This window comes from Ovis canadensis, chromosome 1 (assembly GCF_042477335.2).
Source record: "Ovis canadensis isolate MfBH-ARS-UI-01 breed Bighorn chromosome 1, ARS-UI_OviCan_v2, whole genome shotgun sequence".
Lineage (NCBI taxonomy): Eukaryota > Metazoa > Chordata > Mammalia > Artiodactyla > Bovidae > Ovis > Ovis canadensis.
The window spans coordinates 181,875,307-182,091,678 of record NC_091245.1 but is presented as its reverse complement, the minus strand read 5'-3'; the positions used below and the strand labels follow the sequence as shown (position 1 = coordinate 182,091,678).

Sequence of the window (216,372 nt, the reverse complement as noted above, 5' to 3'; positions counted from 1 at the left end):
GGAACAAGTAGAACTAGGGACTGAGACAATTAAATATCAGAAGAAGTCAAAGTATGTAAGTCCTAAGTTTTTCTATGCAAAACAAACAGCAACATAGGTGGGACAATGGGGTGAAAGATCATAGAATTTCATATCAAAATCAGAGTCCTAAAAGGGGAAATATAAATAGCATCAGTACTCAAAATATATGTGAAGAACAGTGATAGCAAATATTTTGTACCATTTATTTATATCAGGTCATCCAACCATTATGATAACTTCAGAAAGATAAATATTTTGTACATAAGGAAACTGGGGCAGAGGGAGGTTAACAGGTTTGCCTCAGGTCACACAGTCAGTAACTGGCAGAGCCAGGATAAAAAGTTCGTCTGCCTGATTCCTAAACTCATGCAATTAACCAATGAGAGTGGTAAAGGGGTGGGGAGAAAAAGATGGGACAAAGATCCCCAGAAGAGTCTTAGCCTGCCCCACTCACCTCCACTTGGACTCTCTTGAAAGTCCAAGGCATTACTCTCACCCTCCTTTCATGTTCAACCTCTGAACCAGTCACATGGGACATTCATAATCTGTTTTTGCAGAATCATGGAACAGACCTGAGGGAGTATTGGTTCTATCCTCTCCTTCATTCACAGAAAAGGAAACTGAGGCCCAGAATTGTTGTCCCACCACTGGTTGACAGACAAGTACTCGAATCTGCTAAATCCTAGTTCAGTACTCTTTCTACTTTACCACACTGCCTGCAAGCCCCATAAAGATCATAAACTCCATACAGATACAAGGACAAAGTCCTACTGTCATCTCCATCACTAAACTGAGGCACTTTTCCCCTCCATAGTATCTGTTGGGAAACAACATCTCCTTTCCAGAATTTCCTTCTGAGCCAGGAAGAGCCCCTTAGGGGAATCCCAAACACACCTTCCAAGCACTCATTTCAGCCTCTTCATCCTGAGGTTCTGCATTCTGCCTCCTCCACCTCTCCATTCCCAGCACGAATCAGCACACTCAACCTCAGAGCTCACTACTTCCAGAACCAGCATGATCAAGTATCCCAGGAGAGATACTGGCCTGAATAAAGTAGGGCAGAGTTCTTGGGGAAAACCAGGTCTGGAATCCAAAGACACCTAAGAGCAGTCCATACTGTTTGGGTGAAATGTAAACAGTGTGGATATCCAAACAGATGACAACCAACATTCAACTTTAGGTCTGAAGTAAATATTTTCTTCTTCTACAACACCATCCTAAAATAAATTCCATTCATTACTCATTTACTAAATTAACCCCTTATTCAATAAATATTGATTGGTTACTTTCTATGTGCTAAGCATGGCGCTTGATGCTGGGAAATAGGAACAAGGAAGCTAGAGTCCTTGTTTTCAGCAGCTTGTGGTCCAGTGGGGAGGTAAAATGCCTGTGCACAGTGATGACCTGCTTGTCACCTATTTTAAAGGGAATTCATGGTGTCTGGAAATCCCATATTCAACCTTGAGAGGGCTTTGCAGACATGCCATAGTTGAGACATAATTAAAAAGTAGAAAGAGTGTTCCAGACAGAGAAAACCTCTGAAAGAATAAGAGAACAAACAAGGAACATGCAAGGTACCTCAAATAATTCCATCTGGCTATAGAGAAGAGACCCTAGAGATAAGACAGGAAAGGGCTTCATTGCTGGCAACACCCTCCAGCTCTGCAAAAATGGCTGCTGAGCTGGTGGTGACATCTCTCACAGAAACTCTCAAGATTTTGCCTCTGCTTTCCTCCACGTGGGCAACACACATCACAGCACATTTACTGCCGACTAATCTAACTACTTCTCTCTGAATTATGATGAATTTCAGTAGAAGCAGAATTCAATTTGAATTTCTGCTCTTTTCTCTACGAGAAGAGGTATGACTTGTTTGGTGGCTGTGCAGTCAAAGATGGCTAAAATTAAGAGAGTTTAGTTCAGAAATCAAGGGAGTTTAGATCAGAAATCAAGGGAGGTCAGACAAAGAGATTTGTTTTCCTGAATGCTCAGGTCAGAATTAAAGAGGGAGAAAGGTTAAGGCATTTGCTAAGAACGGGCTCTCTCTTGGAGATCCTGACTCCCAGGCCTGTGCTCTGATTGTCTGGTATCTGCTGACATCAGAAAACTGAAAAAGCTTAATTTGAATCAACACACAGAGAGCAGCAAGGGGATGACAGGCAATTAATTTGATTCCTCCTTTCTACCTAATTCTCTCCTCATCAGCTCAGAAAGGGAGTGAGTTTCCATGACTACCTTCTGACACACGGAGGCTCAGTTGAGGGTGATGCCAGTGTCAGCTCTGCTTTGTAACACACACTGGTGAGGACAAACCCGAAGTCTGTGCCAAGCACAAGACCTGGAACCTCTTGCTCCACCTGCCCTCACTTCAATTAATCACCCAGCCTCTACCATTGTGCATCAAGTCCCTGCTTTGTGCAGTCTGCTGGATACCAGGAGGAGAGGATACGTGGCCGTGGGCCACCAAGGATGGATATGTGCCAGAGAGGGAGCTGGGCTGAACCCAAGGTGCCTCTGACCAGCTTCTGGGAAAAACAATGGACAGAAATGAGAGAAAGACTGGAGGACTAGCAGGGACAAGTGACCTTGGGCAGCTGTTTCGCCTCTATGAGCACCAACTTCTTCATAGTAAAATGGTGACCTGAAGACCGAGCCTTCCTCACAGGCCATTTAAAGATCAAATAGCTAATATTAGAAGTGCTTGGTCAACTACAAAGCTCGAACGAATGTAAGAGATTATTATTATTATTGATATTGTTGTTACTATTATTATCACTTCCCCCCCGCCCCCGCCCCGAGGCAGCTATTTCTACCCTATCTGGTTCACAGTGCACCTTCCTCTCTCCTTGCTGGTTCTCTAATTGTCTCAAGTTATTAAGCACAGTCTGTTCAGCCTCCCACATGAAACTGATATTTTTCTTGTCTTTTATTCCCCAAATGTGCCCAGGATCCTTGGCTGAATCTGTAGTCAGATTGTTAGGCAATTGGATAGTTCCCTTTCACTGTTCACACAGCCAAGTGCTCAAGTGTAGCATGATCTAACACCAGACTGACAGCAGATGCTTGCTTGCTAAAGTGACCTTGGGGCCTCTGTCCCTCTCCCGGCCAAGAAAAGAGAGCCGCACACATCTATTTCTCAGGACTTTCCAGCTTTGTTCTTCATGATGTCTGAGGCTAACACACTTTCCTCTTCCTCTGTCTATTTCTTCCTGACCGAGACGAGTGCTTTGGTTTCCTGGAGCTACTAATTACCACAAACTGAATGGCTTGAAACAACAGAAGTTTCTTCTTTCATGATTCTGGGAGCTGGAGTCCAAAGTCAAAGTGTTGGCAGGACCATGCTCTCTCTGAAGGCTGTAAGGGAAGAGCCTTCTTTGCCTCTTCTAGTTTCTGGTGGCTGCCAGCAATCCTTGGTATTCGTGGCAGCACAACTCCAGGCTCTGCGTCCATCTCCTTATGGCATTCTCTTCCGTGTGTCCGTGTCCAAGCCTCACTCTTTTTAGAAGTCATTGAATTAGGTCCCACCCTAATCTGATATAACCCCATTTTAACTCGATTACATCTACAAAGACCCTATTTCCAAATCAGATCACATTTACAGATTCTGGGGAATTAGGACATATCTTTTTGTGGGAACACAACTAAATCCATAAAATATGGTGAGGGTGATCTGAAAGGAGGGAGGACTTAGAACCCGGAAGACTTGGGGAAGTGTATAAATGCTCTGTTATTCAGTATTACCTGCTGCTGCTCAGTCATGTTTGACTCTTTTGTGACACTTCGGACTAGCCCTCCAGGCTCCTCTGTCCATAGGATTTTCCCAGCAAGAATATTGGAATGGGTTGCCATTTGCTCCTCCAGGGGATCCTCCCAACCTAGGGATCGAACCCACATCTTCTGTGTCTCCTGAATTGCAGGTGTATTCTTTACCCATCATTCAGTATAAGAGGTCTGATTTCAGCCTTGGCATATGGTCCTTTTAGTGACCCAAGTTGAGTCTGCAGACTTCCTGGAGCTCAACTTTATTATCAGTGAAAGTGATAAGTCTGAATTCTTAACCTATGATGAGACAACTTAAATAATTCTAGAGGGATATAAATTATCTTCTGAGTCCTAAAAGCCTATGCATATGCTTATTAATAAAAGTCAAAACTGTTCAAAAACAATTCTAAGCTGCTTCTCTGTGTCTTAAGGGGGAAAAAAGGAGTTCAACAGCAAACTCACTGGGGCTGAGGAGGAAAGCTGATGGAATATCACATAAATTTCCTATTCCATGTAGCACCACTTCAGATTGACTAAGGTGGAAGAGGGTACTTTTCCCTTTAAGAAAAACTGACATAATTGAGTCTTGTATTATGGTTTGAGCAGACTCCATAAAACTCCATAGTAAAGACTCTTAGAAAGCATGCAATTCATCACAGTGTATAATTATGGGATTTGAGAGTTGGAGGGGACTTTAGTCCAATCTCCTAGTTATTGTAGAAATTCTCTCCAACATCGCGGATCCATTATCACCCAATTGTATTAAGAAACTGGCTCACTTCTTTCCAAGACATATAACAAGATATCCTTTAGAAAATCCTTCCCTCTTTTAAGACAAAATTTGCCTTCTTATAAAATCCACCTTTTGGTCCCTATTCTCTCCCTATTACATCTTCCCGATGGTCTTTGCACATTTTGACAGTTCTCCAAAGTTTCAATGCCTATCTCTCTACTTTGTGTTACATTTTCTTACACTCTCCACCTTGGCTGCTTTCCTCTGGGTGTAGCCATGTTGTTAGTGTTTCTCTTAAAATGCTGCTGCTGCTTAGTCGCTTCAGCCGTGTCCAACTCTGTGCGACCCTACGAACTGCAGCCTGCCAGGCTCCTCGGTCCATGGGGATTCTCCAGGCAAGAATACTGGAGTGGCTTACCATACCCTCCTCCAAGGCATCTTCCCGACCCAGGGATCGAACCCGGGTCTTCTCCTGCATTGCAGGCAGATTCTTTACTACTGAGCTGATTCTTTACTACTTCCCTTTACCAGGGAAGATCTTCTCTTAAATTATGAGGCCCCAAATAGAATACAATCTTCTAAATGTTGTTTAACCAGTTCAGAGTACCATGGACTCATTATTCCACATGATTGGAATATTCAATTCTTAATGAACCAACGCAAATTACATAGACTATTAGGGCTCATATTGAAACTCTTTAAGAAGGAAATTTGCATCCTGAATGGATCGTTTTAATGGGATGTGCCTTAGGGAACAACACCTATACTTCAAGGAGGAGTGGAACTGTGCTATAGTCACACATAAAAACTTAGATGATCCTACAGGGACTTCTGGAGGGGCAGGGTCTTTATGGCCCTTGCCATTAATTGGATCCCTCCCTTGCCCCTACCTTTGGGGAGGGAGGCATGATTTAGGCAAGGATGCTCTCTTCAGTTGAAGGGTTTCAGCTGTCAACACTCCTAACAACTAGGGGAACAGTTCCTCAGTCCTGAAGAGGGATCTGGGTAGCAAACCATGGGATTCACTACAGTTTACCCTTTATGCCATTTGGCTTCACTTTTCTTCATATAATAAATTCTAGAAGCAGCTTCCACAGGAATCTAGTTGGTTTCTTCCTATGGAACGTTAATGGGATAGACTATAATCTCTGCCACAGCAACTGGTTTCAAAAACAAAGTAATTCTCATCATTTCCCTTTCTCCTATCTATTCTAGATTCCCCTCACTTTCGATTATCGCTGTACTGGTCTAGGTAACTTACTTGGTAGAATGTCCTGAGGGACATGCCAACTTTCTCAGGCCATGGCTGCTACACGTATCCATTACCATCAAAATGAATGAGAGGATACAAAGAAATACCTCAGTGGATCATCCAGGTAGCAGATGTATCCTCCCCTGTCCCCATTGTGTAACAATACCCCTAACCTTTTCTAATGATCAGGATTCAGTTGTCCTTGCCAGAATGCTCCATTCCTTGCCTGTTGGTCTCCTGGCACAAAGAATTCCGAACGACTAGGTGGAAACTATAACTTAAAAACTAAACGGGATCCTCATCCCTAGTGAAAGTGTTCCTCCTTTAAAAACAAGGACCTTTACCTTAAAAAGTTAAACAGCATTGCTACATGATCCAGCAATTCCACTCCTACGTATATACCCCCCAAAGTGAAAAGTTCAGACAAATATGTACATAGAAACGCTCATGGTAACATTATTCATAACAGCTGAAAGTACAGAAAGAACACAGATGTACAGCAACAGATGAATGGATAAACAAATTGTGGTATATATAATACAATTACATAATAGTATATAATATAATTCCATTACAGATATAGATAGAATGGAATATTATTCAGCCATAGAGACAAAGTACTGATACTTGTTATAATGCAGGTGAACCTGGAAAAAGTTATGCTAAATGGAAGAAGTCAGACAGAAAAAGATCACAAATTGTATAATATCATTTATGTGAAATGTCCAGAATAGGTAAGTCCATAGTGACAAGGGCAGAAGGAGAAGGGATGCTGCTTCTCTGCTTAATGGGTGCATGGTTTTCTGTGGGGTTTTCTTTCATGGTTTTCTTTGATGAAAATGTTTTGGAACTAAATAGAGGTAGTGTTGGCACAGTAGATAGAGGTACTAAATGCCACTGAATTCTTGCTTCAAAATGGTTAATTTCATGTGATGTGAGTTTCACCTCAATTTTTTTTTTTTAATTTTAAAAGGAAATAAAAATGATCAAGGACCTAGAGGTCCCATATTCCTGGATTGGAAGACTCAGTATTGTTGCATTGGCAATTCTCTCCAAATTGATCTATATAACTCATGCAATCCAGTTCAAAGTCCAGCAGACCTTCTTTCTTTTCCAGAAACTCACAAGCAGATTGCAAAATTTACATGGAAATGCAAAAGACTCAGAATAGGCAAAATAATTTTTGAAAAGAAGAATAAAATAGGAGAATGTTTCCTTCCCAATTTCAAAACTCACTACGAAGCTACAGTTATCGAGATAATATGCTATTGACATAATAGATATGTAGATCAATTGAACAAAAATGTCTAGAAAGAAATCCTTACATTTATGGTTAATTGATTTTCAACAAAGGCAATCTGTTGGGGAAAGGAGAATCTTTTAAACAAACGGTGTTAGGACAGGTGGATATTCATATGCATAAACATGAATTTAGGCCCATACCTCATGCCATCCCCCCAAATTCAATATGGATCATAAAATTAAATGTAAGAGCTAAACAAAAAAACTTTTAAAACTTTGAAAGAAAATGTAGGTAGAAATCTTTGAACCTTAGGATAGGTGAAGATTTCTTAGCTGAAACACTATAAGCACCATAAAAAAGAAAAATGTGATAAACTGACCTCATGACAATTTAAAATTTTGCACTTCTGAAGATACCATTTAGAAACAACAGACTAGCTTGCAAAATATTTGCAAAACAAATATCTAATAAAGGATTTGTATCCAGAATATATAAAGAACTATTACAACTCAGTAATAAGAAGAAAAATAACTCAGTCCAAAAATGGCAAAAATATTTTAATGGATATTTTACTGAAAAAGAAAAATTGCTTATAGACACATGAAAAAGATGCTCATCATTATCATTAGACAATGATTAAAATTTTTTAAAAGACAGACAATAACAAAATTTAGAGAGGAGGTAGAGAAATAGGGAACCTCCTACATTGCCCGTTGGAATGTAAAATGTGGTATGTCTGTACAACACTTTGGAAAACAGCTTGAAAGTGAAAGTTGCTCAGCTGTGTCTGACTCTTTGTGACCCCATGGTCTGTCCTTGGAATTCTCCAGGCAAGAGTATTGGAGTGGGTTGCCATCTCCTCCTCCAGGGGATCTTCCCGACCCAGGGATCAAACCCACGTCTTCAGCATCTCCTGCATTGGCAGGAGGATTCTCTACCACTGAGCCACCTGGGAAGCTTCCTAGGTGCACCCCAAAAGTACTAATAACTTTTTTATTTAAAAAGTTAAATATAAATTTACCATATTATCATTCAGTGATTCTGCTCCTGGGCATCTACTCAAGAGAAATCAAAACAAATATCTGCACCAAGACTTGCACATAATATTCTTTTCAGCACTATTCATAATAGTCAAAAGTTAAAAATAACCCAAATGTCCATCAATCACTGAATGTATAGACAAAATGTGGTATATCTGTACAACAAAATATTATTCAACATTGGAAAGTAATCAACTAGTGGTACATGCTATGACATGAAAAATGTCAGGATTTACTAAGGGAAAGAAGCAATCCACAAGAGACTATATGTTTTACGATTCCATTTATATGAAATGTCCAAAGAGGCAAGTTTACAGAGAAAGAGAGAAAATTAGTAGTTGCCTGGGGCAGGGGAATGAAATGCACATGAAAATCTTAATGGAAGCATACAAATGTTTTAAAACTGATTTATGGTGGTAGTTGTACAACTTGGTAAACTTACTAACAATCATTGAATTATACACTTGAAGTATGTGAATTATACACTATGTAAGGTATACCTCAATAAAATAATTTTTTTGAAAAAGACCTGTAAATGTTCATTGTCCCGAATAGCAGGGACAAGAAGTGCAAAATTCCTCAAGTGGTTCAGAAACAGTAATGTTAAGCAGGGGTGCTTGTACTTCTATTTCTTGTTTCCCAGTATTATACTGATCTTTGATTTAGAGTATATACTCTATCTGAAATCTGGTGCCCCATCATCAGAAGGTATCATCTCCAAGCTGATGCCTCTACTGTGGATCCAAAAAGCTGTTGCACATGCATTAAACTAGCTTTTGGAAAGTGTAATATGTGACAGAAAGAGCGGATCACACGTTCATGTGCATACAGGCATCGCTTCATCCAGATAAGCAATTTCTTGGTCTGATACAATATTATCAGGAGTCTCTTCCAGTGGATCAAATGCTTCATAACCACTGTTCAGCTGAGATTCTATGAGTAGGAAAGGTAAATCCACACTGGGATGTGTGTTAGTTCAGTCAATTTCTATCAGGAGGAATCACAGTTTGGAAGGACCTATGGTAATAAACTTCCCATTAAGGAGCTGATGGGTCTCTTCAAGCGTTGGATCCATATTGCGAGTTCAGTGCTAGAATTTTTTGCTGGTAGGCTGGATCTTTAAAAGTAGCAATAATTAGGTCAGACTTGGATGGCTGGAGCCCATGTTTTGGGCCATGTTTTAACCTCCATCCTTGCTAGCATTTCATAGAATGATTGTTGTGCTTGTTCACACAACTGGGCAATTGAGTATTTTTTTTGGTCTCCGTAATGTTGTTGTTGAGTTGCAAAGTCATATATGACTCTTTGTGACCCCTTGGCCTGCAGCATGCCAGGCTTCCCTGTCCTTCAGCATCTCCTGGAGTTTGCTCAAACTTGTGTCCGCTGAGTCAGTGATGCCATCCAACCATCTTATCCTCTGTCACCTCCTTCTCCTCCCCTCAATTTTTGCCAGCATCAGGGTCTTTTTCAGGTGGCCAAAATATTGGAGCTTCAGCTTCAGCATCTGTCTCCATCACATAAAGCACAGAACTATCTTCTCTTGGTGATAAAGGTCAGTTAGCCTTGAAGGATGGTGACTCCATTTCTTACCTACTAGTCCATTAATGTGCTTTTTGTGCCAGCATTGATAGGAGGTGACTGACATCAACTAACTAAGACATTCTGTTTTGTAGGTTGTAAAACATCACCTGGACAAGTCATTCACTAGTGCCCATGAGACACATATATATATTCTTACCTCAAAGCACTTCACTTCACAGGCATACTACCTGAGGCTTTATTCTTAAAAAGAATTCCCCTCTTCCCTGGATTAAGTCTGTAGCATTCTAAAATCCATCCTGGCAAGGGGAGTGGAATATCATGATGGGTTTAGTCTTAAGCCAATCATTTGCAGTGGAATGGATTTCAGGGCTCCCTGATCTGTAGTTGGTAGAACCTAATCTGTTCCTTTGTGTGCAGAACCTTCAGCCTTCAGGCACCTCTCTACCCCCAGTGGATTGTTGATAGAGGCTCTGGGAACCCCTCCGCACTGTACCTTATTTCAGTTTCCTGGCATTTAATTCCTCCAGCTCTAGAAACTTAAATCCACTTAGAGAGGGCCCAGGTTTTCTTAATTTCTCACTTATGTGGGACTTCAATCCTCCCTGTATCTTCCTTTCAAAATTGAATATGGTATATCCTGGTGTGGCCTTTCTCTGGCTCCTGCATTTGAAAGTCGACTTTTATTTTCCCCAGCACCCCTTGGGAACCAAGCTGAGTTCCATCCTCTATTTCCATAAGAAATCCACTCGCCCTAAGCAATTAACAAACTCAGAGGTTAAAGCGTCTGCCTGCAATGAGGGAAACCCTGGTTCGATCCCTGGGTTGGGAAGATCCCCTGGAGAAGGAAATGGCAACCCACTCCAGTACTCTTGCCTTGCAAATCCCATGGAGGGAAGAGCCTGGTAGGCTACAGTCCACGGGGTCGCAAAGAGTCGGACATGACTGAGCTACTTCACTTTCACTTTCACCCAAGATCTGAGCTGAGTGGGGGAGAGAGAAGAGGCAGATCACCATTTCCTTACTTGGTCTTTCCCCTGTATCTTCTCACAACCTTTCTCCCAAATTTGGCCTCGGGGCTCTCGAGTCTTCTCCTGTCCTTGATGCCCAAACTCGGAATCTTCATTCCTTTTCAAAGTGGGATAATATCAATATCTTCCTTCCACATTAAGAGAATTATAATTTTCCCCATCTTTTTGCACATTGGTGAAAACAGAAGCAAAGCAAACAGTAGAAAAAAGTAAAAACTACGTAACTTGGGTTAACGTTACACCACCTTACTTACTGAAAGAGCAAGCTGCTCCACGTTTGGGCTTCCCCTCACTCTGACAAAGCTTTTAGGGTTCTTAGAGCAGCTGTTAGTACTTTTTGTAAGGGGAGGTTTATTTCCAACTTCAGCTTCCTTTATTCTGTTTCTGAAGGTTCATGACAATCTTTTGTATTCAAGCTCATCTATAATCCCCTTTCCCTGTCTTTTGTTCATGTCCTTTTAAAAGCCTGAGCTCTGCAGAGAGCTCCCTGCACAACCACCTCCTTCTTCAGATGTCTCCCCTTTATCCCTGGATTATTTCCTATTATATTATAATCAGGATTTTATTATTTAAATCTCCCACCTCCCCCAAGTCATATTCCTTTTGTAAAAGCTCACATCACAGAATCACACCTGTGGTAAATACTCTTTTGAAGTGAAGAATTAATTTGTAATGCAAATAATTACCTCTTTATTTATCTCATTTTCAAGTAGGAATTTTCATATATCAAATTTTCATAAAGACAAATTCAGGGCAAATGATTTCACACCTTTTTTCTTCTCCGTTGCTTCCTCTCCTTCCCCCTCCCACTTCCCTCCTGTCCTATTCCCCTCTGGGTTGTTTTCCTTCCTCCTTCCAGGATCTGTGCAAGGCCCTCCGGCTTCTCTCCCTGACGCTGCTTTTGTCAAACTGAAATACTTTCCGTTCAAGTATTGGAGTGAGCCTTTGTTGTACCAGGCCGACTCAGCTAACACCTGCCTCTAAAAGAGCTTGCAAGCAGAGCCAAGTGAAGAAAGCACTTGTATGGAGAATTGGTTGTCGGTTTGTAACCCCTGACAGCTGGGGATTTCCATTTCCTGACTGTTCTGTATCTATCAACTTCAATTAAAGTCCACCTTCTTCAACTGACAAACTCTGAGGAGTCAGTCTCTGCCTCAGCCTCCTCAGGGGTAAAATGAGGGCAATGATCTCTGTCCTGTCTACTTTACAGTTTTGTTGGGAAAAAAATCATGTGTAAGAAAATATAAACTGGAAAGCATGATCTAGCTATATAAGAATATCTACTGCTTGTGCTTAATATGGATTTGTTGCCTGAAAATATCAGGGATGGGAGTGTTGAGTCTGGGACTGGGTAGAAATAAATGATCTTTAGGGAGGGTTTTGAGCAAGGTACTCTGAGAACTGAGATTTTTTAAAAATTTATTTTATTAAAGTATACTTGATTTACAATGTTGTGTTAATTTCTGCTCTACTGCAAAATGATTCAGTTATACATATAATGCATTCTTTTTCATATTCTTTTCTGTTATTGTTTATTATAGGCTATTGAATATAGTTCCCTGCATTATGGGCTTCCTTCAGAGCTCAGTTGGTAAAGAATCCACCTGCAATGCAGGAGACCCCGGTTCAATTCTTGGGTCAGGAAGACCTGCTGGAGAAGGGATAGGCTACCCACTCCAGTATTCTTGGGCTTCCCTTGTGACTCAGCTGGTAAAGAATCCACCTGCAATGCAGGAGACCTGGGTTCAATCCCTGGGTTGGGAAGATCCCCTGGAGAAGGCAAAGGCTACCCACACCAGTATGCTGGCCTTGAGAATTCCATGGACTATACAGTCCGTGGGGTTGCAGAGTCAGACGCGACTGAGCGACTTTCACTTTCACTTCCCTGCATTATATAGTAGGGCCTTGTTTATCCATCTGCTAAGCCCAAACTCCCAATCCATCCCTCCCCGACCCCCAGTCCCACCTGGCAACCACAAGTCTAAGAACTGAGTTTTTTAAATCAAGAATTGCCTTGTCCCTGCTCCTTCCCACAGGGGTGGCTCTGGATTTGTGAAAACCAGAGGTGGCCCATCCGTATCATTTTTGTGGGATCCAGTTCCAGGGCCCCTCTACATAACTGACCCCAGGTATATCATGTAAGAGGGACAGACCAAAGACTGCAAGGATTGTCCAGGGTATGGAGAGGTGGAGTGTATGGTCAGGCCCCTCAAGATGGCTGTTCTCTTGCGCTGTGTACATCCCCTGCCCAACCAATGCCTGCCTCACCTGTATCTTACACACATGACTGACCTTCCATCCCACATACCTGCCCCAGGCCCCAGCTAGTGATCATTCTTACCAAAGGGACATGCCCCTCTACTGATCTCCTGCTAATTAATGAGCCCACCTGATGTCAACTGGTAATTCCTGCTTCCCTCCTGCTGCCATGTCCTGCCCATTGTCCACTACAGACAGTGGACTCCAGGACCTTGCTTCAGATATGTAAGTTCTGATCCATTAAACTACTGATGTCTCAAAGAAAAAAAAAAGAATCATCCCGTCCCTACACATGTGAAGATTAAAGGTTGAAGGCTTCATGAGATAACAATGTTACTGCCTTTGAGATGATTTATTTCACTCCTAGAAATATTATAAGGACAAAACTGTCCAGAAGACTGAGATAGAGGGAGGGGAGTGGAGATAAGGGCAAGGCTTTCTCAGGATTTGCAAAGGGAGGTAAAGTGAAGGAGCAAAGATTCTGGAAGTTATGGGAAGTTGTGCTATGTGGAGTAGAAATTGAAAGGAAGTAGGAAAATAGCTTTATCAAGTGAAAATAAATTTTAGAAAAGAGAGAAGCTATGAGATATGTTAGTAAGAAATGGGGAATTCAGTGAAAAGTTAGAAAAAAGCTAAGAAAGCCAAGAGGAATAATTCCTTTCAATGAAGAAAAACAAAGTTTGCCTGCTAATGCCAATCCACCTGCATTCCTGCTTGCCCATCACCACCACCTTCAAACTTTTATCAGGTTTCACTCTGAAGAACTATAGAAGAAACCTCAAAGTTTTGTCCATTTAATTACATCAATCCTGAGCAGCATCACGGGGGTAGAAATAGAACATGGGTTTTAATTCCTGTCAGGGGGGAAAAACATAGAGAACAAATTGCTGGTTCTTGTTGTGTTGCCCTGGTGGTTATGCAAACATGACCTCATACTAACTTTCTAAAGAAGAGACAAGGGAGCTCAGACAGGGGATTTGGAACATCATTTGGGAGAAACATTAAACTCAGCAACCCTGGGAGTGGTCCATGAGATTTAAAATGTTGTCTTCTAGGACTTACCGGGTGGTCAGTGGTTAAGAATCTATGCTTCCAATGCAGGCAGTATGGGTTCCATCTTTGATCAGGGAATTAAGAATCCTACAATGTTGTGTGGAGGCTGCCAAAAAATAAATATGTAAAATAAAAATTTTTTAATGCTGTCTTCTTGGATGATGTATTTCATTTTTGAAAATATTATAAGATGTATCAAACACTCAAAAAACTTTAGAGAATAATATTGCACCAAAGAAGGGCAATGCCAAAGAATGTTCACACTACCACCCAATTGCACTCATTTCACACAGTAGCAAAGTAATACTCAAAATTCTCCAAACTAGACTTCAATAGTACATGAACTGAGAACTTCCAGATATTCAAGCTAGATTTAGAAAAGGCAGAGGAACCACAGATCAAATTGCCAACATCTGTTGGATCATTGAAAAAGCAAGAGAATTCCAGAACAATATCTACTTCTGATTCATTCACTATGCTAAAGCCTTTGACTATGTGGATCACAATAAACTGTGGAGAATTCTTCAAGAGATGGGAATACCAGCCCACTTTATCTGCCTCCTGAGAAATCTGTATGCAGGTCAAGAACTAACAGTTAGAACCAGAACATGGAACAATGAACTGGTTCCAAATTGGGAAAGGAGTACGTCAAGGCTGTATATTGTCACCCTGCTTGTTTAACTTATATGCAGAATATGTCATCTGAAATGCCAGGCTGGATGAAGCACAAGCTGGAGTCAAGATTGCCAGGAGAAATATCAATAACCTCAGATATGCAGATGACACCACCCTTATGGCAGAAAGTGAAGAGGAACTAAAGAAAGAGCCTCTTGATGAAAGTGAAAGAGAAGAGTGAAAAAGTTGGCTTAAAACTCAACATGCAGAAAACTAAGGTCATGGCATCCGGTCCCACCACTTCATGGCAAATAGATGAAGAAACAATGGAAACAGGGACAGACTATTTTCTTTGGCTCCAAAATTACTGCAGATGATGGTTGCAGCCATGAAAGTAAAAGATGCTTGCTCCTCAGAAGACGCTTGTCCTCAAATTTAGACAGCATATTGAAAGGTAGAGACATTACTTTGCCAACAAAGGTCCATCTAGTCAAAGCTATGGTTTTTCCAGTAGTCATGTATGGATGTGAGAGTTGAACCATAAAGAAGGCTGAGCACCAAAGAACTGATGCTTTTGAACTGTGGTGTTGGAGAAGACTCTTGAGAGTCCCTTGGACTGCAAGGAGATCAAACCAGTCCATCCTAAAGGAAATCAGTCCTGAATATTCATTGCAAGGACTGATGCTGACACTGAAGCCAATACTTTGGCCACCTGATGGGAAGAGCTAACTCATTAGAAAAGACCCTGAGTTGGGAAAGATTGAAGGCAGGAGAAGGGGACGACAGAGAACAAGATTGTTGAATGGCATCACTGACTCAATGGACATGAGTTTGAGGACACTCCAGGAGATGGTAAAGGACAGGGAAGCTTGGCGTGCTGCAGTCCATGGGGTCACAAAGAGTCAGACACGACTAAGCTACTGAATAACAATTGCACATAATAGCTATATGAGATGTTAACATTTTGCCATATTCATTTCAGATTTTTTAAAAGAAAGAATACATTATAAATACACTTAAAGTAATCATCCTTGTTGCATTTTCCTCCTTACATACCCAGAAGGAATCAATATTGGCATTAAATATTTATCATTTTCACCATGTTTTATGCCTTGCTATGTACACATATATCCATATTTCATTTTATTTTATGTTTTCAAAGTGTAAGTACAATTATAGTACTAATAGTATAAGTACTATTCTCTGAAAATCTTTCTTCATATAAGTTGATACATGTAGGTTTAGTTCATCATTCATTTTAACTCTGTATAAACATACCATTCTCCTATTGATAGTCATTTAATCTGTTCTCAAACCTTTATTGTTTTTAAAAGCTATAATGAATATTTTTATACATATATCCTTGAGCATATGTGCTAAATTTTTTCTAGGATATAAACCTAAAAGAGAAATTATTAGTAGAAAGATTTGCACATCTTCTACTTTAGTAGATATTATCAAATTATATTATATATTATATCCTAATGAGTATCTAATTTTTTCAAAGCTTTTATTGGAGTATAATTGATTTACAATGTTGTGTTAGTTTCAGGTGTACAGGAAAGTGAATCAATTATACATATACATATATCCACTGTTTTTTAGATTTTTTTTCCCATATAGGCCATTATAGAATGTTGAGTAGAGTTCCCTATGCTAGTCAGTAGGTCTTTATTAGTAATCTATTTTATATATAGTAGTGTGTATGTGTTGATATTATAAATAGTGCTGCAATGAATATTGCGGTACATGTATCTTTTGAATTTGTGTTTTTATTTTGGGAGAATATATACCAAGTTTCTGTATACCAACAACATGAATTGGGGTGAGAGGCACAAAATTCAGTCCACAGCAGCCCCCAATGAAATAGTGGATCTGGGAAGTGATCATTAGTGACTGTCATGACCATTAGAAGAAAAGCTGATGGATAAGTCTGCAGTATCAGGACTGCCATTCAATCTTAATGGCACAAGAAGTGAATGAACCATTATGTGCCTCCTCATGGAAGAACACACCACCATCCTCAAAATAGTCTTGCCAGAAAAATCAAATCTGAACCTGATTTCACCTCTAGATCAGCACTATTCAACAGAAGTATAATGTAAATCACATATGTAATTAAAAATGTTCTACTAGCCATATTAAAAATTAAAAGTAAATAAGTAAATCCAATTTTAATAATATATTTTATTTATCCCAATGAATTAAAGTATTACTTACCATTAAGAGGTTAACAATGTAAAAATAATTATTTGCATCTTTTTTATGTGCTAAACTTTTGAAATCTCTTCCATATTTTACACTTTAAGCATATCACAATTCAGACGCCACATTTCAAACACTTAATTGCTACACAGATGCTGATTCAAATAAACCAACTCAAAAAAAATTATGAGATGATTGAGTAAATTTGAATACTGTCTAGGTATTTGGTTATAGTCAGGTGTTATTCATTTTAAGCGAAATAAAAGTACTGTGTTTACTTATTTATTTATTTATTGACTACAGTAAAAATTTTGTTGAGCCACTTTCAAAGATTTTTCAGTAAAAATCACTAGCTTAATCTTTAATCAATAATAGGATAAAATGGCATAATGTCTAATAAAGGAAAATCTGAAGTGGTTGGCTATTTCACATGTGTATTTTAGAGTTTCTTGGTGGGTTTTTGGAATTATTTACTTATTATTAATGTTTAAAGAGCCCTTATTTTTTTTAAGATATATGTTGAAATGTTTACAAATAATATTAATGTCATAAATTGTCTGTAATTTGCTTCAAAATAATCCAGACAGCACTGAGAGGAGTAGATAAGAATGTAGAAAAAGCAAGATTGGCCCTGAGCTGATGGTTGACACTAAGAACATGGTACCAGCTTGTTGTTCAGAGTTTCTGTCGAAGAAAAGCAGTGTCTTGTTTATTGAACACCGTAAGTTAGGATTAATTTATTATGTCATTCACTTTTGACTCCAGGAGAGGTTATAACAGTGACCAGAATGTCTCCCCTGGCTTTGAAGCAGATATCCAATCTTGGGCAATGTTTCCCCATGTTCCCTCTGCTTCCCTACATTACCCCAAATGCTAAAATTGAAAAAAAAAAAATATATATATATATATATACAGTGGATCTGAAGATTTAGATCAACTATGTGAAAAAAATGAAATTTCAACTGCTATCAGGGAAGAAAAGTAATGTTTCAAATCCAGCTTGAGCCAGTATTCCTCCAGGAGACGTTCAGTTGATGGAGACAGGGCTAACTCGAATATGAAACATTCAAAGAGAAGTCAAATCTCAGAGGGAGAACATGGAGCTGCTGGAGTCAGTTAACCACCTCCTCGTGGAATACCATCCTCCTTCCAGCACTAAACCTTGAGGATTCTGGGTTACATATTATCAGAGGAGAGAGCAGCCCTTTCTTTTGTATCCCCTGCATAGCCTGCCTAGTCAGTCAGCAAACTGTTGTTGAGTGAGTGAGGGATGGATAATGGAGGGTAATCAGAGGCAACATGGTATCATGGAAGGATCGCAGGCAAGTCTGGGAGGAATTCCTGGACCACTTTGTTAGTGGCCTGGAATTGTCTTCCCTTGGTAAAACTCTATACATCCTTTTTTAAATTTCCAAGTTAACTATTTTCCCTGTTGTTCCCATAAGTAGATTCACATTCATCCAACTGCATGTTCTTTTTTATGTTCAAAAAATATGATGAGAAAAACTTCTCTACCATGTCACTTTGTATATCCCACAGCAGTGTGGTTGCTGTGCTATTTTGCACAGTTATAAATGTGTTTATTCTCTCCACTAAGCTATGATTTCAAAAGCAAAACCTCTGACCTTTTCATGTTTTAATCCCCACCATGCGGCAAATGTGGGACATATAAGCAGGCAGTACATGTTGAATGAATAGATCATCCATCGACAAACATTACTGGGCATCCAAACAGGTTAACAGCATGAAGTGGCAATTTCCTTAACTTTTTATTTTCTAGATGAACACTCCAAACATGGCTTTCTAGCTAAGATCTTGTTACTGACTTCAAAAGTCACACAAGAAAACCAGTAGATTACTTTGCAGTTACTGACTCATATACCCATACCCTTTAAAAAACAATCATAACCAGAATTACTCAGCTTGACCTTCTCATGAGACATAGATTAGAATGACCTTTGGTATTTTCTAAAATGTAAAGCACACATATATTGCTGTTATTAAGGACACTCAACTGAGTGTGCTTTCTAGTCTGTGCTCCTTTCCCAAACTCTATATCCAAATGTTGCTCCATAAAGGTTTTGAATAATTGCTGGATCATTAAAAAAAAGTCTCTACTCCTATGATTATCTTCAAGATTAGATCACTTCTTTCAAAATTCTGTTCAAAAAAATCAGCGACACATCTCTACACAAACTTGTTAAGAGAAGATAGACTTTATACCTATTTCAGAGCCCTACCCTGGACCTCAGGTGTCTGTGAATGAGAAGAGGGTAAGGTTGGAATTATAGCATAGGCTATGGCACCAGATGTTCCTGGAATCAAAGTACATATTGTAAGCAGTTATTTCATTGTTCCAGCCCTGTTTTCTCAAATATAAATGGAAACAATTATACTTGTTTAGAGGGACTGTACATTTGTTGCTGCTACTGCTAAGTCACTTCAGTCATGTCCGACTCCGTGCAACCCCATAGATGGCAGCCCACCAGGCTCCGCTGTCCCTGGGATTCTCCAGGCAAGAACACTGAAGTGGGTTACCATTTCCTTCTCCAAGGCAGGAAAGTGAAAAGTGGAAGTGAAGTTGCTCAGTCGACTCCTAGCGACCCCATGGACTGCAGCCCACCAGGCTCTTCCGTCCATGGGAGTTTCCAGGCAAGAGTACTGGAGTGAGGTAACTCTTTAATGTTTGCATTTTCTTTATCATAGGAATTGTCATCTAGTGATTTGTTACATTCTCTCATTTCTTAGGGGAGTTCCATAGTCTTCTTTTGTGGTTAGGATACGACTTAGGTTATTGAGCAAAGTGAAGTTTTCTAATTATATAGAATGTATGTAATTCTGAGTTTACTCCTGGTCTGCAAATTCCAAGAAGGTAGGTGCTTTCTGTGGGGTGTTTGTCACTGAATTCCAAGTGTAGAGAATGACCGACACTTAGTTGGAAATCAATAAGCTTTTCTTGACTAACTGACTATGCTAGATATTGGAATGAATCACGTTGGTGAGGATATATTTATGATTGAACAATATCCCCAGTGACAAATTATGGGGAAGTCCCTCAGTGAGATTTGTTTTTATGTACTGATTAGCTGGATCAAATTCCATAGATAATCAAGAAACTGTGAGAAAAAAGATATGATCACTTGATGAGGCCCTGGATGATGAACACTACTGCTCACTCCTTCCCTTTCTCCTGACACAAACCGGCAGCTCAAAAAAACCCTGGAGCCCTTTACAGTTATGGGAGGGGCATAGAGCAGAGAAAGGATTATAAATGGCAGATTACACTGGAATGACTTGGTCTATATGATCTTTCTAAACTAGGCTGGAGACATCTTTGCCAACTCGTATGATGCCCAGTTATAGTAAGGTCAATGCAGACTTTGAAAAGTGTATCTATAAACTGAATGATCTCTGCATTCAAGAATCACTATTATTCCAGAGGCTGGGGAGGCTCACAGCCACGGCCAGAACGGTAAAATCATGCCTGTCAGAGTCCTCCAGAGAAACAGAACCAATAGGAGATGATAGATAGATAGATACAAATAGGAGAGATTTATTATAGGAACTGGCTCACATGATTATGTAGACCAAGAAGTCCCACAATCTGATCTGCCGTCTGCAAGCTGGGTGGCCCAGAGAAGCTGTGAGTGTAATTCCAGTCCAAACCCCTGAGAACCATGGAAGCAAGTGGGGTAAGTTCCAATCTGAGTCCAAAGGGCCAAGAATCAGGAGCATCGATATCCAGAACAGGAGAAGACAGATGTTTCAGCTCAAGTAAGAGACTTATATGTCCTTCTCACACTTTTTTGTTCTACTCAGACTTTTGAGAAATTGGATGGTGCCCACCACATTGATGAGCGAGATCTTCTTTACTCAGTCTACAAATTCAAATGTTAATCTTTCCTGAAACAGCCTTACAGACATACTCAGCAATAATGTTTTACCAGCTATTTGGGCATCCCTTCCACAGTCAAACTGACATATAAAATTAACCATCACAAGTCCCCAGTAGCTGATTAAGAGTACCGAGGCTGTATGGAGGCCGAACAAGAACTAGGGACCAGGAGAAAGGCTGGGAAAGGAAACCTAGACTCTTGCGCCAGCCCTTCCTCTCACTTCCTGTTAGACCTTGGGTAAGTCACATTCTATCTGGGCCTTGGTTCCACCTCTGTTTATAAAGCGAAGGGGCTGATAAATGATTATATTTTCTGTGTCACCAAAGAATCCTGTTTTTGACAAGGAGAAAAATTAAGCTAATTTCCCCTCCCCATCCCTTTCTACAATTTAAATGTCCTTTTGTTTTTCATTTATATGTAAATGTGTGAGACTTTGACCAAAACAAAATTACCATCTCTGGGTGACTCCTTAGCCTTCTCCTCATGAAAATTGCAGCTGCAGATTTCTAGAACCAAAAAGGGAAAAGAGAGCTCTTGTTCTGCCTCCATACAGCCTTAGTACTCTTAAGCAACTCCTACATCATGTACTGGGGACTTGTGACGGTTAATTTTATATGTCAATTTGACTGTGGAAGGGACTGCCCAAATAGCTGGTAAAACATTATTTCTGACTGTGTCTGTAAGGCTGTTTCAGAAAAGATTAACATTTATGAGGATAAAATATCTTATCCCCATTCCTTTTATGAATTATATCATTCATCCGAGGAGTAAGTTTCCCAGCTGGATTGACTAGAAGACTAGTGCCATTGACAGAGGCAAGGAAGTTGGAGTTTGACTTTGACTTTAGTTTGACTGAAGGAAGAAAGATAATAAATCTGGTTTCTGATGTGTCAGATTTCTGGTAATAGCTGAATATCCAAGTAGAAAAGCGAAGTTGAACTGATGGCTGGAAGTGACTTTTCTACTCAAACATGGAATTGGGGTCTAACCAAAATCAGATACATGGTAAAAAAAGAAAAAAATGAATGTACTCTGTCATTCTCTTCTCTTTTGATGTGTAATTACTATGTGGGGGACTGAATATATTTTCATAGCTTGTGTTTTCTTCAGCTGGCATCATGGGAAATGATAAATGCAATTGTGATGAAAACGTTAAATAAGTTTGTTAAACAAAAATAAAAGTAAGAGTTGGGAACGGAAAATTGGAGGTGTGATCTGAAAAACTCTTATTATCTATTATGTCACTGAATTCTATGAAAGGACTTGTGACCAACATAAATCATTCTGGGATGGTTTTAAATACTATTTTAACTGTTTGGAAGGAAATCAGATCCTCCGAGGGGAGACCATCTTCTCATTCAATCCATAAAAATTAGAGTAAAGCTTCACCAGGCCACTGGGTTTGTAATGTTCAGTCTTGAGGGCTAATCTTGCCTAATTTCTTCATGAAAGAAGCGTCCTGAAGATGCTTGCCCTGTTTCTCAGTTACTGGAGGTTCCCTCAGGCCCCCCTCACCTTTTGGTTTCTTATTTCTTACCTCCTGTCTCACATCCCTTACTAATAGCAACTGTAAAGCAGTAGTTATTAAATGGTTATGAAACTTTGATTTGAAACCAAGATGATTATGTTGTTTGGGAGGGAAGGGAAAATGGACTAAATAAAAGGGAGTGACTCTGAGCTGTTAAGAAGGAGAAGACCATTAATAGCCACATCTTGATTTTGTTCCGAAGCCATCCGAAAGAGTCAGGGAACAAGGTGATAATAAGAGCAAATGCGTTCCTCAAACAAAGGAGCAGACAGCAGGGGACAGCAGTTCAGGGAAAGAGGCAAGCGTTAGGGAGAGCGTGCAAAAGAAGATGCGCTAATCCCTCTGAATCATACTGGCAGGAGCACGGGCCGTTTGAACTCCTTGGCAACTTCAGCGTGGACTCAAAGTGGATTGTGAGGAATGAGAACAAAAGAAAAGTTCACTCTGAGTTCCTCTTGTCAGAGCAGGGGAAATTGCTTTGAGGCCAGCACTAGAAGATGCTAATGGCAGAAGGCAGAACTGAGTCAAAGAAGAAAATAAAAATGTGTCAGGTCACTGGGAGCTTGCCTAATGTAAAGTGAGATAAAATCACTACTGACAAGACATTCAGCCTAGGTCCCACCGTGTACTGCTGTGTCGGCTCAGCTAGCAAAAATCTGAAGATAATGCCTCAACTGCTCGGAGAATACTCCTTCCCTAGACAAACAGTAATTGAGCTCTCACTGTGTCGGCCGAGACTAGTGCTGTTAAGTGCTGGAAGGTGCGATAGGAACCCTTATGTCCTTGGACCATCTGGTTTTGTGAGCCAGAAAGGATCCTTGGAAAGGGGTACTGGGAAACCACTGCTGACCCTGGAAGGGCACAGCCCAGCAGAAAATAGGGTAGGATGCAGGAGAGTCAAAGTGTAACTGGAAAGAGAGGCTTCTCTTTAAACGCCTTAAGAAGAAAGAAAGACACAGTGACTGAAAGTCTTTCTTCTCCAGGCCTCACAGTTCTCAACAATAAATCAAAAAGTTGAACAGGCAATCATACCTTCCCTTTGGGCAGGTTTGGAATGGTTTTAGGAGTTATCTGGGGATCATGCCAGGGAGCTGAGACAACATGGGGGATCTCTTCTGTTGAAAAAATAATATTACCTTATTGAATTCTCACAATCAAATACTGCCAACTAGCATTGCTTCCATTCATGCATCACTAAAAACAAACAGATATTTCCTTGGTATTTCCAAATACCAAATACCCATTACTCTTGCCTGGAAAATCCCATGGACGGAGGAGCCTGGTAGACTGTAGTCCATGGGGTTGCTAAGAGTTGGACATGACCGAGCGACTTAACTTTGACTTTTCACTTTCATGCATTGGAGAAGGAAACGGCAACCTACTCCAGTGTTCTTGCCTAGAGAATCCCAGGGATGGGGGAGCCTGATGGGCTGCCATCTATGGGGTTGCACAGAGTCGGACATGACTGAGGCGACTTAGCAGCAGCAGCAGCAGCAGCAGCAAAATTTGAACTTAAAATGCACCTTGATTAATATGTGAACCAGTAATTTTTTTAAGTAATTTTTTTTTAACCAGGAATTTTTTTTAACAATTCCGTTCCTAACATGAAACTGAAAGTGTAGTCACTCAGTTGTGTCCGCCCCTGAGGACTGTAGCCTGCCAGGCTTCTCTGTCCGTGGAATTCTCTAGTCAAGAATACTGGAGTGGGTTGCCATTCTCTTCTCCAGGGGATCTTCCTGACCCAGGGATTGAGCCCCAGTCTTCTGCATTGCAGGCAGATTGTTTACTTTCCGAGCCACCAGGGAATGGGGCTCTCTTAATGTGGAAATCTGTAATCAGCTGCAGGAGCTAGAAACTCTAGGTGTTTTTTCTGTATATGTTGATGCATCGCTGAAAAACTTTAAATGTTAAAGATGCCAGTCTTCCCTCCAGATTCTAAACCAAGGGTTGCAAACTAGGCACACTTAGGTTTTGCCTGACTAGCAGAATATTTTTTAAAAAATTGATCCAGCATTTACAAGTTGTGAGTTTCAGTGTTCTGTGATGACCTAGAGGGGTGGGCTTGAGGGGGAGGCTCAGGGAGGAGGTATATGTATACTTACAGCTGATTCATTTTGTTTTACAGCAGAAACTAGCACAATGTTGTAAAGCAATTATACTCCAGTAATAAAATAAATAATAATAAATTATGATGAAAATGCAAAAAAAAAGAGAAGCATTTATCTGAAAATGCAGATTTGTTGGCTACTCTGAAAGATTGGAAGACGTGGCAACACTGGATCCACAGCAATTAGCGAGAGGTGGGTAGCAGCCATCCTGTTTGGATGGGGCATCTGCTCCCGTTTGACCATCCCCACCAGTCACATTAGGGTGACCACATAACTTGGCCAAACCTGGGCACTTCTGAGAGTAAAAGGGGTGCTATTAGTAATGATGCCTGGACCACAGACCTAAATCAGGACTGCTGTGGGTAATGAGGATGTATATAGTTAACCTCACTTCACACTATTACACTGGACTTTCTTTTCTGATTTGCCCATCTATGAATTTGGTTATATGGTCATAAGTTAGGGATTCCCATGAGGAAGAAGGGAGACAAAAGGTGTAAAACGAGCAAGAGACCTAAAGGGCGAAAAAAAATAAAAGAAATGAGACAAAGCCTATTACAGTGAATGCCAATTACACCAAACCTTCAGGTAAAGGCAGAGCCTTGCTGGTGGCTGGCTCAGCATGGAAGTTTGACCTTCCTGGCTCCCTGCCCTACACAGCACTGTCAGTTTTAATAAGCTGTAATCCTGTCGCTATGAGCAAGACTAATCAAACTGCAGAGAGCAGCCTGTTCCTAATCAGGAAGGCACAGGATAATCATTTAACTCTGTGGTTTCTCAGTGAGCTCCAAGCTGCTTCAACAGAAAAAAAAACATCCTGGAGAAGATGGTTGCTTACACACTCTAATCTTGACCTTTTGATGGCCTTTGTTTGAAATTTTATTAAAATTCTTTAATTACACAAATATTTAGTTTGAAAAATGTGTTAAAAAATCTCTTCCCTTTATTCCCAGAGAATAATAAAATATCCACCACCCCCCCCACACCCCAAAAGCATATAGGAAACCTCAGACTCTACTGATTTCTCAAGAGTCTACTTTAACTGATCACAGACCCAAACTCTCTCCCTGGTGGCTCAGATGGTAAAGAATCTGCTTGAAATGTGGGGGACCCACGTTCGATCCCTGGGTTAGGAAGATCCCCTGGAGAAGGGGATAGCTATCCTGCCCACTCCACTATCGTTGCCTTGAGAATTCCATGGACAGAGGAGCCTGGTGGGCTACAGTTCATGGGATTGCAAAGAGTTGAACACAACTGAATGACTGACCCTTTCTGAAAGAGTCAATTCCTAGGCAGGTTGATAAGAAATCCAAGGGTCCTTGAGGAGAGAGGGGTCTGAGGTTCTCAAGGAGATAGGGGTCTGGAATTCTCAAGGAGGAGGAAAGGACAAACTTTTTTTTTTCTCCTCTCTACATTCCTTAGTCACATAAAACAGTTTTTTCTTTAAGCCCGAAAGTGATGATTATACAAGTTCAGTTCAGTCGCTCAGTCGTGTCCAACTCTTTGCGACCCCATGGACTGCAGCAAGCCAGGCCTCCCTGTCCATCACCAACTCCCAGAGTTTACTCAAACATATCCATTGAGTTGGTGATGCCATCCAACCGTTTCATCCTCTGTCGTCCCCTTCTCTTTCTGCCTTCAATCTTTCCCAACATCGGGGTCTTTTCAAATGAGTGAGCTCTTTGCATCAGGTGGCCAAAGTATTGGAGTTTCAGCTTCAATATCAGTCTTTCCAATGAATATTCAGGACTGATTTCCTTTAGGATGGACTGGTTGGATCTCCTTGCAGTCCAAGGGACTCTCAAGAGTCTTCTCCAGCACCACAGTTCAGAAGTATCAATTCTTCGGCACTCAGCTTTCCTCACAGTCCAACTCTCACATCCATACATGACCACTAGAAAAACCATAGCCTTGACTAGATGGACCTTTGTTGACAAAGTAATGTCTCTGCTTTTTAATATGCTATCTAGGTTGGTCAGAGCTTTTCTTCCAAGGAGCAAGCGTCTTTTAATTTCATGGCTGCAGTCACCATCTACAGTGATTTTGGAGCCCCCCAAAATAAAGTCAGCCACTGTTTCTCCATCTATTTGCCATGAAGTGATGGGATCAGATACCATGATCTGTTTTCTGAATGTTGAGCTTTAAGCCAACTTTTTCACTCTCCTCTTTCACTTTCATCAAGAGGCTCTTTAGTTCTTTACTTTCTGCCATCACGGTGGTATCATCTGCATATCTGAGGTTATTGACATTTCTCCCAGCAATCTTGATTCCAGCTTGTGCTTCATCCAGTCCAGCATTTCTCATGATGTACTCTGCATAGAAGTTAAATAAGCAGGGTGACAATATACAGCCTTGATGTACTCCTTTTCCTATTTGGAACCAGTCTGTTGTTCCATGTCCAGTTCTAACTGTTGCTTCCTGACCTGCATATAGGTTTCTCAAGAGGCAGGTCAGGTGGTCTGGTATACAACAAACAACTCAGTTTAAACTCTGTACTAGGGATTATATAACAACAATGTATCCTGCTTTAGGACAGTTTCTCCTTCCTGAAAACCTTCTGACTAATCCTGATATCTTAGAATGTATATTATGGGAATGGGTCTGGCAGGATCTTTCTATTATTAAATTCTAATCCTGTTATCCTAGAATGTAAATTGTGGAGTGGATCTGTAAAATTTTTACAACCTTGAGACATTCTTTTGATTTATTGTAGTAACTAATTTTAAAAGTATATAATTCCCTTGCTTCGACTAGCTAGTGGGGCACCCTCCGCCCCCTTCTGATGTCTATGTCAGAAGCTTCTATGTCCCTTTCCACTTCTGCCACACAAGAGCCCTGAGTGGTCAAGCCTGGTCTCTGGTCCCAAGCCAAAATTTCGGAGATCACAAATCTGACATCATTCACTGTAAGCTATCATTTCCAAATCCGCTCTATACCATTCAAGTTGTGATTATGGTCCCCAAACTGGGCTTGGGCGAATTAGGGGACATAGAATGGCAACTCACATCAAGTACCTACAGACCGATAGGTGTCAACATGGTAGTGTGGGCCACACAGGCCAGTGCCAGCTATTTCCCAGCAGAGCAGTGGGAGCCAGGACTGAGCTCCAGTAAAGCTCCAGAAGCCCCCTGCACCTCAGGGCCAGAAGGCTTCTCTCTTCATTCTGTGCTTCAGGAAGAGGCTAGTGCAATGGTTAACTTGAGTTTTAGGCAGATGGAGCCAAGTCTAACCTGGGAGCTGACTAGTGGCAGGCTTTTGGGAAACCACTCAACCTTCCAGAAATTCCTGGTATGGCTCAAGGAGACAACTCAATCTTCTTGAAACTCAAGCTAGGAATAATATCAGTCAATGAGATATGTGTGGAAAGCATTTACTAAGGTGCCTGGCACAGTAAAATATTTCATGCTGCTGCTGCTGCTGCTAAGTTGCTTCAGTCGTGTCTGACTCTGTGCGACCCCACGGACAGCAGCCCACCAGGCTCCCCCATCCCTGGGATTCTCCAGGCAAGAATACTGGAGTGGGCTGCCACCTCCTTCTCCAATGCGTGAAAGTGAAAAGTGAAAGTGAAGTCACCCAATCATGTCCGACCCCCAGCGACCCCATGGACTGCAGCCCACCAGGCTCCTCCGTCCATGGAATTCTCCAGGCATAGATTGTGGCTATTACTATTATTTTTATTATGTGCTAGCATAGCCTTAAGGCCTCTGATTATGTAAAGAGACAGGTGCATCCCTAAATCTCTTTCCTGGACTCTGCATTTAGTGTGAGTACACTTGAAAACAATGACTACACATGGAATCAATGTAGAAAAATTCTTTTCTAATGGAGAACATTTCTGCTACCATGGAAATTAATGTTTTGTTTAATAGATGCATTACTATTTATAAGAAACCAGATTAGTATTTTTTTAATTAAAAATGTTTATTGGTTATTGACTTTAATCAGTTTAAAGGAAAGAAATATTCTTTCAAAGGTGCTAATAAGAAAAAGATCCAAAGAAATGGACAAAGTTGGGCAGAATTTTCAGCGTTTTTAACACAAATAAAGCTCATAAATTTTATATGGATTCTAGGATATTTATTAATACTCCTCCAACAATGGCCTTGACATTGAACAGGAATATAAACATATGAACAAGTCCAGTCCAATATATTTCAAAACAAGAAGATTCTTGAGAATAGAAATTCTGTCTTTTGTAAGTATCCTTGCCATTCATTGGAGGAGAGGTTACCGGAGTATCTGTGAATTCTGAAATTCAGGAACTTTGGAATTCATGTACATTCTTAAACCACTAATAAAAGAAGACCATATAGATAGGCACCCAACATATAAATATACAGTAACCACATAATTAAAAACAATGTTAAGTAACGCCCACTAAAATGAACAAAGAGAGAAATACAGCATAAGAATATAAAATAAATATTTTATACCCCTACAAACAAAACAAAGGCATCTTTTTGGTTCTGTTGTTTTATAAAAACTATGTGTGAAACACACACGTATGTGTATTTTTTACAGAAAACTTGACAAATATAGAAAAGCACTTCTAAATAAAAATCACCTGTCATACCATCAACATGAACGTCATTCCTTGACAAGAGCAGAAAAAATTCATAGAATGAGATATGATCAGGGAAGGCCTTCCTAGCCTCAGGACGTGCTGATGCCAATTTATCAACCACTTTAAAATCCATGGGCCAAACCTCTTTTTAGGCTCTCAAATATCTCTACTGTTGCCTGACTCCTGATACCACTGTATTTTAAATCAGGGCAATAGTGATACATGTGAAGCGATGGTTCTAATCTAAAACTTCTTGTTCCCCAAATGTTAAGAGCTGGATGGAATCTTAGATATTCATCTAGCACTCTTCACCATGCCTGTCCCCATTATTCAGAAGGAAACAGGAATGGGGAGGTTAAGTGATATGTACCCAAATGTTACAGCTAAGTAACTGAAACCCAATTCCCGAAGAGCCAGGCCAGGGCTCCGTCCAAGTGAACACACAGTGACTGAATTTCCCCAAGTGATGGAACTTCAGTCATTATGTGGCTCGACTATGAATGAGCCTGAAAGGCAGACCACCGTGGATCTGTATGACCAGATGAAAGCTGCAATGCAAACTTTCAGCTCCACACAGGCAACTGCGGTGACTTTAGGGAGGCAAGTCACAGACAGACCATATGGTCAAACGAAGAGTGTGCCCTGCGCCAACTGGTCATTGGAGCAACGTGAGAGCTCCACATTCCATGGAGATGTGAGTCTGGTGAAGTCACAAGAGTCATTTCTGGTTGACTGCACTGCCAGGACAGCTTGGGAGGCAGAAGAATCCAAAAGAGGCCCCTGAGAATATTAGGATTAAAATGAAGAAAACTCTTGAATCAGCTAGATTTCTCTTGGTCAGCAGGCACATGTCCACAGAGGTCATGCGACTTATGACCAATCATCTCAAGTTCCAATCCAACTCAGTGAACCCTCAGATTCTCATCATCCCCACATCAAGGCTGTCCTCTTATATCTAAAGCTTTTTATCTTTGACTAAACAAATCTCTATTTGTAGAAATATGAAAGGTCATGTTTTAATTTCTTCTGATCAATCTAGGTCATTTCAGTCATAAGAAGTCTCTTTAGCCTCATGTGGGCAGAGCTCAGTACAGATGTTCCTACTTTAAGCAGACTTCAATCTCAAAACTAAGTGATTAAAGTTTAAAGTTATGATCACTTCTGGCTGTCTTCTTCCCACATCACAACCGTGGTGCAGGCTCGACGTGAAGAGTCAGACTGCCACGTCTCAGGAGGCTTGCCGGCGGATGAGCTCTTTCAGCTGAGCCAGTCTGTCACTTTTCAGCGCTTCCCGGATGGAGTGGAAAAATCCAAAGTAGTGTTCAAAGTTGTGCATCATAAGCAGGACGCCAGCCAACAGCTCGTTGGTCACCAACAGATGGTGGACGTATGCACGAGTGTGGTTCTTACAGCAGTAACAGGAACACCCTCTCACGAGAGGACTGAAGTCCTCCTGGTACCTGAGGAAGGAAGTTACAGTGATATTCCACAAGAAACTGATAACCCAGATCACCTATTCTGCGGCACATAACCAACAGTTAGTAACACGACTAGCAAATGTAGTGCCAGGCACCTGCTGAAGAGGGCAATGTAGTCAAAAGGTAATGGGGAGCACAGCGGGCCAGGAGATTCAGAAGTCCAGCTCTGATGGATACAGCCTCCTAGACCAAGGCTTCCCAAGGAGCAGCAGCAGAGTCACATGCTCACTGCCTCCTGCTGAGCACGGTTAGTCACACTGAAAGGCACACAGAAATGTGAGGAGACGCGGTTCTGACAAATGACACTCTTCTCCCACTTGCCATCAGAACTATAATATTAGAAGAGATGGTATGACCTTTTACTTGCAGAGCTTTTTGCAGTTTACAAAAAACTTCTATATGTTCTGTCTCATTTAATCTCTGCAACCACCCATGGAGAAAGACACTTTTCCTGTCACTTTACCAATGAAGACTGGCCAAGGGGGCTAAAAGGGAAGGCTCTGGGGCTACAATGACTGGGCTTGTTTCCTGGTTCACAACTCAACTCTGGAGAGTCACTTAATCTCCCCCTGGGTCTGTTTTCTCATCCGAAATGTAATCAGGTAATAACAATGCCTTACTAGCGCTTACCTTATAGAGCTGTTACAAGAATTAGATGAGTTAATATGGTAAAGGACACAGACAGGCACACGCTAAGCACTATATGTACTATCTTTTATCAGCTATTAAAAAGAAGGTAAGTGACTTGACCAAAGTCACACAGTCATGAGCAGAACCACAATCTGAATGCCAAATCTCCAAAGCTTCAAGTCTATTGCTGATAAATATAGCAGTTTCCAATGACTTCTACAATGTAAAGGGAATTTTAGTAGTAACCATTTGTATCACCCTAGCTTTTTAAAAACAGAAATGAATCTCCTTGGCTATTTTTCAGTAAATCAAATATGGTAAGCATCAGCACTTCAGACCTACAATCAAGAAGTCGCTACAGAAAGAAGAACTAGGAATTTCATATTCTTTCATAAATTTTCAAGTTTGTACTGTTACTAGATAGTAATAAATAAGTCTGAGTCCCTAAAATGTCCCTTTACATAAGACCAAAAATACCCCAGCATTAAAACAAGCATACCAAGTTCCAGAAAAACCACTCACTTGTTCACTGATTATTTCCACTTTTGGCCAAATACAAAGTTACAAGATAGTTTAGTCTTTATAGAGGCAAATACTTTATTTCAGATTTATAATTTGTATATAACCAAGATGGCTTAAATTCTTTAAAATTTAAAAATCTTGTTGTATTTTATCTTGAAATTCTTATTTTATACTGTCATTATTTAAAGTAATTATAAGAAACACCAAACAGTGGATTTGGTCTAATCCTCCTGACAGCTCTTCTAAAACATTAGTTATCAAGCCTCAGTTTTCTGACAAGACAAAGTACACAAATTCATCCACGGGGGGGGGGGGGGGGGGGGGGGGGGGGAAGAGTTCTGCTAGCACTGAATTTGAGAAGGCCCAAATAATGTCCAACTATAAATATTTTATGAACTCATAAACTGAGAAGGGAACAGTTACATAAAACTTTTAAAACAGACTGAAATTAAAAAGACAGAAATCAAATTTAAAAAAACAATCCTTACTTTTTTTCCTTTAGGTTAATTTCATATGATGTCATTTCTTGGTTGCAACTGGTTGTTTTACTTTTCTTTGTTTGATCCACATATTTTATTTCTTCCTGTGTTCCATTTTGTTGTAATACTGAGGGCAAACCAATAAGAAGTCTTGAATGAAGGTCAGATAAAGAGGGGTCACTGGGAGAATTTTTGTTTTAGTTACTATTTCAGGTCTTTTGACCCTGTAATTCCACTCCTTAGAACTTATCTTAAGGAAATGCACCCACATTAAAAAAAGGAACCTGTAACAAGGTGATCACTGACCTGTAATCTATAGTATCAAAACCTGGAGATTCAACTATGTCTAGCAAAACATGGCTACAAGTATATATCTTATAATCTTACTCTTAAGGAATGATTTTTAAAAAACCAGCTGGGTGTGTGTATGTTTGCGTGTGTGTAAGACAGAGGGGGAGGGAAAGAATAAATGTGTGTGCCTGTGTGTTGGAGTCATGTCTTATCATAATGTACGTGCAAATTCATTGGGCTTTGTAACTGCCTCTATTACCGATTAAAAGTAGAATATGGTTTTAATTTATGTATTCTGTATGGAGACTCTGGCCCTCCAGGGAACTCAGTTAATCCAGAATTAAATGGGAATTTGAGTTGTTCCCTTGAACTCTTTGCTTTAAGTAAGAACATTGCTGGAATTGCGAGAGAAACACTAGTTACTATGCAAAGAGCCAGCCAGAGTGCAAGTAGAGAAGCATTTCTGGGAAGGAGTAATAACAATGTTAGGCCCAAGGAAAATGGGCAGATGGTCCCAGGAAGGTAAATTCACCCAGGTGAAAGGAAAAAGCGATGTAACCTGAGCATTAAGCCCATGGCTATTCTAATTTTGCTGCCATTATTGGCATGCTGACGTGGAAAACCATAATAAAACCCTGGCTTTTGAAAAGTCCTTGTCACTGGGGAAATTACTGCCTACATCAGGCAACTAATTCTTGTGGAATTTTCACTCTGTAATTGGCAAAAAGCTCCAATTTACTATGCACATACACAAATATGATTCATAATAATACTTTAATAAAAATGTTTAAACTCAGTTTTTCCAATCATGAAGAAATCTGGCTTTCTCTGGCCCAAAAGGAACTTGTTTGTTCCAGAGAATTCAACACCAGGTTCTCTGTAGAGCTTTGCATATTCACAGTACAGAATGACTAACAATCACCTATGTGCTGGCAGAAATAATTTCACTTGTAAATGAAGCCATGAACATTTATAAGGTGTTTATGGTACACCTATCTAGCACATGTACACCTATATAGTACACCTATGGTACACGTTCTAGTCTGTCTAAAACATAGTAAACCGGGCCTCCTTTGCTTAAGAATTTGATCAACTTGATTGATTTTGTTTCCAGAAGTAATTCCATTTAGATTAATGTTTAAGTTGTGTTACAGAAGTGTAACAAATCCTGAATGACATTTTCATCACTTGCAGGGAATAAAAGGAGCCTTTAAAAAAGTCTCTGACCCTACTCAAATTTAAGGGGAGCAGCAGGCGGGAAAGGGAAGCACACTCTGAAGGACAGAGGGCAAATGGGCCCACAACACTCTCCTGAAACACTGCAGAGACACTTCAAGGGACCCCAACCCAAAGTCTGTCTCCCAGTTCCTTTTCCATTGCCAGCTAAACATTAGGATCTGAAACTGATTTTCTTGACTTCTGAATAACTAAACAATAGAAGCAAATGGCAGTGCTTCAAAGCAACATTAGCAGAGGAAAACAGCTTTCACATCTCAGTATGAAAAAAAAAGCAAAGTAACACTATGATCAGAGGGGGTGAGACTCCCTGTATTTTAGCATGAGGTTTGCAAAAAACAGACAAGAACTCCTTTGTGAAAAAACGAATTAACTTTTACCAAGCAGTTCAAAGGTTTTCTTTTCTTAGATTTTCATCACTATTCATTCACTCTGAATGTTCTTTTTTTCTGGCTGTTAATAGAAGAGGTTTTGTTTTTCTTGGTTCTGCTCCCTACAAAAATCACTTCCGAATATTGATGAGCTATGTATGTAGTATTAAGTGCCTGGTTCTGTGTGCCAACATGCCGGGGTGTGCAGATAAGAAACAAAGATATAGTTTTATAAAAGGCTGGCTTTACAGTATGCACATATTTCTGGTTTGTGACTCAAGCCGAAAGCTGATAGGAAATAGAAAGAATTTAAGGGTGACACAGAGATTAACTTCAAAAGACCTACATGTCTCTTCAGGATTCGGCTGGTAATCAAAGCTGAAAGTCAGGGCGCATCCCCGCTCTGTCACTTGATAAGGGAAAAAACTCTCAAATAAGTCCACTCCTCTTTCAATACACTCGAGCACCTCATCTGGCCGGCTAACACCACAGATGAGCCTGTGAAAGTAATACATACAGTGACATGAGGACAACGCCAGGAATGAAATCAGAGTCTTTCCAGAGGGCATTAACAGTAATAATGATGAAAGTCCTGGTTAGCATGGCAGGCAGCAGATAAAGAGGTGTGGCAGAAAGACTACAGAGCTCTGGCAGCAGAAACCTGGATTGGAATCCCAGCTCTGCCATTTATTTACTTGCTGTGTTACTTTGGGAAGGTTTCTTAACCTCGCTGAGTTTTAGTTTTCCCATTTTAAAGACAAAAGCAAGAACACACGTCTCATAGACTGGCTGTGAGGATGAATGATGTACTTGAAAAAGCAGAGTGTAGTTTCTGACTCCAAAGAGAAGCTAATAAGGGTTAGTTTTCTTTTCCCCTCATCCCTTCTGAAACAATCTCCAGAGTCTTGGACTGAACTCTGTAGCCTTTCTATCCACTACATATGATTTTTTTTTCAGTGCAAAGCTGTGTGCTTTATTTCCCCTTCAAATACTCTTCCATGTTTTAACTATACTTTGCTTATAATTCTTTTTCATTGTTGGCTCAAGAAAGACATTTTTACCTACTGTATTCTTCATAGCTCCATTTACAAAGCAATTCTTACTCTCGGAATTTCAACTCTGCCCACAGGATCCAAGAATCTAGTTAGCTTTCTTTATGCTTCTTTATATTTTCTCCATTAACAAAATGTCTGCATGGTGGAATGAGATGGTATTTCTAGAGGCAATAGGTAATGCATTCTGAGAGTGTTAATAATATTCAACTAGGTTTTGCCACTAAAACAAGATGGGGAGATGCAATAGATCAGGGCTGGCTGGCTGCTATTTTTTATGTTTGTTTTTCTACTCATAGTCCCTTTTATAAACTGGCAGAGAAAAGCTTATAGACTCCCTGATTTCTAAAAGAAGTCCAAAAAAAGGCTTATGTAATACTAAACAACCAGAACCTTTAAATATATGCTGGTTTTTCTGACTACAGTTTCCTTCAAGTAATGTCATGTTTTTAGAACTCCTCTCCAACTGAAGCTGGCATTTCTACACACTTAGAGAAAGAAAAACAATCCCAGCTTTCAAATCCAGTAACAGACATCTGTGAGCATTTAATTCAGAAGAAGTCCAGAAAATGACTAGAAATACTAGTGCTGAATTGTCATCTGCACCCGAATGAAATAAGCACAGGAGGGAAAGCAATGAACACAGAGGGCTAGGATAAAACTGGGGCGAGGGTGGGGAGAATGCTGGCTGGGGTGCTGGAAATATCTTGTTCTGGCTGGTGTTTACAAGCATATACAGGAATAAAAATTCATCAAGGCATGCCTAAAATCCATATACTTAACTACAAGCTATACCTGGACTTTTTTTAAAAAGTAGTAAAATTACATACATATGTATATCACTCAAGGTGTCCCAGGTGGCTCAGACCATTACAGGTAAAGAATCTGCCTGCAATGTGGGAGACCTGGGTTCAATCCCTGGGTTGGGAAGATCCCCTGGAGGAGGGCATGGCAACCCACTCCAGTATTCTTGCCTGAAGAATCCCATGGACAGAGGAGCGTGGCGGGCTCCAGTCTATAGCACTGCAAAGAATCGACACAACTGAGTGACTAAGCACAGCACACATAATATTACTCATTAGCCCGAGGGGTATAAGCATTACCCCATAATCAAACTTCTTAATGTATCTGCAGGAAAAAAAGCATGAATATTCATACCAACTGGGATAAAAGACTACAGTCTTAAAAAAAAGAAAAAAAAATGTGGATAGTCTGGTAAGACATCAGCTGTACGCAGAAACTTACAGATTTTTTTTTTTTTTTGCCTTAAAATCTTGCAGATCACTCTTCTCTCCAGCACAGAGTGAATCCTGTGGTGGATGGAAACAGCCAGCCCCACTTAGGCTGCCAGTTCCCTTGATTTCAAAACATACTCCTCCTCACTACCTGCCTCAAATCTAAGAACCTCTTAAAGGTCCTTAATGCTAGAACCCGTCTTCATTCCACTGAGGATCCCAGATCTGTCCTCAGCTTTCTGTGATTAAGGCCAGAGTTCCACGTGACTTTCTACCTGTCTCCAGGTTATAATTGATGGAGAAGGCAATGGCACCCCACTCCAGCACTCTTGCCTGGAAAATCCCACAGACGGAGGAGTCTGGTGGGCTGCAGTCCATGGGGTTGCTAAGAGTTGGACACGACTGAGTGACTTCCCTTTCACTTTTCACTTTCATGCATTGGAGAAGGAAATGGCAACCCACTCCAGTGTTCTTGCCTGGAGAATCCCAGGGACAGCGGAGCCTGGTGGGCTGCCGTCTATGGGGTCCCACAGAGTCGGACACGACTGAAGTGACTTAGCAATAGCAGCAGCCAGGTTATAATGAATAAAGAATATTATTTATATTTGGCACAAGAATGAGGGAGAATAATATAATACTTGCCCTCACTTATAAGAATCAAATAAACTAACTCACATGGCACTGTCCTCTGTCCTACATTCTAAAATCAAAGGCCAGACGGCCTTGATGGAAACTTCCCCAAGCAGACTCAGCCTGGAAAGAACATAATCAAAACATCAAAAGACACGCCCATGTAGAGACTGCATACTACACTGCACATTCTACAGCCCACCAGGCTTGGCCTGCATCCTCCTGAACACTAGCCTCGGTTTGTCCTCAGGCAGCTCCGCAGTGACTGATGACAGCAAGTGCAGTCTAGTCTCCAGGGTCGCTGGACTCCCCTGAAAGCCATCCAGAAGGAAGCCGCCAACCGGCCGCTTGGCTGTTTCTCGAGCCGACCTCAGCCTCTCCTCTGTCACGTCTCCACCTTCGATCACTCCAATGATCGAACTTTTCTGGAGGACCTAAGGTGAGAAAGGATTGAACATTTTTAACTGTTTCCAGTAGTGGAGACCTCTGTTTAAATGAGCATTAGTTACCAGAAGCCCCCTGGAGAGACGAGATCTCAGTTGAAGCATGCAGGGGGATGGCACACTCTCCTTGCTGAGAACGTTAAGGGCTCCAAAGAACACAATATGAAAGCCACTCAACGAGGTAAGAGAAGACTGAAGAGAAACTGAGACAATCAACATAGGCAGTCATGCTTTAGCTTAAACACACACCCGGCAGACACGAGGGGAAAAGAACAAAAGCAACAGCTTTCATTTGTAGAAATAGTTCTCCTGGTCTACTCTGCTGCTGCTGCTGCTGAGTCGCTTCAGTCGTGTCCGACTCTGTGCGACCCCATAGACGGCAGCCTACCTCTAAATCTCTTAGGACTCACAGACTTAGAAGCCAAACTTACAGTTGCCAGGGCAAGGGACAGTTAGGGACTTTGGGAAGGTCGTGTATACACTGCTATATTTAAACTGGATAACCAACGAGGTCCTACCGTATAGCCCATAGAACTGCTCAATGTTATATGCCAGCTTCGGTGGGAGTAGGGTTTGGGAGAGAACGGACACATATATATGTATGGCTGAGTCCCTTTGCTGTTCATCTGAAACTATCACAACATTGTTAATTAACTATACCCCAATACAAAACAAAAAGTTTAAAGTTTGGGGTATAAAAAAATCTCTTAGTTATAAATAACATTAGGAACTGAGACACTGGGTTTGGCTGGGACAACTGATTGCCCATTTGGAAAAAGATAAAACAAAAATCAGTACTGTACACCATTCTCAAACATAAATTCCAGATGGCCCTAAAGATCTAAGCATAAAAGATATGGTTATACAAGTATTAGAAAAACAGATTTAGTATTTTTATACTCTTAGGATAAGGTAGGCCTTCCAAAGCAAGATAAAGCTTCGGAAGGAAAAGGAAAAGGAAAAGGCAGACATAATTGAGCACAGAAACGTTAAAAAAAAATCCCTAGTGAAATACACTATCAACAAAGGTAAAGGGGAACGTACTCTTTGGAGGGATAGATAAATGCCTACACCATGGACAAAGCTCCAATAAATCCTCTAAGCAAAGGACAACCCTACAGACATCTAGGCAAATATGTGAATATGAACTTCAGAAAAACACATCTGGAGAGCTTACTAAACCTCACAAGGAAATTAAACCTGGAAATAATTACATATCATTTTTGCCCATCACACTGATAGAAAGGTCAAGAGATAAAAAGCAACATAGTGGAGGTAAAAGGGTTAGAGAGATGGTACTTACACACCCTGACAACTACAGAGAATAAAAACTGGTTCAGCCTCTTGCTAGGGCAAGCATACAACATTTACCAAAATGTCAATACTTTTATCTTTATACCTTCTAAAATTCCACTTCTAAGAATATCACCTACAAATATATTTATTCATATGCACCAAAGTTTATTTTTGGTGCATATGAAGCAAAGATGTTTAGAATAATGAAAAACTGGAATCAGGCTAAACATCCATCATAGAGTAGAGGCTTAAGTAAAGTATAATATGTTCATAGTATGGCTTTCTACACAGCTGTTTTAAAAAGAAAGCAGAATGCATAGTAATATATACACTAACAGGATAATAATTGCAAGACAAAAAACAAGCAAATTCCTGAAAAGATAATCATATTCATGTAATAAAAACCAGAGGCATGCAGATATGTAACAATTATGTGTATGTAACTATAAAAAATAAGGTTTACAAGGAAAAATACCAATCAACAGTGGCTCTTCGATAGAAGTGGGTGGGAAGGGAGCCTGGAAGGCTATAAAGAGGCTAAAAGGCTATGTTCCTCCTGCTTCTTGGTTTAAGCAGGAGGAACATAATCAGACTATTCCTCCAGAAAGAAGACTTCAGCTGCTGTGCGGAGCGTGAACTGAGGGTGAGTGTGGTTAAAGGATGGAGTAGAGATGACTTGAATAATTGGGGAAGATGAAGGGGATCTGGACTGAGGCAGTAGCGATGGAGTGAAGAGGAGAGAGAGGATCTGCAACCTCGCCAGGAAGAATAATCAACAACTCAACACAACCTGATTGATTAGTTTCCTGGGGAGAGGACAAAGATAAAAACAGGACAACTCCTGGGTCCTATTTCATATGTCCAGGGAGATGATGAGAAGAGCCAAGACAGGGAATCCTAGGACACCAGTGGAGGGCGAGGGAAGATGATTATCCTGTTTTGTGCATTCTGAGTTTGAGGTATCAGCCACTGAAGATACGGAATAAAAGTTAGGGCAATGTATATACTGGTGTGACTGCCCAGGCTAGACAGCAGCAGGTGCTTGGCACAGGCCTGCCACTCCCCTCGCCTGCTGCCATGCTAGACACAGCCAAGAGACTCTCCTCACCCTGCCGCGCTGTGCACAGCTCTGAGCACCTTGGGATGAAACCTATTTACCATGCCCGGCCTCGGGAACACACGCAGAAGGAAGGAAAGATGACAACAGAATCTTAAGGAGCTTCGATACTTAAGGGCATTCAGAATAAGAGGATTCAATGGATAAGTGGAAGAAATCACAGGGAGAGGAAAAGATGCTTGCAGACATACAAAGCAGACAGTTACACAGGCCTGTTTCTTTACGTGACTGGCACAGCCCCATCTAGGAACTCGTTTTCACGGGTATAAGAAGTGTAACCACCAGGGACTTGCCTGGTAGTCCAAAGGTTAAGAATCTGCCCTGCAATGCAGGAGACACAGGTTCAATCCCTGGCCAGGGAAGTAAGACCCCATTTGCTGCCAGGCAACTAAGCTTGCACACCACAATTAGAAAGCCCGCACACCACAACCAAAGATCCCGTGTGCCACCACAAAGATCCCGCGTGCCACATCTAAGACCCGATGCAGCCAAATAAATAAGTGAATTAAAAAAAAGTATAACTGTATTGTCTAAAATGGAGCACACTTAAAAGGGGGCACTATCAATAATTATGTCAAGACAACAGCAGAAGGGGGACAGAGAGGGACCCGAGCATTTGCCCAACCCACAAGAACAAGGTGAAACAGTGTGGCCGACAACACACAAGAGGGATTTGAGGCTCATCTGGCCTTCCTAATAATCACACTCTGTCACACTCCCTGTCCTCCTTTCTACTCATCCAAACATTACTCATCCTATAAGGATAATTACCGGCCGAAAACAATTGCTAGCAAATAACTGTTAGCAGAGCTAACAATTCAGAGCTGCAGCAATGTCCCCACGCTGAACCCTTACTCAGATACTGAGAGTTCTATCAGAATGACAAGTAAGCTTCCTCTAATTATTTCATGTATATTAAGTTGATTAGCCGACGTACATTTTTTATTAGTAAACTCAAAATAATGTTCTTTCTCAAATTCCATGTGCTTTGCCACAGTGGGGCCTGCTAGTGGCTCAGGATTACTCTACACAAATGACCAGACACTAAAAGTCTCTCCTCTGATCGCTGCCTCCCATTCTCCCACCTCCTCTGCTCTCTCCTAATGAATGCCTTCCTTTCCAGCTTCATTAACTCTGCTATCAAGACCCCTTATTCACTACTACAGCTTCAGCTTCCCCAGCTCACGAGATGATGAGGTTACTATGCCTTCAGGATACAGAGCCAGAAGGGGCACGCTGCAGACATATGGAGGGAACTGGAGTCAGGGTGGACTGAACAACTGAATATTAACTGGACACTAAAAAGTGTCTTAAAAGACTCAAATCTCTGGGCAGAGGAGCTAGGGACTGTCACACAGGGAGAAGAGTGCTGAAGGAGAGCCAGAGGAAGAGCAGGTGTGAGGAGAGGAGATACTGAGTTTGTTGCCTCTGAGTCTGAGGTGCATGAGAGGAATAGTCTAGTGACAGAACGTAGCAAAGGCCTGTGGCTGTGTAACTCTGAAGCTACGAGAGTGATCTTGATCATACACACAATTTTAGAATTTTTAGCAATTAAAACTAAGGGGAGTTTTCCAGAGAGAACATATAGTGGGGCATTAAAAGAGAGTCTAAGACATCCTAAAGAGCAATAAAGCATTCAGAGAAGAAAAAAACCCAGGAGAGTAAAAGAGACCAAGAAGTAAGGAGCAAGAAACAGGAGGAGGGGCAGAAAGGGTGGTAACACGGAATGTAAATTAGCTAGAGTTCCCAGGAGAAAGGTACAGCTTTACCTCTGACTCTTCCTGTAGCCTCAGACAATTATCCAGGAAGAGAAGCGTTCGGTCAACAGACTTTCTGGCTCTTTTTATGGAAGTTGCTTCATTGCAAGTTGCCTCTCCATCTGAAATGCACTGGAACCAGTCTGGCTGAAGGGCCTGCTGAATGGCCATGAACTTGGAGGCAGTCATTTCTACTCGTCCTCCAACACCCCACACAGACACTGACTGCCATGGAACAAGGTGAGAGGAATTAGCAAGAGTAATGTGCAAATAAAAAGAAAATAATAAAATGATTAAAGCAATTCTAAATTCAATTCTTCTTTACAGCTGGAGAGATGGTGGCAATTCAATCTTCTAGACATGGTGGGTAAAGAGGTTTCCCATACCATATTCCACATTTTCTAAGGACCTGAGAGCTCATAGTGTCCTTCAATGTCCATTCAAGCCAACTCCTCAGTTAAAGCCCAAGAATTCTGTGACTACTTTTCCAGAATCCCAGTCTTTCTCTCTCTTCCACCCCATGTTGTTTCTGACTATACCACAGACTGATTTTTTTGTCTTTCAACACATTGTTCCTTTTGATTGAGATGGCCTTCCCCTACTTCTTTGCCTGGTAAATACTATTCAAGACATGAGTTTAGATGCCATTTTCTCTACTGTGTTGCCCAAACTTTACTAGGCATAATCAATTGCTCACTCTTAAAAACTTTATCAGCAGTTTGTATTTATTTCTTTCATAGAGAAGACAGCCTTTATCATACCATTCTGTATTTGTCTGAACCAAGTATCTATTATTATGGTTGTGCCCCAAACACAGTCTGGGCCTCACACATTATAAATGTTTCAATTCAGTTCAGTTCAGTAGCTCAGTCGTGTCCGACTCTTTGCGACTCCATGGACTGTAGCACGCCAGGCCTCTCTGTCCATCACCAACTCCTAGTGTTTACTCAAACTCATGCCCCCTGAGTCGGTGATGCCATCCAACCATCTCATCCTCTGTCATTCCTTTCTCCTCCTGCCTTAATCTTTCCCAGCACCAGGGTCTTTTCAAGTGAGTCGGTTCTTCACATTGGGTGGCCAAAATATTGGAGTTTCAGCTTCAACATCAATGAATATTTAGAACTGATATCCTTTAGGATGGACTGGTTGGATCTCCTTGCAGTCCAAGGGACTCTCAAAAGAGTCTTCAACACCACAGTTCAAAAGCATAAATTCTTCGGCACTCAGCTTTCTTTATAGTCAAACTCTCACATCCATACAAGATTACTGGAAAAACCATAGCCTTGACTAGATGGACCTCTGTTGGCAAAGTAATGTCTCTGCTTTTTAATATGCTGTCTAGGTTGGTCATAACTTTTCTTCCAAGGAGTAAGCGTCTTTTAATTTCATGGCTGCAGTCACCATCTGCAGTGATTTTGGAGCCCCCCAAAATAAAGTCAGCCACTGTTTCCCTATCTATTTGCCATGAAGTGATGGGACTGGATGCCATGATCTTAGTTTTCTGAATGTTGAGCTTTAAGCCAACTTTTTCACTCTCCTTCACTTTCATCAAGAGGCTCTTTAGTTCTTCTTCACTTTCTGCCATAAGGGTGGTGTCATCTACATATCTGAGGTTATTGATACTTCTCCCAGCAATCTTGATTCCAGCCTGTGCTTCAACCAGCCCAGCGTTTTTCATGATGTACTCTGCATAGAAGTTAAATAAGCAGGGTGACAATATACAGCCTTGATGCACTCCTTTTCCTATTTGGAACCAGTCTGTTGTTCCATGTCCAGTTCTAACTGTTGCTTCCTGACCTGCATACAGGTTTCTCAGGAGGCAGGTCAGGTGGTCTGGTATTCCCATCTCTTTCAGAATTTTCCACAGTTTATTGCGATCCACATAGTCAAAAGCTTTGGCATAGTCAATAAAGCAGAAATAGATGTTTTTCTGAAACTCTCGTTCTTTTTCAATGATCCAACTAATGTTGGCAATTTGATCTCTGGTTCCTCTGCCTTTTCTAAAACCAACATGAACATCTGGAAGTTCACAGTTCACATATTGTTGAAGCCTGGCTTGGAGAATTTTGAGCATTACGTTACTAGTGTGTGAGATGAGTGCAATAGTGCAGTAGTTTGAGCATTCTTTGGCATTGCCTTTCTTTGGATTGGAATGAAAACTGACCTTTACCAGTCCCATGGCCACTGCTGAGTTTTCCAAATTTGCTCGCATATTGAGTGCAGCACTTTCACAGCACCATCTTTAGGATTTGAAATAGCTCAACTGGAATTCCATTACCTCCACTAGTTTTGTTTGTAGTGATGCTTCCTAAGGCCCACTTGACTTCATGTTTCAGGATGTCTGGCTCTAGGTAAGTGATCACACCATCATGATTATCTGGGTTGTGAAGATCTTGCCACCTCTTCTTAATATCTTCTGCTTTTGTTAGGTCTATACACAGTCTGGGCCTCACACATGATGAATGTTTAATACATGTTTACTCATTAGACATAGTTAGATACATTATATGCAAAGACATAAATCTCATAGTATACAAGAATCTCTGTATGTTCCTTTGGTTACTGGTTCCCCTACAGCATCTCTCTTCTTAGAAAAGATGTACATAATTGGAGGACCACATACAATCTTTTTCATCCTGCATAACACTGTTTGAATGAATCCGTTCTCCCTTATAAATGGAATAAGCAAGGTCAAAATTTTCTTTTGAATTTAAATTGCAAAATAGAAAGAAGTGTAAAACAGAAGACAAATTTTAAAAAAGGTATCTTAGGTAAGAGTAATAGACCTTGTTGATATCAATAAAGTGGGTGAAGAAAAAGTAACTGTTTGTGAAGTAGCAGTATATACTGAAGTCTTTCCAGAACATTGTCCTCTGGGACAAAGCAATGGGGCCATATCTCCAATTAAAACTTTTAATGAAGTCCTTTGGATACGGTTTTGATTAGCTAAAATCTCTGGCTATGGATCTAGAGTTTTCAAATTCTGTTCTAAACAACAGTATTATACTGAAGTCCTACTATATACAGTTATACACGTGATAACACTCATTAGCAACTTTCCCTACTTTTCCTGAGGTTGTTAAAACTGCATATAAAGCATGGTACCAAAAGAGTATTTTTTTCTACCATTATAGCAATTTCTTTTTTGGGCATGTACTTGACCTTTCTCTCCTCCCAAAATTTTGGCAACAGTGAGAAAGCTGAGGACACATTCCTTACCTTAACTCATCGGTGGGCTGCCCTACAAACCACACCATCCCACTACAGTCATACAAACAAAGAGAAGGCATAAAGGGATCTGGAATGGATCAGCATCCCAGGCAGTGGAATCCTTGCATCTGAGAGAGCCAATGGGCTGACTTCCTAAGACAAAGCTTCAACCTTGAAGGACCTTCTGAGAACATACCTTATTTGTTACATAACCAGCTGGGCAAGGGCTGACTGGATCATGCAGGGAACAGTATAGGAGCGATTCTGGCATGCCTGTATAAACAAAAAAAAGGACCCTTAAAAGCACTTCCATCAGCAATTACACAGTGCTGTAACTGACAGCAGCTTCACAATGTGGCTTCATATCTAGCAGAACAGATAAAGTAACTAAAGCAGAGTAAACTGCCCACACCCGACCTTAGAATTATAGGAGGCCTGTCAACATGAATGAAGATTATTTTTGAAACCTACAAATCCAGAAGAAGAATTAAACGTTCATGTCTAATGAAACTGAGTTGCTACAAAGGAAATGTATAACCAGAAGCATGATACAATGAAAAGTGATTAACGAAATGTTGACCCTACTTGATTTGCTTTGAAGAAAGTAACATTAAGTTCATTCTCAATAAGGTACCATCCAAGGGGAACTTGCTACTGGAAAGATGAAATTATACAATCAACAGGTAACCTTATTAATAATAAATGGAGCCCATATCATGGGTCCCTAAGGACAGAATTATAGAAAAACTATAGGACACTGCAAATGGATCTCCTTTTCAGTAAGTTTCACTGACTCAAGATAACAGTTTCTTGGTTTTTTTTAATCAAAAAGACATTCATTAAAAAGAAATATTAATTAACTCATATGACTGCAGATGGTGACTGCAGCCATGAAATTAAAAGACGCTTACTCCTTGGAAGAAAAGTTATGACCAGCCTAGATAGCATATTCAAAAGCAGAGACATTACTTTGCCAACTAAGGTCTGTCTAGTCAAGGATATGGTTTTTCCTGTGGTCGTGTATGGATGTGAGAGTTGGACTGTGAAGAAGGCTGAGCGCCGAAGAATTGATGCTTTTGAATTGTGGTGTTGGAGAAGACTCTTGAGAGTCCCTTGGACTGCAAAGAGATCCAACCAGTCCATTCTGAAGATCAGTCCTGGGATTTCTTTGGAAGGAATGACGCTAAAGCTGAAACTCCAGTACTTTGGCCACCTCATGTGAAGAGTTGACTCATTGGAAAAGACTCTGATGCTGGGAGGGACTGGGGGCAGGAGGAGAAGGGGACGACAGAGGATGAGATGGCTGGATGGCATCACGGACTCGATGGACGTGAGTCTGGGTGAACTCCGGGAGTTGGTGATGGAAAGGATGGCCTGGCGGGCTGCGATTCACGGGGTCGCAAAGAGTCGGACACGACTGAGCGACTGAACTGAACTGAACTGAACTGTTGTACTTAAATTTCATATGCCACATTTTCATAGGAAAAAAACAGGCTTTTGCTGAAGACCAAAAATATAAAGCCAACAACAAAAATCTCTGCAGTTCTCCACCTTATTTTCTACAATTGCAATTATTACAATTATCTCTAGAAAGCTTACATTAGCTATTTTCACTTAATTATATGCTTGGATACTTTAAAGCCAATTATTAAAATTGGTCTCAGATCAAGGGAAATGGTATTATATAAATTCCTCTACAGAGATACAGGCCCTTGTGACAACCAAGTCATTGTGCGGTTTCCCTCAGAAGCAGCAAGTGAATAACCAATGGGAACGGATTTTCAGTCACTTAAGTGAGTCCCGGACACTGAGGAAAAGCTTCAGAAGCAAACTGTCTGGAGATGAGTTGGCTCTCTGGCTGTCACTGCTACGCTTTTCCTATAAATAAATGGACACATATGCTGGCATTTAAAATCCTATTTCTGGAACAGAGACAATATTAACATATCAGAAACTCTTCACCCTCTGCCGAGTTTTAGGCTCAAACATGACAAGCCTGCTTTGGGTCTTAGGTGTGTTCCATGCAGTCCCTCACCTCTAGGTCTCCGCTCTCCTCCTGGAGCGTCAGCCCACACCTGTCGACCACCACCACTACACCCACCTCCTAACCTTGCTTACTCCTACTCCTCCTTGACCCACGAGGTCTCTATTCTGACCTCCGTTCACATGGACTCTACAGCAGGTTATATGTTCCTCCCTCTAGGCTTTCATCATACATGTACCTACTCCCGATCCTGCAAATGCAGTCACCACACTCTATTAGAACCACCAGTTTATCTTTATGCCAACTAGGCTCTGAGTTTCATTCAGTTCAGTTCAGTTCAGTTCAGTCGCTCAGTCATGTCCGACTCTTTGCAACCCCATGAATTGCAGCAGACCAGGCCTCCCTGTCCATCACCAACTCCCGGAGTTCACTCAAACTCACGTCCATCGAGTCCGTGATGCCATCCAGCCATCTAATCCTCTGTCGTCCCCTTCTCCTCCTGCCCCCAATCCCTCCCAGCATCAGAGTCTTTTCCAATCAGTCAACTCTTCACATGAGGTGGCCAAAGTACTGGAGTTTCAGCTTTAGCATCATTCCTTCCAAAGAACACCCAGGGCTGACCTCCTTTAGAATGGACTGGTTGGATCTCCTTGCAGTCCAAGGGACTCTCAAGAGTCTTCTCCAACACCACATTAGGGCAGTTAATTGTTTCCTACTCATCTTTGAGGAGAAGGCAATGGCAACCCACTCCAGTACTCTTGCCTGGAAAATCCCATGGACAGGGGAGCCTGGTAGGCTGCAGTCCATGGGGTCGCTAAGAGCTGGACACAACTGAGTGACTTCACTTTCACTTTTCACTTTCATGCATTGGAGAAGGAAATGGCAACCCACTCCAGTGTTCTTGCCTGGAGAATCCCAGGGATGGGGGAGCCTGGTGGGTTGCCGTCTATAGGGTCGCACAAAGTCAGACACAACTGAAGCGACTTAGCAGCAGCAGCATCTTTGAATCCCCAATGCCTATTCTTAGATGCTCAATAAATGCTTATTATATTCATGAATGAGTAACTGTATATATAGAGTCAAAAAACAAAGAGCATCTTCAACCTCCAAATTAATATACCAGAAGGCACACGCAAATAACTTAACTTTTACCTATAAACTTTCCAACTCCTTCCTTATATTCTGCCAAGACTTCATGATGTTCTGCCCTATAAGAAAATAGAAAAATATGTACCATAATAATGAATCATTCTACAGATACTCTATGCAACAACTGAAGCCCTCTTCTCAGCCAAATGAGCCACGTGACAGTAAGCGTAGTCTCAAAACACCAAGTACACATATTCAGGAGTCCCCACTCATTAGGTTGGGTTCATTAGTCAGGGCGAAGGTCTTTAATTTGCAAGTGGCTCTGAGAGAAAGAGAAACTGGCAAAGATCAAGGACTTCAGAATATCTAGATTTTCTTCTTCCCCTTGTTCCTTTAAAATGACTGTTACTAATACAATCTTGCAAAGTAATTTGATCAAATAGCAGGTTTTTCAATTAGGGATAAGGTCAGTATGTACATGACACAAAATGACCTCACTCTATTAGTTCTGTTACACTAGAGTAAAACTGGCAAGTAGAGGACATGCAGAGACAAAGGAAACTCTGAGGCTGGAGCGTGAAGACATCCCTGCGGTCCCAAGTTTAGCCCTTACAGGGCATTATGGGCACCCCTGGGAGCAGCGGCAATGAGGGCGGTATGGAAAAGTGAAGCAGCTCTAACATGTAGGTCTGGCCTGTGCCTTCCATGTTATGGTCAGATGATGTATAATATTTGATATCTCTCTTCTGATTTCACTATAAAAAGCCTACATATTTTGTATACAGAAGCAAAAAAAAGTCTTTCTCTTTACTGCAACTTAGTAAGGTAACAAAGCTGCTGCTAAAGTTGACATGTGAATGATCAGGTCACGTACTTACAGTGAAGATAGTGTAAGCTGAGCCATGGCAGGAACCCCGTGGATTTTATGCAGTGTGTGATGGGTCAGGTGGGGGGCGGAGCCAGCCTTGGTGTACAGAAGGCAGCCTGGGATGTCCATGCTGTGGTCCCCTGTTTTGCCAAGGTTTTTTATTTTTCCAAGGCGACAGCCATTAACCACCTTGGTAAGATTTAGCTTCATCTTAAAGGGATTCCTCTAAGTCCTGATAAGAAAAGAACAATTACATTCAGAAGTTCCATGACGGCTAAAGGCTAAACATTTTTGAAAGAAAGCAACTTACAGAAAAATAAATAACATGTTTCATATACTTCCCAGTCTAGAATTTTTCTAGATATCAGGAATAGGGGGATGGGAAATGACAGAGAGAATAAGGTACCTTTGCCAGAGTCACAGAGCAATATGATGACATCAACCATGTGTAAATTCAATCAGGGAAGTTTTGTCTCAGCTGATGAAAACCAAACAAATAAAAGGACAGAAGTAAAGACTAATCATGGGAAGAGCACTCTGAAGCCAAGGCTTACTCTCAGCTTTGAAAATGTGTATACAGAAAGGTCATACTGCTTAAGAAATACTATTTTGATCTATTTTTCCTTTCTCTGATTTGAGAGGATACTAGGCAACATAGTAAATCTTCCTAACATGTAATTAAATGACGAAAACAGGTTCCAAAGCAGCATTCCACTATCTATTAAAATATGTGGAAGAATGTATAGGCTTCACAGGTGGCTCAGTGGTAAAGAATCTGCCTGCCGATGCAGGAGGTTCAGGAGACTCGAGTTTGATCCCTGGGTCAGGAAGATCCCGTGGAGAAGGAAATGGCAACCCACTCAAGTATTCTTGCCTGAAAAATCCCACGGACAGAGGAGCCTGGCAGGCTATAGTCCACGGGATCACAGAGAGTCAGGCACAACTGAGCATGCACTCACGGAAGAATATATATGAACAAATAAACAGAGATTCTCTCTGAGAAGTGGGATTATTTTCCAACCTTGTTCTTATAAAAACAGAGGTGAGAAACTGTGGTGCATCGATGCAATTCACAAGCAAAGTTACTTTCACAATTGGAAAGGAAAAATATTTGATTAAAAAAAAAAGATACACTTTCTAATTTTCACAGATACACAGGGGGAAAAAAATCAGAAAACACTGTCAATTACTTTGTTGGATTGTCTTAATTATTATTCAGTAAAGCAAATCCCAGGCTCCAATTCTTTAAATGCCCTGTAAAACTTGGTAACCAGGCATGGCAGATGATTTGCAAAATGTCACTGGATATCCAGCATTCTGAAATACCAGTGTCTGTACAGCAAGCACTATATCCTCTCAAATTTTTGCAAGTTAGGCAAGGCCCAGTTTTATTAATAGATAACATGGCTCTCTGAGCGGCTCCAATCTTAGATCCTATCCTCTTAAGCACTATATTAAACCACACTGAAAGTCAACCATTGTTTAAAAGATGTTTTACCAAATAAATAAGCATTATCTATCATGAATTAAAAGATATTCAGAAATGCAAATATTCCTTTTTGCGGAATCATAAATTCTTATGTTGAAATAAAATAATCTTTGTGAAATTTAGAAACAAGAATAACTACTTTCTATATGGTTCAATAAGTGATTTCATGTTAAACATGAATTATGTTTGGCAGAAACTAAGCAGAGACATTACTTTGCCAACAAAGGTCCGTCTAGTCAAGGCTATGGTTTTTCCTGTGGTCATGTATGGATGTGAGAGTTGGACTGTGAAGAAAGCTGAGTGCCGGAGAACTGATGCTTTTGAACTGTGGTGTTGGAGAAGACTCTTGAGAGTCCCTTGGACTGCAAGGAGATCCAACCAGTCCATTCTAAAGGAGATCAGCCCTGGGTATTCTTTGGAAGGAATGATGCTAAAGCTGAAACTCCAGTACTTTCTCACCTCATGCAAAGAGCTGACTCATTGGAAAAAACTGATGCTGGGAGGGATTGGGGGCAGGAGGAAAAGGGGACGACAGAGAATGAGATGGCTGGATGGCATCACGGACTCGATGGACATGAGTCTGAGTGAACTCCGGGAGTTGGTGATGGACAGAGAGGCCTGGTGTGCTGCAATTCACGGGGTCGCAAAGAGTCAGACACGACTGAGCGACTGAACTGAACACAATACTGTAAAATAATTACCCTCCAATAAAAAAAATTTTTTTAATAGTATGAGTATTTCAGGAAAGGCTGGTCAATTTTCTATGACTCAACCTTCATTATTTCAAGTTATCACAAATACAGACATAAAAATAACTCTGGGGATTTCCCTGGTAGTCCAGTGGTTAAGATTTTGCCTTCCAAAGCAGATGATTTGTGTTCAATCCCTGGTTAGGAAGCTACGATCCCACATGCCTTGAGGCCAAAAAACCCAAAACCAAAACACAAGAATACTGTATCAAATTCAATGAAGACTTTAGAAATGGTCCACATTAAAAAAAAAAAAATCTAAAAAATAAGTCTCATTGGAACCCACACAAATACAGAGTTAAGGTTAAGGGGCTTCCCTTGTGGCTCAGATGGTAGGAGATGCAGATTCAATCTCTAAGTTGGGAAGATCCCTTGGAGGAGAAAATGGCAGCCCACTCCAGTATTCTTGCCTGGAGAATTCCATGGACAGAGGAGCGTGGTGGGCTACAGTCCATGGGGTCGCAAAATGTTGTACATGACTAAATCACTTTCAAGGGAAAAAAGTTATGCTTTAACATAGGGTGGGCTTCCCTGGTGGCTCAGAGGTTAAAGCATCTGCCTGCAATGCTGGAGACCTGGGTTCGAGCCCTGGGTTGGGAAGATTCCCTGGAGAAGGAAATGGCAACCCACTCCAGTATTCTTGCCTGGAGAATCCCATGGACGGAGGAGCCTGGTGGACTACAGTCCACGGGGTTGCAAAGAGTCGGACATGACTGAGCAACTTCACTTCACTTCACTTAATATAAAAGCTACTTTTTATAAAACTGTTATTACATATTAAAACTGTTAAAATAAAAGGAAGTTTATACCAAAAAAGTAAATATATTTACAGGCTAATAAGAATGTAACACAGAAAATACAAGAAAAGAGTCATTAGTTTACAAAATCATATTTCTTATTGATTTATCAAATAATACACATAATCTTCTGATTTCAAGTGATAAAAATAGTTTTTAAACTAACAGCTCTGAAGCCATTTACAGCAAAGTTAAAGAATGTACTTTGCAATCTAAGTTCTAGAGAATTGAAGCAGGGGGAAACATGAAGGTGAGAAATTCACCGTAAGATTAATTAATCAACCCTATTATTCTATTAGAATCAACTAACATGGAACAATAGGTTTTTGAGACAAAAATAAGAACTAATGAAAATTTATTGGACCAAGGTTACTAATACTGCAAGAACTTAGCACTTACTACTCACACACATCTGAGAATGTAAGAAACTGCATTGTCCCACGTATTTTCCGAAAGGCATATAGAGAAGAATTTGCTGGTTTCTCCACTTACTTACTTACTGGGCTTCCCTGGTGGCGCAGAGGTTAAAGCGTCTGCCTGCAATGTGGGAGACCTGGGTTCGGTCCCTGGGTCAGGAAGATCCCCCGGAGAAGGAAATGGCACCCCACTCCAGGATTCTTGCCTGGAGAATCCCATGGACGGAGGAGCTTGGTGGGCTACAGTCCACGGGTCGCAAAGAGTCGGACACGACTGAGCAACTTCACTTTCACTTTCCACTTACTCCAAAAATTCTGTCTCATCTGTGTTTAAGCTTTGTCAAGAGTTTCAACGTATACACATGAGTTGACCATATAAAAGTAGAAATAGCCTTTACTGGATAAAACTAGCATGTTTGAAAAAATGAAGTTTAAGACTCTAGAAGGCTACCAATTTTTATTATTACTCTTCCTCATCAAACCCTCTCATTTTTCCAGTTTATTAATAAACAAGACTGACAAACAAAGCTGCTGGCCAGCATAAGACAATGTGCTTTTCCATGTTAACTCAATTTCAGAAAAAAACAATCCACAACTCTTTAATAAACCTCTATTTAACACCCCAGGTAATGAATAATTGCCGTTAGACTTTAGAAATGCTGAGAATAGTTAAGTCTGATCATTACTACCAGAGATGCTGAACTTGAACTTGAACTCTGCTGTTCCACAACCACGACTCTGAGGCTAATGAGAGAGTGAGATTAATCAGAGTATAGAACCCAGTTCTCTGCCAGGAGGCCTGTGCTTTTGATGACATCTTTGAAGTGAGAGTAACACAATGTTTGTATATACATAACTCCTTTTGCCACTCTTTCATCAGTCAGAGAAACAGCTTCCTTCATTCTGAACCCAAGGTCAGTTATTCCAGGTCTGTGTTAGTTCTCGTGGACATCAGCCAGCGTGCTCTTAGATGCAGAGATGGGTTCTCCTGTGACATGATGTAAAGTTTAATCTCCAAACCTTTAATGATGAAATTCAAAGTCCTCAGCTTAGTGTCCTGAACCCACTATGTCAGCTAGAGAGAAATACCCACTTGGTTTTCTCCACAGTATGGGACTCTGATGGAATGTACTCACATTCTGCTCTTTGGGGTTTCTTAAGAGTCCTACCCTAAACACTGAATGGACACGGCATCAAAGAAAAAAGTAAGCGAGGCAAAGTAGACAATTGGGTTTATGGAAAAGTATTCCAATAGATAAACTGCTAGTGGTGATTCTCTGTATTGTGAGAATGAATGCAAATATTAAGAAATCTGAGGAAAGCATCAGAGAATGTATTTTACCCAGAAACCAATATTTAGAAAATAACACGCAACTTTGTCCAGCTTTGAACCCAGCTTTCCTTTCCTAATTACTGATCAATTTGTGGTTAGTATTTTTATAATTGCACCTCTTTTCTAACAGCTCAAACACAAAAGGCTTTTATTATGGAGTAATGTAAATATAATATATACACACATACACATAGTTTTAAAATATGTTTTTGCGGTGATATAATCTACTACTGCAAGCAAAGTTCTCAAGAAAGAAACCAACAGTCTCCAAAATATTAAATGGTTTTTATTTGGCCCTTTTTCTTTTCACTTGCTATAAGTCTCTTCTAAGATTTCTGGGGTTATGCTTTTCTTGGTACACAAACATCCACACTTTCACTTCCTGGTTAAGTCTTAACCGTTAGAAGAGCCATTTGGAAATAATGGTTAGTGGGAAAACTCTTAATCACTTTAAGGACAAGTAGTCGTGCCTTTACATGGGTAACCAAGATTCCCTGCACCTGTGGCAGCACTGTACCTGTCTTAACACCTCCACTGTCACATATTTCTCTACTCCTTTATGAAAGAAGGGATTTTTAAAAAATGTTTCTTAATGGATTCTCTACAGACTGTCATGGGAAGATGACTTCAATATGTTGAGGGAAAAGAGCAAGCGGTGAACATATTTTTTGCAAAAGAAAAATTATATATATATTTATAAATACACACACACACAAAAATAAATAAATACACACACAAATACACACTCTACACTGTCTGTATGTGCATATTAAAAAGTGTGAAGGACTTCTCAGCAATATGGTGCACTGAGCTAACTAAGAAAGACATACAGAAATGATGGACTTGAAAACTCTGGGAACTAGTAACAGAAGATGAGACTATTCAGAGGTAGTATTCGAAAATTCACTATTTGGGAGGAGGAGAGAGATCACGAAAAATGTTAAACTTTAAGTATGTGTGTTTAAAATTTTTAAGTAACCATTAAAACTTACTGACAATGGATAATTGCCAAACCCACTGGGGAGAGACAGAGAAGGATTAAAAAAAAAAAAAAAAAACGGGTTAATATTTAAAGGCAAGAAAGAGGAAAAGAGACCAAAAAGTATATCAAAAATAGAAAATACAGAATAAGATGGCAGAAATAAGTCCAAATATGTCAGTAATCATAATAAAAGTTAAAATTAGCATAACCTACTGAAAGATATAACAACAGTAGCAATATTTATTAGGTTTTTACTATGTGTCAAGTACTGTTCCTCACATGCTAACTCCACTAACATGTACTGTCACGTCAATCTAAGACAGATGCTATTATCAGGAGCATTTTACAGATGAAATGAGGCTAAAAAAGTCACCATTTAGGAAATGGCAGAGCCACTTAAACCATAGAGTTCTGCCTTTTGAGCCTGTACTTTAATAGGTTGGTAGTCTGTTTGAAGTCTCATCTTGTCCATAAACATATGCAATGCTTACATACTAACTGTAATGTTAAGATACAATTTTCAGTCATATTTTCCATTTTGCTATAGTGTTATTGGTGACATTCACTGAGCTTAATTTACCCATTGAAACTAACTACTTTATGATATTGCATAGCTTGGATGTAACACAATTTAATCAACCATCACCCTTCCAATGAAAACTCAAGTTACAGAGCAGGTCCCATGATTGGTGCAGTAGTCTGAGGGCAAAGCTTCCCTGATCTTTCACAAATCTCAAGTCTAGTTTACGTTTCCAAGTAGAGGTCTCTGCATACACTGATTTTTACTGGGTACCACACTCTAATGATTTAGGTACTTTTGCTCCTATTTGAGTAAACCGAGGGTCCGAGAGTTATTAAACATGTTTCCTAAGGTCATACGACTACAAAATGACTAGGTCCAAAGCTGCCGATCTAACTCTCTACTCTGCCTTGTGAACCTACATATCCCAGCATGGACAGTTCCCGGGAACACCTAGGCTCAGTCAATAACGACGGCTTTAGCTTCACTCCATGAGCCATCTCCAGGGACCCCAGACTTCGCGGAGTGCTTAGCTCAGGTGTTCAAGATCGGTCCAACCCTCCCAGGCACCCTGGATGATCTAGAAAAACCTCCGCATGGGAACTTGACCCTTAAACAGACTCCTGTTGAAAGGAGACACTTTTCTCTCTGAGATGAGATGAGGCCACACGATTTGGAAGGATCTGGATTTACAGAAGCCAGGACCCACCAGGAGAACCCGAAAATGAAAGAGACATGGCGGGAGGACAATGACAGTTACTGCAACACAACCGGGAAGGATCTAGACGCGACGCGACGCGACTCTCTCACAGCAGCCCCCACCCACTAGAAGTAGGGAACGGAGGTACTTACCTGCAAACCTCCCAACTTTAGGAAACTTGAAACTCCCTAGGTTCTTGCCTTTCGCTACCACGTGTACAGCTTGCAAAATTCTCTGCCCCCTGAACCCCGCCTCCAATGCTAGAGCCAATCAGGGAATATTGCGTCATCACGGGGCGCCAGGAAAAGGCAAAAGTAATTGCAAAGCGAACACTGGTGATTGGGAGGCGGAGGAACCGCTACTGTTGCCATGGGTAACTGAACAGGATCGTTCCGCCTGGGCAAAGCCTCCTGGGAGTGGTGGTTCGGATGCGCCCCACACCTACCTGCCTTGTGGGCAGAGGAACTACAACTCCCACGGAGACTCGGAAGCAGCCTAGGCAGAGGAGCGGTTGTTTCAGCCTTGGCCTTAGTCCGTGCCTGAACCTGGAAAATGTTGCTGGCGCCCCAAAACAGGTCCTCCTCCAGGAAGAGGACGGGGCTGAATCGCTGGAAACAGTTTACAAGGAAGCCGAGTCCCACCAAGGTGATCCATTGCTATCGGGAGCTCGTGGAGAGAGGCGGGGAGGCGGGGACCAGTCCTGAGGACAGCTGCATCGCCTCCTGCGCTTCCTTCCTCTTCCCTCAGGGGCATCCTTACCTGGCCGGTCCTAGTCAGGACCGACCCCGCGTCTGCATTGCCCTAATGAAGGGGGCCTAGGGATTTGGGGAGTTGGTTGCCTTACGGCTTTGATGGGCAGCGTCGTGAAAGAACCGTTTCCATCTAACGCTTTTCTTAAAAACCGGAGAATCTTAATAGTACCCATACCTGTGAAGAGAATCCCAGAGCTATTCCTTCACCCCTCTACGCCTGTTTTAGGGAAGTCCCCGCAAGGTTTCATTTCTTTTTTTTTTTTTTTAATGTTTTGCAAGTCATAGGAACCTGTTCTTCACTGGAGGGGTAAGATTTTCATCTTAAATCCTCTACCTCATATCCCTCTCCTTCTAGTTTTACATAAAGTCTGTAAAATGAACTCAGGAATGCAAGTGGATATTGAATATATCAATACTTAATTCACTTGAAAATCTCTAAATTCAAGCAGCAATCAAAAAAATAGATGTTCTTTATATTAGTCACCTTTTTTGATGCCTTAGCATCCAAAGAGATGGAAAACCGAGAACTCCACTGTAAACTTGAAACGTGTAAATGACAAGTGCAAAGTCCCAATGACACGGCGTGTGCTTTTCACAGACTGATTTTAACGTCACAGAAATAAATGTTTTACATGTAAATAAATGGGAGTACCAAATGGAAATCTTAGCTTTCAGCTCCAGAGCAGCTTCACAGCTGTTTTCACCCTTAATTTACACCTCCTTAAAAACTATTGTGTAGACATGTGGCCTTTCTGAGGCCAATAGGCAATTGTGCTTGCAGGTTATTCTAAATATACCAGCTAAATAATGCACTGGATATACTCTAGTTAGTGAATATCTTGCCCCAGATGGTGGAGGGTGCGGACTGGAGCATTAGAGAGATTTGGAAACAGCGCCTGCTTCTATTGTGTGGGTTCTTTAAAAGATTGGATTCAAAATAGGTGATTACTATAAACTTGATGATGAAAGGTAAGAACTGGGGACAATTTTGGGACCCCAAAAGGAAAGATTTTTGCTGCTATTACTCATTGCTACTGCCTACAGGATAGAAAGGTAAAAACACAGTTAAGCTACTTGGGGCTCAGTTGTATTTGAATAGGATCAGCTGTTTCTTTGTTGCAGCAACAAAATTATTCAGCAGTACAGCTGCATTAATTAGTTATTTGTAAACTGCTTTGAAGGGGAAGTGTTATGTAAGTGAAGATAGTATTATACCTTTCCCTCCTCCGTGTGTCAGTATGCTAGTTTGGATATTCCCTTATTTATTTAAAAACCCACCTGAATTATTAGCAAAGCAAATACCTCTCTTTGTTAAGTGACTATTGGAGGGAATTCTGCAAAATTCTAAGAGTTACAAAGAGTGAAGAAAGAAGTTGTTCTGCAGATCTGCTTTCTAATTTCAGATTAATATCTGACTGACCTGGGCAGAAATTTATGTGATTTCTGCTTGATTTTCTGCTCTGTAAAACAGTAGATAATTGGTTATCCCTCACTCTGCCCCCCGGTTCTTATTGGACCAAACAGTATCCCTGCTTTAGGTAAATACAGGTTACTCCTGAAAAGAGAGACCTAAGGAAAGGCACACACCTTTCTCCAAGCAGATTTACTTTCACGGCACTTGAATAATCTGACTAATCAGTGCTTATTTGGGTTTTTATAAGGAATATTATATGCAACATTCCTCTATCTTGGCTCTTAACCCTGGGGAGCTTTAAAAAAGTATACGTGGGCCCTACCCGAGACCAATTAAATCAGAATCTGGAGCTGGACCTCATTAAGAGGTGGAAATAGTCAGAAGGTGTTCCAGAAAAGGCTTCATGTTTTTTCTCCTGCTGGCATTCTGTGTTTTTTTGTTGCTGAACTTCCTAATGAAATGCTTTAGGGACAGACTAAAGAACATTTTCCCACATGCTTTAATTAGAAAGACAGACTAAAATGGCAAAATGATAGATATATTGCTGTGCACTAATATTCTGTATATATTATCTACAGCCTGTGTTTGACCCTGACAATGTGGAACACTGGATTAAGGTAAGGATATTTCATAATTAAGAGTCACACATAATCATGTGGAATAGGAATACTAATAGGTCTCCATTTTGCATACGTTTTGCTGTTTTCATTCCCATGGGACTATATAGTCTTAGTTTTATACGCTACATTTTCATGATATTGTTGCTTCTCATAAAAGCACGAATGACAAGATAACATCCCTTTCAAATGCCATGAGGATCATATGAAGAGGTTTAAAGGACAGGGGAAGAGAAGCTTTAGGAGAGGACACTGTGGACTTCCCCAGATGATTGGAAAGAACGTACCGCTGTAGCTACATTGACCTGTGAGACCAATTCGTTAGGTAAAACTGTGCACGCATCACAAGTGGGAATCTTCTAATGATCGGAGCAATCCAAAAATGGAGCGGGCATTCTTGTAAAGAGGTGGATTTTCTCTCACTGGAGGTATTCAAGTGGATTCTAAATGCTCACTCAGTGTTAGGACTATTGAGGAATATATTTGTGCATTTAGTTGGGGGTGGGGGAGCCAATTGGGGGTTAGATAACCTCTGAGGTCTCTTCTAGGCCTGAGATGTATGTTTCGGTACCAGGAACCATTTAAGTTGAAAGTACTGTAAAACCGCTTCAGGTGCCTCCAAGTGTCATTTTGGCAACTTGCCATACTCATTTGTTCGCCACATGTTTCAAAATCATGCAGTATTTTCCTGGGAAAATATCCTTCTGCCTGTTAGTATTTTGAAGAGCTGTTACTTATCTAAATTGACAGCCATTATGAGCTTCAGGCTAGATGGAACCTAGGCCTGATACAATCATTGCTAACCATTTTTTCATGGTTAACTATATTTATTAAGTTTTTAATAATTATAAATATTTAGCCAGTATTTATTAAGTTCCTACTAAGTACTAGCCCACTGTGTTGGGCGCTGGAGGTATAACAGTGCACGGGGCAGGTACAGTTTCTGCCTTTTCAGAGTTTATAGTCTGTGCTGTGTGCATGCTCAGTCACTTCAGTCATGGCCAGCTCTTTGCAACCCCATGGACTGTAGGCTGCCAGGCTCCTGTTTCCATGGAATTTTCCAGGCAAGAATACTGAAATGGCTTGCCATTTCCTACTCCAGGGGATCTTCCTGACCCAGCGATCAAACCCGAGTCTCCTGTATCTCCTGCACTGCAGGCAGATTCTTTACCACTGCATCACCTGGGAAGCCCAGTTTGTAGTTCAGTGGGGGCAAAACAACTTACGTGAAATTGTTGGGAGAATTAAGGATGTGGTTGAAGTCCCTGGGGTGGGGTGCTCGTACAGATGGGGCCAGGGAAGCTTCCTGGCTCCTGCAGAAGGCCTGACTTAGGAGACAATAAGATGGGTCCACCATGGTGGAGGCTAACCTCGGGGAAGCCCACTCCCCAGACTACGTCAAGCTCAGCTTGTGTGTCATTGTTGAAAGTTGCAATACCAAACCCTTCTTGGGCTTGATTGTGTGTTTAGTTACTGTCTCCTCCAGAGGGGAAGATTTAAGTAAAATAGATAAAGTTCTGCTCTGTTTGTACTGTTTTCCTTTTTCATGCAATTATCAGCTAGCTTCACTTGGTTAGATTTTATCATTCCTCTAAAACTTCTGCAGTAGCTCTTTCTCCATTATACCCTAAAATCATCCCTGTCTTGAAAAAAATCAGTCTTCATTTCATCCCGCAGTCATTTCTTTTCCAGTGTCTTTGGACTGGACTAGTATAGTCTAATTGGAGAAGGCAGTGGCACCCCACTCCAGTACTCTTGCCTGGAAAATCCCATGGATGGAGGAGCCTGATAGGCTGCAGTCCATGGGGTCGCTAAGAGTCGGACACGACTGAACGACTTCCCTTTCACTTTTCACTTTAATGCATTGGAGACGGAAATGGCAACCCACTCCAGTGTTCTTGCCTGGAGAATCCCAGGGACGGGGGAGCCTGGTGGGCTGCCGTCCATGGGGTCGCACAGAGTCGGACACGACTGAAGTGACTTAGTAGTAGCGGTATAGTCTAATACAGCCTAGACTCCTTGCTTTTGTGTTCTTATTGTCCTCTTTTGTCCGCAGTTATTTTCCTTCAGTTTCTAGTTCTTAACCACTCACAGAAAGTTGTCATAAATGACTTCCTGACTAAATACAGTGGTCTCTTCTTTGTCCTTTTAACTTTTTAAGGTTGTCTGATAACTTTTTATGCTAGAAATTCTCTCCTCCATTATCTTTTTGTGAGTTTCCTCTGTTTTCTCTTAATACATTTCTGTTCACTTCTCTGTCTTCTTGTCTGTTCCCTAATATTATCCAAACTCTGAGTATACCTTAAACAGTTACAACTCTAGACAAGGACTTCGAAATCCACTTGAGTAGGCCACTCGTTCAAAATGGAAGAAGGGGACATATATGGGAAGGACGTGGAATGTGGTGAAGACGGTGAAAGGACTTCCCTTGGGACAGAAAACGAAGATCACTCAGTAGAACTGGAACTTGGCCAAAGCAGGGAACCATTATTTTTTGTGATACTAAGAATTGGTAAATCAGATTGATTCAGGCTTGAAAGTTTTCACTGGAGAGGCAAGGAACAAGACATTTGAGGCTTATGTAAGATAATAGTTGAATATCTACACAGAGTAGGAAAGAGAGGGGACCCTGTAAAGGATTCATAGGTTGGGAGAAGGAGGGGATATATGGTGACTAGAGGGCTTGGTTAGGTGCAACACCGCTGGATTAGGAGGAGTCAAAAAAGGAGATAAATAAGAGGTTGATGGGGGGAGAGGGGGTTATCAGCATTTGATTTGAACAATGGAAAATTTTGTGACATGGTTGAGGATGACCATGTCATTGAGTTGCTAAAATGCAATTGAGGAGAAAGCTGTTGGCATATAAGAGATCAAGCAAACTTTGAGGCTGAAATGTTGGTAAGTCATTCTCAGGGACATTAAAGTCACTTAGAATCAGGCAGATGCTTGGTAGAAATACGAATCTTGGTGCTGGTCACTCAAATGCAACAGTCCATCTCAACTTACAATTCATCTTCATCCTGATTTGATAGAATGACTCATCTTCTTACTCCAGTGTATTTGGCTACTTTGAGCTTTCTAAACATTTCCACTGTGTCAGTTCTCTACTCTTGGAACCTTCAGTAATTCTGCATGCTGTCATATAAGTAAGTGTTAGTTGCTCAGTCATGTCTGACTTTTTGCGACCCTATGGACTATAGCCTACCAGGCTCCCCTGTCTATGGAATTTATCAGGCAAGAATACTGGAGTGGATTGCCATTTGCTTCTCCAGGGGATCTTCCCAATCCTGGGATAGAAACCAGGTCTCCTGCATTGCAGGCATATTCTTTACCATCTGAATCAGCAGGGAAGAGGCAGTAAATTCTAGAGGGGCCTCTATCAATCTCCGGAATATCAATCTCCCTGTAACAGCCCTTTTACTCTTATACTGCATAACTCCTATCATGCCAGTCTCCTTTCCCTCTATCAGGTAAATCTTCTTTTTGCTTTTTTTAATGATGATCCCCAGCTTGGAATACCCTCTCTCTAGGAGGCCAGTCCACATCTTTCCATTAAATCTCATCTTGAGACACCTCTCTCAGTGAACAACTAACCCTCACTCCCCTTACCCTCATAATCCTATCTTCTATACTCCTTTCTTTGGAGTTATGTTGGCATTCATACACACAGATACCATGTCAAGCATTTACTTGTATGCAGAGTAATTAAGTGGACATGAGTTTGAGCAAGCTCCAGGAGATGGTGAAGGACAGGGAAGCCTGGCATGCTGCAGTCCCTGGAGTTGCAAAGAGTTGGACATGACTTAGCAACTGAACTACAACAACAACAGCAACAGTGATTAAGAAAGAATTGGGCGCTTTCAAAAACTACATTACTCAGAAAGCTATTATGTATGGACATGCAGTTTGCACATGGGAATTTGTCAAGAAACTCGTGTATGTACCTGCCAGCCTTGAGGAAATGAAGGAGTGCATTATAGAGCTGCCATTTCTGCATCAATGGCAACAGGCTACACAGGGTCTGTAGTGGGTAATGTAATCAGTGTGTGCCGTGGGACATAAGGAACACATGTTAAACATTTATATGATCACAGGACTCACTGAGACAGTTCCTTTACAAATTATATCCTCATAATATAGTCAATGAGTAAGAAACTTTTGAAGATGTTCAGTTGTTTTAATCACCTTGTATTGCTTTAAGACTGTTCTTAAGTTGTTTATTGCACACATGGCACTTGTAACCAAAACTAAAGTGAACTCTTTGGGAACAGAAGCTTTTAGTTTTGTTTCCCCCTTAATGTCCACAGTCCTGGGAACAGAGTTAGCCTTTAATCAACTTGTTTAAAGAATAAGTTGCTAAATAGATACATGAGACCTCTCCAGTCTCTTATGTATTTAAATTGGAAAAAAAAAAAAGGTAAGGATATAATGTTTTAAAACAAGGAATTACAGAGATTATTTCTAATCCTTACTATCATCTAGCATTTTTTCCCCCAAATCTTCATTTTAAGTGATAGCCCAAACATTTTCTTTGTTAGAGCCAAGCACACATTTCTCTTTACTCCCTGACTTGTCAATACCAGACTCTGCCCTTCTTTAGTACCAAGATCAGTCTTCCTTCTCCTGTCTGCAAGCTCTCTCTCTTCTAAGAATCTGCACAGATTCCAACTCAGGTGAGATGATGTGTCATGGAAAGTTATTTCTTTCACCCACAGCCTGAAGAACTACATCTACAGCTCTGTTTTTGTTCTTTATATTTAGTTTGTGGATATTGGTTTGTAAAAATTAGAGTTGATCTATTTATTTGTACATTATTTACAAATATATATGTCTATGTATACACATGCAAACACATACAGTATATGTGAAATTCATCTCTCTGCCTTAGAATTTAAGGACCTTAAAAGAAAGGACTAGGTACCAAGCATATCGTGACCCTTAAGTAAAGGATATATAACAACAGCATTGACTTGGGCATGTTGGAGGCTCTGAAAGAGAACACATCTCTCCAGAGTGACCTCATGAAGGTCAAGGATACTTTCTTGACTCTCTCTCTGGTTAGACCATTTTTATTCTGATTTCATCTTTTATCCCATATGTTCTATTTTGACCTCTTTTTCGAGTTACCTTGATGTTTCAACTTTATTCCTCTGCTTCTAATTCAGACTTAGCATATGAAATCCTTAAAAATTTAAAAGATCAAGCCCATGACAAGTTTTGAGCATGCAGGTAACCCAAAATGTCAAGAGTTTGTCCACCTCTGCCAACCCCTTCCCCATTTCTGTGAATTTGGGCCATGTTTTTACTAGATTTTCACTGTTGAGTTAACATTCTGAATTACTACAGTTCAGTGACCCTTTATCCCAATTTTATTAGTTTGCCTGATATGTAATGGGAAGTTTCCTTCGGGGATAGGAATCTGAAGTATAGCTACCTGCTTCTGGTTCACATTAATATGCAAGTACTAGTGGCATGGAAACTATGAATAATAAGCTATTGTATGTTTTTTAAATATCCAGGTGTCAGGATCCCATGACTAATGCTCTAAACAAAAGTCTTCTAAAGCTTAAACACCCTTTTGTTCAAATAGAAACATTATGAGCACCTGTTAAAACTTGGTAAAATGCTGCAATTAATTTCATGCTTAATGAGTGAAATTATTTGGGATGGATACTTAAACTTCAAAGTATCTTTTAAAATGGAAAAAAGAAAGTGTCTTGGTAGTTGGTAGAAAATCAGAATCTTGAATAGGAGAGAAATCTTCTAACCCTGAAGAAAGTTGTCATCTTGGTGGATTTTTTTTCTTCTTTTAAAGAGAGTGGAGAAAGCTTCAGAATTTGCAGTTTCTCAAGTATTTTCTGCTGGAAATTCAAATTTATCCAGAAGGCTTTGGGGCCAACTTGTAGATTTGGAAACACCTGAGCAAATAGAAGATCATGAAGAAGTGTACGCAGAAGGTAAGAGAATACACTGGAATACAACTTACTAAAGCATAACTCATAATGAATTTCAGAGTACAGAACGAAAGTGTTTCTCTCTTGTTCTTAATTTTTGTTTTCTTCTGCTTTCCTAAAGCTAATTTACTCTGGAATTACTTCCAGTATTTCAAGTAAGATTATATTTAAGGCCTGTTCTGTCTCTTGAAATAGAACCACGTCCAGAGGCAGTTTTGACATAACAGTTATCTAGTAAGTGTAAGATAACTGCTCCTGTGGTACCAAGGACAGCTTGTTAACTTGATCTGGTATCATCCAGATAATTTGATCACTAGTTTATGAATCAGCTTTGTTCCTTAGGAAAGGAGAAAGCATTTACTCTTCTGGAATCAGTATTGTAGTTACTGATGCCCTAGGGAATTCCACTGTTTGGGATGAAGAGATCAAGAGGGATCAGCAAAGAAGCCTGGAAAGGAGAGGCCCTTGAGGTAGGAGGAAAGTCAGAGAGCCATATCCTGGAAGCCAGTTTTCATTTGAATTATTTATGTCTCCAGTTTTTCAGATTATTTCTTCATTTATTCAACATATATATTAAATTGTTACTCTGTGCCAGGTACTGTTTTAGGCTTTGGAAGAGCAAGTTATGAACAAGGGATGAAGTTCTTGCTTTCATGGAATATGCATTCTAGAGTGAGAATAAAGAAAATGAAAAACAAAAGGTCAGATAGTGATAAGTCATCCGAGTTTGGGCCTAAATAACAAGAAAGAGCCATGCGAGCTGTGATGGCGGAAGAGCATCCCAGGCATTGGGAAAAGTCACATTAAGAGTTAACGTACAGGCTTGGTGTGCTTGAGGGACTGAAGGAAGACCAGTGTTGCTGGAGCTTCCCAGTGGAGAAAGCTTGCAGAAGGGCCTTCTAGGCCTGGGGAAAGAATTTAGAGTTTATTCTGAGTATGAGCAGATATCATTGAAGAGTTTTATTTTTTATTAATTATTATTTTAACATCTTTGAAGGGGTTTAAGCAGAGGTGCAGTAGGACCTTTTCCTAATATATGAAGACTGAATTACAGGGTGGGAAAAAGGAGACTAGTGAGAGACCGTTACTGTGGTCTGCGTGTGCTCTAATGGCACTTGGTGCTGGGTAGTTGGTGGTACTGGAGATGGCCAAAGGAGATCTATTCAGAAATTGGCAAAGCTATGTCTTACCCTACCCATTCTCCCACCCCACCAACAGAAATACACAATATACTTTAGTCACTCAAGACTTCCAAGAAGTCCTGCCTTTAAAAGAAAGAAAGTTTACTTACCCCATTTCCCAGCTTCTTAGACCTGGACTTTTTTATCTTGAAATACATATTAATATTCTGAGAAACTTGAGAGACTATTAGTGGATGAATAAAACATTGTTTTCAAAGGTTTATATCCTTTTTTTGCCCCTCTCATCAACCGTCTGTTAATATTCAGTAAGAACTAGTGATCTGGGGAACACACTTTGAGAAACTCATCTTTAGGGTGGGCTTCAAGCCTCTGATCCAACGTGAAGTGTTCCTGCAGTTGAACCCTCCAAGGGCCTCCTTCTCTTTCATTGTCTTTTTGGAGCACTTCGTTGTAAATCTCTCCTTACTGATGAATGGAATTTAGTAGATGCAAATAATTTTACACATAAATTATTATATATATAAATATTCTGAACTATTATAAATGGGGTTACTCAAATATCTGCTCCATTTCTCTATTTCCTCTGAAAGCCAGTAGTGTCTGTTGCTAGTATACTTTATACACTTAGTTTCTACCACTTTGATTCATTTTTTTCTACTTTAGATTTCATGCCTTCCTATCTATGTTAAATGTCTTTTAGCATCATTTAATATTTGGAAGCACTCCATTCCCTTAGAGGTGTGCAATAATAATAATAACCATGATGAAGAATGCTAAAATAGACATTTTTCTTCTTTGAAAATCCCCATACCGTCTCTGCAAGAGCTGTATGGTAATGATGATAATGAAGTCAATGCTAAATTTTCTCTCATGCCCCTACATTTAAGAAGATTTTCTGGATGTCACTAAGAAAGAAATGCAAATGGAAGTTGGCTTCCAGAATATCACACTCCCAGTTTTTCTGCTCCCTCAATGTGGGTCTCTCCTTCCCAGATGGCTTGCCTGGTTCTGCCTTAGCTCTTCAACCTCTAGAAGCCAGAGTTCCTCGGGGCTTAGTCCTTGCACCAGTTCTCTATCCACCTTCCTCCTTCGGCGATCTCATCCTCTTCTGTCTCTACATAGTATCTGTATGCTGACAACACCTACGTTTATTTCTTCAGCTTGGTTCTGTCCCTTGCAACCCAGATAATATAACCAACACCTCCTTGAATCCTTATTTGAATATCTCGTAAGCATCTCAAACCTAACTCATCTAAAGCTGAATTCCTCATCTTCCATCCAGATCTACTGCTCCCTTTTTGTTCCCTGTCTCGGTAAATGAAATTTCCATCCTGTAGTTGCTTAGGCCAAAAAATGTATAGGTTTCTTTCTCTCACATCCCATATCCAGTCCATCAGCAAATCATGTCAGCTTCACCTCAAAACATTATTTTCTAGAATCTGAGCATGTTTAATACTACCACTTCAGGTCTAGGCACCATCACCTCTCTCCTGGATATTTGTATCCCAACTGGTGTCTCCTGCTTCTGTGCTTGTCCCCCTACAGTCTGTTGTAACCTAGTAGTCAGAGTGATGCTCTTAAAATATGTTACCTCTTTGTTTCAAAACCTTCTGTGGCTTCCCATGACATACACAGTGAAAGCCCAAGTACATCGGATGATGTCAAGACATAGAAAACAAGGGTTTTCAGCCTCAGCGCTGTTGATATTTTGGGCCAGATAATTTTTGTGTTGGGGGCTATACTGTGCACTGTAGGGTGTTCATTGGCATTCCTGGCCTCTCCCGGTTGTCAGTTCAGTTCAGTTCAGTCGCTCAGTTGTGTCCGACTCTTCGTGACCCCATGGACTGCAGCTTACCAGGCCTCCCTGTCCATCACCAGCTCCTGGAGTTTACTCAAATTCATGCTCATTGAGTTGGTGATGCCATCCAACCATCTCATCCTCTGTTGTCCCCTTCTGCTCCTGCCTTCAATCTTTCTCATTATCAGGGTCTTTTCAAATGAGTCAGTTCTTCCCATCAGGTGGCCAAAGTATTGGAGTTTCAGCTTCAGCATCAGCCCGTCCAGCGGATATTCAGGACTGATTTCCTTTAGGATGGACTGGTTGGATCTCCTTGCGGTCCAAGGGACTCTCAAGAGTCTTCTCCAACACCACAGTTCAAAGGCATCCATTCTTCAGCACTCAGCTTTCTTTATAGTCCAACTCTCACGTCATACATGACTACTGGAAAAACCATAGCCTTGACTAGATAGACCTTTGTTGGCAAGGTAATGTCTCTCCTCTTTAATATGCTGTCTAGATTGGTCATAACTTTTCTTCCAAGGAGCAAGCATCTTTTTATTTCATGGCTGCTGTCACCATCTGCAGTGATTTTGGAGCCCAAGAAAATAAAGTCTGTCACTGTTTCCACTGTTTCCCGTCTATTTGCCATGAAGTGATGGGACCAGATGCCGTGATCTGAGTTTTCTGACTTTTGAGTTTTAAGCCAACTTTTTCACTCTCTTCCTTCACTTTCATCAAGAGGCTCTTTAGTTCTTCTTCACTTTCTGCCACAAGGGTGGTGTCATCTGCATATCTGAGGTTATTGATATTTCTCCCAGCCATCTTGATTCCAGCTTGTGCTTCATCCAGTCTAGCATTTCTCTTGATGTACTCTGCATATAAGTTGTTAAAGCAAAAATGGCTCCAGTCACTGCCAGATATCCACAGGGAGGCAAGTTCACCCCGCATCTAGAACCACTGCTCCAACCCTGATCCCTGCAATACTTCTTCCACCTCATCTCCAACAACCCTCACTTCACTTATTCCTCCAGCCATCCCACCTTCATGCTGTTTCTCCAGTACGCTAAACACTCTCTAGCCTTAGGGACTTTGCACTGTTTTTTTTCTCTGCATGGAATCATGTTCCCTTATATAGCCATATGGCTCTCACCTCCTTCCCTTCTTTGCTCAAATGTCTTCCCAGTGAGGCCTCCTTTGACCGCCCAATTAATTTAAAACTATCAACACCCGCCTTCCATTTCTTGTACACCATTTCTCCTTCTCCTGCTCTGTCTTTCTGACTTACTTGTCCTTTGTCTCTCTTCCCCAGTTAGAATATAAGGTTCAAGGTGATAGGTTTCATTTTTCCTGTTTTGTTCACGGCTATACTCCCAGTATCTAGAGCAGTACTTGACACATGATAGTGCTCAAGAAACATTTATTGAATGAATGAAGCTAGCAAATGAAGAAAGTCTCTGAAGTAACTGAAATATTAAAAAGATGTTTTTGTCTTATTGATAGCTCAGGAATTGGTCAATGACTGGTTAGACACCAAACTTAAGCAAGAACTAGCAAGTGATGGGAACAGTGATGCTGAAGACACTGTGTCCAGTATCCCTCCTGTGTCAGAAGCCAGTGGACATTTGAAATATGACAAGTTTGATGGTAAGAACTTATCTGATTGTTCTAAGCTTTAACATCAATGATGGTTCCAAGAAATCTTTTTAATTGTTCTGAATAATAAATAATATGTTATTTGACTTTTCTGTGTTTTGCTTAGTTTTGTAATTGACTTTAAGTTTTCTTGATTCACTTTACATTACTTATCTATAGATCAGTAAATTCATGGTGTTTTTTAAAAATTAAAATATTATATTATTTGTAATTCTTCTTATGATTGGGCTTCCCTTGTAGCTCAGTTGGTAAAGAATCTGCCTGCAATGCAGGAGACCCCGGGTTCAGTTCCTGGGTTGGGAAGATCATCTGGAGAAGGAAATGGCAGCCCACTCCAGTATTCTCACCTGGAGAATCTCATGGACAGAGGAGCCTGGTGGGCTACAGTCCATGGCATTGCAAGAGTCAGACACAACTTAGTGACTAAACCACAGTGATTATAACAGCAATTAATGCTGATTAAGAATGCCTGTTTCCATTGGATGACTGTTTACTCTGATGGCTGTTTCAGTGTTTTACCATATTTAAACATTGACATACCATTTTGTATTTACAAAATGTTTCAAGTATCTTTAGGGCTTCCCTGAGCCAACGTGTGAGAATTCCTCTGTTGTGCTCCAAGAGTCTGAGGTCTTTTCTCTACGCATAAGGGTAGGCATAGTGATGGTGGTGGCAGCTCCCCTTCTGTGACTCAGGCAGCCCTGGTGAACTCATCTTGCAGCATTTCCCTTGCTTAGGACTCTGCAGTCACCAAGTCATGAGCTCTTAAAGTTAAGGGACTCCTCAAGATCACCTAATCTGATTTACTCTCTTCACCCCCTCAGACAGGTTCTTCCAAAGTGTCCCTTATATGGGATAATATAATCTTTGCCTAAACACTTCCAGGATAGAGGGCCTGCACTCTGGGAAGAGCCCATTCAGCTGTTGTGAGGCTCTAATCTTCATAAATTCTTTCTTTTTTAGGAAAAATTAGGATTTTGTCCTTATCTTTTACCCTTTAGTGCAATAGAAAATAGTGATATCATTTTCTCTCTCTCTCAAGACTAGTCTTCTCTTTTTTTGTGGGAGTTGTAATCATATCTGAACCTTCATATAGGTCAATGTTCCTAGACTGAATAGCACCAGTACTTTCAGAAATTCTTTATATCACATTGTTTCAGATATACCGATTGTCACCTTTAGATATTTTTCTAGTTTAGTGATGTTGTTATTAGAGTGAAGCATTTCAGTACTTAGTATTTATTCTGAAGTGTGTCTGAAACATAATGAAATTGCTACTTTCTTTCATGTGGTGCTAATAGATCTAATTATATCTCTACTCAGATTTGTTATTACCTTCTAGTATTGTACCAGGCCTCATTCATTTTATACTTGTAGTATTACTCTTTTGGGGGATCAAAGCACTGAACAAAAATATTACCTAGCCATTAAAAAAGAATGTTTATCAAAATTATTAACTAACATATGATTATTTCAATAGGTAAAGAAAAAATACTTGACAAAATCAATTCCTGATTAAAACTCAGCGATCTAGTAATAAAAGGTAAATTCTTCAACCTGACAAAAGGCATTTATACACATGACACATACAGAAAACAAATACCAAAATGACTAACATAAATCCTGCCTTATCAAAAATTGCATTACATATAAATGGATTAAACATTCCAATCAAAAGATGTAGACTGACAGAAGGAACTTATAATTATGACCTTACTATATGCTGTTTCAAGAGACGCAATCTAGAGTCAAAGACACAAACAGGGTGAAAGGAAACGGATGGAAGAAGATGTACTATGCAAACAGTAACCATAAAGGGGTGACAGTAGCTTACTAATCTCAGAAAAGATAAGCTCAGGATAAAAAATCGTTACTCAGGACAAGGAAGGGCATTCTATGGTGATAAAAGGGTCAATCCATCAAGAAAACATAACAAGGATGAACATATATATACCTAAAAAGAGAGCCCCAAAGTAAGTGAAGCACAAACTGACAAAATTAAAGGGGGAAATAGACCATTCAGAAAAAACTTGGCAACTTTAGTACCCCATTTTCGATAATGCATAGAATTGAATAGAACATCAGCAAGAAAAATATTCAGAATCACTACGCATTAGGAAAAAGCAAATTAAAATTACAGTCAGTAACCACTATGATACTATTAAAATGGCTTAATTAAAAACTGATCATACCGAGTCTTGGTAGGGATGTGGAGAAACTGGAGCACTCCTATACTGCTGGTGAGAATGAGAAATTGTATAACCACTTTGGAAAATGGTTTGACAATTTCTTAAAAAGTTACGCATGTACTTACCGTATGATCCAACCATTCCACTCCTAGACATTTTCCCAAGAGAAAAGAAACCATATATTCATACAAAGACTTGTACACAAATGTTAATGACAACTTTATTTGTAATAGCCAAAATCTGAAAACAATCCAAATGTCTATTCCAAATGAGAAAAATGAATTAATTGTGGTATGTCCATACAGTGGAATACTACTAAGCAGTAAAAAGGGATACACTATTGATACAACAACATGAATGAACCTCAGAATAATTATACTGAGTTTAAAAAAGCATGACCAAAAAGAATACATAGTGTATAATTTAATTGATACCAAATTCTGGAAAACATAAACTAACCTTTTGGCAGAAAGCAGGGCTGAGATTATCTCTGGGATACGGCAAAGAGCATGGGAAGAACTTAGAGGAAGAGATTGCAGATCAGCATGAGGACCCTTTTGCAGCTGACAGACAAACTCATTATCTTGATTGTAATGAATTTACTGGTATCTATATATGTCAAAACTTACTGTAGACTTTAAATATTTATAAGTTTATTGTATGTTGGTTATACCACAGTAAAGCCTTTTTTACAAAGAGCACTAGAGTCGTCAAGGATGTTTAAATCCTTGCAATACAAATGTAAAAGTAGTATCTTTTAAATTTGGCAGCGAGGAAGTTAGTGACTTGGGTGAAGGCAGTTCCTCATGAGTAGAGGCTTTTTCCTCTTAGTTGAAGGTAGTTGCTGAGGGTTGTACTCATCCAGTTGGCATTATCAGTTACTATTTATTGAACTCACAGCTTTGTATTTTTATTGTACCAGGATTATTTATATAAATATGGAAATTATACTAAAATGAAATTTTAAAAAATTCTTTTGATTTTCCCTTTTTTGTTGTTGTTCTGTTTCCCCCAGATTTATGTGGTTATTTGGAGGAAGAAGATGAAAGTACCACTGTTCAAAAATTCATAGACCATCTGCTCCATAAAGACGTGGTGGATTCTGGGATATTGGAAGATCTTGGAATGAATGAAAACCAAGACAAGAAGCGGCAGAAGGATCCTCGTCTTACCATGGAGATGAGACATAAGCAGGTGGGAGGGAAAAGCAAAATTAAAATGGATAACAGGAAGCAATCTTGGTGTAACACATTTAATAAGCTTAAATAAAGACTTAGGCTTTATTGTGAAAAAGGGTGCCATCTGTGGTTTGGTTAGAAAGAATAAAAATAAAATATAAGAACTTCAGAAGAAAAATAATGCTCATAAACTGAGGATAGGAAACAATTTAAGAAAACCAAAAAGAGGAATAATTGATTTTGACCAAGAGAGTGGTGAGCTAGGCTTTATTAGTTTGGATGTGGTACTTCCTATTATAAATACGTAGATTGGGTTTTGCTCGAATTTGGTTTTTGAATTGCAGTGTCAAGATATTAATATCACGAATATTCTGGTGAATGTTATAATTCTTTTCTAGACAGTGGAAAAATTTACTCATTTTGTGATTATAATTTGAAAGGGAGGACAGAGCTGAATTAAATCTAGTTCATCTGTTTTGAATTAGAAAGGCATATGGGAACTTTCTTTTCTCCAAAGGGAATAGTAGGTTATAGGAAAAAGATTCATCTCAACACTTTGTAGAGGAGCTTCAGGAAGTCAGAATGACCAAGTCTTTTCCACAGGTCCAGAACAAAGACCAGACTAGAATTAATGTCTGTATGTGTGTATGCTGTCTTTTTGTAATACTGAATTTCTGATTACTTTAAACCATAAGTTATGCTAAAGCAGCACTAAGGATGTTAGAGAAACTGGGGTAGAAGTATGAGCCTGGTTTGGATTTATGATGAAAGATGGGGAAATGGCTCACTAAGAGCCATTAGCTAGAAGTCTTATTACAATTGGAGAATAAGATAAGGGTAAAGTGAAACAGGAAGGAAAGGATCCCTCTTTAATTCATTAATTCACAGCTAGTTAAGCCTCTAAAGAATTAATGAATTTGAAAAAAAATGATTGTGCTTATTCAGAAATGTCTGTGAAGTTCATGATTTTGATTTCCAAATATGATCCAGAATCACTGACAAATTTAAATAAAGGTAGAATTGAATAAAAGGTCATGATGTTTCTGAAGTCAGTAAATCACTGTTCTAGCCTTTACAAAGTAACCTGTCAAAAGTACCCTTATCCTTTATTAAATTATAATTAGCGTACAGACAGAGCCTAAGTAAATACCAGTAATGTACACCTTGGAAGATCTTACAGATAGGAAATCGTTACTAAACAAGAATCCAGAACTTGGCATGCAACCCATTTGATTTCAACTTTTTCATGGTGCAGATAATTCCCAATTGTCTGGGGTTGTCTTTCCTGACTTCATTTAAAACTTTGTATTGGCCATGACCCAGTAAACAAATGAACTTTCCCTCTTTTTCTTATAAACAGCGGGGTTCTGGGCCAGCATGTTTCAAAGTAGTTGTATTCTGAACTTCAAAATGTGTTCTTAGGTTTTGCATATCCCTTTCTACTTGAGAGGCTGCATCTCAACCTTGATGTATTCTCTTGAAGGTAAAAGAAAATCGCTTAAGACGTGAGAAAGAACTGGAGCTCCAGAGAATTGAAAAGACCCTGAAAAAATCGGCCTTCTTAGAGGCTCAGTATCTGGTGCAAGAAGAGAAGAAAAGGAAGGCTCTAGAGGCCAAGAGAGAGGAGGAGGAGATTCAAAGGGAGATGGTAAAGCTGCGGAGGGAGATAATTGAGAGGCGACGCACAGTGGAAGAAGCATGGAAAATGTAAGCCAGCCATGATAAGCAGCGTGAAGTTTTTTTGTTTAAGCAGTCATTTTGGAAGTACTCTAAAGTTCTTTAAAATGTACCAACAATGCAATAACAAGACACAAAAGAGAAATCATCCACTATTCCATCATCTTAACAAGTTAGCTATTTTCATTTTTCCATGTTTCCTCCTGGTCTTGGTTCCTTTAGGTACTTAATTGCAACCATAAAATACATTTGTCTTTCTGCTTGTAATTACCACATTGCCTGGACTCCTAAGGTCTGTATTTTACTCCATTGAGTTCCTATACCATAATTTATGTAATGACCTCCATTCTTCGTGCTGGTAAGCATTTCAGCTAATTTCAGATTTTTCACCAGTACGTAGTTCAGTGAGCATCCTTAAGCACAGAGTGTTTTCATTCTTTTGAATTATGTTCTTAGGTGTGTAATTACTGAGTTAAATGGAGTAGACTTTTATGATTCTTGAAACATTGCCTAATTCATTTCCCAATGGGTTGTACTTATTTACATGATTGCTGGCAGTGGGCTGCACTCAGCATTGGGGAAGGTCATCACTTTCAATATTTTTACACTTCTAATAGGTATCTTGTTGGTTAGTTTGCATCTGTTTGTGTACCTGAATGTTTTTAAGGTTGAAAATGTTTCCTTATGCACAGTTACTAATTTTGCCTCATTCTGTTGTGAATTGCCTCAGTGTCCCATCTTCAGATAAGCATACAGAGAGTCACCATGGCCTTACTGCCACTGATAAAAAAAAATCTGACAAAAGAGGGAAATCAAAATAGTCCTCACAGGATGTAGTACTGTTGTGGGTCTTCAGGCAGAGAATGAGCTTCGTAAGTGAAATTACTAACGTATTTATTCTGAGAAACAGCACTGATGCATAAGCTGCAGAAGCCTAAGGACAACGTGCCCGAAGTGCCTGAATACTCAAACTGAGAGGCCAGGAAGACCTATTAGATAATCCCTTCCACCCCCATCCGCCTGTGCAGCTTTCCCCTCTGTGTTCCTGATTGCTCTCATCCCACCCAATTTAAAACAGCTCAGCTGTGGACGTGCATTTCATTCTTTCAAGTGCCAGGCTCAGGCCTCCTCCAGGTGCCCTTCCTTTTAGAAAGCAATCACCAGTGTTTTAGTGAGTTCTTGCTAAGGTCAGCCTTGCTCTTCAGATTGCTCTCAAGCCCTGACAAATCTAGGCTGACCTAAAATAAATTGTGAAAACAGCATTTGATGGTAGCCAGAAGCTCTGCTCACAGTGGGCACTCCACAGACGTTCACTCACCAGGCATTTCTCTTAAAAATTAAAAGCTTATCCACGGATACAGTGAGACAGAGAACATGCAGTCCTTCTAGGTGGACAAACTGATTTAAACGTTCCAGAAAGCAATTTGGCAATAAACTGTAAGAGCCATGAAAAATGTTATTATCACTTGACCTGGAAATTCCAGTCCTAGGAAAACTACCCTAAATAAATAATCAGAAATCCAAATATTTATACACAAAGTAGTGAAAATAGCATTATTTATAGTAATAAATATTGGAGAAATTAAATACTAGTTGTACAATGAAACAGCACTGACATGTTATCAGTGTGTTTTTCTGGGTAGAAATATGTAAGGCAAATGTGCTGACCACTATACTCCGGAAATGTTGCCTGGGTAGAAATATGGGTGTCCTTTATACTTCTCCAATTTTTCACAGTGAGCAGATACTGCTTTCATAACAGATACATATTTTGATGTTATTTTAAAAAATTAGATCCATGGTATTAATATGAGAACTGTATTTCTTTTAATGCCCACTGTGATCTGCCTGTAACTATCTAATATAACACTGTTATGCCGTTAGTAAGTTGGGAAAGTCAGTAAAATGTTATTGTTGGTAGGGCTTTTTAATTTATTTGTAAAGTAGCCTAAATCTGCTCCATTGAATAGTTTCAAAAGTGTCTTCTCTAACAGGTTTATTAATTACGAAGGGAAAAATAGCAACTTTACCCTGGAAAAGCTACCTTAACCAAGTGATGGGTCATATTCTCAGTAATAAGATATAACTTTGTGTGCTCCCATAGGATATATGATAATTAATGAATAAATATCTTTAGATTATTCAGGCATCCCTCTCTCAATTTGAGTTCCCACAACTGTAAAGTGAAATTCAGAGAGACTAGGTGACTCTCCAAAGTTTTCACAGCTGGTTGTGGCAGAGCCCATGAATCCTGATTCCTGGCAGATGCTATCTCTACTACATCACTGATAAAATGTATACCTTATACACTTACACATACCTGTACAGTTTTAATACACTCCAGTAAGAAGGCAATGGTTAAGAGCTGGCTTGGATTGGTGAGGGTAAAGGGATTACCTGAATGAGAAAGAAAGGATAGGTGGGTGAGCAAGAGAGAACCAGAAATTTGAGCAACAAAGTTACTAAGAGATTCTTGTTAACTTCCCTGAAGTCCTTTTCCTCTTTGTTATTATGTACTATTTTTTCTCTTTTCAATTGTTTTTAAATTAATATAATTCCATTCTCTCCTTATTCAGTAACACCTGATTCTTTTGTTATTTTTCTTCCTAGAAACCTTGTGAAAGTCTTATGATAAAAATCTCACTTCTTTCTTACCTGAGGGTCCTGTTTTATCTCCTCTTGTGAGAAGAGAGAGAACTCATGTCTATATCAGAGGATATCTAATGGTTGTTATCTCTCAAATTTTGATCAGTATTATTCAATGTTAAACTCAATGAATACACTTTACTAAAATTTCTAAAAGGTTTTCTACTTTGCAGAATACATTATAACAATGTTATTTCATTTAACTGTATTTTATAAAAGAATAAACTAACTCAGAAAACTCACTCGGTAATTTTAGGCCCAGATCTAAAATTCTCTACCTTCTGATGGAAAATTCAGTGTTCATTCCACTCTGATAGATTCTAATAAAGTCTGTTGTTCATACATGTAGTTTTTAATTGTTATTAATAGAGAGAAGAAGAAGCAAGAAAATTCTCCAAAAATTCCAGAGAAAGGCACATTTCAAAGTGTTCTTATTCTTCCGGATGAAGAAAAAATGGCAAAAGAAAGAAAGAAGAAGCTGAAAGAGTTATTAATTCAAACTTTCAAGGAAAATCACCAGGTAGGAATTGTAACATCTCTTTATTCAGCATTCTGCAGTGTAAATGACAAAGGGCTCCATCAGAGATGTGACAGTGTAACACTGAGCCCAACGGAGCCTTGTTACAAATACCAGACATTCCCACACCATTTGCTCTGTGCTACCCAACTGACTCAGTACATAAGGGAGCATTTCGATCTCTTATTCAGGAGCTATTCTTACATACTCTGTGTGATCCTGAGAAATTGGGGGTATGTATGCATTTGTGATGTCTTTCTAAATTACCCTTTTTGGTGCAGTGTGTAAGTACTAATGTAGATCCCTGGCAGTTTGCAAGCATAGCTTCCACTTTGACAGTCTTAACTTTTATTCAGAAGAATTATTCAGAAAGCTACTTGCCTTTTGGTAGCTCAAATCCTGAACAGTAATATATGGGTGCTTCTACTTTTAATGGCATGCGTTTTATTTTGCTCTTCTATCACTTTCTTTAGTTCCACTATTTGTAAAATTAACTGGCCAATTTTTTATTGACTACTGCACATCCTCCCCCAGGCTATTTAGACAGAAATATTTTTCAGTGAAGTAAGATCAAAGGCAATATAAATTTGGGGCTTACAGTGTTTCAGGTAAAAAGAATTCCATGGAACATTTTTAAATGAGGTCTGATGAGAAAAGACAAATACCCATGTTTTATGTCTCCAACAACAGCCACCCCATGGCCTTGGGCATTGCTGAAATTCAGTGAAAGTTAATGGAATGAATGTACAAATGAATGGATTTAATAAGTGAAAAGAATATCAGGAAGAGATTGCGGGAGCTTGATAAATGTTGTTTAGTCGCTAAGTCATGTCCGACTCTTAGCAACCTTGTTGGCTGTAGCCCACCAGGCTCCTCTGTCCATGGATTGCCCAGGCAAGAATACTGGATTGGGTTGCCATTTCCTTCTCCAGGGGATATTCTCTATCCAGGGATTGAACCTGTGTCTCCTGCTTAACAGGCAGATTCTTTACTACTAAGCCACCTGGAAGTCCTAGGATAGACTAAAATGGCCCCAGAAATCAATAACAGGCATTTGGATATGACATGGATAACTAAGATATGAGGGGGAAAATAAAGTAGTCAAAGCAATTCTTTAAAAAATAAAGAGCTAGACATGTTTGATGGCAGCATTTTAGACTGTCAGGCAAGAAGTCATAACTATTCAAACGTAGAACAACAAGAGTTTGGCCAGAGTTTTGGCTTTAGGAATAGGCAGAGAAAAGCGCAGTAGGGGGAGATATTAAGGGTTGGGATTAACATTTTGGGAAAGATTGGCAAAGCCTGTTCGATGCTGTGTCCTCCATGAGATGAATGGAGTTAATGTGTCCTCCTGCAGTAACAGTTCAAATTTCTGAAAGCAAATTGGGAAGGAACTAAGTGTAGAGGGGGCTCTTTTAAGAGGACATCAGGGCAAAGGGCCATGCTTTGTTCCAGCCAGTGAGAGATGGATAACATGTGTGTTTTCCATAAGATTATTTTTTAATTTCATCCAAGTCCAACTATGCAAGAAGTGATACAGTCATCCATTGGTATTCACAGGGCAGTTGGTCCAGGATCCCAAGTATATACCAAAATCTGCAGATGCTCTAATCCCTTATACAAAATAGTGTGGTATTAGCATATAGCCTATTCACATACTTCTGTGTGCTTTAGATCATCTCTGGATTACTTAGAACACCTATGTAAAAAATAAACAGAAACCTGACTTAGGTAGAGTCCAGGAGACCAGCAGAGGGAGCTTTCATGCCCTGTGAGAATAGCAGAGCCCAAAGAAGATAAAACTATTTCCTGGCAAGAACTGAGCAAATGAAAAGCCATGAACTCTGCTTACTACTGGGGTTTGATCTCTGAGTCATAAAGATCCCCTGGAGAAGAGAACAGCCACCCATTCCAGTATTCTTGCTTGAGAAATCCCATGAACAGAGGAGCCTGGTGGGCTACAGTCCATGGGGTCGTACCGAGTCAGACATGGCTGAACGACTAACACTTTCACCTTGACTGCTTACTGCAGCCCTCCCAACATAATCTTCCCCTCTGTAAGAGTTCTTCTCCCCTTGCTATGAAAGAACTTGAACGTGGCTCACCATGGGTACAGATCCCGACTTACAGATGTCTACTGATTCCAGATAAACCCAGAGTTTGCTGGAATAATGCTCGGCAGTCTATTTGTTCCACGTCAACACCTAATACAGTATAAATGCTATGTAAATAGTTGTAAATACAATGTAACTGCTATGTAAATAGTTTCCAGCATGGCAAATCAAGTTTTGCTTTTTGAAACTTTCTGGAATTTTTTTTTTCCCCAATATTTTCTATCCACAGTTGGTTGAATCCACAGCTGTATTGCTTGGAGATACAGAGGGTTGACTGTATATGTTTCCTAAAGTGCTAGGTATGAATTCTAGATACATATAAAGAGTTTTACAAAATTAGTGGCCTACTGAAACAAATCACTCAACTTTTAAAGGGTCAGATGGTATATTTAAAAATGAGACAATAAATGATCTATACTTTGCCACAGACTCTGCTTGATTTGAACATATATTTTTGAGTCTTCATTTTGAAATAATTTTAGACATGCAGAAAAATTGCAAAAAAAATAGTACATGGAGTTCCTGAATACCCTTCACCCAGCTTTCCTCAATGTTAACATCTTATGTAACCATAGTACAATTACCAAAACTAGGAAATTAACATTGGTAAAATGCCAGTAAGTACAATCAGCAAGACTTATTAGAATGTCACCTATTTTCCCACCAATGTCCTTTTTCCGCTTTAGGACTTCATTTGTAATTTCATGTTGAAGTTGCTTGCTGTATCTCCTTAGTCTCCTCCTGTTTGTGGTCATTCTCCAGACTTCCCTTCTCTTTTATGACTGACATTTTTGAAGAGTACTGGTCAGGTATTTTGTAGAATGCCTCTCAATTTGAGGTTTTCCGAAGCTCTTCTTAGATTGAGATTATGCATTATTGGTGATAATGCAATAAGAAATGATCCTGATCCGCTCTCAGTATAATATCAGTTCAGTTCAGTTCAGTCGCTCAGTTGTGTCTGACTCTTTGCAACCCCATGAACCGCAGCACGCCAGGCCTCCCTGTCCATCACCAACTCCTGGAATTCACTCAAACTTATGTTCATTGAGTCGGTGATGCCACCCAACTATCTAATCCTCCATCATCCCCTTCTTCTCCTGCCCTCAATCTTTCCCAGCATCAGGGTCTTTTCAAATAAGTCAGCTCTTCACATCAGGTGGCCAAAGTATTGCAGTTTCAGCTTCAGCATCAGTCTTTCCTGTGAACACCCAGGACTGATCTCCTTTAGGATGGACTGGTTGGATCTCCTTGCAGTCCAAGGGACTCTCAAGAGTCTTCTCCAACACCACAGTTCAAAAGCATCAATTCTTCAGAGTTCAGCTTTCTTTATAGTCAAACTCTCACATCCATACATGACCACAGGAAAAACCATAGCCTTGACTAGATGGACATTTGTTGGCAAAGTAATGTCTCTGCTTTTTAATATGCTGTCTAGGTTGGTCATAACTTTTCTTCCAAGGAGTAAGTGTCTCTTAATTTCATGGTTGCAGTCACCATCTGCAGTGATTTTGGAGCCCCCCAAAATAAAGTCAGCCAGTTTCCACTGTTTCCCTATCTATTTGCCATGAAATGATAGGACCGGATGCCATGATCTTCAAGCCAACTTTTTCTCCTCTTTCACTTTCATCAAGAGGCTCTTTAGTTCTTCTTCACTTTCTGCCATAAGGGTGGTGTCGTCTGCATATATGAGGTTATTGATATTTCTCCTGGCAATCTTGTGCCTCTTCCAGCCTAGCGTTTCTCATGATGTACTCTGCATATAAGTTAAATAAGCAGTGTGACAATATACAGCTTGACATACTCCTTTTCCTATTTGGAACCAGTCTGTTGTTCCATGTCCAGTTCTAACTGTTGCTTCCTGACCTGCATATCGGTTTCTCAAGAGGCAGGTCAGGTGGTCTGGTATTCCCATCTCTTTCAGAATTTTCCACAGTTTATTGTGATCCACGCAGTCAAAGGCTTTGGCATAGTCAATAAAGCAGAAATAGATGTTTTTCTGGAACTCTCTTGGGGTACGTAATCTTTGTTTTTGTTTTTGGCTGTGCCATGTGGCTTGTGGGATCTTAGTTCTTCAATGTGGGATTCAACCCAGGCCCTCAGCAGTGAGAGCATCTAGTCCTAACTCCTGGACTGCCAGGGAACTCCACATAATGTTAATATGTCTTATTACTGTTGATGTTAACCTCAGTCACTTAAGATTGTGTTTGCTGGGTTTCTCCACTGTAAAGTTACCATGTTTTCCTTTGTAATTCATATCTTAGAGGAAATATTGTGAAACTATGCAAGTATTGTTTATCCTTAAACTTTCACTTACTGATTTTAGCATTCATTGTAACTTACCTGTAACAATAATTTATGTGGTAGTTGTCTAAGGATGATTTTGTATTTCCCTCATCTTTTCTCCATTTATTCATTTAGATTCTTCTAGAAGGGAAAACTGTCCCTTCTTCCCCATTTATTTGTTTACTCATTTTTTCAGTTACCTATCTGTATCAGTATGGACTTGAGGATATTTGCTTGATCCTTTGGATTATATTCTAATATTATTATTTACTTTGTTTTCCAAATTATTCTAATCTTGGCCATGGGAACTCATTCTGGTTGATTCCTTTGCCCTTTCAAAATCCTTTCTTTCTGGCACCATAGGATATTCCAAGCTCATGTTATACTTTCCCTGCCCTAACTCTGGAACCAACCACTTCTACTTGGAACCCTACTTCCATTTGTTGGAGAATATTTAGAAACCGAGATCTGGTTACTAGCTGTGCTTACTGCATGTTTTCTGGACCCTCTTGGCAGACAGATTTGGGAAATTGATGTACATATACTAACCTACATATACACACACATTATATTTTTTTCTGTGTCTGTCTATGTGTATGCACACTAAAATCCACTAGTTCATACTGAAACATCCAGTTCTGGTACAACAGCACAGAGGACATGTTCTTCTTCCCTTCCTTTTTTGTAACTTTTTCCGTATCTATCTGTCTGTATATTAAAATAATTGTAATAACTTCAACCCTAATCCAGCATCGTAGGTTTCAGTGTAGCCTTCCCCCTTGCTTATTTATGCCTGGAAATTATTATCTAAAATATATTATTTAGCCCTTGTTGTTGTCGTTCAGTCACTGAGTCGTGTCTGCCTCTTTAAAACCCATGGACTGCAGCATGTCAGATTTTCGTGTCCTTCACTAACTCTCGGAGTTTATTCAAACTCATGTCCATTGAGTCAGGGATGCCATCCAACCATCTCATCGTCTGTCGCCCTCTTCCCCTCCTGCCCTCAATTTTTCTCAGCATCAGGCTCTTTTCCAGTGAGTTGGCTCTTCACGTCAGGTGGCCAAAATATTGGAGCTTAGCTTTAGCAGCAGTCCTTCCAATGAATATTTGGGGTTGCTTTCCTTTAGGATCGACTGGTTTGATTTCTGTGCAATCCAAGGGACTCTGAGGAGTCTTCTCCAGCACAGTTCGAAAGCATCAATTATTTTAAACTGTTTTATTTGTAAATTGTTTTATTTTAAATTATTTAAACTATTTTAGTCCTAGTATACTATAAAAGTAGTTTTAGAATTGGTAACCTATACTTCTGTGGAAACAAATTTACTGGCTACTGTGTATATGTATACAGCTATTTTTGTTTTCAGCCTTATTCAGCCAAAATTGTTTTCCAAAGTTACCTAGGTTGGTTCTTTTCTTCCCCTTCCCCTTTCATATGATTATGTTATTCATGTGCTTTATTGTCAGTGAACCTCTTAATTTCGATTGTTCAGTGGATGTAGGTAAAACTGAGACATGGGGGAAAACCCACTGACCAGACTCTTCAGGCTTTTACATAGACATGACGGGAAACAGAACGGCCCCTGGTAAGCGCCGGCAGAGTTAGCAGGTCCTCTGGGCTCATTATGTTGGTCCCAATCCATGTTCATAGCGTGGCTCTGAAGGAGCCTAAAGCTGCCCTTGGGTAATGAAACTTGGATACTCAGCAGCCTAAATATGACCACAATATAAAAAGGGGGAAAATGCCTACCTGGCTTGCAGCGAGCAGAGAGATAGCAGGAAGCTCTTGTCAGTACCCTCCGAACGGTTCACTGGCACAAACTCAACAGCAAGCTAAGTAATTTGCAGGAAGACTTCAAAGAATCTGTTTCTCAGGGTTGCTCTAGTTCAGGCTCTTTTAACTCCTATATTCTTTGTGCTTTGACTCTGGCTTCTGTTTGTCAGACAATTTCTTAACATCACATTTGGGCCATATTATTTAATAGGAGACTCTGAGAGAAACAGAGCAGGCTGTCTTACCAATACACAAGCTCAGGGGTAGCACTGTTCATACCTCTTTCCCACCCATTTTAGTACCAGGTCTTTTTATGTTGTCAAAACACTTACTTTTATATAGAAACTTTGTACTTCTACCCTACCCTACTTTCTCTTTGATCTTACAGTGAAATCTCTTGGGGAGATTCAGCAATCCATGTGTCATTGCTAATTAGCAGAAACAACAAGGGATTAACTATGAAATTCTTACACTGTTTAGCAAGTGCCCTTCTTAATTCTCACCCTGTTCTGAAATGCATTTTATGTTTTCTTCAGATAAGCAAATCTGTGATCCTTCCTGCATGTAAAAGTTGAAGAAAACAAAGGATGGGGTGACACTCACTAAATCTTAAATCTAGGGGCGAGGGTTTTGGTTTGTTTATTTAAGTAACTCTGTTAGAGGATAAGATAATAAAGACCTAAAGGAGGCATCATCAACGTTATGGTTGTGACATGAGTTCAGTTCAGTTCAGCCGCTCAGTCGTGTCCGACTCTTTGTGACCCCATGGGCTGCAGCACACCAGGCCTCCCTGTCCATCACCAACTCCTGGAGCTTACTCAAACTCATGTCCATCGAGTCAGTGATGCCATCCAGCCATCTCATCCTCTGTCGTCCCTTCTCCTCCTGCCTTCAGTCTTTCCCATTGTCAGGGTCTTTTCTAATTAGTCAGCTCTTCACATCAGGTGGCCAGAGTATTGCAGTTTCAGCTTCAACATCATTCCTTCCAATGAACACCCAGGACTGATCTCCTTTAGGATGGACTGGTTGGATCTCCTTGCAGTCCAAGGGACTCTCAAGAGTCTTCTCCAACACCACAGTTCAAAAGCATCAATTCTTCAAAGTTCAGCTTTCTTTATAGTCCAACTCTCACATCCATACATGACCACTGGAAAAACCATGGTCTTGACTAGATGGACCTTTGTTGGCAAAGTAATGTCTCTGCTTTTGAATATGCTATCTAGGTTGGTCATAACTTTCCTTCCAAGGAGCAAGCGTCTTTTAATTTCATGGCTGCAGTCACCATCTGCAGTGATTTTGGAGCCCAAAAAGATAAAAGTCTCTCACTGTTTCCCCATCTATTTGCCATGAAGTGATGGGGCGAGATGCGATGTTCTTAGTTTTCTGAATGTTGAGTTTTAAGCCAACATTTTTACTTTCCTCTTTCACTTTCATCAAGAGGCTCTTTAATTATTCTTCACTTTCTGCCATAAGGGTGGTGTCATCTGCATATCTGAGGTTATTGATATTTCTCCCGGCAAATTCTCATGATGTACTCTGCACATAAGTTAAATAAGCAGGGAGACAAGATACAGCCTGATGTACTCCTTTCCTGATTTAGAACCAGTCTGTTGTTCCATGTCCAGTTCTAACTGTTGCTTCTTACCTGCATACAGATTTCTCAGGAGGCAGGTCAGGTGGTCTGATATTCCCATCTCTTTCAGAATTTTCCACAGTCTGTAGTGATCGACACAGTCAAAGGCGTAGTCAATACAACAGAAGTAGATGTTTTTCTGGAACTCTCTTGCTTTTTCTGTGATCCAGTGGATGTTGGCAATTTGATCTCTGGTTCCTATGCCCTTTCTAAATCCAGCTTGAACATCTGAAAGTTCACGGTCCATGTACTGTTGAAGCCTGGCTTGGAGAATTTTGAGCATACTAGCGTGATATGAGTGCAATTGTGTGATAGTTTGACCTTTCTTTGGGACTAGAATGAAAACTGACCTTTTCCAGTCCTGTGGCCACTGCTGAGTTTTCCAAATTTGCTGGCATATTGAGTGCAGCACTTTCACAGCATCATCTTTTAGGATTTGAAATAGCTCAACTGGAATTCCATCACCTCCACTACCTTTGTTCCTAGTGATGCTTCCTAAGGCCCTCTTGACTTCGCATTCCAGGATGCCTGGCTCTAGGTGGGTGATCTGGCTCTAGGTGGCGTGATAATCATGCCATCGTGATTATCTGGGTCATGAAGATCTTTTTTGTACAGTTCTTCTGTGTATTCTTGCCACCTCTTCTTAATATCTTCTGCTTCTGTCAGGTCCATACCATTTCTGTCCGTTATTGTTCCCGTCTTTGCATGAAATGTCCCCTTGGTATCACTTAATTTTCTTGAAGAGATCTCTAGTCTTTCCCATTGTAATGTTTTCCTCTGTTTCTTTGCATTGATCACTGAGAAAGGCTTTCTTATCTCTCCTTGCTATTCTTTGGAATTCTCCGTTAAAATGGGCATAACTTTTCTTTTCTTTTTTGTCTTTCGCTTCTCTTTTCACAGCTATTTGTAAGTCCTCCTCAGACAACCATTTTTGCCTTTTTGCACTTCTTTTTCTTGGGTATGGTCTTGATCACTGCCTCCTGTACAATGTAGGTAAGAACCTCATTTATACATCATGATTCCTTCCCAGAGATCTTATTTTTGCAGGACTGCCTACATAACACTGAAACACCACCATTTCTGAACTGAAACATAGCAATTGCTTTTCTCCTCTCAATAATGTTGTCTTATGTTTGGAGAAGGAAATGAAAGAAAAGCCTTTTTACATATAAAACTGCAAAGTAAGAGAAATGTTGGGCACACACATGAAGAATATTGGAATTCATGTAACTTTTCTCTGTTATTACCAAGGATAGCATGTGGTGTGCATTTTAGGACATCTTTGAAGCATTATTATGTATTACTTTATATAGGCACTCAGTGGAAAATTTCTAAATAAAATTTTGTTGGTATTAGTAAAGAGGCTATGTGTTTAGTTGTTACTGTACTCTTTACTCTCACCTCTCACAGAAGGGACAGGGCGAGAGCCAGTTTACCAAAACATTGCAATGGTGTTTTGCTTTTCAAAATGCCATTTTGATCCAAGAGGTTCCAATTCAGAAGCATGTGATTTTTTTTAAATCTTTTAAAAAATGCTGATTAGATTCTGCTTTTAAAAAAGTTAAGAGTCTTTGGCATAAATGAAGCCCATTCTCTAAATTATACAGAGTAGAATATCTTTTTTCCCTGAACACTAGACATTTCAGGTGAGTATTTATAAGGATCTTAAGAACCATATGGGTGAGGACAAATGACTTCACATCATTGTCTTCTGTCAGACAACACGAGGTGGATCCAGCATTTGTCTAATATATTCTGAGGTAAACCGTACTTTTGGTTGTAGTTGCCAGGGGTTGGGGGTGGGGGGACTCAGTGATGCTAGGGTGGGGAGAATGGGCAGGGAGGAGAGACTGGTAGAAGAGGGAAGAAGGTTTAGAAGGGCATGAAAGAGAAGATGATGGGGAGTGGTAGCTCAGCCTTCTCTAAAGACATGAGGTTATGAAAATTGGTCCAGGCTTTGTTGGGAAAGGAGCCCTAGCCTAGTGAAGAGTCAGCTTATGGACTGTGCTATGTCATTCGTTAAAAGATCCCAAAGTGTTTTATTGGTTAAAAATGTAATATGATGAGACTAAGCAAGTGCTTTCTGAAATTCTGCTACTTCTGCAGTGAAACTGAATTAGATAATTGCAGCAATATTATTGATTGAAACTTCTTAGAAGAATTAAGAATTTACAAAATGTCCTTGTGTTAGTAATACATATTGATGCATTTGTGGGTGAAATGATACAATGTCTGATGTCTGGAATTTATTTTTAAATTCCAGAAGAAGCTGACTGAGGGGGTTTATTCTTGTATTCTGCTTTTGGATGTTTGTCAAATTTCTGTCATAAAGTGGGTTTTTTTCTTCTTTTGAAGTTTAAAAGTGAAGGGGAAAAAATTAAACACAGAAGTAAAATGACATCACAGCTTTCAGTCCATAACAAAAGTACCTTTTGTCTGTAGCCAGTGTGAGCATTTCACATAGCACTGGCTGTCAAAGTTTAGGCTTTTCCATGAAACCCAACAGCAAATCCAGGTCTTAGCACTGAGTGCTGAAAACTGATCTTTTTTTCATTGATGTATTTATGTAGTTATAAGAGTGTATGTGTTCAGGGGTCAGGGGGGCACAACGATTTTCTCAAATCAGGAGTAAGATGGGATATAGGGGACAGTTTTTCAGTGCTGTATCATCAAGATTCAACAACACATTAAAAGATCATATACCTTTTAATGATCAAGTGGGGTTTATCCCAGGGATTCAAGGTTTCTTCAACATATGCAGATCAATCATTGTGATACACCATATGAATAAATTGCAAGGTCCTCCTCTCCACCTTTCAGGCACTTTTTAGTGTCTGTGGGGTCCTCTGCCTCAAGATAGTGGTCCTCCAAAAGGAAAAGAGATACGGAGGATTGCTTTCTTGTATAGTGTTAGGATGTCTGTTTCTTTGGGCCTGGCAGCAGCCAAGAGTCAGCTGAGCCCTTTATTTCTAACCTTCGGTCCTTGGTTGGCTCCGCTAGACCACTAGTTGCACCACAGTTAGTTCCATTCAGCAAAAATAAATTGTAAACTTGTTGACATTTTTGTCCTCTTTACAATTCATTGTTTATTTTTCCATGACTGAGAATTTTGATGCAATTATCACTGAGCTTTCTGACAAAAGGGAAATAGCAGAGGAATTCTGATGAGTTACCCACTTCATTAATCAGAACAAGCATCTCTAGTGACAGGGTTAGAATTACAATGAAGATTAGATAGCAAATTGCTGTTCCACCTAACGTCAATCATTCCCAGTGACAGCGGTGTGATTACACTTCAGGGAAGAGCTTTTCTTGCCAACAAAAGGAGGGCAACTCCAGTGCAGGTAATAAATTTAGCAGAGTGAGCTGTCATTTCTTCTCTTGAGTGGAATCCTTAATGACTGAATGATGTTTTGTAGAAGATTTTGAAAGAAGAAAAGCATTTCACTTAAAAACTTTCTAAATTTCACTTTGTAGTTGTTCAGTCACTCAGTCATGTCCACCTCTTTGCAACCCCATGGACTGCAGCATGCCAGTCCTTCACTATCCTGTCCTTCACTTTCCCTGTCCTTCACTATCTCCCGGACTGTGCTCAGACTCATGTCCATTGAGTAAGTGATGCCATCCAACCATCTCATCCTCTATTGCCCACTTCTCCTCCTGCCCTGAGTCTTTTCCAAGATCAGGGTCTTTTCCAGTGAGTCAGCTCTTGGCATCAGGTGGCCAAAGTATTGGAGCTTCAGCACTAGCCCTTCCAATGAATATTCAGAGTTGACCACCTTTAGGAGTGACTGGTTTGATCTCCTCGCTGACCACAGGACTGTCAAGAGTCTTTCCCAACACCACAGCTCAAAAGCATCAGTTTTTCGGCACTCAGCCTTCTTTACGGTCCAACTCTCACATCCGTACATGACTACCGGAAAAACCATAGCTTTGACTAGATGGACCTTTGTGACATAGATATTTCTTTGCTTTTTAATACACTGTCTAGATTTGCTTTTCTTCCAGGGAGCAAGTATCTGTTAATTTCATGGCTGCAGTCACTGTCCACAGTGAGTTTTGTGCCCAAGAAAATAAAATCTGCCATTGTTTTCACTTTTTCCCCATATGTTTGCCATGAAGTAATGCGACCAGATACCATGATCTTTGTTTTTTGAATGTTGTTTTAAGCCAGCTTTTTCACTCTCTTTCACCCTCATCAAGAGATTCTTTAGTTGTTCTTCACTTTCTGCCATTAGAGTGGTATTGCTTGCATATCTGAAGTTATTGATATTTCTTCCAGCAATCTTGATTCCAGCTTGTGATTCATCCAGCCCATCACTTCCCATGATGTCCTCTGCATAAAAGTTAAATAAGCAGGGTGGCAATTTTGATGTACTCTGTTCCCAATTTTGAACTCACTTTGTCATATTTTATTTTAAACATGGGGCTTCCCTGGGAGCTCAGTCTAAAGAGTCTGCCTGCAGTGCAGGTAGATATGTACTTAGGAGCAGTTCTTCCCACAGTGATTTTCAGCATTTTATTTACCTGTAACAAGTCTTAATTATCACCACAACTGTAAAAAAGAGATGTTAGAAGTTAGTAAAAGAGAAAATGACATTATTTGAGAATCTATTAGAAATAAAAACATGGTGCAGAAATAAATGAGCTAGGTAAGAAACAGAGGGAGATAGGACTAGTTGTCTGCCTCGTTCAAACATGGTTCTCTGGCTTAAGCAGAATCTGTTCCTTTTCCAACCAGCTTTGGTTTTAAGTAATAGTTCTTGTTTCAAAGAGCAAAGGGATAGAGCCCTTCTGTAGTTCCAGAGTAGAGAACTGTAGAGGAGAAGCAGGCCTGAGCACTGTGGGGACTCTGCTTGGGGGAGCGTAATAGGAAGGGTAAGTAGATGGCGACTGTCAGCTGTGGCACTTCTTGTCTGTCCTCAGTAAGAACAGAGTGCTAGCATCTTGTCCCAGAGCAGACAGAACCAAGACTTTCTTCCTCTCTCAAATATTTTCTTCCAAGCACATTTTTGGGACTCCTGTTTGTCTAAATAATGTTTACTGTGAGTCAAGTATAACTAAGTGACTATTGATTCATACTTTTATTTTTTTTTAATTTAAATGGGATTGCTGGATTGCTCTTTGTAGTAGACAGGGATAAAAACCAAGGGCAAGGTGATTTCAAGAAAGCAGTTACTGTATGAGTATGTCACTTTGCTGCTATTAACTTCTGTGTAGTGAAACTGAATTACAGACCTTCAGAACTGATCATTTTGCTCTCAAAGTCTAAACTTAAGTATTTTTGAAGAAATATTAATATATTGACTATGGTATTTACAAATTCAAATTTTCCCCCTCTTAAATTCACATTTGCTAGCAGTGCTTTTCTACTGAGGTAAGTGATATATCAAATTCTTTCTCTTTCAGTATAAAAAAAGCAAATAATTTGCTCGTCCTCTTTAAAAGAATTTTTGCCTGGTATATTAGGGTCATCAGAATGCCTGAATGTTTTCATTTTAGCCTTAGGTATTCCATGAACTCTTCACTTTGTGAATTTAGCCATTATCCCCTTTCAATTTGAAGTTTGCCTTGGTAAGGTAAATCATAATATCTGAAGTCTATTTTGTAATGATGGTCTATGAGTTAATAAAATTGTACATGTGAAATGCTTTGAATTTTACAGAGAGAAAGAATGTGGAAATCCAAGAAGGACACTCTTAATAGTGCTATTATCATCAAGGTGGATTATGTTTGTACTATTTGATTGTTAGAAATATTCCAGGAGTTAAAATTAGAGATAGTTACTTATATATAGAATATTTCATCAAGTCTCTTAAGAAACTCTTAAATGAATCTGCAAATAGATATGATATTTTCTTTAGACTACAGTGCGCAAGTTAACACTATTTTTTTCATGCTGTATTTTCTGGGATAGATAAATAATAATCAAAAAACATACCCCCTCAACAGGCAGCTGTGCATCTTTTCCTTATTATGACTAAAAATGTATCTTATGTTCAGAGAATTTCCCTTCATTCATTCTGTTCTTCCTCCCTGTTCTCTTACTTTCTCCATCCTTCCTGTTTTTCCTTCCATGGAGTCTAAGGTGAAAGTCTAGAAAAATCTGTCCTCGTTTGACATAATGGAGAAGGAACAAGGACTTTTTAAAGACTTTTGTGGTTTCTCCTAATGGAAAATTATAAAAAAAAAAAAACACAAGATTTTTTAGTCTGTCTAAATGAGAATATAATTGGTTTCTTTTGTGGGAACTATTTCAGGCCAAATGAGCTATTCTAGGAATTCCAGCCTATGCTCGCCTATGCTATTTGTCTTTAAGTTATATACCCTCTCTCCTTATAACCTCACAATGCAGAGATTATATCATAAAAAAAACTTGTTCAGAATCCTGAAATTCAAACACTGTGGGTGCTTACTAAATGTTGAAATAGTGAAGGATAAGTATTTTTAAAGAGAAAGAAGCAATAAATAGGGCCAACCCTGGTATGGCCACCAAGTTCTTGATGCTGGTCGCTAGGCATCTCTTGGACCTCCTAGAGTCACTTTCTATGCAGTTACTTATCTATGCAGTGCCCCCCACATGTGGTACAGGGCTTCCCTGGGGGCTCAGACAGTAAAGAATTCACCTTCAGTGCAGGAGACCTGGGCTTGATCCTTGAGTTGGGAAGATCCCCTGGAGAAGGGCGTGGCTACCCACTCCAGTATTCTTACCTGGAGAATTCCACGGACAGAGGAGCCTGGTGGGCTACAGTCCATGGCATCTCAGAGTCAGACATGACTGAGCAACTGAGCATGCACATGTGGGCACTCTCAGATCTGCCAGGCCCTTCTCGAGAGGCTCACAGCCTTGTGAAGACTGGTATCAGGTGACTGTAATATAGTATGAGGACTGCTTTGACTAGAAAGCAGAGGTTGCTCTGGCAACCCAGGGGAAGAGTACTTACATGTGGGGAGAGTGATTGGTAATAGGAGGGCTTCCCGAGAGAGGTGACTTCTGAAGTCATCACGCAAAGAGAGGGCATAAAAGGACAGAGAAATTAATATGACCATAAATGGGGAAGTGCAAAAACAGTGTGGTTGGTATAAGGCCAAGAACTGAAAGTAATTTGATGAAGTAGGAGCATAAAATGTGAAAATAGAAGATGTAGGTCTTAGCCTGGGACCCTAAGTACTCCTCTGGGGACATCCTTAGGGTCAGTAGACCTTATCTGATTTGTTGTCAGATACATATAATGGAAGACTGCAAGCAGCCTGGGTATCTAGTTTCTCTTGGAGTGCTCACCAAAAGCACTGGTGAGCTTGCTTTTGGTGAGCGGTCATGTGGTCATGGTCAGTGGTAGCTCAGCTGAAGCCATTTTTAGCTGTCTTGTTCTGAGGCACCAGAAACTGCATTCCATGCTATGGGATCTCCTGTGTTCATTTGTGTAGAACATCAGTGATGTTCCCGGTTGGCATGTAAGCCCCAAGACAGTCTGGCACAGGAGATCTATTGTAAGCGACCTTTCAAGTCTCCCAAATAGGCCTCTTAACTTAGATCTTAGTTGTAACAGCTCCTCCAGCTCTACGTAGGACTAGTGCCTTAAGACAAGAGTTAAATATTTTAGTAATAGCTTAAGTCATGAGGCTGATAGTGCCTTAGCTGCAAGACTTGAGTGTTTCTCATCATTCTTGGCATAAAGCAATTGTCTGTTCCCCTTCCATCAAGTTCCTAGATTTGTTAAAGTATGAGGGGGGAATCTGAGGAGAGGGTTCCCATCAGTAGATATTAGAAACCCTAGCACTGATTTTCCAATGTTTCCATTGCAGTGTCAAAAACGGTATTTCTCTGCCTGGCACAAGCTGATTCTTGATCATAGGATTAAGCTGGGGAAAGCTGGGACCCTGTCCGACTGGAAGTTGCAACTGAAGGTCCTGCGGGCCTGGAGAGACTACACAAGATCCCAGAAGTTGGGGCGGGAGACTCAAGCTATAGAAAATTACCTTAGAGAAGAAAACAGGTACTATTATATGTATTAATACCATGAATTATATGCCATGAAAATGTATATGTAGGACATATGTTTATGTTTCTATGTTTATGTAGGACATCTTTCCTCCTGAAGAACCCAAAAATAAGCTCTAAAAATGCTGTTCACTGGAATCATCTCATTTACATTTAAAATATATCACTGTTTTTCTCTGTTAAATTCCAAACTGGAAAATTTTAACTGAACATTATAAGCAAAAAAATTTGGATTAAAATATACAAATGTACATGGTTTTCTTTCTTTTTAAGGAAGTTAGTATTATGCTTTTTCCCTTGTCCTTTGACATAGTAGCATTGCACCCTGGACCATCTTACAATTTAGGAGACAGATGTTAGCTTATGTGCTAGTAATTTTCATTGATAGAAATCACTGTCCTCACATAGAATGTTAATTACAGACATAGGGAAAGAACATCCATTTGGGAGAGCAAACCTTGCAAGAATGATTTCTCCCACTTCCCCGCACCTTATTTAGAGGTTTTTGACACCTCTATATCAGTTCCCTCTTAGACTTGTGAATGACACAGAATTTATCTTCAAAGAAAACTTTCTTTTGCTCTATCAACTTTAAATGTTTTCTACTTTTGATTTCCAAGCTCAACTTTGCCTTCTTGAACCAAAATCATAGATGTGGAAGGAACCATTTGTTTATTGGTGAGAAAAGCTGGAGGGAGCAGTTCATGGTCTTAGGTTTAATCACTTCTCAACCAGCGATTCTGTTGTTCATTCTGGGTGGAAAATTGGATGAATCGTATGTGAAAGTATTGTCATGTATTGATAGAAGGGAGTGTCATTGCTGGAGTTGTGCATCCCCGTGGCAGCATCAGGCCTTGGGGTGGGTACATAGGAGCCTGACGCATGACCCCTTGTCCTCTAAGAACTCAGTTTTGTGGGGAAGATGAAATCTAGAAATAGTACAGGTGTGGACTAGCATTATATACTTTGTAATGTATCTCCTTTGGCTGTTGAGAACCTACTAGAGGGAAGTAACTGAGGAGGCTCCTACAGAATATCAGTTCAGTTCAGTTCAGTTGCTCAGACATGTCCGACTCTTTGCGACCCCATGAATCGCAGCACGCCAGGCCTCCCTGTCCATCACCAGCTCCCGGAGTTCACTCAGACTCACGTTCATCGAGTCAGTGATGCCATCCAGCCATCTCATCCTCGGTCATCCTCTTCTTCTCCTGCCCCCAATCCCTCCCAGCATCAAAGTCTTTTCCAATGAGTCAACTCTTCGCATGAGGTGGCCAAAGTACTGGCATTTCAGCTTTAGCATGATTCCTTCCAAAGAAATCCCAGGGTTGATCTCCTTCAGAGTGGACTGGTTGGATCTCCTTGCAGTCCAAGGGACTCTCAAGAGTCTTCTCCAACACCACAGTTCAAAAGCATCAATTCTCTGGAGCTCAGCCTTCTTCACAGTCCAACTCTCACATCCATACATGACCACAGGAAAAACCATAGCCTTGACTAGACGGACCTTAGTCGGCAAAGTAATGTCTCTGCTTTTGAATATGCCATCTAGGTTGGTCATAACTTTTCTTCCAAGGAGTAAGCATCTTTTAATTTCATGGCTACAGTCACCATCTGCAGTGATTTTGGAGCCCAGAAAAATAAAGTCAGCCACTGTTTCCACTGTTTCTCCATCTATTTCCCATGAAGTGATGGGACCGGATGCCTGATCTTCGTTTTCTGAATATTGAGCTTTAAGCCAACTTTTTCACTCTCCTCTTTCACTTTCATCAAGAGGCTTTTTAGTTCCTCTTCACTTTCTGCCATAAGGGTGGTGTCATCTGCATATCTGAGGTTATTGATATTTCTCCCAGCAATCTTGACTCCAGCTTGTGTTTCTTCCAGTCCAGCATTTCTCATGATGTACTCTGCATATAAGTTCAATAAGCAGGGTGACAATATACAGCTTGACGTACTCCTTTTCCTATTTGAAACCAGTCTGTTGTTCCATGTCCAGTTCTAACTGTTGCTTCCTGGCCTGCATACAGATTTCTCAAGAGGCAGGTCAGGTGGTCTGGTATTCTGATCTCTTTAAGAATTTTCCACAGTTTATTGTGATCCACACAGTCAAAGGCTTTGGCATAGTCAATAAAGCAGAAATAGATGTTTTTCTGGAACTCTCTTGCTTTTTCCATGATCCAGTGGATGTTGGCAATTTGATCTCTGGTTCCTCTGCGTTTTCTAAAACCAGCTTGAACATCAGGAAGTTCAAGGTTCATGTATTGCTGAAGCCTGGCTTGGAGAATTTTGAGCATTACTTTACTAGTGTGTGAGATGAGTGCAATTGTGTGGTAGTTTGAGCATTCTTTGGCATTGCCTTTCTTTGTGATTGGAATGAAGACTGACCTTTTCCAGTCCTGTGGCCACTGCTGAGTTTTCCCAATTTGCTGGCATATTGAGTGCAGCACTTTCATAGCATCATCTTTCAGGATTTGAAATAGCTCTACTGGAATTCCATCACCTCCACTAGCTTTGTTCATAGTGATGCTTTCTGAGGCCCACTTGACTTCACATTCCAAGATGTCTGGCTCTAGATGAGTGATCACACCATCGTGATTATCCAGGTCGTGAAGATCCTTTTTGTACAGTTCTGTGTATTCTTGCCACCTCTTCTTAATATCTTCTGCTTCTGTCAGGTCCATACCATTTCTGTCCTTTATCAAGCCCATCTTTACATGAAATGTTCCCTTGGTATCTCTAATTTTCTTGAAGAGATCTCTGGTCTTTCCCATTCTGTTCTTTTCCTCTATTTCTTTGCATTGATCGCTGAAGAAGGCTTTCTTATCTCTTCTTGCTATTCTTTGGAACTCTGCATTCAGATGTTTATATCTTTCCTTGTCTCCTTGGCTTTTCGCTTCTCTTCTTTTCACAGCTATTTGTAAGGCTTCCCCAGACAGCCATTTTGCTTTTTTGCATTTCTTTTCCATGGGGATGGTCTTGGTCCCTATCTCCTGTACAATGTCACAAACCTCATTCCATAGTTCATCAGGCACTCTATCTGTCAGATCTAGGCCCTTAAATCCATTTCTCACTTCCACTGTATAATCATAAGGGATTTCATTTAGGTCATACCTGAATGGTCTAGTGGTTTTCCATGCTTTCTTCAATTTAAGTCTGAATTTGGTAATAAGGAGTTCATGGTCTGAGCCATAATCAGCTCCTGATCTTGTTTTTATTGACTGTATAGAGCTTCTCCATCTTTTGCTGCAGAGAATCAATCAGGAAGGGCTTTATCAAGAAGATGGGTCTTAAGTTGGATTCTGTATGCGGTTAGTGGGATGTTCCTAAGTAGAAGTAGGGAGTGAGATGATGGCATGAAATGTGGCTGGAAATAATCAAGCCTGTGGTTGTCAAGTTCATCAACTTGTGAAAGGTCTTAAATGGTAAGACAAGGAGTTTAGGCATTCTTTGGTAAATAAAGGTGAATGCCTGAAGACTTTTAAGCAGGATGGTGACTTAGACAATTTTCCTTTCCTACAGTATGCTAAGGGAATATCTTCAGTGTGGGGAAGGAGCATTTTACAATTTACTTCTAAATTTTGAGGACCCAGTGATGGACCAAAGAATTGGGTGGATTTGTTGGATAAAAAAGGGAAGGAAATTAGAGGTGTTGCAAAGGGGAAACATCATCAGTGAGGGCGTAACAGGAGCGGAAACTAAGATGTTAAAGTTCAGAGTGGTCTGTGAAATTTACATGCCAGAAGAAGAAACCTATAGAAGAAAAATCTGAACAACTTGAGATTCCATTCCAATTAAGCTATTTAAAATGAAAGCACTAAATGGGGATTTCATAATAGCATAATGTGCCAATTTTTTTTTAAAGATCTTCTTAGAACTTCTTGTCTCATATCTGTGAATTATTTTCAAATGTCTATTTTTAAATGCTCAGCACAGATACTACATTTTTTTAAGTGTCAGAGTTAGAAAATATTTAACTTATAATAATTTTTTTTACTATGAACCTTTACAGCAAGAAACTCTTCGAGTAGGAAGATAGCTCAAGGAGTATCTGATCCAGCCCCTCATTTTACAGATTGCAAAAGTAAGGCACAGAAAGGATGAACAACTCTGTCAGGGTCATAAAGCATCAAGTCATCCAAGACTAGAGCCTGGTCCTTTGGATGCTGAGTCAGATGCTTTTTCCTATACTGTGCTGCTCCTTGTTAAAGAAAATCTAGGTGACGGCTCCCTAAGACAGTCATGTATTTCTGGTATATCGCCGTTGACTCTAGATGGTTGCAAGTGTGAAACCAGGGCAGTAATTAAGAAATAACAAGTCAAGCTAGAAATATAGAAAAGGAGCCACACTGTCCTTCATGTTGCTTTCCTACAAATCCCTGGCACTCTGCATGTTCTTCATTCTAGAGATTGCGTTAGGAAATTTTTGGGTGATTTTGCGCAAAGAAGGTTGGGTTATTAGAGGTGGAGAAAAAAGCTCAAAGGTAGCTACTACAAGCAGAAACCAAGAAGTGTCAGTGGGACTAAGGGTGTCAGGAGAGCCAGGATCCCCTTGCCATGCTTGTCAGTTTCTCCCAGTTCCTCTGTGAATGCTAAATACGTAACTGATGAATAATAGGTGAGCCAGTGGAGGAATGAAGAACTCGGTTGCTTCCTCTTCTGTAATTTAACTCCATACATTTTCAAGCATTTTTCCCCTAAATAGTGGGATCAAAGGGTAGAGCACATTTATTGTAAATGGGTTACTCATTATAGAAATTAAACTCTTACCAGAGTGGCGGAACATCGGTGATTCTTTAGCCCATTCACCTGGACGTGAGAGTCATGTGTTGTGTCTGCTTCTCAGATCTCAGCTGTGTCCTGAGGCTCCAGCTCTTGAATCCACATTTGTTTGCCACTCGGGCTTTCCTCTTACTGGCCTGTCCCCCTTGCAGGGCCCAGCATTTGGGGCTTCTTTCTCTGCCTTCCTTCCTTTCTGTTCTTCCCACTTTCTCTCTGGAGCAACAACAAATCCCTCTCTTCTCATTCCTGATTCAGTCACCTTCTTTTCTTACTGAGCCTGTGCTCAGAGTCTCACTCATTCATATATTTCTCCTGAAAGATACTCCTTTTTCTAAAGGTTTATTTTCTAAATTTTCTTAAAAATTCCCTAATAGGAATTTTTGTCTTTTTCCTTTTAAAAGTAGTTTTGATGTATATAGAATGTCAGTACAATATTGTAATAAAATTGGAACATTGACAGATATTCCCAAACTCTTAACTAAGGATTTAGCCGCTCAGGTAATACAACGAAATGGTGGCACACAACACTGTTAGACCCTCGGCCATGGTGGTATTGGACTTGAACTGTATTTTTAATTTCTTTAGCATATTCACTTATGAAAATTGGCTTCAGATCTTCCATTCCTCCTCTCCACCATATTCCTTCCATTTACAGCCAGTCTGGACACATTGGAAAGAAGCAGGGCTTGTTTTCAACATTCTCTCCCCACCCTTCCTGAGCCTACTCTCCCGATTCCTCAGTTCTTTCCTGGGAAGCATCTCTGTCCTTCCCTTACTAATCTCCACAGTATCCTCAACCCTGCCTTCTCTTGAACAAGTGCTTTGGGCCTTTCCTGGACCAGGCTTTCATCTCTCTTCCCTGTGTCCCTCTAGCCCCTCCTACTCCGTCTCTGTACTCCTCAATTTGATGTTATCCCTCCTAGGAAACTTACACCTTAATAGGCAGTGTCTGGAAACAGTGCCCAGAATGTCAGTGATGGGGACTGGGGAGTGCAGTGGCAGGCCCTTTGTCATCCTTCAAACCGTGACATTGATTCATTCACTCATTCATTTATTCTGTCTGATAGCATGTATTCGCTCACCTGGTCAGCTTTACTGATGCTTACTGTATGCTAGACTCTTTCTTAAGTACCTGCAGAGGAACTAAAAAGAGTGTTGAACATTCTTGCCTTTTAGGAGTTTTCAATCTAAGTGGGGAAGTTAAAAATTTACCCAAATACTAAAAATAATTGCAACAGAAGGCGCAATAAGATAAAAAACTTAGGAATGACATAGACTTGGCTATCATGCATTGCAGTCCCCCAAGCAGCTTTTTAAAAATAGGAACTCTTGGGTCCCATCTTTTGAGAGAGATAGATCATGACTAAGTAGAAGAGAGCATTTTTCAGTTTCGGGGAAAACTGGTAAGCCGGTACATACTCAGCTTGTGTGGGGACAGGCTGGGGTGAACCCGCCAGGCTAGCCAGGTGGGGGAAGGCAGAACTGACAGGAGACTGCCAGTCCCCATTTCTGACCCTCCTGATTTCAGCGTGCTGTAGGGCAGTCATTTATGAGGCATCTCTGTTAATCACAGTCGATTGCCCTTCCCCCATGCTCATCTTGGTATCCATTTGAGAGGCTAGAAATTACGTGGCATCCAAAGCTGGTAAAGCTCCTAATATGTCTGCCAGAGAGGCAGGAGGACCAGCCAGACTTGGCCTGGCTGGCTCACTTTAAATCTCTTTAAAGTAGAGCTGTGTTAACTTGCATGTTTTCCCTGGAGGGGGCTACCTGGTGCATTTCGGAATGCATTAGCTTATGCATTCCTGTTCCTGCTGAACCCGCTCATCCCAAATGCAGCTGTTTGCATCATTGCTATTTTTGTGTTCTGCATCAGATTTCAGCACTCTTATCAGATCACTAGCATATGGTTATTTATTTATCATTTCTCACTTCCTTTTAAAAAACTCACTTTTTAGATATCTAATAGTCTTGTCCTTAGATAGTGCTGTTACCTTACACATGCATGTGTTCTATATGTTCAGGTTCTTTTTAAAATTTAATTACATCTTTAAAAACAGACTCCTGTGTGATGGGCAGTATAGGGCTTGTTGTTGTTAGAGTGACACTACTTTTGAAGAGGAATCTGAGACACTTTCAGTTGCTTGCCCAGGGTCCTCTATCTAGTTAGTGTTCTTCTGACTACTGTGTTTTAGATCAACAGCTACGTAGCATTTGAGGTGTTGATTCTGAGTAGCCTGGTTCATTTTTAAATTCCTATTTGGACCTATTACATTTTATATACTTAGTTCTTTGGAGACAGCCTTTCTCTGCATTTGTTATATAATTATAATGATCAATTTATATACTCTTGTCAGAAATTCCCTGATTTTACCTTGGAAACATTGGGACAGGATCCATAAAGGGCCTCGTCATTTTATGTTTATTTGGGAACTGTGGAACCATTTCTTTGGGTTAGCATGCTGAAGTAAATCACGTCTGACTGAGCTTTTAAGACGTGATTTTTCAGTTTCAGAAATATTTATGCTTTTAGTATCATCATTTTAAAGGTATAAAAATGGGCTTGTCTGCAAAAGTGTCACTCTGCTGAAGGGAACCACAGGGGAGCAAGAGCAGAACCAGCCTTGTCTCTGGATCCCTGGCTTCTGTGTTCCTACCATTTCCCACAAACCCAAGTACATCCTCAAATCCCTGCATTATCACAATAGGGAAAGCTCTAAACACAGTAATAAGCATGCATTTTCAACCCACTTTTTTTTTTTAACTCTTTAGTTTTTTGTTACATTTCCAGAAGTATTTTTCTCTTTGCCTTTTCATACTATCCAGATAACCCCTCTCTTTGACAGTCAAGAGTCCAGTGCAGCTTTTAGTTGTTTATGCTATAAAAACATGAGATATCAGGTAAACTTCACACTTCTTCATGCCCAGATTGATGGAAATCAAATTTTACATTAATTAGACAGAGCACATACATCTTCTAGCCTGTGGAAGTTTACGATTTCCACTCACTTGAGTAAAATGCCATCGGGTGTTTTGTTTGTTTCATTATTTAGACGTTGAAATTTTTTGAGCTTTGCTCTTACCTGCATTGCTACCCGATTTATTAGTCTTATTTCTTTTAAAATTTTTATTTCGAGGTCATTCAGTCTTAGATCCTTTCTTTTTTTCTATCAAAGTAAAATATTATATATAAATGTTTATTACCATATTGTATTTTTACTATAGAAACCATCAGTCAATCACCAAGTATTTTTTATCTATCACTGCATTAGAAAGAAATAATTATATATAATGAAATATGCCGTTGGCAGAATTGCTGTTAGCATTTATCCTAAATGCTATTATTTCAATCAACATTACTCTAATTGGTTATTTCACCCAACTCCTCTGACATATGTTAAATTCTGTGACTCTCGAGTAGTCTTTCAAACTAATGGTTTTAACTCATTAATAGCTCCTAAAATCAGCCTCAAGACAAGGTATGTTTTTTAAAAAATAGAATAGATTAGAAAAGAAACATTGGAGTACATATCTGGTAGTAAGGGTAAATATCCTTTGACAAAACTTTTGTTTCAATTATATATACTTTGTTTCATACACACATACACACATAAGCTTATATTGAAATCATGGTGTAACACTTTTTCTTAGTGTAGGTGTCAGTCACAGAAGGTTTAAAAGTCACTTTCAGCATTTAAGACCTGTAGAAATGTTCTTCTGACTCATTGGCTTAAAATGTTATGATTTTTTTTGATATGACCCCAAAAAGTCCATGAGGAGGGTTAAGTGTTACATATGTTTAACAGAAGTGGATATGCAAATAGTGCTGTAGAGAACTTATTCAAGTCACCTTTACAAGGTAAAATTAAGTAGATATCTAAACAGTATTAGATTTTAAATCTCAAAATGGACCCTGGTTGTGACATAAGTTCCAAGCTCTACAGCTCCCTTCTTCAGAGATGATAATCATCCACTTATAGACTGACCTCAGAGACCTCTATGCTTGAATTGTCACCTGGCTATCACCAAAATGTCTCCAAATTATGGGCCCCTTTGGGAGGGGAATGTAGCTGGCAGTTCCCAACTCCACTCAGTCATGTGCCCTAACATCATGAAGTTTTCAGGAATCAAAAGGAGCTCTTCCTTAGGAAGAGAGTGCACCAGACCCCCTACTAGGTTGTGAGTGAGCTCTGTGGGAGCAAGTGCCTTGTGTATTCCCTTCACATACTTCTAGTGCTAACAAGCGTCTGCACAAGGGGGTCCTTCATTCATGCAGTTTATGGCTTTGGGAAATGAGTCCTTCTCTTCAGAGATCCTTTCCCTGACCAAGTCCTTCCACAAGGTTCATGTTGATTTTTATGTCTTATACTTAACTGATTATCGACAATTCACTTGTTAAGTTTCGTCCCTTTCTCCTTCTCCCAAACCTGTCTTCCTTAGATTTGCAAGTATAGTTGAATATCTCCCTCATGCATTCATATATTTGTAAAAGTAGTTACCTGAATACCTGTTCTTTCTGCTCCTTCCCCTCCAAAACCTCTCAGAAACTATATTATGGTAATAAGAAAATTTAGTAAGTCTTTGCGGTATGACAGAACAGAACAGTCCCTCTTTCTTCTGAGGCAGTGCCTTGGGGTGTCGTTGCCTTCTTTGAGCACAACCTTTGCACTGGGGAATTTTATAAAATGACTCCTTTGAGCTTAAATAAAAGAACAAACTGGAGCTATGATGTAGCATCTCTAGAACTCCTTTGGACTTGTATTTCATTTATATTATCAACTAAAAAGCAGTAAATGGCTTCTTTTTTAATGGAAGTGCTTTGTTGCTTAGAAAACAACAGCTGGCCACTGAGTATAACCGGAAACAAGTTCTCCAACACCATTTTACAGAATGGCAGCGTTGGCATCGTGCAGAGATCCTAAAGAGAGAACTGGCCGTAACAAAGGAGGAAACCAGGAAGAAAATGAATGAGCTGCTGGAGGCAGCATCACTAGGGAAACTCAGCGCAAACGTGTCATCAAGCATCAGTCTGCTTGAGGAGGCAACGGCTATGGAGGATCCACCTAGAAATGGACAGGTAAGATGTTTCTCCTTTGCTTAGTCTTCCTGCTTATTACATACTTGGGATTTAGCTTTGGCCTTGTTTAGCCTGGGCTATTCAGTTGATAAAGAGTCCACCTGCATTGCAGGAGACCCCAGTTCAATTCCTGGGTCAGGAGGTTCCCCTGGAGAAGGGATAGGCTACCTACTCCAGCATTCTTGGGCTTCCCTAGTGGCTCAGTGGTAAAGACTCTGCCTGCAGTGTGGGAGACTAGGTTCAATCCCTGGGTTGGTAAGATCCCTTGGAGGAGGGCATGGCAACCCACTCCAGTATTTTTGCCTGGAGAATTCCTATCAGAGGAGCCTGACGGGCTACAGTCCTTGGGGTTGCAAAGAGTGGGACACGACTGAGGGACTAAACACAGCACAGTACAGCCTGGACTATGCTGTTGTCAGATTTCCTGGGCTGTCTAAAAGATGAGAGCTGCTGCAGTGAACAAAGGTTGTCTTTCGGTCAGTGTTGACTTTCTTGAAATGAGTCTTCTTTTATAATCACGTATAAACTTTGGAATAGTTGAAATTTGGTAGAGATGTAATACAGACAGGGAATTTAAAATAACTAAGAGAAAAATTCCATCCAAGAACAGATGTATAAAGCATTGTTTAGAATTCCTAAACCTCTTATTTGATTATCAGACATTTCCTTTGTAAATGAGCTTGTGATTTATAAGAGGAGAATGTTTAGTTTTAATTTTCCTAATAAGAATTCATATGTATTAATTGTAGCAATTGGCAGGAGAAAATGACAAAAAGGAAAAAGAAATGAATGTATATATAAAACAGAAACGGATTCACAGAGAAAAAGTAAAAAATAGGAAAAAGAAAAAATAGGCAATAATTCCATCATTTAGAGATAACCACTTGCCAGGTGGTGCTAGTGGTAAAGAACCTGCCTGCCAGTGTACGAGAGGCAGGAGACACAGGTTTGATCCCTGGGTCAGGAAGATCCCCTGGAGGAGGAACCACCTCCTATTGGCAACCCACTCCAGTATTCTTGTCTGGAAAATTCCGTGGACAGAGGAGCCTGGCTGGCTACAGTCCATGGGATCATAAAGAATCGGACATGACAGAGACTACACACACACACCAATAACATGTTGAAGTATATAGCTGGGTCTTTTCTCTATTTAAGCATATGCAAATTGTTCTCTTTAATGCTATTTAGCTTTTAAATTTTCTTCAGTCAAGCCATTGATTCCAGTACTCTTGCCTGGAATATCCCATGGGTGGAGGAGCCTGGTAGGCTGCAGTCCATGGGGTTGTGAAGAGTTGGACACGACTGAGCGACTTCACTTTCACTTTTCACTTTCATGCATTGGAGAAGGAAATGGCAACCCACTCCAGTGTTTTTGCCTGGAGAATCCCAGGGACGGGGAAGCCTGGTTGGCTGCCGTCTATGGGGTCGCACAGAGTTGGACACAACTGAAGCGACTTAGCAGCAGCAGCAACGATAACCCTGTATGCGAGACGGCAAAAGAGACACAGATGTATAGAACAGACTTTTGGACTCTGTGGGAGAAGGAGAGGGTGGGATGAGTAGGGAGAATGGCATTGAAACATGTATATCATATAAGAAACGAATTGTCAGTCCAGGTTCAATGCAGGATACAGGATGCTCGGGGCTGGTGCACTGGGATGACCCAGAGGGATGGTATGGGGAGGGAGGTGAGAGGGAGGTTCAGAATGGGGAACACGTGTACACCCGTGGTGGATTCATGTTGATGTATGGCAAAACGATTACAATATTGTAAAGTAATTAGCCTCCAATTAAAATAAATTTAAATTTTAAAAAAAAGGAAAAAAGTCATTGAAGATATCTAATTTGCCATAATACAGGAAAAGGAAAGCCTAGTTGATTTACGATATTTTATTAGTGTCAGGTATATAACACAAGTGATTCAGTTATATATACATATTTTTCAGATTATTTTCCATTATAGGTTATTGTAAGATAATTGAATATAGTTCCTTGTGCCCTTGTTGATATCTCTTTTATACATAGTAGTTTGTATCCGTTAATCCCCTTCTCCTAATTTATCTCTCCCATTCCCCTTTCCCCTTTGGTAACTGTAAGTTTGCTTTCTGTGTCTATGAATCTATTTCCATTTTGTGTATACATTCATTTGTATTGTTTTTTAGACTTGATACATAAATGATATCACATATTTGTCTTTCCCTGTCTGACTTCAGTTAGTATGATATTATCTAGGTCCCTGTTGCTGCAAACAGCAGTATTTCATTCTTTTTTATGGCTGAGTAATCGTCTGCTGTGTTTATATACATCACATCTTCTTAAACCAGTTGTCTGTTGATAGGCACTTGAGTTGTTTCCAGGTCTTGGTTGCTGTAAATAGTGTTGCTGTGTTAATTTTTTAAGGAAACTCTGTACTGTTTTCCACAGTGGATGCACCAATTTACTTTCCCACCAGTAGTGTATGAGGATTCCCTTTTCTTCACACCCTCTTCAGCCTTTATTATTCGTGGACTTTTTGATGATGGCCACTGTGACCAGTATGAGGTGATACCTCATTGTGGCTTTGATTTGCATTTCTCTGATAATTAGTGATTTTGAGCATCTTTCATGTGCCTGTTGACCATCTGTATGTCGTCTTTGGAAAAATGTCTGTTTAGGTCTTTTGCCAACTTTTTATTGGGTTGTTTGCTTTTTTGATATTGAGGTGTATGCTCTGTTGTATATTTTGGATATTAACCCCTTGTCAGTTGCATTGTTTGCAAATATTTTCTTCTATTTAGTGGACTTTTTGTTTTGTTGATGGTTCCTTTTGCTGTGCAAAAGCTTTTTAGTTTGAGTAGGATTACTTTTGCTTTTATTTCTTTTGATTTGGGAGCCTGATCTAAGATAATACAGCTATGATTTATGTCCAGTTTGCCTATGTTCTCATCTAGGAGTTTTATGATGTCATATCTTATATTTAGGCCTTTAAACCATTTTGAGTTTATTTTTATATGTGGTGTGAAGAAATATTCTAATTTCACTGATTTACGTGAGACTGTCAAGCTTTCCCAATACCACTTGCTGAAGAGACTTTTTTCTCCCTTGTATACTCTTGCCTCCTTGGTTAGAGATTAATCTGCTATAGGTGTGTGAGTTTATTTCTGAGATCTATATTCTGTTCCATTGTCCTGTATGTCTGTTTTTGTGCCAGTACCATGCTGTTTTGATTACTGTAGCTTTGTAGTGTAGTCTGAAGTCTGGAAGGGCTATGCCTTCAACTTGATCCTTTTTCCTCAGGACTGCTTTGGCAATTCTGGTTCTTTCATAATTCCATGTACATTTTAGGATTATTTGTTATAGTTCTGTGGAAAATGTCATGAATATTTTTAGGGATTGCATTTAATCTGTAGGTTGCTTTGGGTAGCACGGCCATTTTAATAACATTAATTCTTCCAATTCAAGAGCATGGGATGTCCTGTTTCTTTGAATCATCTTCAGTTTCTTTTATCAGTGTTTTATAGTTTTCAGGCCTTTCACTTCCTTGGTTAAGCTTATTTCTAGGTTTCTTCTTTATGCAGTTTTATTTATTTATTCATTTATTATTGAAGTATAATTGATTTTCAGTGTTGTGCCAACATGATACAGTTTTAAATGGAATTTTTTTTTTGCTTTCTCTTTCTGATATTTCATTGTTAGTATAAAGAAATGCAGCAGATTTAAATATGTTAATCCTATATCTTGCGACTTTCCTGAATTCCTTTGCCTTTTTTTTTTTTTTTTTTGGCTGCACTGCACAGTAGGGATGTGTGCATTCCTTGAGCAAGGATGGAACCTGTGCCCTGTGTAGTGGAAGTGTGGAGTTCTAACCACTGGACCACCAGGGAAGTCCCCTTACTGGATTCATTTATTAGTTCTAATAGTTTGTATACAAAGTCTTTATGGTTTTCTGTATAGAGAATCATGGCTTCTGCAAACAGTGACAGTTTTATCTCTTCTCTTCCAATTTGAATACCTTTTATTTCTCTTTCTTGTTGATTGCTGTGGCTTTCCAGTATTATGTTGAATAGCAATGGTGAGAGTGGGCATCCTTGTCTTGTTCCTGAATTTAGTGGGGAGGTTCTCAGCTTTACACAATTGAGCATTATATTGGCTGTGGTTTATCATAAATGACTTTTATTATGTTGAGATATTTTCCTCTATACCCATTTTGGTGAGAATATACTTTCTTCTTATAATAATGTGGTCTGTTTTTCTAAAATTATTTTCCACAATGTAATGAGAGTTTTCTGTGTCACTAAATCTACATCTACAACAGTAGTTTCCAATTGAGAGTATAACACAGACTCAGACCTACGAAATCAGAATTTCTGGGTGTGGAGCACCATGGTTTTTTTTGAAGTTCCACGGGTGAACTTGATGAATAAGCCCTGGTTAAGGACTGTCATTCTGTGCCATTGTGTTTAATGACTGCATGAAACTCTATCATGAACCACAAGTTAGACTCTTTTCTGTTGCTAGGCATTTAACTTATTTCTAGTTTACCACTTTTATAAACAAAGCCTTAGTGAACAAGTAGCTAAGTCTTTGCACACATCCATAAGCTTTTACTTTGGATAAATTACCTAAAAATAGAATGCACATTTTAAAGACTTTTACCAAATGGCCCGTCCAGGAAGGTTGTTTCAAAGAAGTACCTGTTTTCCTGTTTGATACCATACTTATTATTTTTGCCAAGTTGACAGGTAAAATATTTTTCATGTTATTGTTGCTTCAACATTTGCATTTTTTACTACTAGTGAGGTTAAGCATTTTTTATATTGACCATTTATATATATATATCTGAAAAAGAGTATAGAAAAGTTAATAGTGATTTGTCTCATCATACATTTTGTCCATTTTTATCCTTGATTATATTTTTTTTGTTATTTATAGGAACTCTATGTTTTTAAGACTATTGATGCTTTTATTATCATTTATTTTGCATTTTTTTCATTTTATTTGTCTTGATTTATTTGTAGTGTTTGGTACTGTATACAGTTAAGTTTCATTTTGTTTTTTAATTGGTCTGTCATATCTGAATTTTTTTCTGGTTGTACATTTATTTTAAATTATGTGTTCTAAGTATACAATAATTAATCTGTAGGGAAACCTGTTGAACTCATTTTCTTTTTTTAATTTTTATTTTATATTGGAGTATCATTGGTTAACAATATTATGTGATTTTCAGGTGTACAGCAAAGTGATTCAGTTATACATAAACATGTATCTGTTCTTTTTCAAATTCTTTTCTCATTTAGGTTTTTACAAGAGATTGAGCCAAGTTCCATGTTCTATACAGTAGGTCCTTGTTGGTTATCTATTTAAATATAGCAGTGTGTACATGGTAATCTCAAACTCTCAGTATATCCCTCCTTCAACCCTTCCTCCTTGATGAACCATAAATTCATTCTCTCAGTATACAGTTAAGTTTTTGTCAATCCTATAAGTTTTTTCTTTCATAATTGAATTTGGCATGTTTGAAAAGACTTTTGGAAAAGAACCTCTGCCCCCTCACCTCCAACCTGGCCCCTGCACCCTTCTACATAATGCTGTTAAGTACTAAAGTCAAATGTGTGAAGTTAAATTGAGCACTGCATGATCCCCAACCTTGCTTTTTGTTGTGATTACTGCCAGCAAGTAGGCGGGTTTTAATTTAAGCTTAGTCTCTCTCTGCAGAGGAGGGTCATGAGGGTGCTTTTTTGGATTTATGTAACATTTTGGTCCCTTCCCCTAGGCAACTTAACTGCCTTGATGTTAGTTAGATAATCTTGTTTCCATTGAGACCCAAGAGAATCTTCTATGTAAATAGCTGTGTGAAGCCTTTTACATCACAAAGTTCCAGTTATCTTCAAATGGAAGAAGTCAGCAGAAAGTCCTTTGTTACCTGCATAAAACAGAAAAGTTGCTACATGTGTATATAATTTAGACTCAAGAAAAAAGTCTTCAGATCTCTGAAGTCAAGATAAAAGATTTTATCAAGAAAAGATAAAGTTGTAAAAAGTAGAACAAATGAAAATAAAAGGCTGTAATAGATTCTATAGATTACTAGATAAATTCTGATCTTGCCCAGAGTATACAGTGTAACATGAACAAATGAATATATAAAATCTATACTTAGATGCTCAGTAATTATACTGTCAGAGAAACATATGTACCATGAACACATATCTTATACCTTGAAATTTTTTGAAATTATTAGTTAGCTAATAGAGGTGATTTTCTCTAATTGAGCCAGACTGTTCAGTCCTGTTCTGTTAAGTACAATCTGTACCATTAAGCTTTTCTTTCATTCTCTTATTTTCACCTTAAAAAGTTACCATGATCCAAAAGAAATCTTGTTGCTGTACTCAAGGCTTTTATAGTCTTGCTGGGTTAATAATGCATCATTACCACAAAGTTTAAAAGAGCCTAAAACACATACCTTGCTTGACATTAAATTGCTTAAGCAGGTGTTCTCATGAATAAATGTCCACTGACATTTCTAAAATAGAAGGCTATGTTTTAAAGTATTTTAACATTTCAGAGTTTCAATATATTATATCTTTTGCTTTCGCTTAGTCTGTGGAAAATACTTCCATCATCATGAAAATTATCTTTGAGTTCCCAAGTATGGCACCCTGATGGAGCTAGAAGCTTCTATGATACAAGATAGTTCATCGTATTTTTCTCCTAACACCACTATGGATGACAGAGTCAAAAACTGATCAGACTTTAGACCATGGAATCAAACTATTCTAGAAGAAACATTTTAACTGTGACATTATTTTAACCAGCATAACTTTTTCTGATTAACAAGTCTGTTTCTTTCCATATAGAATTTGTAATTGAGTACAACACCTAAATCTGTTAAATGAGATTTATGTGATAAAGCCTTAAAAACTATTAAGCCATATGCTAATACAAAATATTATTAGTCATATATAATGTAGATATTTGCCCAGTGGGCTTGCAAACACTTCCCACAAATAAATTCTTTGGAATAGCTGGAGACAGTATGGTTTAATCCAGGCCTTAATCCTGAAATAGATAAATACCCTGTGATTAATTTATTAGTGGCAAGAGAGACATTGGAAGAACTGTCATTAAAGAGCTGTTATTATTAAAGAGCTATTATTGATTTGTAAAGTTTTTCCTTAGTTGTCAAACATTCTTGAGAAAGAATATATACTTTGCCATAATATTTTCAATTTCCTGCAAAGTGAAAGTGTTAGTTGCTCAGTCGGGTCTGATTATTTGCGATCCCATGGACTGCAGCCCACCAGGCTCCTCTGTCCATGGAATTCTCCAGGCAAGAATACTAGAGTGGGTAGCTATTCCCTTTTCCAGGAGATATTTCCAACCCAGGAATCGAACCTGAATCTCCTGCATTGCAGGCAGATTCTTTACCATCTGAGCCACCAGGGAAGCCCATTTCCTGCAAAATTCAGGGTCAGTTCATGCAGAACTTCCCTGGTGGCTCAGATGGTAAAGCGTCTGCCTACAATGTGGGAGACCCGGGTTCAGTCCCTGGGTCGGGAAGCTCTCCAGGAGAAGGAAATGGCAACCCACTCCAGTATTGTTGCCTGGAAAATCCCATGGATGGAAGAGCCTGGTAGGCTACAGTCCATGGGGTCGCAAAGAGTCAGACACGACTGAGTGACTTTCTTTCTTTTCTTTCTTTCATGCAGATTAAATTCCTGGGATGTATATCTGGAATAATCATGCCCAATTTCTAAACGAACTATCCAAATTAGATATTTATAAGAGCACGTTTTCCTGATCACAAATATCCTGGCCATGGCAGTAAGACTGGCAGCCTCTGAGATAGCCAGGCGGGAGCCCAGAGCAGCCGTGGCTGCGGTCAGGGCAACTGTGCCATTGAACAGAGCAGCACTGACCTGGGAGAGATAGAGCGCATCAGCACAGTCCTTTAAATGAATGAGCTACAGCATATTCCTTCTCTCTCAGGTGCCTGCTGTCCCTGCTTTGTGGGAAAAGCCTCCCTCTGGGAGCAGTGGTTGTCTGCCCAGCTGCCACCTCGGAAGACCAACAAAGAGCATCCTCCAGGTTCCCCTCCAAAAGGCCCCTCCGGATACGTCTGACAGTAAGCCACACAAGGGCCCAGGTGATGAGCCCTCCCAGCAGCCTGGTAACAAAAAGAAGTTCAGAACCAGCAGCCGGAAAGCAGAACCTGTTTGCATGGGTCATTTCCACAACCGCCATATCTTCCAGCAGCAGCTGATTGAAAAGCAGAAGAAGAAACTTCAGGAGCAGCAGAAAACAATTCTGGAGCTGAAGGAAAACCAGCGGCTGGCAGAGGTTCGGTGGGCAGCAGGGCGTACGCACCCACAGAGCTGCCAGCTGTCAAACCCGGGAGAAGATGAATGGGAACGAACCTGCCAGGTGCTTCCAAAGTATGTTCATTGTATTGGAACACTCTCTGGAGTCTTTGTTGTTGTTGCTATTGTTTTACTTTGTGGTCAAAAGGCTCCTGAATTTTACCCAACATCCAGACTCCATAATTGCTTATTGTGCACGTGCAAAGCAGAGAGGACTCATACATTGTGATTGGTCTGTGAAAGGTACCAAAAGGTATTTAAGGCAAGTGGCTGCCCAAAAGGATCCAATTGTATACAGTTAGCAATTGTACTGTAGCTGCCTTTGTCTGAGGAGCTTTGTCACTCTACCAGTAAAATAGGAAAATGCTTACTTGCTTTATCTTGATTTCTGGATTCCTGATTATGTTGAGGGCTGAGAAGCCAGGTCAGAAAATATCAAGTCTAAACGGAGCAGCCCTTGGGGATGGCTTACTGGGGAAGTCTGTAGTTGTTTGAGATAAACATCTTTGAACCTAGAATAATAGTCCAAATTTCTCAAAAGCTATTTAAGATGGTTTTAGACATGCTTGTGACATACTCAGTATGTGTGATAAATGGTAGGATAAGAAGTGGGCAGTATGTATTGATCTGAAGTACTAGGTTGGGGGTCAGAGCACCTGACTCACATCATAGACTCAGGCCAGTCACTCAACCTTTCCATGCCTCATTATACCAATTTATTGAATGGGTATTATAACACATAGTTATCTCAGGGAGTAAGGATTAATTAAAGTTTGTAAAAGACTTTGAGTTCTGAAACTGGTGACTGGTCTGAATTCTTTTCCCCTTTTTTCTCCCCAGTTCACCTGTTGCTTGCCCTGGGACTGAAGGCAGTAGAAGTGACTCCCGAAACTCTCTTTCTGGACCCAGAAGGAATCCAAGGCAGTTGATGGCTCCCCATCCTATACTGAAAGGCAGGGCTATCTCGGTGGGACCTGGGTTATGGTTATCTTTCCTCCTGGAGTAGGATATGTTGGGACTGAATCCTGGCAACTGTTGGGTTTTGAGACTTAGCAGAACCTGGTCAAAGTCTAAGATGGGTAGATACGTGACAAGTAGATTACACCACGACTTTGTTCCTACCCCTCCTGCCAAACTTTCTGGTCTTCCTGGCCAATACAAAAACAAAACATTGCTGAAAGGTTTAATCATTCTTTTGTAATTTGAGATTTGGATTGTGTTTTTAAAATGGGACAATTCACAAAAAAATTCTGAGTGGCTTCTAAGAATAAACACTAAAGGTCCCCTGTCATTGTACTTTTTAACATTAAAATACAGATCAGTTTACAGTATTCTACATCAAGTTATTACATCATTTTATAATGAATTGTGCCTTGATGACAGGCTTCTAGAATGAAATCTATAAACCAGACATTTTAATAACATTTTTGATGTGCATAGGAATCATTATTTAAACCAAACCATTCTATGAAAAGAGAAGCATTCCTTAGAACTCACCTAGTGAAACTGCTAGTTGTTTTTACTCTGTACTTAGTCATGCACTGAACATATGTTTGTGTTAAGTGGTAGGCACTTTGACAATTTTATTGTAGCTTATAAATCTGACTTTTTACCTGTGGTAGGATTGCTGCCCTAACAGGAAGTGATGTCACCAGAGGTACACTGTGCCTGAAGTCCGTTCCTGTTAGTGAAAAAAAATCAGCAATCTATGCATTGACTGTCTGCCAAGTCAGCAGTTTATGACCTCTTTGTCCATCAGTGAGGATGATAAGGAAATGCCCAGTTTGGTGTGATTATTTTTAAGAAATTATTGTTTGATGAAAGAGTTAGCATGTTTTGGAACACCTGGCTATTTTCAAGTAATCTTTAATGACTAGCTCTAGAAAAGATGAAAAAATTGCATATTACCACAGGCTCTGCCTCTTGGGGCTCTCACTTTAATCCCCTAGTCTTATTTCTGCCTCCTTAAAGACAGTCTCATTCCTGCCATCTGTGGCACCCCCACTATTCTTTTTCCAGCAAAGACGACACTTAATATCTGTAAGAAATAACCTGCTGGGTTTTTTGTTTATTAATTCTTGAAACTTGGACTTCAATTTTCTTCTCTGTAACACAGCACAAGGAACCTAAAGTAACCATTGGCTGAGTTAGGTGAGCAGAACTTGATACTCCTCCCACCCATGCCCCTCTGCCTATGAAACCCCAGCTGGTGACAGAGTCATATTATCAGGCCATCTTGCACATTTGCTTCTTTTGGATCGATATTTAATAGACTGTCAAGAACAGGAGTCTGACACTTGAATTCGTTCAGATGCCAGTTCTTCAGATGCCTAGTACAATTCCATTTCCTGCCCATCTGGATATCCCAGCCCTAAAACTAGTTTAAAATGTGATCATCATGACCCCAAACCTCAGTTTGTCTGTTGTTGTTGTCACATATACAGACATACATAGTAACCGAGGAGAAAGTAGCAAACTCAATGGTATTTGAGGAGTGATTCTGTTCTCACAGTATTTGTTAGATGTAATTAAAGTTTTCAACATTCATTAAAGGAATTGCCAAATTAAAATTCTGGTTTCTGGATTTCACATACTAAAAGTTTTTTCAAGACACATTATCTTTAAACCAGCAAACAATTATTCTAATAGAAATGTGAACAAAAACATAATCTTGAAAATTGTTCAGCATGGCCAAGGATGGGATTGTCAGTCCTTAACCTATAGGATGTGTGTGTATGTGTGTGTATACCTATACACATTGTATAATTACAATTTCTGTAATTGTATTTTAATATAAATTCTATGCAAATATATATATATTTGGCACTGTGAAACTCAAAAGAAAACTTTAACAATTTTACCATAAAATGGAGACATTTCTTTTCCAGTGTTCCTTATATTTTTTATATTGGAACTCTTACTGTTTTCTAGCCATGGAAGAGAGAGCAGTTCAGCGAGCTGAACGTAGGCGGATCTTGGCAGAGAAGAAGAAAAAACAAGAAGAGGAGAAATTGGTAATAAATCAAGAATGCAAAGTGAGGCAAGAAAAAGGATTTGTATACGTCTTTATTAAAAACTGAAACCTAGGTTGTTTAAGGCCACTAAGGCAGTAGCATAACACCAACTTTGGATATGGCTTTTTGCCGCATGGCCTGAACTCTATGATAGTTTTAGGAAAATGAAGAGAAGGAGCATCAGCATCATTAGTATACAACAGTGATGTTTTGAAATGTTGATGGAGCTAGCAACTTAGGAGATTTACACATAACCAAGACTGATGTGTAATAGGTAAATGTTCAACCTGATAAGTTTACAAAGGTGGGTAATTCTTTTTTTTTTAAATTGGAGGCTAATTACTTTACAGTATTGTAGTGGTTTTTGCCATACATCGACATGAATCAGCCACGGGCACACATGTGTTCCCCATCCAGAACCCCCCTCCCACCTCCCTCCCCATCCCATCCCCCAGGGTCATCCTAGGGCACCAGCCCGGAGCACCCTGTCTCATGCATCAAACCTGGACTGGTGATCCACTTCACATATGATAATATACACATTTCAACACTACCCTCTCAAATCATCCCACCCTTGCCTTCTCCCACAGAGTCCAAAAGACTGTTCTTTATATCTGTGTCTCTTTTGCTGTCTCAGATATAGGGTCATCGTTACTGTCTTTCTAAATTCCGTATATATGCATTAGTCTACTGTATTGGTGTTTTTCTTTCTGAATTACTTCAGTCTGTATAATAGGCTCCAGTTTCATCCACCTCATTAGAACTGATTCAAATGTATTCTTTTTAATGGCTGAGTACTAGTCCATTGTGTATATGTACCACAGCTTTCTTATCCATTCATCTGCTGATGGGCATCCCTGTCTAGGTTGCTTCCATGTCCTGGCTATTATAAACAGTGCTGTGATGAACATTGGGGTGCACGTGTCTCTTTCAGTTCTGGTTTCCTCAGTGTATGCCCAGCAGTGGGATTGCTGGGTTGTATGGCAGTTCTATTTCCAGTTTTTTAAGGAATCTCCACACTGTTCTCCATAGTGGCTGTACTAGTTTGCATTCCCACCAACAGTGTAAGAAGGTTCCTTTTTCTCCACACCCTCTCCAGCACTTATTGTTTATAGGCATTTTGATAGTAGCCTTTCTGACTGGCGTGAGATGGTACCTCATTGTGGTTTTGGTTTGAATTTCTCTGATAATGAGTGATGTTGAGCATCTTTTCATGTGTTTGTTAGCCATCTGTATGTCTTCTTTGGAGAAATGTCTGTTTAGTTCTTTGGCCCATTTTTTGATTGGGTTGTTTATTTTTCTAGAATTGAGCTGCAGGAGCAACTTGTATATTTTTGAGATTAATTCTTTGTCAGTTGCTTCATTTGCTATTATTTTCTCCCATTCTGAAGGGTGACTTTTCACCTTGCTTATAGTTTAAAGGTGGGAAATTTTTAACCTTCCAAAGTCTTGATCTGGACTGCCAAAAGGAAATTTTGTACCTACTAAGAAAAAATAGGGGCTTCCCTGATGGCTCAGCAGTAAAGAATCTGCCTGCAATGCAGGTGACCCTGCATTGGGAAGATCCCTGGATTGGAAAGATCCTCTGGGTTGGGAAGATCCCCTGGAGAAGGGAATGGCAATCCACTCCAGTATTATTGCCTGGAGAATTCCATAGACAGAGGAGCCTGGCAGGCTACAGTCCATAGGGTCTCAAAGAGTCGGACACGACTGAAGCAACTGAGTATGTAAGAAAAAATAAATCGTTCTAACAGTTTTGTGGGTTTTGGTGAAATGGAAGAAAATTTTTCTTATACTGTGTATAGTTTGGACTTAGTATTTCATAAATGAAATAAGAACTAGAGTAATCATTTTATGATGAAAAGTTAATGGTATCATTCATGCTCAGCCTCATCTTCCCAAGTAGAAGAGAATCCCTTCGGAGAAACAGTTAAGTTACACAACTGACCACCTGTTACTTGGGTTTTCTACTTTTAATACATAGTGCAGGCTTCTTCCTTGGTAGATAGTGGACTTTCCTCAACATAAACAATCTTATTTCTGTGCAAATTGAGGGTCTGATTTTTACAAATTCTAACCTTGATTAGGCCCAGTTAAAGGCCCAAGAGGAGGAGCGTCAGAAGAGGGAAGCAGAAGAAAAGGAGGCTCAGCTTGAGAAAAAAAGAGAAGAGAAGAGACTGAAGAAAATGGTTAGTAGTTTCTGTTTGGTCAGCCACTTGTCCCATGAAGCCTGCTGTGTGTGACCCTATAGTCCTATGCACCTTCCCTCCCAAGAATTTCTGTCTAGAACACTCTTCTGTCACCTCCACCCTCTTCTCTACCTTACTTAATAACTACCTGCTCATTCCTCAGATCTTAACTCAACCCAGTTAGCCTTTCCTGTCTTGCCCCACCCTTCTCTCTATCCAGGGTTAGGTGAGATCCCCTTTATGGATTCTGAGTATATTTTCTTCAAAGTATTGGGTTGGCCAGAAAGTCCTATCCTGCATGCAACTGAAAACACACAAAGATACTCACAGCAAAATAAGAAGGGAATACTCCTGACAATTCCAATTCATTTCTGTAACCAGTCAAGTGGATGTAGTTGGTATTTATAGTTACCTTGTTTCACTAGCCACTACCCATTTGTCTTCAGTGAGCATCTCTGCTAGTCATGGGGTGACCTGACCCTCCATTCTGGGCGGGTTTGGCCTGTTAGTAGTCCTGCATGGATTGGGTTGTAGTTTTCCTTTCACCTTATCACAGGGCATGATAATACCAAGAGATACCCTAAGGGTTCTCCTGTATTCCAGTCATATTCATCTTCAGCTCCATTGAGGAGTAGTACCAATTCCCCCCAGTGATCATTGTGTATCTCCTTATGGAAGCATTCCCCCATTTGGAACCAAGACCTCTAGGCCAACAGAACATAAAGTTGTGAGAAAAGGAAACCAGAAATGTTGCTAGTGAGTGGTGCCACTCCCACTTCCTCCCCTAGCTTCCTGGCGAAATAGTACCATATACTGGATGCTGATTCAGAGCACAGACAGCCTTCTGGAGAACCTTATCCTAGACCTGCAAGGTACTGCCACCTAACTGGTGTTGCAGCTGGGTCTTCCAAAGGTCATTCTGCCATACTGGCGAGCAAGCTGCCTCAGGATGGTGGTAAGGCCAGTAAATTCCATGCGTGTGGGTCCATCGCTGCATTTCTTTTGCTGTCAAGTGAGTTCTGTGATCAGAAGCAATGCTGTGTGGAAATCATGATAGTGAAGACAGCATTCAGTAAACCTAGGGATGGTCGGACTGCCGTGACAAAACACCACAGGGCAGGTGGCTTACATGACGGAAACTGATTTTCTCCCAGTCGAGGAGGCTGGATGTTGAAGAGCAGGGTGCTAGCATGGTTGGTTTCTAGTGAGAGCTCTCTTCCTGGCGGTAGAAGGTCGCCTTCTCAGTGTATCGTCGCATGTCCTTTCCTTGGTGCGTGTACACAGCAGGGGAGAGTGACAGGATGTAAGTTCTCTGGTGTCTCCTCTTACAAGGATACTAGTCCTTCCCTTAGAGCTTGTCGTAAGTTACTTAAAATTCCCTCTCTGATAGTTCCAACATCTTTCTCATATGTGGGTTTTGTTCTGATGATGGCTTTATCTTTTCAGCCTGTGTTAATTTCTTATTTTTTAATATGTCTTTATTTTTTGTTGTTGTTGAAAGCCAGGCATGTACAGGGCAATGGAAACTGAGGTAAACGGGCCTTTAGTGTGGAGAGTTGTGTTAATCTAGCCAGGAGTCGGGCTGTGTTTGAAGTTTGTTGTTGCTGTGAGCATCATAGACTTCAGTTTTCTCTAGCGACTATTTCTTTGTCCCCTCTTTTGGCTTTAGGTCTTCCCTTTGGGTGGTTCCCTGAGGAAAATCTGTCTCTTGCAGTCCTCCAGCTGTACTCCACTGTTATTACTAGGTTTGCTAGCACGCTGGTGTGGTGGGGATGAGTGGAGCCTTCTCTAATGATCTGATTAAGTCTCACTCTTTGGAGTGCACAGTATTGGCCATTCAGAATTTTGGCTGTTACTGTAGGGGCAGAGATTTTCCCTGCCCCTGTGTTTCCTTCTTTCAGTCTCCACTGTCTCAGTCTTTGATCTTAGAGCACTTCCCTCTGTAAGGTTCCTCCTTCTCTTAAATGAGATAAGGAGGCTACTCTGGGCAGAGTTCCCCTCCTCCAGTGGCAGCAGCCTCACCCTAATGCCTTCAGGTGGTGCTGCGTGCAGATGAAGGCCAGAAGAAGAGTCTAGGCAGATTTCCCAGAGGTTGCTGTTCCTCTGCCCCAGCTAGACCCATGATAGGGACTTTATCTGAACTCTCCCTTGATCTTCTCTGTGACTATCTGGTGGAGTTCCTTGCAGTCCAAGGGACTCTCACAAGTCTTCTCCAACACCACAGTTTAAAAGCATCAATTCTTTGGCGCTCAGCTTTCTTTATAGTTCAACTCTTACATCCATACATGACTACTGGAAAAAACAGAGCTTTGACTAGATGGACCTTTGTCGGCAAAATAATGTCTCTGCTTTTTAATATGCTGTCTAGGGTGGTCATAACTTTTCTTCCAAGGAGCAAGTGTCTTGCAATTTCATGGCTGCAGTCACCATCTGCAGTGAATTTGGAGCCCCCAAAAATAAAGTCAGCCACTTTTTCCATTGTTTCCCCATCTATTTGCCATGAAGTGATGGGACTGGATGCCATGATCTTAGTTTTCTGAATGTTGAGTTTTAAGCCAACTTTTTCACTCTCCTGTTTCATCCAGAGGCTCTCTAGTTCTTCTTCACTTTCTGCCATAAGGGTGGTGTTATCTGCATATCTGAGATTATAGATATTTCTCCTGGCAATCTTGATTCCAGCTTATGCTTCATCCAGCCCATCATTTCTCATGATGTATTCTTCATATCAGTTAAATAATCAGGACGACAATACACAGCCTTGATGAACTCGTTTCCCAATTTGGAACTAGTCTGTTGTTCCATGTCCATGGTCTATCTTCTGTTCTGTTGCTTCTTGACCTGCATACAGATTTCTCAGGAGGCAGATAAGGTGGTCTGGTATTCCCATCTCTTTGAGAATTTTCCACAGTTTGTTGTGATCCACACAGTCAAAGGCTTTGGCATAGTCTATAAAGTAGAAGTAGATGTTTTTCTGGAACTCTCTTGCTTTTTCAATGATCCAACAGATGTTGGCAATTTGATCTCTGGTTCTTCTCCTTTTCTAAATCCAATGTGAACATCTGGAAGTTCATGGCTTACATACTGTTGAAGCCTGGCTTGAAGAATTTTGAGCATTACGTTACTAGCATGTGAGATGAGTGCAATTGTGCAGTAGTTTGAGCATTCTTTGGCATTGCCTTTCTTTGGGATTGGAATGAAAACTGACCTTTTCCAGTCCTGTGGCCACTGCTGAGTTTTCCAGGATTCCAGGATGTCTGGCTCTAGTGAGTGATCACACCATTGTGATTATCTGGGTCTTGAAGATCTTTTTTTATAGTTCTTTTGTGTATTCCTGTCACATCTTCTTTAATATCTTCTGTTTCTGTTAGGTCCGTACCATTTCTGTCCTGTATTATACCCATTTTGCATGAAATGTTTCTTTGGTGTTTATAATTTTCTTGAAGAGATCTCTAGTCTTTCCCATTCTATTGTTTTCCTCTATTTCTTTGCATTGATCACCGAAGGAGGCTTTCTTATCTCTCCTTGCTAGTCTTTGGAACTCTGCATTCAAATGGGTATATCTTTCCTTTTCTCTGTTGCCTTTCGCTTCTCTTCTTTTCACAGCTATTTGTAAGGCCTCCCCAGACAGCCATTTTGCCTTTTTGCATTTCTTTTTCTTGGGGATGGTCTTGATTCCTGTCTCCTATACACTGTCACGAACCTCCATCCATAGTTCATCAGGCACTCTGTCTAACAGATCTAATCCCTTGAATCTGTTTGTCACTTCCTAGTCACTGTATAATTGTAAGGGATTTGATTTAAGTCATATCTGAATGGTATAGTGGTTTTCCCTGCTTTCTTTAATTTAAGTCTGAATTTGGCAATAAGGAATTCATGATCTGAGCCACAGTCAGCTCCTGGTTTTGTTTTTGCTGACTGTGTAGAGCTTCTCCATCTTTGGCTGCAAAGAATATAATCCATCTGATTTCAGTATTGATCATCTGGTGATATCCATGTGTAGAGTCTTCTCTTGTGTTGTTGAAAGAGGGTGTTTGCTATGACAGTGCATTCTCTTGGCAAAACTCTGTTAGCCTTTGCCCTGCTTCATTCTGTACTCCAAGGCCAAATTTGCCTGTTACTCCAGGTATTTATTGACTTCCTATTTTTGCATTCCAGTCCTCTATAGTGAAAAGGACATCTTTTTTGGATGTTAGTTCTAGAAGGTCTTGTTGGTCTTCACAGAACTGTTCAACTTCAGCTTCTTCAGCATTACTGGTTGGGTCATAGACTTGGATTACTGTGATATTGAATTGTTTGCCTTGGAAATGAGAGATCATTCTGTCGTTTTTGAGACTGCATCCAAGTACTGCTTTTGAGACTCTTTTGTTGACTATGATGGCTACTCTATTTCTTCTAAGGGATTCTTGCCGACAGTAATAGATATAGTGGTCATCTGAGTTAAATTCACCCATTCCAGTCCATTTTAGTTCGCAGATTCCTAAAATGTCTACATTCATTCTTGCCATCTCCTGTTTGACCACTTCCAATTTGCCTTGATTCATGGACCTAACATTTCAGGTTCTTATGCAATATTGCTCTTTAGAGCATCGGACTTTACTTCCATCATCAGTCACATCCACAACTGGGTGTTGTTTTTGCTTTGGCTCCGTCTCTTCATTCTTTCTGAAGTTATTTCTCCACTGATCGCCAGTAGTATATTGGGCACCTACCAACTTGGGGAGTTCATCTTTCAGTGTCCTATCTTTTTGCCTTTTCATACTGTTCATGGGGTTCTCACAGCAAGAATACTGAAGTGGTTTGCCATTCCCTTCTCCAGTAGACCATGTTTTGTCAGAACTCTCCATCATGACCTGTCCTCCCTACACAGCATGGCTCATAGTTTCATTGAGTTAGACAAGGCTGTGGTCCATGTGATCAGATGGTTAGTTTTCTGTAATTGTGGTTTTCAGTCTGTCTGTCCTCTGATGGAGAAGGATAAGAGGCTTATGGAAGCTACCTGATGGGAGAGACTGACTGAGGGAGAAACTGGGTCTTGTTCTAAGATGGCCTCTGGAAGGTCCAAAAGTGTTAATCGCTCAGTCGTGTCTGACTCTTTGTGACCCTGTGGACTGTAGCCTGCCAGGCTCCTCTGTCCTTGGAATTTTCCAGGCAGGAATACCAGAGTGGGTTGCCATTACCTTCTCCAGGGATATTCCCGACCTAGGGATCAAACCCAGGTCTCCTGCATTGCAGGCAGACTCTTTACTGTCTGAGCCACCACGGAGCCCCAAGGTCCACAAGGGGCAGGTTAAATGTGAGACACCTATTAGACATCAAAATGAAAACATCATATAGGCAGTTGAATATGTAAGTTTGGATATCAAGATTATAGTAAGGAATCTGGCCATCAAAAACATGTCAGTGTTTTAATACTCTGGATGTGAATGAAATCAACTTGGGATATTATGTGGAGAGAGAAGAAATGCAAAAATCCAAGACCATGTCTGAGAGTATATGAATAACTACTCAGAGGATGAGCTAGTGAAGTAGAAAGAATAGCAAGAGAATTACTTATTGAAAAGCTGAGAGAAAAAAAGTATTTCTAGAAGGAAGTGATGGTGGTTAACTGGGCTAAATGCTGCTGGGTACAGTTAAAAAGAGGACAGACAAACTTTGGCAACATGGAGATTGTTCATGACATAGATAAGAATGCTTTTAGTGGACTGCTGGGAAGGGAGCCCCATTTCAGGAAGTTGAGGAAAGAATAGGTGGTGAGGCAATAGAGACCATGCATATAGTAGGGGTCACATGGGGTCAAAGAAGAACTTTTTTTTTCTGTTGGTGATTGGTGTTTTTTGTGTTATTTTGTTAAAAGATGGGTAGTACCAGTACATATTTGCATGTTTATGGGAATGGTCTAGTAGTGAGAGAAAAAATGATACAAGAGAGCAAAGACCATAAATTACAGGAGTGCCTAGGTGGGAATAAGTTCCAGAGTGCAATGAAAGGGTGATTTATAAAGGATAGAAGGCAGGGTGTGAGAATGGTGTCAAGAGGTCATCAGGCACTCTGTTATTCTTCTTAATCTTGCTGTAATTCCTTGTCTTTCTTTCAGAGCAGTAGTGATGGAAATATATATACACACATATACACACACACACACACATATATGCGCTTCCTTGGTAGCACATAGACACTAATGAATCTGCTTGCTTGTGTGGGAAACCCAGGTTTGATCCCTGGGTCAGGAAGATCCTCTGGAGAAGGGAATGGCAACCCACTCCAATATTCATGCCTAGAGAATTCCATGGACAGAAGACCCTGGTAGGGTACAGTCCATGCCTTCACAAAGAGTTGGAAATGACTGAGCAACTAACACTCACTTTTCATTTATGTGTATGTGTATGCAAGCATGCGTGCAATTGTGCCTGACTCTTTACAATCCTATGGACTATAAACCACCAGGCTCCTCTGTCCATAGGATTCTCCAGGCAAAAATATTAGAGTGGGTTGCCATGCCCTCCTCCAGGGGATTTTCCCATATATATATACATATATATATATATGTGTATATATATATATATTCAAATGAGTCATTTGTTTCATGTTGTTTGTTGAGTAATTTAAATCAGAAAAATACCCTGATTTTGTGTCCCTTTTTAGCCTGAGTGAAGTATGCTCTGTAAAACTTTAGGTGCATAGATCACCCCCAATATAAGTGTCATCTCAAGGCAGACACTTTGATTTCATGTTATCCTCCCATTAAATCTTAGATGCAGGCATTATGGACATTTTATATACAAGTAAATGGAAAATATAGTAATAATAGTAAAATACAATCCACTGTATTGAGGAATCCTTAATCAAGGCAGGAAATACACATCTAAGTTGCTATACATGAAAACAGAATTTTGTCTCAAGAAGATCTCTGGTTTATTAAATATTTTTCTACTTTTCCATGGAAAAGTAAATTTTTTAAAAATCTACAAACAATAAATGCTGGAGACAGTGTGGAGAAAAGAGAACCCTCCTACAATGTTGGTGGGAATGTAAATTGGTGCAGTCACTATGGAGAACAGTGTGGAAGTTCCTTAAAAAAAAAAACTAAAAATAGAACTACTATATGATCCAGCAGTCCCACTCCTGGGCATTTATCCAGAAAAGAACCCTAGTTGGAAAAGACACATACAGCCCAGTGTTCATTGTAGCATTGTTTACAATAATCAGGACATGGAAGCAACTGAAATGTCCATCAACAGAGAACTAGGCAAGCAAGATGTGGCACATGTATGGTGTGGAATATAACTCAGGCGTAAAAAAGAGAACAAAATAACGCCATTTATAGCAACATAGATGGACCTAGAGTTTGCCATGTTGAGTAAAGTAAGTTAGGCACAGAAAGATAAATATGATGTCGCTTATATGTGGAATAAGAAAAGGGTACAAATGAACTTATCTACAAAGTAGAAATAGAGTTACAGATACAGACAACAAACTTATGGTTACCAAAGAGGAAAGGTGAGTGTGATAAATAAATTAGGAATTTGGGGAAAGAGATAAGAGATTGGGATTGACATATACATACTACTATAATATAAAATAGATAACTAATAAGGACCTGCTGTATAGCCCAGAGGACTTTACTCGATACTCTGTAATGGCCTGTATGGGAAAACAATCTTAAAAAGAGTGAATATATGTATATGTATAATTGGTTCACTTTGCTGTACATGTGAAACACAACATTGTAAATCAACAGTACTCCAATAAAAATGTCAATAAACTAGTTAAATAGGCCATTTCCCCCCACAAACCATCTGAACATGGCTTTGCTTAGGAGCCTACAACACCAGCCACAGGGCTGTATTATAACTGAAGATAACTTAGCTGTGCATGTGTGTAGGATTGGCCAAGCCCAAGGGCTTCTCCGGAGGCTTACTGTCTGTGTTAGATGCCTGTCTGCAATTTGCAACTGCTGCCGTGGACATTTCAGTGAATGTGAAAATGGCCACCTTTTGTCTTCCTCGCCACTTAACTCTTGGCTCTCTCTTCTTGCTCTTGGTGCTTTCGTCACTAAGTCATGTCTGACTCTTGCGACCCCATGGACTGTAGCCCACCAGGCTCCTCTGTCCATGGGGTTCTCCAGGCAAGAATACTGGAGTGGGTTGCCATTTCCTTCTCCAAAGGATCTTCCCAACCCAAGAATCAAACCCAAGTCTCCTGCATTGCAGACAATTCTTTACCATCTGAGCTATAAGGGAAGCCCTTGTTAGTCATAAGAAGATTCTTACAAATAATTTTTGTTTCTGTCCATTCAATTCAATATATAAAATGTCTGTAATAAAGATTACGAAGGTAATTTCGGTTTAATCCTGTAGAGAATATGGACATTTCCTTTTCTGTGAGGAATGTGTACAGATACAGGAAGTTTGGCTTGGAAGATCAGAGCAAATATCCCTCCCATAATAGAAATGTTCCAGTGCATTCTCTCCTTTTTTTCCCCTCAGAGAAGACTTAAGACTATTAAGTAGTTTGTCAGAATCAGCCAATTCACTACAACCATTCTCTTGATGTGAAATTGTAGGAAATGAAGACAAAAGAAGCTTAAAAATTCATGAGTTTTTTTAAATTTTTACTGCCGAAACTGACAACTACTGTGGAGACAGTGTGAAGTCTTTGCTTTTACTCCTGTGACTTTCGTAACAGCAGCCACTGTATTTTTAATGGGAGTATTTTTGAAGTTATTCATATATAAATTTCTACCCTATGATCTAAATGAAGGGGCTATATTGCTGTTTTCCATAATAATAAGGGAAAAATACTGATTTCTCTCCTAACTGAATGAATATCTTACTTTCTAGTAACTTGGTGAGATGTGAATCATTTCTGTGAACAATCCTAAATAATTCAAAGGATATGCATAGCTCTGATTCCTGTAGGACTCAAGAGGAACTTTTTCTGCCCTTCTTGGCAGAGTGACTTCCTTTTTTTTTTAATGCTCCCGAGTTCTGTTATCATGAATTGCATGCTATTTAGTGGTTACATATTCAAATTAAAGTAATTAGTGATTTGTTGAAATTCATGAGTTTTCAGGTCATTGCATCTTTACTTTTTGTTCAGTTTTATTGAGGTGTAATTGACAAAATTGTAAGATACTTAAAATGTACATACAATATGGGATTCCCACTGGGTTAATTAATATGTCCATTACTTTACATATTTATTGTGCATGTGTATGTAAGAAAACTTACATTCTTCTCCCTTAGTAAATTTCAAAATTGTGAGAATATTATCAACTATAGTTACCTTGTTACACGTTAGGTTCTCAGACCTTATTCATCTTGTAACTGAAAATTTGTACCCTTTTTCTGGGCCTTGCCTATTTCTCCCACCTCAAAAGGCACTGGCATTTCTCTCTCTGTTTCTGTAAGTTCAACTTGATTTTCTTTTTTTTAAGATTCCACATATAAGTGATACCACTCAGTGTTTGCCTCAGTCTTTTTTATTTTACTGAGCATAATGCCCTCAGGATTTATCCATATTGTCAATAATAATAGTATTTCCTTCTTTTTTAAGGCTGAGTAACATTCCATTGTGAGAATCAATAGTAAATTTTTTTATCCATTCCTCTGTCAATGGATACCTACTTTGTTTCCATTCCTTGGCTATTGTGAATAATGCTTCAATAAATACAGGAGTACACATATATCAGTGGAAGTGAGAAATAGATTTAAGGGACTAGATCTAATAGTGCCTGATGAACAATGGATGGAGTTTTGTGACATTGTACAGGAGACAGGAATCAAGACCATCCCCAAGAAAAAGAAATGCAAAAAAGAAGAATGGCTGTCTGAGGAGGCCTTACAAATAGCTGTGAAAGACGAGAAGCAAAAAGCAAAGGAGAAAAGGAAAGATATACCCATTTGAATGCAGAGTTCCAAAGAATAGCAAGGAGAGATAAGAAAGCTGTCCTCAGCCATCAATGCAAAGAAATGGAGGAAAACAATAGAGTAGGAAAGACGAGATCTCTTCAAGAAAATTAGAGATACCAAGGGAACATTTCATGCAAAGATGGGCTCAATAAAGGACAGAAATGGTATGGACCTAACAGAAGCAGAAGATATTAAGAAGAGGTGGCAAGAATACACAGAAGAACTATACAAAAAAGATCTTCACGACCCAGATAATCACGATGGTGTGATCACTCACCTAGAGCAAGACATCCTGGAACGTGAAGTCAAGTGGGCCTTAGGAAGCATCACTGCAAACAAAGCTAGTGGAGGTGATGGAATTCCAGTAGAGCTATTTCAAATCCTGAAAGATGATGCTGTGAAGGTGCTGCACTCAATATGCCAGCAAATTGGGAAAACTCAGCAGTGGCCACAGGACTGGAAAAGGTCAGTTTTCATTCCAATCACAAAGAAAGGCAATGCCAGAGAATGCTCAAAGTACCACACAATTGCACTCATCTCACACCCTAGTAAAGTAATGCTTAAAATTCTCCAAGCCAAGCTTCAGCAATACATGAACCGTGAACTTCCTGATGTTCAAGCTGGTTTTAGAAAAGGCACAGGAACCAGAGATCAAATTGCCAACATCTGCTGGATCATCAAAAAAACGAGAGTTCCAGAAAAACATTTATTTCTGCTTTGTTGACTATGCCAAAGCCTTTGACTGTGTGGATCATAATAAGCTGTGGAAAATTCTGAAAGAGATGGGTATACCAGACCACCTGACCTGCCTCTTGAGAAACCTGTATGCAGGTCAGGAAACAACAGTTAGAACTGGACATGGAACAACAGACTGGTTCCAAATAGGAAAAGGAGTATGTCAAGGCTGTATATTGTCACCCTGCTTATTTAACTTATATGCAGAGTACATCATGAGAAATGCTGGGCTGGAGGATGCACAAGCTGGAATCAAGATTGCCAGGAGAAATATCAGTAACCTTGGTTATGCAGACGACACCACCCTTATGGCAGAAACTGAAGAGGAACTAAAGAGCCTCTTGATGAAAATGAAAGAGGAGAGTGAAAAAGTTGGCTTGAAGCTCAACATTCAGAAAACTAAGATCATGGCATCCAGTCCTATCACTTCATGGTAGATAGATGTGGAAACAGTGTCAGACTTTATTTTTCTGGGGTCCAAAATCACTGCAGATGGTGACTGCAGCCATGAAATTAAAAGATGCTTATTCCTTGGAAGGAAAGTTATGACCAACCTAGATAGCATATTAAAAAGGAGAAACATTACTTTGCCAACAAAGGTCCATCTAGTCAAGGCTATGGTTTTTCCTGTGGTCATGTATGGATGTGAGAGTTTGACTATAAAGAAAGCTGAACTCTGAAGAATTGATGCTTTTGAACTGTGGTGTTGGAGAAGACTCTTGAGAGTCCCTTGGACTGCAAGGAGATCCAACCAGTCCATCCTAAAGGAGATCAGTCCTGGGTGTTCACAGGAAAGACTGATGCTGAAGCTGAAACTGCAATACTTTGGCCACCTGATGTGAAGAGCTGACTTATTTGAAAAGACCCTGATGCTGGGAAAGATTGAGGGCAGGAGGAGAAGGGGGACAGAGGATGAGATGGTTGGATGGCATCGTGAACTTGATGGACATGGGTTTGGTTAGACTCCAGGAGTTGGTGATGGACAGGGAGGCCTGGCGTGCTGTGGTTCATGGGGTTGCAAAGAGTCGGACACGACTGAGCGACTGAACTGAACTGACACATATATCTTTGAGATGGTGATTTTGTTTCCTATTGGATATATACTCAGATTGCTGGGTAATATAGTAGTTCATTTGTAATTTATTGAGGAACCTCCATACTGTTTTCCTTAGTGGCTGTACCAGTTTACATTCCTCCACAGTGTACAACGGTTCCCTTTTTTCCACATCCTCATTAGCATTTGTTATCCCTTGTCTTTTTGTTAATTGCCATCCTAACAGGTGTGAGGTGATAGCTTATTGTCATTTTAATTTGTATACCCCTGATGATTAGTGATTTTGAGCACTTTTTCACATACCTGTTGGCACTTGTGTGTGTCTTCTTTGGAAAATAGTCTGTTCAGATCCTTTACCCATTTTTTCAAATGAGTTTTTTGTTGTGGGTTTTTTTTGTTTGTTTTTGTTTTTTGCTTTTGAGTTATATGAGTTCCTTGTATATTTTGGATATTAACCCTTTACTCGGTATGTGGTTGCAAATATTTTCTCCCATTCCATAGGTTTCATTTTCATTGTGTTGTTGGTTTCCCTTCCTGTACAGAAGCTTTTTAGTTTGATGTAGTCCTGCTCATTTATTTTGGCTTTTGTTGCCTTTGCTTTTGGGAGAAGGCAGTGGCACCCCACTCCAGTACTTTTGCCTGGAAAATCCCATGGACGGAGGAGCCTGGTGGGCTGCAGTTCATGAGGTCGCTGAGGGTCGGAAACGACTGAGCGACCTCACTTTCACTTTTCACTTTCATGCATTGGAGAAGGAAATGGCAACCCGCTCCAGTGTTCTTGCCTGGAGAATCCAGGGATGGGGGAGCCTGGTAGGCGGCCGTCTATGGGGTAGCACAGAGTTGGACACGACTGAAGAGATTTAGCAGCAGCAGCCTTTGCTTTTGGTGTCAAATCCAAGATTTTGATTACTGATTCAGTCTCTTTACCAGAATTAGTCTGTTCAGTTTTCTGATTCTTCATGATTCAGTCATAGTAGGTTGCATGTTTCTAGGAATCTATCCATTTCTTCTTATGTTATCTAACTTGTTGGCATTTAATTGTTTATAGTAGTTTTTATTTCTCAGTTTTCTGTAGTAATGTCTTTCATTTCTGACTTTGTCTTTTTTTTCCCTTAGTCTAGCTAATGGTTTGTCTGGTGTTTTTTTTTTTTTTTTTTTAAACAGTTCTTAGCGTCTATGATCTTTTTAATCATCTTTCTAGTCTCTATTTCATTTATTTCTGTTTTAATCTTTATTTCCTTCCTACTGCTAACTTTGGGCTTAGCTTGTTCTTCTAGTTCCTTGAGGTGTATAGTCAGGTTGTTTATTTGAGATCTTTTTTCTTAATGTAAGACTTTAAACTTACCTAGTAGAACTGCTTTTGCTGCATCCCATAAGTTCAGGTATGTTTTGTTTCCATTTTCATTTTATCAGATTCTTTATTATTTAATTATCCTTTTGATTTCTTTTGTGACTCTTGGTTGTTCAGAATCATGTTGTTTAATCTCCACATATTTGTGAATTTTCCAGTTTTCCTCTTATATTGATTTTAAATTTTATAACATTGAAGTTGGAAAATATGCTTGATATGATTTCAGTCTTTTAAAATTTATTAAGACTTGTTTTATGGCCTAACATATGATCCATCCTGAAGAATGTTCCATGTACACTTGAGAAAAATATGTATTCTGCTGCCAGTGGATAAAATGTTCTGTGTATATCTAATTAATTCCATCTAACTTGTTATTTAAGTCCAGTATGTCCGTGTTGATTTTCTGTTTGGGTGATCTGTCCATTGTTGGAAGTGGCTTATCAAAATCCACTACTATTATTGTATTTCTGCCTACTTCTCACTTCAAAATGTTAATATTTGCTTTATATATATTTAGGTGCTCCAGTGTTGAGTGCATATCATTTAACTTGTTACATCCTCTTGACTGACTTCTTTATCATGACATAATGTCACTTGTTATAGTTTTATATAGGCCTAATGTCTATACTGTCTGATATAAATACAGCTACCCCTGCTCTCCTTACAATCCAAACTACCTGTCTGCATAGAATATCTTCTCCATCCCATCACTTTCAGTCTATTGTGTCCTTAAAGCTGGAGTGAGCCTCTCATTGAAAGCATATAGTCAGGTCTTATGTTTTTATCCATTCAACTACTCTGTGTTTTTGGAATGAGGATTTAATCTATGTACATTTAAAGCAATTATTAATAGGTGTTGGCTTGCTATTTTGCCATTTTAATTATTTTCTAGCTGTTTTGTAATTTCTTTTTTTCCTTTCTTCCTCTCTTGAGTTCTTTTGATTATATGTATTGTGCTATGATTTATATTTTGTATATTTACTGTAAGTTTATGCTTTGTGGTTACCATAAGGCTTATATAAAACATTTTGTAGTCATAACAGTCTTTAAGCTGATAATTTTGAATGCATACAAAAACTCTGTATTTTTACACTTCTGCCACCATATTTGTGTTACTGTTACACTTTACATCTTTTTATATTGTATATCAAATTATTTAGTTGTTTTTAATACTTTTGTCTTAACTTGTACTAGAGTTTTAAGTGACTCACCATTACAATATTGAGTATTCTGCATTTAACAATATATTTACCTTTATTAGTAAGTTTATACTTTAATATATTTTCATATTACTGATTAGAGAACACTGTTCCTAGGTAGAATATTCTTAATTGGCAGTTTTTTCTTTCAGCACTTGAATATAACATCCCACTTCTCTGGCCTGCGAGGTTTCTGTTGAAAAATCCACTGACAGTTTTGTACTATCAGTGTATAAGGAATGGCTTTGTATATAAGTTACTTTTTTCTATTGTTTTTAAGATTCTTTGTCTTTAATTTTTGACAATTTAAACTGTCTTTGTGCGTGTGTCTTTAGATTCATCTTATTTGATACTTTTTGGGCTTCTTGAACTTGGATATCTGTTTCTTTCTCAAGGTTAGGGAAGTTTTCAGCCAGTGTTTCTCTGAATAAGCTTTGTTCTCTTTTCTCTTTCTGGGACTCCTATAATATATATATATTCTCCCTTTGATGATATCCCATTAGCCCCTTAAACTATTTTTACTTTTTCTCATTATTTTTTCGTTTCTCTGATTGGATGAATTTCACTGTTCTGTCTGTAAGCTGGCTGAATCTTTTTCCTTCAGTTTAGTGTGCTGTTGAACCCCTTTGTTGAATTTTTCAGTTTGATTATTTTATTCTTCAGCTGTGTGATTTATGTTTGGTACTTTTTAATGTTTTCTCTCTGTGTTGAAATTCTCACTTTGTGCATTGCTCTCCTGACGTCAGTTAGCATCCTTATCACCATTATTTTGAAAACACTATTGGGTAAATTGGACTTCCCTGATGGTTCAGACGGTAAAGCATCTGCCTACAATGCAGGAGACCTGGGTTCAATCCCTGGGTTGGGAAGATCTCCTAGAGAAGGAAATGGCAACACACTCCAGTATTCTTGCCTGGAAAATCCCATGGATAGAGGAGCCTGGTAGGCAACAGTCCATGGGGTCGCAAAGAGTCGGATATGACTGAGCGACTTCACTATTGGGTAAATCACTTATCTCCATTTCATTAAGATTGGTTTCTGGAAGTTTATCTTGCTCTTTTGTTTGGAACATAGTTCTGTTTCTTTATTTTTCTTGACTCTCTGTGTTGGTTTCTGTACATTAAACAGTCACCTCTTCTAGTCTTGATAGAGTGGTCTCAAGAAGATGAACTCATCAGTCAGCCTGGCCCAGATTCCTGGTTGTCTCTCAAACCTTTCTGATTGTCAAAGCCACTGTCTTTGTCTTTAGTAACTCCGCCTGTTTGAGTATGTGTCCAGACTTATCAGTGTCCCCAAAGAAAGGATCTCAGTCAGTACCTTGATGCACACTGATTAGAAGCTGTACCCTCAAGCAGCACCTATGCTGAGTGTGTATATGTGTGTGTGTGTGTGTGTGTGTATATATATATATATATAGTTAAGTATATATATGTATATAGTATATATAGTTAAGCCCCTTCCAGGGAGAAACTAGGAGATGTGTTTTTCCTGCTTCCTTTCACTGAGCCCTGGTGTATAGCCCTGGGGCTGGGTGGCCAAGGCAATGGGGCTGGAGTCTTTCTGTGCCTATTTAAAACCTGCTTGTTTGCCATAGTCCTATGGGACTTGTGATTCGAAGTTCCATTGGCTATCAAAGCCCAGAGGCCCATCCCTCTCAGGTGACGGTCACTGAAGTTAGCGTCTAAAACATGTGTATAAGCCAATATGTACATAAGCTCCCTTCAAAGAAATGCTAGCAATCTGGTTTTACCTTTGGAATGAGCCAGAGGGAGAAAGAAGAGGAAGTACCTAAAGGCTCTCTCAGCCTTTAGGAAGGATCTTAGCCAGCTCCTAGATGCAAGCTAAATTAGAATCTGAACCCTCAAGCAGCAGCTTATAAAATATGCAGTCACATTCCTTTCAGGGAAAGCCTGGGTGATGAACTTTTTTGCCTGATTTCTCAGAACTGATCGTAGGAGCATAGCCACAGTGAGTACCTCACATCCATTAAGACCTGTTTCTTTGTTTGCTATAGTCTTGTGTGTCTCATGGACACAAGCCTTATTGGCTTTCAGAGCTAGGTGTTTGGGGGGGCCCATCCCTTGCTTGAATGGTTATCTTTAAAATCAGGATGCTAGAAGTGTAGTCCAAACCCTTCATTCCTCGTGGAGACACTGAGGAATCCCTATGGATTAGGATGGCTCAGTGCCGTCTCTCCCAATTATATGGCACTGAGCCAGGGATGGAGTTTATGGTGAGACTGTGTCTCAGTCTTTCCTGTCAGTATTTTTGATGTATCAGTGTGGGTATTTTCTCATTTGCTTGATGTGGAAAAGTCACACAGCTAGTTTATGGATTTTTTTCAGAGGGAACTGCTCCTTATGTAGCTATACATTCAATACATCCAAAGGAGGAAGCAAGTTTGGTAGCCTCCTATCTCACCATTTTGGTTCCTCCTTGGCATTTTTACTTTTTTTTTTCCAGAAAGAACTAGAGAAGCAGAAGAGAATTAAGAGGAACCAGCAGCTGGAAACAATAGCCAAAGAACACTATGAAAGGGTATTGCTAAGAAATAAAGGTCTGGAGCCTTGGAAGAGGCTAAGAATGCGAAGCAAGCAAAACCTCCAGGTAGAGTATCGCACTCTTACCCACCTCCCCCGCCCAACTCAACAGGTGGACTTTCAAATAAACGCCCAATTAGGCCTTGAGGTTGTTTGGGGATTTAAAAGTCAGAAAGATAAATGAATTGAGTGTGGATATTTATTTGTTTCAGATAACAGTTTGAATTTGGTCTTCCAAGGTAGGTAAAGACTTCTGTAACTGAATCGATTAGAAAAAACTAGAGTTCATTTTTTATTAGAGACTTCCAAGGCAGGATGAATAGAGGCCTCTCAATTTTAGCAGTGTATAGCTAAAACAGCAGTGTATAGCTAGCTAGGTAATAAAGGAAAAATCATTACCATAAGGTATACTCATCAGATTTCTGCTGCAATAAAGCTGTCTAACATACAGCCCTAAAATTCTGTGGCTTACAATGCAAGTATTTATTTCCTACAGACATGTTTGTGAGAAAGTTTAGGTTGAGTTCAGGTCTCTCCACAGCCTCTCTTACTGGCTCCAGCTGTTTTTCAGGGGAAACCTTCACCTGGCAAATGTCTGAAGTACAAAAGCCAAACCCAATTATGTAAATGCTTATGAAACCTGGGCTTGTATCATGTCCACTTACATTCCATTGGCCACAGGAAGTCATAGGGCCAAACTCAGAGTCACTGAGGGGAGAAAGAGGCTCTATCTACTCCATTGGGAGACAGGATGAAATCACAAGCAAGCTGTGGGTGTCTAATCCTATTATCAGGAACAGTAATCCATTCTACCATACAGAGATAAATCAAATATCACTGAAATTCAAATTTATCCAATGCACAGAACAGAGCATTTAACTAAATAATCAAAAGTTCAAAATAGATAAAATGTTATCCGTAGAATTCTGTTTCATAATAAGGTCAGTAATACATACTAGTTAGACCACTCTTGTTTATACATTTGGCCAAGTGAATACTGAAAAGTAAGGCTCATATTTTTGGTTGTGAAAACTAGGATTAAAGATGAACAATGATGTTCTACCTCGTAAGAATCCTTGAAGATTATACCTTTGTGAATGTGACTCAGGTTACTCTTTTTCCTCCCCTAGCCAATCTGCTCACCTTTCATTCTCTTTGTTCTCTTCTATTTTCACACTTTCTTTCCTTTTTATCTTTTCTAAATGCCCTCCGTACTGTTTTTCTATGTCCCCGATTTTTTGTCCTCTGCCTCTTAATGCCTCTTTGTGTTCTGGAACTACTGAGTATCCCAAACCAGCTAAGGAGGCCAATTTATGGTGGTCAGGCCTAAGGGCATGAGGAGCGCTCCTATTGGAGGCTTTGCCCAATCTGTGCCCCAAAGTGAAAAGTCACTCGGTCATGTCCAGCTCTTTGCGACCCCATGGACTATACAGTCCATGGACTTCTCCAGGCCAGAATACTGGAGCAGATAGCCTTTCCCTTCTCCAGGGGATCTTCCCAACTCAGGGATCGAACCCAGGTCTCCCACATTGCAGACGGATTCTTTACCAGCTGAACCACATTATTTTCCCAATAATGAAATGGGAGGGCTGAGCCTTAATCTATTGAGTAAACAAGTGTGGAAATGAAATTTGAATGGAAGTTTGCTTCTTGTAATATACTACCACAAAGATTAGTCATATCAAATAGTTTGCTATCCATTTATGTGCACCTCGTTTTATCTGGCTTTTGTCAATTTGTTTTTAATTATTAATACACAAAAAGCAGAGAGGGAATAACTCACTCTTATATTCTTATCAGCTCTTCTTCTTTTTTTGGCCCTGTTTTTGACTGAATAAAATCAAAGGTATAAAATTTATGAAGAAAATAATCTAGCGTGAATAACCAAATTTTTTTAATATTTATTTGGCTGCACCAGGTTGTAGTTGCAGTACTCCAAGGGATCTTTGCTGCCACATGCAGGGTCTTTGTTGTGGCATGCAGGATCTTTAGTTGAGGCGTGAGGAATCTAGTTCCCTGACCAGGGATGGAACCCATGCCTCCTGCACTGGGAGTCTGAAGTCAGCCACTGGACCACCAAGGAAGACCCCCAAATTAAGTTTTTAAAAATTTATTTATAAGAATGTAAAAAGAAACCAGAGTTAGAGTTCAAAATGACAGCATAGGCTTTAAATATAGAAAAACTTAATTAAAACCAGAAAAACACAGATATGAATCCAGCATTTCCAAACTTTCCTATTCATGAAACCATCTGGAAAGCTTGTAAAAATGCATGTTCCTGTTCCCACCCCCAGGTGTTCTCAGTAGCTCTGGGTTGTTGGCCGGGGCGGTGGGGGTGGTGTGTCAGGGACTCTGCATTTTTTAAAAGTAGTCTAGGACCTTCCCTGGTGACTCAGTGGTTAAGACTCCACCTTCCAGAGTAAGGGACACGGGTGCAATCCCTGGTCAAGGAACTATGATCCCATGTGCCATGGCCAAAAACATTTCTTAAAAGAAAAAAAAAGTAGCCCAGGAGATTCTGATCCAAGTAGTCTTAGCAGCACATTTTGAGAACCACCTCTCTAGTCTGTATTGAACAACAAGTGTGTTACCTATACTGTTGTAACAAATTACCACAAACGGTGTCTTAAAACACAAATTTTATTATCTTAAATTTCTGTTTAAGTCAGGAGTCCAAAATCAGACTTCCTGGGCTGAAGTCAAAGTGTCAGTAGGGACAAGTTCCTCCTGGAGGTTCCGGAGAGAATCTTGTCTCCTGGCTTTTTTCAGCTTCTACTGGCTGCCTGCATTTCACTGCCCATCGCCCCTTCCTCGATTCTCTCTTGATCCCTTACTTTGATGTCACATCTCATATTGATGCTGTTCCTCCTGCCTCCCTCTTACAAGAACGCTTGTGATTACATTTAGAGCTCTGCCATATAATCCAGGACCATCTCCCCATCTTAAGATCCTTCACTTAATCACATCTGCAAAATCCCTTTTACCTTGTAAGGTAACATATCTGCAGGTTCCAGTGATTTAGCCTGTGGCCATCCTGAGAGCCACTGTTCAGCCTACCACACAGGATAATAGAATGTTAGAATACTAGTAATCTTCTCCCATCGCTTTCAATCTGTAAAGAAACTGAGCTTCAGAAAGGAAAACTCACTTGCTTAAGGTCACACAGCACATTGGTCACAAAGCTAGGAGGGAACTCAGCAACCCCTTCCTCCAAAAATCCTGCCCAGTTCAGGCATGTCTTCTGTGCTGGGTAGGAATCAGAGGGATATGTAGATACCAACCACCAGCTAAAAGTTTAAAAAAAAAAAAACAAAAAAAAGTAACAGTGCTGGAGAATAGTAAGAGGAAGCAGTAGCTGCTTCGTCCATCAGAGTTGACTTCCAGGAAAGGATAGAAAAAATTAAGAATGAAAGAGGATCTAGTTAAACAGTTACTGGCTTCTTTATACTGCATTTTGTGTTGTTTTCAGAAGAGTTATTTAGCATTTTCCCTACAACTCACATGGACCGTATTCCATTTGTTCCAATAACCACTTTTAGAATTTTAAAGGCATCTTCTGACTATCTTTTTCTCCCTGGTTCTCTTGTGTTTTCCTCTAAGGGAGGGTAGGAGGCAGTGTGTTTCTGGCTCCTCTTGCCTTTTGGCTCCCAGGTGCCACAGAGACCTCCTGGGAGTGTGTGTGACTGGCCAGTACGTGTGACTGCCAAGGGACTCATTCAGGTCAGTCACATTCACACTGCTCAGTGGTGAGACGTGGTTTAGAAAACATGCCCAGTTTTCTGGAGAGGACTAAGAGAGAACATCATGAGAAACGCTGGGCTGGAAGAAACACAAGCTGGAATCAAGATTGCCGGGAGAAATATCAATACCCTCAGATATGCAGATGACACCACCCTTGGCAGAAAGTGAAGAGGAACTAAAAAGCCTCTTGATGAAAGTGAAAGAGGAGAGTGAAAAAGTTGGCTTAAAGCTCAACATTCAGAAAACAAAGATCATGGCATCTCGTCCCATCACTTCATGGGAAATAGATGGGGAAACAGTGGAAACAGTGTCAGACTTTGTTTTTGGGGGGCTCCAAAATCACTGCAGATAGTGATTCAGCCATGAAATTAAAGACGCTTACTCCTTGGAAGAAAAGTTATGACCAACCTAGACAGCATATTGAAAAGGAGAAACATTACTTTGCCAACAAAGGTCCATCTAGTCAAGGCTATGGTTTTCCCAGTGGTCATGTATGAATGTGAGAGTTGGACTGTGAAGAAAGCTGAGCACCGAAGAATTGATGCTTTTGAATTGTGGTGTTGGAGAAGACTCTTGAGAGTCCCTTGGACTGCAAGGAGATCCAACCAGTCCATTCTGAAGGAGATGAGCCCTGGGATTTCTTTGGAGGGAATGATGCTGACGCTGAAACTCCAGTACTTTGGCCACCTGATGCGAAGAGTTGAGTCATTGGAAAAGACTCTGATGCTGGGAGGGATTGGGGGCAGGAGGAAAAGGGGACGACGGAGGATGAGATGGCTGGATGGCATCATGGACTCGATGGACATGAGTCTGAGTGAACTCCGGGAGTTGGTGATAGACAGGGAGGCCTGGTGTGCTGCGATTCATGGGGTCACAGAGTCGGACACAACTGAGTGACTGAACTGAACTGAAGAGAGAAAGGCTTCTTCCTCTGACCTCTTGAAAGAATGGAACAGTTACTTTTTAAAATCTATAAAGTCAGAGTTGTATGTTTATTTTGATAGAATGATACTCTGAGCCTTTTAAGTTGGTAAGACATTAAATTATTCATCATGTTATTTTTCTATCAAATTATTCTGTGGTTTACTGATAATGTCTAAATTTCAATGCTAGTGACAGCTCATTCTGCAAAACAAATTGAAAGTATTGGCACTTCCTCAATTAGACAGTGGTTAAGTAGATAATAAAGAGAGGTTTGTTATGCAGTTGCTGCCCAAGCTCCTGGAGATCAAAACAGACTGTTGCCAGCCACCCACTTCAAAACTCAATACAAGTGACCTAATGGTTTTGGAGGTTGTTTATTCCATTTCCTTAATAACCAGCCAGTCATTGTGGTCTTCAGAGTCAGTATTGAAAGGCTATGCATTCTGTGAATCTAAAATCCCCATATAATACAGTCAAAGTTTTTAGGACATAAATGAATGTCCTTAAGAGAGTAACTGCCTACGTGGGGTTTACAGCATCACTTGCCAAGGTGATGTGTATTTCCTTAAATGATTTAGGATATAAGAGATAATTTCCTTTTCTCATTTAAAACATTGTCCAGGTGGCCAAAGAGCATCACTCTTTGACCCTACAGAGGAAATGCCTGCTGACCTGGTTCCAGTGGTGTCAGGAAAGCCTGGCTAAGAAGATAGCCCAGGCTGATCAATTTTATTCAGAAATATTGCTTAGGAGAGTTATCCGGAGCTGGCTACAGGTAAGGCCACAAAGAAGAGAGTTTTAAATACATGTCTCTGCCCAACCCTATGCAAGAAAAGTAGGTGTACTCTAGATGTCAAGTCATTATGTTCTTTTCAAGAACAATATAGAAGAGGCAATTCAGTCCATTGCTTTGAACTGAATTTGAAAATGTCAGATCAGTTCTTTGTTAGTATAAAACCTTAAGCACATTTCTTTTCACACAGAGAGTACCCATATAAACTGTAATGTGTCACTACCTCAGCTTTTGTTTTTATACTGTTTCTTGTCCCATAATTGCTCAAGTGATTTTACTAGGAACCTGCCCCCTTGGTCCTAGAAGGGTTTCTACCCCTCTGATTCCATTACTATCTTTTTTAATCCATGACAGAGGATATGGCCTTGGCTGCCATATCCTCCTCATGCCTCCAGTGTCCTTTGTTTTGATTCTTTCTCTTTTGCACTATTTGCTCCAATTTTTTGTCTATGATATTATATGCCTCACTTTTCCCCCATCTTTATCCCCAGCACCTGATTGATCTAGACGAAGAAGTAAGAAAACTGTGCGTACATTTTCTTCAGAAGAAGATTTTCAGGGCCTGGCGTGACATGGTCAGGGAGACCAGGGTCGATTCTCAGAACAAGTACCAGATTGCAGTGGAACACAGTGACAGGTGAGGTTTTCATCTCTGAAAATTCACTCACAACTTCACAATTGCCTGGGGCAGAGGCTAGAAGAGCTGACCACTCAGAGATGCCCGGCAGGGTTGGCAGCCCCAGCTTGCCCCCTGACTCTGTGGGTGAAGACGGGAGTAACCCCCTGGAACTCCAGGGTCCCCCTCTTTAAAATGAAGAGGAGGAGGAAGATGATGCCTGCCTCCCATCTCACAGGATGGGTCAGAAAATAATGTGAAATACACGCAAAGGCGCAGAAGCAGAGGTACTGTATTCTTTGTCATATAGTTCTACCTTTTCTTTTTTCAAATATTCTTTATTGTGAAATACAACACAAATATAGAAAAGTGCTTAATTCATACCAGCACAGCTTAATGCGCACTGTAAAGGGGATGACACTGCTGCCGCCACCGTCACCACCCCTGAGGTTGAGGAGTAGAACTCTGTTGGCCCCAGGAGCCCCCGCGGGCTCCTCCCTAGTCACGGGTCCCATTGTCTCCTCACAGAGGTAAACTACCCTCCCGACCTTTATGATAAACACGTCCTTGCACTCCTTTTATTTTTACCTCCAAAGTATGAAGTCAAGACTTGGAGCTTTATATAAGTAGAATCATATGTCCTGTTAATATTTATAATACAGTAATGACTTATTTAATTCAGTGTCTTTGGGGGATAAACTATTCCATATAAATACACTAGGACTTCCCTGTAACTCAAGATGGTAAAGAATCTGCCTGCAATGCAGGAGACCTGGGTTCGACCCCTGGGTTGGGAAGATCCTCTGGAGCAGGAAAGGGCTACCCACCCCAGTATTCTTGCCTGGAGAATCCCATGGACAGAGGAGCCTAGTGGGTTACAGTCCATGGGGTCGCATGACTGAGCAAATAACACTAAGTACATTATTGGTTTTCTAAGTCTTAAGCATTTTGGATAAAAATATTCTAAACTTCACTAGGTACTTCCGTTGGAAAGTAAGCAAATGATTTGTCCTTTATTGGTTATTTAATGTCATTTCTTACAGTTAATGTTGAGTTTCACCTTCATGTTCTGAGGTGTGAAGACTGCTGTGAAGGTGTATGTCCCTTTTCTCACTGTATTGATTCATTTTTGGTTGCTTTGCTTTCATTTGTATGTATGTGGTGTGTGTGTATCTTTTTTTTTTAATGTGTTTCTATCATGTTGCCAGTGGGGTGCCCACCTCTAGCAAAACCTTGTTTAATTTATAAGTACTAAAATCTGTGGGCTGGGAAAACATAGGCAAGTTGATTCTAATTTTGTCTAGAATAAATAGGCAATGAATGAAGGTATTCAGAGGGCCTGCCTCTGAATAAATGCTCACATTTGAACCTTCCTATTCCTCTTTTATAAAATGAGGATAACTGCAGACCATTTTATGGGGTTGTTGTGAGGACTAAACAAGGTAACAAAGGTCCTCAGTTAATGCAGTTAATGCACTGCTGACCCCAAATAATAGCTCTGTTTTTTTGTTTTTTGTTAATACATTATTATTAAATACCCTTTTTGTCCAAATCTGTGTTTTCTGTTTCTCAGCTGCCAAAAACAGACTGAGAGGTTCACTGAGGCAGCTGCCTGATGCAACATGGGGGCAGTGAGAGGGCTTTCACACACGCTGTTTCACCTGATGAGTGTAGGCTTCGGAGGGGGTCGTGGTATGTCAGGAGTTGCATTTTCAGGTAAAGAAACTGAAGTTACACTTGGTCAGTGAATTGCCCAAATAACAGATGGTGGAGCCTGGACTCCAGATCAGGTTTGAGGTTTTCTGACTCTAAATCATTCTCTTCTTGCTAAGTTAGTCTTCTTCCCCACTTTTCTAATTCAATCTCATTTGTGAACTAAAATACAATAGTAAGATAGTGGTCCTATTCAGAGTGCAAAGTAACAAAATCAGTGTGTGAATCCATGCAGTCCACAAGAATCTCAGCCAACATCTACTTGGTGTAAAAGTACTGCAGAGACTTCGTCTCCTCCTGCTCCGCACCTTGTTCACGCGGTCCAGCCCCACTAGCCTCCTTCAGCGTTCCTTGGACAAACACTCGGTCTGCGTCACAGCTCTCACATGACCCAGAGCTCCTCACCAATCAGGTTTCCTCTCAAAAGCACGCCAACTGCCTGCATTCGTTCCTGTCCAGTAACCTGCCCTATTTCATTCACAGCACTGGAGACCCTGAAATTGTCCTTTACTGTTTACATGTTTATCGTTGGTCAGTCCCCATCACATCTTGCTTGCAGCTGTGTCCTCAGCATGACAAAGCCTAGTACATGGTTGCATGATAGATTTTTGGTACATGAATGGATGTTTTATTGCTGCAGTGACACTAATATTTAGTCAGATCTTTTTAAAAGGAACTTTTAACACTTAAAAATTGATATTGAGTTCTTAATTCAACTTTATTTGAATGAAAGAATATTGTACAGAAAAGCTGTGGAAGAAAAATCTCAGTACTACTGAGAAAGATGATTCCTAACAAGACCATGAGGTTTAATTCTGCATATCTGAATCACTTCTAGGTATATATAATTTGTAATTGGACAGGTTTATAATGTTAACAAATCTGATATTTTATACATGGCAGGACTAAGAGATGTCTCCAGACATGAGTCTCTCATTATCGGTAGTTTTCGTGTAGCTCTGCATTTAGAGTTTAGCTATGCACTTGGCCAGTTCTTCTCAACTGAACTAGTACTTCTTATTTTTCTGGTATTGCCTTGATACTGTAGTTCTTAACCACTTTGCAATCAAAGGCCCCTGTGAAGCAGTAATGAAAGTCACAGACCTGCTCTCTAGAAAATGCACATCTGCACATTACATACAACTTCACACAAATTGTCAAGGAGTTTGTGAATGTTTGTCAAGGACCTCAGGTGAATGAATGTAGGAAGGTAGATAGATGTAGACAGATATAGATGGGTAGGTAGGTAACACTATAAATAAGCACAAAATAAGTGAATGTGACCATATGCTTTAGGAGTTCAGAGGAAGGAAGACAAATGTAGGCAGAAAATTCCCCCAAGAGGCAGAGTTGTTAGGATAGAACAGTAGTAGCTAAAATGCAGAAGTCAGAAAATGGGAGTGTTGCCAGAAAAAAAGGTGTGAAAAGCAGGTGAGAGTGGGAGATAGGGTCAAGGTCTGGTAGTGGGGGTCATGGAGCCAAGTACAGGAAGCTATCAGTGGTCGAAATGGATGCTAGATGGATGAAAGAAGAAATAAAATGAAGCAGCTCCACTCCTTGAAGCCATTTTTAACTGAACAGTAATACCTCCACCAAAAAAAAAAATAAGCATTATCAGAAACATCAACTACCAGCCATAAAATTAATGGGGGCTGAAATGCATTCTAGGGGGTGCTTCATGAGAAGGTCAAGAAGCCAGAATAAGTCCCATCTATGCCACTACTTCGGAGAAGGCAATGGCAACCCACTCCAGTACTCTTGCCTGGAAAATCCCATGGACGGAGGAGTCTGGTAGGCTGCAGTCCATGGGGTCGCTAAGAGTTGGGCACGACTGAGTGACTTCATTTTCACTTTTCACTTTCATGCCTTGGAGAAGGAAATGGCAACCCACTCCAGTGTCCTTGCCTGGAGAATCCCAGGGACGGGGGAGCCTGGTAGGCTGCTGTCTATGGGGTCGCACAGAGTCGGACACGACTGAAGCGACTTAGCAGCAGCAGCAGCATGCCACTACTTATGAAAATATAAACTTAGCTATTCTTGCCTCTGCCTTTACTCAAGACATGCCCTCTTCTAGGGAAGCCTTTTCTTTGCCTGATAAAAATTCAGTTCAGGATGGATCAAGATGGCAGAGTAGGAGGACATAGAGCTCACTTCTCCCCACAAGCACATGAAAAATATGTCTACAAATGGAACAGTTCTCACAGAACACTAACAGAAACCATCAGAAGAACTCTGTACAACCGAAGTTGCAAGAAAGATCTCCACTTAACAGGGCAGTACAGGAAAAAGGTACTGGGTCAGGACCTGGGCCCCTGGGGGTGGATCTGAAAGGAAGAGAAGGTCCCTATGGGCAGACCCTTGCCCTGGGGAATGAGTAGGCTGAGCTATAGTCTAGGCATGCCAGTCCTGGGGTTCTGTGCAGAGGAGACAAGCCCCTTTGGCTGCTGAGAGAATCACTGGAACAAAGAGAAGGGCTGGAGAAGCCTAACTCTGTTCACAAGGAGTGCACGTAAGTTGGCTTGCCAACAACCAGGGCAGAGAGAGCCTTGCATTGGTAGCTGCTGCCATGCCAGACTCACTAATCCAAATGGGGTGAACACCCCTGCACTGCATGGGGGTCAACAAGGCCCAGGGAGGAGGCTCATCTAGGGACTGCTCAGGGGGATGTGATCCAAGTAGGGTGGTGGTGACCACTGTCAGAGCTCACTCCAGATGCCACAGGAGCACACCAGGGTCCCTCTCCCAGAGCACCCCAACTCCCACCCACTCCACACCGTAGCATTGGGTCTGGGGCAGAGAGGTCCTGAGACAAGGCTGCCACAGAAGCAGCCCAGATACCTCAATTCCTGCAGCCACAGTGCCCTGACCCTCAGCTCCAGCCTAGCAAATGCACCGGCCCCACCCACTGCATACTACAGCTTGCACTAGATCTGGGACAAACACAGTGGGGAAAGAAACCTTGGCCTGCATCTGAGTGAGGCCCAGGTCACCTACTTAGGTGCTACATCAGTGCCCTGTAGGTGCTTAAGCCCCACTTACTCCAGCACTCCCCTCCTCTGGGGCAGGGCATGCACTCAAGGGGAATGGAACCTGATCCTCAGGGCTTCTACTCCAGCGACTGGTAGCCTGACAGGGTAGTGACTGCCACAGAGCAGAAAGTAAGTCCTGCCCCTGCACCGGATTTAGATCAAAACCACACCTCCATCAAGGTGACAATGGCTGGTACACTCTGAGGACAGACATGGCTGGCGTTCATATCAAAACCTGCTCTCTCACCAAAAACACTGGACACACAGTCTACACAGGGATCTCTCACATAGAAATACTCCTTCAAGACCACAAGGGATAACTAAATACATGGAGACAGAAAATTTAAGTGAAAAGGAAGAGGAACTACTCCCAATTAAAAGAGCAAGAGAAGTCCCCTAAAAGAACTAATAATAAAACAGAGCTCACCACTCTACCAGACCTTGAGTTCAGAAAGGTATTGATAATAATAAAAATGCTAACCAAATTAAGAAATATTATTATAAACACAGAACTATAACAAGGAACTAGAAACTAAAAAAAAAATTGAACCAATCAAAGATAATTCAGTTTCCAAGATAAAAAGCAATCTGGAAGCAATGGATAGCAGAATAGGTTATCTGGAAGATAGAATAATGGAAATCAGAATAGCAAACAGACAAATGAAAAAAAGATGAACACAACATATGAGATCTATGGGATAATATAAAACGTGCCAACCTACACGTAACAGGCATTTCAGAAAGTGAAAAGAGAAAGGGATCAAAAATGTATTTGAAGAAATTATGGCTGAAAACTTCCCAAATCTAAAGAAGGAAAAAGATATTCAGGAACAGGAAGCACAAAAGGTCCCAAACAGAATAAACCCAAAGAGACCCACACCAAGACATATCATAATTAAAATGGCAGAGCTTAGGATTCTAAAGGCAGCAAGAGAAAAACAGTTATTAAAAAAAAAAAAACATAAAGCTATCAGCTGATTTCCCTGCAGGCCAGAAGAAAGTGGCCTGATATATTCAAAGTTCGGAAAGAGAAAAATCTGCAAACTAGGATACTCTACCCAGCAAGATTAACATTTAAAATGGAAGAAGAGATAAGAATTTCTCAGACAGGCAAACACTAAAAGAATTCAGCAATACCAAACCTAACCTAAAAGAAATGTTGAAAGGTCTTCTCTACATGGAAAGAATTCACTTAGAAAAGGGAAATTCCCAATAGGAAGACCAAATATAGTTAAGGATTGAAGATCACTTCAATAAGCCAGGACCATCCCCAAGAAAAAGAAATGCAAAAAAGCAAAATGGCTGTCTGAGGAGGCCTTACAAATAGCTGTGAAAAGACGGGAAGTGAAAAGCAAAGGAAAAAAGGAAAGATATACCCATTTGAATGCAGAGTTCCAAAGAATAGGAAGGAGAGATAAAGCCTTCCTGAGTGATCAGTGCAAAGAAATAGAGGAAAACAACAGAATGGGAAAGACTAGAGATCTCTTCAAGAAAATTAGAGATACCAAGGGAACATTTCATGCAAAGATGGGCACAATAAAGGACAGAAAAGGTATGGACCTAACAGAAGCAGAAGATATTAAGAAGAGGTGGCAAGAATACACAGAAGAACTATACAAAAAAGATCTTCACAACCCAGATAATCACGATGGTGTGATCACTCACCTAGAGCCAGACATCCTAGAATGTGAAGTCAAGTGGACCTTAGGAAGCATCACTACAAACAAAGCTAGTGGAGGTGATGGAACACCAGTTGAGCTATTTCAAATCCTGAAAGATGATACTGTGAAAGTGCTGCACTCTATATGCCAGCAAATTTGGGAAACTCAGCAGTGGCCACAGGACTGGAAAAGGTCAGTTTTCATTCCAATCCCAAAGAAAGGCAATGCCAAAGAATGCTCAAACTACCACACAATTGCACTCATCTCACACACTAATAAAGTAATGCTCAAAATTCTCCAAGCCAGGCTTCAGCAATACATGAACTATGAACTTCCTGATGTTCAAGCTGGTTTTAGAAAAGGCACAGGAACCAGAGATCAAATTGCCAATATCTTCTAGATCATCGAAAAAGCAAGAGAGTTCCAGAAAAACATCTATTTCTGCTTTGTTGACTATGCCAAAGCCTTTGACTGTGTGGATCACAATAAACTGTGGAAAATTCTGAAAGAGATGGGCATACCAGACCACCTGACCTGCCTCTTGAGAAACCTGTATGCAGGTCAGGAAGCAACAGTTAGAACTGGACATGGAACTACAGACTGGTTCCAAATAGGAAAAGTCTTATGTCAAGGCTGTATACTGTCACCCTGCTTATTTAACTTATATGCAGAGTACATCATGAGAAATGCTGGGCTGGAGGAAGCACAAGCTGGAATCAAGATTGCCAGGAGAAATATCAATAACCTCAGATATACAGATGACACCACCCTTATGGCAGAAAGTGAAGAAGAACTAAAGAGCTTCTTGATGAAAATGAAAGAGGAGAGTGAAAAAGTTGGCTTAAAGCTCAACATTCAGAAAACTAAGATCATGACATCCAGGCCCATCACTTCATGGCAAATAGATGGGGAAACAGTGGAAACAGTGGCTGACTTTATTTTTCTGGGTTCTAAAATCACTGCAGATGGTGATTGCAGCCATGAAATTAAAAGATGCTTACTCCTTGGAAGGAAAGTTATGACCAACCTAGACAGCATATTAAAAAGCAGAGACATTACTTTGCCAACAAAGGCCCGTCTAGTCAAGGCTATGGTTTTTCCTGTGGTCATGTATGGATGTGAGGGTTGGACTATAAAGAAAGCTGAGCTCCGGAGAATTGATGCTTTTGAACTGTGGTATTGGAGAAGACTCTTGCGAGTCCCTTGGACTGCAAGGAGATCCAACCAGTCCATCCTAAAGAGATCAGTCCTGGGTGTTCACTGGAAGGACTGATGTTGAAGCTGAAACTCCAATACTTTGGTCACCTGATGCGAAGAGCTGACTCACTGGAAAAGACTCTGATGCTGGGAAAGATTGAGAGCAGGAGGAGAAGGGGACGACAGAGGATGAGATGGTTGGATGGCATCACCGACTCAATGGACATGGGTTTGGGTGGACTCTGGGAGTTGGTGATGGACAGGGAGTCCTGGCGTGCTGTGGTTCATGGGGTCACAGAGTTGGATGCGACTGAAGTGAAATAAGCCAGTTAAGTTCAGTCACTCAGTCATGTCTGACTCTTTGCGACCCCATGAATCGCAGCACGCCAGGCCTCCCTGTCCATCACCAACTCTCAGAGTTAGACTCACGTCCATCGAGTCCATGATGCCATCCAGCCATGTCATCCTCGGTTGTCCCCTTCTCCTCCTGCCCCCAATCCCTCCCAGCATCAGAGTCTTTTCCAGTGAGTCAACTCTTCACATGAGGTGGCCAAAGTACTGGAGTTTCAGCTTCAGCATCATTCCCTCCAAAGAAATCCCAGGGCTGATCGCCTTCAGAATGGACAGTACATAGATTAAAAAACAATGAAAAAAATTTTAAAGAGATTATAACTAAAATAAACAATAAAAGGATAAACATGAAGATGTGAAGTAATTCATAAAAATCACAAAACGTGGGTGAGGAGAGTATAAAAATATAGATCTTTTAGAATGTGTTTAAATTTAAATGACTATTAGTTTAAAACAAGAAGATATATTTCTGGGTCGGTCAACATAATTGAACTCCATGATAACCACAATCAAAAAACACAATAGATTCACAGAAACAAGAAAGGAAAGCATATTATAAAAGAAAATCATTAAACCACAAAAAAGAAAAACAAGAACTGAAAAAACAACTGGAAAACAAGGATTAAAAATGGCAATAAGTGTATACCGATCAATAATTACTTTAAACGTTGATAGACAAAATGCTCTAATCAAACTGAGTGCAGACTGGATTTAAAAAACAAAAACCTGCAATATGCTGCCTAAAAAGAGACTCACTTTAGGGCAAAAGACACACACAGACTGAAAATAAGGGGAGCAAATAGAAACAACAAAGTGGGGTAGCAATACTCAGACAGAATTTACAAATTGGATTCATTCCAGGATCACAAGAATGGTTTAGCATATGCAAATCAGTGTGATATACCACATTAACAAAAGAAAAGACAAAAACCACATGATCATCTCAATAGATGCAGAACAGGCATTTGACAAAATTCAACATGCATTCATGATAAAACTTCCACCAAAGTGGGGACAGAGGGAACATATCTCAACATAATACAGGTCATTTACAACAAATCCACAGCCAACATAATGCTCGGTGCTGAAAAAATGAAAGCCTTCCCACTAAATTCAGGAACAAGACAGGATGCTCACTCTCACCACTTTTCAGTATCAAATTTGAAGTCCTAGCCACAGCAATCAGACAAGAAAAATAAAAGTATCCAGATTTGAAGGGAAGAGGTAAAATTGTCACTGCAGAGAACCCAAAGTCTCTAAACAAAAACTATTAGAATAAATGAATTCAGCAATGTAACAGGATAAAAAAATGATATAACAGAAGTCTGTTGCATTTCTTTACACTAACAGTGAACTACCAGGATGTTAAGAAACTATCCTGTTTAAAATCTCATCTGAAAAATAATATACATAAGACCAAACATACAAGGAGGTGAAAGACCTATATGCAGAAATGTATAAAACACTGACAAGGGAAATTGAAGATGACTCAGGAAATGGGAAGATATCCTGTGCTCTTGGATTGGAAGAATATTGTTAAAATGGCCATACTACCCAAAGAAATCTACAGATTTAATGTATTCCCTCTCAAAATACCCATGATACTTTTCACAGAAGTAGTATAATCCTAAAATTGATATGGAATAACAAAACACCCAGAATTGCTAAAGCAATTCTAAGAAAACAGAACAAAGTTGGAGGGGCAACCCCTTCTAGACTTCAGACAATACTACAAAGCTACAGTAATCAAAACAAACAAAACAGATTTACAAATCAATGGAACAAAATAGACCAGAAATAAACCCACACACCTATGGTCAAGTAATCTGTGATAAAAGAGGCAAGAATATACAATGGAGGGAAAAAAAAAAAGTCTTTTCAACAAGTGGTGTTGGGAAAGCTAGACAGCTACATGTAAATCAATGAAATTAGAACATTCCCTCACACCATATACATAAATGAAATGGTTTAAGCACTTTAAGACAAGTGAACATAGTAAAAACATTCTTTGACATAAATCATAGCAATGTTTCCCAAGGCCAAAGAAATAAAAGCAAAATTTAATCAATCAGAACTAATCAAAAGCTTCTGCACAAGCAAATTGTCAACAAAACAAAAAGAACCGACAAAATGCGAGAAAATGTTTGAAATGCTGTGACCAACAAGGGGTTAACATCCAATATAAACAGCTCATCCAACTCAATATAGAAAAACAACCCAATCAAGAAGTGGGCAGAAGACTTACAGGGACACCTTTCCAAAGAAGACATACAGATGGCCAACAGGCACAGAAAGAGATACTCATTTATTACAGAAATGCAAATCAAAGCTACAGGGTATCACCTCACACTAGTCAGAATGACTGTCATCAAAAAGTCTATGAATAATACATGCTGGAGAGGCTGTGGAGGAAACCTTGTACACTGTTGATGGGACTCGTAACCTGGTGCATCCACTATGGAAGGATGGAAGTTCCTTATGAAACTGAAAGTTTGCAGCTGCGAGCCATGAGCTACAGGGGGATTCGTGACCTCTGGAGGAGAGGCATTCGATCCAGAGTCAGAGAGAAGGCTTGATCACTCTAAGATTTTGTGTAATAAAGTTTTATTAAAGTGTAAAGGAACAGAGGCAGCTTCTGACACAGACTTCAGAAGGGGACAGAAAGAATGCCCCCCTTGTTAGTTTTTAGCAAGGAGTTATATATCTGTTAGCAAGCTGCTGATCAGATAAAGAATCCCCTCAAAACAGAGAGCTGCATCAGGCCCCTTTCCCACAACATGCATTTTGAGATAGTATTGGCACAAGGTAAGTCATCACCCCCCCCACCTTAAAACAATTGACATGAATCTTAAAGAAAGGCAGGTTTCCAAGCAAATACATAGTTTTATTAACATACTTTAAGAGAACATTTCCATGAGTAAGACATTCCGATTTGTTGAATTATAGGTTCAAGGTTTGAGTCTTCAGGCCTAACCCACTAGAAGAAAGGCAGATTCCAAGGCAAATACATAACTCATTAACATAGCTTAAGAAAAATATTTCCATAAGAAAAACATTGATTTAACTCAAGGTTTGAGAAAAGTTAAGGGAGAACCAGGTGTTGCCATGACAACACAGAATTGAAAAGAATCCTTTTAATTTTGAATAGAGAAAGAAAAAAAGTCTGCCACGTGCAGTTTATTTCCTCTACTTGGGGACCCCTAGCCTTCCTACCTGTTACCCTCTCAAAACTAAAGCTACTATCTGATCCTACAACCCCACACCTGCGTATATATCCAGGAAAAATGAAAATTCTAATTCAAAAAGATACATGCACTCCAAAGTTCACAGTAGCAATTTACAATAGCCAAGACATAGAAAGAAGCAAATCAAGTGCCCATCAACAGATAACTGGCTTAAGAAGATGGCCGAGTAATTCCTCATTCACACAATGGGATACTAACTAGTCACTGAAAAAGAGTGACACAGTGACACTTGCAGCAACATGGGTGGATCTAGAGAGTGTCATACTAAGTGAGTTAAATCAGAGAAAAACAAATGCTATATGATACCGCTTTTATGTGGCATCTCAAATAATACAAATGAAAGTATACACAAAACAGAAACAGACCTACATACATAGAAAACAAACTTACGGTTTCCAAAGGAGAAAAAGAAGGGAGAAGGGACAAGTTAGGAGTATGAGATTAACAGACACAAACTACTGTACATAAAATAGGCAACAGTATTTACTGTATAGCACAGCAGTCACACCCAGTATTTTGTAGGAATCTATTAATATAAAGAAAAATAACATGAAAAAAAGGTTTGGGAGATTTTGAACAATTAGCATTCAGTTAACAAATACCACTTTATAGTCAGTATGTAATATTACAATAAATGTCACTAAAAATACAAATGAAACAGTCATATATCAAATGTTTAAAAGTTCAGACATAATCTCTTTCAAAACCTGATGCTCCTCACCACCAGACCAGGCAGCAAGGACCCTGCAGGATCTCCACCACTGTAGCCCCCCTGCAGCACTGAGGTGACCTGTTTGCCAGGTTAAACCCTATTTGGGCAAACACTGGGCTACCTTTCCATCCCTGGGGCAGAGCTGGAGTGGGCACTAAGGAATCCCGTAGTCATGCTGTCCTAACAGGCCATCGCCTGCCTCCCTATGACAACAGACACCCCCGCTTCAACACGTGAGCAGAGACCTCTGGACCATGTTTTCAGATCCTGACCCAAGGGTGTTTTTTCCTCAACTAAAATTCAAGACCGTTGGAGGTGAGGTTTTTTAAATCTCAGTGGGCTTTTTAAACCATGTGTGTCCAAGTACCAGGACCTCAATGCTTGTAACTGGCGTGTGCTGCACAGGTTGCACGCAGGTTCCCAGCATCTCCACCATAAGCGCTTTGGCTGCTCAAGCCCTCGCTCCTCTAGACTCACCTCACCCATAAGTTGCAGGCTGGGGCCAGATCCCCTGAGGAGTGCGTCCCCTGGCCGGCGCACTCAGGAGGCCACCGGGTGCTCGGCTCAGATGTCATCTTCTCACAGAGGCTTCCCCTGACCACCTGACAGAAGAGAATAACCTGCCCGTCACTTCCACCCGCTTCTGTTGCTTCATTTTCTTCACCATGCTCATACTGTCTGAATCCCAACTGTGACTTCTGTACCTTTCCTATAACATTTTACTCACAATAAAGGTGACTGTTAAAAATTTTCAGCGCAGTTTTATTCAAAGTTAACTTTTCCTCAGTATATCACTTTTTCTCTTTTTATTCTTAAAGGAGGATTCTCTGGATCACGTTTCAGACATGGAAGAGGTTTGCAAAATATACAAAAGAGGAAAGAGAAAAAGAAGAGAGGCGAGAGCAGCTCCGTAGGAAGGTAGCTGAAATTCTCCCAGATTTCCAGATGTTCACACTGCTGTGACTTGGCCGCACAGCACTCAGATGCTCAGCCCTTGGGTAAGGAGCCTGTGGTGGACAGGGGGCCACAGCCCACGCAGGCGCAGTGCAGTGCTTACAATGGGAGTTTCATCAGTCTGTGTGTGGGTTACCTCCACCCACCCACGTATACGTGCAAACATCTGGCTTATGTTCTGTCCCATATTTTTTGGATCAAAGGAATTATTTTGTGAATGTATACTTCCTTCTTTGATTTATTTTGGATTGCTAATCAGTCCACTAAAGCATTTATCACAGCAGGACCATCCAAAGAACAGTCTTGGGCTCTGCTGTTCAGATGTACCCTATATATTTTTAGTATCATAAACTTTATGATGTTTGTTTCCCTAAGACTGTGCAGGGAAATGTGTCCTTATAGCTTACTGTGAATTGTTGACCAATGTAACTTTAACTCAATAGAAATTAAAAATAGTGGGTACTTAGAAAAGGAGGGCCAGTCACCTAGTCCCTCAGCGACAGCAACAGGCATTCTGCCAGACCCTGTCCATTTTGCCCACCTGATGGAAAACTGTGGATCAAAAGGCACTCCGGGAAGCCACTACAAAGGATAGCAGCATCTCCTGATTTCAGAGAAACCGGGGCACCAAAGATACTTCTCCTCAGTGCACTTTTATAATGTGAAGAGAAGTCCAAAAGCAAAGACTATCAAAGGCCGTCCAGCAGTCTGTTAAAATGTAGGCTCATGCTTCCAGCTGCAAACTTGAAATAACACATTCGATCTGTCTTCTAATCCTCAGCTCAGCTTGATCTATGTATCAAGCTTGTTGTTCAGTTGCCAAGTAGTGTCCAACTCTTTGCAGCCCCCTGGACTGCAGCACCCCAGGCTTCCCTGTCCCTCACCATCTCCCAGAGTTTGCCCAAGTTCATGTCCATTGAATCAGTGATGCCATCCAACCATCTCATCCTCTGTCGCCCTCTTCTCCTTCTGTCTTTAGTCTTTCCCAGCATCAGGGTACTCTTGAATTCAAAGAATGTTTTAATCTTTAAGGTGCTAAAAAATGTAAAGACTGACACAACACTCCTGTGAACTGTCTGAAAGAGTTACCTGCTAGAAAAAAAGTTTTCATTACAAAGTACATGCATATAACAACAAATTCAGGCAATAAATGCACACAGTAAAGTGAGACAGTCTCTTGCAGCCCTGAGGTAACTACAACTATTTGGTAAGCTTAAAATTTGAGTTGGCAATAAAATTGTGTGTTGTTCAATAAATCGTGTTATTGTCTCTTACTTTCTAGAAGGGATATCTAGCTACACCACCTACAAAATGACATATCCTTCTTCTATGGAAGATGTATTATGATTTACTCAGATACAAAAAAAAAAAAACACCACTATATTGAGCTTTATTTCTTCCAGTCTCCCTATTCTCAGTTATCTTTTCCTTTAATATGATTGTAATCATCATCTAAAAATTCTAAGACTAATGGCCACTAAAGGAATGGGACTAAAAGCAACTCATAGTTAACCTCTTCCTGTCTAAATCACAATCTGTTTTCACTTATCTTTAGCACATTGGCTGATATTAGCAGTCAGAAATAAAATACCAATTTTGTTTTAATGCCAAGTCAGTAGATAAGGAAGGGTGGATCCCTCAAATAAACGTGCCAGGGGTCTAAATAAAATTGCAGAAAGCTTAAGTTTTCTCTCTTAAGCTTTCTTTTTCCTTTGATTTCACCTCCAGCATCAGTAGAAATTGAGTCTTCAGCAGTCCACATTCTGATTGTTTCAGCAAGGGCTTTTTACCTACCTACAGAAACCTTCTGAAGAGACACAGGAAAATAACTTAGAAAATGACCTACTTAGCAAGAAACTTAGTAAATGACCTAACAATTTCTTGCTGCTGTATCCTAAAGATACAATTTAAATGCTGGAGAGGGTGCGGAGAAAAGGGAACCCTCTTACACTGTTGGTGGGAAAGTGTGAAGATTCCTTAAAAAACTGGAAATAGAACTGCCATACGGCTCAGCAACCCCACTGCTGGGCGTACACACTGAGGAAACCAGAATTAAAGGAGACACGTGTAGCCCAATGTTCATCACAGCACTGTGTACAATAGCCAGGACATGGAAGCAACCTAGATGTCCGTCAGCAGACAGGTGGATAAGAAAGCTGTGGTACATATACACAATGGAGTATTACTCAGCCATTAAAAAGAATGCATTTGAATCATTCTAATAGGGTGGATGAAACTGGAGCCTATCATGCAGAGTGAAGTCAGAAAGAAAAACACCAATACAGTATACTAATGCATATATATGGAATTTAGAAAGATAGTAACAATGACCCTGTATGTGAGACAGCAAAAGAGACACAGCTATAAAGAACAGACTTTTGGATTCTGTGGGAGAAGGCAAGAGTGGGATGATTTGAGAGAATAGCATTGAAACATGTATATTACCATATGTGAAGTAGATCGCCAGTCCACGTTCCATGCATGAGACAGGGCGCTCAGGGCTGGTGCACTGGGACGACCCTAAGGGATGGGATGGGGAGGGAGGTGGGAGGGCGGTTCAGGATGGGGGACACATGTACCCCCATGGCTGACTCATGTCAGTGTATGGCAAAAACCACTACAATATTGTAAAGTAATCAATTCAGTTCAGTCACTCAGTCGTGTCCGACTCTTTGCAACCCCGTGAACCACAGCACGCCAGGCCTCCCTGTCTATCACCAACTCCCGGAGTCTATGTCAGTGATGCCATCCAACCATCTCATCCTCTGTTGTCCCCTTCTCCTCCAGCCCTCAATCTTTCCCAGCATCAGGGTCTTTTCAAATGAGTCAGCTCTCCGCATCAGGTGGCCAAAGGCCAAAAGGTGGCCAAAGTAAAGTAATTAGCCTCCAATTAAAAAAAAAAAAAAGATACGACTTAAAATGTTATTGCTGGACTTCCTTGGCGGTCCAGAAGATACGACTTAAAATGTTATTGCTGGACTTCCTTGGCGGTCTGGAAGATACGACTTAAAATGTTATTGCTGGACTTCCTTGGCGGTCCAGTGGTTAAGACTCCAAGCTCCAGTGGAGGGGGATGGGGAGGCAGGTTTGATCCCTGGGGGACTAAATTTGCACATGCTGCCCAGCCAAAAACAAATAAAACATTGTTGCTAGTAAAATGCCCAAATAAGCAGTATCCCCAGCCTACACAACTGGAAAACTAACGCCAAGGAAAAGAACAGTTGAGGGCTGGGGGTAGTTTCTGTCCACAGCATGGGGAGGACAGGTTGCCAGAGAGGCAGCCCAGCTCTGATGCAGGCTTTTCTTAAAGCGCAAGAGAGTTCAGGAGACAAACCAAGAAGCATCAACTATTTTCCTTAAAGAAAGCACTTTATTTTCCATTTAAACAACTTGGTCATGGTACATTATTTTACATGAATGGCAGTCATTTTTTAAATCTTCATTTAAAAGGCCTTGTGTCTGAGTCTGAGGTGATAAGAGGATATGAATACAAGTATAAAAATAGTGCAAAACGTTTAGCCCACAGCCTCCAGATTTGGCTTCAGAAATCCCCTCTAACGTTGCTGAGTTAGTTACATTAAATATGAAATATAATATTAAATAAATTTTCCTGGGCTTCCTCTAGTCTAACATCAGATCCAGAAATGCAATCAAATGAAAAGGCTCAGAGGCCCTAACAACTCAAACCGTCAAAATCATGCAGACTATAGGATCACAACAGGATGAGTTTGTGAGTTCTGTAACACAGCATCTTGTCAGTGGCACCATCTGAAGAAACAGCGGATTTTAGTTGCATCCATAACTAGAATAGACTAGCTGTGGTTTTAAAGCTTTGCTCTTAAAAGTATGATTTTTCTAGAAGTAAAAGATGCTATCAGGAAGGTTAGAGTTGTGACAAGTCACAGGCCTGACGGAAATAGTCACAACCCCTAAAGGTCTCTGTTCAACCAGGTTTTGACCTGCTGCTGATACTACAGTGAAAAGGTTTGTGCCAACTGAAGTGGGAATAACTATCCATTAGAAACAGGATTAAATGTAGCTGATTTTGCAGAAAGTTTGTATTAGTCACAACAAACATCCACATGAACGTACTGAATTTTCTTCAGCATTAAGTGAAGCTTAATGCTCAAGTTCTCATTCACCACCTGCATCACCTTTGTGATGTTTAATACAAAATGGCACACTTGTCAAGCTGCTGATGAGAAAACCATTTTCCAAACAGGTGCCTCAAGCAAAAGTCTCCATTATCCATTTCTTATTTGAGGAAATGCTTTTTAAAATACAGGATACCAAAATATGGCTAAAACGAAGTTGTCATATAAACCTACTTACCTAATTTAGAGACCTTAAACCTCACAAAACATTAATTTTTAAACATCCTGGTTAAAACTGTGCTTCAAGATGTCATATTTTTGCTTATATAAGTTGAGTTTTATAATAAAAAAGTAACATCCTACCCAAAGGAAATAGCCTATTAAGCAGATGGTCACTCTTACAGAGAACCTTACCAGCATTGTGTCTTCTGGCAGTGGAAGATTCTAGTATAGAAAATTTTTTCTTGCTAAAAATTTTACAAGTACCAAGGACTATTGCATAAGAGAAAGTCCGTAGCAGTCTTTCTGCTAGGCAGATGGTACAGTGGAAGACAAGTACTTCATTCACCAAAGGAAACCAGCACTACTTGGAAAGCAAAGATTTACCGGATCCTAAACACACACACGGGTGGCTGACATGAGAAGGGCAGCCCAGCATCCCCAAAACACACTTAAGGCTTGACTTCAGCAGCATCAGAGAAACCTACCAAAAAGGCAGTGTCAACGGATGGTCAGCTCGCTTCAGGTGTGACCAGCAGTAACCACAAAGTACTCTGGGTAGCATAAGAAACGTTTTTAAGTATTGAAGGATCTTCTCCCTTTATGCAGTCCTGATCATTAATGGTTTCTCCCTCTGATCTTCCAAGTGGACCCCTTTCTCTTCCCCAGGAAGAGGACACAGTGGCATGACCATAATGTAAGTGGTCGGATCACAGTAGATCATTTAGTAAACTCCATATCCAGTATGTTTAATAACAGAGGCTGAGGACGTGGGGTGACAGGGGGAGACCCACTTTGTCTGCACTATATTGGGGCAAGCCTGCTCTTACAGCCAAGAAACTGTGGGCTTCAGGTTTGCTGGGCAATTCCCCACGGTTACCACCACCTTTCTCTGGGGCTCATTCACTCACAGAGGCCTTGTCCTTTAAAAGAACAAAATCCCTCATATGGTTCCAGATGGTAAAAAGGCTTGAAAGTCCAGGAGTACAGCTGAAGGACGCCCCAGAGTCACAGAAACTGCTCACAGATAGTCCCTTGGCTGCTGTCCTTTTGGTGCAAATACTTCAATAGGCTTTTACCTCCACAAAACCAGTGAGCTTTGCAAAGGTTTGTGCTTGCTTCTGTAAAGTGCCCATCATGAAGTTCTCAAAGAACTTCAAACAAGCACCTTAATTCCAATCAGCCAGAATAATATGCAAAGAAAGTCCTTATCTGAGTGAGGGGAAACAGTGAATTGCCCATCCAGGTAACCCTATTGGGGGTGTGTTGTTATAAAGATGGTGATCATTCCTCATTCTCCCAAACGAGTTTGGTTTTTTGAGTACTCATCTTCAGCTGGGGGCTTCCCAGGTGGCGCCAGTGGTAAAGAATCTGCTTGCCAATGCAGGAGCTGTAAGAGACGCAGGTGTGATCCCTGGGTCGGGAATATCCCCTGGTGGAGGAAATGGCATCCCACTCCAGTATTCTTGCCAGGAGAATCCCATGGACAGAGGAGCCCAAGGGGCTACAGTCATGGGGTCACAGAAGGGACACAACTGAGCGTCTGAGCAGATACACATCTTCAGCACATTGTATTTTCACTGTTGCTAAAGATTTGGCCAGAGGCCAAGATTACGCACTATCCTAACATTTCTGTAAATTTTATTATTATCAATTGCTAAACAATCTGAGTTAGCTATGAATCTGGCATTCGAGAGACTACAATCCGATATTTCTGGCCATATGTGCTGTCCTTGACATTATTACTCTCTCTTATCTCCAACCCATACATAAAGGAATTAGTTATATCAGCTCCAATGAATTCCAAATGAATGCCTGATTCTGGGCCAGGAATAGGGCATTACCATACAAACCACAGACTGCTAACATCCCCAGACTTGCTCTTTGGCTCATCATCAATGTAATATGGAGTCTATCATTCATTAAACAGTCCATCTCTGGGGACAGCAATGACAAGCTTGTATAAAAATGTGGTCTGTGCCTTGAGGAGAGCCTTGATTAATGGCAGGACTAGGGGTGGTGCCAGCTGCAGAGGTCAGAGATGTACAAGTAGCAATGCTTCTTCTCGACCTTTATAAACCTCTTGCTACAGCAGCACACACAGAAAGACTGAAAAAGCTGGCAATATTTTTCCTATGTTAAGCTGTAAGCCAAGGCAAATTTAAGGACTCATGAATTCTTTGAGGTTCTACAAAGAAGTACAGGTACAAAACCAAGTATTTCAAGAGGGTATTTTCCCCATGTGAAATCAATTGCCTCGTCTTAATTCTGTGGCAGAATGGGCCCAGCCAAATGGTTAATCCTTTATACATTTTCCATTTTGAGATATGATTAAAGAAACAATTTAGGAAGAACTAGGGAAGAACAGTAGTCTATTACTTATTGGAAACCACATATACCCTGTTTCTTCTCTCCCAGGGAGACACTTCTATCTTGGGCAAGGTGAATGAGAAGAAGGTGCAAGTTAAGTGGGAAGACATCAATCAGCCGCTTAAAAGAGAGCTCATGCCAGAACAATGTGAACGCCAAAAGACTGGTTTTTGCAACTTAGTGCTGTTACTGACAGTATCCGTATTACTTACATGAACAAAAACATCAAGCCCTTGATATAACCAGTCACCCTACCCAGAAAGAGTGAACTGTTTCCCATAGGAGTGTCTGTTCTTGTCCAGTTATTGTCACAAGTGTGCAAGCACCTGACCAGGCAAAACATGGGAAGAAGAAAACATTGATGCCTCCTGGAGTTACTGGGAGTAAATCCAAGCAGAATAAATACATAAGAAGTAAGGTAAATATAAGAACTCACCACCTAAACTCATGGCCACTATACATTATACTAGTAATCATTATGCTTAAAATCATCAACTATCCTTTCAATATCAGATGACAGCATAAATCCATCTGGTCATCTGTTTGAGTAGTTAACATCTAATACTTCAGAAAGAGAAATTCCCCTAACTGTACAACATGTTATTTGAGGATCTGTTTTTCACTCTGAAATGCTGAAAACAGATTACTCCAATAATACTAGCTTCAATATTCCGACCTACAAATATTTTTTCCAGTCTTAGGATTCTCCTAATAATACTTCATACCTCCTTGCTGCTTTAGTTGTTTTTCCATGTTTTCTACAAACCTCATCCCTCACGGGACCCCTGCCCCTCAACAACCACTCTGTGAGGTAGCCAGGGCAGGCATCAGTACCCACTTGACAGGTGAACCTGAGACTCGGCGAAGGGACTTGACTGAGGATCGCATGGCTATACAGAATTGAATAGAGGGACTAGAAACTCTCCTGATCCAAGGCTCTTTCTCCCACAGTAATGGGTGGGAACTGCTTCTATCCATTTGTGCATTAGCAATCCACAACTTATGGTGACTTAGTTAGTTAGTAAGGTGAATGGAAAGGAATGGCTCTACTTTTACCTCTTAGATATAAAAATCTCTTTAAAGTTATGAAATCAGAAAAATTCATTTCTTCCCAGTCCAGCGCCTAAACCTGAGCATGGCCCTATAATGCCTTTAGGAAACAAGGGATAAACATGAGCATCCTGCATGTACCGAAGTGTCCGACGCAAGGGAGCAGAGGGAGGAGCCAGCCCCCCACCCCGGAGCCATACAGAAGGCACTTCAGACAATGTCCTCGGCAGGGTGGTGGAAGGGGTGCGTGCCCAGGGTGGAGAACTGGTGCCAGTTCCGCAGGAAGCCCCGATTGTACTGGCCTGTGTCCACGATGAGCCCGCAGAGCAGCCGGCGCCCCGTCTTCTGTCGCAGGGCCTGCTGCACCTCCCTCTCGGTCACATTGTAGCTGATGTTTATCAGCTGGATTAGGAAGATGTAGGCCATGCTCCCCGTGATGATGACAGAGTACCACACGCAGGTGAAGCACAGAGCCGAGCTGGGAGCGGGAAAAGGCAGGTCAGGGCGGTCGACGCTTCCCGTTGAGAAAGCCGTCCCCGTGGTAACATTTTACACACACAGTACTTACTCCTAAGGACTCTGGCACCTTCCCTGATTACCCCACCTTTCCCATCCTCGGAATGCCAATAACCTGCTTCATTTATGACTATTAAGAGGTCCTATTTTATCATTACTGGTGCCCCCTTTCCTAGGGTGTGAAACGGGAACAGCAAGGACCGTTTTGTTTGTTTTGCAGCCCCCATACAACCAACACAATACCTGACACAACACCACTCAAAATCTGTTTGCTGAATGAATAATTCCTAAATTGTTTTCAGTGCAGAAGAAAATAAAGGCACTGTGAGATTGCCGAAAATGTCCCTCAAGGAACTGTGGGTGGGAACCCAGGAGCAATGCTAAGGTTATTCATCTCCGTCCTCTTAGGTTGCTGAGCACAAGTGAGAGGAAAGCTCCCCGCATAGGCAGCCCTTTCCTGGTCAGCTCTGCAGGAGCATCAGGAGCACAACCACGTTTCAAACCCCACTGCCTCAAACCAAACAAAACCCCATGGGGCAAGAAAGCCCCTTCCAGCTCATCTGATGTCTGCTAATTGGTTATTTTCGGTCAACATTTGCAAATGAGTTAGCTGGAAACTGGTTCAGAATCTTCACTGTTAAGCTGAAAGGACCTCGGGGATGATTAAAGCACTACGAAGATGAGGACAACTAAGACCCAGGGAGGAGACATGAATCGTTGGTCCACAGCACTGAGAACATAGTAGCTGGACTATGTTCCTCATTTCATTTATGAGGCCCACAGAAGGTCTAGAAAACTCATGCGTAACATACTCAGTACTCATTACTAACATACTCAAAACTCATTACTAACATAAAAGGACCCTCAAGGTCCTTTTGGAGAAGGCAATGACACCCTACTCCAGTACTCTTGCCTGGAAAAAGCCATGGACGGAGGAGACTGGTGGGCTGCAGTCCATGGGGTCACTAAGAGTCGGACTCAACTGAGCGACTTCACTTTCACTTTTCACTTTCATGCACTGGAGAAGGAAATGGCAACCCACTCCAGTGTTCTTGCCTGGAGAATCCCAGGGATGGGGGAGCCTGGTGGGCTGCCACCTGTGGGGTTGCACAGAGTCGGACACGACTGAAGCGACTTAGCAGCAGCAGCAGCAAGGTCCTTTGCTTTCTTCTCACTCTTTGTTTTCAAGACATCCTGCTTTGTCTGCTCAGGCGCTTGTCTGTACCAGTCCATGGACAGCTCTGCTCCTTGCTATTACAGACCTAGACATTCATGGGCATTAGAATAGATGGGCCCTCCTCAGGTTGAGAGTGTCCTTTCTTCTTTATGTTGAGTCTTCATAGGCTGTGAAATTCTTTAGTAACTACTATTCTCAGTGGCTCGTGATACACGTCCTAAAGCAGAGTTTTGCGTGAGGAGGGGTGTGAGGGGGCTAGGCCAAAGCTAAAGAAATTCCAGCTTCTGTTAAAACATGGCAATCCTCACACTGTATAAATGGTCCCCAACCTAAAAACGCTGAAGGAAATTTTGACCTAGATACTACAGTGATCATGAGTGGTGATTTAAAAAAAAAAAAAGTAGAACAGAAAAAAAAAATCAATGGAGGTTAAATAGAAAAGAAAGGTTACAGAGATTGTAAGCATTTCAGAAAAGGGTCAGAAGCAATAAATTAAGACTGGGCTTCAGAGCATCAGAAAGCAGCAGTGAAGTGAAACGCCCCCTGATACTCATCCCCAGAGACTGAGAGTTATTGCAGTTTCACTGTCGCTGCCTTTGGCATGCCAGTGGTCTCTTGAAGTCCCTGAGTAAGCCTGGTCTTACCTGGAGAGCACTAGTTCCTCACTTTTTAAGGTTAGCGCTCCTTCTGACATCAGCCGAGAAAAACGCACATATTCACTGCACAGCTGTGTACTAGCAATTCTGGGGCTACCCAGCATCCCTAGAACCTATCCCGTGTTTTGGGTGAGAACCGCTCACCCAGCCACAGATCACAGCCCCTTATGCTGACTGCAAATCCACTCCCTCTTCCCAGGCCCCTTGTATGGGGATCTCACCTGTAATTTGCATAAACTCCAGGGCAATAGAAGAGAGCTGTGAAGACACTTCTGTCTGTACAGATGGTGTCCAAGGTCAGCGTTATCCCATATATCGAGGTGAGCAGGAAGACCAAAAGGGCAAGTATAAATGCTTGATGGTTTGATTCTCCGACACAGCTATTTATCCTCAAAACAGCACAAGGGGGAAGAAAGCAAACATATCTTTAAAAGTTCTCTATGTAACTCAATAAACAAGAAAGCATTTAATACAGGGATAGTATGCCTTTCAGTTATTAAAAAAATATATGTTCTCTTGTTTTCCACTTTTAGGGAATTAAAATTTTGTCTGCTGAGAGATATACTCTTACATTCTCTAATCTTTGCAAAGTGAAATCATCTCATTAGTTTAAGGACAAGAGTACGTGAAAAGTAAAACATAGCTAAGAAATCTTTCTAGATATTAGTAAGTGAGGTCTGTCGCCCAGTGTTAAGAGTTAACACTGTCATCACTGCATAAGGATAAGATGGCATCAGAGTTATAAAAACTTAAAAATGCTAAATCAGAAGTATTACACAGTGTGGGAAAAAAATCCCTATTAAATACACATATTAATAAAAGACCCCAGGAGGTTAGAAACGCAGTGTGGGGCTGGAGAACAGCTCAATAGTATGCAGACTACTTGTCACCTACAGAGTTTAGTTCCGTGTCATGGCCTTTTGCAGGGCACGTTGACGGGCACATCAGGATAATCCAGTGGGGAGAGATCTCATAAGCAAGGCTGTCAGGCCCTCTGCAAACCAGCGCTTGCAAATCGACCACCACCAACCCGCACGCACATACGCAGGCATGCATGAGAATAAATGATGACGACAGAAAAGAGGAAAACCTAAAAATGAAAATACCTGTTTACTCTTAAAGCCCCAGAAAAACAGCTGTCCCTGTTCACAAGCCTTGAACTTAAGTCCGCTTCTGTGCTGTCCGGGCGGTCAGCACCCTTTTCCACATCCCCTTCTAAGGGGGAGAGTGGAACATGATCAGAATGCTAGGTGTAAAAAGAGTAATTCACTGACTGTGACTGCCTCAAGAGTGAGAAAGTTGCAAACAAGCTACTTAGAACATTCATATCTGAATGAATCACTCCCCTTTTAAGATTTAGTCGGTGAAGCTGCAACATTTTCTTTAAAAGTCACACTTCACATCTTACGGGCCTCAGGTGTCCTCATTTGTCACTGGGCAGCAGAGAAGTGACCCCAAAAAGCCCACTTCTGCACAAATAATCAAATAGGGAATTATCTGGCAGAGCCTTAAGTCAAGAATGTAGACCAGAAATCACTGGTACATCTAAATGATGGACGAATACACAGTCAGAGAATAAGCCACCTAGAGGTCCAGGAACATGTTCCTAAGCTCTGTGAGGGAGACACACCTATACTACTTCTAATACATTCTTTTTTTAAATGTCATTCAACTGTAGATACCTCTCTCTTACAAAGGAGAAAATGAGGGGCAGCTAAGACGAGAAAGCCCAAAAAAAAAAAAAAAAAAAAAACCCACCTTCAGGAAATGACTGAAAAGAACTAAATTTGTGAAGCTCGAAAAACTGATGACTAAGTGGCAACATCATATACAGCCCACAAATATCTACAAGGTGTAAAGCTGGGAAGGGGAGAGATGAGGATGGAAACAAAGGGAAAGCACATCCGGCGAGTCTCATGAGAGCTTATGTAGGCTCCGCGAGCCTCCAGATCTTTCCAACATACCAGACACAGTGGTGATCCATCCTCCTCACACAGATGCCGCAGATCCGGCAGTGCCACGCCCGGGCTGGCCGCACCAGCTGGCACTTGGCGCACCAGTCCTCCTTCCCTTTGGCCGGGCTTCCGGCCGATGTCCTGGGGGAATCCTTAGTCTCGTCCTTGGGTGCGCGGTTGTTGAGACCGCCTGACAGATCTGCGCCGGGGAACCCCTTGGGCTTCTCAGGCCCTTTTCTGTTCAGGCATTCAAGCTGGCTGCCACTTAGAGCCCTGTCATTGGGTGCTGGGTTTCTGAGGTAACCTGGATTCTTCTTGGCTCTGTACAAGGCGAAGAGGATGAGCAATAACCCACAGGAAAGAAGAGCCAGCCGAGTGGGCCCCACACGCCCCTTGGGGACCACTTCCTGCAGGAACACGTAGTACATGTAGCCCAGAGAGAACAGTCCGAGGCTCAGGAAAAACAGAGTCTGCTCTTTCCTCCTGTGAGTGAGGTAGTAGTACCACAGAGCCAGCACGGGGAGGGAGGTCAAAACCACCGCCCCAAGCAGAAAATGCCAGGAAGCCACTCGGAGAAAGACAGGCAGCAGGAACAGTGGGGGAAGGATGCTAATGTTAACTTTCTTGGCTCCCCTAAGCCAAGGAATCCGGAGGCGGTCTGAGATTGTGTCCATGATCTTTTCACAGGTCTCAGGCTGCACGGACTTACACGTGATCCATCTATTCAGAAAGAGCACAGAGAAGGCCCATGGTACATGTTTGTTGAATTAAAAACCACCCCACACTGGAGGCCAGACAGCAATGTAAATGGTAAAAGGTGCCAAAGGCCAAGGATTTGACTTCTTTACTATTAAACAAGAGCCTTACAGATTCATGTATAATTTTTTAATTCAAATGAGAAAATGTTTAGATATTTAACAGAACTATTTCTACATGGAACAAATACACGGGAATACACACAAATTCCACCTAAGTACTGTTCAGACTTGGGTAGGTGTCGAGACATAAAAATCTCAAAAAACCCATTCACAATCTAATTGTGAAGACAACACGGGAATCCAAGAAATATTATTAGATAAGTGACAAAATAATAAAATCGCCCAATGAACTATACAGGCCAAACACTGTAAGGTATGCTCAGAAGAGAAGACACATTTCTGGGTGGAGTCATCACAGGGGTCTTTGTGGGAAAAGGGAATCTGTGCTGGGACTTGCTGGCTAGTATTCATCTGGGTGGGGAGGAAGGCAAGGAGGCGTTCCATTGAGAGACCCGCTGCTGCCGCTGCTAAGTCATTCAGTCGTGTCCGACTCTTTGCGACCCCATGGACTGCAGCCTACCAGGCCCCTCCGCCCATGGGATTTTCCAGGCAACAGTACTGGAGTGGAGTGCCATTGCCTTCTCCTGGAGAGACCTGAGTGCAGCACAAAAGCCACCCTGGCCCTGGGGAGTAAACCAGTTCAGGAGGGCAGGGGATGGCATCAGGAAGAGTAGAGATCACACTCAGTTCAGTTCAGTCCCCCAGTCGGGTCCGACTCTTGGCGACCCCATGGGCTGCAGTACACCAGGCTTCCCTGTCCATCACCAACTCCCAGAGCTTGCTCAGACTCATGTCCATCAAGTCGGTGACTGCCATCCAACCATCTCATCCTTCTCCTCCTGCTCTCTATCTTTGCCAGCATCAGGGTCTCTTCCAGTTCTTCACATCAGGTGGCCAAAGTATTGAAGTTTCAGCTTCAGCATCAGTCCTTCCAATGAATATTCAGGACTGATCTCCTTTAGGATGGACTGGTTGGATCTCCTTGCAGTCCAAGGGACTCTCAAGATTCTTCTCCAACACCACAGTTCAAAAGCATCAGTTGTTTGGCACTCAGCTTTCTTTATAGTCCAGCTCTCACATCCATATATGACTATTGGAGAAAAAATGCTTTGACTAGACAGACCTCTGTCGGCAAAGTAATGTCTCTGCTTTTTAATATGCTGTCTAGGTTGGTCATAGGTTTTCTTCCTAGGAGCAAGCGTCTTTTAATTTCATGGCTGCAGTCACCATCTGCAGTGATTTTGAAGCCCTCCAAAATAAAGTCTCTCATTGCTTCCATTGTTTCCCCATCTATTTGCCATGAAGTAATCATGAATTGATCATGACTGGATGCCATGATCTTAGTTTTCTGAATGTTGAGCTTTAAGCCAACTTTTTCACTCTCCTCTTTCACTTTCATCAAAAGGCTCTTTAGCTCCCCTTTGCTTTCTGCCATTAGTGTGGTGTCATCTGCATATCTGAAGTTATTGATATTTCTCCCAGTAATCTTGATTCCAGCTTGTGCTTCATCCAGCCCAGCATTTCACATGATGTACTCTGCATATGAATTAAATAAACAGTGACAATATACAGGATTGACGTACTCCTTTCCCAATTTGGAACCAGTCTGTTGTTCCATGTCCAGTTCTAACTGTTGCTTCTCGACCTGCATACAGATTTCTCAGGAGGCAGGTCAGGTGGTCTGATAGTCCCATCTCTTTAAGAATTTTCCAGTCTGTAATGATCCACACAGTCAAAGGCATAGTCAATACAGCAGAAGTAGATGTTTTTCTGGAACTCTCTTGCTTTTTCTATGATCCAATGGATGCTGGCAATTTGATCTCTGGTTCCTCTGCCTTTTCTAAAACCAGCTTGAACATCTGGAAGTTCACGGTTCATGTACTGTTGAAACGTGGCTTGAAGAATTTTGAGCATTACTTTGCTAGCGTGTGAGATGAGTGCAATTGTGCGGTAGTTTGAGCATTCTTCAGCACTACCTTTCTTTGGGATTGGAATGAAAACTGACCTTTTCCAGTCCTGTGGCCACTGCTGAGTTTTCCAAATTTGCTGGCATATTGAGTGCAGCACTTTCACAGAATCATCTTTTAGGATTTGAAATGGTTCAACCGGAATTCCATCACCTCCACTAGCTTTGCTCCTAGTAATGCTTCCTAAGGCCCACTTGACTTCACATTCCAGGATGTCTGGCTCTAGGTGAGTGATTATACCATTGTGATTATCTGGGTCATGAAGACCTTTTTTATATAGTTCTTCTGTGTATTCTCGCCACCTCTTCTTAATATCTTCTGCTTCTGTCAGGTCCATACCATTTCTGTCCTTCACTGTGCCCAACTTTGCATGAAATGTTCCCTTGGTATCTCTAACTTTCTTGAAGAGATCTCCTTATACAATATTCAGACTTAAACTGAAGAAAATAGGGAAAACCACTAGACCATCCAGGTATGACCTAAATCAAATCCCTTACAATTATACAGTGGAAGTGACAAATAGATTCAAGGGATTAGATCTGATAGATAGAGTACCTGAAGAACTATGTGTGGAGGTTCATGACAAGAGGCAGTGGTCAAGAAAAAGAAATGCAAAAAGGCAAAACGGTTGTCTTACGAATAGCTGAGAAAAGAGATCACACTAGTATGACTCAAATGACGGAGGCTGGTGGACAGGTGGTATTGTTGACTTTTTTGCATACTTAGGCTATTATGGAAAGGAACAGTTGAAGGAAGGATAACATCAATTTTAGAAATTTAGAATTTTAAAGAATAGGGCTAGACCTGGAAATGAATGGGAACTAATTATATGGGAGGCATACAGTTCAGTTCAGTTCAGTCACTCAGTCGTGTCCGACTCTTTGCGACCCCATGAATCGCAGCACGCCAGGCCTCCCTGTCCATCACTATCTCCCGGAGTTCACTCAGACTCACGTCCATCAAGTCCATGATGCCATCCAGCCATCTCATCCTCGGTCATCCCCTTCTCCTCCTGCCCCCAATCCCTCCCAGCATCAGAGTCTTTGCCAATGAGTCAACTCTTCGCATGAGGTGGCCAAAGTACTGGAGCTTCAGCTTTAGCATCATTCCTTCCAAAGAAATCCCAGGGTTGATCTCCTTCAGAATGGACTGGTTGGATCTCCTTGCAGTCCAAGGGACTCTCAAGAGTCTTCTCCAACACCACAGTTCAAAAGCATCAATTCTTCGGCACTCAGCCTTCTTCACAATCCAACTCTCACATCCACACATGACCACAGGAAAAACCATAGTCTTGACTAGACGGACCTTAGTCGGCAAAGTAATGTCTCTGCTTTTGAATATGCCATCTAGGTTGGTCATAACTTTTCTTCCAAGGAGTAAGCGTCTTTTAATTTCATGGCTACAGTCACCATCTGCAGTGATTTTAGAGCCCCCCAAAAATAAAGTCTGACACTGTTTCTACTGTTTCCCCATCTATTTCCCATGAAGTGATGGGACCAGATGCCATGATCTTCGTTTTCTGAATGTTGAGCTTTAAGCCAGCTTTTTTGCTCTCCTCTTTCACTTTCATCAAGAGGCTTTTTAGCTCCTCTTCACTTTCTGCCATAAGGGTGGTGTCATCTGCATATCTGAGGTTATTGATATTTCTCCCAGCAATCTTGATTCCAGCTTGTGTTTCTTCCAGTCCAGCATTTCTCATGATGTACTCTGCACAGAAGTTAAATAAGCAGGGTGACAATATACAGCCTTGATGTACTCCTTTTCCTATTTGGAACCAGTCTGTTGTTCCATGTCCAGTTCTAACTGTTGTTTCCTGACCTGCATACAGATTTCTCAAGAGGCAGGTTAGGTGGTCTGGTATTCCGATCTCTTTCAGAATTTTCCACAGTTGATTGTGATCCACACAATCAAAGGCTTTGGCATAGTCAATAAAGCAGAAATAGATGTTTTTCTGGAACTCTCTTGCTTTTTCCATGATCCAGTGGATGTTGGCAATTTAATCTCTGGTTCCTCTGCCTTTTCTAAAACCGAGGCATACAGAGCAGCAGGTTTATGGAAATGCTGGGAGCTCATCTCCAGAGAAGAGTATGGAGAGAAGAGAACTCAGGGGCAGCTCAGGTCTCAAGGGATGGGAGGCAGGAAGAGTTAGAAGGCTAATGGAAAAGCAGTGGTTTTGAGTGATGCAGGTTATGGAAAAGGCATCATTTCTCCATTCATTAGTCCAAAGTGCTCCATATTCTCAGGACGGATTTTACCTAAGTCTGAAGAACCTATACTTAAAGGCACCTGTAAGAGATTATATAGGGCCTTTTAGGTGGCTCAGTGCTAAAGAATCCACCTGCAATGCAGGAGACGTGGGTTTGACCCCTAGATCAGAAAGATCCCCTTGAGAAGGAAATGGCAACCTACTCCAGTATTCTTGCCTGGGAAATAGACATATTGCCTATTGCCTATTCTTTCCTCCCATAGACAGAGGCGCCTGGGGGACTACAGTCCATGGGGTTGCAAAAGAGCTGGACACAACTTAGCACTAAACAATAATAAGACATTATACACACTGTCAAGGAAGAATTACAAAGGGGTTATGGAATACTAGACTACAGTAGTCCCCAGGAATGCTTCTCATGGCAAGATTAATGCACCAAGATGTAAGTCAGCAATTTACCATTTCAATGACTTTTTTTTTTTTAACAGAAGTAATTACCAATGGGAAAAGCAAGTCTCCACCATCCTTATCCTTCCCACACTATGCTTTCCATATGCTAACAATTTTTAAAAATATAATTACTTAGAAAATGGATAAAGACCAGGTTACTACTATTTGGTACAAAATTTTTTCAGTGATGTTAAACTGAAAAACTGGCTCTTTGGATAGCTAATTTTCATCACTTGGGATAATGGTGAAAATAAAAGCCAAATGTAACAGCATCAATCAGGACAGGGCTACTGCTCATGCTGAAAACAACCCATCCAGGGTAGGATCATGCCTCTGGCTGGATCACCTTCCCAGAAAGAAGGGTGAGACTGATTTTTCAACCCTCAAGGCCCTTTATGGTCAAGTGCAAGCCAGCCCCAAGGTGTCAGTCTCTGAATGCTGAGACCACCAAGAATGAAGGAACTTCCTGGTACTAATGTGTTCATTTTAAACTTACAGATTGTACTGGCCTGCATTTTATTTTTTTATACAATTTAACTTGTCTACTATTCCATTATCTGCCTGTTCTCTCCATCATCTTCTCCCTTTAAATGAGAAATAATAATTCCTAATAAACTGGGCTGAACAGACAGTTGTGCACTGCTGAGTAATAATTCATCTTTATCAAGCCTTCACACTTGACACAGAAGACAACTTTCAATTGGAGATAAGTAGAAACAGAATGAAGAGCAAATTCTAGCGTTCTGCATGGCTGAGCTCCAAGTATACATGCTAGTTCTCAAAAGGGCCGGTGGGGTCAGTATCAAGAAACACAGTGCTTACCTATCACACCCTTCGTCCAGATCTTGGCAATCACACAAACAAGCAGCCACGTGGTTCTTTTCCCCATTTCGATCTATGTACTCGCAACAGCACAGGGGCTCCAATTCAGGTTCCTCCGCTTTGGTTTTCTTCACTGGCTTCATAGCGCCCTTCTGGGTCGTGATTTCCACCTGTCACTACGAGGCACACGAAGCCCTCAGAAAGAAAAGTGGGACGAATACAACTCACATCTCGTAAACACATCCACGTCTATCTCTGATTAACCACCAACGCCTGAGAATTAAAAAATGAGAACGAGGGGGAGGTGGTCCCCTTTTCATCCGGATTTTCTGGCTGTCCTTGGCCAGACGCAGAGCTCTCGGGCTCTCGCTGCTTCCGAGCGGCCTTCAACACCAGGTACCCCATCCAGGACCGGCGCCGTCTGGGCACCAGCGGTTCCCATGACGACAGCCGACTACGCGGCCCGGGACAGCCGGGGCGCGGGCGGCTGCGCTCACCTGCGGGTGCGGGCTGGGGAGAACCGAGCCGTCCCCGCCCGAAGCCTGGGTGCGGATGGAAACACCCTCAGGGCTGCGGGCGGAAACAAAGCGTCTACCCGCTGGGGCCGACGACCCGGCTCGGGAGAGGAGCTCGGGCGACGCTCGGGGTCGCCGTCCAGCCCCGCTTCTCCGCAGCAAGCTGGGCGCGCCTCTGCCGCCCCCGTCAATCGCAAGAACGTGGGCGGACCGAGAACGCCACGCCGCCCAGCCCGAAGAATGACCTTGGGAGGGAAGTTACCTGCGCTCCGGAGCCGAGGTGCGGCTACAGCCAAAGAGGCCGAGGCGGAGAGGAGCAGGGTTGGCTTCTCCCGGGGCGCGGACGCGGCTCCGGGATCTCTGATCCGCGGGGTTACGGCCGCGATGACTGGAGTCTCGGGGACCCCGGCTCCGCTCTCCGCTGCCGCCCACCTGTGACCACAGCCGGCCGCCGCCCGGGCGGTGCTGCCGCCTCCCCGCGGCGTCCCCGCCGCCCCCGGGCGGGCGGGCTTCAGCGCCGCAGGTCCGTGAGCTTCCGGGTGCCCCGCCCCCGGCGCCGGGGATCCCCGCCCGCCCGCACGTGCGGAGGCCCCCCCCTGCCCTAGCGAAGCCCCTCCCCGGCCCGCGGCCCGGGCGCCCGAGGGCGCGGAGGAGCCGAGCTCGGGCTCCCGGAGCCGGTCCAGGCGGTCGGGCCCCCGGCTGGCCCCGCACCTCCGCCCCAGAGGCGGCCGCCCCGACCCCGCCCGTGCCTGCGGGCGGTGCGTGGGCGGGGCAGCCTCGGGAGCCTCGGGTCGGGGAAGACTCGGAGGCGGAAATACGGGAAACCCCGGAGCCCGGAGGGTTTCCGAAGTACAGGAGAGCCGTGGGTCGGCCAGTCTCACTGAGACACAGCAACAGGCGTTGGTGGAGCCCTCCACCGCGAATTGTTACCGACGTACCGCCCCCAAATTCGCTAACCTTCTCTTAAAGGCCCATCCCTGTCCTTGATCTGTTAATTATCCAACTTCATTTTCATGATTTACGGCAAGCAGTCTGCATTAGACCAGCAGGCTGCATATTAGAAATAAAAACTGCCCTAGAATGAGAGTCCTCTTTGGGTTTTAATTTTGCACAAAAATTTTCTAAAGCGTGTCGGCCCATGTATGTTTTCACTGAAACAGGGTTTCTAGTTTGGGGACGGTTTTACAGAAAAAGAAGAAAAACAACTTAGACATTTTGGATTTTATTGATCCTCAGTTTACATAGGCTCAAATACAGTTAATTGAATTTCTGCATACATATTTAGTCATAATTTATAAAGCAACTTTGGTAACTTTCTTCTGAGGTATTTTATGAAGTACAAGTTTTGAGGAAACATCACAAAAATATTCAGCTTCTCATTGACCATTTTCGTGAACTTAACAGAGAACAAGTTTTAGAGTGACAATCCAGTCATTCTTGCTCACAGTCAGACACCTCATAAATCCTTATCAAAAAACCTCCAGGAAGGTACACTGGTAGGTAGGTTAGTTGGGATTCACCCAGAGAAACCTGGTTCTCCTCTAATCCAGTCAATACTTTTCTTTCTCTGTGGGCATCGCAAAAATGACTTTAGCAATCCCATGTGGCTTGGATGACTCTGGGCAAAAAAACATTTAAAGGCAACTGTTATTCAAACAGTAAGAATATATACAACTTATTCTGCAATGTCCCTCTCTTGTTCCAGAGACATAACTTGTATTAAGACACATATGCCTAACAACTTTTGAAAGAGCCAAAGCTCGCGTCTGATTTACAGCTTGTCAGTGCACTTATATTGGGAGATACTGGCCCCCAAAGTCTTCATTAAAGAGTTAAAGTTTGTGTCTGGCTTACAACTGACTGACTATAGCCACACGTGAATGAGTAAATAAAGCCACAGGAGGCTACTGAAAAGTAACCCACAAATTATTTTCAACCAGATGGCTCAAATCCATCATAAAAGTTTGCTAAGCTGAAGCCAAGCTTAGTTCAAGTATGCATTTGCTCTGACACTAAAACGCCCAGGTTTTACCATAATCTTTTTAAAACTCAGAGCACAGTTCTTCATTTTGAGGGTTGGTATCCTACATGTTTCCTTTTCTGAAGTGGACTCTTCTGCCATTTGCTGTATGAAGAGGCAAGCTAATTGCACCTCCGACAGAGCCACCTGAAGAAACACCTATTTCCTTCATACATGACATGGCTGAAGAATCTTCCAGATAATCATCAACATGCAGATTCAAAAGGTTCAACTATTGAATTTCCTTGCTAAATAGATGAAGACACTGTAATATTTACAGTACACAAAGCTATGTTATAATATATGCCTGAAAACTGATCCTTCAAAGATAATAATGATTTAGTGGTTTCTTCCATTGTCTTCATCTTCTTTAATGTTTACCTGTGAAAACAGCCTAATGGATGCATACTAATTCTGTGCTAACAGATAAAGTTAGAGCATCAAGCTTCAAACCTCACTGTGAAAATGAGGCCATACCACTCAGCTCCTTTTGTGTCATAGAACTTCAAATCCACAAAATATTTCACGCTTCACTGGAGAAATTCACAGCTTAGAATTATGTATAAGAAATGAAAGGATGGATTCTTAAGGCCATCAGATGCTAATTCTTCAATAAATGTTATTAAAAAGAATGTTCATATTAGAAGTGTGAATAATGAGAAAATATTGAAATGTTCCTATGACCATTCAAATCCTTCATCTTCTGGTTTTCTTCAAGATGTTGTCTTTTGGTTCCACATATCTCTACAATTTTGGTCCTTAAGATCACTAGCTTTGGATAGTCATGCCAGTCTTGTTCTTACTTAGGAGATCAAAGGTTCTCTGAAGCATAATGAGTGAGCTCTTCAACTGCAGAGAAAAATTTTCAAAATCACATTGTTTAAATTTTTTCTGATTATTTCTATGCCAAAAGTTTGCATTTAATAAAATTGTCTCTACTGATGCCCAAATAAAAGACTGATTATAAAATGCCTTATTCCTTAGGTTATCTGTCAGTGTGAAAGGGCTCTTCCAGTTTGCTGCAGTACTGCACTTCTTCCCTACAACATACCGCTGTGTACTCTACCTGCCAATAAGTCCATTCATCAGAAGAGCCAAAGTGAAGAGCTTGTTTTCTGAAATGGTTTCTGAAGCTGCAGTGGTCTCCCCACCATCCCCTAAACAACTCAAGTTCCACTCCAGGCCTTTGCTTGCTACTATGCTCATGTTCATCTTCACCTATCTAAAACTGAGCCATCCCCACTGTTTCCCCTAATCATCCTGCCTCTAAACTCCTAAATTATTACTACTTACCTTGACGCTTAATTTTGTACTTTTTTAAGTAGTCTTTTATCATACACATGGACATCTGATATCTCTAATAAAATTCTAGACAACTTGAGAGCAAGAATTATGTCTTATTCTTTTTTGTAGTCATTTTTAAATTCATTCTTTCAACAAATATTTTTTGTTCACCTGTTACATGCTGGGCACTGTGCTTAGTCCTGGGTATATAATGGTGAACCAAATAGGCACTGTTCCTGCCTTCATGGAACTCACAGACTAGTGAGGGACTCAGAACCAAAACAAATAATCATGTCCATAAATATATACTTATACACCATATGATACAAAGTTTTTCACTTGAACAACTGGAAGATGATAGTATCATTTTTGAAATTATTTCAACTAGAGGAGAACTGAGTTTGGCTCAGGATGAAAATTGGATTCTGTTTTAGACACGATCAGTTTGGGGCACGTGTTAGCATCTAGGTAAAGACACCAAGGCAGCAAGTGGCTGTATGAGTCTGGACTTGGAGAAGAGGTCAAGATGAGACAGATGCTTTGGGAGCCATTGGTGTGTGTGGTATTTTAAGTTAGGGGAGTAGCTGAGATAACCTAAAGGGCAGTAAAGGAGAAGAGAACGGACTCTAACGCAGAAGCCTGCAGCACTGGGCCAGGATGAGGTCAGGTAGAGGAGATGGTCTTAACCAGCAAATAGCAGTTTTACATTATGCTAAGTGAAAGAAGCCAGGCATGAAAGACCATATATTATATGATTCCATTTATAGGAAATGTCCAGAATAGGCAAATCCATAAAAACAGAAAGTAGATTAGTGATTACCAGGAGCTGAGAGAGTGAGGGATGGGAGTGACTGCTCATGATTACAGGGCTTCTTTGGGGGATGATAAAAATGCTCTGGAATTAGACAGTAGTCCCTTTTCATTAGTATAATTATTGATACAATTGTGTTTAAGTCTGTTATTACTGATGTTCTTCGGTCACTAAGTCATGTCCAACTCTTTTGCAACCCCACAGCCTGTAGCCCTCTCCACTCTCCCCTAAAGCTCCTCTGTCCATGGATTCCCCAGGCAAGAATACTGGAATGGGTTGCCATTTCCTTCTCCAGGAGATCTTCCCAACCCAGGGATCGAACCAGTGTCTCCTGCATTGGCAGGCAGGTTCTTTACCACTGAGACATGGGGAGGCCCATGAGACGGTTAGATGGCATTACTAACTCAACACACATGAATCTGGGCAAACTCTGGGAGACAGTGGAAGACAGAGGATCCTGGTGTGCTACAGTCCATGGGGTTGCGAAGAGTCAGACATGACTTAGCAACTGAACAATTAGATAGAGGTGATGGTTGCACTACCTTGTGATTATACTAAAAATTCTTTAAAAAGTGAATGCTATGGTATGTAAGCTATTTCACAATAAAGCTAGGTTTCTTCATGGTTCTAAAGAAGGGAAGATTAGATATATTTCAAGAAAGTAATGGTCAGCTCTGTCAAGTATTGGCACTGTAAGATGAAAACTCCAAAAAAGGTACATTAACTTTAAAAGTCAGAGATCACTGGGAGCTTAGCTTGGGCAGTGTCAGTGGAAGAAATCAAGGCAGTGCACACTGCAGAGGGAGTAAGTAGATTAAATACACACATCCAATTTTTCTCCCTCCTGCAACCCCACCAAAAGCACAGTAAAGGGATTTTTTTTTTTTTTTTAAGGCATAAATCCACAAGGTAGAGCCAGGATGGGCGCGGAGGGGATAGAATAGGCAACAAGAGCAACATGACTTTGGAGACTGGAAGGAAGAAGGATGACTTGGCAGCCCTGAAAACGCTGAATCCCAAGCCAACAGCAGAAAAAGTTGAGAACCAATCAAATCTACCCTGAAGAATCCTTAAAAGCCTCAGGAATTGACAGGCCCCTTTCAGTTCAGCTCAGTTCAGTCGCTCAATCGTGTCCGACTCTTTGCGACCCCATGAATCGCAGCACGCCAGGCCTCCCTGTCCATCACCAACTCCCGGAGTTAGAAGTGGGAATAAAGAGGAACTAAAATAAGAATTACTGGATGAACTTTTGGACATGTGGCCTCTCCTACTACCTGGGCAGAAGTCTGAAGTCCTATGGCAGCCTGGCCAGGAGGATGCCAAGACATCAGTAAAGACAGCAGTATGTACCAAGAATAGGGATTACACAGAAACACGTACACTGTACGCTCAGATTGTCCCATCACCCTGCCCTCCTGGATCCCTCTACTCTCAGTAAGCTCCTAAAATGCTGGCAGCCAGCCCTTAATCCTTCAGGGAGGAAACTGAAAGAGTCTTCTTTGTGGAAACTGTCCAGTCCAAGAGTAAAGACCTAAAGATGCTGACATCAGGATTTCTCAACCAACAGGCCAGCCAGATCTACTGAGAAGTTCAGGGTAGACCAGCCCAGCTCACACGTTAAGAACTTTGGATCCACACAGGCAGACAATTCCACACAATTCCATTTGAAAAAAAAAGAAAATTCAGAGAAATTTGAAATTAAAAAAGTGTTAGCAAAAACTGAAAAACTCAGTAGAAGAATTTGAGGATTAAATGAGGAAATTTCTGGAAAGTAGAATAAAAAGGCAAAAAAGCTGGAAAGCTGGAAAGAAAAGCTAAGGTTAGACAACCTATCCACCAGAAGGCCAATGCCTGATTACAGACACTATAGAAATCTCTACTCTTCAATTCTGGAAAGTTGTTGTTTGCTTATTATCTAAAATATATTTATTTTGTTGCTGTTCAGTCACTAAGTCATGTCCAACTATTTTCGACCCCATGAACTGCAGCACGCCAGGCTTCCCTGTCCCTTACTATCTCCCTGAGTTTGCTCAAACTCATGTCCAAAGAGTCAGTGAGACTTGAAAAGTATACAAATCTTATATTATGATGGGAGTATTAGTCTTTATTTTTCAAAGGTAATCCTAAGTTTTGATTCATAGAACCAGACAGCACATATTGATGACAAGAGAGAATGCTTATAGAAAACACCAAAATAACCCAAGGGTTTATTCTTCAATGGGGAACTGGTAAAATAATTATGCCATACATGTACAGTTGAATTCTACATGCTATTAAAAGAAGAAGTGCTTTATATGCTGATATAGAAATATCTCCATGTACAGCAATCCCACTGCTGGGCATACACACCAAGGAAACCAGAACTGAAAGAGACACGTGTACCCCAGTGTTCATCATAGCCCTGTTTATAACAGCCAGGAAATGGAAGCAACCTAGATGTCCATCAGCAGATGAACGGATAAGAAAGCTGTGGTACATAAACACAATGGACTATTACTCAGCCATTAAAAAGAAAACATTTGAATCAGTTCTAATGAGGTGGATGAAACTGGAGCCTATTCTACAGAGTGAAGTAAGTCAGAAAGAAAAACACCAGTACAGTATACTAACGCATATATATGGAAATTAGAAAGATGGTAATGATAACCCTGTAAGCGAGACAGCAAAAGAGACACAAATGTATAGAACAGTCTTTTGGACTCTGTGGGAGAGGGAGAGGGTGAGAAGATTTGGGAGAATGGCATTGAAACATGTATAATATCATATAAGAAATGAATCGCTAGTCTAGGTTCGATGCAGGGTGCAGGATACTTGGGGCTGGTGCACTGGGATGACCCAGAGGGATGATGTGGCGGGGGAGGTGAGAGGGGGGTTCGGGATTGGGAACACATGTACACCCGTGGTGGATTCATGTTGATGTGTGGCAAAACCAATACAATATTGTAAAGTAAAAATAATAATAATAATAAATAAATAAATAAATTTTTAAAAAAGAGATAAGGGAATGCAGCTTTATGGTGGTGTCCTCAACTTCCAAATGTAGCTGGTTACCACAGTGACTGCCAAAGCAGGAAAAAGATCAAGAGGTTGTAAAGTAGGGTACAAAAATTGTCTAACATATCTTAGATTCTTATAGCCAAAGAAATTTTAGCATTTTAATTCCAATTAAATATATATATTTACTATTAAAAAAAAGAAATATCTCCATGATACACGATTAATAGATAAAAACAAAATAATGGGCAGTGTATACAATATCTACCATTTCTATAAAAAGAGCTAATGTTAAGCATGAAATCTTATATAGAAGAATCAATAAAAAGAAAGCAGTAGATGTATACATACTGATGTGGAGACACCTTCAAATACATTACTAATTGAAAAAAGGAGGGTATGCAATGGTAAGTATAGTATATTTCCATTTTTTAAAAAAAGTATTGATAAAAGTAACTATATACATAAAATGCATAATCCAGAAACTGGCAAGGTTAGATGCCTCTAGAAGGGGTATTTATTCAAATAATGGTATAGTGAATATTTTCTCACAGCCAGAAAAGCAGCTGAATCACTGGGATGAGTACCAAGTACCATGGGACACAGAGGTACCAACCTGTTCCAGCATCACTATTGAGTCCCGGAGCACTCCTTTTAAGCGATGGGCCTGGCCTTTGCTCTTTTGAACAGCTTCCTCTCTTGACACCATATCAGAGGCTAAACTGAAAGAAAAATACCATCTTAAAGATCAGGAAATAGGGACTTCACTGGCAGTCCAATGGCTAAGACTCTACACTTCCAATGCAAGGGGCCCAGGTCTGATCCCTGGTTGGGGAACTAGATCCCACATGCCACAACTAAGAGTTTGCATGCAGCAACTAAAAGATCCTGCATGCTGCAACTAAGACCTGGCACAGCCAAATAAATAATTTAAAAATTTTTGACAGATCAAGGGAACGGCTTCTAGCCTTTTCCAGAAATCATTAGTCCCATAAATTTGCATGTAAAACAAAACAGCATATGACTAAAGAGAAGTTGGCAGACCAAACTCTCTAAAACTGGACTTAAATTTTCTGCAGCACAGGAATTATTGAAATAATAGGTTGTGGAAGGGAAGACTTACTTTAAAGATTTCTCTTCTTGGAGATGAAGACGGTAAAAGGACTGAGCAGCATATTCTATCTTTGACAACTTCAGAAACAGCATCACATTCAGCAAAACTAGCAACAGCAAACTAGACAAAGAAAATCAGACCTGGTTAGTCCACTCTCATTCAGACAGAAAGCATTGCTAATGCAGAAGAGACATGCAAAAGATTCAAAAATGCCTATTACCCAGACTAGTTTCCAATTAGTTACTATTTAAATTAATTATTCCTATTTTATTGTATGAAATAATAACTTTAAGTACTAACTGGATGTTGAGGGAAAAGTTGGAAGGTAACTAGTGACAATGAAGTCCTCAAATAAGCAGGTTGGGATTGTCCCTGACGTCTCTCCTCTCTGCCAGGAATCCTAACCAGTGTTGATGTGCAACCACCAGCCTAGAAATCTACCACATTAGCTTTCAAGATCTATTTTGGGGTGCTTTTGTCTTAAGCAATTACACATGCATAGTACCGCACTTCAGAAAGGAAATGAAGATCAATATGGATTTGCTCTTAGATAGATCATTATGTACCTCTTTTTCCCAGTGGAAACCAAAACAAACGCACATTCAGCAAAAATTCCTTCTGGTCCAACTTAGACAAAGTTTCAAATCCCAGACAGACATCAGTGGTATCATATGTAAAATGTTACTTGTTAAGTACCCTTACTTTGCTGGTATTCACAACAGCATGTCAAGTGAATGAATGTATCTCATTACATATATATATGCAAATACATAGGTGGCATCCTATCTCTTATTTTTTCCTGCTAAAATATTGACTTGCGTATTCACTTTTACCCATCTTGAAGATGAAAACTAAGGTAGTAGCAAAAAAATCAAATCTATGAAATGGCATAAAAATCAACATTTAATATCTGACTATAAATTTTCTGCAAAGTGATACAAAAGATCACAGATAATATATACTATTCAAAATTGTCACAGCAAACCAGTTTAAGCAGAATATGAAAAGCTTTTATAAAACTTGAAGGTACAACAAATTTTCTATGTTCTGAAGTCTACAATTAGAAAAAAAAGGCTGATATAAGAATTTCTTTCCAAAAAATACACCCAGAGCGTATCATCCAGTCAGAACTAATTCAATTAAATCTGATGGACTACCCAATGATCCAAGTATAGCCGTGGAGATAACAGGAGTCTAAATATGACTGACAGAGAAGATTCCAAAAAAATACTCTGAGATGCAGACTGTTTATTTCAGTATTTCTCATCCTACAATCCTCAGATTACTTGCATCAGAATAACCTATGCAGTGTGTTTTAGAATACTACTGATTCTTGATCCCTACTGAAGACCTACTGACTCAATCTGTAGTATTGGAGCTGAGAAATTTATGTTTAACTTAATATTTTTAAAATTTTAGTTTTAAATTTTATTTATTGGCCATGCCACATGACTTGTGGGATCTTAGCTCTCAGACCAGGGATTGAACCTAAGTCCCCTGCATTGGAAGCACAGGGTCCTAACCCTTGGGGCACCAGGGAAGCCCTGAAATTAGTAGTTTAGCAAATGAGTCTCATGTATAGTAAAGGATAAGGACCACTGGTCTAATATAATACAGCAAAATAGCATTTTGGGGATTTTACCTGCCTGCATATATCAATATTTTAAGTTTATGGTATTTCCCTAAAAACCTATGATGGTGAAAACAAATCAAATTAACTTAAAAAACAAAAACATTTACTGAAATGTTTATTTGGTATTCCCTCAAATTTAACAGTTCTGAAAATCATTCAAAACTACCAGCCTGAAACATATAAAATTACTGTTTCTGTAGGCCCAAATCGGTCAAATAGTAGTAATGTCTATATAATAATATACAAATATTTTCAAATCTTTTTGGAAACCATTAAAGCATAAGTGAGGGCACAGTAAAATAAGCTCTCAACACAAATACTTACAAAATACTCATCACCACAACAAGGACAGTGTTACAGCTTTCAATTTCCTTTTTCTTTCCTGCAAATTACAAAAACAGAAGGCTATCTGAGACTCGGGGTTGTGATTAAAACTGGTAAAAGTTTAACTTCATTTGAAAAATACTGGAGAAGAAATTTGTAAAATTATTTGTAAAGACACAGTGAGTTAAGGTGAATTCCCTGCACCCTTCTTTGACTTCTGATATTCTAAGTAATATTAAACAAATCTACAAAAAGAAACCTTATATCAGTTCTGCAAATTTGACCTATATTACAAATAAATTTGTTCTAAAATTAAGTAAGCAATTCAATATATCATGAATGATCTCTAAGTTTCATCCCTGCAAATAATATTTGAGTTAGTTCTATGTGCATAAGGCTTTGCTCTGTAAAAAAATTTTTTTGAAATCATCCTCCCCTGTTTTCTGTTGCCCAAATTTTGTTGCCAAATCCTAAAATTAAATAGCCATTAGATTTAAATGTTAGAAAAATATATTCACACTAAGGTGTTAGAGAAGACTCTTGAGAATCCCTTGGACAGCAAGGAGATCCAACTAGTCCATCCTAAGGGAAATCAGTCCTGACTATTCAATGGAAGGACTGATGCTGAAGCTGAAACTCCAATACTTTGGCCACCTGATGTGAAGAACTGACTCATTGGAAAAGACCCTGATGCTGGGAAAGATTGAAGGTGGGAGGAGAAGGGGACGACAGAGGATGAGATGGTTGGATGGCATTACCGACTCTATAGACATGAGTTTGAGTAAGCTCCGTGAGTTGGTGATGGACAGGGAAGCCTGGCATGCTGCAGTCCATGGGGTCACAAAGACTCGGACACGACTGAGTGACTGAACTGAACTGAACTGAAGATATAAACCTTAGAAGAGGATCTGATAATGCAGAAGGATGAGGGTGTACAACAGCTTCTTATTTCTGAGAGGGAGGGTGTTATAGTTAGTAGGGACAAGATGTCTTCAAAATTAAGTGCGGAGATAATAAAAGTCAAACTCTATCTCTGCAGTTTTACTGAGCTGGCCCTGACAGTATATAAGGATTAGAAGCATACAATCACTGTAGTAGATTCCAGGGTAGAAATCAAATGTCTGTAAATGCCTGGCAGAAAATTAACAAATGAAACATCCCTCAGTGGGCGAGAGTGATAGGGACCGGTGACCTGGCAAAAGTACACACTCGGTTATATGAGGCAGGCACTGCTAGGCTCCAGCCAATTGACTGCTGCTCTCAAGGCATGTGGGTCCAGGGCTGTCAGATCGGAGTTTTTATATAAAAATGTCCAGTTTTTAAAATACCAGGTAGGTCCAGTACAGTACTTCTATTGGCCACATGCCTGCCATTTTGCAACTGCTCCTTTATATATTATTCAGAGTTTGACAAATATTATCAGAAAAGAAGAGAAAAGGAGCCCTCCTAACTGACCTGTCTTATAAACAAGAGGCATATTCTGCTTCATATAAGTAAACCTATAAAGAAAAAAAGAGCTTTCATCTTTGTTTACCAGGTAACAGCTACCTGTAATATCCCCTTTGGCCTCTAAACTCATGTCTCCAGAAGGACGCTGAGAAGAAAGCTTAGGAGCTGGTTCCGCTGTTCTGTTGAATGTTCGCCTTCTCCTTCGCAGGCCAGTAAGTTTTCCAGGGTCTTCCATGGACTGATTTACCACAGATTCTTCCATTAACAAATCTGATTCTAAAAAGGAAAAATAATCTTTAGATAGTGGAGAAATCTTCTCAGCTATAATATACAGAAGGGTTGGTTGTTTTGTGCTCAGCTTGCTTTTCTTTTAAGCCTCTGTAACTTTTACTTAATAGCTTTACTTAATAGTTAAGCCTTGGTAACTATTACTCAGGTTTCTTATGGCCTAGATTCAAACTTTACTTTTTCTTAATGAAAAGTTACGGAGTGTACAATGATCCCATAACGAGGTTTCATTATTCCAAGAAGAATGAACTGTATTAATTAATGATGGGAACGATCAGAACAGATCTGCCATGTGCCATATTAAATATTAATGTAAAGATTTCAGTTATGGAAACAACAGGCTACCCACTTACATTGGGTCCCTAGAAAGATTTCCAAGATAGATTATAGTACTTGATCATAAATCTCAAAGGAAGAAGCAGCATACAATAGTTCTAATTTACAATGAAAGTTTGCAAAAAAAGGAAGCACTGGTCAAGAAAGTCTGCAAACAATCTAAAAACTTTGTTTTTCTCAACTGTTTTAACCTTTCCCTTCACGAGATTTTTCATTAGAAGTTCATTATCTATCAGCCAAACTTATCTTTGAGTTTTTCTTTCCTTGCTCCTGATTTGGAGTTTAATAATGAAACAACCAATGAGAAAGCAAGGAAAATAAATAACCAGCAAGCTGGCTAGTGAAGCCTTAAATTACCCTGAGTTTATCTGCCACCACCTTTTCTTTAACTAAATTAATTACATTCGTGTGTGTGTGTGTGTGTGTGTATGACATATATATATATAACATATATGCATGCTTTTTCTTCATGTACATTTTAAGGAATATCCAAAGAGAACAACTACATCACTTCCCCTCCACCAAATCCATACATGTACATGGTCCCATGGCTAAGTGGGCCTGCATAAACCCAGGAGAGCTATGTCGGTAAGGGGGGTATGGGCCTGAGGACTCTTCAGACCTTCCTCATGAGCACACTGCATGCTTATGGTCAGGTCACCCAGCCCCTCACTGCAGTCAGCTTCCTGGCTCCTTGCAGAGAGAGGGAGTGTGACAGCTCCTAAGTGTGTCATCCTGGAAAAGTCACTTCACCTCTCTCTCTCTGTTTTGATATTTCTTCTTTAGTAAAATGGGGAAAAAAATTATAGGTTTGCAATGAGTTGATATTTATAAAACACACAGGGCAACATCTGGCATATCATAAGCATTATATAAGTGTTTGGTAGATCAATGAAAATTAGAAGTTTTTAAATTTTAAGTGTAACAGTTGGAACCCTTCAGTAAGAGTCATTCCAATGCCATCTACCAGTTCCTACTATGAATCCAATAGAAGAATCCATCCATTCTGTTAATAAATGCCATTCTTACAAAAGTAGATAAATCAAGAAATTTACAAACCAAGCTGTTTGAAATAATCTGCCAGCGAACTCCAGGAATTCTTCTCAATTAAAGATTTGATAATAGCCCATGGTTGTTTTTTATATTTCAAATCTGTTGAAACTCTAATGAATAAGGAAGGAAGAAGAATATTTAATTTACAAGATTTAATCACATTATGAACATTGCATTTAAATGTAGGAATGAATTCAGTGGAAAGCCAAAAGGATGTAAAGTCACTAAGACTACAAAAATCATGTTGATGTATGGCAAAACCAACACAATATTGTAAAGTAATTAACCTCTAATTAAAATAAATAAATTTATATTAAAAAAAGACTACAAAAAAACTTCACTGAAAATGAATTCTTTAAAAAAATTACTGGGAGCTGCTAATAATTTCATCAACTTCACATTTTATTTCTTTGCTTTCTCAAACTCTGAGTTTTCTTTATTTAAATAGCGATAAAGGCTCAAAATAAATTAAATGTCCTAAACGCCTTGTATAAAAAATCACTAGTGGTCATACGTTAGCTAAAAGTCACTACACTAGCTGAGACTAGGGCAAGTGTATGATGGGCCCAGCACCACCTTCAACACACCAACATTTCTGGTCTCCCACTGCAACAGAGCTGTTTACTGCCCACCACGTGCTGCTCAAATCTCCCAGCCCCCTTGCCATTAAACAGGGTCCTGGGACCCTTCTGGCCACTGGACTGTGAGCACAACTCTATAGCTCTCTCTCTTCTGGTAGTAACTGAAATGATACATATTCTGGATTGTGCAGCCCCAGAGGTCAAAGCCCCATCAGCCTGGCTTCTTGAATGAGGCTTCCCACCCTTCTGCTGACCATCAGTGGACACGCAAAGGAAGAAATAAAGTTTTGTTGTGTAAAACTGCAACTAAGATTTCAGGATTGATACATTGCCAGCATACAATGTAGCCTGTCCTGACTAAAACATTCGTTTACAGTAGCTCACCTCAGTCGGCATTTCTGCTTTGAAGATCGGATGATACAGTATCTGTTGAGAGTATAGAAGTAATCATGGTAGGGGACATCATGTGTCAGCACTTCTGCATCTACCAAATAAAACTGTGCTTCCCGACTTTCTTTATACAGTCTCTGCCAAAATAAGATGAAATTTTTTTGCATGTACATGTTTAATACATCAAATTCCCTGCCAACTTAGAACATGTATACCAGAATTCCTTCTCACAAATTACAAAAAAACATGAGGAGCCTATATTCAAAGCCAGAAGGGCCTCCACGTTGCTATGTAATCTACAAATTGAGGAGAAGGAATGTGCAGAAATAGTATTTGCTGCCTCTCTGTCATTTCATTGTATAATTTTTTCCCTTCATTTTAGGCATGCATAGGAGAAAGGAACTACATGATCTCTCATCTGTGTTAGCAGTTTATTAAGAATTTCAAATGTTCCTGGTAGAGGAATAATTCAAAATTTAATTGAACAAAAAAAAAATTTAATTGAACAAAGCCAGGACCCCACTCTAAAATTCATTAAAATTTAATAAAAACCACTCTTCACCAAAAAAAAAAAAAATGAAGGAAGGGGCAACCAGACAAAATACTGCTTTCCCTAAATAGGCTTTGAAGTGGTTGCTGGCCAACTCTTTCTCATTTTAACCTTACCTCTTCTATTTATCCTCTAAAGTTATCAAAGACTCTCAAACACCAAAAAGAAACTTCTCTTAAATGTTTGGAAATCTTTGGAAGAGAAAATTTTAAGTCCTTTTGAACACTGATGGACAAAAACTAAGACAGCAAGAATAATTCAGATGTTAATAGATATTTTTTAACTCCGTAGAACAGATATACAGTACTTCAACAAAACTGGCCAGACATAAACCACAGTATATGACAGTGCCAGAGTAGACAGAAAATACCTAACACTCTCTTCCTCATATGTCATAGCAGCCATCTAGTTATTTGGCCCTAACCCTTGACACGATCCTGTAAATCAGATTCCAATAGTGTTATTAAAAAAATTAAAAAAACACTTATTATGAAAAAGTTCAAACATATACAAGAGTAGAAATGAACATTACATAATGAACCCTCATCAGCTCATCAACCAGCTTCAATATTAACTCACATCCAGTCCTGTTTCATCTGTATCTCTCCCCACATTCCCTCCCTCCACCTTCATCTTCTGCCTAGCTACTTTTAAAAGATATCCTAACCACCAATATAATTTCACCCCAAAATACATCAGTATATTTCTTTATCAATTGCTCAGTGGTGGTGGTGGTTTAGTCCCTCAGTTGTGTCTGACTTTTGTGACCCCATGGACTGTAGCCTGCCAGGTTCCTCTGTCCTTGGAATTTCCCAGGCAAGAATCCTGGAGTGGACTGCCATTTCCTTCTCCAGGGGATCTTCTCAACACAGGGATCGAAACCATGTCTTCTGCATTGTAGGTGGATTCTTTACCACTGAGTCACCAAGGGATTCCCTAAAATTCCTCAGTATATCCCTTTAAAAGATAAATGCTCCTTGCTTTAAAATATAACAACCATACCATTACAGAACTTAGAAATGAACAATTCCTGAAATCTCCGAAAAGCCTTTTCACAGTTGGCTTGACTGAGTTAGGATTGGATTGATTTGTTTATGTGTCTCTTAAACTCTTTTAACCTGTAAACAGTTTCTCCTCCCTTCTTTGTCTTGCTGTATACTTGTCGAGACTGTCTTATAAATTGGTGACTAGGACCTCTGACAGGCATCTTCTCTCTTTCCACATACATGGTTCTTTTGGAATACTGGCGCATAGGCATACCTGCTTCTCAGTGGCCGTGGTACACTTTCCAGTTAGTGGATTGTTAAGGACTATAGTGTAAGTCATGGTTCTCAGCTGGTCCCCTCCAGGTTCCACATTCCAAGGGGTAGATACTACATCTAATCACAGCAAAAAATAGTGAAAAGAGTTAATTCTAGAAATTTGAAGGGTACGGCTTGTAATGGAATCAAAGACAGAGTTTTTGAGCTATTTAAATTTTTATCTGTGACCAGTTCTAACTTCCTTATAACTGTGTTATTCATTTAACATTAAAGAAGAGTAAAGTTATATCAGGCACTCTTCTTGCATGTGACATACACCTCATCTCTGATCCATTTACTTCTAAATTGTTGTCTATTAAAACATTTTTTCTTTTCTCTAGAAGATAAAATTAAAAGTGTATCATCAGTGGGCTTCTTTTTAAAGTTCCCAGTACCTACAAAGAGAAGTAAGGGTGTCCACTTATCAGAGACAAAACATTTCAGCACTCCCAAGGACGAGACCTTGAAAGACATTTGTCCTTAATGTAGCAATATGATCTGATCTCAACTTGTGGAGAAATCACATCAATGAGAAATCATACAATGTTAATGGCTTCTCTGCAGAGATCTTTAATCAAGGAGGGGGCAATGGAATATAAATAAACTATATAACCTTTTCTATATGAAGAAAGCTCTAGAAAAATCTATCTTTATGGCAAGATTTTGTAAAAATTCTATTTCTTTTGCTTAGCAACAACACAATGAGCAAAAACACACTTTGAACAGAAATACTGTGGTATTGGAGAAGACTCTTGAGAGTCTTGAGAAGACTCTCAGTGAGAGTCCCTTGGGCTGTAAGAAGATCAAACTAGTCAATCCTAAAGGAGATCAGTCCTGAATATTCATTAGGACTGATGCCGAAGCTGAAACTCCAATACTGTGGCCACCTGATGAGAAGAACTGATTCATTTGAAAAGACCCTGATGCTGGGAAAGATTGAAGGTGGGAGGAGAACGGGATGACAGAGGATGAGATGGTTGGATGGCATCACCAACCCTATGGACATGAATTTGAGTAAGCTTTGGGAGTTGGTGATGGACAGGGAAGCCTGGCATGCAGCAGTTCATGGGGTCACAAAGAGTCAGACACGACTGAGCATCTGAACTGAATTGAATATCTTTAGAACATAGCACCATATAACAAAGTTCATTTAACAAGCTAACACTAGGAAAATACAGGTAACAGCATCATGAACTCTATTTGAAGATCTAACTAAGTCACCTAGCACAACTGTTCTTGTTGTTATCTAGTTGTTAAGTCGTATCTGACTCCTTGTGACCCCATGGACTGTAGCTTGCCAGGCTCCTCTGTCCATGGGATTCCTCAGGCAAGAGTACTGGAGTGGGTTGCCATTTCCTTCTCCAGGGGATCTTTCTAACCCAGGGATCAAACCCAGGTCTCCTGCATTGCAAGCAGACTCTGAGCCACCTGGGAAGCCCTACCTAGCATAATGGACTTAGGCAATTAGTATATCTGGCTGCTGCACATCAATATCCTAAAACAGAAGCTTTTATCTAACCTATTACCCATCATCAAAGGAAAGGAAATAAGGCTTTATGATATATTCAATTTTATTTAACTTCTTTCAGTCAGCTAAGCCTAGGGATTTAATGAGGGATCCTGAAGCTGCCTGTTGCTTATCTTTTGCAGAAAAATTTTGCAAGTAAACTAAACAGGCAACATCTCAAATCATGGGATCTATAATACAGAATTTGTTTTAAAATGATTTATTTAGGTGTACAATAGATATACAATTAATTATAAAATACTTTGTAAAATATCACTTTGGTCATATGTCAGCCTGTTTCAAAAGAATTATACAAATAGTTCATTGTTAACCAGTGACTAAATTTAAAGATATCATTGAATTCTGCCGTTAAAACTGCACACTATTCAACAAAGCAATTATCAACAAAGATAAAAGTCTCTCTTTCACTTGTATTTTCATCAGTGTTACCAACAAGCCTATTGAATATCACGTGTCAGAATGTTACAACATTTTGGAATAGTCAAGTCCCCAAAACCTAAGTAAAGTTCATCATAATATAAAGAACAGATGAAGTTATGAGAAAAAATGGCAACAGTATACAAACAGACATATGAGGCATTTTGATAACAAAAAGTTGAAGTAATCAAAAGCAAAAATTGCAAAATAAATAATTCAAGAATCCTCTGATGTAATAAAATTTTAAAATTGGTGAATCTTCACACCCACTAGGATAACTATTATCACAAAAACCTGAAAATGAGAGGTTGGCTAAAATATGGAGAAATTGGAACATTTATGCAGTGTTGGTAGGACTATAAAATGATGCAGCCACTGTGGAAAACAATGGCAGTTCTTCAAAAAATTAAATACAGAATTACCGTATGATCCATTTCTACTTCTAGGTATTACCCAAAGGAACTAAGAGCAGGGATTCAAACACATACTTGTACATCAGTGTTCACAGCAGCAGCATCCACAATAACTAAAAAGTGGAAATAACTCAAAACTCCACTGATAAAGGAGTAGGTATACAAAATGTGGCATAAACATACAATGGTTTAGCATTTGTTCTTTAAAAGGAATGAGATGAAATCCATACTGCAATATGGATAAACCCTGAAGACATTATGCTAAGTGAAATAAGTAGTCACAAAGAAAGAAATACTGCAACTGTGGTGTTGGAGAAGACTCTTGAGAATCCCTTGGACTGCAAGGAGATCAAACCAGTCAATCCTAAAGGAAATCAATCCTGAAAATTCATTGGAGGGACTGAAGCTCAGGCTGAAGCTCCAATACTTCGGCCACCTGGTACAAAGAGCTGACCCATTAGAAAAGACCCTGATGGTGGTAAAGATTGAAGGCAAGAGAAGGGGATGATAGAGGATGAGACGGTTGGATGGCATTACCGACTCAATGGGCATGAGTTTGAGCAAGCTCCGGGAGACAGTGAAGGACAGAGAAGCCTGGCGTGCTGCACTCCATGGGGTCCCAAAGAGTCAGACAACTGCGTGACTGAACAACAGAAGCATAGTAAGATTCATGGAGGCAGAAAGTAGAATGGTGTTCATCAGGAGACGGGGAGAGGGGAAAATGGAGCGTTACTGTTCACCAGGGACAGAGTTTCAGTTTGGGGAAGATGGAAAGTTCCGGCGATGGTGATGGGTACAGAACGATGTGAACGTACTTAATGCCACTGAACTGCACATTTTAAAATTATTAAAATGGTAAGTTTTATGTTATGTGCAGAAATAATACCACAATAAAAAAGACTGGTGAATGCAGGTGATGGGTAGGTTTCATTATACTATTCGTGCAAATTTTCTAAAGATCTGCATTTTTCCAAATTAGAAAGTTGAATAAAAAGACTTAAAACTGAGCTTTACATTATAAAAATAGTGTCCTATAACCATAAACAAAGATTTTAAAGAATTCAAATTGTGATTTTTATTAAAAATTATTAAGAATAATTATCACTATTCTTAGTAATTTAAAATAAATTTTAATTATTAAAAAAACAGATCCAGAAGTAGCCATTTTAGTGCTAAAATTAGGTTAAATCCACAAATAACTGACCATACTATATTTTCCCATTAAACTCTTCATAGTTTAAAAAGAAGCCTTTGAAACCTGTTCTCAAGAAATGCAACTTTGACTACCAGATAACAAATTCAGAAGAGAACAGAATAGTGTGCAGTGATAAGCAGATTATCTCTTTGGGGGCAAACCTTCTGACTAATTCTAGGTCTAATGGCAACATGCCTATAACTATTTATACTTGTGATAAGCCAGAAGCCTTTGCTTCCCAAAGCCATTTATAGCATCAGATGGCAAACACAGTCATCCATACTGAAGCTAGATATGATATCAGACACCAAACGCAGCTGTGATTTTTTTAAAAAAAAGCCTTCATTTTGTACCAACGTGGAATAACATAGCTAGTTCCCTCTGGGCCTTTCCAGCCATAAAAATGGCAGTGCAATATCAACAGGCATCATCTTAGAAAATTAAGAGATATAAAATATCCAGCTCTTCTGGAATGGCAAATTCTCCAGGCAGACATGAATAGCAAGAACATACAAAATAGATTCAGAACAGATACAATATTAAACATGAGCTACTGAGTGAAAAGAAAGATTTATATCCCTCAGGTATTACATATTTTTAAAACTGGAAGAACAGGAAAAAAATTAATGATTTTTAAAAACATGACATTTAATATAATCACAAGACAATAGCTATCAATCAAAAATTGCTTTGCTACTCTACTATGAATAATAAGAAAAAATTACTTTTTTATATCTAGTCTGTATCAATGTTATAGCCTATGAATACGTAATTATGTTTACATAAAATTTCAAATAAAGGAATAACATCTAACGGTTAATAAAATGGTTAGATTATACATTATATTTAATTTGACTCTCTTTGACTATGTCAAATGACTCAGCTTATATGGATCTCTGCCACTGGTGTTTTCTAATTTTATATAGCAAGTTAAACCATATGCTCCCGAAGTTTCTAAGATATCTTGAAATATTTAGGATAAATTCAATTTCAGGTTGGCTATATGCTTGTTTGAGATGTTTACCAAAATAGAACTTTTAACACATAATCAATAAAATCTTTTTTATAACAACCTTCCTAATTGGAGTATTTTCATTAAGATAGACCATAGGCATTGCAACCTCAAGTCTCCACGAATTTGCAGAAAAAACACACATGTGTACCACTACCCAAATCAAGATAGAGAACTTTACCAGCATCCCAGAAGCTCCCTTCCAGTCTCTATCCACCCACAGCAGTCCCCACAGCAGTTAACTACTCTGCTGCTTTCATGTCTATAAATAAGTTTTACCTCGTTTTGAACTTTAAAGAAATCACAGTATGTACTATTTTATGTCTGACTTCTCTTGCTTAATACTATAGTACACCCATAAGATTTATATGTATTGTTAGCAGCAGTTGGTTTTTTTTTTTCCATCACCATAAGTATTCTTTTGTGTGAACATACATCTGTTAACATACATACATCCACATTACTGGTAGATATTTGGGCTGTTTTGAGTTTGGGGGCCGTTATAAATAATGCTGCTATGAACATGGCAGTACATATCTTTCAGAGTACACTGGGACCCATTTCTGAAGGTTATATGTATCTAGTAGATACCACCAAATCATTTTGCAAAGTGACTATACTAGTTCATACTCTACTAGAATCCAGTTGGCTTCCTAGGTGGCACTAGTGGTAAGGAACCCATCTGCAAATACAGGAGACACAGGGGTGCAGGTTTGATCTCTGGGTCAGGAAGATCCCTGGAAGAGGGCATGGCAACCCACTCCAGAATTCTTGCCTAGAGAATCCCATGGACAGAGGAGCCTGGCGGGCTACAGTCCATGGGGTCTCAAAGAGTTGGACACAACTGAAGCAACTTGGCATATATGCTCAGAATCCAACTATTCCACAATGGAATCCTTTTAAATGGGGCTCAACCCAATTGAACTGCTATATTAACAAATAAATGGAGTTTTAGTTCTCAAAGGGTCTGAACTTAATAGTAGGTAAGATCTGACTAACTGAAAAATTATACTATTTACATGTGATTTTACCCAAAACACCTAAACACTAGTTTCTACATCACCAAAATTAAATTGAAGCCTGTCTAATTTTTCCACTTGATAACATAAACTCTCTAAGGATAATAAAATTCTCCCACATTTATCATTAGATAAGAACACAAGACCAACCTATTATATTTCTAGAATTAGAAAATCTCTGCATAAAGCGTGAACTGGTGAACAGCAATTCAAACATTCTTTCAGCACTGATATGAAACACACGGTTGATATAAAGTCTTCCATGAAGGTCTTTCTCAAGAATGTTTTCTGGAGAAACAAAAAACACAGAACAAAAAGGGAAGACATCAAAGAAAGGTAATTTCAAGATTTCATTTTGTTTGTTTTAGGCACAAAATGGCTTTTAAAAGTGATTACAATGATCACAGCACATTACACGACACTATTAAAACTCTAAATTGGTATTATATTCATACATATTATGTATAACTATACATAAAAGTGAAAGTGAAAGTGAAGTCGCTCAGTTGTGCCAACTCTTTGCAACCCCAAGGACTGTAGCCTACCAGGCTCCTCAGTCCATGGGATTTTCCAGGCAATAGTACTGGAGTGGACTGCCATTTCCTTCTCCAGGGGATCTTCCCGACCCAGGGATTGAACCCGGGTCTCCCACATTTTAGACAGACGCTTAACCATCTGAGCCAAGTAGATAGTAATTAAACTATACATGATCAATAGTTCAGTTGTCAAATACCAAGATATAGAAATATTTAATTTGCATGATAGTAAACTCTCATAATATCATATATCATTCAAAAGAACAGTTCATGAATTTCTGTGTCATCCATGTGCAGCGGCCATGCTAACCTCTGTATCATTCCAATTTCAGTATATGTGCTGCCAAACCAAGCACTCAAAAAAATATTTTTAAAAAAGGAATCTTTCAAGAGTGACAAGGGACACATAGCAGGTCCTATTTCTGAATGTGCATACATATTAAGTAAATATTAAGACATTAATGGCTTTAATATCTGCTGTACTCACTATCTTACTAGTCTGAATAATGTTTCAAACTTGACTTAAAGTTCACTCCCCCAAGACAAGTATCACTGTATTTACAATCTGTTCTCAATACTACACATTAAAAGAAATCCTTCTGAAAGAGAAAAATAAATATCATATATTAACATATATATATGGAATCTAGAAAGATGGTACTGATGAACCTATTTGCAGGAAAGCAATGGAGACACAGGCATAGAGAACAGACTTGCGGAAATAGTGAGGAAGGAGAGGGTGGGACAAATGGAGAGAAGAAGATATACACTACCATATTTAAAAGAGATGCCAGTGGGAATTTGCTGTATGACTCAGGGAGCGCAAACTGGTGCTCTGAGACACCCTAGAGGGGTGGGGTGGGGTGGGTGGTGGGAGGGCAATTCAAGAGGGAGGGGACATATGTATACCTACAACAAACTCATGTTGATGTACAGCAAAAACCATCACAATATCGTAAAGTCATTATCCTCCAATTAAAATAAATTAATTTTAAAAATAAATATGTGTAAAAAATAATTTAATTAATCAAAAAAGAAATCCTTCTGAAAAGTATTCTTCAAAGCTAAATAAAGCCCAATGGAATACTATATTTTTTCTAAGAACCTGACAGCAATGTTGAAAACTCTTTTGTAGAAAATAAGGAAGCTCACCTCTCCTCATATTCCCTGGAAACACTACATGAAATAGCCCATGCATTCATGATGTTACCACATGTCAGGTATTGTGCTAAGCAACTTAGAGGTATTCACACATATTCTCACAGCAATCCTGTGAGGCAAGAGCTTTTCACATCTTCATCTCCATTGTACAGATGAGGAAACCGCAGCACTCGGAGAACTGCCAAAGCTCCATGGCTGGTCAGTGACTGAACTGAAACCTGAAATCACTCTAGCTGCAGAACACACACACTTAACCCTATTCTATAGTGCAAGAATTTAACTCCGAAGACTCTAAAGGAAATGGCGGGGCTGGGGGACATCTAGGAACAGGAGTCTGGTAGAATAAAGGAAATGGAGTAAAGCAATCCAGTTGAAATTTTAATGATTTCAGGACTGGGATTATTTATTGTTTTATGGATTATGCCCATCATTACAGAATGAAAACTGCGACAAAAGCTCCCCATAGCTCACAAATCAAGTTCTAAGAATTATGTGTTGAGCATCTGTCCACATTAAGCCACTGGAAGCAGTCAAAGTAAAAGGCAGTGGTCTAAGAAGCAGGAAAGAAAAATCCCTCCAGCTCTGCCTTCACTCCAGCTACTCCTCATGAAATGGTCTGTTCTCCCTGTTTTGTTATAGGTGCAGAGAAGTTAGGGATATAGTGGGTAGATATCAATTTACCTCCTTCCTGCAACAATACTGCGTGTAGACAAAAGCATGCACATGGTAGGCACTGCAATCTCAAGTAATGGCTCCTCTGGCATAGAAATTAATCACTGAAACCAGGCAATTTACTAAGGTTCTATGAGGTAACTTCCAAATTAGGCTTGAGAAATACCTTTTTCTGACACAGAAGTAATATATGTTCATTATGACGTCCCTGATAGCTCAGTTGGTAAAGAATCCGCCTGCAATGCAGGAGACCCTGGTTCGATTCCTGGGTCGGGAAGATCCACTGAAAAACAGATAGGCTACCCACTTCAGCATTCTTGGACTTCTCAGGTGGCTCAGCTGGTAAAGAATCCACCTGCAATGAGGGAGACCTTGCTTTGATCCCTGGGTTGGAAAGATCCCCTGGAGAAGGGAAAGGCTACCCACTCCAGTATTCTTGCCTGGAGAATTCCATGGACAGTCTAGTCCACGGGGTCTCAGAGACTCAGACATAACTGAGCGACTTTCACTTTAACTTCCAAGTTTATTGTAAAAATAATTCATACATTCACAAGAAAGCAAACAAGTATAGGTATTCTATGTATCCTGATCATCCCCTTCACAGAACTTATCCTGACTTGTAATTATATTTTTACTGACTTAGTGCCTTTTTATTGCCTCTTTCCTGCACTAGACTCTTAAGTTCTATGTGAGCAGGGATCATGTTGATTTCACCTAAGTACATTACGAGTTTGGCACATAAGTGTTATATAACCATTTTAGGTGACTGTGGAAAATACAAAAAAATCGTAAGTAAAGTAGCTCAGTCATGTCCGACTCTTTGAGAACCATGGACTATAGTCTACCAGGCTTCTCAGTCCATGGAATTTTCCAGGCAAGAGTACTGGAGTGGGCTGCCATTTTTTTGCAATGATATCTTTTAATTTTTTATTTTTTAATAATTTTAGAGGGACAATTAACTAAACTAGACTTTATTCCTATTTCTTCCAGTAATGTCTTTTTATGAACAAGAATCCAGCCCAAGGTACCATATTTGTACTTAGCTGTTATCATCTTAGTCTCCTCCAATCTATGACAGTCCCTCACTTTTTTCTTGTTTTTCAATGACCTAATACATTTGAAAGTACAGCTCAGGTATTATGTAGAACGTCCCCCAATTTGGGTTCACCTGAGGTTTTTTTCATGATTAGACCAGGGTTTGGATTTGGGGGACGAACACCACAGAGGTGAAGTACCCTTCTCCTCAAACTCAGGGGGTATACATAACAGCATTAACCTTGATTAATCTTGATCAATTGGTCAAGGTGGTATCTGGCAGGCTTTTCCACTCCAAAAGTATTATTTTCCTCTTTCCATATGCTATTCATTAGAAATGAGTCCCTAAGTTCAGCCCATCTCAAGGGGAGGAGAATTCAGCTCCACCTCCTGGAAGGGAAAAGATCTACATATATACTTCATTATTTGGAGCTCTGTAAGGAAGACTCCTGCTTTCTCCCCCATTTATATATTTATTCAACCATTGGTATCAGGATGGATTTACAAAGTCAGTTTATACTTTAGGTTATAATCCAGTACTGTCATTATTTATTTCGCTGCTCACACTTATTTTTTGTTTGGCCATTAGAAGTCTTTCAGGTTGATGCCTATGACCTTTTGACATGCCTCTTTTTTCTTTTTCAAGCACTTCTTTATATTCTTGCACTATATCTGGGCTCATTTTGTATATTCCCCACCCTAGCCCTTCCCAGGTGGCTCTAGTGGTAAAGAACCCACCTGCCAACGCAGGAGACATAAGAGACCTGGGTTCGATCCCTGGGTCAGGAAGATCTCCTGGAGGAGGGCATGGCAACCCACTCCAGTATTCTTGCCTGGAGAATCCCCTGGACAGAGGAGCTTGGCGGGCTACAGTCCATAGGGTCACAAAGAGTCAGACACAACTGAAGTGTGCACCGTAACCTTAAAAGCAGCCATTTCTCTAAGGAGTCCTGTAATTATTATTTTTCAAAAGCAAGTTTCCTTCCTTAAAGGTCACATTTAAGAAGGAAATAAATTGTATTCATAAAAGTATATCAATACAATGTCTTCATATTTCATTTAAACTCTACTGTTAGATAAAATGTTCTGTATCATGACTGATAAAAACATAACTTGTGGTATTACTACTAGAAATTAACAATAATACCTTTTGTATGCAAATTTGTTCAAGGAAGTAAGGATACAAAATAAACTATTTCCACCTGGGATTATTTATTTATTAAATTCATGGTACTTTAAAGCCTCCTATCTAAATAACATCATCAATCATATTGCTGGAGCATATTAAGCTAGCAGGTGGCATTTTAAATGGAGAAAGGAACACTGCTCAACTTAGTTCAGTTCAGTTCAGTTGCTCAGTCGTGTCCGACTCTTTGCAACCCCATGAATTGCAGCATGCCAGGCCTCCTATCCATCACCATCTCCCGGAGTTCACTGACTCATGTCCATCGAGTCGGTGATGCCATCCAGCCACCTCATCCTCTGTCATCCCCTTCTCCTCCTGCCACCAATCCCTCCCAGCATCAGAGTCTTTTCCAATGAGTCAACTCTTCGCATGAGGTGGCCAAAGTACTGGAGCTTCAGCTTTAGCATCATTCCTTCCAAAGAAATCCCAGGGTTGATCTCCTTCAGAATGGACTGGTTGGATCTCCTTGCAGTCCAAGGGACCATCAAGAGTCTTCTCCAACACCACAGTTCAAATGTATCAATTCTTCAGTGCTCAGCCTTCTTCACAGTCCAACTCTCACATCCATACATGACCACAGGAAAAACCATAGTCTTGACTAGACGGACCTTAGTTGGCAAAGTAATGTCTCTGCTTTTGAATATACTATCTAGGTTGGTCATAACTTTTCTTCCAAGGAATAAGCGTCTTTTAATTTCATGGCTGCAGTCACCATCTGCAGCAGGTGACTATTTCCAATAAAGAATAAATACTATTTCAAATATAACAGTTTAAAAGTAGCCAATGGAAAATGGTAGGAAAATTGAGACCAATAAATATAAGAAGGACCTTCGCATGAATAAAACTGAGACCACTGAGCACACACACAACATATGTTGGTAGTATTTTGAGTATGTGTGAAAACATACATTAGGCAGGTATGCAAGACAGGCAGATAATTTAGAGTTTAATTGAGTAACTAAAGAGACACAATTTGTTTTATCTCCCATTCTCTAAAAACTGGTGATCAGGGCTTCTATGCAATACAGAAACTACACCACTATTATTCTTTCTTTATTTGTAGATAAAGACACAGTTTATATGAGTGTTAATGTTACTCTTTAGGTAACTTATCATTAACGTGAATTGTATGGGAACTGAATGAGGATTTTTTTTTTAAGGATCATTCTTATAAAAGAGCAGATGAGAAAGAAAAAGAAAAAAAATCCTCATTTGGTTCTTTTATTGCATCAATTGAGATGATGCAATAAAATGATGATTTTGTTTTTTTTTTTCCTTCATTCTATTAAGGTGACAAATCACATTGATTAATTCTTGTTTGTTGACCCATTCTCAAATTCCAGGAACAAATCCCACTTGGTCATAGTGTATAACCCTTTTAATGTACTGCTTTGGTTTGCTCATATTTTGTTCAGGATATCTATGTCAATATTTGTAAAGGATATTTGTAATTTTCTTGTAGTGTCTTTGCCTGTCTTTAGTATCAGTGTAAAAATTTTCAAAATATATTCTGGATGCAAAAACAAACAAACAAAAATCCTCATTTTGGTGTCACTTATGTGTCTGGCCACTGGGTGCCAGAGCAGATCTTCCTACAGGAGAGGCTTGGCCAGGCAGGGATAACTAACTCACACAGCTACACACGCTGTTGTTGTTTAGTTGCTAGGTCATGTCCAACTCTTTTGCAACCCCATGGACTGTAGCCTGCCAGGCTCCTCCATCCATGGAATTTCCCAGGCACAAATGGTAAGGACGCTAAGAGAGTCTAGTCATTCTTGGTGCTTGATCCTTTCAAAAAACTTCCTCTCATTGATCTTTTCAAAAGAACACAACTGTCTTCTTGATACATTCTAATTTTTAAGAACCTGTTTATTTTTACGTATGTTTTTAAGAGTGTAGATTTAGTTTTCACCAAAGATACTTCAGTGTTTCCAAGCCAAGGTCGAACCTGATTTGGATTCGGTTTTCACAGATTTGGTTTGGTTTCAGATCTGGATTTGATTTTAGATTTGAACTGGATTTGATTTAGATTTGACATGGATTTAACTTTGGTTTTCATGGATTTAGTAAACAGCCTTCAGGGGTTTCCAAACCAGGTCTAAGCTGAACAGTAAGTGGACTAGCAAATACAGTCAATGTCAGACAGATCCAAACCACAATAATGTCCCCATCACCAACACTCTGGTAGGAATAGTAATATAACATGCTGGTACAAAAGAAGGTATAGCAAAACTCCACTGGCATTACTCTGCTTCCTGAAATTTGAAAGTAGTCAGCCAGTACCCTACCCTTCCTATTGTCTCCTCACTTCACTGACTTCAATGTCAGTAATCTTACAGCTAAAAGAAAAGAAAACTCCTTGAAGTGACCTTGAAATTTCATGACTTGATAAGCATGACAAGCCCCAGGTTATTGGTTATAACTTAAAGAAAGTAAAGAGAACATGATTTGCTCTAAAGTTTCCCTTAAGCAACTGATTTTTGTTTGTCCTGTATTTTCTACATTCAAAAAATGAAGATCAAGGCATCCAGTCCCATCACTTCATGGCAAATAGATGGGGAAACAATGGAAATAGTGACAGACTTTATTTTCTTGGGCTCCAAAATCACTGCAGATGGTGACTGCAGCCATGAAATTAAAAGACACTTACTCCTTGGAAGAAAAGCTATGACCAACTTAGACAGCATATTAAAAAGCAGAGACATTACTTTGCCAACAAAGGTCCATCTAGTCAAAGCTATGGTTTTTCCAGTAGTCATGTATGGATGTGAGAGTTGAACCATAAAGAAGGCTGTATGCCAAAGAATTGATGCTTTTGAACTGTGGTGTTGGAGAAGATTCTTGAGAGTCCCTTGGACCGCAAGGAGATCAAACCAGTCCATCCTAAAGGAAATCAATCCTGAATATTCATTAGAAGGACTGATACTGAAACTGAAGCTCCAGTACTTTGGCCACCTGATGCAAAGAGCCAACTCATTAGAAAAGACCCTGACACTGGGAAAGAATGAAGGCAGGAGAAGGGGATGACAGAGGATGAGATGGTTGGATGACATCACTGACTCAATGCACATGAGTTTGAGAAAGCTCCAGGAGATGGTGAAGGACAGGGAAGCCTGGTGTGCTTCAGTACACATGGTCGCAAAGAGTTGGACACGACTAAGTGACTGAACAACAACTACTTTTGAAATCTCTCTCTTCCCCTCTCTTTTTGTGGTTAAAGAAAAGTAAAATTTATAGCATTACACCATGCAGATTTTCATTATGATTTTTTAAAACTCAAACTGTATTAGACTTAAATGTAAGATCTGAAACTATAAAACTTCCAGAATAAAACATAAGCAAGTACATTCTTTGACATCTTTCTTAGCAGTATTTTTTATGTCTCTTCTAGCAAGATAAATAAAAGCAAAAATGAACAAATCAAACTAAAAAGCTTTTGCACAGTGAAGGAGATTATAATCAAAATGTAAAGGCTGCCTACTGAATGTCAGAAGATATTTGCAAATTATATATCTGATAAGGGGTTAATATCCAAAATATACAAAGGACAACTCAACAACTGAAAATTACCTGATTAAAAAAGGAAATGAGCAGAGGACCTGAATAGACATTTTTTCAAAGAAGACATACAGATGGCCAACAGGCACATGAAAAGATGCCCAGCATCATTAATCATCAGGGAAATACAAATCAAAACCACAATGAGGTACCATCTCACACCATCAGAATGTCTATTACCAAGAAGACAGCAAATAACAAGTATAGGTGAGAATGTGGAGAAAAGCGAACCTTAGTACACTGTTGGTGGGAATATAAACTGGTGCAGTCACTATGGAAAATATTAGGTAAGTTCCTCAAAAAATTAAAAAATAGAACTACCATAAAACCCACTAATTTCACTCCTAGGCATTTTCCTAGGTATTTATCTGATAAAAATGAAAACACTAATTCAAAAAGATATCTGTACCCCACTACGTTCACTGCAGCATTGTTACAATAGCAAAGACATGGAAGCAACCTAAGTGCGTATCAACAGATAGAAGGGATAAAGGCAATGTGGTATAGACACATACAATGGGATACTGTTGTTGTTTAGTTGCTAAGTCGTATCTGACTCTTTTGTGACCCCCTGGACTGTATGTAGCCCACCAGGTTCCTCTGCCCATGAGGTTTTCCCGGCAAGAATACTGGAGTGGGTTGCCATTTCCTTCTCCAGGGGATCTTCCCAACCCAGGGATAGAACCCACATCTCCTGCATTGCAGGTGGATTCTCTACCACTGAGCCATGTGTGGTAAAGGGAAGCCCCAAATGGAATATTACTCATCCATAAAAAAGGATGAAGTCTTGCCATTTCTGGCACAGACGGACCTAGAGGATACTATGCTTAGTGAAATAAACCAGACAAAGAAAGACATATACTGTATGATTCCACTTATATATGGAATCCAAAAAGCAGAACAATGAACACACATAGCAGAAACAGAGCCAAAGATACGGAGAACAAACGGCGGGTTGCCAGAAGGGGAGGAGGCAGGGGAAGGAGATAAACAGGTGTGTGAGGTTAAGAGGTACACATTTCAGATGCAAACGAGTCATGGGTAAAAAGGGAAAAAAAGTTGCTTTTCCGTTACTACTGCTCCATTTCCACTGACTCAATGCATGGGGTAATATAGGCTAAATGTGACGAAGATCTTCAAATTTCAGGCTTCTGAAAAGTGGTGACGGGTTAGATTTAGCAGCCCCTTTCCCCTGTTTCTTATTAACCCCCATCCTTTTTTGATTCTTTATAGAGTGAGACTGTATTTGGTACAAAAAAACAATTCTCAATCTGCACACACTTAATACAAAAGTAAACATTAAAAGACATAACTGAAATTTCACTTAAAATTTATAAGAAAGTCTTTACCTTCATCAACAGAATCTGAAGTGCTGCTTTTGTCCAGAGAAAGATACTCATTTTTATTCAACTCCAGTGATTTTGATGACCGTCTACTTAACCTCCTTTCTGAAGTTAGTGAAGGACTTTTGATCTGTTTCTCATTTTGGGGTTCCTCTTTCCCTAACCCCTAAAAGGCAAACAATGAGCTCTTTACTAATAAACACAGTTTGAAATGCTGCTTTTGAGAGCTTTGCTTGTTATGTTTATATGACATTTGGTCCATAAAATATTGATAGATAATATAGATCATCCCAAAGTCATCTTCTTATACACTAATGAACCATACATTTATGAAGAACATCATAAGGAAGAACTCACGGACAGTTAACAACATGTGGATCACTTAAGTCGAAGGGAAAGGGGAAAAAGGACAAAAATAATGGAGTGGTCAGTTCTTTGGGGTGTGCAAGGAAAGGAGCCAAACCCAATTAGTTTCCCCAGGCAATACCTGCCCCATCAACTCAAGGAAGAGAACTCACCCATCTCTCAAGACCAGTAACTAAAGGGAAAAGGGAAAGAAAACAGAGATATAAAAGTCACATCAGAGTACAGAGAGGGAGAGTAGATTAAAGGAGAAAGATTAAAGCAAATCCATAAGAATACAGTTGGATTTACTGTTACGGGACTAAGGGGTTGTACATTAAAATATATTCAATATATACTGCTATCCATACTTTCTGGAAATGGCTTAATAAAGATATATCAAATTATAAAGAAATTTCTGTAATAAATTTAATATTAGACCTAAAGTATGAATGCTTTTACTATGGTAGTAGTAGTCAAGTAGAAGAGTATGGTAATTAAGCTTACAAAATACAAACCATATGGCAGTGTACTTTCTTGCACTGTCTGCGTATAAGCAGATGAAAGACAGCAAAAGCATATAATCATTCTACCTCCTGCCCCGTGAGACCTTAGGGCAGCCCTGAACAACAGAAGCAACTCCAGGGAGGAGGAGCTCCAGGAAAGCAGAATAACAACTGGGACCTAGGACACCATTTATTAAAGTATTACACTATCCTAAGTCAGAGGATTGACTTTTCAATCAGAGATTACTGTCAAAATCAAGCCTTGATTTATTCAGGAGTTCCACACTACAAAGCAACATGCTTATTAGCTGACCTAGGACCTCTATAGATGCTAAGTAGAGTAAGCTTCCACACATATTTCTTTTTTTAATTAAGATTTAATTCCTATTTTAACAAACATGGACAGATACCTATAGGAAAAGCAACATCGCTATTTTTGAATGGTTAGCATCCAGATGATTTGTATTTCTTTGTATACTTTTCTATGTTTCCTGAATCTTTAAAGAGATTATTAATTTTGTAACATTAAAAACTTATTCTTAGGAAATTCTATTTCTAACTTTTTGTTATTACCAACCTTATTGGAAGTAAAAATGAAACAAAGTGACATGATATTTGATATCTGAGAATCTCACTGTACTTCTCCTCTTGAATGTAAAAGACAAAAAGGGACCAAACTTCTAGATTACTTGTATTCCATAAACTGAAAACATCTATCCTAAACATTAGTGAATATATAATCAAACTTAAAACATTAAATTACTCCTCTACATCCATTTCCTTTTCTTAGAGAAAGTATGACTTCCTTTAGGAACAAAACTAGAAGGGCCAATAGATTAACTATCTCGAGAACAGGTACAGAAGACATTGTCAAAGAAGCTGTAGGAAGGACTCAAGGAATGTTAATATTAATAGTTCTGAAAACCCAGCCTCAAAGTCAGATTTGTGTAAAGGGATAAGGGGACTGCAAGAGATCCCCTGTCCTGTTAAACCCCCAAACTCAGTGGCTTGTTCTTCTCAGTGAAAGCATACAAGGGGATTGGCATTCAGAATCACCTCCCTTACACAAGTAGTAAGTTCCTAAGTATCTCTTGATGAATGAGTTTTACGTGAAATCCACAACACAAAATCACACTGAGATAGATGCATGATGGTCGCCTGAAACAAGCTGAAAACTTGTGGGCCTTTTACATAATCTATTTCATTGTTTCCCAAACATTTATTCACAACAGATGCTGGGAGCTCCATGAGAGAAGGTATAAGGGATCCACTGATGGCCACACACAGATTCATCAACTATAACGTGTGCCATAGTTGCTTCAGTCATGTCCGACTCTTTGTGACCCTGTGGACTGTAGCCCTCCAGGCTCACCATCCATGGGATTCTCCAGGCAAGAATACTGGAGTGGGTTGCCATTTCCTTCTCCATTCAACTATAATAGATTATGGTTATTGAATACTTAATACGTGTCAAGGACTATTCAATGTACTTCCACATATATTAATTAATTTAGTCCTTACATTAAAATTCAAATGGGGTATTAGTGTCCTCATCTTATTGTTGAAAAAAGAAAGGCATAGAGAGGTTAAGTAATTAATTTATTTAAGGTCATATAGTTAGAAAGCAGCAGAGGTAGAGTTTGAAGTCAATGCTTTGATTTAAAATAAGAAATTCAGCAATGGCCCAAAATTTGCATCACCAATCAGAAGAACAAAAGCTGCACACTCTCATCACTTAGAATGTGGTTTCTAAGTGCCATCCTTCACTAAAATCGATGGCTCATTAGACAAGTAGCTGATACTAAGTCTGGGACTGAAAATATAAAAAATGTGCTTGGGACACATTATCGTACCAGAAAGAAAGGAAGCTGTCAAAAATAATTGATTATTTCAAAAGGACAGAGGAGCCAACTTGAAGGGGCTCCCATTGGCAGAGGGGACAATCTGAATATAAAAAGTAATAATAATGATGACTTTGATGATAGAAACTCACCAAAACTTTTTAAAAAATTGATAGGCTTATAATAATACTTGAAAAAATAAAGGAAGAAACTAGCTAGCTAAAGTGCAAGTCACTCAGTCGTGTCTGACTCTTTGCAACACTGTATAGTCCATGGAATTCTCCAGGCTAGAATACTGGAGTGGTAGCTTTTCCCTTTTCCAGGGAAACTTCCTGACCCACGGATCAAACCCAGGTCGCCCACATTGCAGGCGGATTCTTTACCAGCTGAGCCACAAGGGAAGCCCAAGAATACTGGAGTGGGTAGCCTATCCCTTCTCCAAGGGATCTTCCCGACCCAGGAATCAAACCAGGGTCTCCTGCATTGCAGGCGGATTCTTTACCAACTGAGCTATCAGGGAAACCCTAACTGGCTAACTAGCTATGAAAATTAACTGGATGTGTCTGATTCAGTGGGCTTCCCAGGTGGTGCTGGTGGTAAAGAACCCACCTGCCAATGCAGGAGATGTAAAAAGAGACATGGGTTTGATCTCTGGGAAGATCCCCTAAAGGAAATGGCAACCCATTTCTTGCCTGGAGAATCCCATGGACAGGGGAGCCTGGTGGGCTATAGTCCATAGCGTTGGAAAGAATGCGACACGACTAAGCAACTTAGCACGTACACCTGATTTAGTAGTTTAACAAGCGTTTGCTGTTACTCGAGCACGGTGCTCAGGGTTCTCACCTCCCCTTCAAAACTGATCCTTCCATTACATACACTATCTACTCTGAGAACAATTCTGCTATGAATTTTTCCACCTTATTTATTTTTAAAAATTGATAGGGGCTTTCCCCGTGGCTCAGTAGTAAAGAATTCCCGCAATGCAGGAGCTGCAGGAGATGTGGGTTTGATCCCTGGGTTGGGAAGATCTCCTGGAGGACAGCATGGCTGAAGAATACCCACTTCAGTACTCTTGCCTGGAGAATCCCAAGGTCAGAGGAGCCCAGCAGGGCTGGGAGTCCACAGGGTCACAAAGAGTCAGACAAAACTGAAACGACTTAGCATGCACGCATCCTCCTTACAGACTGATGTCCAGGAAACTGCCTGGTTAACTCTGCACCATATCCAGGTCTGAACAGAAACACGTATTATTCCCATGTAATCTCTGCTACTTAAAGGCTTAAAACTCTTGCCCTAAAATAAAAGAGCAGCCTCACATCTTAAGTGTTTAAATATTTGGTATACTATATTTTTATTTGATCTTCCATTATGATGAAAACATGGTAATATCAGATGGATTTTAAAAGGGAATCATATACCAACCCCTTTTGGTGAATTTCCTTCAACTGACTCTGATTCTGAAACCCGACTAATTGATTCATGGGTAAAACTGATTGACTTGGATAATTTTTCATCTCTCTCCCCACAGTCATCCAGGCTGCTTCTTCCTGGACTTCTGTAAGAAACAGAGCATAGAAACGTAAACAAGTTTACTTCTGAACAAACAAATGATTTAGTCTCCTCATTCAGGTCCTTTTCTATTATAAAGCATTTTGAAGACAATTTTTTTAAAGCAACAAATAAGCTTCCACCTATAACAAAGTTATTTTCATAACTCACATGCAAATTGATCTTACTGCTGAAAATAAAATATGCTTATGTAAGATTTTACAAACTTCAGAAACCATTTAAAAATGAACCAAATACAAATGGCCATAACAGCAACTAATACATTGAACACTGCTTGTTTAAGTTTTAGTTGTGAACAATGAAGATGCTTCGAAAGGGTCAAGGTAAACGTTTGAGTTGGATGCCAGATGGCACCAGGAGGCAGTTTTAGATCTCATCCCCTCCCTTCAGATTCAGTCCCAGCTGAGATAGCACATCTCTCTGAGAAGGGGAACCTCCTGACGTCTGAGCACAGAGCCCATCCATCAGTCCATGCTCTCCTCATTCCTGAGAACAAAAATTCCTAAGGTTAAAGGAGAAACTTCTCAAATGATCATAGGGACACAGACTACAATAAATGCCTTGGGGCTTGCTTTTCTTCTTTCAGGGAGGGGAAAAACAAAAAAAGGAAAGTGTATGAAATATAAAAGGAGCACAGAAGGATCTCATTTCCAGTGCTCAACTTCATTGAGCAATTAGTATTACTATTTGATCATTACTATATTTAGATGTAAAGCTCTTCTAAAATAAAGTAGCAGCCTGACATCTGAAGCCAAGTTATCCTGAGAAAGAAACAGAAAAGCCAGAAGAGTCTACACTACACTACTCCACTCAAGTAATACTTAGATCTACTCCCGGCCAGTAGAATGGCAGCACCTTGAGGGAACAGGAAAAACGGTTCCTAAAGACGAAACCACGAGCTGAGCGTCTATAGCTGAGGATTTTAAGGATGGAGGTGGATTGTGGAAAAATAAAAAAAGAGGAAGGAGAGTGAAGAAAAGACTGAAAGTGAAGAGAAAAAAGATGAAAGAGCAGAGGAAATAAAGGTCTGGAAAGGTGTGAGGCAGACACACTTCTCTCAGAGGTTGAAAGAACGGGAAAAGAGTAGCAGAGCAAACGAGGATCCTGCCACATCTTCTTCTAGAAAGCACTCAGCCACCCGAGGAAAAGCTGGCTGTTACGCTGTGGTACACTGCACAAAGCAGCAGATGCAAAATATTTACTCTTTCTGTCTTCAAAGACTAGAAACTTTTCAAGTCGGCAGGGACCTTGGAGATCACCTAGTTTAACTGCCTCCTTTCACAGAGGAATACACTGAGGATCAGAAAGGCTAAGCGATTTGCCTGAGTCTGCTCAGCTACTAGGTGGTAAAGTTAAGACTAGAATCCAGATCTTCTTTACCACCATCCAAGGCTCTCTGCATTATGTCAAGTGCTTTTCTACCCAACTCCAGTACCTGAGAGAGGCTAGTAAACTTTACAAGGAAAGTAGTCCAGTGGAAATTTTTAGCTTTACAGAAAACTAATATACATGTGTAACCCATGTTAAAAAAAAAAAAAGACTGCAAAATATTAGTGCTAAGCTGATACAATATAAATAGGATCAGTATAACTAGAAGACTATCTGGATATGTACACACATTGAGACTTCAAAAGCTTTCCATCTTAAGACTTACTTGCTATAGAATTTTTAAATAAATAATTTACCAAATTTTTCATTAAGTTTTAATTCATATACTATAAAATTCACCCAGTTTAAAGTGTATAATACAGTTATTTACTGCCATCACCACTTTTTAATTTTAGAACATTTTTATCACCCCAAAGGAAATCCTATATCCATTAGCAGTCACTTCCATTCTTCCTCTCCCCCAGTTCCTGGCAACTACTAACCTACTCTCTATTTGCATGGATTTACTGATTCTGGACTTCAATTCGTATAGGTGGAATCGTACAATATATGATCTTTTGTGACTGGCTCCTTTGACTTAGCATAATGCTTACTGCAGAATTTTCATGTATTATCCTGAGTTATTGGTATTGCTTTGATCTCAACTACCACTGGACAAAATGCACTTTCATTTGACAAGTTAATAAAAATGTCCACTCTTCCAAGTGAATTCCCATCAGTCAAAAATTGTCTCTCTCTACTCTGAATTTTTTCCACATTACCTATCGCTCTTTTTGGCCCTTATCATTTTCAACCCTCTATTACAAGTATTTGCATTTTCCATAGTGCTATAAGCTCTTTCATCAATGCATTCAAATATTTATTGAGTGCCAGCTACAAGTCAACATGACGCTAGGGTATCCTTGAGGAAAAGTCATATTATCTTTGTACCCTCAAAATATCTTCCAGCTGATTTACTTTATTGTTATATGTATTTTAGGTGGCATATTCCATATAGTCAAAGCTATGGTTTTTCCAGTAGTCATGTATGGATGTGAGAGTTGAACCATAAAGAAGGCTGAAAGTGAAAGTGAAGTCGCTCAGTCATGTCCGACTCTTTGCGACCCCATGGACTATAGCCCACCAGGCTCCTCCTTCCATGGGATTCTCCAGGCAAGAGTACTGGATTGGGTTGCCATTTCCTTCTCCAGGGGATCTTCCCAACCCAGAGAAAGAAGGCTGAGTGCCAAAGAATTGATGCTTTTGAACTGTGGTGCTGGAGAAGACTCTTAAAAGTTCCTTGGACAGCAAGGAGATCAAATCAGTCAATCCTAAAGGAAATATTCATTGGATATTCATTGGTATATTCATTGGAAGGACTGACGCTGAAGCTAAGGCTCCAATGCTTTGGGCCACCTGATGTGAAGAGCCAACTCATTAGAAAAGACCCTGATGCTGGGAAAGACTGAAGGCAGGAGGAGAAGGGGATGACAGAGGATGAGATGGTTGGATGACATCACTCTGTGGATATGAGTTTGAGCAAACTCCAAGAGATAGTGAAGGACAGGGAAGCCTGGCATGCTGTAGTCCATGGGGTCACAAAAAGTCAGACACGACTGAGCAGCTAAACAATAAATGAGCGAAGTACTTGGTAGGTACTTCTCCATATCCTTAATAAAAAGGTTTACTAACCCCATGTTTTATGCAAATCCTAGGTGACAATTAAAAACAGAATTATATCATCTGATCTGTATTTCCTTACCAGTTAACAAACTATTCATTGTCCACATCTTTCACTCATTCCTTTACAGAGAAGCAAGAGGCAAATTTCACCCAAGGTGAAACAGAAAGCCTGTATTAATAGTTTAAAATACTTCTGCTTTGACTAAAGATTGATAAATCTTGACATTTCAAAACATTTTGTGGTACCTTGGCTGCACAGTATCCTCAGTTGACAGGGACAAGTTCTCCATCTCTTCAGCATTTAAGCCTAGCTCAGTGCCATAGTTCTCCTGGAGCAGCTGCCAGAATTCCTGTCTGGTCAAGCTCTAGAATGACACAAAGATTAGCCTAACCATTGGGAACATAACAAATTATAACACAGTAACTCAAAACATGAATTCTGACATCAAAATAACCAGCTGTGCAGTTACTAGTGTATGGCTTTGGAGTTGCTTTACCTTCTAGATGTCAGTTTTCTGCATCCATAAAAAGTAGGTTAACAGAATGTATCTGACAGAGTTGATACTGGAAATAGGTAGATGATTTTTAAATGCGTACTATAATAACTACTGTGAATGGGAAGCAAGATATTTAAAGATATTCCTCTTTTTATAAAATAATTTGTTCATGGTGTCTGGCAATTACTAATCTGTAATTTAAATTTTGCAGTCCAACCAGTATACCAGGGTGGTGGATCACCATTCAGAATTCCAATCAATTCAGAATCCCCTCCCCTTAATTTATAATGTATCGGAATATTTTAACTATATGTGAAACCTCATATATCAGTAAATTTTTAACTATCTTTTCCTAAAATGCAAAAGTCTGGAGTTTAGAATATTTCCTTTTTTATTTTTATTTAAAGTTTTTTTAATGTTGACCATTTTTATAATATTTATTGAATTTGTTTCAATAGTGCTTCTGTTTTATGCTTTGGTTTTTTGACTGTGAGGCATGTAGGATCTTAGCTTTCTGAATAGGTATCACACCCATACCTGCTGCACTAGAAGGTGCAGTCTAATCACTGGACCACCAGGGAAGTCTTTATTTTTGTTTATTTTTCATAAAGTTCAGCTTGTTCTTTCTTTATAAGTATCACTGGTTGTTGTTCAGTCATTCAGTCATATCTGACTCTCTACAACCCCATGTACCTCAGCATGTCAGGCTTCCCAGTCCTTTACCATCTCCCAGAGTTTGCTCAAACTCATGTCCATTGAGTCAGTGATGCCATCCAAACATCTCATCCTGTTATCCCCTTCTGCTCCTGCCTTGAATCTTTCCCAGCATCAGGGTCTTTTCCAATGAGTTGCCTCTTCTCATCAGGTGGCCAAAGTATTGGAGTTTCAGCTTCAAGGTACTGTCAGTCCTTCCAAGAATATTCAGGGTTGATTTCCTTTAGGATGGACTGGTTTGATCTCCTTGCAGTCCAAGGGACTCTCAAGAGTCTTCTCCAACACTACAGTTCAAAAGCATCAATTCTTCAGTGCTTAGCCTTTTTTATGGTCCAACTTTCATATCCATACATGACTACTGGAAAAACCATGGCTTTGATTAGATAGACCTTTGTCAGCAAAGTGACCTTTCCTTTAATACACTATCTAGGTTCATCATAGGTTTTCTTCCAAGGAGCTGCTGCTGCTGCTGCTGCTGCTGCTAAGTCGCTTCAGTCGTGTCCAACTCTGTGTGACCCCACAGACGGCAGCCCACCAGGCTCCCCTAAATATCTTTAATTTCATGGCTGCAGTCACCATCCAAAGCGATTTTGGAGCCCAAGAAAATAACATGTCACTGTCTCTCCATCTATTTGCCATGAAGTGACGAGACTGGATGGCATGATCATTTTTTGAATGTTGAGTTTTAAGCCAGCTTTTCACTCTTGTTTTTCACCTTCATCATGAGGCTCTTTGCTTTCTGCCATTAGAGTGGTGTCATCTGTGTATCTGAGGTTATTGATATTTCTCCCAGCAACCTTAATTCAAGCCTGTGCTTCATCCAGTCCGTCATTTTCCATGATGTACTCTGCATATAAGTTAAATAAGGAGGGTGACAGTATACAGCCTTGACGTACTCCTTTCCCAATTTGGAACCAGTCCATTGTTCCATGTCTGGTTCTAACTGTTGCTTCTTGACCTGCATACAGGTTTCTCAGGAGGCGAGTAAGGTGATCTCTTTAAGAATTTTCCACAGTTTGTTGTGATCCACACGTCAGTCTTTAGCGCAAAGAAGCAGATGCTCTTCTGGAAATTCCTTGCTTTTTCTATGATCCAACAGATGCTGGCAATTGATCTCTGGTTCCTCTGCCTTTTCTAAATCCAGCTTGGACGTCTGGAAGTTCTCGGTTCACATATTGTTGAAGCCTAGGTTGAAGGATTTTGAGCTTTACCTTGTTAGTATGTGAAATGAGCAGAATTGTGTGGTAATTTGAAATTCTTTGGCATTGCCTTTCTTTAGGATTGGAATGAAAACTGATCTTTCCCAGTCCTGCTGCCACTGCTGAGTTTTCCTAAGTTGCTGGCATATTGAGTGCAGCACTTTCACAACATCATCTTTTAGGATTTAAAATAGCTCAGCTGGAATTCCATCACCTCCACCAGCTTTGTTCTTAGTAATGCTTCCTAAGGCCCACTTGACTTCATACTCTAGGATGTCTGGTTCTAGTGAGTGACCACACCATCATGGTTATCTGGGTCATTATACCCTTTTTTGTACAGTTCTTCTGTGTATTCTTGTCACCTCTCCTTAATATCTTCCATTTCTGTTAAGTCCATCAGGGTTAAATAATCTAATATAAAAAACTCATGTATTACAAAGGAAAACAAAAATAGTATGAAAATCAATGGTCTGATTTTTAGAAACATTATAGATGGTTAATTACATAATTAAGCTAGGTAGAGGGAGGCAGCATTACATGAAGCAATTGCTGGCAAGATTCTTTATTTCTCTCATTCATTCAACAGATATTTATTTAGAACCTACCAAATGTATAGGACAACCCAGGTGGCTCAATGGTAAAGGATCTGCCTGCAATGTGGGAGATGCAGGTTTGATCCCCGGGTTGGGGAAGATCCTCTGGAGAAGGAAATGGCAACCCACTCCAGTAATATTGCCTGAAAAATTCCATGAACAGAGGAGCCTGGTGAGCTACAGTCCATGGGGTCACAAAAGAGTCAGACACAAGTTAGCGACTAAAGCACACAAATGTATATTACTACACTAGATACTAAAAAGGATAAAATGATATCCTACTTGTTCTCTAACAACTTATTATAATATAGTTGAAAAAACATGGGAAACTTATGTAAAAGTTAAATAGGACAAACTATAACATTATTACGTACTAAAGAACTGATGGAATCAACATGATATAGAAGTATAAAGGAAAGAAACATTAGCGTGGTTTAGGATGATCAGAAAAGGCTTCACATTATAGAAGGGTCTTCAGCTGAGCTGAAAGAATACAACAAATAGAGGAAATGGAGAAATTAAAAAATTAGGAAGCGGAAGTCTATATAAAAATATAGAATAAATACATGAAAAACACAAACAATATTTGTTCTGAAATCAGCAAACACTGTATCAAACTACTTGGAGTAAAAATATTAAGTGAGGAAGTAGTAGGGATAAATACAGAGATTTTACAAGGCCAAAATATACAGATATCTTGAATTCTTCCCAGCTATTCCCGACAACAAATACCACATTTCCTTTTTTTCCCTCTCTCTGTTTATCCGCTCTGTCTAGTAGCTTTGGTATCTTTGTTATGTTACACTAGATGACCTTCATCATTTCATGGAAACTCAGAGACATTAAGAACAAAATTTCTGCACTTTAGACTGCTAGTTCCCAGATGACTAGCATTTCATAAGAGTAGCTGTTGAAACTTCAGATATTATTTCAAAAAGTCAAAAATATCCAAACAGTTACCAACAATAAAGTTATTCAAGCTGGGTAAAATGTCAGGTCACTTTGTTTGGGGCTGAATTCTATTAACCTAGAGTGTTTATCTCAGGCTGATAAGAAACTCTCATTGGAAATAATGAACGTCTAATAAACAGTAAACAATAAGGTTCTAACATTTTATTATTTAATATACATTACTTAATTGGTGGATAGAAAGTCTTTTGAAGCATAGTGTCCATAGAATAAAAATAACAAGGATCACTAGTGGTAGAGAAAGTTAAGAAACAACTGTGCTTGATCCTAAAGGTTCCCCAACCTGTCTGACTCTCACTCCAGAAGAACCATTTGTGAATAGCTTTTTTTTTTTTACAATAGCAGTTAGCTAATACTGATAATTAGCTCTGATAATTATAACTGATATATTCCAAAGATGTTATCTTTGAAACACTTTCAATATCATAAATGCATGGTTAACTTTATAAACAGAAACAAGCAATATTTCAATATACTTATGGAAGATTAAGCTTTTATAAAAACTCTTCAGGAAATAATAGGTATCAAAATATTCAAAAAACAAACTAAAACAAGTAGATAAACAATGAGCTATACACTCTGACAGCTTCCTAAGTGCGAAAGAAATGAAACTTATGAGTAAAATAGTAACACTAAAAACACAATTTTATTTGACTACATATATAAATGTTTTAAATACATTATCATATACTATCGGGAAGTTAATAGAGTAACTTCAATATATTTTAATCTATTAATACAATACAAATATATAAGGTTAAGAGAAAACAAAATAGAACTCATTTAATTTGCCACTTATAGATTTGCTAATTTGTTATAAATGACTTTTTCTACAAAGTTGATACAAAGTCACAAAAATGATTATTTACAGCCACGTTGAATATTCAAACACTAAAACAAATACCCAGACTGATATTCATAATTCTTTCAATAATCAGCAGCAAACCTGGGTTAGGTAACCTTAAAGAAAATTTAAATCTTAAACAAAGGTTGACCACCTACCTGGGAACAATGGGGAGGAAGGCTCCCCTTTCAGTCTGCTGAGACGAATCAAGCAGTAATCAGATAAGGCTCAAAAGTCAGATCAATTTCTAGCCCTGAAAGCTTTGTATTCTTAGTACACTGCAAGGTTTCTCTACAGTAGAGTTCCAAACATTTAATGACAGTTATGTAAAATCACTGCTCTAATCTTCTAGTTTTGTTATAGATTTTCCTTATAAAAGACAAGCTCTACTATAACTTAAAGCACATTATTTGTCACTTCCTGGTTTGCAGCACCAGCGCTCTTTTCCAGGCTGCCGGTCAGAATGCAGAACTGGAAGTTACACCTCACTCTACAGGTTCCCAAGCCACTCCTACTGGGAGAGGGTAGGTAAACAAGGCTTTATTAAAGGGACAGGTCCCAATTTCTTCTGTTCTACCCATCGATTAGAAACAATAAAATGCAAATGAAAATATCTTGCTTATGCTCCATTATGTAAAATGCCTATTGCAATAATATCTTAATCTTTTTGTTAATGTTAAATATTCGATATATTAAGGGTTAAATTTTCTTCTCCATGCTGATGCCTCCTAGTCAATCCTGGCAATGTCATCACTTCTTCAGTGCTAAATCACATCCCCATGAGACTCCTGCATTAACCCTTTACAACTATCCAGGATTTCATTTCTTGAGTATTGTAAACGGAATGTCAGGAACGAGCTTTTCGGGTGGAGCAATTCCAAGAAGCAGTCAGCACATTTTTCATCGCTCAGACATTTACATCTTGATTACTCAATAATTCTTTCCTTTAGAAGTATTTTTAACTTTATTCAGAATAATTTCCTGACAGAGACCTCGACTACAGTAAACACTATGCAGAGTCTCAACTACCAGTTCTAATTTATAACCCAGAAGAAAATTTTTCATCTAAATGAAAGACCAAATCTTGCCCTAATTTCTACCTAGCTGTTTCAGCTAGTTTAGTAAAGACTGTGACAAGTCAAAGGCTCTTTGATAAACTGCAAGGATTAACCCCTTGGTGATGAGGTAGGGTGGCTAAAATCTAATCATTTTATACAACAGCAGAATAAGGGACCAAAGTGACATTGGAAGATACTATTTGGTCAAACTGAAGAGAGCTCATTATGGGGTGGGCTTCCACTCCCCAAAACCGGTGCTCTTGACACGTCATGGCAGTTCTCATTGACCCAAACCACAGAGAAGTATCTTCACTCTACCACGGTAACTAAAGAGCTATGAGAAAAACATGCATTACCTGTACTGTAAGTGATCTTTATATACTTTTGCCAAGTATAAAAATCCCTTATAGTAAATGACTGGATACAGAGCAGAGCTCAGCAGATTTAAGAGGGAAAACAAGAACCTAAGTCTGGACCTGAAGAAAGTCCAACATATAAAGGCTGAGTGGAAGAGGTGTACCCAGAAAAAAAAGGATAGAAATTCAAGAGAGGCAGAGGAAAGTTCAGAAAGAATGACATGGAAATCAAGGGGAAAAGGTATTTCAAAATAGAGGGACTACACCATGGTGTGAAATGCTGCTGAAACATCAAGAAAGACAAGCTTATGTATGTCAAATTCAAGTGTACAGAGGAATGAAGCAATCTGGCGAGCCAGCTGACCATAACTGGAGAGGGCAGGGAGAGGGTAACCCAGAGAGGAAGAAGGACAGAGTCTCTAGGGGAGGGGGAAGCAGCCAGGTATGAAGAGCCCATATTCCATGTTAAATATAGAAGGGAACCTACCAGTTTACACATAGAAAAGCAATAACTGCGGATATGCTCTTTTTAAAGATATACTTTTTAAATGACAGCTTCTTTGATAACACCCTGAAGGACAGATTAGAGTGTTTAAAGAAAACTTTAGGAGACTACTGTAATGGTTCAAGCTAGAAATGATGAGGGTCTTGATGACTGACATGACACATTGGCAAAGAAGAGGTGAGAAAACAAAGATGCACCGGATTTCTGGCTTGGGTGGCTGGTCAGGAGGTATACTTCACTGACCAAGGGAAAATAGATGGAGGAGTTCTGCCAACCAGAAAGGTAAAAAAGAAGGAACAATAGACAAATACTTCTACACTGCCAGGTTACTATATAGACTATGTGACTAA

The 216,372-nt window shown here is 40.1% G+C and overlaps 4 protein-coding genes and 1 pseudogene across 15 annotated transcripts; 1 reads left to right on the top strand and 4 right to left on the bottom strand.

Annotated features, from left to right (window-relative positions):
* Positions 1-28,187: 28,187 nt before the first annotated feature.
* On the bottom strand, positions 28,188-55,791 carry QTRT2 (queuine tRNA-ribosyltransferase accessory subunit 2). The gene is made up of 9 exons (XM_069554137.1): positions 55,676-55,791; positions 48,548-48,769; positions 47,733-47,788; positions 44,793-44,869; positions 41,399-41,611; positions 37,008-37,207; positions 34,203-34,354; positions 31,968-32,085; positions 28,188-30,309 (listed from the first exon to the last, which is right to left on the bottom strand). Exons 2-9 carry the CDS (start codon positions 48,745-48,747, stop codon positions 30,078-30,080), a joined length of 1,248 nt encoding a protein of 415 aa, XP_069410238.1. The 5' UTR covers positions 48,748-48,769; positions 55,676-55,791; the 3' UTR covers positions 28,188-30,077.
* Positions 55,792-55,805: 14 nt separating this feature from the next.
* CCDC191 (coiled-coil domain containing 191) lies at positions 55,806-153,216 on the top strand. Its single transcript, XM_069553502.1, has 17 exons — positions 55,806-56,168; positions 58,268-58,306; positions 64,122-64,263; positions 68,683-68,826; positions 72,040-72,218; positions 73,686-73,909; positions 76,895-77,045; positions 92,650-92,840; positions 102,449-102,695; positions 110,661-111,106; positions 111,872-111,984; positions 113,963-114,045; positions 116,133-116,234; positions 132,948-133,091; positions 138,312-138,464; positions 138,974-139,119; positions 151,825-153,216. The coding sequence occupies exons 1-17, from the start codon at positions 56,076-56,078 to the stop codon at positions 151,967-151,969; spliced, it is 2,742 nt and encodes a 913-aa protein (XP_069409603.1). The 5' UTR covers positions 55,806-56,075; the 3' UTR covers positions 151,970-153,216.
* On the bottom strand, positions 107,836-171,674 carry ZDHHC23 (zinc finger DHHC-type palmitoyltransferase 23). 8 transcript variants are annotated; one of them, XM_069554062.1, is made up of 7 exons: positions 171,038-171,312; positions 170,261-170,455; positions 164,007-164,717; positions 162,264-162,431; positions 159,996-160,171; positions 154,406-154,480; positions 107,836-108,597 (listed from the first exon to the last, which is right to left on the bottom strand). In XM_069554062.1, the coding sequence occupies exons 2-7, from the start codon at positions 170,401-170,403 to the stop codon at positions 108,542-108,544; spliced, it is 1,329 nt and encodes a 442-aa protein (XP_069410163.1). In that variant the 5' UTR covers positions 170,404-170,455; positions 171,038-171,312; the 3' UTR covers positions 107,836-108,541. The 8 variants fall into 8 exon arrangements, with proteins under 8 accessions (XP_069410163.1, XP_069410218.1, XP_069410226.1 ...); XM_069554117.1 differs by lacking the exon at positions 154,406-154,480 and having other exon boundaries at positions 170,261-170,436; positions 171,038-171,333; XM_069554125.1 differs by lacking the exon at positions 154,406-154,480 and having other exon boundaries at positions 162,264-162,422; positions 170,261-170,436; positions 171,038-171,333.
* Positions 171,675-171,981: 307 nt separating this feature from the next.
* On the bottom strand, positions 171,982-214,610 carry LOC138420678 (protein Aster-C-like). 5 transcript variants are annotated; one of them, XM_069554018.1, is made up of 13 exons: positions 214,262-214,610; positions 209,534-209,652; positions 206,090-206,222; positions 201,985-202,144; positions 192,638-192,775; positions 186,863-186,981; positions 185,047-185,189; positions 184,088-184,191; positions 182,504-182,680; positions 180,956-181,013; positions 179,008-179,118; positions 178,501-178,606; positions 171,982-173,644 (listed from the first exon to the last, which is right to left on the bottom strand). In XM_069554018.1, the coding sequence occupies exons 2-13, from the start codon at positions 209,575-209,577 to the stop codon at positions 173,564-173,566; spliced, it is 1,374 nt and encodes a 457-aa protein (XP_069410119.1). In that variant the 5' UTR covers positions 209,578-209,652; positions 214,262-214,610; the 3' UTR covers positions 171,982-173,563. The 5 variants fall into 5 exon arrangements, with proteins under 5 accessions (XP_069410119.1, XP_069410099.1, XP_069410109.1 ...); XM_069553998.1 differs by having other exon boundaries at positions 171,982-172,393; XM_069554008.1 differs by lacking the exon at positions 214,262-214,610 and adding an exon at positions 212,303-212,465 and having other exon boundaries at positions 171,982-172,393.
* Positions 193,281-193,379, bottom strand: LOC138431572 (U6 spliceosomal RNA; annotated as a pseudogene).
* Positions 214,611-216,372: the final 1,762 nt, after the last annotated feature.

What these genes read in the sequence shown, in the direction of transcription:
- QTRT2 (XM_069554137.1), bottom strand. Translation starts at nt 48,747, where the DNA reads ATGAAGCTAAATCTTACCAAGGTGGTTAATGGCTGTCGCCTTGGAAAA. An exon ending in CAGCTTACACTATCTTCACT is followed by an intron (nt 47,789 to 48,547) that starts GTAAGTACGTGA and finishes ATTTTCTTATAG; the next exon opens with GGCAGAACATCATGAAGTCT. An exon ending in CTGCCTGAGGACAAACCGAG is followed by an intron (nt 34,355 to 37,007) that starts GCTAGTGTTCAG and finishes TTACTTTCACAG; the next exon opens with GCTCATCTGTGGTGTTAGCC.
- CCDC191 (XM_069553502.1), top strand. Translation starts at nt 56,076, where the DNA reads ATGTTGCTGGCGCCCCAAAACAGGTCCTCCTCCAGGAAGAGGACGGGG. An exon ending in GGAAGCCGAGTCCCACCAAG is followed by an intron (nt 56,169 to 58,267) that starts GTGATCCATTGC and finishes TATTATCTACAG; the next exon opens with CCTGTGTTTGACCCTGACAA. An exon ending in GCAGTGGAACACAGTGACAG is followed by an intron (nt 139,120 to 151,824) that starts GTGAGGTTTTCA and finishes TTATTCTTAAAG; the next exon opens with GAGGATTCTCTGGATCACGT.
- ZDHHC23 (XM_069554062.1), bottom strand. Translation starts at nt 170,403, where the DNA reads ATGAAGCCAGTGAAGAAAACCAAAGCGGAGGAACCTGAATTGGAGCCC. An exon ending in GGAGTTTATGCAAATTACAG is followed by an intron (nt 160,172 to 162,263) that starts GTGAGATCCCCA and finishes TCCCGCTCCCAG; the next exon opens with CTCGGCTCTGTGCTTCACCT. An exon ending in GGCGATCTACTTCACATATG is followed by an intron (nt 108,598 to 154,405) that starts GTAATATACATG and finishes TGTTTTATGCAG; the next exon opens with GTAACAAAGGACTTTCTGCT.
- LOC138420678 (XM_069553998.1), bottom strand. Translation starts at nt 209,577, where the DNA reads ATGGAGAACTTGTCCCTGTCAACTGAGGATACTGTGCAGCCAAG. An exon ending in GGCCAAAGGGGATATTACAG is followed by an intron (nt 181,014 to 182,503) that starts GTAGCTGTTACC and finishes TGTAATTTGCAG; the next exon opens with GAAAGAAAAAGGAAATTGAA. An exon ending in GTTGTGGTGATGAGTATTTT is followed by an intron (nt 179,119 to 180,955) that starts GTAAGTATTTGT and finishes TTCTTTGTCTAG; the next exon opens with TTTGCTGTTGCTAGTTTTGC.